The sequence below is a fragment of the Copadichromis virginalis genome, linkage group LG5 (assembly GCF_057382275.1).
Source record: "Copadichromis virginalis isolate Kocher_CV1m ecotype Utaka linkage group LG5, C_Virginalis_male_GT1.1, whole genome shotgun sequence".
NCBI classification, from domain to species: domain Eukaryota; kingdom Metazoa; phylum Chordata; class Actinopteri; order Cichliformes; family Cichlidae; genus Copadichromis; species Copadichromis virginalis.
This window is the reverse complement of record NC_140622.1, coordinates 39,786,326-40,073,727: the sequence shown is the minus strand read 5'-3', so window position 1 is coordinate 40,073,727 and position 287,402 is coordinate 39,786,326. Positions and strand designations below refer to the sequence as shown.

Sequence of the window (287,402 nt, the reverse complement as noted above, 5' to 3'; positions counted from 1 at the left end):
CTGGAAGACCTGCTACTTCCCGCTTTTGTTCTGGGTCGTTTCCGCGTGCGGGGAGGAGAAGACGTTCATCGTGGAGGTGAGTGAGGAGGTGTGCGTGCGTGTGTTAACGTGGGGTAAACACCCACGCCGTCATCACTCCCCGCGTTAACGCGCGCAGGCTGGAGCAGAGAGTCGTGCGGTCCTCGGGATGTTTTTCACGTCCGTGCCCCCCCCCCCCCCAAAAAAAAAAAAAAAAAAAATCATCTCCCTCCCCAGCCTCGAACCTCACTCTAAAGTGACAGCCCTCCACCCCCCGGGAGTCAGAGAGGGTCTTTTGTTCCCATCCTGGGGGGATGCCCGCTGCCTTTACTCGTGAACGCTCCTGGTAGTTTTTTGTCTCGTCACGCGTGGATCGCAGATATCTGGCTGTCCTCCTCCTCTGGCTGTGCGGAGGAGGTGGAGGAGGAGTAGGTCCTAAATGATGAAGCAAGTGTGAGAAACTCTCGGCTGGGACACGCGCGTTTTGGGGGAGCTGATGGACAGCTGTTAACCCCCCCCCCCCCCCCCCCATCATCCCCTAATTAGAACTGAGGGTGAATGTGCGCGTGCAGGAGAGCGCGCGTGGCACCAGTCAATAAATGATGAGCGCGTACAGTGAACAAAGCTCCAGCAGCACAGCGAGCCCCTTCCCTCGGCCTCCACACTCCAAATATAGCCTCCCTCCATAATTCATGGAGCTGGCTGGGAGTCGGAGGAGAGGTGCGCGCGGATGCTCAGACCTGTTCTGCTCGTGCACGAGGGCCGGGCTTTGTCTCGGGCCGCACAGAAAGTGTGGAGAGCGCACGTGCGGTCCTGCGATGTTTGCTGAGAGGCAGGATGATACCCGGCTGAGCGTTTGGGTCACGCGTGATGAGAGTGGGTGTTTTCGGCGCGTGGTCTTTGTGAAGTGACACTTTGGTAGAGACAAAGGGGCGCCCGTGGCTGTGCCGCGCGCGGCTGTGAAGTCACAGACCCGTCTGAGCTGCAGCGGTTCCAACTGAGACAAACAACCAATGAGCCGCCGCCCCCCCCCCCCCCCCCCCCCCCCCACACACACACACACACACACACAAACCCGCACCATCGTGACGTGTCGCAGAGCTGAAGGTGAAGTCTTTGTTTAAGGCTCCACAAACCCGAAATATTGTAATGACGCTGATGTGTGATGAACAGAAACACACGTCTCCTCTGACCCGCGGAGCTCTGCAGATATTTGTCTCTTTTTATTTTCCAACATTTTCTTATAAAGAAATAAAAATAACAAAAATGAATACGAGTTACTCAGGACGGTGTTTGTTTCAGCTGCGTTTACTCAACACATGCTGCAAAAACATTATCAATACTCTCAGAATAGTTGTTCAGTTTCATTTGAATGCCTTTCCACAAATGTTCCGCTCAGGGTGATGTCCCCTAACATCTCGCTGAAAACTTAAAAGCCCTCTAAATTTTAAATGTTAGTGACTTCATGGAATAAAATGGAATCTGGTCTTTTTCATTGTTTTTTCATGGAAAAAATAAACATCAACGACTTTTTATCAGTTTTTAAAAGTCACCGCTGTTTGCCTTGTTTAAGTTTCAGCTGCCTTTGGTCAACATTAAATGTTCGATGTGAAAGCAGTCTGTACCAAACACAGACTGTATGTAAAAGATGGAAGCAGCCACAGCATTTTTAAGCTGTGGCTTTCTGACTTCGCCATGTTAGTTTTCATGGAGCCACAAGTGGCCACATGTGTTTCGCAGTAGTGGATTACTAAATTATCAATACTAGCTATCTTAGTTAACAAGCTGCATCCATAGGCTGTCAATCAGAGAGGCCACGCCTCTAATAATGCAAAGTTTAAACCTTCATTCAATCTAAGCAGATGAAAAACAACAGATGTTATTTATAAAAACATTTTCAGGTCCTCTACAGTTGTTCTGAAAGTATTTATTTATTTATATATATCAGGCTGTAAACAAGTTTATTTGAGCCTATTTATTGCAGCCTCTGCTGGATGTTGGAGGAACTGCAGTTTTTGGCAGTTCATCACGTCATTTGTTTCTTACTGTTAAAATCGATGCATTGTTTATATTGTTTGCTAAGTTTTTGGGGTTTTTTTACATTTTGAGGCTTAACAAACAACATGTTTGTGCAGCAGCTTATTGCAACATGCCGTTAAGTTTCAGGTTTAAACGACTTCTAGCAGCGGTGTAAATAAGTGCACGTATGTGCCCTGAACTCTAAACTGGTACTTTCAGGATTACAGGGTTATTTTAGAAACAACTGTCAGATCTGAGTGTTTATTTGGAGGACGCGGTCGGGGCTGAGAAAACCACTGAAGCTCGAACTACTGAAACCCCTGCAGGGAAGACGTGGGGAGGCAGTGGACGTGGAACCGGGTGACTCCTAACAGCTTCGGTCTTGAAGCTCCAGCCGTCACATGGATTGTGGAAGTTGTTTGATTGCTGATGTTGTGTGCGTGTGTGTTTCTGCCTGAGCATGCTGAAGTCTTTGTGTGACAGCTGAGGCTGCAGAGGTCACATCTGTGCAGGCCTTCATGTTTTTCTGGGAAGCTTTCGATCACGTCACAGGTGCCGTTTATTCATGTGTCTGCTTCACATGCTGCTGCTCATCATGTGAAAGTTTGAAATTGTGAGTTCTCCTGCTGGGATGTAATGAGGTTTGCAGTCTCAGTACTTGGAGGTTTGGGAGGAAGGCTGTGCCGTGAGTCTGTATTAGCTCGTTTGATGAAAACGATGCGTTTCCTGATATTTCTAATCCCGCAAAGAAAAGCGAAGCTTATATTTGATTAGTGAACACACAATGTTAAAATTAAAGCTAATTCTAAAACAAAAGGGCTTTACTTTAATTTCATTCTCATTAAACGCCCTCTCAGGGTGAAAGAGAAGCAAACGAAGCAGAGGGTTATTCTGCACACTTCTGTCAGCAAACCCCCCGAACACTGGTGCAAAATGTAATAAAGAAATTGCAAGTTTACGCTGAATCACAATTTCCAAGTTCTCCATATTAAAAACATTTGGTCTCACCCTGAAATACACAGGCACATTTATTTTGTCTTTGCAACCTAAAGTGACTGCCTTCAAATAAATACTGATGCCTTTAAATAAATGAATGACATTTAGCTACTCCAGCCTTAAATATACTTCTATGCAGGAGAAATCCTGTGACATCACTGATGTGAAAACAAAACACTAGAAAGCTTCGTTTTGCTCATTTCTAACCATGAAATGTTGCATATTGATGACTTCAAAGAGAGCAATTAATAGATGAATTAAATAAATAAAGTTTTTAAATGGATTGTTTTGCATGGATGAACTTTTTCTTCATTATAGAGACATTAACCTCCTAAGATCTTCCACTGCATTCATTTTTAATTTCTCTTTGATATTTGGGCTGATTGGGGCCCGATGAATGTAAAAACAAAGAATTACCAGATTTTATTTTTTACCTTATTTTTGTTTTTAAGAAAAATAAGAGCCACATATGAGGATATTCGATTTTGATAGAACAGTAGCAGCATAATGTCCTCGTAGGTGGATATCAGGCCCTTCTAGAGCAAAATTGAGTATTTTGGTCTAAATAACCCAAAATGTGTGGACGCCAGGTCCTAGGAGGTTAAAGCTCTTAATGACGTTCTACCTTAAATGGTAAAAACACGGAATTGAGTTTTTATTTAACGGTTCTTCTTGAAAAAATCTTTTAAAAATGCAAATAAATGAATAAATGCAGATGTGAAAACCACCACAGAAGCACTCATTGAACTAGTATCAAAGTTATCGATCTCTCGACACTCAGCCGTCACTCCGAACCCTTCGGCGCCTCGTGGCCGAGCAGCGACCTTCAGGCTGCCGCGGTGACACAAACACGCAGCCCTGCAGCGGTGGGCACGCCGCCGCTCAGGAGTGAAAACACAGATGCTTCTCTGTGCAGACAGGCAGAGAAAGAGGGGGAGCGGAGGCAGAAGGAGGCTGACTCGCTCGTCCGCGCTCCTTTGTCTGTTCGCCTGTTTACACAATTGGTCAAATTTCTGCAGCCTGCAAACCTACAAATGTGTTTCAATCCAAGGATTTGCGACTAGAAGAAACAAACAACTGTTGTGTGGGCCGGCGCTGCTGCTGCTGTTGTGCTGCTGCTTCATAAACAGATGATTAACCCAGTGTTAACCAATGTCAGGTTAGCAGCCAATCAGCTGAGTCACTGTTAAACAAAAGATGTTTCTGGGTGCTGAAGACACTGAGCGGTGCAGCGTAACATTCATGCCCCTTTGATTCAAAGTATCTTTGCTGGGATTATAACGCTGTGGATGTGGATAATGACACCAGTGGTGGTGACGTGGCAGAAATAATGTGAAGATGACGATGAGGAGAACGTCCAGGCCTAGTTATCGTGATGGCAGCGGTTTGTTGTTATGACGGGGAAAGCACGTTTCCAAACCTCTCTAGGCTGGTTTTTGTTTTTCTCTTCCCTCCCTGGAGGAGAGGAGCGCTGGGGGGGAGCGCCGTCCCTGGAGGCTTATAAACACATTACACCTGAGAAATGGGCTAAACGAGCCTGCTGTGCTGTACTTACCCGAGCCCTGTGTGGGCGGGTGTGAATTCGCACCTGTTATCGATAAGCTTTGTCCCGATTTGCCATCGCTGGAGTGAAGTGCCGACGTTATTCTTCAGAGTTTCCCGATCCACAGTGTTGCCTCGGTCTTCCTCTCTCCCGTCCATCTCCCTCCTCAGCCATTGTCTTCCTCACCCACCCTTTGCCGCTCGCTCGGTGCGAGCTGCAGCTGTAAATAAGAGGAGTTGTCACTGTGCATTTGATGAAGGTATTGTTCTGTCGGGGTGCAGCGAGCCGAGGACAAACTACATTTGAGGAGCCGTTTAAAGGACTTGGAAGCAGAGATGCGGTGGATGGTTGGCTCAGCTGAACTCAATCAACCTGCCCTGTTTAATAATTTACGTGCTTTTCAAACCGCCATGATATAAATTCATAATATGCACGACTGCCTGATGTGCTGCTCCTTCTGTGCACAGTCTGATGTGTCACTGGCAGAGGAAGGACTGTCACCGGTCCTCGCTGTCGTGATTGACTGGCAGAGCTTCTTAATGTTCTCAGCAGGATCACAGCGTGTTCACACATAAATGCCTTTTGCCAAACCTTTCCAGGTATACATCAGCAGCAGTGTCTTGACACATTAGCCATGTTTACATGGACGCGCTTAACCGGATCAAAGGTCTGATGGGAATAAAAATGCTTTATGTAAACAAGCCAGTCAGAAGATTTTCAACATTTCCAGGTGGTTGCGTCAATCATTAATTGGATTTGTGCAAACACTTCTTCTCATGTTTGGAGAGAATTTATCCTTACGGTGCAGGTCAGGTAGTTTAGTGGTAGACGTGGTGGGAGTGACAGAAAACTGGTCTGTGTTAGTGTGAGAAATCCTGACAGTCGGAAATCACAACTTCTACTATTTCTGGGAAGATGGACAATTCTGCACGTATCAGAATTATTGAATCTGTTGAAACCTTTGATCCACAAAACGCTCGTCAGGATCGGATCACCTTGAAGCTCTAATCTCAGTTTTAATCAGATTGTGCACGCGTAAACATGGCTGCCATCCAGGGAAACGGCCCCCGGCGGGAGCTAACGTCTACAAAGACGCATCGGTCTCACGACGCGAGAGAGGCGGCACAACGACGTCTGAAAGTTCCAAATATTTTCAGATCTCGATTAATTGCTTGGATCATAAATGCGACTTCCAGGAAGTAAACTGTAGTTTGTAATGCGACGATTGTGGTTGCACCAATGCACAAAAACCGAGACGTGCTGTTGACATCTCAGCTTCTTCGTTGTGTTTCCGTAAATGTTCATGAAATGTGAAAATGTGAAGTTTGATCTGTTTTTACTCCATATTTTTATTTTAACTTGTCATTTTACACCATTCACGGTCCCCTAATCTGGAGCTCTGAGCTGTTCCCTTATTTAATGCTGCAGAATCATTTGTCCCGTGCTACGGTCACATGGGGGGAAAAGGTCAGTGATCACAGTCAGATCGAAGGAGACAGGTGGAGACAGTCTGTCTCCCATCAGTTAAGTCAGTTTGATAATATGATTATTAACTGTGACAATCAGTGAAAACCACAAATCAGCAGTTATATGGAACCTTAAGCAGAACCCAGCTGTGTGGAACCCGTTCAGTCGAGTGCAGAGATGAGTTGTGTTCATCAGCACAAACTCAGATTAACTGCAAACCGTTTCCAGCGTGTCTGCGAGTGATTGCAGTCGGTCTGAGTCGCACCATGATGTTGTGGCGACAGGTTGCCTCTGACCTGTGCAGCTGCTTTATGATTGAAAGTATTAACTCAGAGATTGAAGATGCTGCACATTCAGATCTTTTAATATTCTGTTTTTTTAGCATCTTATGAACTTTTTAATGAAGGTTTATAAAATCAAGTTGCACACAAAGGGGCCTAACAATATTACAGAGGTTTTTCAGACACGATTCCCAGCACAGAGGCCGATTAATTCTCAGTCAGGTGGCTAATTGATTAAATCGAGTAATTGTTTCAGCATCCAGTAAAGCTGGTGTCGTGATGTAATCACAAGCGTAAACAGCAAAACACCAGCAGGACTTTAATGGAAAGCCATTGTGTAAGACATACAGCAGTCAAGAGGCTGTTAGATGGCTGTTAATACCACAGCACTGTGTTTTCTTGCATCATTAGGCTGCAGCTTTAGATGAGAGTCCTGCAGCGCGCTGGAGATGCTGAGCAGGACAGAAATGTGAGTGCCGTTCTAATTATAAATGAATCCGTGCGTGCGGCGAGTAAGAGCATCTTGCCTCTCCGCGAGTTCCCCGGGTGCGCCGCCGAAGGATTACGCTTGATCAGTGTGGCAGCGCAGGAAGAGGAAACCATTTCACACCAGGATGTGAACTTAATTACGCTCTGCGCCTGCAGCTGGGCGCATCATCCTGCACTGAAAAAAATATGTTGTTGGATTTACTTAATTCAATGGTGGACATTTGTTGCACACAGATGTTTTGCTTCGGCAGCAACTTAAACAATTGAGTTAAATTAACACAATTTATTCATGTTCAATAAACCTGTGCAATTTGTGTTGATAAAATGTGACTTAAACATGTTTTGATGAAGTAATTTGAGCTCTTGGAATATTTTAATCCTTCACAATTTTCTCACGTTATCCCAACACGATTCAATAACTTTTACCCAATACTACTTGGTCACTTAAATACTACATGTTATCTTCAAATTACATTTTGCTATTATATTCTAGTATCAAATACACAATTTTCAAATGGAGGCCTTATAACAGATTGTATTGTTCTCTTCCAAGATGGTTGCTGGCATCCACCAGTAACCTTTCAAAACAAAATGTCTAATTTCACTGCATTGACAGTAGGTAAAGAATTAAACTGACATTACTCCTCCACTGAATCTATATAAATCAACAGTTAAATAATGTCAGTTCTTCCGTGTTCTCTGGAATCAATCACAGTAAAGAAATTAGACTCTTTCTTTTGAAAAATGTTGGGAAAGAACAATACAAAACATTCTATTTAAGGCCTCTGACATCAAGATTCAGTTAAACAACAATTATAACTAAACAATTTGAGGTAATGTTAGTTTCCATTAACATTAAATTAGGTTACTGAATTGGCAAACACCTTCCTATTAACATTACCCATTTTACCCCAATAACTAAAGAAATTAGCACTTGCAGGTCAAAACCTTTATTCAAGAGATGCAAAAATAACATTGATACAGTGACTGTCAAAAATTACAGCACTGATCATACTGTGACATCTTGGTTCAAAACAGCACACTTAGAAATATTCAACGTTCTTTACTTCAACTGAATGAAACTGAAAATACCATTTCACACGACCCATATGGGATATTTAGACTGTATAACTGTTCACGCTACATCTCTTCACTAGTAAAAGAAAGAAAAAATACAAAGACAAATTTAAAAATGCTGCCAAACAGACAAACAGAACTTGTACAGAGCAAAAGGAAAAACAAACAAGAACAAAAAACGGCTCGTCCTCATGGCAGTTGCAGAGTATATAAAAATGAACCCTGCGATCCGTTTCTGGAATTGAGCTTCAAAAATGCAGCAGAACAAGTGTGAGATTTAAATGTCCTCTCACCTAGAGCTGGTCACCTCACATGCATAACAGTGAGCTTTCATTGCAGGAGCAGTTTTGTCTTAGTTGTGAGCTTTCCTTGAGAGCTGAGTTGCATCCAACTCCATTACCACCCATTGAATCACCTCAAAAGTGTAGCAGAGTTGTGATGGGTAACTCATGTTGAAGGAATAAAAAAGGTCCAAACAGCATGGCTACTGCAAAGGTCACGTTATCCAGATCTTGAAGAACAACATCAGAAAAGTCATTGCCTGGTGCATCTCTGGAGACAGATGTTCATTGTGGTTTTCTCAATCTGTGCAGTGGCCTCAGTCAAGTCCTGGTTAAACACAAAACATTTCTTTAAGATTCCTTTTTAAACTCATCTCTTTTGAATCTACCAGTTCTAATGTTAGAGTAATTTAAACCAATGCAAGCAACATAGTAAATAGCTATAGCCAAAGAGTGGCCTGCCATGCTGCCATTCATGGTCTAACAGAGTTTCTAAGAGAGGGTGAAAAACATAATAATTTCAAATGCTTTACATTAGTTTTTGTTAGAAAGACACCGGCCCATCAGAAATCCAGGTTATGTCACTCAGAAGATGTTAGAATTTAGACTTTCAGCCCCACAATTTGGTTAGCTGTTGGTCAGTTGGTCATTTTTTTCAAACAAAAGCTAATGTAAATATTGGTGGGATTTTCCTTTGTTCACTAGAATGACAAATTTAAAGTTTTTTCACACTGATGTGACCCCTAATACAGGGGTGGGGCCTCAAGGGCCGGCGGCCGAGTTCACTACCAGGCCTCATGTGAACTTCAAATTATTAAAGAGGACTACTGGTCCTAACCAGTCCAATGAGGATCAAGTGGATAACTAAATGCATTTTTAAATGTTGCAAAGCCACAATCTACTCATAAAACACTCACCATGAACTCCTGCACCAAGATGTTGCAATTGTCTTTCACACAGATGCGGAGCACTTTGATGAGGGACTCCGAGCATTAATGTCATCCTTGACTATTATAACAAAGAAAACAGAGATTTGTGAACTTTTCAGTAGCACAGAAGAAAATGATCCCAGACAAAAACTCTTGACTTTTTAAACCAGTCAACATGCAACACCAGCATCTACAAAGCAATATCAAAAATTCCTGTTTGACATCAACTTTATGGATATATAGTTTCCAGAACATTTATTTTTAAAAAAAGATAATTTTTTCTCAGTGGGCCAGTAAATGCATGACGAAAATTATGGCATCCTTTTAGTGGAATCGGTACTCACAGGTAATAGTTGACTGTTTCAATGGATGTAGCATAAAAATCTTTTACTGACCTAATGCAATACATATACACTTTGTAGTTAAAGAATTTTAAAGTTCTTACTGTCATCATGGCAGCTACATCCTTTAGCTTTGTGCCCTGTTCCCCCGATCACTTTGCAAACACTTTCAGCAGACTGTCAGAGAAAAACTCAGCTCCGTCAGAAACCTTGACTGTATGCATGGTTGGGATGCACTGGAATGCTGCATTTTATCTGAAATAACATAAAATTATTTTGAAATAACAGCAGGCACTGTGCTTGGTTAATCAGTAATGTTTTGTTGAATAAAAACTGTGTTTCCAGATCTTATGGGATTAAAAAAAATCCAAAGATGTTTGTTTCTGATTTGCAACCCAAGAACCCACAAGTTACAACCTCATTTTAGTTCAAGTGTGCATTAATGCGAGTCCAGTAATCACCTTTCTGGCAATACATACAGGTATAAGATAAACCTATGGCAGATTTTGGATCTCTCAGTTGTATTAATAGGGTGAGTATGCATGCACCTAATAATTATAAAAAACCTATTATAATTAAGTTACAGAAACGAAAATAGAATATACTTTCTTACCATAACACCTTGAACCCACAATCCATCAGCTGACTCCTGGTGAAATGCAGAATAGAGGTCATCTCTCAATGTGCAGCAAAAAAAACAAAAACAAAAACAAAAGGACAGCAGGTGAGGGCAGGAGGGGTAGGGATGTAAGCTAGCATAATGCCGCTGATGATATTAGCTAAAGCTGTTCAATGTCCAAAATCTCACTAACACCACGGTGCAGTAAATACACAATGTAACTGAAGAGTCAGTTGACAAATCTATTCACACAGAAAACCAAATTATGTTATGAGTGCCTCATAATTAGGTTTAATGTGATATTACGGCTCTTGTGCCAAAGACAAATTCAAATGAAAAAGCGCCAATTCTTTGACAACAGATAAAACAGCAAATAAGCTAACGGCTCTTTTTTAGCATGTTACATGGCGACACTCTAGACGTTTAACTACATTTGGCTGAAATATGGTAAAAATTGATTCAAAAAATCAAGACATACCAAAAACGTAGAGTTGGCTGCTCGACTTGACTGAGATGGATGCCTTTTTTAAACCACGATCCAAAGCCCGCGAGATGAAATCACGCGTGGTTTCACGAGATTTAACGTTGCTATCTTATTAACTTACTTCACCTGAACATGATATGAACAATTTAATACACCCTTTCTGCATATCATGTAGTTTTTACACTATATAGTTACATTTAACTTTAAAACATGATGCAATTGTGTTAAATACATGCAAGATGCTTACATAAATCCAAGAGATGGCCAGTCCCTTTTTTTCAGTGTGGTGTACCTCTGCAATGTGCATCGCTATCGTAAACTAACTGATCTGTTTGTCAGGAATTTTTACTGTGAACTTTCAAAAATAAAGCGAAAACACAGGCGTGACGCGCAGGGCTGTAAGCCTGTTATCTGATTATGGTGCGTCTGAACAGAGCTCAGAAGACTAGCATTTGGAAGCTGACAGCAGTTTGAACAAAGCAGAAGTACTTCCCACATCCCGTTGTCCATCACTCAGACCTCCTCTTCCCTTCTGCTTCATCCATCCATAAAATCTCCATTGATCTGTTGATAAATCTGTTCATCCATCTGTCCATCAATCCTGAGACGGCACTGCTGACATCGAGCCTTCGCTGCATGCTGAAACGATGCTGAAGTGATGCGGTCACATCTTTGCTGTTAGACGTTTTGGATCTTGCGTTATAAACTGGATTAGCAACGTACGCTTTGATCCGATTGATCCAACCGAAGTGCAAAAATCAAATCGCATAAAAATACCAGAGAAGCCGACCGTTCATCCCCACAACCCAGCGATCCGCCCCTCACACCGACCTGATCTACAATCTGAAGACCGAGGAACACATTTTAAGAAGTGCCTTATTTGGGGAAAACATAAAAGACGGTAGCTGCAGAACGAGAACAGCTTTGCTCATCGAGGCAGGAGGAGAACAGCAGCTTGTATAGTTGAACATGTGACTCGGCGGAGTGCACGTTTAAAATGAGCGTGAGCTCCATGGACCCTGTTGAACAGCCGCCCTGAACCCTTTTACATTCTCAGCCATTCCCTGCAGGTTGTGCATTAACTTTTTATCGAGTGGACATGAGCAGCTTCAGTCTTTCATCGGTTTTTATTTTTTAAAGCGGGCGCTTGGATTAAATTTAAATTTTCATGCAAATGACCTCTGAGCTGCTTTGGACCTGTTTCACTTTAGTTCTACGAACCTTTAATTCTTTATAACATTTGGTGTAAAATAATTCACTCTCACATAAACACAGTAGCCACTTCATCTAATAATGCATGGCTGCAGATACTTTATTAAATCTGATCTCAGTTCAGCGCTGTGTCTTTCATCATGTAATAAACGATTACTTTTTATGATGGCCTGTTCCTCAAACATCAGCGGGATCACATGTTTTATTGTCATGTGAGCACCAGCATGCATCAGAAGCATAAAATGATGCCGTCAGAATATACATGATAACTACAACAATAAATAAATGGGTAATAATCCTCGTGAGAGCAGCTTTAGGCAGTGAATGGATGGATACACCTGAGGCCTGTCAGACACCAAAATCACATTTTTATGTTGGTATATTTTAAGTTGCTTTGAAGTTTGAGAGCCTTGTTTCTTATTCATGCAATCTGTAAACAACGCTTAATAAAAGCTCAGCTGCTTAAAAATACGCTTATAAAGTTTGAAGCTTCAGTCAAAAGAAAAATGAAGTTTCGTTCCCGTTCCTCTCGTCATATCTTTCTCATCTGTAAATCTTCTGATTAAAAGCACCTCAGAGGAGCTCGGCCTTTTCAAACAACAACAAACATTTTACCAGAAATGACGCCTCAAAACGATAAATCTGCCGATGGTTGCTGATGGCTCCCCCGTCCCGTCTTCCAGTTGGATGTGGCCGGGATGGCCTGACAGGAGCATCACCGGTATAGCTGCGCACCTGAAGGGCTTTTTAAATTATTGAGGATGTTGTGGAGGTAAAGCTTCTGCTCCCGTTGACTCACGAGTCTCCTCCGTTTCCACAGCTTTGATTCACACCCTGACTGATGCTGGATTTTCGCTCACGCTCGCAGCTCTAGGGAAGTCGATCCATCGAGGCGGATGCATCTGAACGGCTGCTGGCCGCATTTCCACGAAACGTTTCTCAGATGTACTCGTGTGTGTTTTGCTGTTGTTGCGCAGCTGCTGCAGAGGTCTTCACTGTGCAGCGGGGAGAGGTACCTCCAGGGTTACCCCTGTGTTTTTGGTGTTCGCCCACATTACAGGGCCACATCTGCACAGAGACTTATGCTGCACAGCTAAGACTCACTCCATGTACGTCCAAACATATGAATATACATTTGTAATTATGTGACCAAAGCACTTGACGCGAACATTCAAACAGTGCTTATTATCGTGTCTGTTGCTGCTTTTCTAATATTACACTTCTGATTATCTAAGTGGACCTGTGCATTTTAGTAATTGGTTATATTCTGTCTCTTAGTTAGATTAATAAGCACCGGGTGGATTTATTAAGTTGATAACCAGCTTCATGTGACCACTTAGCCTGATTGCTGATGTTAGGATCAGTCAGATATATCCCGTGTATCTGGAGCCTGCTGTGTATTTCCTGTGGTGTTTTTCTTTTGTTGGTTTTGCAATGAGGTGATGATCCAGACACCAAAGGGGGCAGAACAACAGTTACAAAATCAAATACTTTATTTTCTGAAGTCTTGCAGTAAACAGAAGGTGCTGTGGGTGCGAGGCGGGATGTCCAAAGGTGGTGCAAAGGATCCGAACTCTGCAAATAAATTGGAAACAAGACAAAGACTGAGGGAGCGCGCTCAGACTAAACTCTCAGAGAAACAGAGAAAGGCTCCGGTGAAGTCAAAGGAGAACAAAGGATGTAAAAAAAAGAGAAGCCACATGAGGAGCTACCCTTCAAAGGAAGCGGATCCAAGATCACACAGAGGAGCAGTAAGAGGCAGACAGGAAGCACAGGAAGAGGAGCAACACCAGCCCTGGACTGGAGAAGGTGGCGATGTAGGAAAGCTGTTGTTTAACATCTCCCAGCTCTGCGTCTCCCTCCTCTCTGTCTGACAAAGGCGAGCAGCTACGCTACATCCTGCACGCTCTGATCGTCCGGCACGTGTGTCGCCGTGTACGTGGACGGCGTGTGAGCGTTATATGAAACCACAGACATGAGGTCATAGCTGTGAGCCCATCAGTCCCACCTGGGCGTTCCTCAAAAGGGTTTCATATTACATAAACACGAGTGTTTTCTACGTTAGACGTCACGTTGAAGTGCAGCGTGTGAGTCCATGTGTGCTGCAATTGGTGTGATGGAGGAGTAATTATTTACTGTGAGATGTAAACAAACATTTCCTGAACATTCACAAACCTGTGAAAAGCTGCCGGCTCTGGAACATCTGACAATTTATGACCCTTGTTTTTGTGCTGGAGCGTCTGTAGCCTGCTCACTGTGGATGGTGCTGATCACAGTGTGTTTACATGTAAACGCAGAGGCACATAAAACCAGACCTGTTTTTCTGTGAGGGCAAAAAAGTGGCAATATTTACATGACTAAAAATAGGACAAATATGAGAAAACAACAAAATCAAGCAAAAAAAAAAATGTTGGTAACACTGACCTGTTTTCAGCACTAAATTTGTTTCCTCATTTTTAACGTGATGTCGCACATTTGTGTCTGGACTCATTTCAAAGTCACACTTTGAACATTTTGTCCGAAAATGACCATATTTGGACAGGAAGCCATGATAACTGCCAATCAGTGCTCAGGAACATCCAAATAAATCCACGCCTCACAGTTACCATGGGGCGTGGCCTTTTGTAGGACCCGCCCCACAGTAACTGTGAGAATCTGAGCTTCAGACTCACGGGGATTCTTGTGCATGCACTGATCTGATTATCTAAAACTTTGACCTTTCACATGAATGTTAGTTATGGAAGTCTTTATCAACAAATCGATCCAGCTGTGAGCTGAGCCGGGAGACGGCTGAGTGGAAAGAAAACCTCTCAGGTCCCACAGGGGGAACCTCCCAGAATGCATCGTGCCTGAAGAAGTGCTGTTATTTTCAGTTTGTGAAAGTTTGGCATTTGTGAGTCTGAGCACACTCGCCAGCAAACCCACTGCATACACCTGAAGCTCGGATTGGCCCCGTGGGAGTTTAACCTTTGACCTCTGCTGTGTTAGTCCTGCTTTCTATCAGTACAGCTCAGAGTCAGCATTTCTGAAGCTTGTGCTCACGCTCTCCTTCGAGTTGGCTTTCTCCTGAAGTTCTTCAGCTCACCGAGTCCGTCACTGAGTGATCGACAGATCCGACAACAGTTTGCATTGTTCTCTCTGAGCTGCCCTGCAGGGTGTTGGATTAAACCACTGACAGCGCTTTTGGCTCAGTCACGGATTTCTCTTCACGCGTTTAATGCATGAAGATGATCATCTTCAGTTTAATTTGATTTTTGGCCTCAAGGTCCGTTTATTCATGTCGTCTGATTTCTGTTCGTGGTGTGTGGGAAGAAGGGGAATTTAGTTTGCCCGTCCCTGTGAGCACAGACGCTGTTACTGAAACATGAAGCAGCAGCTTCTTCAGGCTGATCTGATGAACAAACGTCACAGAATGAAGCTTCACGGCTCAAAGTTAAGACATCAGGCCTCCACAGTCAGGGGTGAGAGGTGTTGTCCATAAAGGACATTAGCTCGGCTGACATCGTCCACTCACCAACCTCCTCTGTGGAGTCTAGGGGCCTGGCCAGGACAGAGCTGGCACTCATTACTAGTCTATTAATCAAACAACCACATAGAAGCCTGCAGAGGCCGTCGCTGTGTCGTAAAGTGTCCTCAGTCCCGACTCCCTAAAAGACGTCAGCGTGTCCTGCAGACAGAGCAGACCTGCAGATCTTTCATGCTGGTTTTCTGAAGCTTGAAGTGACAGTATTTGGAGGGTGGAGTACACAAGTACACACACACCTTTTAATCACCTCTAAGCAACAGATAATTAAAATCCTAGAATTTCGCCAAAACTGGAGGTCAGACTTTGTGGACGTGCTTTAAAATTTACTGCACAGCAGCCACATTATAGGTCAGATCATTTAATTACAAAGGCTCCAACAGCACAAACGGTCCAGTTCAGGGTCTCCAGTTAGCTAGCAGACCGCTAACAGCTACGGCCATCTTTGTCAGCACACCTGCCTCTCTCTGCGGTCATGCCGGCATCTTTCAGCCTCAATAAAGTTTAAATTGGGTGAATGAAATCCCGCTTTGCCACCTGAGATGTTGTATGAAGGGGAAATTAGCTACAAAGACCAAAACATGTTTATTTCTCCTGTAAATTTCAGGCATTTTAACATTGGGTCTGACTCACTGCTGCAGCCAGCCTCAAGTGGACATTAGAGGAACTGCAGTTTTGGGCGGCACAGCGTTGGCTCCATTTTTGAGCCCCAGAGGCTGCTTGGAACTGACCGAATGTTACTGCAATATGTTTTAGAGAGAGGCTTGGAAAGAGACGCGCGTCCTGCAGGGAAGTGTGTCCCTAATCAAAGTTGAGTGATAGATTTGTGTGTTTTCAACAAATCCGGGCATTTTATCAAGTGGAAAATGGAACCAGGATTTCTGTAATGAAGGTGCCAGTGTAGGTGTCAGGAGAGGAAAACAAGCACAGAATATAAAATATACCTTTAATTCTGCTAATTTGATTGTAATCTGGCTTTTGATGGTCCATCAGGGGGTGGGAGAGGTACAGGAGTACGGCGTGTGCTGGTTTTCTGAGGAAGCAGATAAACGAGCAAACCTGGTGATGAACATAAGTGAATACTGTCAACTTCAAACACTGAAACATAGAGAACAACAGGATGTGAGTAATCTGTAAGTCTCTGCACACAAGAGAAAGCTTCGTTCCATATTTATTTATTTTTCTATCAAGTCGCATCAAATCAAAGCTTCCATCGAGGCTGCACGGCACCAACGGTTGGAGCTGGTGCCAGGAAGCCAAAAATAAAGCCCCCGTTCAGGCTTTTACAATCTCTTCAGGTGCCCCCTTCAAGCCACAGCACTCATATTCAGCTGACGGATGAGAAGCCACAATCAGACCGACCCCCGAGCTTCCGAAATATTAGGAGAAGCTGTTTGGAATTTCTTTTTGATCATCTTCGGCCTCGTTGCCCTCATCTTTCTAAATTTCAGTTGTTTATTTGAATCCTTTATTGTTGCTGTTTTAAATCTGTTTTTGTTTTTTGTCGTTCTTGTTGTTATTGTGTTGTTGGTTGTAGTTTTAAGTGTCTTTGTTGTGTTTCTGTGTCTCTGCGTTGCCATTTTAAGTCTTTGTTCCTGTAATTTTGGATTTCTTTGTTGTAGTTTTCGGTGTTCAGAATTTCTTTGATGTCTGTTTTTATTTCAAGCGTTTGTTGCTGTTTGAGTCTTTGATGTTGTTGTTTTTCTTGTCTTTGTTCTTTCGTTGTTCTCTTGTCTGTTGTTGTTATTTTTGAGTCTTTGTTGCCGTATCTTTGAATCACGTTGCTGTCTCTTTGTTTCTGAGACTGTTGGATTTTGAGTGTGGTCATGTTTTGGGGGTTTCCTGTTTCATTTCAAGCTTGTTTCTTGTCACTTTGATTCCTTTAGTTGGCAGTTTGAGCGTCTCCGTTGTTGCTACAAACTGTAGTGGTTGACACATTTCCATGAAGAACTGGGACTGATGTAAAAATAATCTGCTAAATCAAACGTGGGCTGACTTCCTGTGGATAACAGAGTAGCTGAAAGCAGTTTTTTGTGGCTGGTTGAGGCTTTGTTGGCATTTTGAGCCTTTTTGTTACCGCGTGAGGTGCCTGTTGTGTTTTTGGGTTTCTGTGCTGACATGTTGAGTCTTTGTAGTTTTAAATCTGTTGTTTGGAGCCTCTCTATCATCATTTTGTGTCTCATTGTAGTTTGATTCTATCTGAAGACTTTTTTTATGTCACTAACGTGAATTATTTGAGTCAGTCTGGTTCCTGATGGTTGAACAGTTAGTGAGGGAGACGCATCGTCCTCATCCTGGGTGGAAATGATGTCCTCTTGTTTGTTTCTCGACTCAGTCGGTTTTTACAGTTTCCAGGGTGAAAGCCCTGACTTTGTACCACATGATGAATCTGATCGCATCAGGGATTTGTCTCTGGATCGTCTCCTGCTGCGTCTCGCTCGTCTAATCAGGCTGAAGAGGCAGAGTGCAGAAATGATGGGAATAAATTTCATTACCAAACATCTCAAATTCTTCCTCTTCACTCCGATCTTTGTTCTCCGAGGGAATCCTTTCTGACAAGACACAATGCCGACTTTTCATTTTCTGCACAAATATCAAATTGCAGCAGCAGACATTAGCTCTCTGGGACAGCGAGCGCTGATTTCATTCATTAATCACTCACCGCACGGCACCGCGCTCTGTTTTGACTCATAAATTGTGCTGTGGAATCATATTACTGAGCGTGGTGTTTGTAAAAACAGCAGAAGGTGAGTCCAAAAGGATTCACTTCCCTTTCCTGACATTTCTGATCAAACATCATCCCTGAATATTTTGGTGCTTTCATTTTCATGCTACAGTGAAAAGGGAAGCACTGGACCTCATGCTTTAGTGCAAACTGACGCTATCGTCTCTCTGCCATAGTTCAGACAGACTCACTTCCTTCCATTATGTGCATCACTGATACTGAACCAGTGCACGGTGCCAGCCGGTATGTGATGGCACCATGGGGAACCACTTTAAAACAGTTCTATGAGAAAGCTCCAAGTCTTAATAGGAATTATGGAAAATTTCCCATAGCATCAAAAAAATAATGATTTATTTTTTTAGGGGCATTTTAGAACTAAAATGCTAAAACATCTGCTTTTCAGATGTTTTAGGGTTAATATCAGGTCCTGTGGCTCCGTGAATGTGAACTCTGTAGAGTGGAATATGTGTGTGATCTCTCACAGTGGACTCTGAGGCCTGTGGAGACCACATGTGTGATATATTTTACTTACAGCTTCTCATACACAGAGAACACAACAGTCTTTAAAACAGTCCAGATTAAGTGAATAGCTTCAGAGAGATTAAAGCTGCAATATGAAAAACCTATATGAACGTCAGTGTGATATTCCTGACCACCGAGTACAAATGCAAACTAGAAAGAGCAGCTTTCTCCTAATATTACAGGCCTCTCGACTAACCTTTTGTCACGGCTGCACCAGCGTTAGGTGCACCCAAAATTTTCAGCCTTCATTTAATAGCTGTCCATAAGTTACCGTATTTTTCGGACCATAAGGCACATTAAGCGAAACAAAACAGTCAGATGAGATAGCATAGGTAAGCATGTCTCCGAACAGGAGCCATTTTGTGGTCCTTATACACACATAATATAATATTACGTTGAATCACAGTACGTATCACTCCGCGAGGCTCCGTAATGCTCCAACAATCCATCAAGCGGTGCGGCTTCGTAGCTTAGCAAAGTCGAGCTAAAATGTTTTGACAGATTTCTGAGCGCCGTGTAGCACATGACATCAGTTTGAGGTCAGTAAGCACAACCAGAATTCATACATAAGGCGCACTTTTGAGGAAATTAAAGGATTTTAAGTGAGCCTTATAGTGCGGAAAATACAGTACTGAACATGTTCTTGTGCTTCACTGAGCTGAAACTTAAACTTAAAATATTACGAGATGTATCAAATAAAAAGAAAGTCAAAATTAAAAGTGCCTCAAAGGCTTCGAACTGAACATCTTAATATCTGAACATCTTACCGTGGGCGTGGGCATCTGAGAGGCTCCGCCCTTGACTATCTCTGATTGGTTTACACCACGATATGGGCATAATGCATGTCTGCTGTTGACCACACAGAGACTTTCAGAGTTGCAGAGACTGTTTTTTCAGGATGTTTAGTGCAGGGAAAGATTTGACGGAAGAACTGAGATGAATCTGAGCTCTCTGCCAGACTATGCACAAAGTAAAATGTATGAAGAAAATGGCAGATTAATAATCGTCGGCTTCTCCTGGTGATCATCAGAACAAGTAAAACACGCTGGTCCTTTTCACAAACTAATATTAGAGAAAATATGCAGCATGCTAAACACCCGCTTATCAGGCCGTGCACGGTGTTCGGACGGGGGAAGCGCCTGGCGGGTTGCACCCATTGCACTCAAGCTGCGACGGTAAATAGTTTAGCCGGGGGAGACGAGGTCTATTTTTATCGCAGCAGACAGACGGAGGAGACACACTGGCAGGCTGACGCACAGGTTGAGGCTTCGGGGAGAGACGGCCAATCAGGCTCCGAGACGGACAGGGACGCAGCCAATCAGGTGGACGGGCAGACAGGTGGACACAGATGCAAACAGACAGGCTGTTACAAACCAGGAGGAAGAAATATCAGTGCCCACAGCACATTTTAAGTGGCTTTAGTGTTCCTGCAGGGCCGGCGTGGGCACATATCAGCTGTTAGTCAGTTAATCAACGAATCAATCAGAAGAAATGTTCATAAAGACAAAAATATCTGAAGACTTGCTTCCACCAAGATGTCTCATTTTGTAGTTTTTCTTTGTTGTGTGTGGCTGCAGAGTGAATCTGTCGAGGTTTCAGGCAAACACTTTAATGATTATGAGGCTGCGGTTTGAAGTGCCGTTGAGAAATTACGATCTGTCCCGGTTCTCGTTCCGGGCCGTAAAACAAACAGCACATTAAAGAGTGAAGCCTCCTCTAATATCTTATTCTAATCTTGCATTAACAGCGCATTAATGCAGCTGTGCCTTCGCTTTGGCTGCGTCTCATGCTTACATTAGCCGATCTTTTCATTACCTGTCTTTAGCGTTAAGGAGCTCACTGTGACTAAAGTGGTCTGCATGAGAACCCTGACCCAAACATGGGGCCCTAATGGAGTTTCATTAAAGGTCAAAGAAAGTATTTTCTTCCTCTTTCCAGGCAGATCGATCCGTGTTTGGAGTTAAAGATGGATCCAGACAGACCCTAGAAGACTGGCAGCTGTAATTGCAGCAAAAGCTGGTTCTACAAAGTATTGACTCAGGGGGCTGAATAATTGCGCACACCCCACTTTGCAGTTATTTATTTGTAAAAAATATTTGGAATCATGTATGATTTTCGATCCACTTCTCACGTGTGCACCACTTTCTTTCACGTGGAATTCCAATAAAATTGATTCATGTTTGTGGCTGTAATGTGACAAAATGTGGGAAAGTTCGAGGGGGTCGAATACTTTTGCAAGCCGCTGTACATCAGCGGGCCTGAACAGATTCATCTGTATTTGATTAGAGTTGGGCATAAACAGCTTGGTTGGCTCCTTTTCACCATGATACTGTCGTTCATTATTATTATCATTATTACAGCTAAAAGGAGAGCTTGATACAAACAGCTGATGAAGATGAGTTCATGGTCATTTTTGAAGCATAAACTGTAAGTAAAGAAAAACCTCCACCCTTAGAAATGAGATAATTTCTTGCTTTTTTGAGAAAGATGTCACACAAAGATGTTGCACAGTCCTCCACTGATAAACAAATAGACAGATTAATTTATATTTAAAAAAAGAGTTATATCCATGGTCATAACTGAGGAGCGGGGTTTGTCCGGCCCAACTGTTGTTTTATGAGTTCGTCGAGTTCCTCCCATAAACTGTATTTAAAAGCTGGATGTTTGTCATTGTTATTGGTATTTTTTTAAACCTCATGTTGGCTTTTTCATTTTTTTTATTTGTTTAATTAGACGTATGAATTTGGCAGCTACAATTTAGTGCAGCAGGTAAAGGATTACGAAAACGTCCAGACGGTCTGTTGTATCATCAGTAGGGATGGGTATCGTTTAGGTTTTATCCGATACCGGTGCCAAACCGGTACTTTTGAAACGGTGCCGGTGCTTAAACGGTGCTCAAACCGGTGCTTAAAGAATGGAGAACACAAAATGGGTCCAAAAACCTCTCATGTTCAGCTGTTTTTTTGTAAAAAGATAACAATGTTAGCCTTTTCTGCAGCTATGGGGCATATATGGCATCACTCTTGGCTGGAAGCTTAAACAATGGAAAAAACACAAACTTTGTCCTAAACCTCTCATGTTTAACTGTTTTCCACTTTTTCTTTGGTCATTTTAGCCTTTTTGGCCAGGGTGAAGGGAGTATCTGCCATCAAACAAGAGGACAGCCGCATGTAGCTATGACGGTGTTTGCTAGTTCACCTTACATGCATTAATGTAATAACGTGGTTAGCCTACTCAACGTAAATTACACACGAACAACATTAAGCTACTCACGCAGAGAAGAACGGCTGCTGCTGCATCATCATCCTCATCATTTCTGCTACACTGGCAGGGCTAGGGGCCAGGACTCTCCTCTTCGGGTTTTTGGGGGATGTTGCTCTGGGTCCAATAACAGGCACCACACGCACAGTAGATGTGCCCGGTGTGAGGTCTCGCAGCAAGCTATCAAATACGGCGCATTTCTCGGCTTTAAAAAAAACACTATGCGTCGCCAGGTGTTTCATCGGATTCGAGGTGTTACCTCCTTTGACAGTATCACAGTATCAGCTTAAAGCACTTGTTGCTGCTGAGTTTGCATCTTTTGCTGTGAAGTACAGCCAGACTTTTGACCGCTTCGCCTTGGACATTTTTAATCTGTAGCTCTGCTCTAAAAGAACGCACGTACCTGGACCCGCCTACTATCCTCGGAAAGGTAAAATGATTGGCTAGAATCTAAAGTGTATCACAGCTCAGGAAAAAAAAAAGCACCGAAATAAAGCACCGAAATGTGCGCTGCTTTTCGGTCTGGTTACTACAGTTTATGACAGAACCGGTACCCATCCCTAATCATCAGATATTTGCATTAAAATGTTTCAGAGCAGAAACGCTTTCCAGACGTTTCGTTTATTTCTGCTGTAAAGGTGGATGTTTTAACGTGGGACTGACTCGCTGCTGGAGCCTCCAGTGGACATTAGAGGAACTGCAGTTTTTGGCTTAATTTTCTTAGTCAATGTTGTGGAGACATGAAAATAAAAATGTGGCATTTTTGAGCCAACTGAAGACGAGTTTTGGCATCCTGATATCTGCCCTCGCATCCTCCTCTGAATATCTCAGAGAACAGTCACGATTTTCTGCTAAAAATGGTATGAAAACGTGATTTCTTCTGCTAAAATATCTGATCATGCTGTCTAATGTTCATCTAAACACCGTGTTTAATCAAAGCTCAGTGGAAGTGCTCATGTTGCGTCTCGTTGACAGGAGCCTGGATGTGAATCCCGGTGTCTCTGCTGTAGAGCTGTGTGCTTTGTATACATACATTTCAAAGCAGTAATCCTTTAGCCGGCAGCCTCCTTCTTCGTTTTTCATAATTTAATGTCAGAGTGAAAGATGAGTCACCTTCTGTAAGCCAGACACTTTACTGTAGGCTACACCTTCTCATCAGCGAGCCGAGCAGAGGGTGACTCAGCTCAAAGTGACTATTGACCCCTGAATAATGGCTGCAGAAATTAGAGTTCACGCTTCATTTTGTTTTGATTTGTATTTTGTTCTCTGTCATCTTCAGCGGCCTGCGGGGGGTTTCTGAAGCTCAGGTTCAGAATCAGCCGCCCCCCACAAGCAGCAGCAGCAGCAGCATTAAAACGGGCTGCTGCCTCAGTGAGGCCTGAATCATCAGCATGCAGCGCTCACTTGCAGCCTTCATGCAAGTACAATATGATTTAGCACCATTAAAATATTGAAATTAAAGCACTTCTCTTGTTGTTATTGTGTTACCCTCGTGGTTTTTATTTGCGCTCATATTTATGGCTTTGTTATTTTATGCTCCAGTAGCTTCATCTTACTTTCCTTCCTTCGTTCTCTCCTTTTTCCTATTTTTCTTCCTTCCCTTAAATGTCACCTGCATTTACTCAAAAACTGACAAAAGCATGAACAGTGAACAGCTTTTCAGTGGGTGGCAGGTCCGCTGTATCCCTGCAGAATGTGGTTATGGCTCAAAGAGACGTCGTCTGAATGCAGCATCTCCAGAACGCCCTGATCTCAGCATTAACGGAGGTTATCCGTGCCGGGTAGACTGCACTGTTGGAAATAGTTTATTTTGATGCTGTTTTTTTGCAAATTGTGCACAATAGCATTTATTTTCATTTTTCCCACAGTTTATAAAAATTAGTGTTAAACTATGAAGACAGATTTCCTGTGGTTGGAAACTATTTTGTGCAATTTTTGTGTTTACAGTTTTGAGGGATAAACCTCTGAAATTTCTGTAACTATGTGTAGAAACCAAATGATTTTCAGGTTTTTGTAGTTTATTGCACTTTTTTCCAGTTTATCTAGTTACTATGGACTTAATGCATACATGTTATTAAAACTTGTGATATAACGGTTGTATTGATACAGCAACTTGAAATGCTCCAATAACTGGCACTACAGCTGTTAAAAAGATAAAGATAATGTTGGCCTTTAAACGAGTTAATTGTCATAATGTCCCACAGAGGAAACTCAGACTATCCTCAGCGAATCATCTGCCTCCATCTCACCCTATCCCAGCATCCTCTGTGGTCATCCTGCCTGTCAGCTCCATTTGCCCAGTAAATCCACCGTCTCTTCTGTGCACACGTCCAAACCGATTAACTTCAAATTCAAAATGAACCGCTATTTCTCCAAAAGAAAGATTTCCCAGTTCTGGTGTCTGATATTAAAATGATTTGCACATATCAGCATTTAGCACAGGGTCACGTTTCTGTCTACATACTACAGCAAATACTACAGCGGTGGTTAAAAAGGCCCAGCAGCGTCTCCACTTTCTGAGAGTGCTCAGGAGGAACAACCTGGAGGAGAGGCTGCTGGTGACATTTTACAGAGCCACCATAGAGAGCATCCTAACGTACGGCATAACAACATGGTATGCAGGGTGCTCAGCTGCAGACAGGAAAGTACTGCAGAGGGTCATCAACACAGCCCAGAAGATCACTGGCTGCTCTCTGCCCAGCCTGGAGGTCACTGCAAACTCTCGGTACCTCAGCAGAGCTGGCAATATCATCAAGGACCACTCTCACCCCAGCAACCAACTGTTTGAACTATTACCGTCAGGCCGACGGTACAGGTCACATAAAACCAGGACAAACAGATTCAGGGATAGCTTCTTTCCCAGAGCTATCACCGTAGTAAATAAGCACAAAAACAATTGAACCTATTCCATACCGTCACTGTCATTATATTATGCTGCTATTCATACTGTCATTATATTAATGCTGCTATCCTGTATATATTGTACATACTATTGTTTGAGTACTTACGATTGTTTTTTTTGTACTTTTTATATTTTACATTTATATTTATTATTGAAACTTGCACCAAGGGAGTGGCACTCCAATTTCGTTGTACTCTGTACAATGACAATAAAGGCTATTCTATTCTATTCTATTCTATTCTATTCTATTCTGTCTCTGCTGCCTTCTGGCTCGGCCTCCCTCGATGAAAAGACTGTGACAGGTGTAACTTGTTGTCAGGTGTTTCCTTCTGCATGGATTGTCCACAGATATCAGGCCAGTGGGCATCTCCCATGGTTTAAACTGCCTCTCCACACCTGACAGTGAGGGCAGCCGACAGCAGACAGACATGTCTGAAACACGTCTCATTTATTCCCTTCAGTAGACGTAAAGTTACTGAGAGTTCTAGTATCTGATATTTCAGACCCTGATTGTTGAGCAGTAGGAACGTCTCTCTGTTACCAGAATCAACCCTTGAAGGCCATAAATCATAAATCTTTGCCTTTTTCTTTTAAGCATAAGCAGCGTTGAGGCTGGAAATGTGCCGCTGCCTGCCTCAGTCCTTCTCTCTGGATAACGGTCCGAGTATTTTGTTCATTTACTAAAAGGCGTGCCGCCGTGGCGTCGGAAACTCCCACAACGTCTAATGAATCACCGCTCGCCTGCTGCGAGAGAGCATTTGTCCCAGTCAGATAAGAATATGAATTAAACATGTTCACGTGTGGAGGGCTCAGTGCTGGAGGTGATTTATGCCGCTGCAGTCCCGCTGTGTGAGGCGCATACATGAAGCACAGAGGTGGTTTCGTTGTAGTTTCGCTTTCCCAACTTAGACTCTTCACAGCGGATCATCGTCCTCTCCCTTTTCCCGTTCACTCACATGTGCTTCATTTGTTTTAATCTCATTTAATATCCATGATATAATAACACACGTGTTCTTGGATAAGTGCAACCAGTGACAGAAGATCCATCCAGGTTCTTCCAGTTACCAAAGTGAAGTCTTAGTGGCAGTTGGCAAAGCAAGAATACTTCCCAGTGCCTCCTGAAGGATCCCGATTAGCTCCCAGGCCAGATCCCCAATGAGTGCTGGGTCCTAACTTCTCTGAATTGGACATGCCCAAAGAGTCTCCGAAGGAAGGCGTCCCGATCAGATACCCGAGCTACCTCGGAGGGTTCCTCTCCACTCTGCTCCGAGCTCCTGGAGAAAACTCATTTCGGCTGTTTGCATCTACTCGCTCTTCCGCTCATTCCCAGATCTCGTGACCAAAGTTGAGGACTGTAGAATGATACATGGGAAATAGGAGGCTCCGCCTACACTAATCCACCTGTCAGCCTCACCTTCCACTTTTCCTGCCACATGTGAAGAACAGACAGTGAGATTTGAACTCTTGAACTTTTCTTGTGAGTTTCAGAGACGCTAAAAGTGTTTTTGATCAGTCCGCAGTTCAAAGAAGTATGGAAGCAGCTTAAAGTGAATTATACACGTAACGGTCACTCGATTGTGGCTTCAGAACGCCTCCCGCTGAAGTTCTATTCACTTCCATTCAGAAAGCACCATCTTAGTAGAAATACTAAGCCTGTCATTTCTTCAGCAAGCAATTATGGCCTCCATTGATAAATTCAGGCTCTCTAATATGTGTGCCGCTCGTCCTGTGGGACATTATTGGCCCATTAATTAGATTTGAAGGCTTACAGGAGGCTTTGCTGTCCGCGGCGTGGTCGTTGGTTGACAGCTGTGTGACAGAAGTCGGCCCGGACGCTGTCCTGCCTCCAGCTGACGGAGCTTTTATTTAAGGGATTATTTCTTTCTACAAAGATGATTACTTTACCTGTTGTACTGTTGTTCTAGCATCACTCTGGTCTGAGGTAGAGAGGTTTGTCCTTTCAGACTGTGAAAGCTAACACCCTGCACCAGTTATCTGGTAGTTTCTGGATTCAACAGGAAATGATGGCTCTGAACAAAAGCTGCAACTCTGAGCTCTTCAGTGAAAACACCGGGTGGCACTCGGTCCATCTGTGGGCTGGATAAAAGCCCAGAGAGGGTATCATGTCAGAACGAGACCTCGTAAAGCAGAAGGACGCATGGGCTGTCAATTTGACTCGGTTTCAGTTCAGAGACAAAGAAAATCTTTAAGTCATGAATCATTGTTTTAAAATGGGGACGTGTTTAAAGTTATGGTCAGTTTAAGTGTTCAGAAAATAAATGTAAGTGAATGTAACGTCCTCTGAAGTGATGAAAACGTGTGTGTGTGTGTGTGTGTGTGTGTGTGTGTGTGTGTGTGCGCTCACCCAGCAGCTGCCAGCTCAGAGGAAGCAGTTTGAATTAAATAATTCACCAGCTGCTATAATACAACAATTACTACACTTCCATCAAAGCTCTGAACACACACAGACGTACACAACCACATGGATGCACATGTATGAGGACTCACAGACACGGTGACCGGTGCAGTACGGGGTCCTCAGAGGCCTCACAGAAGCAGAAAGTTCAGTATTTCAGTGCGTGTGGATTTAAAACGATCGTAGCGAGGCGCTCGGAGGACAACTTCAAAGAGGCGTTGAGATCTGAATCAGGTGTGTCTGAGGCCTGACTCACGCTCATTGATGTGGACGAGGACAGCTGCGCACAGCTGCACACCATCAGTTGCTGTTGTTGTTGGGGCGATCGTGGCTCAAGAGTTGGGAGTTCGCCTTGTAATTGGAAGGTTGCCGGTTCGAGCCCCAGCTCCGACAGTCTCGGTCGTTGTGTCCTTGGGCGAGACACTTCACCCGTTGCCTACTGGTGGTGGTCAGAGGGCCCGGTGGCGCCAGTGTCCGGCAGCCTCGCCTCTGTCAGTGCGCCCCAGGGTGGCTGTGGCTACAATGTAGCTGCCATCACCAGTGTGTGAATGGGTGGGTGACTGGTTGTGTAAAGCGCTTTGGGGTCCTTAGGGACGAGTAAAGCGCTATATAAATACAGACCATTTACTTTTTTCATCTCTGCCCGGATGGCTCATGCACGGTCGCATGCACTGCAGTTAAAACGTGTAGGCAGGCAGCTCTGCTCAGTGACAACACATTGCAGGGCACATGGACTTTTGCTTTTTGCCACTTGGACCCGAGCAGACTGTTATTTCCATTCGAAGCAAAGGATGGCCTTGTGTTACTGGCATGTTTTTAGAAAAGCACCAAGGGGAGAAAAGAATCAGAATCAGAATCAGAATCAGAATACTTTATTGATCCCTGGGGGAAATTATTTTTTGTTACAGTGCTCCATTTTAAACCAACATTAAGACAAGACAGACAATACGCTAACTAAGAAGAGGAGTACAGCTGACAGCTGGGCTCAAATAACAGTAACATATTTCAGGAAACACCTCTAAGGAATATAATTTCACTCATTTTCCTCCTTTATTTTGTTCTTCCTCTAGCGGCTGGTTAATTCTGGATGTACTGACCCTGTTTCCAGCTGCTCCTGCAATGGATGACATATTAGTGACTAACCGTGTGTCGTGGATAGGCTGATCTCATCCATCAGGTCATCCTGTGGCTTATCCAGGTCCAGCTCGTGGGTGCCGCAGTCTAACCCTCAGTTTGTGACCGTAAATGAGGGTAAGCTTTGCTTTCATGCTCAGCAAAAAGAATTACTTTATCCTCCGCTTCTAGTAGCTGCTGATGGTTTAGAGATTTTCTTTAATATCTTAACCAAAGGAAAACTTTGCTTCACATTTGTCTTTGAGCGATGCAAACACTGGAACAGAAAATAAACGCACCGGCTCTACTTGAGCTCTCAAAGGGCTTTTTTACAACATGACTCGTTCGCTTTTTTCTGCGCCTGAGTGCTTTCAGTCTAACATCAAACACTCTGATGGAACCATCAGAGAGAAACTTAGACCTCAGTATCTTTGGCACGCACAGCAACCAGGGATCGAACCACCAACCTTACCGTTAGTAGACGACCTGCTGCACCTCCTGACCTGCAGCTACCCACGACTGTGAAATAACGACGAGGGTGAACCGAGCGGGATTCAAGCTAAGCATTTCTCAACTTCCATACGAGCGACTGAAGCGGCTACAAATAAATGCATATGTTGATTGACATTTGACCTGGTAATAAATCAATTAGGTCACCTAGGCAACCAGAGCTTGGAGCTCCTACAGGTGACCAGCCTTCAAAGAGATGTACGACGAGTGAATCACAGCTTTAGGGCTCACGTTTGTTTCAGAGGCCTGGAAATATTTCCCGGTCCTCACAAACCGAACGGGCTCGTTGTTCTCGTTGTGTCTGTAATTGCAGAGTTTGGCGTGCACGCTGCTCCTTACTGACTCGTTTCCTTCTCACAGTGAAACGTAGGCCTGCCAGATGCTGTAAGAGAGTTTGTGTTTGTTGCCCGGAGCTCAGATATGTTTCTGTTTTTTATTGCCTGAGCAGATGGGACAGGATGAAATCACATGAATCAGATTTAGATGTTTTGTTGCAGTGGAAGTTGTCATCGCCACAGATTTATTGCAGGGGAGCTTTTAATTGGATTGTAAGCAGTCAGTTTCCTCTCAGCTCATGGACCATGTGGCACTTTGTGTCTACATTTACACTTTGGATTAAAAGCAGATCGGCACAGAGTCTAAATAAGTTAGCTAAACAGCGGAGTTACAGACCAGGGGCCCGTTCTTCGTACCTCGCTAAGTAGGTTAGCTGGATTAGATTGTTGACGATTTCGCGTGATCCTGGATCGTTCGGTTCCCCGAAGCTCATCCGGGACTTGCTGTCATAGCAACAGAGCCGTAAGCGTAAACCTGCTCGGGAGCAGGTTTACTTTATGTAAACAGGATTAGATCGCGGCCACGCAGGTATGTCCGCTTCATTTATACGAAAGCAACAGCGATATTTTTCCACTGTTTCACCATAAATAAATAACATCAATGTAACTAAAGATAATGCAGCACTTTATCCTTTTATTGATGTCACACAGATACATACAGGTCATTTCCTAAAAAAGGGAAATGAACTATTAACATTCTATTACATGTATGTGATTATTACAGATGTAATTCATATTTCAGAGTAGTAATTGTAAATTACTTCGTGTAATCAAGATGAGAGACCACGGCTATAAAAGCGAAGGTGGATTTGGGAAGCCTGTCGCAGCCATGTCCTGTCCGTTTACGCGAGCAACCCATTGCGGAAGGTGCAAGATTGATATGGAGAGTCCTCAGAATTCAGCGTATATTGCGGGACAGACAGGATCCTTTAGCTCAGCGCGACAGTGTGCTCATAGAGAGATATCGATATTCCCGTGAGGGTATTATTCACTTAACCAACTTGTTGACGAGGGGGTGCAGGACCACCACCTGTCTTTTTTTCCTCTGCCCTTTTCTTGGTTGCTGTTATGAACAAACTAACAGAGTATTACAGGCCAGTATTACCTTGCCAAGAGACGCAAAGCAATCTAAGAGATAAATATTACCATTCTGTAGAATACTCCTGTATTCCACTTTTACTTGTTCCCATGTTCTTGTGGGTCCTGTTGTGGCTCTAATGTGAAAGGGGATATAATATAACATATTATAATATAATATAATGCCATATGATATTGGACAATATAGTGTCATATGATAGATCTACCCTACCGCCTACTGGTGTTGGCCAGAGGGGCCGATGGCGCGATATGGCAGCCTGGCTACAACCGTAGCTGCCTCCACCAGTGTGTGAATGTGGGAGTGAATGAATAGTGGTATCGTACAGCGCTTTGGGTGCCTTGGAAAGCGCTATATAAACCCAATCCATTATTATTAGTATTATTAAATTACCTACGAGTTTGATTTGTCAGCAACTTTCTGCCAGCCCTCTCTCCTTGCTTTTGCAGCCTTTGCAGTGTTCTCTTGCGTTTTAATTAAACTCTGAAACTCCTGAAATCCCTCACTCAGGAGTTCTTGCTCTGCTGCCGAAAAATACCGAGCGCGCTCCTTCGACATTTTCGCCGACCAATCAGCGGGTTGCCGATCAATGTTTCTACTATCGATGCGTAGCCCCTTTTACGACACCCAGTGATGTCACATTCCTGCGTCCAGCTGTACTAATCGTCAACAGCAGGTGTGTTCGGGGAGCCGGATTAGCGAGCTCACGGTTAGCGCGATGATTTGATCTTGGATGTGTCATTTGATCTTGGATGTAGTAAGCGACGTACGAAGAACGGGCCCCAGCTCTCACATCAGAAACCCTGCATCTCAAATCTAAACACATGTGAGCATCAACAGCAATTAGCTGTCCAGTAAAATGATTGATTATAATACAAGAAAGACACGCTCATGCTGACTCGTGTTTCCTCTGTTCAGACTAGAAATATGGAAGAGCATCTGTGCTTTCAGGATATGTTAAACTAGCTGCACTATTTTAACTCTTTAAAATGTTATTTGATAAATAAAACCATTATTTAAAATTATGTTTACAAATTTAGATTTTTTTTTATCTCTACTTCTGTTTATTATGTTTATAGTGATTTAAATCTTTATCTTTGCCACATCAGTTTCACTTATTCTATCATATTTCTGACTCTTTCCTCGAAATCTTGTGGTTTTAATCTCTTCAGCGTCACCTAATAATTCATTGTGTTGACTTATTGGCTTAAACAATGACCTCACGTGCTTTGTTTAATTGCAAATATTGTAATTTAAGCATCATGTGGTATGTGTTATGATTTGATGCTATATAAATAAAATAATTGAACTGAAATCTCACGATTCTCCCTTTTATGGAAAAATGTTCCCTAATCTGTCTCATGAGTGGTTCAATAATCTTAAGTTAACGTTGGTCAAACGTCGTGTTTTTCACACTCAGGTTTTATCTTGACTGACTTTAATGTAACATCATCTTAGTCGTGTTTTCCTGCTCGACGCGTCTTCGCTGGGGGAAACGGGCTTCCATAAATGCCCTCGGTGTTGGAAAGCTGTGGTCGGGCCGGCGTTCGCTTTTCTGGGCCCGGACTTGCTGGGAGAGGCTGCCTCGCTCTGAATTATTAATGACCTACTGTAGAGAACAGCTCAGCCTCCCCCCTCATTACCTCACCCGCCTCTCGTGTCCTCTCCCTCTGAAACCTTCTGCCTCTTATCTCTCCGTGCTGCTGTTCGCTCTTTCAACAGCCTCCTTTTTATTTTTCCATCTTTTCTTCTTCTCTCCTCTTCATTTACCCGCCTTCCTCTCTGCCTTTCCTCGCTCTCCCTCCGGAGGCTTGTGAGATTGTGTTATGTCACATTAAAGAGACAGGCGGCTGCTAAATGAAAAATACGACGTAATAAGACTCATCCGAGGAAAACTGTGGATTCAGCATCGATTTTGGATCGGTGTGAATTCGATTTTCTGGGATTCGGAGGAACTGGCTCCCCAGTTTCTCTCCGACATGTTCAATGTCTTCTTTTCACTCACCCTGAATCTTTTTTGTCCGCCTACTCGTTACACCTTTTTTCTGCGTTTTGAACTATTGTTCCAATAAATTGTGGTGTTTTGAGGCCACAGGAACCTGAAACTTGATGTAAAAACTGAACCAGCTATTGGCAGCTGCATGTTGCTGCAAACCTGCTGATGTGCAGGAGTTATTGTTGAATTACTTGAACACTGAGGGAAACTTTAATGTGCGATTGTTCTCTGGGGCTGTAAGCACAGCCTGTTTTGTAATATTTGAAGGGTTATATTGTTATGATCAAAGGTTTCCTCAGCAGGTCAGAGGGAGACCTGTGAGACCCTGCAAGGAGCGTGGATTTGAATCCAAATGGCAGCTGTCAGCTTATTGGTGGGAAGGTGGGGAGGGGCGGTGCTGCGGGCGGTGCTGCGCTGACATCATGAAACTCAAAGAAATGTCACATTCAGCTGTCTGCAATTATTTTATAAACGTGTGTGTCTAAGGCAACCAACATGACAAAATAACTAGCACACCTTAGTCTTTAAGTTACACGACCTGGTTACATTTGGCCTGCGGTTCAGCACCATGGACACTACCACAGCTTTCTATTGTGCATATGGACTCTAGAGAAGTCTATGATGTATGTTTAATATGTTTCTATAATTGGGAATTAAGAAGGATCTACAGTAAGTCTGTTGTGGCTCTACTGTCTAGCAGGTTAGTCCTGTGTAACCGACCTCTTCTGTCCGTGTTTCTCTCAGACGTGGCTGAAGAACTACGGCTACCTGCTGCCTCACGACGTTCGGACATCAGACCTGCGGCAGGAGAAGGCCATGCAGTCTGCCGTGGCCGCCATGCAGCGCTTCTACGGCATCCCTGTGACGGGAGTGTTGGATGAGACGACTATCGAGTGAGTAATCGGGACGTTTCCGTAAAAGTGGGAAAGGCAGGGCACTCCTCGTGCAGGCGGGGACCGTTGCATCATGAAGGGCATACTTGTGTCAAGCCAGCCTCCAATTCGAGACTTGCAGTCAAGCCAGCCTCCAGTTTGTTTTACGTTCCCTGTGTATTCAAAGTATACACAGGGAGGGTGCACAGTATCCTGCGGGACCAACATCACCCTGCGCGCCACCTTTTCCATCTGCTGCCCTCAGGGAGAAGGTACAGGTCTATACAGGCCAGAACATCCAGACTGGCCAACAGCCTGTATCCACAGGCTGTGAGGCTCCTGAACTCTCTGCCCCCCTCTCACGGACAATAACCATATCCAACTTCTTAATAGCAATGAACTGGTCTGCATTGGTGCATCATATCTTTATTCTCTTCCCCCTCCTGCCCCCCCCCCCCCCCCCTCTTTCTTAAATAGATAACTATCATATCTGATATCATATCTCACAGTACAATAATATTGAATGGGTTGCATTGTTGTATTTTGTCATGTTTCTCAGGTCTTTGTCTGAATTTCTACGAACATTATTGCTAAGGATTGTCTTATTGCATTGGAGTCACACTGGGTTAAATATGTACACTTGGGTTTTAAGGGGTATTTATTATTTTCTTCTTTTTTTTTGGGTTGTATGGAAGCCCCAAATGCAATTTCATTGTTCTTGACAATGACAATAAATAAATAAATACTAAATAAAATACTAAATATTACGGGAATGGATGTGGAAACCGGATTTCAAAATAAAAGCCAACTTCGAGTGAATTAACAGATATGTTAAGAACATAATAACATATAATTTAGGCTTTTTTTTTTTTTACAAACTCTAATGTTAGATCTATATGACACAGCCTTGTACCCTAATTGTGCCCTGTCACTATCAAGGCCATCTTATTTTGGATTTCAAAGTAAAAGCCCTGTGAATCTTCATTTTTGAACTACTCTTTCAATGACTTAATAATGCTCTTAAAAGCAAAAGTCGTATTTCCAAATACTATTTGAACTTTATATCAACACTTTCCAACCACAGTCTTTTTACAGTGATACCATATCAATATCAAGTCAGTCTGATTTTGCCTTTCATAGTAATGGCCCTTTGAAATTGTCCATAATTGACTTAATCTTCTAACGATTCAAAATGCTCTAAAATGAAAAATTCTTGTTTCCACAGGGTAATTCCACCTTAGATCAACAGTATACAGCCCCACAGTGATACCATATCAATATCAAGTCATTCTGATTATGCCTTCCAAAATAAAAGCCTTTTTAAATTGTCCATAATTGACCTAACTTTCAGTGATTTCAAAATGTTTTAAAATGGAAATTTCCTGTTTCCACAGGGTAATTCCACTCCAGATCAACAGTATACAACCTCACGATGTTACCATATCAATATCAAGACATTCTGATATTGCTTTAAAAAATAAAAGCATTTTCAAACTGCCCATATCTGAGTTGCTCCTGGAACAATTTCAAAATGCTCTAAAATGGCACATTCCTGTTTACACAGGGTAATTCCACTTTAGATCAACAGTATACAGCCCCACAGTGATACCATATCAATATCAAGTCATTCTGATTTTGCTCTCAAAAATAAAAGCCTTTTCAAATTGTCCATAATTGACCTAACTTTCAGTGATTTCAAAATGCTCTAAAAAGGAAAATTCCTGTTTCCACAGGGTAATTCCACCTTAGATCAACAGTATACAGCCCCACAGTGATACCATATCAATATCAAGTCATTCTGATTATGCCTTCCAAAATAAAAGACTTTTCAAATTGTCCATAATTGACCTAACTTTCAGTGATTTCAAAATGCTCTAAAATGGAAATTTCCTGTTTCCACAGGGTAATTTCACTTTAGTTCAACAGTATACAACCTCACGATGTTACCATATCAATATCAAGTCATTCTGATTTTGCTTTCAAAAATAAAAGCATTTTCAAACTGCCCATATCTGACTTGATCCTGGAACAATTTCAAAATGCTCTAAAATGGAAAATTCCTGTTTCCACAGGGTAATTCCACCTTAGATCAACAGTATACAGCCCCACAGTGATACCATATCAATATCAAGTCATTCTGATTATGCCTTCCAAAATAAATGCCCTTTCAAATTGAGCATATATACGACCTACTTTTTTAACGATTTCAAAATGTTCTTAAAAAGAATTTTGCTGTTTCCACAGGATAATTTCACTTTAGGTCAACAGTATACAACCTCACGATGTTACCATATCAATATCAAGTCATTCTGATTATGCCTTCCAAAATAAAAGACTTTTCAAATTGCCAAGATACGACCTACTCTTTTAAAGATTTCAAAATGCTCTAAAAGTGAAAATTGCTGTTTCCACAGGATAATTTCACTTTAGGTCAACAGTATACAACCTCACGATGTTACCACATCAATATCAAGTCAGTCTGATTTTGCTTTCAAAAATAAAAGCATTTTCAAAATGCCCATATCTGACTTGATCCTGGAACAATTTCAAAATGCTCTAAAATGGAAAATTCCTGTTTCCACAGGGTAATTCCACCTTAGATCAACAGTATACAGCCCCACAGTGATACCATATCAATATCAAGTCATTCTGATTATGCCTTCCAAAATAAAAGACTTTTTAAATTGTCCATAATTGACCTAACTTTCAGTGATTTCAAAATGCTCTAAAATGGAAATTTCCTGTTTCCACAGGGTAATTCCACTTTAGATCAACAGTATACAGCCCCACAGTGATACCATATTAATATCAAGTCATTCTGATTTTGCCTTCCAAAGTAAAAGCCTTTTCAAATTGTCCACAATTGACCTAACTTTCAGTGATTTCAAAATGCTCTAAAATGGAAATTTCGTGTTTCCACAGGATAATTCTACTCCATATCAACAGTATGAAAAGGCTTTTATTTTTGAGAGCAAAATCAGAATGACTTGATATTGATATGGTATCACTGTGGGGCTGTATACTGTTGATCTGGAGTGGAATTACCCTGTGGAAACAGGAATGTGCCATTTTAGAGCATTTTGAAATTGTTCCAGGAGCAACTCAGATATGGGCAGTTTGAAAATGCTTTTATTTTTTAAAGCAATATCAGAATGTCTTGATATTGATATGGTAACATCGTGAGGTTGTATACTGTTGATCTGGAGTGGAATTACCCTGTGGAAACAGGAAATTTCCATTTTAAAACATTTTGAAATCACTGAAAGTTAGGTCAATTATGGACAATTTAAAAAGGCTTTTATTTTGGAAGGCATAATCAGAATGACTTGATATTGATATGGTATCACTGTGGGGCTGTATACTGTTGATCTAAGGTGGAATTACCCTGTGGAAACAAGAATTTTTCATTTTAGAGCATTTTGAATCGTTAGAAGATTAAGTCAATTATGGACAATTTCAAAGGGCCATTACTATGAAAGGCAAAATCAGACTGACTTGATATTGATATGGTATCACTGTAAAAAGACTGTGGTTGGAAAGTGTTGATATAAAGTTCAAATAGTATTTGGAAATACGACTTTTGCTTTTAAGAGCATTATTAAGTCATTGAAAGAGTAGTTCAAAAATGAAGATTCACAGGGCTTTTACTTTGAAATCCAAAATAAGATGGCCTTGATAGTGACAGGGCACAATTAGGGTACAAGGCTGTGTCATATAGATCTAACATTAGAGTTTGTAAAAAAAAAAAAAAAAGCCTAAATTATATGTTATTATGTTCTTAACATATCTGTTAATTCACTCGAAGTTGGCTTTTATTTTGAAATCCGGTTTCCACATCCATTTCCGTAATACTTTGAATACACAGGGAACGTAAAACAAACTGGAGGCTGGCTTGACTGCAAGTCTCGAATTGGAGGCTGGCTTGACACCAGTAAGGGCATGTGGTGTAACATCTTGGCCAAACCAAACATGCGTATCATAAAAAATGAGATTTCCATACCAGATCAGTCGGAGGTAGATTTAATAGCCTTCGGTGCTGTTGGAAAATCTGCTACTGTTGGTCAAACACGAAGGACGAGGAAAGGGGGGAAGGCGTGTTCACAGGCAGCGAGAGAGAAATCTGACAATCCCGTTAGTCAGTTTTCATCTCTTGGCACTATCATGATCATGTGTATTCAATAATCAGTAAATATTGTATTAATACTTTAAATAACTGTGTAAATGTTCCTTTTGTATGGCTAACACACAAACGACACACACTGTATTATACTACATGATATTATTTCTTTGCAACTTTGCTCATTTCTCAATAAGTGAATCTTTATTTTTATTCACAGTCCAAAAAAATACTTTGGTTAATCTGGGTTTTGGTGCTCCTCACTTCATCCTCTACCTGAAACAAAACAGTAGCTCCTGCGCCTTTAAGGCTCTGCTCCATGAAAGCCTGCTGTGTTCTGATTGGCCAGCTTCCAGAAGCCTACTGAGGGGCAGCACCCACTGCCTGTGAGCTATGCTTCTTGACTTTGGTGTGTCTGTAGCAGTGATCTCCAAACGATGGACCACACTTACATTTACCGTTGAATATTTCCACTTAAGAAGAAACAGAGAAGCTTCATTTTCTGATCGCTAACGTGACCACCCACCAGTGTAACCAGTTTAAAGTGTTACACTCTTCTGTTTTTGCTAACCTGAGCGTCTCTAGCTGCTCTGCATTTACTAGCTTGTCTCTGACGGCGTCCGCCTGCTGTTTGCTGCTGAGCGCGTCGTCTGAAGCTGTTCTTCAGATGTTTTTGAAGCATCTGAAACAACGCTGTGAAAACGATACGACTGAAGCAGAATGTAAAGCGTGAGCCAGAAATTCAAAACAATGATTTAAAGAATCCGAGGAGCTCTGCGAAGCTGAGCGTTGACCCCCTTTTGACATTTCACAGACACTTAATCCACCCAGAAGCAATCAGCCTCACTGCTTTCAATTTAAATGTGCTTCCTCTGCTTCAGCACACAAACTGCTCTCCACAAGTGAATCTGCTTCCTGTGGGTGCTGCTCATCCTCACATCATCTTCAACAGTCTGCTTTTTAAAATGTTTTAGCAGAAATCTAATGGCTGTCGTTATGTTCCAAGAGTTCTTTGGAAGATCGTGCATCTCCATTAAACTCAGAGATTATCAGTCTTATCACTCCCCGATATTCAGTGATCAGCTCTAAATGTTACAGAGTTAAAGCGCTGAGCAGCACGAGAGGCGGGTGCCTAAAAGTCACCAACACTCTCCCAGCTCGATAACTTCTTCCAAACGTCCTCTACACTTAACATCAGCATAAAAACTGTGTCCCGGGAGCTTCCGAGCACATCCTGTATGTCATTCTTATTTCTGATGGGAAAAAGCAAAGCTTGCTAAGGAGAAGTTGGTAACCAGAGCGTCAGCAAACATTCGAAAATATCTCAGCACACTTGGTTGCCCCCTGTTAATAACAGTTTTAGATCAATTCTGTAGTTTCATTACCAAAAGTACTTTTAAATGGCCTCACAGTTTACACGTAGTTTACATCAACATGTGAAAGCACCCAGGTTCAGGCGTCCAGTGAAATCGATTCTTGTGTCAAAGCAAATATGTGAAACTGCCGGCTGTGGTGCGCTGCTTTGGTGAATAATGAACAGCTAAGAGAAACTAAAAATGGCTCTGATGATTAGCAGACATGAGATCGTTTAGTTGGTCCTGTAACTGCAAATGCAAAACTAATTCATAACCATCTCCAGCTGTGTCTCCCCTAAAAACAAAGCTGCTTGGAATAAACACGGTTCACTGAAATTGTTGTTCAGCTGAAACCACCCAGTCTGTGCCAAAACACTAACATGTTGCTGTTGTGTTCAGGTGGATGAGGAGACCTCGCTGTGGCGTCCCAGATCATCCTCACACCAGCCGGCGGCAGAGGAACAAACGCTACGCGCTGACAGGACAGAAGTGGAGAGATAAAAGGATCTCGTACAGGTGTGCATACCTGACTTCATTTTCCATAATGAGCTCTAAGATGGCAGTAACTGAGCGCTCTGAGCTAACATGGCTATTAAAGAGGCCGACACATGTTAATGGGATGCTGAGTGAGTGTTTCTTTTTCTTAATTCTCTGTTTCCATCTTCATCCTCCCTCTTTCTCTCCCAGCCTGGGCTTAATGTAAATCAGCTGCGTCCCAGGGTACCCTGAACACATCACGTATCCATACATTACATCCACCCACCCACATCTCTCCGTCTTTATTTCTTTATGGACGTACGGTAAAACCCTCGGCTGTGTGATCCAACCAGCAGCTCGGCCGTGTAATGTGGGTCTAATGCAGATCAGAGCCATCCCACGGGACTCTGAACGCATCCCAGCTCCTGCCCACTTTTTCTCTCTCCCGTCTCTCTCTTTGTCTCCTACTTTAGTTCTCTCTGCTTCTTGTTCCCCGACTGCGTGTCTCTCAAATTCAAATCCAGCTTCAGTGCCACGAATCAAACTGAAACAGTACTTGTGTATTTCCACAGTTTCTTGGTAAAAATGACCAACAGTAAGTAAACACTGCTGCCCTGAACGCCTCAAATTCAAATTCAAATTCAAATTTTATTTGTCACGTACACAGTCATACACAGTACGATATGCAGTGAAATGCTTAGACAACTGCTCGTGACCTAAAGAAAACAAAAAAGGAAAGGCTATGAATAAGATAGGAAATAAATATGAAAAATTAAAAAGGGTAAATTTAACTAGGAAGGAATAAAATATAAATTAAGGTTAAAAATGAAATAACTGTACAACACAAATTAGAATGAAGGGTAAATTTAACTGGGAAGAATAAGATAAAATATATAAATTAAAGTTGAAAATAAAATAACTGTACAACAAAATACACAATATAGAACTAAATAAGAATGTATGAAGAAATCTAAATAAATAAATACACAATAACAGCAGCTGTACAAGTATTAACTGGAAATGAAGAATATAATGTCCAGTGTTGTGCGATCCACATTATGTCTTGTAATGCTGAAAACTAACTTAAAAAACAAAGACAAAGAAAAAGTGGTCGGAGCAGTCGTGACGGCAGCCGACCTCACCGGCGCCATCTTGTTCTTCCTCGTTTCCATTCTCTGTTTCTAGTTTCCGCTCTGGGGACCAAAAATCCTTTTTTAGGGAACTTTAACTGTTTGTGGCTGTTTTTAATAAACTGCCTCGTCGTAACTGTTAAAAGCAAAATGTTCCTTATTGAATGGGGCTGTGGTTAGTTTGTATTTGTGTATTTATCAGGGGCCACGAGAGGAGAAGCATAGCACCAGGTTTAGCTTGTCGTGGAGGTCAGCAACAGTTAGTGTCTCGTTCTCTCTCGTTGAGCTCATTTAGTGTTCAGCATTCACTGTTATCTGCTACGACTTTCCAAATACTCCAGAACTCTGTGGTTCTGCTCGATGAGCGGCACTTGTGAGTCCAGGATGAACCTTTTTTCCCTCTCTTGTTTCAGTAGAAAGGGTTTCTGCAGAGCTTTAATGCAGTCCTTCCTGTAAGTCTCAGTGACATCACAGCATCCTCCATTTTGATTTGAAGTGTGATGCGAGCAGCAGCCTCCTGATAGCTCCACCTTCATCCACCACGAGTTCCCTTTTGGTATCTCTTTGTAGAAATCCTTGTTTCTCTGTCATTTTCCAGCACCTCTGTGTGAACATTATTTATATCTCTGGTTGGTTTTGTCGTATCGTGTGTTCTCGTTTCCTTCTGGTTAAATTCATCGTCTCTGCTTTTCTTCCTCTCGCTGAAATTTTCCACGTCTTTGTTTAATTCTGTTCTTCTCCTGCTTCAACATCTGAGATCAAACAGTTTCTTATTTAGATGTTTGAATCCCCTTTCAGCCTCCTCTTGCTTTTCCTCCACCCCCGTCTCTCCACACCATCCCACTCAGAGTTTTATAGGTCTAATGTAAATTACGCAGCTCCCGCGAGACTCTGGGCCCATCCCAGTTCTGCTGCTTTACTGGGATCCACTCTACAACGTTACATAAAACCCACAGCGTGCGATCGGCGCTATCCGGTTACCCCTTACTGCATCTGAGTCTCCTCGGGCCTCCTCGTGTTTCACCTGTTATCTGCTGTCGCATTCTCGCAGTGTTGTCTTCAGCTCGGCTGCCGTCGCTCGAGCCGTTTGCTCCAATCATTTCTAACTCGATTGTTCTTCTTCCGAGGCACCGGCCCATCTCCAGAGCCAGACCAGCCTCCTCCTCTTCCACTCACACTCTGTGATATGGAGCCAGTGTTTAGGCTGGTTGTGCTCCATCATTTACGGTCCATGCAGTATTCATGTTCACCTGCCAAGCTGCGCTTCGGGCCACCTTACTGTCACATCCAGGATCCTTTGCATGAATTATGGGCGTACCTCTGGTTCACTGAAAGTGCAGGAGCTGAGCTTAAGCTTCCAATGCTTCATTAACTGGAAGCGGAGAAACTATGAATGATCTTTGCAGCTCTGCAGGTTGAATGTGAGCAGCCCTTTGCTAAAACCCGAGTATCACGAACTCGTTTTCATTCGGACTGCAGAACGTTTCCATCCCACACACAGAATTACAGGATAGTTTCTCTGAAGGAGACAAAACTGCTCTTAAAATCTGTGTTGAGAAGAACGATGAAGAAGCTAACGCTGGTTACAGGTCTGTCTGTTCCAGAGAGATTCTGGTTTGCAGCCCTTTGAATGTGAGAAATGAACTGAGCGGTTCCAGACTCATTTGTATTTATGCATTGATCTGAAGATGTCAGGCTGACTGAGCCACTGTAGCAGGAATTTTAGCTCAGATTAAACTGTAAGATGTTCCAAGCACTTAGTGAGATTTTACTCTTCATTGTAGCTAAAAAGCAAATGTTATTTATCCAGGGTCAAATCACAACAACAGTCACCTCAAGGTGCTTCATATTGTAAGGTCGACCCTACAATAACACATACAGAGAAAAACCCAACAATCATATGACCCCCTATGAGCAGCACTTTGGCGACAGTGGGAAGGAAAAACTCCCTTTTAACAGGAAGAAACCTCCGACAGAACCAGGCTCAGGGAGGGGCGGGGCCATCTGCTGTGATTGGTTGGGGTGAGAGAAGGAAGACAGGATAAAGACATGCTGTGGAAGAGAGACAGAGATTAATAATAAACGCTAAAGGTTTAGATTTAAGGCGGTGAATCATCCAGAGGAGCTGCTTTTGGAAACTCAGCATACGTGTACATCTACACAACAACTCCAGAGAGTAGCAGCAGCTCCCACACAGTGTGCTCCTAACCTTATTTTGCTCTGTGTGTATCCAACACATACCCGGCTCACATGCTGCATCAAAACAATACGATCTGAAGGTGGTTGCCGTTCAGTGCGCTTACCTGAGTGACAGCGATGAGCTCAGACAGGAGGATTTTTTCTGCCTCTGCTCTGCATTAAGAGGAATTTCAGGGCTGCATGTAATCACACCCGCTGTTCGATACTGTAGCTGCAGGATTATGCAACTGCGCATCTCCAAGTGAAAATTTCCAGTAAAGCCTCCGTGCAGAAGGCAGATATTAAGAAGAATCGAGAAGGCTGGAAAGAAGAAGAAAATACAAGTGAAGGCCAAAGCAAGTTGAGAGAGCACTCAGAAGAATGTTTCCCCTTTTATGCCGATGCCTCTGCAACTAAGCAAATTCATTAAAAGTCAATCAAAGGACAGAAACAAAAGAAGAGAATAACTGCATTTAGAGCTGCTCCGACTGAGCTCAGCGATGGATTGCGATCAGATAAAGATGTTAAAGCTCCTCTAAAGGACGAATCCCTTCAGCCGTGTAGAAATTTGTGTTCTTTGTGAAGCATTTCCATAAATTCTGATCCGTATATTAGTGAAGTATCCAGACAGCTGCTGAAACCTTTTCCATGAACTTTGATCCAGACGGTGAATTCCCAGATTCACGTGACTCTTCCCTGACATGCAACTTATTAAATAATTCAGAATTCAACATGTGGTCAGACGTTTGGTGTGATTTCGCATTATGGATTCTTTTCTCATTCTCTTGTGGTGCTTTGTTGGTTATTGTTATTATTATAACAAGAGATTAGTTCTTAGGTTTGTGTTTAGTGTAGGTTTAGTTCTGTGTCTAGTCTGCGTCTTTGTGTAATGGTTTCTTGTTTCCTGTTTTATTGTGAAAGTCCGTGTCTTATTTTGCCTCCCTTGGCTCGTGTCGTCAATCACTTCCAGCTGTGTTCCCCACCTGTGTGTAATCTCAGTGTTCTTCTGTGTGTATTTAGTCGTGTCTTCTTTTGTTGTAGTCGCTGGTCCGTCTGCTTATCTCCTGTGAATCAGCTGTGTGTGTCTGCTATCAACCGTCATGTGCTTCCGGTCACCCTTGTTCGTGTTCATGTTTAGTAGTTTAGTTTTTTCCAGTATAGTTTAGCTTTAGTTCTGTTTGCCATCTTCTACTTGTGTCTTATTTTTATAATAAAACTCCTTCGCACCTCAACGAGTGCCTGCTTGGACCCTCCTTTACGTTCATCCCTTTCACTGTGACATAAAATGTTTTCGCAGCACACATATTCATGCTCCATTCAGGATTTATCCTCCTCACTTTGCACCATCAGCAGGTAGATATTAAATTATTCCAAATGAAAATCATTTTTGTGCCTAATCTTCTCTTTGGTGTTTGCAAATTGTGCTAAAGCTAAGCTAACTAGCTAAAATTATTTTACCTGGTTCAGTAACTTGCATCGTCCTGCAGCTAATGCTAATGCTCGCCTACGTCTTAAAAATGTTGTGGATGATGGAGGAAAGTATTGGCTGTAGGAAAGAAATATGTTAAGGATATGTTTAAAATAGAGGCTGTAAACACAGATGATTTCAGAGTGGACATGCAGTACTATGCAGATGCCTCATTCCTTTATATCCTGCTGGTAAAACAGGAATGTCTTTAAGTATATTTGGGAATAGCTCTCCAGGCATTCTGAGGGACATCCAAAGCTCTCCTTTGGGTGTTTCAGCTTCTGCTTCAGGAGTGTTGAGGTCCGGGCTCTGTGGAGGCCAATCCATGGCTGACAGTGTTCCACTGTGTGTTTTATATATTGGTATGCTTTTATGGCACAGGCCGTGTGTTTGGGATCATTGTCATGTTGAAAAATGAAGCTGGTGCCAATCAGATGTTTCCAGATGTTTCCAGATGTTTCTGCATGGTGGATAAAAATCTGATGTTACGGTTCTGTGTTTATAATTCATTAGTTGTCCAGCGCCACTGGCTGACAGGGCGCCCAAACCATGAGCCGTGAGAGAGCCCCCACCCTGTGGGAAGAAATTGTTAATTGCAAACGATAGTGACCTGTCAGCATTGTCAATTTGGGTTTTTCCCTTTTAAGGATTCAGTTTCCGATTCTCCAAAGAACTCCTGGAGTCATCTCCTCTGATTTCCTCTTTTTCTCGCCCATTACCTGAAATCTGTGCAGCACATTTCATTATCTAAATGCATTAAATGTGTGAGACTACAGTGTCTGCATATCCAACCGAGTGCTAGACGTGTGTGTGTGTGTGTGTGTGTGTGTGTGTGTGTGTCAGACAGTATACCATCTGTGTGTTTTGGCCACAGGTCATTTGGCCAGTTTCACTGCTGTAACGTTACACACCATTTACTCAAATCAGACAACTGCTACCTGGCTGTCTGTCTGACACACACACACACACACACACACACACACACACTAATCACCAGGCTTTAGGGTGGGAGTTGGATTTATAAATAAACTTCGTAGAGGATTTGCAGGCACAGTAATGAAATGCAGTAAAATCTCCTCAGACGTGCTTCTGTCCACTTCAAACAGATCTTATATGATATTATCATGTTGTTGCACTAATAGAGCTGCAACTAATGATTATTTTTAATATTGATTAATCAACTGCACCTTTAAATGTTGGTCAAAAAACTCCAAGAACCAAGAGAAACGAGATGTTTGCTCGTCATGTTTGGAGATTTCCTTGAAGAATTATTATTGAGTCATTAAAATGATTTCTCGGATCAGCTGATCGTTGATTCTCTTTCATGTGTTCAAAGAGCAGCTCACGTCAGCTCCAGCACAACGATCCAGGTTGATCTTGTTTTGTTTTCTGATCTGGTTTCAGTGAAGATGAACTTTATGTAACTCGCAGTGAGCTGCTGTCACAGCCGTCACTGTCCACACGATTCATTTCCTGTTATCTGACCTCATTTTGAATTCCTTCTGAACACCAAACCAAAAAATGAAGAAGCACAAACTTTGCTATAATATAGGTTTATTAATGATGTTTCCAAATGACGTGATTCTGATGACATATTGCAGATGATCAGTCAGTAAAATTCCAGTTGTTTGAGTTTTCATACATTAACCTGATGGAGGAGGCCCCATCTGTGCAGGCTGCTGCGTACACGATAGCTGAAGCTTATCAGGTGTGGGCTGCAGGGGCAGGACGTACCTGTCCCCGGCCGCCGCCTCCTGTCACCACTCGCAGTTTGTTCTCAAGGTTTTTCAGGTTTGTTGGAGTTTAATTCTAATATATTCTCGTTGATGAGAAGGTTCTCTCAGTCTGGGTGTTATGTCTGTTTTGATTTCTATAGATTTCCTTAATCCTTTGAGTCTGTTTGTATTAGAGTTTGCTGGTCCTTGGTGTTCCCTCTGGATCTCGTTGCCCTCCTGTTTCCCTGATTAGTCCATAGTCCAGTCTTCCCTTCAGTTTGGATTGTGCATGTGTTTGTGTGTCCCTTGTGTTTCTACGATTTTATTAAATTCGATGACATGTTAAATAATCCAAGTCAAGTTTTCCAGGCTTCTAGTTTTGTGTCTTTGTGTTTTTTCCAGTCTTTAATCTTCGGTTTCCTCCTGTGTGACCTTTGGGTGTGTTTTAGATCTTTTTGTCTTCCCTTTGCTGGATTTGTTTGCTTCACTCACTGATTACTTGTGTGTGACCTCTGCCTGGATAAAGGATTTGGATTTTACTGTCTGCCTCCAGTGCGTTCTCTTTCTCGTGTTCCTCACTCATAACCTTTTCAGCGTGGGTGGCCTGCTGGTTGGACACGCCCAAAACATACCAACAAGGAGGTGTTTGGGTGCAGCCACAGCAGATACTGAAGCACTGAGGTGGATCCTGTCCATGTGAAATATGAAGCACAGCTTAAAGCTCCTCCTGAATCTCTAACGAGGCGCCCACACACCTGTGACAGGAAGCTCATTTCTGCTCCATCTTATTCTTTCAGTCGCTACCCACAGATCGTGCTCACGGGTGGGCGTGGCGACGTAGCTAGCTGACAGCTTCGTGCTCACGTCTCTCTGTACTACAGCCTCGCTGTCACAGCAAACCAGTCTGCACTGCCCGACACACGGACGAAGACCCAGAGATACCTGAACTCCTCCACTTGGGGTAGCAACTAATTGTGAATCCAAAGAATTGCCGCCCCATGAAGCTCCACCCTAACGTGGTGTGTGGTTCTGACCCAAGCAGCTACGTTGCTGAGGGCATCTTTCCCCTGGTTGGATCTCCCAAGGTATTTAGGCTTTGGAGAGGGAACAGGGATTCGTGATGACTCCCCATCGTGGAGTCAGGATTCAGGTGGAGGCCCATCAGCTGTAGGAGAAGCTCTCTGGATCCTGTTTATGGAGTAGATGGGGGTCAAAGGGCATTAGTCCAGTTTTGAGGGGCTTGTTTGGTTTGAGGGACGTGCCAGCGAAGCACCATAGCATGACTCATGACCAGCTGCATTCAGCGGTGAAATAAACTCGTTTTTGGCGTCTCATCGAGTCTCGATCGGCATCTGTCTTCTAGATCGTTGGAGACGTTTTTTTATTCACTCCATCACAGCTCACAACAACTTTTAATCCATTTCCAGGGACTACCTGTAAAGTGCTATAAACATTTCTATTTCTTTGCCAGCTGGACTTATTTTTCTCACATCAGGAAGCTGCTGTGCTCATGAATGAATGTTGAGTTACAGCAACTGTGTAAATGTGCTGATATTTATTTCCATAATGCATGTTTCTGGTCGGGAACAAAGCCTTTGCTCCCCCGTCGAGAGACAGATTGTGTGAAATGAACTCAGCCGCCTGCTTTGCTGTTTTATCCCGCCGTGTTTTTTCCTTGCTCTCCCTCTCCTGTCCTGGCTTTTCTTTTCCATCCTCCACCCTCTCTGCCTCTGCCAATTACTCCCATCTGTCCTCTAACGCTCCCTCGCTCCTCGACTCGCTCTCCCGTCTCCTCCGACAGTGTTGGAAGGTGACAGCAAAGGTTTAAAACGCTGCTTTTAAAGACGCTACATGAAAGTGTTTCCAGTGACAGTGAAGTGAGTGATAAAACATGTAATGATATACCTCCCATCCTCTCTCTCGCAGCAGCAGAGTAGCTATGGGTGGCACATCGTCTCCTGCAATTACTCTATAATGACCTTTCTGCCTCGTTCGTCTCTTCCAGCCGAACACGCATCAGCCGTCGTGCCAACCGCGCTGCTCGTTGACTCACACTGAATCCTAATCCGCTGATTTCACTAAAGCGTGTACAGGTCTGGATCTTTGCATCAACAAAGACACTTTTTATTGTCGTTGTTGTTTTAGCCGATGCTTCCTTGCACATGTTGTGTTCTCACAGGTTTTACAGGCAACGCAATCATCACAGCCGCACTCACTGACCTCTGCTCACCTCACAGTGAATGTGGGAACACGCTGTTTATTTGAACTGTGGCGTCTTTTTCTTTCTCGCAGCATATCCAACTTCACCCCCAAAGTTGGAGAGAAGGACACCCAGAGAGCGATTCGACAAGCCTTCAATGTGTGGCAGGCCGTCACGCCGCTCTCCTTCCAGGTGAGACGTCCAGATACACGCCTGAGTCATACAGGTCGAAAGCTGGAACATATGTAGCGCCCGATCACAACAGTCGCCTCGAGGCACTTAATGCTGTAAGAGAACGAGAAATTTGCTTTGGACAGAGAGGTTACATCGCACACACACACTGCACTCCTCCATGTAACCTTTAAAAAAAAGCTAAATATTACAACGATTAATGGGGAGTTTTTTATTATTCTAAACCAGTTCTTCTCATGCTCTGTGTTCATTAATCATCTCGATACTATACAGTACAATAACAGAGAAAACCCAACATCAGACGACCCCTTGTGCACAAGCACTTGGCAACAGTGGGAAAGAAAAACTCCTTTAACAGGAAGAAACCTCCAGAAGAACCAGGCGTCCGTCTGCTGTCGGTGGTGACGGGAGGAAGACGGGACAAAACATACACTGTGGAAGAGACACAATGACTAATAATAACTAATGATTAAATGCAGAGAGTTGTACATGGTGAGTGAAGAAGAAACACTCAGTGCATCATGGGAATCCAGCCCTAACTATATGCTTTAGCAAAAAGGAAAGTTTGAAGCCTAATCTTGAAAGTAGAGATAGTGTCTGTCTCCCAAACAACGGAAAATATGTCAGTAAATTCTAAACACCACAGCAGACACAATAACATACAGGTGAAACAAGAGCTGCTATTATGACTCTTTCCATCAATCGATAGTTTGGTTTCTGGATCAGGTTCACCTTTCTCCAGTGCACAAGGAGCAGAAGATCCTTCGACGCTGTAATAAACAGAAGAGCTTCGTAGTGCTTTGGTTTGCGACCTTCAGCAGTGTCGTCGTGGCCTCGAGGTGAAACCCACTGATCGAGCACTCGAGCTGTTCTAGCAATCAGTGAATAACCTGTGATATTATCGTCTGGTTTATAATCTGTGTTGCTCACTGTGGCGTCATGGCTGGGTATAAAAACACGTACCCGTAGGTAGCTTTAGTCCAGCTGCTGAAAACAGCTGTTCAGCTGAAACAGATGTGCAGAAATCCTGTTGTTTATCAGCCCAGAAGACGTTTCAGTGAAGGAAGATGTCTTTGAGCACGGACGGCTGATTCCCCCATTTTTGGACACACCACAGCGAAACGTATGTTGTTAAAAGAGTAAACCTCTGATTACAGTCACTGTCATTTTTATATGAAATAAGTATCTGTTGGTGTGCAGTAGAAGTCAGGCCGTCGTTTCTGAGGAGGAAGCCTGAACGAGCGCGTGAAACTCACAGTATTTTTAATCTTCTGAAATATTGATTCCTTGTTTGTTCCTCTGATCCCGCTCAGGAGGTGCCGTACTCGGAGATCAAGAACGAGGGCAAAGAGGCTGACATCATGATCTTCTTCGCCTCTGGTTTCCACGGTGACAGCTCCCCGTTCGACGGAGAGGGGGGCTTCCTGGCCCACGCTTACTTCCCCGGCGCCGGCATCGGAGGAGACACGCACTTTGACTCCGATGAGCCCTGGACGCTTGGCAACGCCAACCACGACGGTTAGCCGAGTCTTTGCCTCTTTGACCTTGGCGCTCGCGCCGATTCCGCTGAAACATGCTGAGCGACGGTTATGAAACACCAGCTAATGGATTAAATTATCATTTATTTTCTTCACTAACTTTTGCAAATTAAATTCCTCGAATGCGAAGATGTCCTCAGTCGTCGGCGCCGTATCTCTGAGCGCTGCTCTGTTTAGTCACTGGATGAAAAGTGGAGGCCAAAACACACTTCACTTTGTAGTTTTCTTCTTCTTCTACTATCTCACTTTGACAAATGACTTGTGCCAGATTCCCTCTGCTTGAATAACTAACGTGTTGACAGAGAGAGAGCGAGACGCGGGGAGGGCGCACTGATAGAGCGGGAGAAGGAATCTGGTTTGAAAGATTAGCACAAACGAGAATTAGCTCTGACAGAGAAGCTCTGCGTTCCCACATTACAGCCCGAGTTTCTTTTTTTCTCTTTCAGGCTGAAATAAGCATCCAAGGACACGTCCACGCTTTCATTTTAATGAAGACTTTTATTCAGACGCACGTATAAACGTAGCAAACCACTGATTCTCCTCCTGCAGGCGCTGTTTCTGCAGACAGCAGGGGTCTGAACATCAAATGATTAAACATAAAGAATAGATGGGAGGCGGCTGTGGCTCAGGTGGAAGAGCGGATCAATTGCGAGGTTTGTGGTTTGATCCTCAGCTCGACCTGTTTATAAGATGGTGATGCAGAACAGCTGCCCCTGATGCACGAAACAGCTAAACAAACCAAGTCTATTTAAATGTTTTAGACGCTGTCCAGCATTCAAAGAAAATGGCTTTTTACTTTATCTTAGATTACAGTGTGCTTATAGCATGTGGCTCGCGTTACCCACTGACTGCATATGAAAGATGGGTTATTGTGGGGGTGTTGGCATTATCTGCTCAGGTTCTCTAACTTGATTAGTTTCACAGTGAAATTAGCTGTAAAGATCAAAGCTGCATTCTGTGTCAGGCTGAAAACATATTTCTGAGGTAACTTTGGACATTTTTACACGGAGGTCTGTGGAAACTGACACTCAGGACCCGCCAGCCTCAACTGGACATTAGAGAAACTGCTCGGATTCAGTTATGAGCCTGCACTGAAATCGTATCATATGTCTTTAAATTCAGAAAAACATCAAAGAAACTCAAAAGTGCACCAAAGGAAATAAACTCAGACACAGAAAAAAGTGCAAAGAAACAAAATGAGTTCGAAGAGATACAAAATGATCCAATCGAGATATAAAACAAACGCTGAGAGACAGAAAAGATTTTTGTGCCTCTTTAACATCATAACTATAAAGATGTAATTAAAGAACAACCATAAAGAGATTAGAAAGAGATCAGAGATGTTAATGTGACTGCGTCCTTGAGCAACACATTGATCCCCAAATGTGCCCAGATGGTAAGACCAGCTCCTTGTGTGGTCGCTCTTTGCTGTCACTGTGCTGATGGCTAATTAAGAGCCAAGGATGGGAAGTGCCTTGAATAAAAGCTTTGAGACGCCGGCTTCACTTTTAATCCCCGGAGTTTGATTTCTACCCAAACTGTGTTATTTCCCGAACCTCAACCAAGGAGGTGCTTAAACTTGAACCAACAGCGAGTGAAGAAGAAAAGCGTCTTACAACTAAGACGTCAGCATTTTAAAGAGATAAGGTTGGACATTTGATTGTTTTTGTTGTTTTTAAATGAGTGAATGCAGTAGTTAGGCAAAATTAATATGAAACTGGTAGCTTCTACCCCCAGAAACTTAACCAGATTCACACAAACACTGACTGTTTAACTGTGGCAACTAAACTATTGTAACAACGTTGGCTTTTACGTGTAACAGTGCTTCAATGATCAGTTTCAAACCTGTGATGGAGGCAGAGAGCAGTCGAGCCGGCCGTGAAAATGCACCAGGTTTTTACATAAAATGGTAAAATTATTGATTAATCGCTGAATCTTCTCTCAGCATGTGTCTGTGTGGTCACAGGTCCTCTCTGCACGTCCTCAAAAAGCCTCTTTATCTCTAAAATCCCTCCACACACACACACACACACACACACGCAGTAATTGAAAGATTAGAGACGAGATAGTGAGACGGGGAAATTCTCAGACTCTGTGAAAACTAATTCACGGTATCAGCTTCTGAAGGACGTTGGGAGGACGAACGGACCTCATTTTCACCTGGGCTTAAAACCTGACGAGGGACGGTCTCCATTATTAACCTGCTGACTCCTGCAGGACAGAGCTGAGGGCACGAGTTCCCACGAAAAGGCGGGAGGAAAACTTTATGAATGAAGTGTTACGTGTAACTACATGTATTTATAAAGTGTAAAGGATTCAGACGCACACTTTTATTCCCTGATCTTTCTTGGCTCTTTTCTGTTGTTGTAAATCCCACAGACTGTCTGTGAATCTGCTTTTCAGCCAGCAGCAGCGGCCTGAAGGAGCATTAGCCGACCTGTGAGGCAAACGGGTGTTTACACCTGCAATAACTTCAATATATTTAATGAGGCCCTGAGAAATCTTTGCCTCAGTTACAGGCGCACCATCGTGAGTGGGTGTGAGACGTGTCCACAGGACATTTTTACAGCTGAAAAAATGTTTTATGCTCTGTTAAAAAAAACTGCAACCAGATCAGTTTTACAGTCATGTCGGATTTTTTTTAAATTCTTAACTTCATCACACCCTGTGCATGTGCGGCTGCTCTGAGCGGGCTTTTCCCATCACAGCCAGGAGCGTTGCTGGATGAGGATTTGGGGCAAAACCACTTATTTACAGTTTTTTCATCAGAAAATTACATTTTCGAGAGATATTTGCAGACAGTTGAGATGAGCATTGGAAGTATAGAAAAGTCCGGTTCTTCTTGATTGTGTGCACGGCTGATTGTGTGCACGGCTGGTGTTCTTGGCTCTTTGGCTGGTTTCTCCCGTTCTGTATCCCATATTAGAAAATGATTGTGACACAGAAGGAATCTCAACTAGAAGATGATGCTGTCGCCAAAGGGAGGCAAACATAAGGTCCTTCAGACATAAGACCTTCTGTCACAGCTGCGCTGGCAGACCGTGGGGGTGGACGACCCAAACGCAGGACTCTTGTGCGTTTTATTTACAGTGGAGTAAATAACAAGAACACAATTAATCCCGGTGAGCTCCCTCTTACTCCCGTGTCTCTCTGCACTCCCCGTGCGTGCTGCCCTTTTTGGCTCCACGCTCCTCCTGCAGGAAACAGAGGCAGCCGTCAAACACTTACTCCTGCGGGCATACACAACCAGCACGACGCTACACTTAGACACGCACTCACTTGGACTTTAACTCAACGATCCAGCGTCGAGGAGCTCTCAGCTACTCCTATGTAGCTCCCCTGACAATCCTGATCAGCTGCAGGTGTGTGAGGTCCTTATGTGTGGACACACCCACCAGGCCTGAAGGTGCCCGTCACAGCCACACCCACACACACACGCGCGCACACACCTGCCTATACATACACAAGCATGGAAACAGGACAGCAGCACAGTGCTGAAAAGACACAATATAATACGAGTCCACAACTGCTCATGGACCCTGGTTCGCTCAGACCCAGGGTCCCTGACACTTACATACGCTGTCAGTTGATTAAACAGCCACCGATCCCACGTGGTGATATGAGCATTCAGCATTTACCCAGAATGCACTTTCCCCCCAGAGTTTTTAGCTGTGAATGATCAGAAACAGATCAAACGTTCAGCGTACCAATGCCTGCTTCTGTTCCTCTACATCAGGGGTGTCCAACTCCAGGCCTCGAGGGCCGGTGTCCTGCAGTTTTTAGATGATCTATCACAGCTGGTTCAAATGGCTAAATGACCTCCTCAACATGTCTTCAGTTCTCCAGAGGCCTGGTGATGAACTAATCATGTGATTCAGGTGTGTTGACCCAGGGTGAGATCTAAAACCTGCAGGACACCGGCCCTCGAGGCCTGGAGTTGGACACCCCTGCTCTACATCATAGACGTTAAACTGGTACAGGTTATTGAAACTGGGATATATCCTATGATACTGGTGCTCAAAGCTGGTCAAAGAAAAGCAGACTTTTTCTTTAGACTCTTGGTGCATTAAAAATTAGCTTAACGTTATTCAGCCCTGAAAATCTCATGTGGACATCTCCGCTTTTTTATGATGGCTCAGAACAGACGTAAAAAATGAGGTGAAATGAACTTTGAGGTTCTGTAACTGTAACAGTTTCTCCTGCATGAAGCTAAAACGTTACATTGTTTCATTAAATATATAAAGGTAAATAAAAAGTCTGATTCTGAGAGGGTACGGCGGCTCTCTCTGCTTTCAAAGCTTAACCAACGCAACAGTTAATGTTTCTGTCTCGAGTCGAGGGGAGGACATGTTCTTCCATTTTTACGATTTACAGACTTGATTGTATAGGCGATGACTCGAGGGTTAAATAAATCTGTCCTCTCCTAATTGTAAGACTATTTCAAAAAGGACTTTATTTCTAGACAGAAGTTGGTAACGTTGATAAATTGTGGTTTTATGAAAAATGTGCAGTGTGTTAATGATTTTTGCCAGACAGGAAAAAATATTCTTGGCGGGTAATTTTGATCGCTGGTATAAGATGAACTCATTTCGACGGGTTCCAGTTTAACAAAGCAGGCTCTGTGGACACGTCAGACTGGGACTACTTGAGAAACAGGTTTCATCACAGACATATCAAACATCGTCTTTATCACAGGCGAACAGACGAGTGCAGGGGCAAGCGTGATAGAAGAAGTCGTTATCCTCACCGCGGGAAGGCAGACCGACCACGAGGGGACGGGCAGAGAAATGGAGAGCGACCGCAGGGGGATTTCCTCAAGCCGTTGTACATGAAGTGTACGTCTTGTGCTCTGAAATCATCTTAATCTTTCCTGCAAAGTGGAAGAAAGAGAGGGGAGATAAAAGCTGCTGGAGGGATGCGGGGGGAGGAGGAGGATGAAAAGGAAAGCAGTGGTGAGAGAGGGGGAGATAAAAAAGAGGGATGAAAGAAACTGCAGCACACAAGGACAGAAGAGCCAGAATCTGTGAAGATGTGAGAAAGTGAATAAAAGAACACAGTACAGAGTAACGGCAGCAGGAGGCATGAAGATTAAGCCAATATTGTAACAACCTTACTCTGTAGCCACACGTACTTCTTAAACCTGGGTGCAAAAATTAAAGCATTCATGCAGTGTTCACATTTCTCACTGGAACATAAAATAGTCAAATCTGTATCTCACTGTTTTGTATGTTTCTATGCAGATGATGTAGTTCTGTATTTCACTGCCCATTCTGCTCAGCGGCCACAGCAAACATGCAATGTTCCTTTAATCCAGTGGTTCTCAAACTTTTTACATCATTCCCCACATGGCAGGAAGAAATATTTTCATTTTCTAAACGAAACAATGACAGAAAAGCCGAACTGCAACTTTATTTCAATAATAAACTACGGTGGCCCTTTGAGGCCAAACGGACTGCAACTTAAGAGACACCAGCAATAAGAAAAACACTGCAAACACACAAAAACACAACGGAAATAGGAAAAAACAGATTTACCAAAACACAAGGGAAGTGTTTCTGGGGAGACAATAACCCGACGGACCAGTTGTAGGAACCAAAATATGCTAAGAATTGCGCTGAGAGACACTTAAAAGAAGTGGAGGATCTATCGGTTTTTTGAGGAAAGAAAACATGAGAGGTGTGTTAGCCTAACTATTAGCCTATCACACTTACTTAGCATGTTTTGGTTCCTGCAACTGGTCCGTCGGGTTATTGTCTCCCCAGAAACACTTCCCCTGTGCTTTTGGAAATCTGTTTTGGGGCGCACCTCCGCCTGTCAGAACTCCACACACTTTGAGAACCACTGCTTTAATCGCAGGTCTAACACTTGTATAAAGATGGACTCAGTTTTGGAGAAAGCCGGGAACTGTCCTTCTGGAATTATCCTCTCAGCCCCACGAGTGACTCTGACTATGGCTACAATGATTTTTCAGTATTAAGATCACTTTCATTCGTCATGATTATTATTCACTGATTTTCATGATAAAAGTGTTTTCATTTCACTTCCATGTTGCGCGACTTTCCTGCACTAATCTGATGCACCGTACAGCTTTAAGGACGTCTGAGTTGATGCAACCATCGCATTGTTTTTCTTGCCCTACATGCGGCGTGTTTCCTGGGCATTGAAGAAGTTAGCTCTCTGACTTCTTGCACTAAATCGAAATTCAAACCAGGGATGATGTGCAGGCACATCGTCATCATTAGCGAGCCACTCTGTGTCATGTATTGATATGGCTATGTCTTAAGGTGATGACCTTTGAACCGGATGTGGTTGTCCGAAGGAAGCCCCGTTAAGTGGCTAGTTGTAAGATGGACAGTGTTCAATAAAGCAACATAAAGACCGTGCTTTATGTCCTGATTCAATTCGGAGTGCTCTGCCCAATTTAGTAATAAGGTGGGCACACAACAATGGCGACGAGGACGACACGGACCTGGATTTGTTTTTGTGAGAAGTAGACCCAGCGGCGGCACGGTGTTAGCGAAAAACTTGTGGGCTAACATGGAAAAGTCGGGTATTCAACCGTTCACCTGCTACACTGATCCAGCTATACTCGGACCAAGATGGACGCGCTGGTTAACATCCTTCGAGTTGTTTGCTGATGGGAAAGGTCTTATTTTGACGGATGATGCTACAGACGCGATCAGACAGCGGAGACGCGTTCTTCTACTGCACATGGCCGGACAGGATGTGCAGGACGTCTTCTCCACTCTACCACAGACGGGAGAGGCAAAGGATTACAGCGCTGCGGTGACTGCGCTCAACACTTACTTTGTTCCTCAAGTGAATGCAGCATACGCATGCCAAACTTTCCACAAATTGTCCCAAACACCAGGTGAGACTGTGCAACAATTTTGTACACGTTTGAGGCGAGCTGCAAAAGACTGTGACTTTCAAGCTGACAATGATAACCAGATACGGGACGCTATCCTGAGTAAATGCACTTCTGAATATGTACGGAGAAAGCTGCTTGAGGAGGGTCCAGGCTTAACCCTAACTCGCACGTTAGAGGTGGCTTCCCACTGTGAACGCGTGGAGGAGCAGATGGCGGCGATGAGCGTCGCCGGGGAAAAGAAAGGAGAGGACACGGTCAGCTGGATTTTTACAGCAAAGAAAGAGAAGAACAACAGACCAAAAGGAAAAATGAAAGATGATAATAAAACAGACAGACAGACAGTGTTACAGGTGTGGTTATACTGACCACATGGGCAAAGATCCCAAATGCCCAGCACGAGGACAAACATGTCACAAGTGTAATGGTGAGGACCACTTTTCAAAAATGTGTCGTACAAAAAGACAAAAGAAACAAAATGTGAATGCTGTTGAACAAGATGATTATGCATTTACTGTAAATGATGATAATGTACCTGAGAAACTTACCTTTTCTGTTGGGGGAATAGAGTTGAAAATGTTAGTTGACTCTGGAGCTACAAGTAATGTGATGGGAGAAAACATATGGGAAAAGCTAAAAGCTGAAAAGATAAAATGTCGCTCATATGTACCCATAGAGCAGAGGAATTTAAATACATATTCCTCAGCACAGGCACTCACGGTTAAAGGTGCATTCAGATGTGAAATCAAGATTGGTGACAGGACTGAAGAGGCTGAATTTATTGTGATTAGAGGTAATGGTGAACCACTCCTGGGGAAAAAGACTGCCATAAAGTTAGGAGTGTTGAAAATAGGTGAAAATGTGGCGGCTGTCACAGATTTAAAGCACACTCTTAAAGAAAAGTATCCAAAAGTGTTCAAAGGAGTAGGAAAGCTAAACACCAAACAGATCAGCCTGTACATTGATCCAAATGTGAAACCAGTAGCACAGCCACTGAGGCGCATACCTTATCATTTGAGGGATGCAGTGGAGAAAAAGATCAATGAACTAATCGACATGGACATTATAGAACGTGTAGAAGGACCTACACCTTGGGTAAATCCTGTAGTGGTACTCCCAAAGAAATGTGACAAAGATATCAGAATGTGCTTAGACATGAGAAAAGCAAATGAGGCAATAATCAGGGAAAGATACCCCATACCCACTGTGGATGAAATCTTGCAAGGACTAAACGGCTCTGCAATCTTCACCAAACTCGATCTCAAGTGGGGATACCATCAGCTAGAGCTTACCCCGGAGTCAAGAGAGATAACTACATTTTCAGTGCACAACGGAGTATACCGGTACAAAAGGCTAATATTTGGAGTCTCATCAGCTAGTGAGCAATATCAGCATGAGATTGCCAATGCACTAGCTGGCATTGAAGGAGATGAGAACATTTCAGATGACGTAATCATACACGCGCCAGACCAGGAAACCCATGATAAACGCCTGCATGCTGTGATGAAGAGACTCTCTGACTGTGGCCTGACGCTAAACTCAGAGAAGTGTCAGTTCAACATGGACAGACTTGTGTTCATGGGAATACTGCTGACACAGAAAGGCATTGGCCCGACTGAAGAAAGAGTGAGAGCTGTGGTGGAAGCCCGAGAACCGAAGAATGCTACAGAGGTGAGAAGCTTTCTTGGACTGGTAGGCTTCAGTAGCAGGTTCATACCACAGTTTGCTACACTCTCTGAACCACTAAGACGTTTAACTCGAAAAGAAACTATGTTTACATTCGGGCCAGAACAAAAGCAAGCATTTGAAAGACTAAAGACTGAGTTAGCCAGAGCAGGTACCCTAGCCTATTTTGACAAAGAAGCCCCAACCAGAGTCATAGCAGATGCAAGCCCTGTAGGCTTGGGCGCAGTGCTAATTCAAAAACAGAACGGAGAAGAGGTACCAGTGTGCTACGTAAGTCGGAGTTTAACAGACTGTGAGCGAAGATATTCTCAAACAGAAAGAGAAGCCCTAGCACTGGTATGGGCATGTGAGAGACTACATCCATATGTGTATGGCAGGAAGTTTGACCTCATCACAGACCACAAGCCATTGGAGGTCATATACAGCCAGAAATCTAAACCTTGGGCACGCATAGAAAGATGGGTTCTCAGACTGCAACCATATGACTTTAAAGTAGTGCACATCGCGGGAAAGCAAAACATTGCGGATTCACTGTCAAGACTGCTGGCTGACACCACGTCCAAAGAGACACATAAGCATGAATCTGACAAATATGTGAGATTTGTTGCAGTTAATGCTACTCCAAAAGCACTCACAACAAGAGAGGTTGAAGAAGCCTCTGCTACAGACTCAGAATTAACAGAAGTGCGAAGAGCTATTGAAAATGGACACTTTGAAAAATGCAAAACATGTGCACCCATTGCAAATGAACTGTGTGTCATCGGCTACATAGTTTTGCGGGGAACTCGCATTGTAGCTCAAGCACTGTCACTAGCTCATGAAGGACATTTAGGAATTGTTGGAACCAAACAGCATCTCAGAACAAACGTTTGGTGGCCAGGGATGGACAAAGCTGCAGAAAAATTTTGTAAAGCTTGTCACGGATGTCAAGTAGTAGCCAGACCAGATCCACTTGAACCACTGAGAAACACACTTTTACCAGATGGACCATGGCGAGATGTGGCGGTAGACTTACTGGGACCGCTACCTTCGAACCACTCAATACTTGTACTGATAGATTACTACAGTCGGTACTATGAGTATGATGTAAGGTCATCTACAACCGCTGAAAAAGTCATTGACTCTATTGACTGTATATTTAGCAGACATGGGCTACTAGTTACCATCAAATCTGATAACGGCCCACAGTTCAAATCTGAGCTGTTCAGAGAATATTGTGAAACTAATGGAATCAAACATATAAGAACTACACCAAAATGGGCTCAAGCAAATGGAGAAGTGGAACGGCAAAATGCATCATTGATGAAAAGAATCAGGATCGCACAAGCCGAAGGACTTGACTGGAAGCGAGAGCTACGAAAATATGTAACAGTGTATCGCAGCATTGAACATCCAACCACAGGGAAAAGTCCCGCAGAACTCCTGTTCAACCACAAAATGAGAGGAAAGTTACCGAACATCAGTGAGGCAAAAACAACGGAGTTGGACGTGCGTGACAGAGACGCTGAACAGAAAGGAAAATCAAAGATTTATGCTGATGAACGAAGGGGAGCCGAGTATTCAAAAGTTGACTCGGGAGACACAGTGCTGGTTCAACAAGACAAAGTGGACAAGTTTACAACACCATTCGACGCAACACCACACAAAGTTGTAAGCAGAACTGGAAACCAAGTCATTATTGAATCACCAACAGGAGCTCGCTATCACCGGAATACCACACATGTGAAGAAATACGAGACAAATGAGACCAGAGAAGGACACTATGACACAATACCTGAAAGGGAGGAAGGTGAAACACCCACAAAGACTGACACCTTCACTCCAACACCACAAGAGGGCTCCCAGGGGCCCGAGAGACCAAGTAGATCACAGAGGGCTAAAAAGATACCCGAGAGGTTTCGTGATTTTGTGGTGAAATGAACTATAATATGTTAAGGTGAAGAGGTAACTTAAAGTTGACAAGTTTCAAGTTCATATGTGTATTTTGACATGTATATATTGAAAAAAGAAAGGTACATGTGTGGTGAGACAGTTAGATTATATACTTGTTAGAAAGTAAGACGAGAAGAATGTTCAGTGTTGGAAAAAAAAAGACATCAAAGTTATTACAACTAAAGTTTGAGTCTAAGGAAAAGGGGGATGTCATGTATTGATATGGCTATGCCTTAAGGTGATGACCTTTGAACCGGAGGTGGTTGTCCGGAGGAAGCCCCGTTAAGTGGCTAGTTGTAAGATGGACAGTGTTCAATAAAGCAACATAAAGACCGTGCTTTATGTCCTGATTCAATTCGGAGTGCTCTGCCTAATTTAGTAATAAGGTGGGCACACAACACTCTGTAGCTTTGCTTTCTGTTGCTTTGGCGTTTTTAACTTCACTCGATTATGTTCATTTCATATCTCACTGTCTAAAGTCTTGCATGCCAGTTCAGGAAAGTTTCCCTGCTTTCGAGTCGTGATCGTGTTTCTGTCAGAGAAATGTGTCCTCACATAAATTAATTTTTCTCATTCTTGATCGTGACTTTTCTGTCGGTCTGTCAGAAATAGCACGTACTAATATTGGTCCTTCCAGCTAAAATCTGTGAATACGTCGCTGAGTGTGTCCTCAGCCACGTCTGGGTTTTCTTTAGAAAATGCTGCACGTTTTCTAATTGAGATTCAGGGTTTGTTTTCCTCTTCAGTCAAACAGGAAACGCTGTAATGGCTGCCAGAGGTGGACGGGGTGATTGGCTGTTTCTCCATAATGCTGTGCTGCTGCAAGTTTGTATAAAACCACTGGATTCAGTTAAACACAGCAACTTGCCAGGAAATAAAAATATATAACTGGACCCCGTTAAACTTCAACAGGAAACACAGAAATTTCACACTGACATCACTTCAGTCTTTTCTAAAAAATAAAACAAGTTGTAGAGGAAGCCCTTTACCCGTTACTGACTCTAAAATGACTGGTTTTAAACTTTAGGAGACATGCTGATGAGTGTATAGGTCAGTAAAAATCATTTCTCCTGAATAGAACAAACGAGACAGGAAACAATGAGTCGAATTGGAAGAGACCTCGGGAAGAGGAACTGAAAATGAATAAAAGGATTGACACAAACGGTCGTCAGCGTCTGCTCATTTCCATCTCCATTAGTCTGTAAGTCAGGCGCAGGCCACCGAGGCTATAATCTTCAAACAGAGTGGCCTCGGTAAAGGAAAAAGATAATTATGTTGTGTAATTTGGTTCAAACAGAGTCAAACCAATTACAAAGCTGAGGGAAAGTATTAATTTGAGCTCCGCATTCAGACAGTAAGAAGTCATTAAACACATGACAGCAGCTCTGGATCTCTGCTCAGAGTCTGGCTGTAATAAAGACCCCACATGAATACACGACGTCTGGGAAAACAAGACCTTCTGTTCTCCTTCGTAATTTTACTTTTGATAAGTTGTGATAAGAGCACACGTAACAGCGTGAACTGTAGAACTGGAGCTGTTATTCTGGCTGCTATCAGGTGCTTTAATTGGAAAATTGAAACCTGAATTTAATTGAAAACTATTGAAAAGTCTGTTTTTTCCAGAACCTCAGCTTGTGCTTCGATCACATCCTTCAGTTTTTTCCAAAGACTTCCTGGACCTCAGGTACTTAATCTGAATAAAATCCTGTTTATTTACGTCTGCATATGTGAGCTCTGATGAATTGTTGAGACTTTGTGAGGATGCATCACACCTGGTTCTGCTGTGGTGCATAAACTGTTCTACGTGAAACGACCATAAAACTGCACAAAATGGCCAAAAGTAACACAACTAATGATAACTAAGAAGTCCAAAACAACTACCCAGGTGTGAAACGGCCACGTAATGACTAATTAGCACCTGACTCATGAAAAGCAGTTACATAGAAAATGTGTAACACCCACAAGGAGAGTTTTAGAAATGACAGGAGGACAACACGACTGTAAAAGATGCAAAGTGAATAAAAAAAGGGAATAAAAAAGGCCAGAAACAGACTGAAATGACCAACAGTGACACAAACTGACAACTAATTATGGCTAAAAGATACTAAATAAATATACACAATGGGACAAATTAAAAAAGCAGAGTTTTGATCCACTCACATAAGGTTTCTAACATGTCGCGGAGCATTAATTGTGCGCATGAACATGGATTGTTTTCACATTTTCATCTCACTGTAACTAGTTTATATGCAGATGATCCAGTGCTGTATATTACTGCCCATTGTGCCACAGCAAACATGCAGCGTTCCCGTCATCACAGGAGCATTAATGAAACAGCCTGACTGCGGAGCATCTCCACTCTGATGGCTTCCTGCTCCAAATTCAACATGTTTGCTTGTTCTCCAGCGTATTTTAGTCTCGAAAACAGCCGTACATTATTTATACATTTGCAGATTATGAATTTAAAGTCGCTTTCTGTGAGACTGTGAACTCTGTGAATTTTGCAGGCAAACAGTACGGCGCGCTCTGAAGTAATCCCCGTCAAGCAGCAGCCTTTGAAGAATTGGACTTTAGAAACAGGAGCTTTGGATTCACCAGCCTGACAGTCGCTTCCATTCGCCGCCAATTCTGCTTTTGATGTGAGATTCATATTACACAGCTGATGAGTCAACACATCACAGGCTAACTTTAGCTCACTTTGCCGGCGCCTTTGACGCCGTCTTTGGTCTTTGCTGTTTACACTGGGGAGGCTTTGTTCTGATTCAGACAGGAGGGAGATGTTGAGGCTTTCTCAGTAAACTGATTCTCTTTTAATGAACCGGCAGCGACGGCCTGCAGGCAGCACAGAGATGCTCCTGTTTTCTGTTTTATCACCTGATTTCTGAAACAAGCTTTTAAGGCGCTGTGAGTGATGTTGAAAGCGATGCTGCTTCTCTGCTTTGCGTTCTCTAATCTCATCATTTTTTCCTCCTCCTCTTTGTCGCCTCTCCCCTCTAATCATCTTCCTCTCTTTCCAGGTAACGATTTGTTCCTGGTAGCGGTGCACGAGTTGGGGCACGCGTTGGGTTTGGAGCACTCCAACGATCCCAGTGCCATCATGGCTCCTTTCTACCAGTACATGGACACGCACAACTTCAAGCTGCCGCTGGACGACCTGCAGGGCATTCAGAAGATCTACGGTGAGCTCTCGGGTTTAGTTCTGTGTAGGCTGTAGCTCGGGAGGTGGAGCAGATCGTCTACTAATCGGAAGGTTGGTGGTTCGATTCCTGGCTCTCCTTGAGCGAGATACTGACCGCCAAGTTTGTGTCAATGTCAGCGAGAAGGTCCTTAAGAAACGGTGCTTGAGTGAATGGGTTTAAGTCAGTCATTTGTTTAAAGAAACATCGTTAGTTTGGGTTTTTGTCCTTTTAGTTGAAGAACAAAAGATTTTCAGTCACTTCTTTATTTCAGCTTTTCAGACGATTCAACAAACATTGACGTCACTTTTGTCTCCAAGTGTGAGAAACAAGTAAAATCCCCCAAATATCCATCCAGGTTTGATTTTAGCCAATTCCCTTTTTTAATAGCACATAGACAGGAAGTAGAACTCAACAAATGTCAAAATAAAAGCCAAGAAAATCGAATTTGAATTAAAGACACTTATTCCAAATTATTGAAAAAAATGAAGAGACTTTCCTCTCATAGATGTCTGTTTTGTATCCAGCTGAGGACATCATTCTGTTTACGGTGTACTGACGCCGACAATTTTGGGTCAGGATGACGCAAAATACACAAATATTGTGTGAAGATAAAAGCAGAAGGACCGCGCAGTGAATCGAAATGTAAACTCGAGCGCTCTCGTTTCGTTCTTTTCTTTGCGGCGCTCCAGTTTATCCTCCTACACACTTCAGCCTGCAGCAGTTTGGAATCAGTTTAATGTCAAAGAGTCGGTGAGGAGCAATAAATACGAGTTTCATGGAATATTTGATGGACAGTGTTTGAAAAGTAAAGTTAAAAATATCACCGTTGAACAAAATAATCATGGTTACAATCTTTGTTGAGCATGAAGCTGTGGCTAATTGTGTGTTTGATCTCTGACCCTGCCGACGTGTCCTTGAGCAAGAACGCACAGGACAGAGCATGAGCAACCTGAACGTCAGCATCTCCTCTAAACAGCCAGCGGCTTCTCACAGGGTTTTGGATCGTCGCAGGAAATAACCTCTGCGGTGAATAAAAGGTTTACGACACGTTTCAGGAGGATGAGCTTCATAAACTTTTTATAATTAAACTTTTTATGATTTCATTTTATGAAAAGCCTGCATGCCTTAAGCAGAAGGAAGATGCTGACGTTATAGATGCATGGTCAATCCTGAGTCTGTGCTGTGCAAACGCCTTCTCCGGGACAGAGTGTGTATTTTATAGCAAAGAGGAAAATATATGAAGCTCATATTAGAGCTCTTCACTTTGAAACGAGGGATCTTTTAAGTCACTGCACATTTTCATTTGAAGAAATTTGCCTGCGTTAAATGAAAAACGTGATGTTTTGACTCTTTTCTGCCTCTGACTGGTTGAACAGGTGACTTTACGCTAAAACAAAAACCAGTAAAATTTGAATATGAAATATTAATTGAAAAAGCCCCGAGTGCAGCTGCAGGAGTGTTCAGCGTCCGTCGGCCGGCATCGGAGCTCGAACGTGAAGAAGAGCCCGGCTGATAAGCAGACCTGAGCCGTCTTTGCCTGGAAAGAAAACGCGAGTCTTTCCCTTTGTGTTTACACCAGAGACGCTGTGTTGCATTTCAGAAAAGGCGCAAAGCCTCGCGTTTCACTGAACGTTTCTAAGTAAACAAAGAAAAGCGAAGGCCTGTCAGCGGCAGGCGCCGTTTCCTGACAGGCTTTCTGTCTGCGCTGAAGTAATCACGACAGCTTCTGTTGTAATGTAGTGTAACATTTATTTGTGATGCAGAGACACAAAGAAAAGGCAGGGAAAAGAAACACGTCTGCTCTGTTAAAGATAAGAACATTTCTATCTGCACCATCTCTCACAAAACACCCAGGTAGCTGAAATCTACTGTATCTGCAGCTTTTTTCATCACGCTTCTCTTTTTCTTTGCTTTGGTTTCCTTTAATAATCAAAGCAAGAAGGTTATCTCGGCCCTCAGAACAACTGAGCCTCACATTAAAGGTCGTGATACACAGGTGACATTTGAAGTCAGCGTTGAAGGGAAATACCGGCCAGAACTGTGCAGTCGGCGGTTTTTCTCCGCTGCACTTCATTGTTCAGTGTGGATAACAAAGCCTGTTATTTTATCTGCTCAAAGTTCATCCTGCTGGATGTGCTGCTCTCAACACCAGCTGCCACAACAGCACCGCACTGTTCATTTTACAACGAGACTGTTTCTGTGCAATTTACCGACTCGTGTTGGTACGCTTAGAAAAAAGAGAATAGATTTTCTTTTCCTGTTGGAACATTGAGCGTCTTTGTCATGGACGGATCTGCAACAGAAAGAGTTTCTGTTTGTTTTTTAATAAAAGGCAGAGGAAGTGGAAAAGAATGAAAATAAGACGGACACCAAACAATGCAGACTAAAGAAATGAAAAGGAGAGCAAAGCAACCACAGCAGAGGCCTAAAATGATCTATTTTTGGCTGCTTGGCACAAAACAACAATAAGAAGATGCAAAAAAATCACCAGAAGTGTCACAAAGCAGCACAAAGAGACTCGCAACTAGAAAAACCCAAACACAGAGAGACACAAAGGAAACATAAAACCACACAAAACAACCACAAATAGACACAAAAACACGCACGATGGACAAACGAGATGGGGTGGAATGAGCCGCACTGCTGTTTCAGGCGTCTCGCTCCCGTGTCGATGCGAGGCAGCGATTTAAGCAAACAGATTTATAATCCGAGGTTTTCCTTCTGCCCATAAAAACAAATGAGTCATTGAACCAAATGTACTAGTTGTGTTTCTGCGGTCTGCATAATGCTGTCTCACAGGCTCTTACATAAGAAGTCGTGTTCGCACAGCTGATGACCAGTGACTCATGCTGCTGTGGGTCTTTGAGTCTCAGTGCTCTTAATGATCCTCTGGAACCAATCACGGTGCCCGACTGATTCATGCTGTGATTGACGTGATTCTCCAGGCATCCCCACAGCCATGCTGGAACCCACCCGGCCCTTGCCCACCTTACCCTCTCGACGGACGCATTCGACCTCCGAGCGCAAGCACGACCGGCATTCCCGTCCGCCGCACCCGCCCGGTAACCGGCCCGCACTGCCTGGAAACGGCAAACCCAACATCTGCGATGGCAACTTCAACACTGTGGCCTTCTTCAGACGGGAGATGTTCGTGTTCAAGGTGAGCGGAGACGTAGCGGCGCAGACGCCTGCTGCTGGTCTCTTTGACAGTGTTCAGTAACAGTCGCTCATTTTTGAATTCTTTGATTACTTTTTCACGTTGTTGACAAAGCCAGAAACTTGTAACAGCTGACGAAGGTGACAAATCAAGACAGTTAATGTTATTTTGGAGTGAATCAGTTTTCACATTAGTTTTCTTCCCTTTGATTAATTGGTGAATCTCCAGTAAAATAAAATGATAGATCATTTCAGCTGGCAGGCTGACGTCGTCTCCACAGATGAAGTTCAAGTTTTCAATGAGGTGTTATTGTTGTGAAATCAAAATGACAGGATGGTATTGTAAGATACTGTGCATGCATAATAATTATTAAAAATGTCGTTTTTGCAAGTTGGTATGTGGTTGCTAAGCAATGCGATGACATCATAATATCTGGTAGAGATAAGAGCCTTCAGGATGCTCGATGTACCCGTCTGCCAAGTTTGGTTGCTCAGCTCCCGATCAGGCAGCAGCTCGCAGACAAACAGGCAGAAGATCGATGATTCATCACATTTCTGTTCTTTACGCCCAAGAAAACCTGTCACTGTAGCTTTCCAGGAACTCTAACTCCTGGATTTTTCTTTTCTGTGGTGATTTATTGGGATACATTAAAGACCTGGTATAAAATATCAAACTCAATCTTAATTCTGATTCATCAAAGGTTGTATTTTCCACCACAAATGGAACACAAAAGTTACATTACAACACTTTTAATTGTTTTTAAATAATTTCACATAATTTTTTAACTACATTTCCCAATTTAGGAAAATATATAATCGCATTAGTCCTATTATTTTTATTATTATTTTACAGGTGATTACAATGATGAAGCAAGTAGCACAACACGTATCAAACATGTTGATAAATAATCATCGTCATCGTCATCATAATAATTAAAATAATACTAATTTTATATTTAAAAAAAATGTAGGACACAAATTAAAAATATTTTTGAAAATATTCAACAACAGCATTGAAAACACCAAAACAATGTAAATTATGAGGGACTCCATTAAAATAAAGCAACAACAAATCTCATATCACATTAAGATATCTCTACGATAACATAAAATAACTATTTTTTAAGTATTAAAAAACAATTAGACCACTGGGTAAAAGCACAGCAAAATATTTTAATTTATTATTTATTTTCCAGATTTGTAAATGAAAATATGAAAAAAGGCCAGAACAAACATTTAGTGCCAACTGCTTTCCATCAAATAACAGAAACATTAAAACGTCTAAATAAGAAATATTTAAATGCATCAAACCAATAAAAGTCTTTGATATCTCATCCTGTTAAAGAACCTGAGTGCTCGTTCCAACACGAGCTTATTGAACAGGATGCTGTTGTGTCTGTAATTAATGGCTGTTATCTCCTACAGACGGTGAGTCACACAGCCGTGGGTTGCTATAAAAAACAGGGTGTCACTGGGGGATTTAGATAAAGCTTAATTGAACATTACGGGAGGAGGATGCAGAGTAGCAATGATGTTGGAAGTATGGTTGAAGTTTATGTCTCATAATCATTATCCATAAACGCAGGTTTGGACGGCGTGGTCCAGATTAGTGTTTAGGAAGGTAACGATGGCTTTAACACTGCCAACATTATGGGTTTGGACGCCACCGCGGGGCCGCTGGTGCTAAAAACGACCACTCTCATGGTGCCGTCAGATGAAAGAAGCAGCCCAGTGGCATATGGCGCTATCCAGCCTATGATCATTAGCATCAGCCATATGCTTCCAGTACAGTTAGTAACCAACCGATGCAGCTCTGTAGGCGCTTGCATGCCAGCACACAGCAGGCGTGCACATTTACAGCGTGTTGCATGTAGTAGTATAAACTGTATGGCTTTATTTAATTTTATATTTTAAATGTTTAGATATTCAAAGCACCCAACAGGCCAAAGACTGTAGAGAGATGAGCTAATACCAGCAAGCTTGCCAAGTAACACACACAGATACCTGCACATCAGTGTGACGCAGCATATAAATAAAATATTAGGATGTGGAAGGTCTGTTTGTGCAGTTAAGTACAAAGTAAGATGAATTTTTAGTCACTTAACTGCATTTGAAATGAGTTTAAATCATGAGACTAATTTTAATTCTTAATATAGTTTTTAAATGTGAGTTATAAACAGTTTACCACCTGTAGCGTTTGTATAAACAGGATGCTAGCCCATAGAGACTCGTATCATTTTAATATGGGCGTCAATGAGGACTGACTCGTTTTTGGAGACAGCCTCGAGTGGACATTAGTGGAAGTGCAGGTTTGGGTGCTAAAGCTAATTTTACAGCAAGACGTGATTGATGTGATGCTCCAGTAACTTAAAAAATAACAATTTGATATGACACAAGCAACAAATCCAGTTTTTTTATTTCTCAGAAAACTCATCACCACTAGCACTGCTAAAGGCTAGCTAGCCTAGCTTGGCTTAACCGTTGCCCCTGCAGCCTCGAACTCTTTTGCCTCATACTGGACAGTGCCGAGTTTTTAAAAGTCCAACATGGTGCAGAGTAATGTCACACCAACCAATCGTTAACTTTTGTCTTGTAAAACTTGTAATGCTTCTTTAGCTTAAACATAAATCCTTCTCTGGATCTCACCTACTGTTCTTACAGCCTGCAGTTAGCTAGCTAGCCCTACCTCTGTTTTGAGACAGAATCTCATCCTGAGCAGAAGAAAAATTCATTTTGGATGTCTTTGATATTTAAACTGAATGTTCGAAAAGGTCACAGACTCGTCTGGCTCTCTGTCCTTCCTGCCTGTCAGTGAGTCTCTCTGTTTTCTGTCAGTCTCAGCTGGACCTGTCTGTCTGCTCTGCTGGATTCATTCCCATTGTGACAAAAACAGGAGAAAATCTTCAATCATCACTTAAAACAGGATCCTGTGGCTGCTAGATCAGCGGCCAGCATGGATTCTTGAGTCAAACTAAGTCAGAAATGTAAAGTAGTACTAATGTATGCTGTCGTATTCTGATCGGCTTCCTTTTAAAAACACAAGGCGGGTAGGCGGAGCTCCTGCACCTGAGATGCCTATGCTGGATATGTCCTCTCTGTAATATCATACAGGCTCAAGAGTTTTAAAAGCAGGTTAAACTGAGTGTTTAAAACAGCGCACTGGGATTGCATCTATTATTAGAAACCTCTTTAATATGAACGCCCACCACTAAACAGGAGAAATATGACAGGAAACAAAGAAACACAAAATTGGGCCACTTTAAAAACTCACAAACCCACAAAGCTCATTTTGGTTTTCCTTTGACAAATAAAGTTGATGCCACCTACAAAACAGATGGTGGCACTAACATGTAATAAACAAAACAAAGCTTTTCTCGTGTGCCCCTGAATGACACAGACAAGCATCCAATAAATATCAATAATAGTTAAAAATGAAGCCGCCATTTCCACGGAAGAACTGGGTCCCTGAATGCACCATCATCAGTCAGGAAAACAAGCATCTTTTGTCTCCTTTAAACTGGAGGACGGGGGCACGCGAGGACATAAAGAGCAGCGAGAGCTGGTGGGCGTCTAAAAGGAGACGCTCATTATGGGATGTTTCCTCTGTGAGAAGCACTCATGGCTTCTTTGCTGAATGCAAAGCATTGATTTTTCTTCTCTGTTTGGGTTCAGACAGAAAAGCATTAGCGTCCACTCGATGATGTTAGGCCAGGCGAGAAGCAGTGCGCGTGCGTGTGCACCCGACTTATACTGACAGTTATAGAAAGCGAGGACATTTTTAGGCTGTTCCTCTGTGGAAAAGCACTGAGAGTCCCCACAAAAATAGAAGCACAAGCGTGTGTGTGTGTGTGTGTGTGTGTGTGTGTGTGTGTGTGTGTGTGTGTGTGGTTGCGCGCGCACATCATTCAGCGGGGGGACTTAGCTTGGCTGTGTCCTAGATTCACGAAAGCCAAATGATAATGAGCTCAGATTGATGCTCGCCTTCTTCTCCTCCTCTTCAGCGCCCCTCTCTCCTCTATGCTCGCCTCCTCTTTCCTGCTGCCTCCCCTCCCTGTAGTCCTCCTCTTAACTTGCATAATCATTTCTTTCACATCTCAGTCTCTGTCTCGTCTTTGCTCGTCTTTTGTTCCAGTTATTTCTTCTCCTCTTACCTTCACAGTGGTTTCTGTTGTCGTTCTGAGCTTCTCTCTTTTGTTGAAAACATTTAAACACATTCTCCACAAAAGCTCCAGATAAAAAAATGAAGCCAACTTTGTTAACGATGAGAATATTTGATAATAACTGTTGTGCTTCAGCTGTTACACATTAAGCACTTCCGGTTCTGCTGGAGGACTTGACTGTTGTACCGTCACTAAGGACACATCTTCTTTATCTCTGCCAGTTTTCGCTCTCCTCTCACCGTCCTTTATGACCAGCTGCATGACTCAGATTCTCCTCAGGTCACCTGTAACTCCTTCTCACGCTTGTCTAATTATGGAGTTCGGGACGTTGCCGCCGTTTTAGCACAGCGCTCTGCAGTGATGAATTGTGGGGCTTTTTTAGGACCGGTGGTTTTGGCGTCTCAGGAACAACAAGGTGCAGGAGGGCTACCCCATGCAGATCGATCAGTTCTGGAAAGGCCTGCCACCTCGCATCGACGCCGCCTACGAGAGGACTGACGGCAAATTTGTCTTCTTCAAAGGTATGTGGAATAAAATTTGAGGTATACAAATAGTTTCCTTTTTCCTACACTGACTAACAGTTAATATCGGTGCGTCACAGTCCTGCTGGAACTAGGATTTTATTTCTGAGGGTCCAAACACATGTATAGATAACTGTCGTATTTGTTAATGGCATCAACAGATGGAGGAGCATTCTAAGAGTAGGCACGGGCAGCGATTCACTCCTTTTGCCTTTGAATTTTATTTGACCCTCAATGAAACTGTAAACTCACTGAGGGACATTTGGTTCATGTTGTATTGATGTTACGTGATCTCATTACTGACCAAACTTATTTATTTTGCATAATTTAGCAGCCGTACTAACAGGCATCACACGCTCGGCCTGTTTTCTGAGAGCAGGTGTATAAAAATCAAAAGCCTTACATTTAAATTCAGCCTGCTGTCGTGTTGACGGTCGGCTTTTCGTGCACCACTTCAAATATTTTGAGATCTCTCAGCAAAGTCACGTTATGCTAAATCGTTCTTGTGCCTCTGTGATGGAAACTCGCTGTCCTCCACTGTGTCAAAGCAGCGATCCTTAAGTGTCGTTTACCTTTTTGAGAAGTCGACAAAGTTGCAGGGAGGTAACTCTGTGATGTCGACCAAGTGGTGAGCAAAGTGTGTGCTGCTGCTGGTCCTCTTGTCCTTTCAATGTTGGATCAGTGCATTTACACCCAGAATAACAGTGTTGGGAAGGTTACTTTTAAAATGTATCCCACTACAGATTACAGATTACATGCCCCAAAATGTATTTAGTAACGTATTCTGAATACCACCTTTTTAAACGGTAACTGTAACAGAATACAGTTACTCATATTTTGTATTTTAAATACGTAACAGTGGTACATGTTACTCCCCAACACTGCTGAATCATTTCCACATGAAATTCAGGTCAGTTTCTGTTAGCGTGACAGTGACAGACATCCTGAGGTGCACAAAAGATGATGTTGATAAGAACATCAGCCAAATCTAAATCAGATTTTTTTAACAGTTGTGTGATGTTTACATGAGAAGGTATGCAGAATTAAACAGAGGAATATAAATTCAGGTCTGACTCCTTCCTCCACCTTCAGTCTGAGCTTAAAGATTTCTGTCTCTCATTTTCACTGAGGCTGAATTTACCTGCTCTAAAAAAATCTCTTGATTTTACCTGATAAGCTGAAAAATTCTCCAGAATCTGCCACCTGCTTCAGCGCTATGAGGCTCTGTCCTGCTCTGTGCATGCCCGCCTTCTCCTGATATTTAATAAAGTGTGAAATAGAGAATGGTGTGGCGGCGGGAAGCACCCAGCCCAAAGGCCCCTCGTCCCCTTCCTGCTGACTGTGTCTCTCGTTTTCTTTCACTCTTTCTTACGTTCCCGTCAGCACTGACACACTCTGTCTTTGCATCACTCCTGAGGACATCACGTTCACTTGTGTTCAAATCTTAATCTTAGATTTGCGTCACACTGATGAGAAAAGAGCCAAAGAAACACGTGATTAATGATTAACAACAAAAAGCGCTGCAGGCCGATGGCAGCAGGAACGTCTCAAACGGACAAGGAGGTTCATCCCAGAAAAACGAGGAGTGCGAGGAGCTGACAGTCAAACGGACTCTCAGGAAAGAACAGTGAGAAAAAAGTCACGTCTAACCTTCAAAATAAAACAGGAAGTGCACTGATAGAGGATCAGACCCACTCTGGCTGAGGGTTTTTCTCATTTCTCCAATTTGCCCCTCCTCGTCTCCTCCTGCTTGTGAACCGGAAATCAATCTCAGCACGCCATGTTGGAGGACGCGTGGGCGTGTCCTTTTAAGTGTTTTTTACCTTCAGTATGTAAAAGCAGAATCGATGGACTGTTTAACCAGCTCATCCTCTGTTCACGTCGCTGATGGGAGGGGCTGAGCTGGGTAGGATAGCAACACAGATCCAAGAAGCAGTCCTCCTCCTGACAGGATCTGGATGTGTGGGCGCCTCATGCCACAGGTGAAAAGGACACACCTGTGCGACCTCCTCTCTGCTCCAGGTGCTTTTTAGGACGTGCCTCAAAATCAACTGTCCAGATTGATTTACGTGTCACAGGCAGGACGAGAGGAGAGAAAAACCTGCGGTAACCCGACCTCACCCCACTGAACATTTACAAGGACTGAGTGACGGGAAGCTCTGAGGAACGCCGTCACATCATATTTTCATTTGCAATAAAACGTTTGGTGACAAATTCTCAAGTAAATGAAATAAAGTGAAGGATTTTCAGCCGTGCTCTCAGACTTTTGGACCCCTCGTTCATCGACGTCTTCTGCCAGCCAGGAGCAGAAATTAATAGCTTTGCTCTGTCTGAGCTCTCAGCTGCTGACTCTCTCTCACACACACACACACACACACACACACACACACACACACACACACACACACACACGTTGGGTATTCATATCTTGTGGGGGCATCTAATTGACACAAGCCCCTCCCCTAACCCAACCTAACCATAACCTAATTGTAACCCTGACACTTAAATCACATTTTAAGTCTCAAAAATGGCTTCAAACTCGTAGCAAACCTACAAGTCTTGGTCCCCACAAAGATGTGAACACACACTCACACGCACTGCAAAGCTTTATTCTCATGTTTGTGAGGACGAACACATATTTGTACCAAAATGTTTAAATAAGTCTGAATCAAACTTTCCAGTTTAGAAGCCTTCAAGTTAAAGGATGTAAAAGACATTAAAAAAACATCAGAAACTGTAATTTCCTGCTTAAATCTACCCATTAATTCATAATGTACATTACAAACTGCTTTAAATGCCTGCTGAGTAGCTATTAGTGTCTGTAAAGGACATAATTGGGATTCAGTGGCTTTGTATTAATCTTTGTTTTTACTGTGTGTGTTTTTCCAGATGATCAGTACAGGCTTCCTAAAGGAGCGTCTGTCACAGCAGGATATTTAATCAGCCTTTAAAAGGGGCTTCGTGGAGTACTTTTATTTATTTAATGTCTCTTTGCCTTTTCGCCCATATCCTTCTTCCGAACAGTGAGAGCTGAATATTTAACAAAGCTACAGAGCAGCTGTTTTAATCTTTGTTTTCTCGCTGTAGTGGAAATCGACGCTCTTTAACCACGGCTGTTAAATTTCACAGTCTTTTGTCCTGTGCAACCCCACCGCCAAAAACAAGAGTATCTATAAAGATTCTTATTTATGATACGACGCCGGGGAGGTCGTGTTTTCGCCTCTGTTAGTGTTCCTGGCAGCTAGCGGCTTTATTTTGAAACCTACAAAGAGAAAAGCTGGCAGACGGATCGGCTGTCTGCCAGAGAACAATCGATTGTTCATGATCTATATCTGGAATTTCAAATATTAAATAATCATTTGAGAAACTGAGGGAGAAACACGTTTTCTCAGACTGTTTGGAGGATAAATAATTTAGTTCAAGTCAATAAAGTTTGAGAGCAGCTATTTGTGCTCAGAACCACAGACTGTATAAAGAAGATGGAGGCAGCCAGGTCGTTATGGTTGAATCTAAGCGTAAAGACTAAACCTGCTGGGTCTGTGGGGCCTGACTCACTGGAGCCCCCAGTGGACATCAAATGAACTGCATTTATGGCAGTTCTGTTGCTGCTTCTGTAAGATCACAACACAAACTGAAAATATTAAAATGCTCACTTACTTCTTCACGCTGGTTCCAGGTGATAAATACTGGGTGTTCAGGGAGGTGACGGCTGAGCCAGGGTACCCTCACAGCCTGGTGGAGCTGGGCAGCTCCCTCCCCAAGAGTGGCATCGACACGGCGCTGCGGTGGGAGCCAGTCGGGAAAACGTACTTCTTCAAAGGGGACCAGTACTGGCGTTACAACGAGGAGAAGCACACCACCGACGCAGGATACCCCAAACCCATCACTGTGTGGAAGGGAATACCGGACGCTCCGCAGGGGGCCTTCATCAGCAGGGAGGGATGTGAGTGGCAGCTAATTATTCTTTTGGTTTCAGGCGTGAGACGAAATCCGGTCAAATTGGAGGTATCCTTCATCGATCTCAGCGTCGCCTCGTGCCCGACGGCAACACTGGAGCTGAGAGATTTCAAAACACGAGAAAAAACAATGGTTTCAGTATAATTTAGTTTTGATTCTGTGTTAATGTTCAAACTTTTCTGACACTGATTTTCGCGCAAGCTGAAGAAGAATTTCTACTACAGATCAAACAAAAGGTTTTGGACATTTGATATTAACGCATCAGCGTGTCAACGAGCTAAACGAGCTAACCGTGCTAAGCCATTGACGCCGTGCAGCCCCACACACGGGGCGATCCGCGGTACCTCGCTAACAGAGATTTGCCGCATTAATGCATTTATGGCGTTGTCATTTTAGCGAGATTAACGCAGACAGCAATAATTTCTTCCAACATATTTACCGTTTGTCTCCTACATTTGTTTTCTTATAAACTTCCTTGAATTAAATTCTATTTTTATGAGAGTTTGACTCCAGTCAGTTACATAATATACAGACATCAGGTAAAAGCAATTTTAATGCAACAACGTTACTTTTAACATAGCGCTGACAGAAAAATACATCCATTTCCATTTTCCATAGAACTCAGCTGACTGTAAACTGAAGAAGAATTGCAATGCAGAGTCACAATCAGCAGCTTATATTTACACTGAGGCCACGTCCACACGTGCAGTTTTGAAAAATATCTCTGTCCACATGTAAACAGCAAAAACGCAGTCAAACGTTGTCAAGAACAGGCCAAATCCTAGCCGTGTAGAAATGTTGGCCAATCAGAAGTCTAGAAGTCAGGGCGGGAAATAGTAAACAGGCTTTACTTCTGTGCTACTTTTCAAGTCATCATTTCAAATGTCAATAACCAAAAACAGCATTTTGGCTGGTGTAGACTCACAACTTAGGAATGAACCAAATGCATACAGCATGCACAAATTTTAATTTAAAACAATTTCATTTATTCAAAAGCGACGACGTCAGGACTGTGAGAGCGTCTGTGTTGAATGTTCACTCTGACGCCTGTCTGTGTAAATGGAGGGACAGTAACTGTGTGTGTATGTAAGCGTGGACAAACTGCAGATAGATTGACAGCAGCAGTGTTTTGTCTCTATCTGCTAAATCTCCGTTTTCCTCGTCCACACGTAAACGCAAAAACTGAGTTTTTGAAAATCTCAGTTTTCAGTGATCAAAAACGCCGTTTACGTGTGGACGAAAGGTCCAAACGCATATAAAAATCTGCGTTTTCAAAAATACTCGTGTACGTTCGGACACCTGAGTAAAAACCCTGTTAGTCAGCTGTTTATGCTGCAGGGTCATAAAATGCAGCGACAGAGGTGTGAGACACAGAAAACTGTCCATCGTCACTTCCTTTCCTTGAGCGGTGACCTTGTGACCTTGCGGCTTCCTCTGTGGAGTTGAGGCCGATCTATGCGCGACGTGGTGACAGGACGACACGGCCAGCCGGGTGTGGTGTCAAAGATGAGAAACCGTCTTGCAGGGACTTTAGAGGCAACAGACAAATGTGTGCGACTGTGCGTTGGTTTCCTCGGGGCTGTTCGGAGGTGATGGAGCAGACGAAAAGGCAGACGGCACAAGAAGCCCTGTGGGTGTTTTCTGTTGTTGCTACTTCGGCATGTGATCCCCTCACAGTGGAGTCTGTGGAGGAGTAAACATACAGAGCTGGGTTCAAACCGTGTTTTAGTCGCTGCGTCAGAAATTCTTGCTTTGCCAGACGCTGCACATCATCTTGCACAACTTGATATTGAGAATTTGTTCCAGAGCAACAACCAGAGTGATGTTTGACACCTCGTGTCCTCAGAAAAACCTTCAAAGTCAGTCTTTACCGTCGCGTGTGTGCAGACGAGCAGCGTGTCAACATGTTAGAGCAAACGTTAGCTTTTATTACAAACTGGATCTGGTTTGTTTACCACCAGTTAAATGATGATGGGCTCTAGTGACATCATAGCTGGCACATCCAGTAACAACAAACAGGATTTAAGTGACCGTGGAGACGAACTGATCCATCGGGAGGATCCATTGAGCCCCGAAGTTGTTTCATTTTTTAAAGAACGTCCAACCACCTGCTTCTGTTTTTACAGTAAAATCTGAATGCATGACTTTATAAGATGGTCTCTTTGCTGAACTGAAGGGCTGCCTCCACACGCCTGAAGAGGAAACAGCTGATATTTATAAAACAGTAATATTAGTTAACAAATGCACTCTTCTCTTTACGTGTCGCTGAGTGTTTCCTGTTACAGCATCCGTCTCGCAGGCATTGCATAACATCGTCCTTCAGTGAGAACATCCACTGCTGGGACCAGAATATGGTCGCTGCCTACAGCCGCCACATCACAGCAGAAACGATACTGCCTCTAATAAGATCCACCACCACAGGGACACACCAGAGCTGCAGACGGATGAGTTACAGTTTCAGAGTGGAGGACGGCGTTTTTCTGTGCCGTGCATGGACGTGTTCGTTCCCTCGGAGACAGTTTTTGAGGAGTTTCCTGTTAATCGCTGTTTGGTGTTAGTAAGTGCAGCGCCACTTCACCCGAGAAACCTCGAGTGTTTCTGACACTGAACCAGTAGCTGCTCATGCAATATGTGTGTAATATGGTTGAGAAGTGTTTGTTTTGTGGTCCTGTGGTACCACAGTAGATGTTTAAGATGGTTCACAGCTGGAGCTCTGAAGCTTGCAGGGCGATGATCCAGCGGCTATGTTGAAGCTCACGATTCTTCTTAATTAAAAAAGCTAAAAGGTTGGGCACATGACTCTGACATCGTAACGTCCAGCAGGTCAAAATCAAATAGCTTTAGGGGTTAGTGCTGATTTCTATTTAGCTACATGCTAAACAAACAGCGTTTTGGAAATTACAAGATGCTATATTTAAAGTGCGTCAAATATGTGGAAATTCCATATGAACAGGTATGAAGTTAACTGCACAGAAGTCGAGGTGGTGGAGCCTCTGTGTCCTGCCTCAATGACAAACACAACAATAACTAGTATTACTGGAGCGTGTTTGTTTGTGATAACACATTAGAACCATTTATATGTATGTACATCTAAACTATGGCTCATGTATTGTGTGATAAGCTTTAGTTTCATAATCATCGCCTCTTCGTCTCTGATGTCAGCATCATCAACCCGGGGATGCGACCATTGGCTGGAGATCCTGAATTTGAGTCGCAACTTTTTTTCTCTTGTCATTCATTCTTTCAAGAAGCCTTTATTTATGTTTGCTTTATTCTAATATATAAAAAGATAACAGATAAAGAGATGCAAGAATTGTTGGAGGGCAACAAATGTTGAACACGTGTTTTCTCGAAAGCAGCAGAGTGTCTTGAATGTCACAGTTTTCCTTTTGGAACAAGTTTTAAGGAGACTTGACCAAAGTCCAGCCAATGAATAGTTTGCAGTCAGTCTACAGCTTTGCCTCAAACGCTGTTATTTTGCCACTGGTTTTGAATGCAATCAGATTAGCTTGGTTTAAAGTAAAGAAAGCGAGGAACAGCTCCCAAAACTCTACACAAACCTACAAATGCACTGCCAGTCCTTCCACAAACTAAATTGGACTAATCTGAAAAAAACGTTCAATGCGCCCATACCCAAAGATACCTTGTGTGTCTCTACCAAGCCACGTTTATCAGGCACAGCAACATATCCTCAAGTCTTTTGGGTCCCTGTAGTGTCGGAGGCCATTGGGTAGTTGCTTAATTTGCTGTACTTTCAGTGTCTTCTGTTTATTTTTGCTTCAGTAAAAAAAAAGTTCACCTGACTGATTCCTCTGCTCTGGTCTTTCATTGATATCACTCTCCCATCCTCCTGCCCCTGCATCTTCCCATCCTCAGACTACACCTACTTCTACAAGGGGAAGGAGTACTGGAAATTCGATAACCAGAAGCTGACTGTGGAGCCTGGATATCCAAAGTCCATCCTGCGTGACTGGATGGGCTGCGACCAGTCCGACATGGAGCGCTCCGGCAACAACGGTAACCCTGGGGAACGCCAGCTGCCCCCGGATGATGTCGGCATCATTGTGACCATCAACGACGTCCCCCCGACAGTCAATGCCATCGCCGTGGTGATCCCTTGCATTCTGTCGCTGTGCATCCTGGTGCTCGTGTACACGATCTTTCAGTTTAAAAACAAAGGAGTGCAGCAAAACACCATGACACAGCACTACTATAAATACCCTGTTCAGGAGTGGGTATGACAGCCAACTTGATTCAGAATAGGTCAAAGGTCGTGGATTGAAGGACGGTCGAGCTGTAGTCATGCGTTAGCTAGCTAATGTAGGCTAATGGCCAAAAATGCTAGCAAAGGACAAAACGCTAACGATTGCTTAAAGATGTAGGCTCACTCAAAATGTCTTTTTGGGAGTGGATTCAGATTTCTGGCTCAGAGTGGGAGAGATTTGTTTCTTATAGCACATCCAGAACGATCTAAAAGACTTCAAAATGCATCTTTCTGGTTGTGCTTTCACTTAAAATGGGATCGTATGAACTTTGAAACCTTCTTCTGCGACGTACAACACACCGCTCTCCTGCTCAGTGAAAATTTAAAAAGAGTGGAGAAAGAAAGATGCTCCTCTAAGCCAGATATCACCTCCAAGCTTGTTTTAACAACTTGTATATGTGAACTGCTACAAGTCAGATGAAATTTAAAGAAAAAAAGAGAAACAGTTTCAAATATCAAACTTGAAAATAGAATATAGGTAGAAAGGCCATAACAAAAAAACCAAGGATCTCTCCGTGGATCACTGATGTTTGTTTGATTTGCGTTCAGCTGTTCTGAGATGTTAAACTGTCAAAGAGGATCTTTTTCTCTCTTTTTTCATCATTCACAAAAAACATCACTATTGTCTTGGTCCATCTAAAATCAAAAAGCAAATGCACTGGTTTACACTGCCTGTTTACACTGGTTGGTTTCTGCAGGCGTAGAATAGCAAGTCATCGGCGTATAGACGTGGAAAAGCTCTACAGCTTAGCAAAATGCTAACACTAAACTTCTTAAACATCCTCTCAGATTTAAGGAGCTCTATAAATCCATGAAACGCCTCATGAGACATTTTTTAATGATTGTAGAAAATATCATTCATGAAGCACCATGAACCAGGAAAAAGGATTCATGCCCTCGCTGTGCTTGTTTCCTTTCATGGCATGTAGCAGTGGTGCTAACCACAACAGAAAGTTCAGAGTTCCTTTAAAACCATTTCTTTGACTTAACTTTTTTACCAGCAGGAGATTTTCTTTCTGTCCCTTTTTATATGTTATAAAATATATCGGACTGTTGTTACTGGACACGCAGAGAAAAGCTACTCGTGTTTATGCAGCTACAAACATATCACTGGGTAAATTGTAAGGGTTTATTTTTGAGGAATGAACTTTAAAGTAACCTCATGTCTGATTGGCTCTTCCTCCTCTGAACATACATGTGATTAATAATGATTTCAGAGCTTCTCTTAAATGTTACATAATAGTCAGTATTTATTCTCACCTTTGACTTTGTGTTTTACTACAGCACGCACATCAAACTTATTTTAGTTGTGACCCAATCAGAGTGAAAATAAGACGGCAGCCTCTTTGTAACTAGAAAAAATTTGTGAATGTTTACCGGTGTGGTGACCGATTACTTACGACTGCACGGGTCACCTGGTGAGGGATACTTAGGCTACGTTCACACTGCAGGTCTTAATGCTCAATTCAGATTTTTTGATCAAATCCGATTTTTTTGTCTGCTCGTTCACACTACAAATAAAATGATGTCACACACAACGCGCTCTGTTCAGACCCAGAGCAAACAATATTGTTTGACTGATGGCCTTAATATAAAGACTTCGGACTTTACGTTTCCCAATTTTTGCTTTAAGTTATTTTGTTATTCACATAATAATGTAAATAACCTAATAATGATCCTTGTTGCTGTTTTAGAGGAGCGGTGCTTCAAAGGATAGCTGCAGATTTCTGTCAGAATCTGCAGATTATACAGTACAAATAAAATGTTCACGTTTCTCCAACGTTGTCTTGTCACTAACATCTACGCTGGATGTCCAGGAAGCGTTCGCGATGTCTTCTCCGGCGCTGATAATTGGCGTCTGTCTTGTGTCGGTGACGTAAAAGACGGATTTAATGCGACGTGACCATCAAACAGCAGTCGCTTTCTGAAACATCGGATAGGTATCGGATTCAGGACCACATACGAAAGTGACCCAGATCGGATTTGAAAATATCGGATTTGTGCCGTTCACACTGTCACACCAGGATCGGATATGGGTCGCAGAGGGTCAAAAAAGCCGGATTTGATGCGCTTTCGCCTGCAGTGTGAACGTAGCCTTAGTATCCTCGTCAGTTCAACATAAGGAGAGACTGAGCATGAGCATTTCTGCAGGATGCGGTTAAACCAGATGCAACCTTCAGTCTATTAACACGATGGAAAGATGATTTGGTGGAAACTTTACCAAATTCGCAGAGATGTTTCTTCCAAAGCATATTTTCAGTTTTCTATAAATGTCATTAATGAAAGACTAATTACAGTGAAGAAAGGGAGGAAACACAAAGTTAAAGGAGAGGTTTGACTGCAGGGAGCTGGAGAGCGTGGGTCTGCATTAGTATGCCGGCTGCGGCGCCGCGACATTGACCAAGCTTAATGAAGTACTTCTGTTCACAAAGCTCTAATAGGGGCTACATGCCCTTCGCATCCCTCGCTTTAATCCGACTGTCTTTTCTCGCTGTCCTGCTGTAATTCTCCTCATCCGTCCGGCCTCTCGTCTCTTTGTCCTTCTAATCGTTTCCCCCTCGACCTCCTGAATCCATCAGGGCTCCTCTCCTGTCTTTTTTTTTTAGGATTTAAATCCATCTGTACGAAGGCCTCTGTCACGTCCAGTGAGCACCACTAACTCGATAAATTTGATTTGACAAGCGATTTCACCGTGGAGGCTACAGTGTGGTGTGAAAAAGTGCCAATATTCCTCTTCGTCTTTAGCTCTGACTTGGCAGGTTTTATGGTTTTAAACATCTTTACGTGTTAGCTTTGTGCAAATATGCTCAGTCAACTCACAATATGAAGTTATATGGATGCATTTAAAGTGGGAAGTTATACGATATGTGTTTGGGTACATTAAGGTTTGTTAGGACAGACTGAAATCTACATCCAATCTGTTTCCATTTTAATCCTTTGAAATGAAAAATTTTAGGGCGTAAGTTTGGACGTTTCTAACAGCTGCCGAGCAGGACGCCAACATAAAGATGTCTGTGCTGTTTGATGAAAAGTTTTATCCATCTGGCCTCGCAAAGGCAGCGATGTACCCTCAAAGAAGCAGATTTGAGTGCTGTTATGTAACACTCCAGCAGCGCTGCGGTGCTAACTATAAAGGCTGCTTTATTTAAACACACAAGCTGCTCATTTAAATGCCATTAACCCTCCTAACATGACTCATAATGGGTCGCGCGGAGGCCATTCTGCTCCCCAAAGGGGCTTTGGAGTCCCCCGTCCGTGACCTCGCACCTCCAGCTAAAAAACACCGCTGGGACATCCCGACTGAGTCACTGTTTATCCAGACGCAGCTGAACATTTATACAGGCCTGCTTTAAGCCCAGGCAAACACAATGTCCCTGTTTTATCTTGTTCCTAAAACACTTAATGATGTGATTCCTGCACAAGTAGGTGCAACAAACCTACTCAAGACCCCAAACATTTAAAAAGCTTTCCCTCTCTCTACCCTGCCTTCGTCAGCTCATCCACAAAGCTCTCTGTCCTGCAGTAATTGAATGTGTTCGCGGCGTATATCCTTGCAATTACTCGCTGCTGTCGAGAGCAATTCAGCACACGCAGCATTCAGCACAAATCGATGGCGTTCAATACCCCGCAGCACTATTTCGACTAGGTTGGAAAAGTGCATATCTGTTCCTTGAAGGTGTCCAATAAATGCAGAACAAGACATTCTGCTGCTTTTTTACCTTTAAGCCTGTTTACAGCATGCAGAAAAAGTCTGCTGGGAGGGTCGTGTAGCTAACGGAAACACGAACGTCTATCCAAAGAAAATTGCCTCCAGGACCAAACGCGTCTTTTCTCTTTGTGCTTTCTCAGCTCGATGGTTTGAACAGAGCTCCTCGGCGGGTGAAATTTAAAAAGAGGAAAATTGAAAAGCTGCGCTCTGAAAAGTAATGAGAACGACGGGGTCACGTGTGCTGTCATCAGTAGGTTGGGTGTTATCGGAGATTTCCATGTACAAATGCTGCAAAAGCAAACACGGCGGCTCCACTAAGAGTTAGAAACGATCACCGTTCTCACAGGCGTACAAGAAACTTTAAGGTTCAGAACGTGAACCAACTTCAGCGGCTGTGCGCCGACAGTTTGACTGCTTTTCTGTTGGGATATCACGAAGTACCGCAGTCGTGCAGAGGACAAACAGCTGGCTGTACAATGAACAGAAGGTTAACTTCGATACTTATTGATATTTGGTCAGATGACTTTATTTGTCAGTTCTTGATGACCAAAAAGGTGACTTACTGTTTTTCATGGTGCACTTCTGTGTAAAAAGAAAGCAAAGTTTCTGATGGCTGCCCGGGTTTGACTCGTGCAGACGTTTATGCTCCTCGCTGTGACCTCAGTAAACACTTTGTTGTTGACTCTGTGGTCACTCGTCTCACGTCTGAGTGATTAAAACACGTTATGGTCATTATATGGGTCACGTTGTTAGTCAATAACATGCAGTCAGATCCTCCTCTTGTTGGTCAAAACGTCTTGATAGCAACGAGGAAAATGCTCAGCTTGAGGCTTTTTCAGCAGGTCAGTGTTTAATACTGTTGTCACACTGAAATCTTAATTTTAAAAACGGAGCTTAAAGACATGCTGCACATGAACAGAGCTGATGAACTGTAAACTGCTTCGACGGGTATATTAGCTGGTTGCCTTCCTGACTTTTCTGGAGGAAACGTGGGGCAGATGTCGTGTGATCCTCGAGCTTGTTAAGCTGGTAGTTGGCTGTTTGTTGTGGTTTGTAAATAGCGTAGCTCCAGGCTCGGCGCTGTCATAGCTGCTCTGAGAGACGAGGAGGAGATAGAGAGTTGTAGTGTTCTTGCAGTGTCTTCACCTTGAGGGAGTAAACATTTCATGCCGCTAACACTAACGAGGGGTTCCCACCCCGCTTCAGCGCACACGCGTGTAATAATAACGGTCTCCTACGTCATTCTTCTCGCTCTCGGTGCTGATCCGCAGTCTCAGAGTGCTGTTATTTAGCTCGCACACAGCATTATTACTAATGTCGGTGTTGTTGTCATGTACTTACTGTATGTATGACGGTAGCAGGCAGATTAAAAATCTCTTTACATCTTCTTACATGTCGCAGGCCGCCGAGTCGCTGCACCGATGCAGTTGGGGATTAAGTGCCTTGCTCCAGGGCACTTCAGCAGTATTTGTTCATGTTGAGAGAAACACTTTTCATGCAGTTCTTGGTGCTGGTTTTTCAGCACTTTTCGGGTTAAAGCTGCCAGCTTTACGGTGGGTCGCTTGACTCGTATTTCTTTTTCAGGCTCCTGTGAAGGTTGACATGAGTGACTGAGGGCTGGTTTCACAAAGACAGACTTGTAGTCTGCTTACCTTTAACGTCAGGCTCAATTAGACCTCTGAATGCTGCCTCTCAGTCGGACTAATCAGATGTGAAAGGCTGAAAACTTTTAAATAAATAATAAATATTCTAATGTAATATTATGAGGTCAGTGAACGTGTCCATTTGAAATAAAGTCATACTGACACTAGCTAGTTTAATTTGCTAAAATTTGTAATTTAAAAATTCCTAAAATTAGATTTGTATTTAACTATTAGAGTTAATGTTCTGATCCTAAGAACAATGTTTTAGATTTTAAAGTCTAAGTGAAATATTTGGTTTAGTTAAATCTGCTTATTGTAATTATCTGGTGTCATTCCAGTTTAATTTTACACTCATGTTTATGGCTGTACTGTATTTACAGCTTTGTCTCAAAAGGTAAACTATGCATTAATGCAACGATACTTTTTATCTAAAAGTTATCTATGACTGTGATTTTACTTTTTCAACCACAATAAGATGAAATTTGCATCAGGCTTATATATACTTCTACAGTATAATCTCAGATTTAGCTTTCAGATTACTACAGAGTGATAGTCTCAGTAACTCAGATATTGTACTTTTTTAAATTTTCTGACAGGTATAAGGAGGTTAATTTGGATTTAATTAAAACTGGATCAACAGCTAACCTTAACTAGCTGAACAGTGAAATTTAAACGTTTGTAGATCTCATAGATTATTTTTTATTTTTATTTAAAAATACAGATTTTACGCTTTAACCATAAAAAAAGAAAATCTAACTAAAATCTCTTTGTAAAACCAGACCTTGTGTTCATTCATCCTCATCAGGTTGGAATAGTTGTACAAAACAAATTTTTATGGAGGTTTTTTCTCAGTTAAGCAGCAAGTTCAGCTTTTCGAGTGGCCTGCAGTACTTCAAGAGAGGATTCAGTTTTCACACAGGAGGGGTGGTGAGCTGGTAAATTTTCCATCGTATTTTACATGATTTAAAAATAAAGATATTTTTAAATCATGCACTCTTTACTAAAGTTTCACCACCACCTCTACTTTAATCCTCTGGGAGAAAAGTCTTTGTATATATTTACTGAGATTTACAGAAGAATAGCTGTTTACAGTGTTCTCAGCAGATGTCTGTTTGTGCAACGTGAAGAAGGATACAGGAAGAAAACATGCTGTTGTGATCAGATTATTCATATTAGTTATGGGACATGCATAGAGACAAGATATATGTACATGAGATTTTTAAAGTATGTGAAGGACACTGTCTGTCCACAGCTCTTTCAGTTTGAAACGTATTTATTCAGCTCAGTTCTGTGTTTGTCACAGAGGGCGAAAGGTCCTCTTTTATGGATATGCAGACCTGGGATAAACTGTCTTTGAATTGTGTCTCATTTCTGCTGCCGTTGTTGGATTTGTCAACTTTGGCACCTGGTTTCTCTTCTTTCCACATTCCTACTCTCATGACTGTCTGTGTGTCAGCTTCAGTTTAACAAAAGGAGAAACTTGGTCGCCAGGAATGAAAAAAGATCAAAGAAGTGAACAGAAGTCTGTGTCATGTTGTCCCAGGTCTGCGGACGATGTTCTGGTGGCTTCGGACAACAGTGAGTTGCCTTTAAAGGTAGACTTAGTTATCTGACACCGCCACTCCTGATCTGGGTGACACTCAGAGATGGTCGTTCAGAAGAAACGGCAGCAACGAGACGCTGCAAAGCAACATCTTTGATTTTTTAAAACGTTTCTGAGAAATGCAGCTATCGTGGATGTAGTAACACTTTATTTTACAGGTCCAACGGTTTCCTAACATTCCCTGAAATTAAATATAATCTGAAGATTTCAGTGCTGTACATATCAAAACACTGATACACTGTCTAACAACAAATCTATAATAATCTTCATATACAATACATAATAAGTATATCATTGCCTACTTATACCTCAAATAAAATCCAGGTCCGTATGCAGTATGTGTTGAGCATCAGTGTAAAAGTGGTCAAAGATTTAGACCAGGAAAAGCAACTGGTTAGAAAATCTGCCCACTTAATGGCTTAAAAGTAAATAATGAAACCTTAAAATTAATTTTAAAATAAACAGGGAAGTAATAAACTGATGCTGATGTAACAACATATTGAGACCTCCCTGTAGGCCGGTACACCACAGCCAGTGTTCGATGGTGGCGTCTGTGTCGAGTGTCAGCACACTGGCTGAAGTCATGCGCAGGTTTTTATTGCATGTTTGTTGAGTTTAGATCCTAAAAAATCTAAAAGCAACTGCAAAGAGTTTGGGTTCCTTTTGTGGAACAGATGATCTTACATTAAACACTGCCTCGATCCAGCTGTAGTTGTGATTTGGTGCTATATAGATGAAACTGAAAATTATTATGAGCTCTCCAAAAGTGGATCCCAGTGGGAGTGGGTGTAAAGAAAATCGAACCAGGCCAAGAATAGATCCTTGAGGGACACCACAGGTGACGGAGAACTCACCAAGGCTCACGGCTTCTTCAAATCAACGTCACAATATATTACAAAAATAATATTAATATATAACTTGAGCTAGAAGATGCTAAAGTCAGCAGGGGCCTTGCATATACTGATTGCACGAGGCTTTCACCTGCTCATTGACCTGTTTAAGTAACAAATCCACAGAGGAGGCAAAAACATAAGAAACACAGTAAATCGGTGTGTTTTTGCACCGAGCACACAAAGCTGTGCAAATATGCGACAGTTCAGGGACTCCAGACACACGGGGAGCAAAAGGCTCCTGAATTCACCAAACGCTCAGCAGATTTCAAACCCAAGTGCTGCAGCACCTCACACAAATCCCATTATAGGCCCAATTATTATAATGACCTCTACATGTTATCCATGCAGCAGTGCTTTAACTTAAATTCTACATTTGAGAAATTGAATAACAGGGAAGGCGGTTGGAAATTACGCAAACAATGCTATGCACAATATTTTCAATACATTATAAAAATATGGTTCCAAAGAATATCCATTTATTATCCGTACAGTGTGCAGCAGCTAAGGTGAGAGAACTGGCAAAGATGGCGATAGATAAAAGATTTTTTTTAAAAGATTTTTGGGGCAAAAATCATGAAACTTTTTGATTATTTTAGTTGACTTTGTCCCAACGACCATTAAAGTGATGTCAGATGTGTTTCAGCATGACTGGCTCCCAGAATAGCTTTGGTTTGGTCCACATGCCGAATCCTACAGAGTCCACGGCAGCAAAACAAATATGAGGAGCTGTAATAATATAGAAATGTACTCGGGTTTAAATCGATCTTTGTGTTTCCGATCAATAACACGTTAGCTGCTCTTTCTCCTGGAAATCAATCACAAGCTTAACAGCTAATGAGCTCCACTGTAATCCTCTCTGTGCTCCATCCTGACCAGCAGGAGAAGCCGAGGCTCCGATGAAGCTCTGAGTGAAGATGATGGATGGACGCAGTAACCACAGACAGCCTCCAGTTCCTGATTACAGGTTTACATCTACAAAGTCCTGTTTCATGACACGAGCAGAGGTTTAAAAACGTCATGGTTTATAACCTCAACCTGAAACTTTTTGATTATAAAATCTCATTTGTCAAGTTAATAAATAATAATGAGTTTAGATATCTGAAAAAGGATCGTCTTTATCCAAATATATATATTTATCTCACAATCTTTAATTACTTTGAGCAAACAGGTTTACATTGTAGCTTATTTTACATTGTTTATAATGTCAAAAATCAGCAGTTCTGTAAGACACTAAATGCTGCTTAGAAAGCAGCTGCAGTGAAAATACCTCAGAAAGGACCTCAAATATTTTTTATTTCTTTTATTCAATCAGATAATCCCATCGAGGCTCAGCGCACATTTACAAGAGCAGTTTCAGACAGTATAACAAAAAAGTTTGTATAATTAAATTCATATTAAAGGAAAATAATTAGCTGAAAATTACTCTTATTGATGGTGTCAAATGCGAAAATTAATTATAGATAAATATAAATCATATTTTTTAGTGCTGCTAACTTACAGGAAGTAGGAAATATTTATTTTGCTGGATTTCATATACATATGTTTATTCAAGTCAAATGTTTTTCATTCAGTGCGGCGCCTACAGCGTCGGATACGCCGCAGCTGATTAAGTCAAACCACTGAAATAGTTCAAAACAACCAGATAAATAAAAATAGGATGAAGTCACAATAACACGACGATGAAATGATGTTTGTTAGTTATGCTCACCTGATCTGTTCAAAAGAAAATGTTACAGAAACTATGAAATCTTTATTTTATGTGAAATATCTATTTAAATCGTTTCCATTGCAGATTCTTTTATATTTCTACTTTGAATGTTTCAGTGTTTGATTGACTCAGAATGAGCTGAACACACTTTATGTTGTGATTGAGACACAAATCTGAGTCGTATGAAGCTGTGGAGCCTGTAAAATCCAAAACAACACGTTTTACTGCATCCAGAACCGTTTTTATCACGACGAATGCAAAAACCTGCTTTCTTAAATTCCACCGACACAAACGCGTCGCTGAGGTCTGGGAGTGGCGTCACGTGGCTGAGTCTTCCTTTAACTTGCCTGTTGTTGCCTTTAGTTTCTAACGTTGTCTAAAAAATGTAGGAGAATAAAAACATATCAAAGGTAGTCTGGCAGACTTTTTGAAGATATACTGATGTTCTCTGGATAGTTTCACTACTACTATTACTTCTAGGGAGATTTTATCAGAAATAGCTTTAAGAGAGATTCGCTTCAGTTTGTTTTTCTTATAGAGAAAAAGACGTTTTCTGTAAATACAGTTTGGTTTTTCTTTGGATTTTTGGGTTTTTATGACTAAATGGGTTGATTATAAAATTAAAATGAAAAAAATCGGACCTTGGCTTCACTTCTTTACAAGCGAACTAAAGCACAGTTTGGTTTCTCTCGTGTTCCAGTCGGACATCCTGTAAATAGAACCTTTTCTATCTTTATTTCTCTCTTATTTAAGATGAACCTCATCATCCTTTGCACACGACGTTGTACCATTTTTATGACGATGCTTATGTCTGATAGGCATGTTTACGTTAATGACTCGAGAAAATTATAATTGCGGTTTTCTTATTTAAACACTTGACTGGAACAGAGATGTTTGTTGTTGTTTTTTCTATGTTTGCTTTGGTTTTATTGTCCACGCTGGTCATATACCAATAACACTTGTTCTGTTAACAATGAACTGTCAATAAAAGTGAAAACTTCATCGTCTAAGACGCGTCTTTTACTTTTTTGCAGATCAATAACTCGTCATGAGTCATGGATTACATCTCTGATGGGCCCAGAGTTACATTTGAAACCCATGAACCCTGCTTCTGCTTGAGGTCACTTCCTGTTAAAAGGGAGTTCTTCCTCCCAGCTGTCACCATTGGGGGATTGTGTGATTGTTGGGCTTGTCTCTCTGTTGTGAGCTTTTTGCTCTATAAAGCACATTATGAAGATAATGTTTGTCTGAGTTGAACTGAAATGAGCTGATTGGTGGACGCCCGAGTTTCCCGTGAACATGGTAACACTTCTGACTGTGTGTGAATGTGTGTGTGAATGGGTGGATGACTGGATATGTAAAGCGCTTTGGGGGTCCTTAGGGACTAGTAAAGTGCTATATAAATACAGGCCATTTACCATTTACCATAACTGTGTCGCTGCCCCGCAGGCTGTTTGAGGGCATCATTTAATTTTTTCCTGCTGTGCTCCTTTTCCTTCTGTATATCAGGAACGTCGTTAATCTAACTTTTGATCTTTCTGTGTTCGCTTTAATGCCGTTTCCCTGCTTCATCACGACTGTGTCAGACAGCTGCTGCATAACAGACATATTTTTATTGATCTAAAAAGGAAAACAAGCCTTTTCCCTGTGTTTTCTGTACATGCATTAATCTGCACATTTCATTTTTTTTTAATAGTCCTGATCGGGGATGAATTTTTCGCAGGTTCGTTAACTGCTCCGGAGCATCTGCAACACGAGCAGGAAAAATCTAACAGATGTGCATCATAAATCTGCCTTGTGGTATTTTGCAGAAATGCCCCTTTAGGGACACGTATGCTGCTCTTCTGATGAAATGCAATATGTTCAGCCACCTGCCCAGTAATGTGACGGAGCAGACGAGCTCAGACACTGATGCCTTCCAACTCCGTTTTAATTTCATGGAGATTTAATGTGTCATTTGGAGAAAATTTGACTTCTTTTATTACGTCCAAATGGATCATTGGGTCGTTCATATGCTTTTGACTTCATACGCTTTATGGCTGAAACTGTAATTGCTCGAAATGGGTCAGTGCATCACCATTTAGCAAGTTAAGGGTTCCCCTCGGAGGTTTTTGAGGAGTCGACCTGCTAACGTCTCACAAGGACACGCGTCCACACTCTGCTATGGAAAGACTTACGCTCTGTCCTCCTGCCTCACTGAACAGCTGCTATTTTTCTCATCTTGAAGGTCAAATGAAAAGATGTTTCTTTAATTGTAAAATTAACTGAACCCACCAGGAGAACGTGAAGAAGCAACATCCATGATGTTCTGTCTAAAACAGATCCCCAAAGTTAAAACAGCACCAGGATTCTCTGGTGTAATGCCATTTTGGACCACAAGAGGAAGTAGTGAGTAAGTCTGCCCAACATGAGCGTTATCAAAGTTATTGTTAGCTTATATTTGTGCAAAATTCACATTTCTGTTATTTGTACCAGAACCGTGACACGTGAAAAGGGCGTCTTCCTGTCGTAATGTCTGTGATGTAGACACACAGAAGCACGCGTTGCTACGTTATTGATCTGATTTCTCATAGTTCAGCAGAGGAAACCAAAAAAGTGCATTCTGGGTAAACTTTAAAAGTTCTACCACCATGTGAGACACTGTAGGCGGCTGCTCAGGACGAGTTAAAGCGCATGAAAGGACATTTTAATACCAGGCTTATCTTCTAGTCCTGATTCCTGCTTTCTGACACAGACTGGACCCATCAGCTGGGTGGGTTATAAAGCCTGTAAACCCCGTACAGGGTTAGGAAGGAGGAATCGATCCATAGCACAGAGTTTACAGGCACTGAGTCACTGCTGGAGCCTCAAGTGGTCACAGGAGGAACTACAGTTTAAGTTTGTTCATTCGTTTCCTTTTCTTCCTCCCTTCCATCTTCTCTAATGTCTTTCCTTCATCCTTTCTTTCCTCCTTTCCTTCCATACTTCTTTATTTCCATCACTGATTCTTAATTCCTTGCTTCCTTTCATTTGTTCCTTTCCATTTGTTGTTCCCTTTTCAACTTCTTCATCCTCATACCCTTTCCTTTTCATATTTCCTTCCTTTCTACTTCTGTCATTCTTCCTTCTGCTTCCTTTTCCCCTCTTTTCTTCCTTATTGTTTCCTTCTTTATTTCCTTTACTATTTCAGTCGAGCTGTAATATCTGATATAATAACCAAACTGAGGCTCATGTTGTCTCCGGCTGGGACGTCATCCGTCTTGTTTCCTGTAAAATTCCCCGTCTGTTCACACCAGTCGGGGCTTTTGTGACGTTCTCCGAACGACTTTGTTGAAAAAAAGGAAAAAGGAGCCACTTGTGTTAGAACCCGAGCTCATATTCATTAAACTTAAATCATTCGGCGCCCCGTCCTCTCAAGCACAGATGATTTATAACCACCTGAAGACTTTCTCATAATTATGAGACAGTAAGTGTCAGATATGCAGCATTAATCTTATCACAGACTTGAATAATGATGTTCCTGATGAATCCATCACGTCTTCAACTGAAACGTCTTTAGGTCTGCTGATTAATGTCGTTCCTGCTGAACTCTGAACACGCTGCAGTGTGTTTGCATTTTTACAGCTCTGAGTGAAACAAATTAGACCCAAAGGTCTCCTTTTCTTTGTTCCCTTCTTTTCTTCCTTCTTTACTTCCTTTCATATTTGCTCCCTTCTTTGATTTTCCCTTTCCTCCTTCACTCCTTAATTCATTTGCCCTTTCTGGTCTCATTCCTTACTTCTCCTTTGCTATCCTTATTTCATCCTTCTTTCCTTCCTTTGTTCCTACCTGCTTCTTTGTTCCCTTTCCTTCTTAGTCTTCTTCTTCCCGTTTCATTCCTTCCTTAGGTACTCTCATTTCCTTTCCTTTCTTCCTTCCTTTCCTCTCTTTCTGTCATCCGTTTTCCCTTCCTTCCTGCCTCTTCCCTAACCCCCTTTCTTCTTTCGTTTTCTTCCTTCCTTTCCTTCCGTTGTCAGCTTTCTTCCTTTTTTTGCCTCCTTCTCCTTTCCTTACTTCCTTCCCTTTCCCAATCTCCTTCTTTCCTTCCTTTCCCTCTTCCATCCTCCTTTCCTTTCCTTTCTAGTCTAATTCTTTTTGAACATCAACAGCTGAAGTGAGCAACCTTAGTTCAGCTCTCGCGTCTCTCTGACCCACAGAGCATGACGAGCAACACTTCTTTACTTTTGTTCAGTCTTTATTGGCATGACCAGAAATCCAAGCATCTCCCACACAGTCCACGACTCTTGTGACCCATCGTTTGAAATCCTTTTCCATCCCTTCCTCTTATCATTAGTCTTGTTTTCGAGTTGAAGGAAAGTGAAGTCCGGTGCATTTGTTGTTGTAGCAGCACAGACGCAGACAGATCCTCCAGTGTGCGTCTGTTTCATCACGAGCCCAACACACGGGGACCAGTTCAGTACCAGTTAGTGCACGAGATCATGAAACACATGCTGTCCACCCTCCTGTTTCCCATCCTGCACTGGGGCAGCTCTCCTGGCACCTCTGTGGAAGAGAAACACGTTTCAAAAATGTTGAAATTTGCATGAATTTCAGTGCGCGGTGACATTTTACTCCTGTAAAATGAAAATCTGAGTACGACCTCTTCTGAAAGGAAACAATCTTTTTTATAATTACAGGTCAGCAGTTACTAAAAATACACCAGATTCTTGGCGTGAACGCAGGAGAACAAACACATCGCTGTGCTTCCATCGTGGAGTCGAGCGTTTACCTTCAGGAGTCGCGTCCTCAGTTGTGTCACACTGCTCGTGTTTTTCAGTTTCTTTCTCGGCCTCCTCAGCCTTCCTCTCGTGGCTCTGATCACTTCCCATCTTTGGTCATGAAAAAGAGTCCCGCCTGAGGAAAAGCACACAGGTGGAAGCTGAGGTTAAAGGACTTACAGAAGGAAAACACTAAAAAGATCTTTTGGTTTCAGTCAGAGCCGAATGAGAAGATGGAGCAGTGACTACCTGAGAAGTTTTATCATTTAATTGGGGTTAATAAATAGCAAATATGGCAGGTTGAAAGAAACCGCAGAGTGAAGAGGGTGAAAAGTCAAAGGCTTGTTACCCACAAACTCTTCTTCTATCTAAACTGAAGAGGCGGTGCAATGTATGCAGTGGAGGGTGAAATGAGACGGGGAGAGGACAGAGATAGAAAGGCCTTGATAGCGAGGAAGAGAGATACAGACGGAGAGGAAGAGGACAGCAGACATCACCGCCACTCCTGGTTATCAGCTCGGACATCCCTAATCCCGTCCAGGACACCAATCCAATCAGACAAACACAATCAGCTCGCCGGACGCAGCTCAAGGGATCATCTTACTCTGCTCAACACGATCGCCGCGAGCTGCCCAGGCTTTCCCGGCCATGTGTAATGCATGCTGGGAAATTACACATAACCAGAAGGGCTTTTCAGCATCGTGTTACCCTGACGATAAAGCACACGAGTGTGTCGGTGCTTCACGAGCTGGAACAGTAAGAAAACACCGCCATCATCAGCTAAGTTCATTAACTGTCTGAACAGAAGCTGTTTGGAGAGTCTGAATAAATCATGCAGTCTCATCCACTCAGATCTGAGAGTTCCTCTGCAGTCCTCCCCTGAAGGCCGAACCAGAGCCAGTTCTGTCTGGTAACAGGAAGCAGCATCTACACCTGCTGCTGACGTCCTGTGGAGCCACAGCAGCGCTGGGATGTTTGTGCCCTGGTTGGTGACCGTTGCTGGAAGCTGCTGGAGGATGGTGCTGTACCAATAACCTCCACCCGCTTGCTTTGGTTGGTGTCACCCAAATAAACTATGGGCAACCGCTGCAACGGCCGGCGGCTGCCAGATGTTTGCAGACCGGTCTGTGTGACCGAGTCCTACCGTTAAGAAGTGCTGATGTTAAATATGATTCATCCTTAGAGAAAAACAACTGAACTAATCGTTCAGCTTCTGATTGGTCGGCCTGCGGCTCCAGACGCTCCAGACTCAGACGCATGAGCACCAGCTCGGGGACAGCTGGGATGTTTCTGGAACAAACGAGAACAAAATGCTGCTGAATATTTTCACACTTTTCATTCAAGGCACAGAGACAAACGGAGTCTCTAACACCGCCGGCGAGCCAGTGGAAGAAACGGCGGCAGTAAAACAAGAAGATATTAACTGCCTCACAAATGTGTAATGACTGTGGCCTTCTGGCCGGACCCCGAGGCAGTAACTTGTGATAATTTTCACATAAATGTGATTATGAGCCTCTCCTTTGGCCCAGATCTAAATCTAACACCAGAGGAGGCTCATCTGCTGGATGAGCGTTAAAGTGGAGCACAAAGAAAGAAAGAGAACAGCTGGATTGTTTTAACAGTAAAAATGCTGATGGCTTCGTTTCAAACACCTTTCATCTGAACCAAGTAGATAAAAAAGAGCTTTACTGGAGATTTGTGTACTTTGGTTTGTTTTGCATATATTAAGAGTTGCTTGCTGCCATCAGGCGCCTCATAAAAGTTCAAAATGTGACTTCAGAAACCAACAGGTGACATCATGGCGGCGACCTCCATCAAAACAGCCATCGACTCCAGTTGGGCCAAGACATTCAGGCCCATTTCTTAAGTGATGGCAGCTCCAAGAAACAGATGTTTTGGGGACATGTTGTTGGTCAGTGAGGAAGCGGCTTCGAAACACAAAGTGGAAAATGCCCAACCTGAGTCTTCATATTAGGACGCCACAAACCAACAGGTGATGGTGCGGCGGCCACGTTCCATTTTTATAGAACTATACCACAAAAAAAGGATCATGATACTTGTTCCTGGATAAATAAAGATATTCATAAATCTGCTGTTTACTGGCTTTATTCACAGAGCTGACCTGACGATTCAAATAATCTGGCAACCCCCAAAGTTCTTCTCATTAATGGGTTAGAAATGAGTCATGTCAGAAAGCAGTCCCGTTAAAATGGAACAAACGAGCACCGAACAAACTCATCACAGCGACGTGTGTTTCATAGCTGAACTTCAGAGTGTCTCGATCAGTATTCAGAGCGGTCGCCTCGCTTCCCTCCTCGACTCTGTGCAGCACGGATCACAGCGGGAGAGAAAGCAGAGCTAAAAATAGCTCCCTCCTCTCAGATATTGTTTTGTTTTGACTTGTGCGCCTCCTTATCTCTGCCGCTGCCCTCTTCAGCTCACGACAAACCGATTCAGCTTTTCCACAGCCCGAGGGCTCCCATCTGAACACAAAACTACATGTGACCCACAGAAAGCAGCTGCTGGCTGCAACAGCATAACGCTGTGGCAGGTACCTCCGATCTGACAACTCCACAGAGACCAACAGTGAATGCAAAATGATTTTAAATGAGCACAAAGAGGCAAGCTGACTGAAAACAGACACAAAACATGCACAAAAATGATCACAATGAGGCACAAAATGACTAAAAACGGACAGAAACCAACATCAAAGATGACAAAGTGACATCTAGGAGACATAAAATGACAAAATGCAGAAAAACCACAAAGATTTTCTGTAAAACAACTTAAAAAAGAAAAAATGACACAAAACAGGTGCAAAAAGACCACAAAGAGACTGAAAATGACTGTGACAAAATGCAAAAAGACTCAATATTTCTGCAAAACAACAAAAAATGAACAAAGTGACAACAAAGAGACCAAAGTTACACAGAAGGCCGTCTCTCTGAATGCTGCTATACTCGAACAAACCACGCTGACTTCAGTTCTCGCTTTTTTTCTGTCAGTAATGAAAGACTTTTGGCACGAATGGGGTCCACCCACTAGGAAATAATTAAGATAAATAATCTCTCAGCAGCAGATTAATTACAGCCTATCTGCATTACTGATTCGATTAAAGCCAGAGTGAGTTTGCCTCAGTTTTATTCTCTCTCTGCTCTGATGAACGGCTGTCACCGATTCAGGACTGTGTGGCGTTAGCTGACAGACGTTAGACGCTGCTTCATGCGTAATAGATCCACGACTTTAATATTTTTACTGTAAATGTGCTGAATGTTTCCAGCTTCTTTATTCGCTGATATACGATACGCAGGTTAAAATCCCACATCAGCCTTTTCTGTAAAAAACAAGACCAGAAATCTCTGATGTCTACTGGAAATACTGCAGCAAAGGTTTATGATTATAAAAGTGCTTAATGTTGTACATGATCAGATTAAATCACACATGCTGGCTTTGGCTCAGACTCGAACTGTCAGCCTGCCAGTTAGTAAGAAAGCAGTTTGTGGGAGGCAGAAACAAATGACTAAGAAAAAACAAAAATGATGACTCAAGAACTGAAAATGAGATGAAAAAGACTTTAAATCAGTATAAAGAGATACAAAAACAACTTAAACTGCATACAAAACAGCCAGAAAGAGCCTCAAAATGACTAAAAATTGGTAGAAATGACGTCAGGGACACAGAACAATTAAAAACTGGTGCAAAATCTGCACAAACAGACACAAACCGAGAACAAAGACACTCAAATGTCTAAAAATAGGCTTGAATGACCACAAATAGACTTAAAATACACGCAAAACAACAAAAACAGACCGATGACTGAAAAGACGCATGAAAACTAAAGGCGCGCGAACTCAAAGACCACGCCCAAGCTGCTGCAGGTTCATGTTTCCCTTCTGCAGGAACACCTGTGCAGATGTGGGCGGAGTCTAAGAGGACAACCCCGGAACCAGAAGTGTGTTTGTTTGTGTCTGTGTAGCTGTGCCTCATCAGACCTCCACGGCCTGCTCCTCATTACAAACACCAAACATGTCCTGACTGTTTAAGCATCGTGTGTCACCCATTATGAGGGGATCACGCGTGTTTCAGGCTTTCTAACTCCGTGTTGGTGACACGTGTGGGTCCGCTCCAGCCTGCAAACATGTTTACATCTGATCGCTTCGCCTGCAGAGAGCACAGGAGCTCCGACAGCCGCTCGGGGAGCACAGATTAATTTTAGCCCACCTAATCGACCCCCACGAAGCCCGCGAGACCCTCCGTCTGTGTCGGCCGCCGGTTCCGATTAGTTTGCGATGTTTCCAGGCAGAGAATCCCGATCGACGTGTCGGCGGAGTGAAGGCTGTGGAGATCCTGATGGAGGAAGAAGGATCACTCCGCGGAAATCTCCAAGCCAACGCGGAAGTGCCGCAATCTGCAATTCCTCTTACGTCCAGCAGAGGCAGCAGCGTGGCAGCCCCATAGACTTCCACAGTAAAAGACAGAAAACGTATTGTTGTGATCAAAGATACAAACAAAGAGAAAAAAAAACAGACCAAGCTGAACACACAAAACACAAACAACAAAGTAAAGAACAAAAGGTTTCTGCAAAATGATCACAAAGAGACCAGAGTGATTGAAAATAGACAAAAATAGAATTTATGACAAGGACACGCCAACAACAACTGACATCAGACACTGAGTGATCACAGCAGTAAAACTCCAGACGAAAAATGACCACAAATAGCAAACCAGAGACGTGCAAAATGATACAAACAATGAGATGAAAACGGTGAAAAAATAGATGCAAAATAAGTGAAAATAGAAACTTAAAATATCCATAAACAGAGAAAAAGCTCTTTAAGCTCCTCTAACGTCTGCCTGGGCGTGTTTATTCAACCCTTCAGAGGTCCAAAGAGAGACTCTTCTCCAGAGATGGGCAGTAACGATGTAAGGGATTACCATTGCACAAAAGGTAATTAGATTACTGTTACTTTCCCGTAAGCACGCTGCGTTACTAAAACCGTGATTTTTTTTGCAAGAGTTTCTGATGACAGTGACGTAAGCAAGTGCGACGTTGTGACAACAGCTGTGTGCAGATCAACAATGGATCACATATCGAGTGCAGAGAGAGTATGAGCGTGCAGCGTTTAAAGCGTGGAAGTACTGACCTTACTTTGAGTTTGATTCCATAAAAAGTGACAAAAACATTAGTGTCTGCTGTGCGTGGGAAGAAAACTTCTTTTTACAGCGAAAAAAACCCCTAAACTTCCAAGCAAGCACGAGTAGCTACGACGTAATGGGAAACTCACAGAGAAACTCGCGGATTCTTCCACTGACCGCGGCACACCTGCACCAGGGTAAACCTCCGCCTGCCCCACTCCTGCTTTACAGGTGAAAATAGAGCAACAGGACCGCTGAGTCTTTGACTTTATTTATTTTCTGCTGTGTTTTACTTGCATCTATTTGAAAGACTGAGTGTAAACACACAAAATATTTTATTTTATGAGCTGGAATGTGCAGAAAATAGGTTTAAATGTTAAACTAATTTCTTCCAGTCAGAGAATGTTGCATATAATTAAATGTTTGCTTGATGCATAAAGTTAAAAGATTAAAACTAATAAAACAAGTTTTAAAAAGAGACTTTTCCATTTGATTACATTTTGTATGATGATTATGCAGAAAATTGGGCTGAAAAATCTATCACTTTATCACCTCTTCAGGTTGTAAATCGTGTTTTTAAAAAGTAACTAAGTAATTAATTACTTTTGAAAATAAGTAATCAGTAAAGTAACGTGATTACTTTTTGGGGGAAGTAATCAGTAATTAGTTACTGATTACTTTTTTCAAGTAACTTGACCAACACTGCTCTTGTCCAAAGATGAGGTGGATCGTTGGCTGTGACAGGTCCTCGGATGTTTTTATATTTCTGTGAGGAAACTTTTGGAAACACTTCACATGAAGATGGAAGTCTAAATGCACTCTGTGCCCGCATCAGGCACACTGGGCGCACCTGCGCAGGTATAAACAGACTTTAACGCTGGGGCGGAGTGATACCTCTTACTTCTCTCTGCCGCTCTTTGTTCCCTCCGCCCTGGTAACCCACCCCACACCCATCTCTACCAACCTGCTGCTGTGACGTCACGCAGGTGGTGAGCTAATGGAAGTGTCACCAAAACAAGACGTCACGCGGAGAGGCCGACGTGATAGGCTGAGAGAGCAAACCACGGCGCAGCACGAGGACGGAGGAGGAGGAGGATGGCGGTTGCTATGCAGGTTGTTGAGGAAGAAAAAACAGTTTAAAGATTTTTTTTCATGTTGCCTCCTCCTGTGCTCGTGCACGCGCTCGCAGGCACAGAGACATGGTGTAAAAACCTGCTGGAAAAATAACTAAATAACTTAGAAGGCAGAACACCTTCATTTCAGATCATCCAGAACAGCACAGATTATTAATATGAAATTAAAAAAACAAACCTGAATGTGTAATAATTTAGTGTCAGAAATGAATTCATAATTGACATGATTTTGTTTCTGTATAAAAACAGCTGCTCATCATGGGATGGGAAGAAGGGTCCACACTAAACACTGACTCTGCATACATTTCATTTAAATGACAATAAAGTTCTTTTTAAAAAAGACAATCATGATTATTCTTTTGATATCTCAGAGATGTAGCAGAAACAATCTAGATTTAAAAGTGAAGCAGCAAAGTGTCTGAAACATAGAATTTGTGCCACCGACAAAACTTTAGCCCAAGACTGTTTAACCACAGAGCCTCGCTCTGCGTGAGGCACAGTGACAGTATGAGACAGTAACAGAGGTAATAATTATCATTTTAATACCACACTTATTATTTTGAATGTATCTTTCGGTGTAGTTTTGCATTTAATTTTGCAGTTTTCTGCATTTATTCCAGTTTTACATCATTAGTGTATTGTAGCTTTACACGACTAAAACTTCTCAGGACTTTATTTAATGTATTTAACGAATGATGGCATGTATGTGTATGTATATATATGTATGCGTGTATGCGGAAATATGTGTGTGTATGTATGTACGCATGCATACATGTATATATACATATGTATGTATGTGCGTGTATGTTTGCAGGTGTATGTATAACTTGTCCATATCTTTCTTGTGTAAATGTAAATTTGTCTGTGATTGTGTAAATACTTACGCTATTGTGTACTTCCCACACATAGAGAAATGCCAAACAGCCTTTCATTGTTCTTGTAACAGTGACAATGAAAGCTATTCTATTCTGTTCTATTCTAAAAGTAATGGGTAAAAGTCAAACTAGGGTCAAAGGTCAGAAACTAGCAATATTTATAAAGCAACAGATAATTTCATGCTTTGCATTGGGACCATAATAAAATGAATCGTCACTTTCAAAAACAATGAATAAAATAAATAAATAATTTATTGTGTTTATTATTAACAAACAGCAGTTTGTGGACGTTCGGGAACGAAAAGAGACACGTCAGTGTTTTTGGACGGACTTTATGAATGAGACATAAAATAAAAAAATTAAAACGAAACAATAAAAAAATATTTGAATCCAGCTTGACAGTAAATAAAAACAAAGATATATTAAGATTTTTAAAGAGGGAACCGCTGTTTGTTTTAAAAGTGAAAAAAAAAAACATGTGTTACGTCTTACGTCACCACGTTAACCCCGAAGCGGAAGTGAACACGTGGGGTTGAGGCACGGCACCACATCGCATGTTTGGAGGCCACGAGTCTGTTTCAGGTGATTTCTCCTCTTTTCACGTAAATTTTACCAAGTTATTGAAGAACTGACGTCACGGCGTGTGACGTTTAGGGTGTCCAGTGATTTTAAAAACGTTTTAATGAGACCGTTTCCGGTCTGAAAGCTAACCTGAGGGAAAGTAGCCGGTTAGTTAGCCAGTTAGCTGGTTGTCAGCGCTCGTAAATATCCAGGTAAACAGACAGACAGGTGTGACTTCGGGCTATAAACCGTCACTGCTGGTTTTCAGGTGTTTCACAGGTAAATCATCCACCTCTTCCTCCGTCTTCATCATGGCTGTGAGAGCCGCCTTTGAGAAAAACAACGAGATCGGCTGCTTCGCCAAACTGACCAACACGTACTGCCTGGTGGCCATCGGCGGCTCCGAGAACTTCTACAGGTGAGTTCACCTTTGAACAAGCGCCACACTTTGATAACTTTGAGGTGAAGTTGAGACCCAAAGTTACAGCCAGATGTCATCAAGGTGCGTCACATTCCTCAGCCTTTATATAACGAGCTGTGTTTCCTGCTACCGGAGTCAGTCCAGGTGATCCGGTCTCAGTCAGCTGTGTTATAATAATAAACTTAATAATCTCCATCCATCACCACTTTGGTAAACACCTAGGCGTTCCCTGGCTCCGCCCCCAGGCCCTCCTCCCTGTAGAACGCCTCACCTGGCTCCTTTCAATGAGGAGGAACAGCGGCTCTACTCCGAGTCCCTGACCGTGTGACAGTGTGATTCTTTCAGTCACTACCCAGAACCTGTAGGTGAGGGTGGAGGTGTAGATCTGCCACCAATTCAACAGCTTCACTTTCACACTCAGGTCTCTGTTCACCAGAACAGACCGGTACAGCATCCACGTCACTGCTAACGCTGCGTCAGTCCATCTGTCATCTCCCACTCCTCCCTCCTCTCACTTGTGAAGACCCTGAAATATTTAAGCTCCTCCAGTTGGGGCAGTAACTCCTTCCCGGAATGGGCACTCCGCCCTTTTCTTGCTGAGGACTGTGGCTTCAGACTTGGAGGTGCTGATTCTCATTTCTGTTGCTTCAGACTCTGCAGCTAACGCTCCAGTGTGAGCTGGAGGCCACCAACAGAGCCACAGCATCTGCAAAAAGCAGAGATGAAAGTCCAACAAAGTGGAAGCCTCGTGGCTACTGATGGTGATCACTGATATCAGTGTTTCACTTGGTTCTTGTTGACGTATATTTTCCTCGTCTGTTGGAAGTAATCTGATGTTGTGTGTTCAGTGTGTTTGAAGGGGAGCTGTCAGAAACCATCCCAGTGGTTCACGCTTCCATAGCAGGCTGTCGCATCATCGGGAGGATGTGTGTGGGTGAGTAAAGCTGGATAAATGTGTGCAGTGTATGCATCCCTCACAACACACCACTGCCTGCCTTCATCTTTAAACATGGCCGTCGCACTCCTCTGTGCTCGGACCGCTGCAGTCAGACTCACTCGACTCGTTCCCGTTTGTTCAGGAAATCGTCACGGCCTCCTGGTTCCCAACAACACGACAGACCAGGAGCTGCAGCACATCAGAAACTGCCTCCCAGACACCGTGAGGATCCAGAGAGTCGAGGAGAGGCTGTCCGCGCTTGGTAACGTCATCGCCTGCAATGACTACGTCGCGCTGGTCCATCCCGACCTTGACAGGGTGAGACAATCAAACGCGCCCCATCCCTCGGCTGTTCTGAGGGTTACATCGTTTTGTTTGGCTGGAATAATTCACGTTTTACTTAAATTAGTGAAGTAAAATATGAAACTCTTCTGTACTCGCCTGTGAAGCTTCTAACAACCTCATTCAGTTCACTCAGATATTTTTTTCAAGCTGTTTCGGTTTAATGTTTCAGGCTGTGCATTTACTCTACAGACACTGTATTCAAAATATTCTTCAGCTCATCCTCTTCCTTAAAGGTCACCACCTGCCACACTGCAGCAGGTTTAGTTCACTAAATGATTTTTCCAATTAGAATTAAAGCTTAAATAAATTCATTTAACTCTTTTTAAAATTTCACTAATTTTTCCAACTTGGAGGACAATCGTCATTTCAGTCCTGACCAAAATAGTCGAGCAGATGTTCATTTGAGAAAAAAAAACACTTTATTGAAATTTAGCTGAGTCAGAGGTTCTTAGTTAACAGCCAGGCAGCTGGAAGTCCCGCCTCCCACAGCCCAGTCTGTGCACAAGCATCTTCCTCTGTTTCATATCGAGGATCCTCGTTTGGCTCTGAGCAGATTTCACAAGAAAGAGTCCAAAGTTTCCAAACCGGAAGGTTTCAGCTGAGGAGGGAGGCCAGGAGGAGAGGGAGGCCAGGAGGAGAGGGAGGCCAGGAGGAGAGGGAGGCCAGGAGGAGGGGGAGGCCAGGAGGAGGGGGAGGCCAGGAGGAGAGGGAGGCCAGGAGGAGGGGGAGGCCAGGAGGAGGGGGAGGCCAGGAGGAGGGGGAGGCCAGGAGGAGGGAGACCAGGAGGACACCCGCCGTTTTTTATCTTTCCTCTGGGTTTGCATCATCGATTGAAGATGACAGTGTGCCGTTATCACTGTGTGCTGTTTGGTCTTTGTGTCCTGCCACACTGAGTGAAATTGAGTGGAGACTGACTCAGAGTCTGAACTCTGTCAGAGCTTCAGACACCGTCCGAAACCGTCACATTTACTGAGGTCTGCAGCAGCGGTCCCCGGGCCCCGCCCCCTCTGTGAGTCGTTTGGTGCCGACCCGCGAGAGTTGAGAGGTGTGAGATTTATGGGTTTCAGGGTTTTTATCGTTAACTCGGTTTCCCTGGGTCTTTTCCCGTGTTGTCTTATTTTGAAAGAAATATTCACATGTTACCATAGCGACCAGAGAGCATTAAGGGGCAGAGAGGAGGATGTTACCCTCAGTGTTGTTGGTGCGTTTCAGGAGGGCGCTGCTAATAAAGTTACACAGTGTTTATTATTATATTTACAGAATACCACAGCTCTTGTCTCGGTCGTATCATTTTGTTTTGTTGTAATTATCCGCGACACCTTCAAGGCCGGTCCGTGAAAATATTGTCTGACATTAAACTGTCTGTGGCTCAAAGGTTGGGGACCGCTGCTGTACATCCTGTAGTTTGGTTTCTGGAGGGCGGACGTCTGCGCTGTAAATAAAGCGTGAGAGTGAGACATCTGAGGCATGTGACCTGAAACTCTGGCTCGTGCTTTCTCAGCCGGCTCAGTGCAGGAGCTGTGTCACGGTCCTCGCTGACGTCTCGCCGTATTTGTCCCCGTGCAACTTCATCCACTTCCCAAAAATGAAAATCAGTTGAGGAATCAACACTTGGACACTGGAGGTGATCCACTTCCTGTTGCAGAGGCGCAAGTACAAGGGTACATAACAGGACCTAAAAAATGTCTCGAGAGAGGCCTGATTTATCAGATAGTGTGAAACAGGTTTGCCTTGTTTTTAGCCGCCTGATGGGGTGTAATGTGCTACAGCTGCCAGAAGGTGGAGGTAATGCACCTGAAAGCTGCTTGTATGCTGCTCACACTGTGTGTTTGTACAGAGAGAGATTCAATAATGGCGCACTGAGGTCATTGAAAAAACCAAAGAAGACTACAGCCAGCGTTTTATGTCAAACATTAAATTAAAGCTTGAGAGCGAACAGCGCCGTGTTTGTATGTGGTGGAAGTGAATACAACAATCTGTGGCTGTGAGAGCAGTATGGTTTTCCCCGGGTTCATGCTGACACTCACTCTGTTCCCAGGAGACAGAGGAGATCCTGGCGGACACGCTGAAGGTGGAGGTTTTCCGTCAGACGATAGCGGAGCAGGTCCTCGTCGGCTCGTACTGCGCGTTCAGCAACCAGGGAGGCCTCGTCCACCCGAAGACGTCGATAGAAGATCAGGACGAGCTGTCGTCGCTGCTGCAGGTGCCCCTGGTGGTGAGTGCAGCCCGCACGCCGTCACGTGAACTCGACGGTACGAGACGCATTGTAATTTTTGTGACCGGCTTCCTGTTCAGGCGGGCACGGTGAACCGGGGCAGCGAGGTCATCGCGGCGGGGATGGTGGTCAACGACTGGAGCGCGTTCTGCGGCCTGGACACAACCAGCACGGAGCTGTCGGTCATCGAGAGCGTGTTCAGACTCGGTGACACGGCGCAGCCCTCCGCCATCGCCACCAGCATGAGGGACTCGCTGATCGACAGGTAACGCACAAACACACCTGTACTCACACGACAGCGAGGGCTGGTCCTGCGCGCTTGAAGCAGGATCACTGCCTGCAGCTGTTCCTGCCTCTGAGGGACAGTAACTCTGATTCTGGAGCTCGCAGGTGGAAATGAGGTGACGTGTAAACCTTGTAGTCTGACCTTCCTCCTCTCTGCTCTGTTTCCCATCAGCATGGCGTAGACCCGCCTCCCGTTTGCCATCGAGGAGCTCTGCTGCCTGAAGCTCTGCCGCCGGACTTCATTTCTGCACCTCAAACTTCTCCTTCCACACAACACGACTCCCTTTAACTCCAACAGCCTCCTTCTGTTTCTCCTTTCGTACTTCCAACACCTTTTCCCGGGTAGAGTAAAACATCCTGGCAGCTGAAACGGTTTCACAGGACCGGGGACGGGCAGAGAGGGAAATAATGCAGAAATAATAACCCTGTGGTTACACAGTGACGATGTGCACCTGTGCTGGATGTGATTATTGACCCTGATGCTTCAGGTACAGAACGGCTCGATTAGTCTCTTAAAGTCAGTCAGAACACATTTGTATGACGTGTTTCTGTGCACTTACTCTGAAATGATTTCTGGCGGTAACGATGAGAGCGCAGTGTAATTAGCAAACACAGGAAACGCTCCTGCAGAGATGGATGTTCTTCCTCAGACTGTGTGACGAGACAAACTAGACACGGAGGAAGTTTCTTAATGTCTTGTGTGTCTTGTATAAAAAATAAAGCCCATCATCTTTTTATCTGTTTGCTGCTTTTTCTGTTTCTCCTTTCAAAAACTCACAGTGAGGATTAATAATAATAATAATAATAATAATAATAATTGACCTCACAGCTGCAAAACCTCCATAAGAGGTTTGTAGGAAGCCGGAGATGATGTGCAGCTCCTGGAGTGCATGAAAGTGAAGATTGTTTTAGAGGGCAAAGGTCCAAGAAGTCGAAGCTTTTCCCTCTAAAACGAATCTGGTGACCCTCAGGAGGGACTCCACCCTCAGTTTGGACAAAATTGTCTAACAGGAAATGAGGGCGAGATTTTATTTCTGCACAATGATTGCTTCTGTTTTTTTAATACTTGGACTCACTACAACACACGAAGGTTTCTCAACAATGTTTGCAGATTTTTTTCTTTCCTTCTCTAAAGTTTTCAGGAGTTTCGGTGAATTCTGACCTGAGGTGTTTACACCTGCAGCAGCAGACTGTCCAGCCTGAACCCTCAGAGCAGCTCGTTGTTCTATGATACGTTTCTGTTTTGTAGAGGTTCACACATTCACCTGATTCAATCCCAGGAGGAGCATCTGGTGTAAAAATCTGCTGCATCAAACATGGAGCCCCCTGCTGTGGTGACCCTTTCTAATGAAGCCATGCACAGCATTCCCTTTATAATATGAAAACTGTGAGTGGGAGGACCTCGAAGTGCAGACAGGTTAGTTTTTCCCAGCTTTTTTGAGCCTCTGGGAATGTTCACAGTATGAGGCCAAATTCTGACTCGGGTGGGAACTTCCCTCTGTACAGACCCCCCCCTGCAGGCTTAATGGTGACATCTTGAGCAGTTTATTATCATTATCAGTAGTTTGCTGTTACTTAGAGATGATGTGTTTTTCCCACTCGTCTCTTTAGTTGTTGTGCAGATGGTTTCATGAGGTTTGTACCTGCAGCTCATCTGTGAGAGGATGAATATTACAAACACTTTTTCAGCCAAACAAAATGTTTCGGACGATTCTGTTGCATCACTCCTAAAGGTGTCAGGTTTCTTGAAGTTCATCTGACGATGTCAGTGTTTCACCGAAGCTGCTCTGAAGTCAAACGTAAGTGGTCCTAATGAGCACCATGACATCACAGCTGTGTCGATGGAAGATGTAAATAGGGCTGGGCTATATCATACCGTTCACGGTAATACCGGTGTAATTTTGGGCAACGATAGGAAAATGAAATATCGCGATAGAATATGGGTAAAAAGCGCATGCGCAGTGCCTTTGTTTACATACGCACATTGCGGCGACGCAGAATGAGAAGAGCGAAAGCGGATCATAAAATGAAACGTTTTTTATTTTATTTTTTTATTAGTAATATAAACATACAAACAAAATGCACCATATATTACAGATTCAGAGAACAGATATTTCTTACATATTAGCAACTTTCATACATAGTGAAAATAAAATATAAAGATGGGGTCACATAATTTAACAGGTTATTAACTCACTAAATCAAAATCTCCCATAAAGGAAACAAAAAAAGCAGCCTTTTTCTTTTTAACTAAAGTCAAAGATTTAACCAACAAGTTTAAGTCGTTTTTCCAGTAAGCTTCGTAAAATGAAACGGATGAACCAAAACTGGTTTGTAAAAATGCTGCAGCTTCAGTGGTGTGGAACTGGTTTAGCTTTCGTCCGTCAGATACACAACAAATCACTATTTTTGGTAGCGCATGCTAGCGGGCCGGTATTACCGTATTGTTTGGAAAATACGGCGCACTTAAAATCAATCCTTTGATTTTTCTGAAAGTCGACAGAGCCCCTTATAATCCCGTGTGCCTTATGTATGAACTCTGGTTGTGTTTACTGACCTGGAAACGATTTTATGTACACGGCGCTCGAAAATCTGTCAAATGTTTCAGTACGACTTTGCTAAGCTACGAAGCCGCACCGCTTGATGGATTGTCGGAGCATTACGGCTATCGTAGGCGGAGTGATACGTACTGCGCTTAAACATAATGTTACCGTATTGTGTGTGTATAACCTCTTTTTAAGTTTTGTGCATATTATACATGGTTATGCTGAGGATGTGTCGGCCAGTTTCCACTGAAATGCCTTTTGGTTAAACTGTCAGCGAGAAATTTGCACTGTTACATTTTTATATAACTTTAATGGACATAAAAAACAGCTGCTTGTTTAATTAAGTGAAAATACATTGATGGGTTTTTTTTGCACTAATAAAGTTGTGGAGTTGTAAAGTATTTTGTCTGGTGTCAATTATATTGTCAGTTATATCGTTATCGCAAATTTTTAAATGTATATCGTGATAAATATTTTTGGTCATATCGCCCTGCTCTAGATGTAAACATCGCTTTAAAGGAGGCTCTGAAGTGAGGAGGGCACCACAGCGACTCATCTGCCTCCACCTCCTCCTGTCTCAGCTCATTCATCGCACTGACCCTCTGCATGTCCTCCTTCACTACATCCACGAACCTCCTCTGAACAGCTCCACCCTCTCCAAACCATCACAGCAGGTCTCAACACCATCTTCTAAACCTTCCTTTTCACTCTTGTTCCTCTCCTTCTGTCACAAATAACCCCTGATACTTTTGTGGACTTTTCTTTGGCTTTTAGAAATCTGGTACAAAGCAAAGACAGCACATCTCTCCTGTCTGAGCTCAGCTGCTTTGACTGACTGTAAAATAGACAATATGTGTTTTAAAGCCTCAGTTCCATTATATACCACAGGGTCGCTCTGCTGTTGTCCCCAGACTCTGGAATGGTCCAACAATTAAGTCAAAGCAGGTGGAAACAGGTGTTGAGGAACTTAAAATGACAGAAGTGAAACATGGTTTTTGTCCTTTGTGGATGTTTTCTTGAGGATGGGTGGGAGTCAGACGTGTCAGGATTACTTGACTATTAAGGGTAACTTTCCACAGCTGTGACAGGTTTAATTATAAACGGTGCTTCTGTGTAAATAGTCAGTGGCTGCTGAGCCAGGAGACAAGAACAGAGCTTCACGAGATGAAGTGAACTGTAAAAATCAGACAAAGGATGTAAAAAGTAGAGTTCAGTGTCTGACGAAGGAGTGGAGGATGAGTAGTCCTGCTGATTCCAAACCAGAGTCAGAGTAAACACAGTCAGACGACAGAGTACTGATGTTTCTGCCAGAAAGCAAAGAAAACTTCTCAGGCTACTTCAGGTGAAACACAGACTTCACAGCACGAAAGCAGCGAGATGGTTTCAACACCCGCACAAGACGAGCCTCCAAACTTCTGCACCAAAGTGACGAGACCAGAACTGAACTTTGAGATGAGTCAGCACAGGCTGGAACAAAGCAGGGAGGTGCAGCATGTTATCAGACACTGCTGCTGGACGAGCCGCAGTCCTCGGCCTGTGACACTGATCCAAAGCACGCAGCCGAGTCGACCCTTCAGTCGCTGGATCTAGTACGATGGAGACAACCCAGGACCTGCAGGCGAGTTCTCCCACCTGAGAAACTGATGCACAACTATCGCACAAACCTTTGAAGGGGGGTCGTCTCATCATTTATTGCTACAGTCAGGTCCACAGTTTGGTGTCCAAAAACAGTTTCTATAGTCTTGCCTCTGAACACCATCGCAGTCAGCAGACGTCTGAAAGTGACTTCACACAACAAAGCAGAAAAAAGCCGAGTCATCATTTTAAAGGCAACTTTTTATTTATTTATTGGCAAATAATTTGAATTAGGTTGTAGCAACGCATCTATGTACACCCTCAGTACAGTGACAACGTCAGAAAGCCTAAAGAAACACACACTCTGTAATACAGCTCGATTATACGATCCTTTAAACGAACACGGGTCTTTTTTTTTTTTCAGTTTCAAACATATTTTCACTTACTTTCAGTTTTTGGTTTGGGAGACATCAAAAAGGACTAAATGGAAACAATACAATCACATCCAGAGCTTAAAATCAACAAACATTTATAAAAAAAAAAGGAAAGTAAAACATGCAGGTTCGTAGTGCAGAACTTTTTTTGTCAGTGAATTCCTGTTAAAGACGGAAACGAGGAGCAGATACAAAAAGAGAGTTGTTATACAGCAATTACTAAAAAAACCTACACCAAGTCTTTTTTTATATATTTGTATTAATCGATGTGCAAAAGAAGCTCATTCAGATCCTACATTAAATACATTTATTATGTGAATGCTACCGTGGTGTTCTTACAGGGAGGAGGCGCCGCCGCAGCGCCTCAGCGTGTCAAAATAAAAGCATAACAGCCTCCCGCCGTGTCGTCCCTCCCGTCAAACACACCCTACTCCGAGTGTCTTCGGGACCTCGCGCCGTTGTGCTTACGGGGTCGTGAATGAAGACAGACGATATGAACGGCGAGTGTTTTTCAGCGTTAGTGTCAGGAGAAATATTGCACATGGAAAATTACTGTGAATGCTAACAGCTCGATGAGGATCACAGTAATCTTGAGCCCGATTGTCAGCCGATGGTTGGCCAGCGGCGGCGCGCTGAGCTTCGGCTGACAGGAAACAAACTGGGAGCTACAAACACAAACGAAACTACGTTTCAAACAACAAAAAAACAGATTCAAAATGAGTTTAAAAAGGAAAAAATGAAACTTCTCAGACTCTAATCTTCTAGCTTACACATCTGCTGATGCACTGATCAGCTTTGACTCCTTCAGGCTACACCCTGACCTCCGCCTGCCTGGTTTCAAGTTTGATACGTGTGTAGCGTAACGGAGGAAAAACCGATCGGTTAATCAATCACGCATCATCGAGACATCGTTTAAAAACTTCTTTATCACTAGTCGGTTTGTGTCACCCTTTCAAAATAAGAGAACTCAGCCTGTGGGGGGCCAACAGAAGAAGGGAGGAAAATCCGATCGGATTTTTTTTTGAAGGAGACACAGGATATTCTCTGGGTTTCGGAGCTACTGGCTGACCAAAGTGAAGAAGGTGCTCGACTACGACAGAGAGAAAGAGAGGGGGGTGGGGGAGAAAAGGCGCTGCTGGAGGCGGAGTTTCTGGTCGTCCGCCCTTTCTTCTCTCACAGCACCCGAGGACGTCCCCGCTCTCCCTCCCTAGCAGCGGCCGAAGGTCTCCTGCGAGGCGTAGACCATGTAGAGGAAGCCGTCCTCGTCTCTCTCCTGCTCGTAGATCTCAGAGATGGACGTAGACACCGACACCATGCTGTGCTGGTTGACCAGCAGGAAGAAGGCCTGCGTGGGGTTCAGCTGCAGTCGGCGCCTGGAGGAGGGAGAAGTGGAAAATTTATCCACCCATCACTTCACTTTTTAAGGTCAAGCTGGAGATAAGATCAGTTATCTGAACTCCTGCAACTGACATATCCTTCAGCCCTGCAGTGGGTCACAGAGGTGTAACCAGTGGGTGTGGCTTCACCTCTGCAGCAGGAATAGAAGTGAAACTGGGAGATGAAATGATCTCTGCGGGTTTTCCAACACTCGACTGTTTTTTCCAGCTGTGGCAGCGCCTCCTCCTGCTGCTGTTTCATAGAGACTGAGGGTTCAGAGGGTCGTACTACGGAGCGCGGTTAATGGCTCGCTGAGCGGTGCTGAGGTCAGAGATTTGTTTCATGAAAGCGGCTCTCCTTTCACCTGGCTAAATCACCATGGTAACTGATGCTGAGCACACCACCTGGTCAGCAGCAGGTTGTGTTCATAGTTTGGGTTCCTGACATGATGTACGAGGCACCGCCGTATAAAACGTCTACATTCTTGCCTCTGAATGACACGACCACAGCCGCCGGGCATAAAGCGCACACTTTAATCCCCGCCTTCCTCTCCCATCCGCTCGGCTCAAAATAAAGAGCGCCTAAAATCACTTAGAATTGATTGAGAAGTCGATCACGTGAGTCCTGAGAAGGTCCAGGATGAGCGAGCGCATTTTTCTAAAGGTCTTACATCGGCCGCCCGGCTCTCTGCGTATTGATTTTAATATCCTTTTATGTTCGTTTAGAGCTTTTAATCAACAAGCAGCAGCCGATTCACCGAAGGCTGAACCACAGATCACTTTCACCATCGATTCATCCGCTGATTATTTTTAAGATTTATTTTGTCCATAAAAGTCTCCAGTTAGTGAATTATTACTCAAACTTGCTGGTTATCATTTCCAAGACTCTTTAATCAAAAAACCTGCACATACTGAGTCTGCATCAGGAGCAGCTTCACACATCTGAGCTGCAGGTAATCAGCTGTTATCTCTTATCTGTGGCTTCTGGCTCTTTGATGAACCCATCTGACACTTCTGACTTTGTTCTGCTCGGTCCTTCGCACAGCTTCGCATCACACATGAAGTGTTTCACCAGCAGAGCTTTTAGGCTGCAGACTCTTATTTTGAAAATTAACAGGCTATATGCTGTTCCTGTGTTGGACCTGTCGTCATCTGCGGGGCTTCGGGCAGCACAACATTACAGTGAAATGAAGAGCCGTTGTTTCCTGAGCAGAGTCTCAGAAGAGATCGTCGAGGACCTCCCCGCTGCACCAAACCCCTACAGCGCCCCCCTTGGGTGGTGGGCCCACTGGGGTGCACCAAGCCTTCTTCAGGCTAAGCCCAGCTGTGGCTCCAGGGTGAGATCCTGGTGACCTTGTCCTGGGTGGAGTACACTGCACGCTTGATATTTTAGTCATCACAGGATCTCACACCGCGGCTGAGACACAAACGTGTGCTGAGCACTGAACTGAACCCTGCTTCATTACAGAAACTCTGACGGAGCTTTTTCTAAACACTGAGGATGTTGAATCGAGGAACACTTCTGCATTATCATTTTTCACCTCCCTCCTCTTTCATTTTCCACCCTCAGCCTTCACTTTAGAGGCCAACACTTTCATCTTGTACAAACTCCAGCACGCTGACCATCTGTAAATCCACTGATGCACGACGGACCTACAGCTAATTCACTCTTATGGCTGATTGACATTAAAAAGATCTTATTTCTGCCTCCTCAGCATTTGGATGATAATTATTACCAGTGGCCTCACAAACCACAGATATATTATGGTTTATTATATGTCTTTACTGCTGGACTGTAAATTTTTTAATTTATTGGCCCATTATTCTGTGAACAGAATGAGCCTCTCCTCCTCATTAGGCAAACTGAACTGTGCCAGATCCACCGACCTGAAACTGCAGTAAATGTATTTTAAACACTACAGACTACAATGCACGCTCACTGACAGCTGCACACATGGCAGCTAATAACCTGCAGTGCTGATGCTGGTGCAGCTCTGCTTACCTGATGATTTTGACCAGCTCGCTCATGTTGACGTGGTCCGGTACCAGGAACTTGGTCTTGTCCAAAACGGGTAACTGTTTCTCTCCCTTATACCGTTCAATGATCACCTGCAGGCACAAAGCACACAGACGAGTGTCACTAAGACAAAACCTGCCCTACAAACATAGACTGTATACAAAAGATGCACACGGCCACCATGAAGTCTCTGATTGGTTTAAGTTCTGCTCTGTAGGCTTGATTTTAGCATTTTAGCTGCTGCCATGTTCTTTAAAACTACACATGACCGTATTTGAACTGAACCTCAGACTTCTTCTAGTCTAAGCATGTCGGACATTTTAACGTGTTCTTTCTAATGGCCAGCAGAGGGCGACTCCCCTGTTTGTCGCGCTTGCTAGCCTCAAGTCTGTCTAAAGAAAACACAATGTTCATTTTGTAAACAACAGTTGCACTTTGCTTGCAGACAGTAAAGACGGAAAACACTCTGCTTTAAAGTTTCAGAAATAGGACTCAACAACAGGTCACATGACGTTAATCATGTCCATCTTTTATGTACAGTCTGTGGTTGAAACCTGATTTTCTGGCTTTTTTCCTGCTGTATGGAAATATAACGGCACACAAATGTGTAACTACAGAGGGAGTCTGTGAGCTGTAAGACTTTGAGGTAATTATTTAAAGTCACATCTGAAATTTTAGCTCACAAAGACAAAATTTACAAAACTTGATTTCAGATTAAAACCTGTTCTGGGAAATATGATCTAAATCTTTAAATATAATCTCTGACTGGAAGACATTTTTAGTACAAGGTCAACTGTGGACCGAAGCATCACATCGATCGCTCTGAAGTGAAGACTGGTTTGATTCGCTGCTTTCAGACACTGCACCCTCTGCTTCCTGCACTCCGGTAACCTCCGGTTCATCCCAGTGGAATCATCTTTATTTCCACTAACAAAGCTCAGTGAAGTGTGGTGTGATTCAGTGTGAAGCAGCTTACGGGGATCTTGTTGGGGTGCTGCTCGCGGATCTGCTGGACCTCTTTGCACCGGTCAGCTGTGGAGAAAAGACACAAATGGTCACAAAAACAAAGTTCATTTCTTGTTCAGTCGAACCAGGAACCATCCTCGCTCTTATTTTGAAAGTCCAGCCAATAACAACCAGCTAACTCTGACTTCATGTCTGCTTCCCTACAGTGAGGCTGGACATGTGGGTGTTGCCTCGAGTCCTGTAATCAGACAGACTCCAGCTCTACCAGCTGGTGATGGCAGCCATCCGTCACCTCTGTAGGGTCAGTTTAACCAGAACCTGCTTCATGTGCCGCTGCGCTGAGCTCACCAAGGATACTGTGGCCATGATGGTGAGTTCATCAGCGGGGCAGCTGGTTCCTGCTCTGTTGTGCTCCAGGATTCTCCTGGCCCTGTATGAGCTTTTATGAATGCACTGCACACATAAGCACGAATTCATTTATTATCTAATAGAATGTGACTTTGTGGAAAACACTGGATATTTTCATTATCTGTATTATTTAAAGTTCTCTCCTCTCCAGATGGAGACTGAGTTTGTGTTTTGTCAGAAAATCCACAAGACGTGACAAATGTTGCGTTCCAGATGAGGGAAAAATGGAACCGCAGCTCTACAAGGCTACAAGTTTGTGTCCTTGCTGCATCCCTGTTGTGTACTCTAACCTCCTGCTTCCTCGCCATATTGTAACGTTTCATTTCTAGTGTGATGTGTGAATGCATTCAGAGATCACAGAGCTGTTTAGTGCAGTGCAGAGAGCCATTCCCCCACACAGCTGCAACAATTAGTCAGTGAACAACACAGTTGTCAACTGGGAGACAACGAACCAGCGACTGAAAGATCATTTTAGTCGGTTTTCAGGTAAAGACCACTTAAAGCTTCTTAAAAGTGATGAAAAAAAAATGACATGAGAGTAAACTAGGTGTAGTCAGAGAGGATCTGTTTAACCACGTGGTTAATTAGCATCAGTCTCTTTGGCTTCTTCTTTCACATTAAGTCTCTTTTATTTTCAAGGCAGAGCTCTGGTGTTTGCATCTCTTCACAGCTTTGCATATTATTATGTTAAACGTCTCCTTTAATGCCCACAGGCTTTCCTTTCAGTACCCATTTCAAGCTTTGCAATGTTTTTTTTCTTTTTTTACTGCCTCACTATCTAATTTTACAGCATGCTGCCCTCTCTGAACCTCCTACTGGCCTATTTCAGAAAAACTGCTTTTCCTTTTTCAAATACCGGCCGGGTTCAAAGCTCAGGTGGCTCAGAGCAGCAGCTGAGTGTGAATGGCTCCTTTGTTTCAGTGTGGAGGTGTTTATTGGAAGCCAGCTACAGTCCTGCTCCAGGTTCTGCAAGATCACCTGTCTTTAGTTTGAATGTAAATATTCGTCCTCACTTGGCTCCTGGAGAGAGTCACACCTCCCACCTCTAAGATCAGGCTTCGCATTTTCCTTTCTGATCAGTTTTATGAAGTTAGGGCTGGATCAGGTGACCCCGAACGATCAGCCTCGACTATACTTTTCACGTCCACGAGGACACAAGTGCAAAACATTTTGGTATCAGACGGTGATAGTTGATTTTTTGTGATCGTGAAGACTCGTCCACAGAGAATTTGCATTACAATGCACCAACTACCATGCACCCCAGGCAGCGGCACAACAGGAATAATTACTCAGCCGTTGTGCTTCCAGCTGTGTCGGCAACTGAATACAAACCAAGGCTGAAGTCTGTCTTTATTAATCACATCTTCTTCTTTCTTCGTCTACCATCAAATTTCAGGAAGAGGATGCTGAAATAATGATACATCCTTTTCTTAATGGCTAGCAGAGGGCGACTCATCTGGTCGCAGATTTGCAGAGGTTCATGAGAAAACGGCCTGCTCCCTTGCTGTGACCTCAGTAAACTCTTTCCTGTTGATAGGCTCAATCCAAACAAGATGGCGACGGGGCAAATGCTCAGCTCAGGGCTTCATAACAGGAATATATGATGCTGCAGTCGCGACGCCCGTCTTCAGTAATGTTTACACTGAAATCTTAGTCGTCCGAGAGCGACTCTTTAATGACGCGTTTAAATATTTGCTGAGTGACTTTTTTGAAAACATTATTGTATCTGCTGCAATGAACAGACGACTGGCTGTTCTCTCTTCTGTGGTTTGCTTTGCCTTCCATCAAAAGGTGGAGGCAGATGGCTGCTTCTCCCTGAGAATGGTATCTTCCCGTTAAATGGGTGTTCATTCTCCCCACTGTCGCCATGTGCAGTTCACAGGAGATCCTCTGATTGTTGGGGTTCTGGGGGTGTTTACCCTAACATGAACTGGTGCTATATGAATAAAAGTGAACTGGAAAACGTATTATAGTAACTCCAAGTGTGGTAAACATGTCCCCTGTTGTGTAACACTTCTGTAATGTGTGTCAGTGTGACACAATTCAAACAGCTGCTAAACAAACAGCACGCACAGGTCTACGAGAGCGGCTGAAAGCAGGTTATAAGCACAGAGCAGAAGGCGGTGAATGCAGCGTTTCTTGCATCTCTGCTTCTCTGTAAATGGAAAGATTATGCAACGAGCCGGACTCCGGGCTCCTCCCTGCCCGGCTCTGGGGGGCTGTCTCTCGACCTCATATTTCAACATAAATCGCTGAACACGTGTGTTGGGATAATGTGTCAGCACATGTTGTTTTTCCTTTCAGCAAACACAGACCAGTGAGGTGATCCGGCCGTGTAAACGGAGGCCTAGCTGGCTGCGAGCTAGCCGGACAGTGACCCAGATGGCCCTTTAACACCTCTCGGCCCGGAGGCTGCTGCCTCACACAGTAAAAACGGGATTTTCACCTTTGATTCGCGAGTAAAGAAATACTCTGTTAGCCTACCCACCCTAGCTCCCGGACACTTGTAGCAGCTACAGTAACACAGCACCGACACCCTTTCACTGCACTTTAAATACAAAGAGCTGAGCTAGGCGGCTAACGGGCTAGCAGCTCAGCGGCTGTTTGCAGGCACTTAAGCCAGCTAAATAACACCTTTCCCGGGGCTTTCTTACCAAATGTCCTCCTTTGTTTGAAGGGTCTGTCGGACGGCATCTCGGTCCGGGTTATTAAACAGTTATACACAAATGAATAACGCAGTAGTTACAGCCAACAGCGCAGGTCCGTCTCTTCGGTTCGAGTCTCTGGTTCGTCTGAAGCCAAAACAGCTCCGGACAAACAAAGACAGTAAACCGAGCCTCTGACGTCACCCGCTGCATTTAAAGGGGACGTGCATCGATCCCTGAACCCAGAGAGCAGCTTTGCATTCACGTTAACAGAAGTGCAAAGTTTAACTAGTTATACAAACCAGCCCGTGATTCACACGGTGGTTTAGAGTTTAACACGACACAGCAGTGTTTTCATTTTGTACTGAGAGGAAATGACGAAAGGTTCGTGAATCAGCTGTAATGTCAGGCTGTGTTTTGCTTCAGCAGGGGCGTTCCTAGGTTTGTTTTAGAGGAGGTGGGGGGATGGGGTGTCTCAGTGATCTCTGATGGTTTTGTTTGTGTTCATTGACATTTTCATATACTTTTCATCAGCTGTGTTGATTTTATCGATTTTTCTCCATCTATGATGATCCTCATCTCGTTGTGATTATGACTATTTTGTGTTCACTCGCTGTTATTTTTGGATGTTTTTTACTTTGTTTATACTTTGTTCCTTTGATGACTGTTTATAAAGAGAATTAACGAGATATGTGCTGTAGTGGAACGTAACTCGAGTACTTTACTAAAGTTTTAAAAGTTAGAATATAAAACCCCAATTAAACAATAAAATAAAATTGAATAAAACGTAAATTTGAAATAAAGAATGCAATCATTTGCAGATCTCATAAACTCGTACTTTATTCGTCCATGGGAGATGAGCAATGAAAGGCTGGGAAAGTGAGCGGTACTAAAAACACAGCTGGAGGAACATTTAGCATGTCTGTGAGTCACTGGCAATAGATCAGTAATATGTTTGGGTATAAAACAGCATTTAGGGAGGCAGAGGTTTACCTGCAACAGAAACTGCATCATAAAAACGTGGAACATTTTCAGAATGTTGCTCCTGATGTAACATTTGAAAACACTGAATATCTCCTCATCTAGAATACATGATATCACTGAAAGATTCTGAGAATCTGGAGAAATCTTTGTGTGTGAGGAACAAGGCCCGGAACATTTTTTCAGTTAAACCATATGACATGTTTTCTATCTTCTATTGTACAGAAAAAATGGGTTTATTAGATCTGCAAATCATTGGATTTTACAGTTTCCCAGATTTTCTGGAACTGAGGTCATGGTTGAAGTCAAAATATTTCTATTATGTTGCTTTTGACTTTTCTTCCGTTATATTTTAGACGCAAATATTTTACTTTGTACTGTGTACAAAGCAGTGTGTAAGAAACGAATCTTGTAGCTGAGGATGATTTTAAAGCGATGCACAAAAAAATGAAAGGACTGTGAAATGTGAAAATGATTGCTTTTAGCAAACGCATCAGCTGAAACCTACCAGCTGACTCTGCAGTTCTTCTCTGCAGTGATCTGTCAGACATGAAGACTGAAACACGGCCTCAGAGTCCTGAAATCAAATCTTTGGCAGAACAACAGCAGCAGACTTTTAACTTCCAGAGGTTGAAAAAAGCTTTTTTTAAACTCTTGTTTTGAGGCACATCGAAGCATTTTTAAACCAGATGTAATTGCTGACTCTACACATGCACTCATGTCCTGTTATTTTCAATAATGATTCAAAATTAGTGTCCCGCCTACATTGTAACCCTAACACCAAGCATCATTCAGCTGCTGTTTTTCTGCTGGGTTGTTTTTGGATGTTTTTCCTTGAGGTGACACGTCGACCTCTTTTTGTCTCCTGAATGTGTAACCAAGCAACTGGATGATATTTCAAGTAGTTTTATCTGCTTCCTCCTTTTTACCAAAACACTCAAATGAAGCACTCTTAGCTGATGATAGATGCACGAGTCTCTTATTGAACAAGAAAAAAAAACAACCCAAAAACCAGTAACGAGACAAAGACACAGGACAGTTTTCAATTGTTATATTTCTTAATTGTTACAAATGAACAAACTTGACGCAAGAGCAGGGACGTGTTTGTAGTGTCGCTCTCTGCTCACAGGTGAAATACTGCTCCTTAACATTTTAACCATCAAAACAATAAATAACAATCTGCAGTTTTCCTTTAAGGTGAGCTAAATAAAACAAAGCACGTCCTTCGTTCTGCCTCGTATACTGGACCTGCAGACCAGCGTGCTCTGCTCCAGTCATGTGTCTGTGACTTCACTGGTTACTCATGTATTGGCGTGCACGTCTGGCTGCTTGCTACACATGAAATAAACGGTGACATGAGACGCGCGTGCACGTAAACACACACACACACACACACACACACACACACACACACACACACACACACACACACACACACACACACACACACACACACACACACACACGAGCTGGAATGCTAAAACATGGAAAAAAAACACACAACCCAAAAATCCTCTGCAGGCCGACTGACCGTCCTCGGGATCACACATCCTGACCTTACAACCTTACTTCCCATGAAAAAGCTTCTGCTAAACACAAATTTTGATTTAATGAAAAAAAAAAAGAAAAACTGGGCCGTTTAGATGAGAGTGATAAAGCGAGCGAACAGCCAGACGTCAGCTCCTTCATCTTCAATCTGATGGATTCTGGATGACGATGAGGAAAAAGTCTTTATCTGTTAAGAAAAAGGCAAAAAAATTAAACGACTTCAGGAACAAAAGCATCTTAAATGTTCACATCCAGCCTTTTTAGCCAGGAAATAATCTGAATAATGGGCATTTTAATATTTTAAAATGTAGAGTTTTAATAAAAACAGCTGATCTCGAGTTTTACTAAACTGCTGCTGCAGCTGTAAAATAATCTTCACGGCCAGATGCCGACCTCTCTGGACTTGAGAAGTTTAGAAAAAAATCCTGCCCATTTCTGGTTCACATGGCAGGTGGCAAAACACAATTCTTATGGAAAGTTATGTAAACAGATAAAAGGCATCATTTGAATGCCCGACTTTCCCCCAGAGGAGGAAACTTGTTTCCCAAAAGCAGCGACTGCAGGGCTGAAAGATGAAACCGACACTGAAGAGCCACAAACTGCAGCTCACGTCCACCAGAGGCTCCAGCATTGAGTCATCCCGATACGAAAACCACTTCTATGGATAACTGTGGATTATAACAGCTGAACGGGGGCTGAATTTTTCTTATAACACTTCCATTTGGACACCAGTAAGACTCAAAATTAGGGCTGTGGCCTCTTTGACAGACAGGTAGATGGTGGCTGTCTGCTAGGCTTCAGCTCAGCTAATGGGAGCGTGTTTGAGCCTTTTGAAGCATTTATAAGTCAGGTTAACTGGAATAACAGCGTTTCATTTTTGGTGAATGGAATTCATTTAGCAGTAATTCCCAGCAGATGCTCTCACCTGGAGCGATCATGATCTCGTTCTTCTTGGAGCGCACGCGCATGAAGGTGAGGTCGTTCTGGGGGTCGATGTCTCGGATGGTGCTCCTGGCCTTCATCACCAGCTGGTGGATCAGCCCGGCGTACTGCACCGTGCTCGAGTTGTCCAGAGTCGACTTGATGGGGATTCCTGAAGGGAAAACATTTATGAGATGGACATTCACACGTGGACCCAGTAACCACATCACACCTTACTTTACTGGTTCTCTGCTGCTGAAACTGAAGCGTGACAGTAAAATAGATCTCAATTACTCAAAAAAAAAAAATTTTTTATTAAAAATGGGACGAAGAAGGAAAATACTTTTGTCTTCGGTAACATTTTGTCCTGTCAAGTTACAGGTAAAGTATTTAAATTCATAATTTGATGGGATTCCAGCTTGATTATGTACCAAGGAAAATGTAAGTGTGGTAAATTAAAGGAACAGGGGTGAATAAAAACCAGCAGACAAAAACAAACACATCATCAATAATAACGTCATTTCACAGAGTGAAAAACGTGCATGTGAAAGTTCATGTATGAAACAAGCATTCCTGGTTTTTATGGGATTGTCACAGCTCGAAGGATTGTTTTCCACGAATGACAATTATGTTTTCCTTATAAACTAAATGTTGTTTAACTTGTTATTGATCAGGTAGTGAAACAATAATCAATATGTGGAAGGTTTATTTTTAGTATTCGTGAAGATGAGTGAATGCTGCTGCAGCACTAAGGATGCTTCTCGGGTTTATTTTGCACTCTATGTGATGATTACTGTAGTGTCTGCAGACGTTGTGATATTATTATCAACATACTTTAGGTTGTGCTGCTTTTAACATATGAAGGCAGTTTATTCAGGACAGAGCAGTGCACCATGTTTCAAGGTGCTGAGAACATTATTTAAATGTTTGAATTGAGTCTTTTACTCATCAGTGTGATAAAATCAGTCCCAGAAAGGTCTCTGCCAGTGGCCTCTGTCTCCATGCTGGGGGTCTCGGTCTGTGAGGGAGTTTCCTCCTCCTCACTTTGTTTCTTTCACTGTTCACTTCTGTTTTCTTGGGTTTGTATAAACTGATCATGAATCGGCTTCCCACACACGGCAGTGAGATTGCTCCTTTTTATCTCTACAGCCTACATGTGTTTGCTCAGCACAAACGGGTCATGTGACGGCACAACAACAAAACACAATGAGACAGAGAGGAGGAGGAAGAGGAGGAGCAGGAGGACCCTGTTTGTAAAGGGATGTCTACTTTCTGAGGAAGCACTCTGAAACTAAGTATCACGATCTGATACTGACACTGGTACCGATATATCAATATTTGGATCGATCCAGGGTCAGTCGGCTGTTTCAGGTGTAACGGGAGGGGAGGAGCCAGAGATAACACGTGCAGGGAGCAGGTTAGGACAGGGTCACACGGTCTGTTACCATGGTAACCGATTAGGGAAGGGTCACAGTGTCTTATCATGGTAACCGACTATAAATTTAAGTTAGGTTTTATTTTTCCCGATAGAGACCTAAAGTTTGCCTCAGTTTTAACAAACCCGGAGTTTATTAAACCTGAGTTCTGGATCAGACCCCGGAGGACTTATAGTTGCTAAACACACGGTGGCAGTCACAATAAGAAACACGCAAAGAGCGGAAAGGTCTTTAAAAGAGGGGATGAAATGACATCATTGTCGTCTCACCCTCTGAATTGGCGACGATGATTCCTTGAACCCCTTTCTGGCCCTGAATCCTCTTCAGGGTTTCTTCTACTTCAGCCTGAGGGACGGAGACAACAGTGATCAGTCATTTCATGTGAGCTGATAAACGGATTTAAATCGTTTAACACCGCAACAAACACAGAATTAAAATAATCTCCCAGCGAGCGCGTTTAAAGGTAACACAAAGGGAGAAACGGTTAAAAATAAACCGACAACGCCCGACTAGCAAAAGCAAACTAGCTTCAGTTAGCAATTTATTAAATTCCGTCCTGTAAAACTGATAAATTACAGTATGATGGCCAAATATGTGAACAGTTTCACCAGATACTTGTCAAACTGTCCTCTTATCCTACCATTTTCGTTTTTTTGTGGAGAAATTCGTGCCAAAAAACCCTCTCAAAGCTCTGCAAACTAGCAGGCAGCACTCCGGTTTTGTTGACGGCAAGCGAAGAAGAAGAACCTCCGGGGCAACTGCTACGTTTACTGTCCAAACCGAAGAGTCGGATTTCTCAACTATGTTTTTCACGGGCTCTTTTATTCCATTTCGCCTCGATAAATTCCATTTTTAAGCCCTTGTTTTTCTTTGTCATATAAAAATAACATTAAAAAAGTGGGACGGTCTGCATCGATACCATAAAAAAATCACACTGTTTAGTCACTTCGGTTAAAAACATAGCATGTGATTTCAAAGTACCGGGGCATCCCAGGTTAGATAAAACCGTAAAGTCACGCGGTTCTGATGACTCTGGTTAAGAAATACAGACAAGATAAAGCCTCTAATTCAAAATCATAATACAATAAAACAACAGAATAACTGTGATAATAAACTAACGAAACTAAACGCATTCGCAGTGCAGAAATGTCCCGTGTGAGAGACATGTTACTGATTTATTTCTAATAAATTAAATAATTGTTACCGTACTGTAGTTCAGTGCTAAAAAACAAAAAAACAAAAAAGGAGAAACATAGGTTATAGAATTGTACTGTACTCATATTTTTCTCACTTATTTTCATTAATTTAATCTCAGAGCGTCAGATTTAGTAAAGTTTAAACAGCAGATGATAATAAGCTGATAATAATAATAAGATAATAAACACATTAAATATTATATCATATATACTGCATATACAGTATTTTAGAGCGCTTTATAAACATGGGCTCAAAATGTATTAATTAATAAAGTAAAACTTGCACTTTAGTTTTTAATGTGGTAAAAACTACATATTCATATCCCTGTAAAATGTCGTGCAGTTCAACAAAAAAAGTATAATCTAGTAGGAAAACTCTGGAAAACTCTTTTATTCTATTTTATTTATTTATTTCTGAATGGTTTGCATATCATTGGTGGGCGCGGCCACCCTGTTTACAAAATGACAGCGTAAAGTGAGACCTGAGCAGCCAAGACTGGACCGGAAGCTCACAGAAGTAAAACCAACAGGAACGCGATGGACGAGAGTTTTAGTAGAAAATGAGAAAAGGAACTTTAAAAAGGCTTTTTGAGACCTTTGGAGCAAAGTCATCAAACACTTTAAGCATTTTCAACAGATTTGACTGGTGTTGTTATTCATGCCTTTATATAAAACAGCAGATCACTATTATTAAAAAACTAACTAGATAAATAAAGATAGATGTGGAAAACATTTTTATAACCAAAAACGATTTTGTGACGTATGCTCTCCATACAATAAAACCCACAAAGTTTAAAAGTGACACTGGAGCCAATAAAACGGAACTAAAACTAAACAGTTCAGACAATAAAAACTAAACTGAAACAATGAAATTTAACTGAAACTAAACCGACTTTAAAGAAAAGTCAAAACAGAATAAAAAACACTGAAATTATGAAAAGAAACACCTCTAATAAATCCGGCTGTAGTTCACACACTGAGCGCACACCTCACAGGAAACGTGACACACTGTATCCCACACAGAAGCTTTTCTCTTTGAAAACTGTAACCGGAAGTTGTGGTATATTGTTACCGTGACCGCGCGCGACTTGTTGTTAGGCGCTTCATTCACGTTTAACGACCGTGAGCAGCGGAGGAATGGACGAGAAAGAAGAAGATGTGGGTGAGCATGTTCAAAGGGAGCAGAGAGCTGCTTTTGTTCCAGCGCTCTGCTCCTCTTCAGCTGTTTGTGGTCTTTAAAGTTGTCAGGAGCGTCTGCAGGCTGAGAGCTCAAAACGCTCATGATTACCCGGACCTCTGCACACTACACACACTCACCAGTCTGCTCATTATCAGGGTTTGAAGATGTACTTGGACAACTCACGATAATCCAAATCTTACAGTATTATCGCGATAAAAGTAGGAAACAAATTACAAAACAAAACAATGCATCGTGTCTGATTCGTGTAAAAGTTTTACTGGGACAGGAAAAAAGTAAACAGGAGCACTGGGAGTGTTGGGGAGGAGAGAGGTGGAAAAGCCAGAGGCTTCCTTTCTGCTGCAGCGTTGGTGTCCGTCTGTAGAGAGGTGCGCCCCTACTGTACTCCAAAATCCCAACCACATGGTGCTCGACATGGATGACACTGTGTGCTGATTGGCTGATAAGTGGGCAGAACAGGGAAGTGAGAGACAGTGGAGTTAACCAGCAACGGGAGAAGAAAGATCTCAGATAAAAAGAACACACAGCAGGATGGCTGACAGCGGCTTTCGTTTGAACAACCAGCTTCACTCCAGCTGACTGATGGTCCATCAGCAGCTCAAGCAGCACATATTTCTGACACCACCTCCATCAATGACGGATGCGGACAGTCCAATGCTGCCCAAGGACAGCCCATAACCTCCCATAAATGACTCGTATCTATTGGCTCGATAGATGATTGAGCTTGAAAGGATGTGCAGCAGGTGAGGGTGATAACAGACTGAGCGTGTTGAAGAAAATCAGGAGGGAAGATAGTAAATTTGGAAGTGTTAGTAAAACTCTGAATTAATAAGGAGGAAGTGAGGGCAGCTATGAAGAAAAAGAAGAGTGGAAGGGTGGTTGGTCCATACAACATACCTGTAGAGGTATGGAGATGTAGGAGAGAGGGCAGAAACAGAAAGTTTCTGTTATTCTAATTTAAAGTATTTAAGTGCTTTAGATTAGAATATGTTGTGACACGGTAATAGACTGTTCTGTGGACGGTTCTAAAACTAGATGAACTTCAGCCTCCAGTTGGAGAAGACAACTCCCTTTACAGGTGCTGATAACGCCAAGGGCACAAAACAGCGTGGTATGATCAGTTTGTAACTTCCTCCCTCTTCCTTGGAATACATAAAGCAGTGGGAGCACCACTTCTGTTTCAGAACGCTCATCACTGTGAACCTGTGATGTTTTGGTGTCTGGGATTACATCAGGATCTGAGCCCCTTCTTGTTCGCAGTGATGATGGACAGGCTGACAGATGGAGTCAGGCAAATTAAAGAATTAAATAAATAAAAATAAACATGGTCATATTTTAATTTTTAATTACTTCAGGTTGTTGTGTCAGATTACCACATGGACCTTTAGATTAGGTTTTGGATTAGATGTTGATGTTGCTGTGTGTCGCAGCTATAAAATGTTACTGGCGCATGTTGTTGTGCCATCAAACTATTTGCACGAGTATGACACTGTTATCATATGTATAGGGCCCGTGGTCATAACCATACATCCATGATAACACTGTTAAAAAAGACACAAAGTATCAAAAGTGAAAGTTCTAAAATACAAAAATAAATGTAGTAAATGCAGGAAATTAGGAAACTAAACTGTTTTTCATCAAAGGGTTTAAAATTAAAAATCATGTAAGGATGGTCATAAAAACAAAGAAAGATCTGTCATTATTATAACCATCGAAAAAGTGTTGTTTTTCCTGCTCCTACGTGACTACCAACGACTGCAGCAAAGGTCACGGGGACCTGCCTTCTCTCTAATGGCCAGCAGGGGGCGACTCTTTGGTTTGGACATTCCTGTCTGCCATATTGGATGTGATGCCATGAGCTTTGACATTGTCCTCACACATTGTTTACATATGAATTATCACCGTTTTTCATGCTAATGAATCTTTTTTATTACTTTCCTACTGATCTGGATAGAAGTTTACGGTACGTTATGAAGAATGTTATCCCATTTATATAACCTGTACTTCGTCAGTTACTGTACTTAGTAACCAGTTGGCCCAACACAGCTGTAGGAGCCAAATGAGTTTTTCTTGTTTTTGGATTACAAGGGTTGGTTTAGATCAGGGGTCCACGAGGGCCGGTGTCCCGGCAGGTTTTAGATGTGTCCTTGTTCCACCACAGCTGATGGATTCAATGGATAAATTACCTTCTTAACATGTCTTGAAGTTCTCCAGAGGCCTGGTAATGAACTAATCACTCATGTGATTCAGGTGTGCTGACCCAGGGTGAGATCTAAAACCTGCAGGGGCACCGGCCCTCGTGGACTGGGATCGGGGACCCCTGGTTTAGATGCACACTCTGTATTGGTGCATGGTTTTGAGGCATGACTCATGGGTGTGTTTTAGATGATAAATATGGTTGCACACACCTGTTCACCACACCTGATGTTGCTGAGCAGAAAGGTAGGGTCAGCATGAGGGGAAACCTTCTGTTGACTGCAGCTTGATGTATAGCAGGGGTGGGCGTGATGAGGTGTAGACCCCAACTGGTCTCCTTGTTATAACTACTAGTCAAGCCATAGTAAAAGCCTGACGTGAGCCTTCAAAATAAAGGTTTTTCATCTGTGCTGTAGCCCAGCGGTCCTCAACCTTTTTTGCGCCACGGACCGGTTTATGCCCGATAATATTTCCACGGACCGGCCTTTAAGGTGTTGTGGATAAATACAACAAAATAAAACTAGTACCGGTACCGAAAAAAATAAGATTTATTCATAACACACGTGAAAAGACCCAGGAAAACCGAGTTAACGATAAAAACGATAACAAAATAACGCTGAAAACCGATAAAAACCCTGAAAACTATACATTTCACACCTGAGCCTCAACTCTCGCGGCCCGGTACCAAACGCCTCACGGACCTGTACCGGTCCGAGGCCCGGGGGTTGGGGACCGCTGCTGTAGCCAACATGCTTTGAAAGGCAAACTTTTATTTTGAAGGTGAACCCTCCCTTGCACTGACTGGTCTCTTAGTGGATGCGAGTGATTTTTTATCAGTGTACTTCACAGTGACCGACGTCAACCTCCAGCAACCACTTTCAGATGGGGAGTACGTGTTTTTTCTTGTTAGATGGTTGCAGATGGTCTCTATTGCTGCTTATTGACCTGCAGTTATCAAGACGTCCTACCTACCCAGGAGTCTGGCAACAAGGCATAGGTTGCACAGCCAGTATAGTAACTGAATGCTTTTGGCATTTAACTGGAGAAAACGTCCAAGTTTTTGAAGCTTGTTTTGCGTCTCTAGTTTGGCTAACATTCTGCTACTTCAATGTGACAACATGTAAAATATGACCAGGCAAAAGGTTTTGGTCACAGCCTTGGTCAGGCATCATTAAACGAGCTGTAATAATGGAGCCTTTCAATCTGTGTGTGGGAGGTGTCGGATGGTGTGAGGAGGCCACGCTGAGCGGCGCCGTGTCACGAGACGCGCAGTGATTGGGTCTCGGTGTTTATCTCACTCTGAGTGAGTTCATCTGTCTGCCAAAACCAGTTTCACTTTATCAGATTTACGAACCTAAACAAATTTTAATGAACCAAGCCGAACTGGTGAGCACGCGCAGTGTGGTATTCACATGGCTGAAGATAAACACGAGCTTCAGATCATTTAAATGATCATTAAAACACCAAATAAAGCATGTAGTAACTTTACTTTTGGTTCTGTGTGTGTTTCTGCACCAAAGACAGATTGACTGTTTGTTAAACGTCGCCCTGAGACCAGCTGTGTGTCTTTGACGGACGATGTCACACTGGGAGCGTTTGGAAGTGGAGCGTAAAGCATTTATCGCCTCTGAAGAGTTCATTACCAGAGCTCATTATTTAGGCCTGCAACATTGTAACAGTTTAAACCGTATACGACAGACAGTAGGGAAAATCAGAGGAGCTTAATGAATGATTTATTTAAATGCTGCTAATGAATTCTGTTTTAAGGGTCTAACTGAGGAACCATCGCAGCTCCAGTCAACAGTAAATTTGTCTATTAAATTAAATGATCTGGAGTTAAAGCAGACTTTTAGAAACTGAGCTTCAGAGAAAGAAAAGGAGACGAAGGGGCTTTGGATGCATTGTCCAGCTAAAGCCTCAGTAATAAGTTGGCTTTGTTTTCACATTCCTTCTCCCCCCTCTGACTCTATTTTTATTTTTCTCTCTCCTCCCTCCATCCTCCCTCCCTGAGAGCGTTCTCACACACTGAGACCATCTCAGCCCAGATCTTTTCGTGGCGGGAAACACCTTCTCGCTGATATTTTTATCCCTCAGCCAGAGGTATTGTGTACCGCTCGCCACGAGCTCGCTGCCACTGTATTTTTATCTGGAAGCAAACCCGGCTCGTGAAAAACACTCAGAGCTGTTGGGTTGCTGACAAAGTGTTTGTGTCGGGCGACATCGTGACGCACATGTTAAATGGCTGCACGGTGCCGTGGAAGTGGTTTAATCGCATCTATTGTGTAAAAATATGCTATTTGTGCTTCTCATGGGGGTTATTATTGGTTATTATACTACCAAATACCAGCGTGGACATAAAAACTAACTTTAGCTGTGAACAGTAAATCTGAAAAACAGATGTTTAATTGGCTCCGTGTTTATAGATTTGTCTGTGTTTATGTCTCTGCTGATTTATTGTTGTCCTATAAAAATGTAATTCTCTGTAGATCAACTTTAATTGATGAGATTTTTGAATTTTTGAATTAATTTTCCCCGTGGGAAAATTGCTCTCTCTGCATATGACCCATTCACTCAGTGAAGCAGTGGGCAGCCACTAAGGCGCAGCGGGGAGCAGTGTGTAGGGATTCAAACCCCCGACCTCCTGATCATGGGGTGATCGCTCTACCTGCTGAGCTATCCCTGCCCTCATCAATAGAAAACTGAGAATTCACATTCATAGTTTACTGATCTGCATTATTTAATGAACTTTGCATGTGTCATGAAGTTGTGTCATGTACAACATGAGTCCTTAATCAGTCGACTAAAAGGTTTGTTAGACTTTAAAACATTTAGACAGGAATAGGAAGAGCTCTGTGATCGTGTGGTTCACCTGTAAGAGTGAAACCATCACTTTGAGCTGAGATGTGCTGCTGTGACGCTTCCACATCTCTGTGCTCGTCTGTGGCTCCATATCTTGCACACAGCATGTGTGACTGTACAGTCAACAGCTGTGGCCATAATTAAGAATATAAAGTGGGCCAAATTTAGCCCGAGAGCCTTAATTTTGCGGCGTCATTTAGCTGAGCGTGCAGTTCACATATCCTAATGTGCATGAATCTGTTTAATAGTCACAGCTGTCAGGTCAGTAATAAGGGCACAAATGTATTTCTGATGAGAATAAATCAGAGTTTTCTGTGCTGAGTTCAAATGAGACGGTTTATTCAGAGAGACCTGTTTTTGAATCAGAGTTGATTCTACCTGAGGCTTTATGCACTGTTTAGGTTACTGATACTGAGGAACTGTGTAGAGTGAAGACAAACACTGAAGGGAATCACTAGATGTCCCGAGTCGGTGTGTTGACAGAAATTAAAGTGATCCGTTCAAAGCCAGGAAAAGATTAGCAAACCAGGCTGTGTTCAGATGGTGTTCATAGTGAAGCTGCTAGTTTGTCCTAACTTGCTTAAACTGTAGGAGGGAGACTTATTCCCATCAGCCCCTTTGTTTCTGTTAGATAATGCTGATGTGCACAGCTGTGTGTTGAAATGGCACAGCTGCGTCTCAGTCGTTTCAGTCGTTTCATGGGCCGAAGCAGCTAAACTCTGTTATTCAGATGTTTTTGGTACAATTCGATTTCTATAGTGAGAAAAACCACGACTACACATGAGACAGATGCAGGCAGCAGTCTGAACACAAGGTTCAGACAGGAAGAGAGCCAGAGAGTAATAATAACTAATGATTACATACAGAGTGAAAAAAGGAGTGAAGAAGAAACACCCAGTGCATCATGGGAATCCAGCCTACGTCTATTGCAGCATAACTACCCATATGGAAAAGAAATTGTAAAAACTTACATGATTTACTCATGAAAGTGGCCACTTTCTCATTACTTTCATACATTGTTTTAGTAAGTATCCAAAACATACAAGTTTCATTATATAATTTTTCAAGGGATCTTATATCTGTTTTCACTCTTGTATGCTTTTCATACAAGTTTCACACAAGACAGATACAAACTTTATAAGATTTATAAATATATCTTTTCCATATGGGTAAGGGAGGATTCAGGGTCACCTGGTCCAGCCCTAACTATATGCTTTAGCAAAAAGGAAACTTTGAAGCCTAATCTTAAAAGTAGAGATAGTGTCTGTCTCCTGAATCCAAACTGGAAGCTGGTTCCACAGAAGAGGGGCCTGAAAACTGAAGGCTCTGCCTCCCATTCTACTTTTAAATACTCTAGGAACAACAAGTAGGCCTGCAGAGCGAGAGCCAAGTGCTCTAATAGGGTGATATGGTACTACAAGGTCATTAAGATCAGATGGAGCCTGATTATTCAATTATTCAATTTCACACCTGTGTCCAGTTTCCCCATTATCCCAGTCTGTTAAACGTTTCCAGATTCACTGGATTTAAACTGAAGCCCTCCAACACAAAGCCTTTGCAGGCTCACTGACCTGCTCTGTGAAGCTGCAGCATCACTGCAGAGTCACAGATTTTGTAGCTGTTTCTACATTTTCTTCTGTTTTTGGTAGCACTTCATAATACAGAGCTCAGCTTGTAAGTTCTGTACGTTTCCTCAAGGAAAAGGACCACGAGGAGTTGCTGTGTTATCGACTATTCTAACTTCACAATATGTTTTGGGGAAGGAAGGAATATTCCCAATAATTAGTTTTCCACATTGTGCTTCCTCGTTGCCTTTGTCCTCCTTCCTGTCAGCTGAAATTTGAGTTTTAATGTATTAGCAGGACCGTTTCGTCACGTTCTCCCACCGATGGCTCTACGAACAGATGAACAGAATAAACTTTCTGGGATCATTTGTGGGTGTGAGCAATACAAAAATCTGAATTATGACATTTATTTTCTATTTCAATTAAAATCTATTTTAAAAGCAGCAGCAGACTGTAATAAATGATGTAAGTGACACTGCTTTAAACAGACAGCTCAGGAGGTGTGCGCCTCCATCCTCGTGTCTTTGAAACAGTTCAGACACTGATTGATCTTTAATCTGATTTGGTGGAGCCGGTCAGTCCAGCCTGTATCATTGAGATGTCTGCTGGAGTTCTGTGGAGGATTTTACCATCACATTTGTTGGGAGCTGGTCTAAGCTCCCACAATTATGAAACCCCATCCTATAAACTTCTGTGAAGGATTTTTAAGCCTTTCTTTATCCTGAACTTTCACAAAGAGAACTTTCTGAATAGTATTTCCTGTCTCACTGGTACCTGAAGCCAATCTCCCCCAACACTGCATCGCTCTAATGTTTTAATTGTTTGTGATAGACTGGCCTCTAACAGGAATGTGACTGCAAAGACAGAAGTGCACCAGTGTGCACACTCGTGCTGTAAAACCATAGAAGTGCATCCATCTGATGTACTGGCAGTGGAATAATGAGTTGGTGTGTAAATATTTATAGTGATATTTAATAATGCTCGTGTGAGCTGTTTCCTGAGGCTGGACCAGTTTCCTGACAGCCTCTGCTAAAGAATGCATCCTCCTTTCCTGCCACGCGGACAGAAACACTGGCCACTCCCTCGCAGCATGTTGCTTATTTTTACTCGAGCGCTCCACAGTCCAGAGCTTTAATCCAAAAACAGGCTTAGATCATTAACAGGTGATCAGTCAGTGAAGCAAACTCTAAAGGCTTAAATAGAAGTGTACCGAAACAATCCCTGACGATCTACGTACACTTGAGGAACTCACTGACTGCTTGGAAACAGGTGTGACTAGAACAACACAGGTGAGACTAATCAGGTTAGAGCACAATTATCAAGAACCTGAAGACACCAAAGCAGAGAAGTAAACTGGCACCAGAATTTATGTCTGGCATAAAACCTCCCAACTCAAACATCACCACCACGGGACTTTCAGGAGACAGGCAGTAACTCTGGGAGAGCTGGGCGGGGTTGTAGAAGGCCTTCAACCCATCAGCAGGATGAACACTGCAAGAGCTATAAAATGACCTGCAGCAGGCTGCTGGGGTGAATCAGTAACAGCCTTCATGAGGGCCTCATGTCCTCTAGCAGGCCCTGTGCTCGCTGCCCACCACTGTGGAGCCCAATGGCCTTTGCCATAGAATACCAGAATTAGCAGGTCTGCCACTGTGCTTCTCAGAGATGAGAGCAGCTTCACCCAGAGCACAGGTGACAGACGTGAAATGCTTTAGAGAAGCCGTGTTATGCTGCCTGTAACATCGCTCAGCACGAGCGGTTTGGTGGTTAGCATATCCATGGAGGGACGTCTACAGGCCAGGCCTCGTACAGGCCACTGTACAAGGCCACGCTGCTGCACTGGGTCCTGGCTTCCTGCTTGTGACCAACAATGCTGCAGGCATCGTCTCATTAAGAGCATGCTCTGACGTTGTGGGGCATGCGACATATCATGTGGTATCAAAATGGCAACAGAGGAGTCGCCCCCTGCTGGCCATTAGAAAAAATGCAGGGGCGGGGGCACCTAGACCCGGTTCATAGAGTACGCTTGGGGAGTGTGATCGTGTGTACAGCGTCTCTTTATGTCTGTCTCCACGTTGGTTGAGTGTGGAGTAAGTGCATATGAGAGCATGAGGGTGGGAATGGATGTTTGTATCTGTGTGTGCCTGTATGTCTGTGTCTATATGTCAGGTTGGGTGTCAGGCGCCACCTCTCTGGGGACATCTCAGGCCCTCCAAGGTTTGGAGGCCTATCTCCCCCTACCACCACTTCCCCTGCCAGTGGCGGACTCCCTCAGACATCGGTGCGTTGGTGGTTCTTTGTGTCCGGGGATGGGCGTCCAGGTACACACCGGCTCACTCCTTGGCGGCCGCTTATCGGGGCCTGGAGCCTGGGGCTCGCTCGGGCCCCTTCGGAGGTGGGGTGCCCCCGGCCTCTCGGCCTGGGGCTCGGTCACTCAGGCACAGCTGGCTGCCGGCGGAGCTCACGGGCGCGTCACTGCAACTCCCCCTGGCTTCTGCTCCGCGGCTGCTGAGTGAGCCCTCATCTGGGACTCTCCTCAGCTCTTTCTGGGACAGTGGCGCAGCTGCCCCTCTGTTGGTCTTCCTTGGTCTCTTGTGTTCTGGGGGCCTCTGGATGTCTGGAGTTTTGATCTCCTCCACACCTGCTTCACACCCTGGAGGACGGGGCTGTGGCCCCCCCACACCCTCTAGCAGATCATTACATGAAGGAACCTTTTAAAAAACAAAAAACAAGCGCGTCCATGCTCACAGGTGTACACACAGGTGATCACACCCACAAACTACACCCTTTTTGGCTCCTACCTCAAAGCACACTGTGTTCTGTTGATCTTATGTGCTGCACAATAATGTTTAACATTTAGTATTTACTGTCATATTCCCATATATCATTGTGATGTTGTTTATTCTATTACTCTTGTTCTCTTCTGCTTGTTTTCTTTTTTCTTTCTCAGCAGGTGATCCAGGTGATTGATATATGCATTTTTTTCCCTCTGCCCGTTCTGTTGGTTTTTGTCTTTTGCCCTTCTCCCCCGTCCCTCTTCTCAGCTGTTTCTCTTTCCCTCTTTCTTTCTCCCCTTCTTTCCCCCAGTCAAGTCTGTCCCGTATTCATTAAGTGAAAATAAAATAAACAATAAAAGGTGAATCAAATGGACCATTACGGCAAGGCTGGGATGGTCAGTTTGGTAAAGTAAATCCGTTGGGCATCTTTCTTTGCCTTTAGACAACAATTCTGATGCAAAAGAGCCAAACGGGACAGGCAAAAAAAATAAAAAAATGCAGGTTTATGACACTTTTCAGACCTGATTTTTCCATGATTTCTACTCAAACTGTGACTTTACCACAGAAACAATCTTTTCTTCCCATCTTTTCAGGTACATTCGATCCAAACATACCAGAGGAGGGACCATCAGCACCACCTCCTGGCTGGCTGGATGATATTCATGGATATCAGGGCCTCAAAGGAGGAGGTGAGCCTTCTGTTCTACTCTGAGGTTTCTGTACACCAACACCACCTTCATTGCCTTTGTTTTTGTGTTTCTGTTCATGCGTTTGTCCAGATGACGATAACCCGCTGTACCCACCGCCCCCTGCCTACAATCCCCAACCTGAACAAAACAGAAGCACATCAGTGCCCGACGTCAGGTAACTCCTGCAGGTCATCTTTTTATTAAAGGCTTTGCAGATGATTCTTTGCTTTATCTCAGCCAAAATAGTCGCTCGACAAACAAATGAAGGCCCGGTGGGATGAAAGATATTTTTCTCCAGGGTCCCTTCGGTGTCAGAGGATGTAGCCAGAGATGCTCTGCTCAAATTTGTGGAATCCAAATGGAATTACAGCTCCAAACCTGCCAGGAACCTCACCTTCAAAGATCTGCAGCCCATCACAGTGTACAGGGTAGGTCTCATACCTGTGGCTTTATGTTTCCCAAAACTAACTCACACCAACATGACATCTGCAAGAAAACTGCTAATGATTTTAACTTCACTCATTAAAACAGTTTAACAACAACGATGCCTTTAAGAATGAATCATTGACCATAGAGAAATGAAAATGGTACATCTGATAACAAGGGGGAATAACAAAGTCTGGCTTTGATTTGTGTTGGGATGTGGAGCTTTAGAAATAAGACTCAATTAAATTGAACAACAGAGCAAAAACAGAGTTCAGATGTGACTGATGGCGTGTGTTAACCTCCTGGAATTAGCAGTTTAAGTGCCTCCTCCCACACGTGTTTCAGTAATTAGATATCAGTATAAGGGTGGAGGAGTGTAGAAATCTAATAAGTGTAAATAATACAAGAGCGTCTGCCAGTAATGCAATAAAAATGATCATAAAATAACATAATAAACATTTAATATACTTAAGACATGGTGGTGAAGATGGCTCTCAACTTTTCTGTAAAAGAGCTACTTGACAATTTTAGACCTCAGGTGTAACATCCACCCACCCATCCATGCATCCATCCATGCATCCATCCATCCATCCATCCATCCATCCACCCACCCACCCACCCACCCACCCATCCATCCATCCATCCATGCATGCATCCATGGTTGCTGGGGGCGACTGGAGGTTATCTCAGCTGTCATAGTGGGAGAGTATCCTAATGCAGTGGTCCCCACGGACCGATTTAATGTCAGACATGGACCGGCCTTTAAGGTTTTGCAGATAAATACAACAAAATAAAATGATAGGACCGAGACAAAAACTGTGGCATTTTGTAAATATAACAATAAACATGAATTCACTGTGTAATTGTGTAACTTTATTAGCAGCGTCCTCCTGAAATGCACCAACAACACTGAGAGTAACGTCTGCCTCTCTGCCCCTTAATGCTCTCTGGTCGCTATGGTAACGTGTAAACATTTCTTTCAAAATAAGACACACAACTACAACACGGGGAAAGACCCAGGGAAACCGAGTTAACGTTATCTCTCACAGCTCGGTACCGGTCTGTGGCCCGGTGGTTGGGGATGGCTGTCCTAATGCATTTCTGTTTAATCTCCTGAGACCTGAACTCTTTCATGGCACTTTTAATTTCGCTTTGTTCTTTGGGCTGATTGGAACCTGATGAATGTAAAAGCAAAGAATTACGTGATTTATTTTTTTTACCTGATTTTTGTTTCTGAGAAAAATGGGATCCACATATGAGGACATTCGCTTTAAATTTCAATAGAACAGTGACAGTACAACATCCTCGTAAGTGCACATCAGGCCCTTGTAGAGCAAAACTGAGTATTTTGGTCTAAACAACCCAAAATGTGATGTCCACATATGTGGACGCCAGGTCCTAGGAAGTTAAAGAGGAGCTATTCTGCTCAGTTCCAGGTTCATGTTTTTATTATTTGCTCAGCTTAGAGCAGCTTTGCATGAACCCTGAGGTCCTCTTCTGTGTGAAACAAGCTGCTTTAGCTCCTCCCTGTTTAAGACAACTCCTCCTGATTGGCTGGCTGCCATAAACAGAAGGTTTAAACAGCAGGTGGTTGGAGCTGTACATCTAAGATAACATGACCATATTAGGATGACATCATACAGAGCCAGGGGTAGAAAAAACTCCTGGCTCTGAGCTTTTGGCTCACAGAGAGTGCCTGCACAGAAACCAGCCTCATTATCAGAAACTTTGATCATTGAACGTCCGCCTCTGAAACAGGAAATAAAGAACAACACCAAAGCTCCATGTTAAATGAGTCGGTGCTGTTCAACTTTAACGGAGTTTGATGTAAGGAAGCAAAGCTTGTCCAGGATCCACGGCAGCTTTAACAGCTCACAGCAAACATGATTTTAAAGCTTTTTAAGTTTCTCTTTAAAACCCAGTTTACTTGGTTTTGAATCCAAAGTGCTGCCAGTGTTTCCAGTCTGCCTCCTTTTCTTTCTGCAGTATCGACTGGAGACCTACACCGAGACCAGAGCCAGCGCCTGGCAGTTTGAGCCCTACAACGGTAAAAACAATTCCTCACATGATGTGTTTCCTGCATGAACAACAGGATTAGATCCACGTCTGTCACGATACAAAGGCAAGAGACCAGCGAAATGCAGAAACCCTGCGACTGCTGGCTGTATAACTAACTGCTGGAGTCCAGTAGGTGGTGGTAATGCAGCAGCTGACTACTCACCTAATCCAAGTTTCTTTATAGTTCCTGTTCTTCCTGTTTAAAGGCAGTTCCTCTTACATGCAGGGATTTTTTTAAGGTGGTGGAGTAATTTCCCGATCCTGATTCCTGTGCTGGAAGCAGACAGAGTTCCTCTAACGGTTCTTAGTTCCTGGGAAAAGTTCTCGAGGTGGGAAAGCAGCAGAAACCTGAAAACTTTCAGTTTGTTATCATTTCATCTTGTTGTTTCACCTCCTGTTGTATCTGTCAGAAGTATTGATTCGGGGGGAAAACACATCAGAAAAGCTCAAACTTGATGATTAAAATCTAAAGTGGAGAAATGTGGTGACACAGGATCAATCGGCTGAGGGTGAGGAGCGGTCGGTCACACGAGGCGGGATAACTCTTCATCAGTTATGTTGTCCTGGTGTGAAACAGGTCAGACGGTGGACGGTCCTCAGTACGGTATGAGCCCCGCGCCGTGGGACATCCCGGTGTCGCTGCCTCAGAGATACACCGACAAGGTGGAGAAGATCCGAGTGCCGCACTCGTCGTTCGTGAAGGTGCGGCTCTGCGCCTCTTAGTCTTTTTTCAGCTTCCTGAGCTGCTGTTTTATCACAGTAACACAAATTTGTGTTCCAGGTATGTCACAAGTGCAAAGGCTGCGGGAGAACTCGCTGCACCGCCTGCTTCGGCCGAGGCCAGGTCCGGCTTTTAAAGCGTTTCATATTTTATTAAATTAACAGGACAAGTAGAAATGGGAGAACGTTCACGATTCGCTTCCAGCTTTAACTGCGAATTATGACACATGAAAAATATCTGCTGGTTGTTGATTTTTATCTCACTTATTTTCTGTTTGTTCATCTCTGCTTAAGATAAAACAGAAACTCTGAATGTTCAGACACATCCATCATAGTTTAAAATGATCAAACATAGTTTGCAGTGAATATGAATCTTTTTAATCTGTTCTTCTCGTTCTGCAGAAGCGCTGCACGTTCTGCCACGGCCGCGGTCGTATCAGGAACAAGCACTGCACTTCCTGTCATGGCAGAGGTCGAAAGAGGTGAGAGCCCAGTCTGCTGCTTTTCTGCCTCTTTCTCACTAAAATGTGCAGATGATCAGGGACAGCTAACAAAAGCACTTTGTGCTGCGACACACGTCTCTGCTTATCGGAGGCACGATTTCGTGTCAACCTGTAAAAGTCTGAGCTGCTTTCCCTGGACTGAGGGGAGACGTGATGATGATGAAGAGCAGGCAGGAAGTGAGTGTTGATACAGAAAGATGTCCAGCAGGAACTGAGGACTCCAGTGGAGGGATAACTGTAACATACATGGGAGGTGTGGCAGTCAGGAGGCCGTTGGAGGCCACGCCTCCCCGAGGGTGTACTGTGCCTTTGACACAAACTGAGAGAGAGAGGGGAAGGGATGGTGAGGGTCATGTTTGTGGCTACGATGCAGCATCCGTGGATGAGCCTGCAGGATACAGGACCAAAGAAAGTCCACCATCTCGAGGCGTCTGAAGGAGAACCTCCTGGTGCTTGATCATGCAACAAGCCTGTTCACAGATTTTTGGCCAAACCCAAACAGTCTGACCTCCCTGTGATTTCATCGTCCTCCCTAAATGAAGTTGACATGATGAATGGGGAGCAGGGAGAGCACACAGATGGAGCTGCACGGAGCCTGCAGGCAGCCGTTGCAGCTCTGCTCTCTTTGTTTTTCACGCTGTCTCTGACTCTGCTGTCGGTCTCTCGCTCCTGAAGGTGTTTGAGCTGCCACAGCCACGGCTACAAGACCTGCTCCGTTTGTCTCGGCAGCCAAAACCTGCTGCATTTCATCCAGCTCACAGTGACGTGGTATCAAAATCACTCAAAATGTTCCCACGGCCCTCCGTATGACATCACTGCTTCAGCCGTTTGTGTTTATTTTTTAAATGTGTAGGAAGAACAACGTCAGTGAGTTCATTCCCGACCGCCAGCCCGACTTTCCTGACAGGAAGTTCGAGAAGGTGTCGGGAGACGCTTTCTTCGTCGATGAGAGTTTGCTGGTAACACATTTATTTTTCTTTCTTTCATTTGTGTGTTGGATCCACACCGGCTGCTTCCTCTGTCCTGCTGTGGGAGAGAGTGCAACCACACACCTGGATGTTTGGTCAGCGTGTGGATGAATATGAACTATATGAATGCATTTATAATAATACAGACTTCCTGCTGCTGCCAGGTGTATCCTATCCAGGGTTTCCCGGATCAGGAGATCTGTGAGGTTTCAACAAAACTGATTAACGAACACCTCGAGCGCTTCACCGCCACCAGCCGCATCCTGCAGCAGGTACAGATACGCGCACGCGGCCCTCTCGGCCGATCTCAGACACCTTCTTTGAGGTTTGTTGCTCTGTGTCGACTCTGAGCGTCCGATCTCCCTCCTCAGCGTCAGAGCATCGAGCTGGTGCCCCTCACTCATGCCTATTACACCTACAGCGGGAAAGACTACAGCTTCTTCGTCTACGGGCGGGAGAACAAAGTGTTTACCTCCAAATATCCCTCTGCATGTTCCATCCTGTAGGCAGCACGGTATCGATATTTAATCCCACGACCCATATAACCATTTTTGTTTTGTATGTTTACTTAAGAATCTCTGTTTATGATCAAAGCTCAGCTTATTTTTGACAGGATTCACCTCCAAATCACAGGGAGCCAAACTTTTAAGATAAGTGGCCCCAAAGCCGTCGCAGGTGTCGGTTCAGTTAAACATGTTGATGGATTTTCACTAGAAAAGTTTCCATATATCCGCAGATAAACTTTGTTATGCATGTTAGTTATTTTAACCATGAATCAGTATGAATTATACCTCTTTCTCTAATCTGCTATAATCCACCCACTGTGTGTGTGTGTGTGTGCCCTAACATCTACTTCCTGTTTACCAACCTGGTTATTTCCTGTTGCTGCTGGTGCTTTCTTTGTGGCATTCAGTGCTAAATGCTTTTGTTCAGTACATCATCAGGTCAGATCACAACCTGGAGTTTAGTTGTTTATATGTTCAGTCTTCAGACGTCCTGCAGTCACGCTCAGGGTTTATTCTCTTATTTTCTGCACGAACCTCATTTTACTGCTTTAAACACCTGAAGTTGCTGCTTTTGGTCTCAGATGCAGTCAGACTCGTTGCCACACTGTTACTCTCGTTACTGTTAGTATGAGTGCACTTACAGCGTCAGGTTCGACTCGAGATCTTTCTTGGTAATTCTCATTGAGTGATGTTTTTAAAGAAAAGTGATTAAGTGAGAAAATAACTGGCAGAATAATCAATACTGAAAGTCATTGTTAGAAGGAGCACCGCCCAGAACATCACAGAACACGAATGACCAAAGATTTTTAACCTTTCTGGACGTTTCATTTTGGTGTCTCGCTCTCAGTCTCTCTGTGATTGGTTTTGGTTTCTCTGATGGTTTTTTTGCATATTTTTGTCTCTTTGTGATTTCAGTCTGTTTTTTTGTGTGTGGTCATCTTTTTTTTATGTTTTTGTCATTATCAATACCCTTGTTGAAATATTTAGTCACGTTTATTCAGTTTCTCGTTATTTTCATATTTTTTTCTTTGGATTTTTCCATATTTGTCATCATTTTTTTTGTCTTTGTTGTAATTTTTAGCTTCTACTTTAAGTCTCTTTATTGGTGTTTTGAGTGTTTTCAGTCTTTTAGCTGAGCTCGGTTCAGGTTCAGGGTCTTCCTGCCTCCTTTCTTCAGCCTGTCCAATCATCCATCCAACGGTCCAGGTCTTGTTAGGCGAATAATTACAGGGATGGAATCGCTGTTATATAAATATGAATGATGGACTTCAATAGTAAAGTGTAAAGTTTTGCTTGATGGATAAACATCATTGAATTTAATCTGGTTGAGGATTTTTCTGGAGCTGTAAGGTGATTCGGTGCAGGTTCAGCGGGTCGAGCAGGCGACCCGTGTGTCGTACGGCTGTTGCCTTAAAGTTGTTGTTTTTTTTAAGTCTACATGTAAAAGAAGAGACGAATCTTCTTCGGGGCAGAAAATGAACTCCAGGCCAAATTCCTGGAAGATTAAGTGCAGCAGTTTACTGCCAGCGATGATAAAATGCAGCTTCCTGTCTGAAGCAGTTTGAACCTGCTTGTCAATTTCTAATGATGTCATTAGTAGGGACTGTTCGTACGTTTTCCCCTTACAGCTTCTGTAAAACCCGTCCAGTGTTTGGACATTTTTCCTGAAGTGACACAGAAAACATGTCTCATGCTGTATTTAACATTTGTACATCCCTACAGACTCTCATGTGTACAGCTAAAATAACATTTTGATATCTTTTATTGTTTTAAAAACTATAAATCACCTGCCGATGTTTGCAGTAAAGTTATCACACAAATAAAAATGTTTTTATCGTTACCCTGTGGTGTCTGTGCAGTCCCTGAACTAGAAAACCACCAGCTTGGATCCAAAAACATGTTTTATTGAAATTATTTATAAATGTTTTGGTATTTTATATTTTTAGAGTCAGATTCCTGCTCAAGAACTGAAGGTAAAATCACGTGGCTACAAACGGTTAAACATTGATGCATTTTATTGATCCGTTTTAGATTTGAAGCGTCAGGGCGGGAAACCGGCTGCACGAGAGGTATAAAGATCCGACATCTAAACATAAAACTGGAGAAAATGTCGTTTTTATTTCTGTGCTGATAAAATAACACCACAAGAGGGCGCTGCAGCGTGTCAGCCCAGGTGTGTTTACTGACACCGAGTGCTGTGGGAAAAACCACGATCCAAGGTTGACGGGTGAAAAAATGTGACATGCGTGCTGGAAAATATTTTAACTCTGGCAGAGATTTATTTATAATATATTTAAGTGTTTAAACTAGTGTTTATGGCTTTAAGTTTCATTTTTGTGTCATTTTAAGCCTTTAAGTCTGTTGTCCCTCTTTGTTGATGCCAAATCATTTTTAATTCAACCAAACCCTGAGTTTGTTTGTCTCTGTCCGTTTTTTGTTGGGTTTTTGAGTCTTTCTTAATGTTTTTGACTCATTTTGCATTTTTTCCTCTAACTGGCCTCCTTGGGCTCATTGTTCCTGTCTCATAAAGCCTCTTCAGACTGAGCTCGTGGACCGGGGGCCTTGGCCCTGTGTAATCTAGTGTGATAGCCAGAGGGGTGTGATTCATGGTGGCAGATATTAACTGAATTCTGGGAAAGAAATACTTTTTGCTGCATATTGCAAGTTATTAATTTGATTTTAAAGCTCGAACAGTATCTTTTCTAAAAACCGGATTTGCCATTATGTAGTTCTGCACTTTTATTGCTTTTCTTGTTGTTTAGAGTTTTGAAGCCGTTTGCTTTTCTTTCCGGTCAGTTTGCGTCTGTTTGTATTAATATTGCGTCGTATTTATTTTAGAATATTAAAGTGTTTTTGGTTGTTTTGAGAATTTATCTCTGTGTTTTTACTGGCTTGTGTCGTTGCGTTGTTTTCAGTGCATCAGTAATTAAACCCCTTCAGGCACTGCCCGTCAGTGTGGATGGCAGATAAAAACCACAGACTCCAATCACTGTGAAATGTGGACGTCGGACGTTCCGAGTTGCACGTGAAGGCAGCACGTTCAGGGCGGGTGGGTTGAGGGTGCAGGAGTGGCTCAGCCTCCAGCCCGCACGCGCTCAGTGTGTTTATAACGTGTGAAGCCTTCAGGTGACCCGTCCGGTACCCGCTGCATCACCACCGGGATCTGCGGCGGCTCTGCGGAAGCGGAATAAAGTGAGACGGAGACAGATCCACGCACACAGAGAGACTTCTGCTCGGTGAGTTTGTGAAAGTTTCATTCTACGTGTGGATGCGCTGCTGCTGTCTCAGGAGGAAAGCTTTTTTTAAGTGTGTGTTTTTAATTTTTACTGTTCTTATGATTTATTCCTGATGCATCGGTGACGTGTTTGGTCCACAGAGGACACGTGTGTTAAGAGGAGACTCATCCTCCCGTGTCTCCGCTCAGGAGGTTTGTGGGAAGTTTCCAGCAGATTTTAAGCTGATGAAAAGGTTTAATTTAATCTCATTCAGTCCCGGCAGGACTAACGACACCCGTTTAGAAGGTACAGTTCTGCTTATATAAATATCTTCTGGTGATGTGAGGAATCCTTGATGGGGAGGTTTCAGGCTGGGCACTGTGGAGGAGTTGTGCTGGTGCCTGAGGTGGCCTTAGTGCCCACAGAGGAAGAGTATTTTTGTCACTGGGGAAGTTTATAGGGTTTTGTTGGCATTTTGGTGGCAGCTGAGGAGGATCCAGGGAATTTTCATGGTCAGCGAGGACACCCCGTCTTGTGTCTTTGTTGGAGCTTTGGCCACTGAGGGTTGCAGAGTAGGAGCTACAGCCCATCATACAGGTTCGATGTGTCTTCTGGATGACTTTGCAAAGTGTAAAAATTGCAGACATAATTTATGGACTCTTCACTTTATTTTTACTAAGAAAGAGAGAATTTTAAGCCCGAGGCAGAGTTACTGCAGACTGAAAGTGGAAAAACTGAGACATGTTGTTGAAACTTCTTATTTCTGCTCAGCAGGCTGTTCTCCACCTGCTGGATGACTCATTACATATGAATGAGCTTCTCTTTACACTTAAAAACATCATTTAATGTCCATGAATTAACATGAGTGTGACAGCTCTGAGTTAGAAGCTTTTAGGGCTAAACTAAAGGAGCCCACAGGAGTTTTTCATGGACATTCGAGCTGTGAGTGGCCCTGTGAGCATGTTTGAGGCACCTGCAGCCGAGGCTGTTAGAGGCAGAACCACAGAAGGATCTGACGGTACAGTGGCTCCGTGTCTCTGCCGTGGGTAAACCTCCCCCCATTGTCCCGGCCTTTCCTGTTATGGACTTCACCCCCTCCTCTGCTGTACAGTGTGACCGTGGGGCTGCTGCTTCCTGTCCTCTGTGTGTGTTTGTTGTTTCCTGGCTGCTTTGTGTCATTGTGTCGCCTCTCAAACTGCAGCGCTGCTGCTGTGCAGATATCAGACACCTGTGTGCTCTGCGTGGGAGCTCGCTCTGTGACACATGACCTGCAGCGTGTCAGTGACAGACTGAAAACGCGACATTTCAGTTTTCTGGTTTTTATATTCTGTCCTGAAACGATGTGATTAGAGAAAATGATCTGTTCACTATTTTGTTTTTTTGTGCATTAAAATGCAAAAATTCTCTGATGTGTTGATTTGAGTGTTTTCTGCTTCGTTTGGTCGTCGGACTCTTTGCTGTGGGAACTCGGTGTTTGTCTGGCTTCCACAATAAGACGTCATCAGCTCATTCTACTGAGTCACCTATTCATTCCTTATTTATACCAATGGAGTCGGTCCTGAAACCAAATCAAACTGAAGGTGAATAATTCTCAGCAACAATAAATCCGAATAGACCCAACGATCATTGGACCTTAAGCAAACATGCAGACTGACCACCGACCAGAAGAGGAAACAGCTGCATGATAATCTGTTAATGAACTTAATTAAGAAGCTGAACATCACAAGGCTTTGCTCTGCAACAGGTAAGTCACCTGCAGAGACCTCAAAACCCCCAAAGTCCTCAGTGATGATGGGACGCAAGCGCTGACCTTTGTCCAAAGTTTTCAGGGGGACAGAGAGAATCAGGGGACAAAAAACTATTTGGACTTTTTTCTAGAAAAAGTTTAATAACTATCCCCCAAAAATCAAATCAAGTTCGGGTTTCTTTTGTGGGCCACGAGTCTGAGGTGACCAGAACAACACAAAAGCTGGTGGAGACGGATGCAGGGCTGAAGGAAGACGTGCACTGGCTTTGGTGTCCTTCTAGTTTCCAGTGTTTTAATGCATTTCCTTCACTCCTTCATATTTTTAAAAGAGGCTGACATTGAGATTAGTTGGGGGATTAAACTGTGAAGACTCTTGACTTCAGAAGGAAGAAATCTAAGTGGCCTAAAAATGAGCACAAATAACTTGTTTCTGCAAAATTAATTGGTTTAATTTAAAGGAAACTTGAGGAAGAGCCCTTTAAATCTGCAGGTTCGCTGAATCTGTGAAGCTCCTGAGTGGAGCCCGTTGAAGCTACTTGACTCCCTCTCGGTCAGGAGAGGGTTTTACTCTGTTTGTATCAAGCTGGCTGCTGAGTGAAAGGAGAGAAAACGAGGAAAAGCTCATGTCAGCGTGAGGCGTGGAGGAAAACTGACAGCAGGTTTTGGCCCAGAGATGGAGATCGGCGAGCACGCAGCGGGCTTTTTGCTCGTGTTCTTAAAAGCCGAGTCAAGCTCCATGAGTTGAATCAACAACGGCTCCTGATAAGTCTTATCTGATGGCTGCCGGCCAAAGAGCAGTGAAGTTCAAAGCTGGGCTGCAGCACTTAGGAAGAGCCTCACTTTCACTCGTGGTTGGAGTTTTTTGTTTTCGTCAGTCTGGAACATTTAAAATGAGCAGCAGAGAAACATCCAGAGACAAACAGGCAGACGCACTGATCCCAGCGGGCACTCGAATGACAAAGCAAGATGTCATCCGTGCACGTTACAGCACAGCGTGGAGAGCAGAGGAGAAAATCACAGTATTAGTGCAACCTGCAGCTGGTTAGTGAAAGTTACACATGTCAGGCTGCTGGGGGCTGAGTCAGCATCACCCAGAACTGAAACAGCACTTATTCCAGACTGTCCTGTCCTCAAATATCCTGAATTTATCTCTCTTACAGTTTGTTGAACTTTAAACATAATTAAAATGAAAAAAGTCCGAAAAGGCGAGGCCGAACTCTGACCTCAGGTAGCTGCCAACACGCGCGGAGACAAAGACGACCATTAATAATCCTTCCACAGGGTGACCTCCAGAAACCTGTTTAGAAATGAGAAAACCACATGAAGGGTTTCATCCTGCATGGATGCTTCTTTCTGTTGCCTCTAACTTTTCCACGTCTGGGAATCATGTGAGCAGATCTTCTTGCTTTCACGGCGTGACAGGATGCAGCGTCCTGCGCTCTTGCTGCTGGACTGAAGGTGTAATCTGTCAAAGCATCCGTGCTGCGCGGTGCTTTCCGTGGTTGAAGCGGGCGTTCCGATCCTTTCTGTGTTTGATGCTGAAAATCAGTTTCTGATCCATCAGGTGTGTGTGTGTGTGTGTGTGTGTGTGTGTGTGTGTGTGTGTGTGTGTGTGTGTGTGTGTGTGTGTGCGCTTTTATACATGCTGGTGTGTGTACTGTTGCACTGAGGCTGCCTCGCTGCAGTTTGGTATCAGCGTCTGTGCTCCTGAGCCTGCGGTGGGAACAAACTCATCAAAGCTGCACCAGGTGTCCTCCTCCCTGCATTATATCCCTCCTGCATCTCCTCATTACCTGCAAAGTGTTCTTTACTTTTGGTGCTGAAAGTTTCATGTGGATCTCCTGAACGTCTAAAGTTCAAAGGACTCAAAAACGCTGGAGCAAAATGACTCGAGTTAAAGAGTTAAAGAGTCAAAGAGCGCCAAAGCTCAACTTTGAGGGCCTGAAAGGCAAAAATATACAAAATATACATGGTAATATGTTTCACATGGCTTCGTTCAACAAAATAGTAAATTTATTGTATGCAAAATAAATCGGCTGCTCCCGAGGGAGGCAGGTGGGACGTTTCTCAGATGTGGGATAATCCACATGTGTATTTGCTGTACTTGTAGCTACATTATGTTTAATGTTTTGGCTGCTGTATCAGAGGAATTTGGGGGCTAAATAAAGTTTATCTTCTCCTAAATTGTCCGAGAACCTGAGGGACTAAGAGGGAGTTTCCATCCACATTTCTCAGCACTCCTGATGCTTCTGTCTTATTTTTCCCTGCGATAACGTCAACGTGTCCTCTGAGGATGGAAAAAGTTTACGAGCCACGTAGCGAAAAGGCAACGTCGCTCATCCAGACTCGACGCGCGATGTCAGCTCCTCCATTAAAAGTGATGGAAAGTCTCCTTTTGTCCGCGGCCCGGCTCGGCCTCAAAGAACCAGACTCACCGGCCCTCGAGTCCTAACTCACTGTAACGGCCCACGTTAGTCTTCATCCCGAGGGGGGAGGTGATGAGATGTTTATGCACGGAGCAGGTCGAAGGTCAAATGAAAGCTTTGTGTAGATTTGCATTTTGTTATCGTGCAGTTGTGTTTGCAAATTAGAAAGTCTGTCTGTGCCAGTCAAAGCGTGAGCGCACACACATAATTATTATAGTTATTTATTATTATTTAAAGTGATTTAATGAGTCATATTTACCTGGAGACTGACTTCAGCTTTAAGTAAACTCAATATTTCTGCAGTTTTGACTTCGATGTGTCAAAAGAAGCAAATTAAAGATTTAATCTTTGGCTCCAGGAACTCGAGAACCTGTCGCTGTTCATGTGGACGAGAACTGGGGCGGCGATTAATCATAAAGCAGACAGAGGGCAGCTCCTTGTGTAACGTACACGAGTCATGCAGGAATATTATTTCTTAATCAGACGGATGATAAAGCAACATGAAGTGTTACACCCTGATCCAGCTGCACTCGCTCTGCTAATGAATGAAATAAGTGACATGAATTTTTCTCTCTTATTGTACTTTATTAAAGAAGTCCAAGCTTCCCACCACGTGGCCTCCATGGACCCACGCGCACGAAGTCCTGTCCGCACTTTATGTCTGTATTTGTCGCTGAGCTGTAGTTTGATTATTCCCAAAGCAAGAGTCGGAATGATCCCATAAAGTTCCCTGATCAGGTTTTCATTCGTTTGTGCCAATCCCAGCAGCTCCTGATGTTTGTGTCACCGGCCGTCCTAACGAGGTGTTTCTGACGTCTGTCTCTGCAGCGGCCTCCACGTCTGTGCAGCGCTGGCTGGATTCTTTCTTTCTGTTGTAGTTCTGCTTAAAAGTAGTAGTTCTGACTTTCCATTTCTCCTCACCTTTATCACTTTTCTTTCTTTTATATTTTTCTGCCCCGCCCTGGTTAGTTTTGCCTGTGCTGTCTCACCTCTGACAACTCCAGGCCTCGAGGGCCGGTGTCCTGCAGGTTTTAGATCTCACCTTGGGTCAACACACCTGAATCACATGATTAGTTCGTTACCAGGCCTCTGGAGAACTGCAGGAGCTAATTTAGCCATTTAAATCAGCTGTGTTGGTTCAAGGACACATCTAAAGCCTGCAGGGACACCGGCCCTCGAAGCCTGGAGTTGCCCACCCCTGTCCTAAACCAAACCAGCCCCGTGGTGTTCAGCACCAGTGAGTGAAAATAAAATAAAATGTGCAACACAAAGCTCTCACCGCCACACTAACTTTGATCTCTGACTCACCGATCATCCTCATTTAGACTTTGTGCTTCTCTTGGAGCCGTTAGCGCTCGTTAGCAGCACTGACGAGGCTAACAACCAGAGAAACTGAACCCGCCACACAGGGCAGCACATGTGTGGCTTGAAGGCAATAAGACTTTTGGTTAATATTGAGATGATGATTATTTCAGAAAATTACCCAGACTTGTAAAAATTGTGCATTTATTAAGTTTAAAAAGAAGAAATGAGTTTTCCGAAGGAGGTGAAGTAAATAAACTAACCCTGCCTCCGCCTGGTGGGGAACAGAACTGGGCTTGATTTTGATTGTCTCATTTTAATAATCGTTGGAAGCCAAAATGATAAATTCAGTTAGGATTCAGCTGTGCTGTATGCTGGACCTCGGCTTGTGGGGAAAAGGCCTGAAAACGAGCTTAAATGTCGATAACCTGTTCATTCCCAGCCACTTGTCAGGGGAGCAGTTACTCCAGAAATTCCCCCTAGCTCCTCTTGCCGTGGGGCATTCCCAGCCACATGGCATAATTAATCTATCCAGCATGTTATGGATCCGCACCGGGGTCTGCTTTCAGCGGGACGTGCCTGAAATACCTTTTGTCCAGGAGGCATCTCCTGCTGCTTTCCTGTGGTGAGGCAGCGCCGCTGCTTTTCCCTCATTTAAACCCATTTTGGTCGGACGCAGTTAATAATAGGTCCACTTTGGGGCAGTTTTGGGTCTGTGGTTTTGGAAATTGCTGAGAGCTGGAGTGAGTTTGGTTGCATATTAAACACACAGGTCACAAAGGCTGTTTTATATAGCTTGCTTGGTATAGCGTGGCTCTGAGTTCTCACCGCAGGGGTCCTGGTTTGATCCCACTCTCCGCTGTGTCACCCCTCCACTCGCTCCCTTTTCTTCTCTGCTATTGTCTCTTTAACACAAAGGTTAGACGCACAGAAGAAGGAAAAACACCGTCCATGCGCTCGTGCATTTCTCTGCTGCTCGCTTAAAGCGCATTATCTGAAAGTGTTTATTTCTGTGCAACCTTTCATTCAGACTCAGACTTTTTAAATGCTTCCACTGATTTTGTTTTCTAAACTGCACGTTTTTGCATAGCTGAGAGCAAAAATCTGTCAGGCTAGAATAAACTGGTAATGTACCTTTTCACCCACTCTCTGCTGTGCACCACTTTAGCTCCACTGGGGAAATTTACAGTGTTTTGCTTTAGCAGTGTCTCAGTGAGGACTGTTCCCTCCTTTCCTCATTTTGGAAGCTTAAACTAAACCTGCACCATCACAGCAGGGGCCTGAATGGGTGGAGAAGTCTCCGCCCACTGCCGTGTGATTGTTGAATGAATGATGGCAGGTGAAGTTTTTTTAGAGTTGCTCAGAGTTTCATCATCCCGCTGATGCCAGTTTAGGCTGATCCAGGGTTAGCATCACAAAATAAAACATTCAGGGCCGCGATTAAAATGTCAAAAATCTTTGAAACCACTGCTAAACACACAAATATGCAGACGTTGATGAAGAGCCCAGAAAAATATCCCCGTCTTCATCCGTGAAGGGTTTTGTATCATTAAACAAACCCCTTGTTCTTCCTCTGTTTCCTGCAGGATCCAGCTCTCTGGACACAAACACGTTTTTTTTTTTATCTTTTTTTTTTTGTGAAGCTGAGAAATTTCCCACCTTTCAGTGCCACAGAGGACACAAACCACACAGCGAGAGAGTCCATTCATTAGTTCGTGTAAAATTTTATGTTGTTCTGTGAGCTCGACCCAGAACTCCCAGCCAGTCCCTCAGGTCAGGGCCGGGCTGCTGTGGTTAATGGACTCACTGACTCGGTGCTGGGAAAGTTCTCAGCCCTGCAGAACATGCAGAGCTGGTTCTTATACCCACTGTGCAGGCGGATTTACAGTACGCTGACCCAGAAACCACAGTCAGGTCAGCCTTTTATGTAATTTGGGCTGTTTACTGAGCTCCGGGGAGTCTGGCTGCCTTGAAGGGAATTTCAATTTCTCATTTCAGCTCCGTGTATTTATTCTTGGACTCTTCTAGAGTAACTTTGCATGATTCACAGTTTCAGATTTGCTCTTATTCATCTTTATTCTGCACTGGTGCAGGCATGAGCAGCATTAGCTCCTCCCCCTTTAAGTCACCTTTCTTCTTATTCGCTGCCATAAACAGAAAGTTAAAGCAGGGGTGGGTGGGGCTTCTGTGCTTGGACTGTCTGATTTCTATGACATCGAATGGATCCAAGAATTAAAAAGTGTCAAAGTTCGGTTTACCTTACGGGAAAATTAAAGCTCATGGCGAACTGTGATTCTTTGCAATGACCAGCAGGGGGCGACTCTTCTGTTTGAGAAATGAAGCCTTTGGCACCTTAAGCTTACCGTAACTCTGTTTCCTCGTTGAATGCAAGGACATTGTTGTTCTGTAACACCTGATTTTCTCCCTTTGACTTGATCCGCTTCCTTCCTGTTCATTGGAAAAGTGGCAGCAGAAGAAGACGTGGCGTAGAATCATGCGTAGGATGAAACTGATCACAGTTGTTTCAGGCTCCGTCAGTATGGCTGTAGTTGCTTTTCTGTGGAGGTGCACATGGTGCAAGTTATGCCGTCTGATGTATATATTCAAATATTTTAGTTGGGTTTTAGCTGTCACCACCAGAGATGGGCAGTAACATGTTACTTGTAACGCGTTACTGTAATCTGATTACTTTTTTCAAGTAACGAGTAAAGTAAGGGATTACTATTGCAAAAACGGTAATTGGATTACCGTTACTTTCCCGTAGGAACGCTGCGTTACTGTGTTACTAAAACTGATTTTTTTTTTTTTTTTTTTTTTGCAACAATGTCTCATGACAGTGACGTAAGCGAGTGCGACGTTCGTGACATCAGAATCAGAATCAGAAAGGGTTTTATTGCCAAATGTTGAGCGGGTTTACAACATTAGGAAATTGCTGCGGTGCTTCAGTGCAAACATACTGTTATAAATTAAGCTTAAATAGACATGAAAATAAAAATGAGAATAAGAGTTAAAAGTGCTAAATATATATATATATATATATATATATATATATATATATATATATATATATATATATATATATATATATATATATATATATATATATATATATATTGTTGAGGAGTACTTGTGGTGAGGGCTAGTTCTTTTAGGTTCAGCAGCTAACAAGATGGTGTATCGGTCAGGATACAGGAAGGAGGACAACAGGCTTCCACTTTGCTGGATTGTCCCCGCCAGCTGTTTTATTGCCACCTAGATGCTCAGTGTTGCCAGCAGTCTGTAGTAACAAACAAGTTGCCATGAGTATATAAATATATACAGCAACAGCTTCACTAAGATACATATAAAGGATTAAATGAAATAAACCAACACATCCATCTGAATATACACATAACAGGACATATATAATTTGAACTACGCCAATCTTACATCTCTTGCTCCAAACACAGAAAAGGACACAATTAAACACAGTGAGAATGTCATACATAGCCGAAGCATCCACTCTAACTGTAAACAAAGGTCTTTGGCGCCATCGTGTGGCCGAATAAAATTACTACATAATGGCGGCGGCCGGCGGCACATGCTTCGAGTCACGAGATGAAAAAATGCGGTGCTACAATGCGGTAGAATGTAACTAAAGCCGCGGCCAACATCAGAATCGGAAAATGAACATATTTAAGGAAACTTACTTCCAGTCATGAACTTAACACTCGGAGCATCACGTGAAGGATGGCAACCAGGAACACAGCTTACGAGGTAACAGAACCAACACAGAAAAAATCTCCTCTTCTCAAGTAGCATCGCGATACCCCCAACTTCTGCCTACGTCATTTCCTACGACTCCACCCCACACAATATTGCAGAACATAGACATAAAATCCCAGAGCCTTTTATACAGCCGCCCCCAAATGTGGTTACACATTTGCTCCCCGAAAAAAGGCTCCCTAATCAGTTGAGGGAGGCGACTTGCTATTCTGCTTAGTATCGCTGTCTTCCGATGGCACGGCAGGTAAAACTACCAACCGAGCAACTGGTCTGGTGTAAACACGTCCATTAACGTTCACATCAGCAGATCGGACAAGTCCATCATCACTACGATGAACCTTAATCACATGGCCTATTGGCCACAAGGCTCGAGGCAGCTGTGGATCTGCAACCATAATAACTGCCTTTTCCAGAAGTTCAGGAGGAGTTGACTGCCACTTCTGCCTTGCCTGTAAGCCAGGCAAGTATTCCCTGATGAATCTTGCCCAGAACTGATCAGCAAGAATCTGTGAGTGCCTCCAACGTCGCCGACTGAGGTTCTCTGTCTCAGAGTAGACCACCTGGGGTAGTGATCCATCAGGCCGCCCCATGAGGAGACTATTGGGTGTCACAGGGTCCACATCGGCTACGTCGGTGGAAACGTAGCCTAAGGGCTTTGCGTTAAGGATCAATTCAACCTCAAGCAGAACTGTACGGAGTACCTCCTCGTGAAGAGGTTGGGAACCCACACAGGTGCGCAGAGCTGTCTTCACTGAACGGATTTCCCTCTCCCATACACCTCCGAAATGTGGGGCTGCCGGGGGGTTGAACTGGAATCTGATCTTCTGACGGGCGAGCCTCCCTTGCAATGTCTCTGACATGTTGGCAAAGGCTTCTCTGAGTTCTCGTTCTCCCCCTTTGAAATTGGTCCCACAGTCAGACCATAACTCTGCCGGTGTCCCTCTTCTGGCTATGAATCGCCTCAGGGCCATGAGGAACGCATCCGCGTCTAAGCTACTTAGGAGATCAAGATGTACCGCCCTCGTCGTCATACACTTGAAAATGATTCCCCAGCGTTTCTCATGACGTCTTCCTACCTTCACAAACATAGGCCCGAAACAGTCAACACCGGTTGAGTAAAAGGCTGGTTTGTACAGTCTAAGCCGAGCAGCTGGAAGGTCAGCCATCTTGGGAACAGAGGGTTGTGCCCTCCAACGCTGACACTCAGGACAGGTTCGCTGGTGCTTGCGAATTGCCTCTCTTCCACGCAGTATCCAGTAAGACCTCCGCAGCTCCGCGAAGACCCGTTCGGGGCCTGGATGATGCAGATCAACATCATATTTCTTGATAAGCAGGCGTGTGAAAGGGTGTGAAGGATCCAAGACAATCGGATGCAATATAGGTCCGTCCAGACCTTCTAGGCGTCGCAACCGACCCCCTACTCTGATGAGGCCGGCTGAGGTATCCAGTTCAGGTGCCAGGGTAAGCAAGCGGCTTCTGGATGAGACAGGTTTTCTTTCTGAAAGCAATCTGCACTCCTCGGGAAATGACTCCTGTTGAGCCTGCCGGAGGATGGCCTGTTCAGCATTCTGATAGTCCTCGGCACTAGATGGCGCAGTCGAGAGTGCCTGACCACAAAGCTCTTTAACAGTAACATCCAAGAGCTCCTGCCAAGTCTTGCACGCCATTCCATCCTGACAGGTAGGTGTGGAGGTGATAGAGGTTCCACAGAAGACTGTTTTCCGGAGCTCAAGTTCGTCATTACTGGGCTCGGAGCTCGGATTCTCTGGCCATGTGTCAGGACTGTTGAGCAGAAAGGGGGGTCCATTCGACCACCGATTAGGCACTTTGAGCTCGGCCAGAGCCTTCCCTCTCGTCAGGTCATCCGCTGGGTTACTCTCTGAGTCTATGTAGCGCCAGGTACAGTGTTCTGTCAACTCCTGTATCTCAGCTACCCTGGCTCCTACAAAAACCTTGTAGCGGCAGGACTGTGAGCTCAACCAGGTAAGAACAGTGGTCGAATCAGACCACAGGACTGTTCTTTCAATCGCTGAGGTGAGTTCCTTATTCAGGGTACTGGCCAGCTGCGCTGCCAGCAAAGCTCCACAGAGCTCGAGGCGGGGAATAGAGAGAGCTCGTTTGGGGGCTACCCGGGAGCGAGCTAGGATGAAGGTGAGGTGAACTTGCCCATCCTGTTCTACAGTCCTCATATAGGACACCGCTCCATAAGCTTTCTCAGAAGCATCCCCAAAAATGTGCACCTCACGAATGGCCCCCTTTAAGTTAGCACTGGCAGGAACATAGGCACGTGGGAAGGTAAGGTGAGGTAAGAACTGAAGCTCCACCTCCCAGTCAGACCAAGCTTGCAGGAGGGTGGAGGGAAGATTCGAGTCGTCCCAACCATGCTTCTTATCCCATAACTGCCTGAGAAGGAGCTTGGCCCGAGTGGTGAAGGGTAACAGATAGCCCAAAGGGTCGTACTGTGAGGCTAGGACTCTATAGATGTTTCTGAGGGTTGGCACCTCATAGGACACGGGCCTGTGCTTATAACCCAAGGAGTCGGTATTCCAGTCCCAGCTGAGCCCGAGCGTGGTCTCTAGCGGGTTGGATTTGTCCTCGGCTAGCCACAGATCCAGACTCTGTGATCTAGCTTCTGGAGGCAAATGGCTCAGGACACTTGGATCATTACAAGCCCACTGACGTAGCTCGAAGCCAGCTGATTTCAGCAACTCTCGTAGCCGATCCACCAGATCTCTCGCTTCTTCCGGTGAGCCAACACTCTGCAGGCAGTTGTCTACGTAGAAACACCTCTCGATGGAGAATCTCAGGCTGTCGTCAGGCTGTGTGTGCTCCATCACGTGATGCTGCAGGGCGAAGGTGGCGCAGCAGGGGCTTGAAGTTGTTCCAAATGGCAGGACCTGCCACTCGAAGATTTTAGGGGGTTCATTCACCTTTAAGTCCCGCCAAAGGAACTTCAACAGGGGCCGGTCTTCAGGGAGGAGCAGTACCTGATGGAACATCCCCTTGATGTCTCCACTCACAGCTATGGGGTGTTCACGAAACCTGACCAGCACCCCCAGCAGGGAAGCTCCAAGAGTAGGGCCAGGCAACAGGAACTGGTTCAGGGACTGTCCAAGGTATTTATGGGAACAGTTAAACACCAGGCGATTCTTCCCGTTATGACTGACAAGATGATGCGGTATGTACCAGTTCTCCTTGGGCGAAGTCTCATGCGTAACTTCCTTCACGGCTCCTGATTGGATCAGCTTCTGCATTTCTGCCCTGTAGGCATCAGCCCGACTGGGATCCTTTAACAGGCGCCTTTCTGTGCTTCGAAGCATGGGCATGACTGATTCCTTTGGTGCATTCAGTGGCGGCATCTGTGGGTGACGGAGTAGAGGTGTAGCATACCTGAAGACTCCATCGACCATCCTGCGAGTTGTTCTTGCCTCGAGCAGGGCCACAGCCTGCTGATCCTGTTTCGACCGAGTGACCTCTTTCTCGGATCGGTAAGGCACCACGTCCACCTGCCAGAGCCGCTCCACATGTTTGAGCAACTCGTCTGATTGGGCGGATGTATACAGGGATAGGACAGGCTGGGTCTGCCGCCCCATGAAAAGACTTGGCCCTTGAAGGGTCCAGCCAAGCCGGGTGTGGACTGCTGCTGGGCCTCCAGGTGGGCCGAGGCGGACTGGTTCTATGGGGGTGATCAGGTGTGGCTGGTCTGAACCAATGAGAAGCAGAGGCTTGGCTTCCTTCAGGGCAGGGACCGGGATCCCATGCAGGTATTTGTACTTCCTTCTCAGCTGGTCGATAGGATAAGTATGGTGAGCTAAGTTGAGATGATCAGCTGTAAACGCTCCATCAATCTTGTAGTAGGATCCAGGGTTGGTAGCAGCAGAGATGCGGAAGGATACGGTATGTCCATGAAGCATCTGAATATCTTGCCGGACGGTTCGTAATGGCAGGTCCTCCGGGCTGCCTGCCAGACCAAGAGTCTTTGCAGCAGCAGGGAGCAGCATGGTCCTCTCTGAACCGTCATCAAGTATAGCATAGGTGTCTAGAGTCCGCTCTCCATGGCTCAAAAGCACAGGTACAATCTTCAGCATGACACGATTGCTGGCCCCATGGCGATCAAGGTAGAGTGAGCCCGAAGCCGAACTGGTTAGGCAGCTTTCCTCCTTTGCAGCCATGCCAGCGTTGTTTCCTTCTGTCCTGGCATTTACCTCGTGAAGAGCCAGCAGATGTTTACCCTGGCAGCGGCTGCAGGGTTTCTTTAGTGTGCACTGAGCAGCTAAATGAGTTCGGGCACAGCGCCAGCATCGTTTGTTGACCTGTATCCAGTCCTTTATTTCCTCTTTGGAGAGCTTGGCTACATCATCACATTGGCTGAAATAGTGTTCTGTGCTCTCACAGTAGGCACAGTAGGCTTTGTTCTTGACCTTCCCTCTAGCTCGACTCTCCTTCACTGGTGGAAAAGTGTGTTCTGATGGCCCCTTTAGGTTATGTAGGACTGTCACGGTTTGTCGGCCTGGACGGGCCTCAGCCTTTACACTGGTCCTTTCTCTACTGCTTCTTACACCTGCTTGGCCGTCAAATCCTTGACACCAGGACTCCTGATGAAGCCATGCAGATAGGTCGTACAGAGTGTAGGTGCTCCCGGGCTGTTTAAACTGGTGTCGACGAAAATCAGCTCTCTGTTCGGCAGGAAGCTTACTTATTAGTCGGGCAACGTGGGACCCACAGTTCAACTCCGCTTCTCCTTCCAGTCCTAATGTTTGTAACAGCCCAACTAGTGACTGCACCTGAAGGGAGAACCTTTGGAAGGCTACTGTGTCACCTCGCCTTATTTCAGGACCATCCAGGACACTTGCTATCTTTCTCAAGGCGAGCTGATGAGGTTGTCCAAATTTGTCGTGGAGGGCTGCCATGGTGTCAGTATAAGGCTTGGGTGAGTTCAGGTAAGCATCGGCAATAAGTCGAGCTTCATCTAGTTTGAGGTGGTCCACAAGTATCTGATACTTGAAGAGCTCCGTAGCATTAGGAGGGAGTAGGTTCTCTAAAGCCATGCGGAGCCTAGCAAACTCAGAGGGATCAGAATGAATGAACCTTGGAATGGTTGGTTTGGGCCCCCTGTACACTAGCTCAGCCGAAAGAGGAGCAGATGGGTTGCTGCCGTGCCCACTGGTTACTCCAGTGACAAGAGAGGGGGAACTGGCTGGAACAGGCTTGGTTGGGAGCAAACCTGTCTTACTTGGTGCCCAGCAGGGGGGTGGCACAGAGTGTTGTGGAGGGGCATGAAACGTGTTTCCATCCTTAACCACAGGGTCCTGATATAGGGTGCAGCGATGACTAGGCAGCGAAGGCTCACCAGCGAAATATGGTGTGCGGGGTAGAGGGTGGTACTGTACACCATCATCGGAGTATTGTTCATCAACCTTCATTTGGGAGAATCCCGTGTGCAACTCTTCCATCGGTTCAGGCCATGGCGGTGGATCAGGCCACACCTCCTCATCCTCCTCCTGTGGCATTGTCTCAGGGGTGGTGTATACCTCTCCTGAACCGCGCTTGGGGGGATGATTGGTGCTAGGCTGTGAGGCAGTCAGGTGAGCCATATCCTTCCTCAGCAGGTGAGCCACTTCAATCAGCTCTCTGAGGTCACTCTTTGCTTCCTTCAGTTCTCTGAGGCCCTCCTGTAAAACTTGCTGTGATTGGAGTAGCTGCTCTCTTTCGGCCTGCAAGGCTCTGAATTCTGTATGAAATGTGTGTATTGAAGACCCTAGCAAATTAGAAGTTGCAAATTCAGGTGAGAGGCTCCTATTAAGGTCCACATCTTGTTCACTTCTTCCCAGTGGAGGGGGTGTATTGTAATAGGCCCCATCCCTGTCACTGTAGAGGGGTGGCGTATGACTATACTGAGGCTGAACTCTGTCGCTTCTTGTGTGAGGCTGTGGGGTATCCCACTGCAGCATTTCCCTAAAGAGGTGGCCTGTATAGTTAACATCAAAGTCCTCAAACCGGCTTGGTCGACGTGTATGGCGTTTAGGCCTTGCATCAGGACATGTCGCTCCATCTGGCTCCATTTTGATAGCTGCTATCCGGCTCGAAGGACCAATGTTGAGGAGTACTTGTGGTGAGGGCTAGTTCTTTTAGGTTCAGCAGCTAACAAGATGGTGTATCGGTCAGGATACAGGAAGGAGGACAACAGGCTTCCACTTTGCTGGATTGTCCCCGCCAGCTGTTTTATTGCCACCTAGATGCTCAGTGTTGCCAGCAGTCTGTAGTAACAAACAAGTTGCCATGAGTATATAAATATATACAGCAACAGCTTCACTAAGATACATATAAAGGATTAAATGAAATAAACCAACACATCCATCTGAATATACACATAACAGGACATATATAATTTGAACTACGCCAATCTTACATCTCTTGCTCCAAACACAGAAAAGGACACAATTAAACACAGTGAGAATGTCATACATAGCCGAAGCATCCACTCTAACTGTAAACAAAGGTCTTTGGCGCCATCGTGTGGCCGAATAAAATTACTACATAATGGCGGCGGCCGGCGGCACATGCTTCGAGTCACGAGATGAAAAAATGCGGTGCTACAATGCGGTAGAATGTAACTAAAGCCGCGGCCAACATCAGAATCGGAAAATGAACATATTTAAGGAAACTTACTTCCAGTCATGAACTTAACACTCGGAGCATCACGTGAAGGATGGCAACCAGGAACACAGCTTACGAGGTAACAGAACCAACACAGAAAAAATCTCCTCTTCTCAAGTAGCATCGCGATACCCCCAACTTCTGCCTACGTCATTTCCTACGACTCCACCCCACACAATATTGCAGAACATAGACATAAAATCCCAGAGCCTTTTATACATATATATATATATATATATGTATGTGTGTGTATATATATATATATATATATATATATATATATATATATATATATATATATATATATATATATATATATGAGTGCAGGTGGTGATCAGTGCCAAACATGGAATGATGCAGTGAACTGTGTGCAGATCAACAATGGATCATATATCGATTGTGGGAGAGAGTGTGAGCGTGCAGCGTTTAAAGCGTGGAAGTACTGACCTTACTTTGAGTTTGATTCCATAAAAAGTGACAAAAACATTAGCGTCCGCTGTGCGTGGGAAGAAAACTTCTTTTTACAGCGAAAAAAAAAACCCCCTAAACAAGCACAGAGTGCGCAATGATGTAATGGGAAATTCACTCGCAGATTCTTCCACTGACCGCTGCGGCGCACCTGCACCAGAGTAAACCTCCGCCTACCTCACTCCTGCTTTACAGGTGAAAATAGAGCAACAGGACCGCTGAGTCTTTGACTTTATTTATTTTCTGCTGTGTTTTACTTGCATCTATTTGAAAGACTGAGTGTAAACACACAAAATATTTTATTTTATGTGCTGGAATGTGCAGAAAATAGGTTTAAATGTTAAACTAATTTCTTCCAGTCAGAGAATGTTGCATATAATTAAATGTTTGCTTGATGCATAAAGTTAAAAGATTAAAACTGATAAAACAAGTTTTAAAAAGAGACTTTTCCATCTGATTACATTTTGTATGATGGATTATGTAGAAAAAGTAGAATTGGGCTGAAAGATCTATCGCTTTATCACCTCTTCAGGTTGTACATCGTGTTTTTAAAAAGTAACTAAGTAATTAATTACTTTTGAAAATAAGTAATCAGTAAAGTAACGGGATTACTTTTTGGGGGAAGTAATTAGTTACTGATTACTTTTTTCAAGTAACTTGACCAACACTGGTCAACACTAACTGAAGTTTAGCCAGATGAGATCCTCCGTCTCTTCAGTTTAATAGAACCAGAGACGCTAACTTGTCTCGTGTGGTTTGTAAGATGACAAAAAACTGAAGTGTCTTTCTAGAAATGGTTAAACTGTCCGCTTTTATTCTAAACACCAACATGGGAAAAAATCCCAGCATCCGCCCATCAAATCAAACTTCTGTGAATAAATTCAAATTTTTTAAAAGGGACAAAAGTTAGATCACATTGTTCCAACATCACTTTCCCATATATATCGCTCCAGTCCTCCCCAGGTATCTCAGTATTATTGTGTGATTGTTCAGGAAGCGACTCCTTTTGCCTTTTGTTCGTGTGTGTGTGTGTGTGTGTGTGTGTGTGTGTGTGTGTGTGTGTGTGTGTGTGTGTGTGTGTGTGTCTTTCTTTTGTGGTGGTCTGTGCTGTCAACGTGGGACTCTGAACATCTCGTGAATGAGCTGCAGGCTTTGCACAATCGCTGCTTTGGGAGTGAGTGTGTTTTGCTGTGTGTGTGTCCATCCTGCAGGCGAGGTGCATTCACAGGCGGAGAATGGCTCTATTGTGGCTGCCGGTCGTTAGGATGCTCTGTGTGCATTTTGTTGTTTTTCCTTCCTCCTCTGTTGTTTCCTGAGTGTGTGTGAAGGAGACAAAAAGGGAGAAGACAGAAGATTTCTATTTAATCTGTAAAATATCGTCCCTGCCTCGGATTTTAGCTTCCATTCACTCACTGCTTCTTCATCCACTCTATTATTTTGTGATTAAACTGTCTAAGTTTCATTTTTTAAACTAATTTGGCACAAATGACATAAAGGACAAGAGAGGCTGATGCAAATCCTCACATTAGGCTGTGAAAATGAGATGCAGGCTTTCTTTCACCGCACACCTAATAAAACTTGGAGCTGCTCAGTTTTTGTAGTGATTAAACAAAAAACAAACAAACTGTGAATTAATGTCATGTGAAGATCACAGTTACCTTACCTCGGGGCGATCGTGGCTCAAGAGTTGGTAGTTCATCTTGTAGTTGGAAGGTTGCCGGTTCGAGCCCCGGCTTGGACAGTCTCGGTCGTTGTGTCCTTGGGCGAGACGCTTCACCCGTTGCCTACTGGTGGTGGTCAGAGGGCCCGGTGGCGCCAGTGTCCGGCAGCCTCGCCTCTGTCAGTGCGCCCCAGGGTGGCTGTGGCTACAATGTAGCTTGCCATCACCAGTGTGTGAATGACTGAACGTGTAAATCCTTAGGGATTAAGTTACACGCTATACAAATACAGACCATTTACCTTTGGACAATCCTAAATGGCTCTAAATGGATAAACACAGTGATGGACACCATCAGGTTCTTCACTGAGTCGCTTACGGGAAATTAGAAGTAGAGCTGTATAAATCATTGACTGTTCATAAAAGATGGATACAGCCTCTGTTACATCATCACTTGGTTTGTGAATCAATCCAAACTTTATTTATGAAGCAAAGATGGAACTCAAAGTGCTGAACAAATGAAAAGCAGAAAATAAACACAAGTTCCTATCGTCACCCTCCATTCCTACACCCCAACATACACATTAGACCCCCAATTTTTTTTTTTTTCACTCTTGCCATCTTGCTGTTATGAAGGCAGATGTTACCTGTCTGTCACACAGTAAGGCAGACTCATCCATCTGGACCATGACTTCCAAAATGTCCATCCTGCTCTATTCAACAGACTCAAATTAGCACCTGAGGCCATAAAATGATGAGGAAAGTGTTCACTGAGGTGACAGAGCGCAGCAGCTCGGGTTTATTCTTCTTCTCTACACACAGCTTTGTTCTCACCTGCTGCTGGTTGTTTAAAAGGAATAACTACATACAGCAGATATCTGAAGCTTCAGCTCGCAGCCTCTGAGACCGAGCAGGCCTTCCTCAGAAAAGCTCTGCTGTTCATTCACTTTGCAACTCTTAGTGTTATTAAACTTTGCTGAAGCGCGATGTTCTCTGCTGTGAGCATAAAAGGTGTCAGTAAATGTGTAAAACCACTTTGTTATTAAAACATGAAATATCTGAATCCCCAACCTGCAAACTGAACACTAAACCAACACACACAGGAGAGTTACAGCCCTGAAGGAGAAGCAGATGCTTCTGTGCGTCTTTTTTATTGAGTCCTGCTCCAGGGTAGGAAAATGCTCTGCATTGTTTTGCAATGTGCAGCCCTCAGAAAACCCAGCAGGCTTTGATAAAAGGAATCTGACTCCAGAGGCTCGGAAAACTTGGAGCTGATGCCCATCCATCATTCCTGATCTCGTTCTCTGCCTGAAAACAAATACACGTCTTTTCCAAAATGTCAAACTGTTCCTCTGACAGCGAAGGAGAGAAACTGCAGCATGGCCACATCTGCCCGTCTGAGAGGGATCATGTGTGTGTTCATTGTTCCCGTTTCTCTCCAGAATCTATACAAAATAGATTTTTGTGCATAACTGACGTCCGACTGCATCCCGCTGTGTGAGTATTTACTCATGAGGACTCCTGAGTTTATTTCAGTTTGAGGAACGTTGTCTAAAGGCTGCAGCAACTAAGGAAACTTTGTACTTCTGAGGCTTTTCTCCAGTTTTACCTCATCATCAGAAGAGGTGAGAACATCAGAAGGTATTGAAAGTCTGTTTGACTGATTTGCGGTCAGTGTGAGACGTGTTCAATAACTCCAGCTTTGCCTTTTAGTGCCTGTAGGAAAAACATTTAATTAAGTCCAGGATTGTTCTTGGAGGATTTCCTGCAGCAGTGTGGGCAGCAGCAAAGCTCAACCACAGACACTCTGAGTTTTCATTTTGGTATCATATTATCATATGTAACATTGGTCCAAGCCAACATTGTATTAGATGGCAAAATGTGGCTTTTGGGAGCAGAAAGTAGGGCAGATATTCTTATAGGAAGCAAGTAAAGCTCTATTTTCATAGCATTTTTTGCTCATAGGGAAAAGTTGTGTTAGAAAAGGATATTGAAAGTGTACACAGAGACTGAGTGACAGACGGACAGAGGACCACCCAGTCAGGCTTACATCAGTGTCTCAGCCTCAGAGGATGTCAGCTGAGCAGCACTGCGTTTATACATCAGCTGCCTCAAGAGGAGCCACGACAGCTGGGTCACGGCTGAGGATGTGCTGCCTCAGACCAAAGGTCAGGACCCGGTGTGGGTCACTGACCTGGTTCTAGTGGAGGCCCCTGCATGATAGCAGTGGAAGATTAGCTTTGAGAAGTCATGTTCACCATGAGAAAGAGCTGCAGCCCGGTCCCACGCAATTAATAACCCCGAAAAAGGAAAAGCAAGAGCCGGCCTGGTATTTATAGACGAGACCAACAGGCTCCTGCTGCTTACAGTTAGCATGGAAAGATGCTCGCAGTATCCGTGGTAATGTTTGGATGTTCAGGTTACCATGGATACTGTGAGCATTTTTCCACAGTTAATGAAAAAATCCACCCTCAGCAGCACAGTTCTGTGCTTTGTTGGAGGTTGATGAGGTCGCTCCCATTTCAGGGAGTCAATCACAGGATGACACAGCTCTCGCTCTCAGATATACCTGGGCTTGTCTCGTCGCTGTGTGTACTAAGGAATAGTGTTTCTGCAGTGATATAACGACGTGCACAGGTCTAGAAACAAGTCGCCAGGTTCGATTTGATGCTTAATTTTAGGAAATCTGCAGATAAGTGCGTAGTATGCAAGTGGTGCCTACTAATAGAAGTAAGCCCGCACACTTGGGTAAAAGTTTAGTGGCATCACAAAACAAAATATTCAAACATATTTTAATTCCTCCACATTACTATTATTACTTCCAGGCTGGACGACTGTAATTCATTATTATCAGGAAGTCCTAAAAACTCCCTGAAAAGCCTTCAGCTGATCCAAAATGCTGGAGCAAGAGTCCTGACAGGGACTAGAAAGAGAGAGCAGATTTCTCCTGTTTTGGCTTCCTGTTAAATCCAGAACTGAATTCAAAATCCTGCTCCTCACATACAAGGTCTTAAATAATCAGGCCCCATCTTATCTTAATGACCTTGTAGTACCATATCACCCTATTAGAGCACTTCGCTCTCGCTCTGCAGGCCTACTTGTTGTTCCTAGAGTATTTAAAAGTAGAATGGGAGGCAGAGCCTTCAGTTTTCAGGCCCCTCTTCTGTGGAACCAGCTTCCAGTTTGGATTCAGGAGACAGACACTATCTCTACTTTCAAGATCAGGCTTCAAACTTTCCTTTTTGCTAAAGCATATAGTTAGGGCTGGACCAGGTGACCCTGGATCCTCCCTTAGTTATGCTGCAACAGGTGTAGGCTGCTGGGGGATTCCCATGATGCTCTGGGTGTTTCTTCTTCACTCACCATGTATTAACAGACCTCTCTGCATTGAATCATATCTGTTATTAACCTCTGTCTCTCTTCCACAGCATGTCTTTATCCTGTCTTCCTTCTCTCACCCCAACCAATCACAGCAGATGGCCCCGCCCCTCCCTGAGCCTGGTTCTGCTGGAGGTTTCTTCCTGTTCAAAGGGAGTTTTTCCTTCCCACTGTCGCCAAAGTGTTTGGTGATAATAATTCTCCTTGTATTAGTGCCTCTGTCAGTGCGCCCCAGGGTGGCTGTGGCTACAATGTAGCTGCCATCACCAGTGTGTGGATGACTGAATGTGTAAAGCGTTATACAAATACAGACCATTTACCATTGTAGGATCTATCTTATAATACAAAGCGCCTTGAGCCGACTGTTGTTGTGATTTGGCGCTGTATAAATAAAATTAAATTGAGTTATAGTCACCCTAGTGGCACAAAAAAGTACTACAGCAGATATGCTTTTTTCATAGCTATTATTTGAATATGTATAATCTCTCTTTAATGGGTTTATCCAGTATAGCGGATGTTTGAACTTGTGGTGAAAGCCTGAGACACACAAAGTCAGCTGCATCTATCAAACTCTTTCTACACCGTGCTAAACTGTGTAGTTTCACATGCGACTGTAAACTTTGGTTTCCCATATTTTAGAACCTTATCAATCCCGACATCGATGTGTTTGAGTGTAGACGTGAGTTAACTGGCATTTATTACTGGACCCTCGGAGCCAGACGTGTCAGGAAATGTTTGTTTTAAATGTTCTTAAAACTCCTTTTTTGGGTCCCCGAATGTGAAGATGATCACAGGTGGGAAATATAAAAGTCAGTCTGATTTAGTTCGCTCACTGACTTTAACGTCATAATGAGGTAACAAAGCACCCGTCAAGCCGAGAAATATTATCAAATGAGTGAGATAAGGCACTTTTGTTCCAAGTGTGATAAGGACTCAGGATGTGTCCTCAGCTGCACTCTCTTTATTATGATGTGACCTATCAGTATTTAGAAAAGAGGCTCAGTGCTGCCAAATTAAACACGCTGATAACCATTTAGCGCTATTTATCATTTTCATGGCTTTATTTTTTTTTCTTCTTTTTGTTATCTCTTGCTTTGCTGTTTCTGTTGATGATTGATTCATTATTTATTCTGTAAAATTTCTTGGACATGCTCTTTTTGATAAGTCCTCAGAGGCTTTTTTTTAATACATAGGAGAGGCAACCTTTTCTTTGTAATAAACAGATATATTAGATGCAGTTTTATTCGACTTTCTTCTGTTTTTCACTGTAAACACTACAGCGCCAGGTTTCCAACTGGAAGCTACTTTGGAAAAGCTCCGTTTTCAGGAGGGAAAACTGCTGCTGAAGGCCTGAAGTGGAGCGCAAAGGCTGTTTTATGATTTCAAGTCACTGCTGACGTCGTTTAAAGTCATCTGGATGTGCTGCTTTTTCAAAACTTTGGCAGGAAAAATCGATTACGTGTGTCAAACGCATGCAATCACAATGATCGCTCCAATATCAGTGTTGATATGGGAGTCATTCAGAGCATCAAAAATTAAACTTGTAAAGATTCCTCTGCAGGCAATGATGCAGCTGTCCATTTATTTTTACTATCACTCTCTCTTCTGTCTTTATTAGCTTCTTGTATTGGACAGTGAACAAAAGATTGACGCACACAGACACACACACACATCTGCAGACCATCTGGTTGTGTGTCTAAGTTGGCGCACAGACAGCCTCCCCTTCCCTACAGCAGCACTATCGGACTCTATTGTATTAGTGTGTTTGTCCAGTCGGCTAATTAATAACCGCTTATCAGGATCGAGACAACAATAAAGTATTTCTGCCAATCCGAGCGCTTCCTTCCCATCTGGGCAATCCTGGGAGCCGGCGCCAAGTGACCACACACACACACACACACACACACACACACACACACACACACACACACACCATGTTTTCATATCTTTGTGGGGACATATAATTGACATAAAGCTTTCCCTAGCCCCTCCCCCTAACCCTGACCATGAAAAATGAATGCCTAACCCAACTGTAAGCCTGACACTAAAACCACATTTTGAGTCTCAAAAATGCCTTCAAACTCATGGGGACCAGGAGTTACACTGTACCTGCAGATGTATTTATATATTTTGTTTCTGTATATAACTTGTGCATATCCTTTGTTTGGATACTTATGTTATTGTGCATTACATACGTTGGCTGTGTACCTCTTAAACTTATTTTGTCTTTATTTATCTTATTCTCTTATCCAAATAATGTGAATGTGAAAACCTATAACCTGCCAATGGCGAGATGCCAAACTGTGTTTCATTGTTCTGGTAACAGTGACTCTGTCTGTCCATCTGTCCAGTCCCCATAACAACAACAACAATCTTTATTTATAGAGCACATTTAAAAGCCTTGGGCATACCAAAGTGCTTTACATAAAACAATAAAAAATAAAACAATTCACACATTAACATCATATACGTAAAGGTAACGAATTATGTTCACAGATAAAAGCCACCAATAAGAGTAAACTGCAGCACATAGGTTATAGCAAGGTAAGACTGTACCACCATGATAAAAGACACCAATAATGGAAAGATAGTAGAGAATTTAATACAATAGGTCAATAGGTCACTGCAAGCAAGCCAGCATTTAACTGGTAGAAAAGGCAAGTTTAAAAAGATATGTTTTTAGCTGTGATTTAAAAGAATGAATAGAATCAGACGCCCGGATAAGGGCTGTTGGTCCCCACGAGCATAGTAAATTCCAATTTTTGGTCCCCACAATGACATGTAAACACAAACACACACACTCTCAGAGGCCCAGACCGTAAGAAACCTGATGATATTACACTTTTTTGGATGGGTCAGACTTTTATTTGGGCATGTGACGTAAAATTATTAGAACATCTTATTTTTTATAATTTATTCTTTTGTACTTTGTAGCTGGAGACGTTGCATGTTTCCTCAGTGTTAAGCACTGATGAATAAAGCACCAGCATGGACGAGTCCTTGCAGACTTGCTGAGATGCAGATATATCAGCAGTTTGTAGTTATTAGTCATTTAGACATTAATATCCAACTTTAATCCACTGAGCTTTGATAAATATGAGCCTGAGCTCCGCCTCAAATGTGAAACACCCATGAAAATAGCAGTGTATTTGTTTGTGTACATAACTTTGTAAGTACATTGATTTACTCTGTAGACAGCATGTTTTTTTTATTATTATAATACAAAGTGTGAAAAAATGAAAAAGACTCATCCCATGATTTCTGGCGTGAGTGGTGTAATGAGTCACTTCACACCCACTGTTATCTTTTTCCCTTTGAAGGTGGAAAATATTAAAGTCATGTCGACAGCTCAGTTCACTCGAAACCAGACAGGGAGGGAAATAAGGGATCCTTCATTTCCAGAGACATGAGCGAACAGATTAGCGCCCGGCACCGTTTCACAAACTGGCACGAGACCGAGTTGGAAGCGCACATTGGAAGTCTTTGTGTAATTCTGCTAAAAAGACACGCATGATCGCAGACCTCCACCTCGGCTCCACCTCGGCTCCACCTCGGCTGGGAGAATAAGTCTTTCTCAAACAGAGATGAATACCAGGAAAGAACGGGGTGAAACCAAATTAGCTCTCCTGCCTCATTATCAGACTACGGCACCAAAAGTGTTGAGCACAGATTATTTTATTTGCCTTCGGATCATCCTTACTTACCTCATACTGTTTCTGACTGTGTCTTTCCTTCAGTGCAGCCACTTCAGGAAACTGTCTGCTCTTCATTTCCAGCTGTGGTACAGATGTGTCGAGTTTTGGCCCAATGCAATGCTTACAATCCTTCCACTGAAATGGAAAATGCTCCATAATGTTCATTTCTGGCCTTGTTGTGTATGGCGGGGTTGCCGTGCCTTTTTTAAAAGCAAAATTGTGATATGAAGAACACACGTACATGTTTAGACTCATCGTCTCATGTGCTGCTTACATTACAGCTTCCAAACAGAGACCAGTGTTGTGGTCATGTCCTCAATTGTCCTGCACATATTGTACAGTACAGCCAGCTGCCCACCAGGCTTTTCTTTGTGTGCATAAGTCCGTACATAGACACAGACACACAAAACAAACTCTTTGTTTTTCCATATCCTCAGGGGAAATGGTTATTTGACTTACAGCAGCACAATGTAGCTGACATAAAAGACTTTATTTTAGAGGCCATTGTTTCCTGCTGCTGACTGCTGGACAGAAAGCTAAAGGATGTGTGCGCGGTTACTAGAAATGGATGGTTTCTGGCTCACGGGCAACACAAATCGATTTCAGACCGCAGGAACTTTTTCATAACTGTTTGTTCACACTGTGAGAAGAAGTTCCTTAAAAGTTCTTAGAACAACATTTTGTGTGGTCTTAAAAAATACATGAAGTGAAGAGAAAAAAGCTGAAGTGCAAAATGAGTAAGAAGGTTTTGCAGTGTTGGTGGAAGCCGCCCACAGGGACAGTGACACTCCGACTGTCTGCATCATGTTGGACGTTTCGTAGTTTCACACTTGCATTGTGAAGCATTACAAACATGAAAGGCTAATGCAATACTTTTGTTAAATCCTCAAATTTAAAACTGAAAGTCTACACTTGAGTTTTTGTTTTTTTTTTCGGAGTCATTGTGGCGTTGAAGCGCACACGTCAGCTCCACAGTTTGCTTTCAGTGGCCATTTTTACACCACAGGGTTGAGTGTGAACGTGTCACCTAGGCTTAGCAGACTGTGTTGATAAAGTATAAAGTTGCAACTTGCAGACTTGCTACTTGGTGCTAAGTAACAGACTAATGAAATGCTAAAGTGTCACTCACTAACGCTGGAGCTCAGACTTTGACAGGCCATACCACACAGCAGGGCATATAATTTGTCAGATAATTGCTTTAAAATGCTCCACAAGTGCAGAGAGGTCCAGTTCAGGGACTCCAGTTAGCTGAGGTGAAGCCTTGCAAAGATCAGCTGGGAGTCAAACATTTTCAAGCATTTCACAAACTGAGCTACAGAGAAGTGAAGTCGCAAAAAGTTAATACTAATACTTATGGATACTTATGGATACAGTAGCTGTGTTAGTCTTCTTTTCTTCTCTGACACACATGTGAACATCGTCCCCTAATGAGACCGAGATGAAGGCAAATCCACGTCTCCCTCTAACAGGAGCTGGTATTTTACTGTGTTAGACTAAAATAACCTCTAATGTGATCTCTGCATTTTCTGGCTCTCTCACATACATACAACCGCACAGATCACCTCAGGGCGTGTTGCCACTAAGACATGTTATCTGGAAGTGCTTTAGTTAACGCAGGGGAAGAATCTCATAATGAAAGCTCCTCTGTTTCATTCTCTGCTCTGAAAACTGGAAAAAGTAAATAGCTTTAAGCCCAAATTACTGTTTGAAGGTTCTTTTTTTCTCTGTGAAGAAGAGGAGGTATTGCTTAGAGAAACAGAGCTGCTCATGTCAAGTTCAGTTCATGTTTATTTATATAGCGCCAAATCATCACAACAGCTAACTCGAGGCTCTTCAACCTGTAAGTAAAGAGCCTCCAGTAGTCAGGAGAAAACCAGCAATCAAACCAGTCAAACAACGCTTTATGAGAAGCACTCGGTGAAAGTGGGACAATCAGAATACTTTATATAATTTCCTTGAGGGTTAATAAAAACTTCCTTTTAACTGGAAGAAGCATCTGGCTGAACCAGGCACAGGGACGGATGATGTTTCATGGTCAGATCAGGATGGTTCCATGTTTACGATTGCGACCTGTCCTGTGCCGCCGTTCATCAGCTTCTTTCCTACTTTATTTGGATTGGCAGTTAAGGAATTAAATTGATCCTTTAATTCTCTCAAAAATCGACAGTGCGCCTTATAATCCGGTGTGCCTTATGCATGAACTCTGGTTGTGCTTACTGACCTCGAACCGATTTAATGTGCTACACGGCGCTCAAAAATCTGTCAAAAATGTTTTAGTACGACTTTGCTAAGCTACGAAGCCGCACCGCTTGATGGATTGTCGGAGCATTACGGCTACCATATCAGGAGCCTCGCGGAGTAATCTGGGTCCTAAACTCCGTCCCTTCAGGTCCCAAAGTCAAATGAACACTGCGACATCACTGAGAGTTACAAACTGTTAACTGGGTAGCTGTAGCTCAGGCGGTAGAGCAGGTCATCTACTGATCGGAAGGTTGGTGATTTGATTCCTGGCTTCCCCTAGTCTGCATGCCAAATATCCTTGGGCAAGATACTAACCATAAATTGCTCTCCGATGCATCCATCGGAGTATGAATATGGGTGTGAATGTTAGTTAGAAGGCACTAAGTAAATGTGCTTGAGTGAATGGGTGAATGCACAAGTTGTTTAAAGCGCTTTGAGTGCTCAGAAGAGTGGAAAAGCGCTACATAATAGAACCAGTCCATTTACCAAACTGTCTAATTTCTTTCATCTTTAATAAAATGATCATTGTTACACCTGGTAAAGCAGCAACAATCAAGTTTAACATCCAGGCATCCATGAAAACAGGATTTATTAAATTCAGCGGAGTTAGAAGTTAGCAGCAAGTTAGCTCGTTAGTTTCCACCTAAACATGATATAGCATGTTCTGACTGAGAGATTTCTGAAACATTAAAACGTACAGCTCTGCTATCACTTCCAACATAAATGAAGACAGAAAACTAAACAGCAGTGACGTTTGTAGGGTTACTGAAGTTGGGCTAGCTGGTATATAATGATGTGCTACGTGTGGCTAGCGACACAGCTATGTTAGCATAACATAAACAGTGAAGCTGGAGGATGAACGCTAACTTTTTTCCACTCGATAAAAGTTAACGTGAGGGTTCCCGATGGATAGGGACAAATGCAATCGCATGGCAGGATGCTGTAAACGGACCAAACTTCAGTCAGGAGAACAACTGAGATAATCCATCCACAATACGAGGTTAGTCGTTAATATACTGCAACAACATGGGAATAGAGCAGCTGCGGAGAATTCAACATTAATGAATCAATGGTACAGAAGTGGAGGAAGCAAGAAGAATGAGTTGAGTAAAGTTTGATCTGATTTTGTTTCGCCTAATGCGCCTTATAATCTGGTGCGCCTTATGGTCCAAAAAATACAGTAGATGGATTCAGCAAATCTGTTGCGATCGATCACACAGGCCTAGAGACCTGCTGGGAACTATTTGGCAACCTCCAGTTGCCAGGTAGAAATATGTGTTCTGGTTACTGTGAAATTGGTTGCTAACACCATTCAGGCTGACCAGGCTACTTCCAGAGACCAAACTCTGAGCTTTCCAATGGTTTATAAAGTTTCGCTGTAAGCCAAATATATTTGTTTTGGATGGTGGACATTTCATTAACATGAATTTTGTGGATAAAGTTCTTCATAGCAGGAATTATACAGGGTCAGCAGCAATGAAGGCAGAGCTATTGATCCAGGAGCTGATTAATATTATAGTTAGGTTAAGTTTAGTTTGTGACCCAAAAAGTGAGACTACACCGATCCAAGCAGCCAATGAGGCAGAATATTTTCCCAGCAGTCTGTAACGCCACATCTTTAACCTGCAGACATTATAAAATCGCTCAGATGACGATAAGAATCAAAGCATCTCAAACTTTTGCACAACAACAGCGTGTGAGGGAGTTTGATTAGAGACAGTGGGATTGAGTTCCTCGGTCATCAACGAGCTATTAGTTCATTCTTTTCTACCAGGAAGTCAGAAGGACTTGCAGTAATTGCAGTCCCCTCCACTTACTGGAGATGTTTGTGCACATTATATTCAGTGCTGTTGGGGTTTTATCAAGAGTTTGAAGGAATGCGGGTTATGCTGTGGAATGAATCTTAACTGAATTTAATTACTGCCGTGAGGAAATGGAGGAACTGTTCGCCATTAGTTTGATTTAACGTTATATTTCTAACATCACAGGGGCACAGAACCTCCTCTCGTTCCACATCAGCGTTAAACTGGACCATAAATGTTTCCATAAGTTACTGACAAATTGTGTTTGGTCCTTTGCATCACTTTAACGTGCGCTGAAATACCGCTGTGCCCATTTTTAGTCACAGCTCTTTGAATTGTAACACGCTGCTGAGTTTCTGCCTCTAATACAGAAAAGGTTAAACTACTTTCTTCAAACTACTGATTCAAATGGAGAAAATAAATGCTTTGTTATTTTATGTTAATTGCTAAATGGCTCTGTTGGACTTGTAGTTTATCCTGTGAAACTGAAGTGTACACAGTGCTGTGCCACATTAAACCAGAAGACTGTAAAGCTGATTCAGCTGTTCCAGATGATCCAAAAATGAAAGGGCTGTGACTTCTGGAGCCTGCTGACTATAAGGGATACAGTCATATAATAGATGTTTAAACCAGTAGCCACGGTGACATCATCCATTGTTTTGCAGACTTGTTTCCAAAGCTTCTAATTGAAGGTTTTAGCCGTCGCCATCCAAGCTTTTTTTAAATTATGGAACTGAGCGAGGGCAATCGTACCAGGCTTCGTTGTCCCTCTGCACGTTACTGGAACTGTAACGCATCAAATAAACATTATTTTGTGTTTAATAAGGCTTGAAACTAGAGAAAGTGTTTACTGAGGTCACAGATCAGTTCCCAGAGGCAATGTCCCCCCTTTTATAAGCAATCTGTGGTTTAAACCCGGGACCCTTTGTTACCAGAGAGACTTCATCAAAGGCAGCCGAATTAAAATAAGTCAGTTAAACCTGATCCAAACACAGTGATCCTGAACACGCCCAAACACAGAGAGGAAACCGTGCACCCACTTTAATACTTTTCTTGGGAAAACAAAGGATGGCGTAGCTGTTTGGGTTGAGCTCTTCCCTTCTGCCTCCTCCATAAAAATCAAAGTAACCACCTCAGAGTTGTCCTTTATATTTGTTGACAGTTTGTATGTGAGATGTTAAACAGCTGATGTTTGCACCTCATCCTTTTACTCTAAACACGCTGACTAAAGACTCATTTCAGTCTGTTTAGGTCTGTTAGGGATTTAAAAGCCTGACGCACAAACTTAAGACCCGCGGCAATAAAACGAGATCCGGCCTGATTAGCCCGAACACATCCCGTATAATTACAGAACACGCCCACCCATTTGTACACCGACACACATCTCGTGTCTCCAGATGCTCAATCAGCTCCTCACCTTTGATATGAGGGGCATGTCTGATGACTCGTCTTCTATCGAGGGAATAAAAATCGTCCTCAAGCTCGACTCTGACGCGCTGCAGCTCTGGAGTTTGTTTCAGGCCCAGTTCACAACCTTCACTGACATGTTAGAAACAACCGAGCTGAGCCAGCAAACATTTATTCTGAGGCCGCGATGGTTCTAAAGAAGCCAATAATCAGAGGAGACTGCTTTATTTGGCTCAGTCACTTTCATTTATAAATCCAGTTTCTTATAAACTTCACAGGCCAAACTCCTGAGGCTTTTATTGGTAGTTCTGCTTGTCTTTAATTTACTCATTCAAATCGATCTCACTTTCATATTCCTGAGTGTAATCCATCTCTCACTTGGTGTTGCATAAATAACGTTTTATTCGATGTAAAATAACCATAATCTCAGCTCACCTCACTCTGAAGCGAGTTCCCATCCTAAAAATAACTGTTAGGAGATTTTATTACACTGTGTGTGTGTGTGTGTGTGTGTGTTTACCTATCTTTGTGGGGACCAACAACCCTTATGGGGACAAAAACCTGGTCCCCATGTTTGAAGGCATTTTTGAGATTTAAAATGTGGTTTTAGTGTCAGGGTTACAGTTAGGGTATGGGTAGGTTTAGGGTAAGGGTTAGGCATTCATTTTTCATGGTTAGGGTTAGGGGCTAGGGAAAGCATTATGTCAATTATATGTCCCCACAAAGATATGAATACCCGACGTGTGTGTGTGTGTGTGTGTGTGTGTGTGTGTGTGTACATTTGGATGCTGTCTGTGTGTGTCTGTGTGTAGAAACATCTCCTGTTCTTTACAACTTGAACTTGTCCTTTAAAAAATACCTTTTCTGTTTCCCAGGGAAACTTTATTTGCTTCCTGCTCCTTGAATCAAAGGACACAATCAGACCGACTGGACAGGTTTAATGTCAGGCACTTAAAAGATACAAAGGGTGCCGAGTTTGTGACACTTTCCCACTTCAGGGCTGTAAAAAACAGTTTGGCTTTTTAAAACTTTATTACAGCTGTTAGAAGAACATTTCCATCAGTAACTGCTTTCTCTTTAACATCATCGCACTTCAGAGCTCCAGAGTCCGGCTAATTTCAGCTCCATTGTTTCCTCCCATTATTCAAATAATAAAGGCCTACTGTGTGTTTGAGTTCCTGTAGAGTGTGTGTGTGTGTGTGTGTGTGTGTGCGTACTCATTGTTAAAGACTGAGTGTCCCAGGAGGAGTTTGATTTGGATTGAGCTGCATTTACTGTTCCTGCACGCTGAGCTGCTGTTTGTGAGTTTGCAGTAAACGGCCTCCTTATTGTGAGGACGGCTCAGAAAATGTTTCCGCTAATAGGAAACAGAAAGCGTGGAGAAAACACAAATCTCTGATAAATAAACGATAAACAGGAAGGTTACAGGTTGTTTGTGCTGGAAATCTTTTTCAGATGATTTTTGATGTATTTTTAGCTGTTAGTGGACCGAGGGGCTCTAAATACACAAACATTAGAAATCAGTAAACTAGAACTCTGCTGATGCGTTACCCATAGTTACATAGTTATTAGTAAGTTGTCACATTAGCTCAGGGAGGCAAGCTTGGTTTCTAAAGTTCAGGGAAGGTTGGCGTTTAAAGTCAAAGATCATTAAAACAGTCAACAACCTTTGTTTTGTAGAAACTGACAATTTAAGATAAAAAATAATGTTAAACATATTCATAGCTCTTCCAGTGGTTATAAACAGGTCCAGCTGTTTCTTTTAACTCTGTCACGGTGGCTTCAGTACTTTTAGAAATCCTCTGCCTCCACCAAGGGCTCGTGTTGGCTCATGATGACACTGAAACACACACCACACAGTGAAAAGCTGTCATCCTTTTTGATAAATCCCTTTAGCCTAATCTTTGTAGGCAGGCAGACAAAGGGCTAAAGCTAAAGTGTGTGAAACATATGGCTCCGGGTCCAGAAGTGACCTGTCAGAGAGTCCAGTGCGGCCCAATGGTTGCCTTTTGGAACATGTGGAAATGAAAGTGTCAATTTTGGTCTGTTAACTGTAATTTTGTCACTTTTATAACCTTCTTACTTATAGAGACAAAACTATGGCATAGTTCATAAATGTATTCATAAGTGGCTATATTTATTTATTTATTTATTTATTTATTTATTTTGTGAATGTACGTCTTAAAACGTAAACCCAACGAGTCACATTGATGGCTTTCTTTGATTTACTTCGTTATAATGTATAAAAACAGCGCCGTATTGTTGAAGTTGCCTTTTTCTTCCATCATCTGAGCGATAAAATGTGTCTTTAAACTTCTTCTCACTGAAAGAGAAACAATTTGAAGGCGCTTTTGTTTAATAGGCTCTGTATTTAGTGAGCTGGCTCACTTAAAGTCAAATTAGGTCGAATCCGTCCCAAGAAGTAATAAAGCGCTTTTGTAGTCCTGGTCAAAATGTTCCTTTTAGCTCTTAACTCTTAAACCTTTGGTGGAAACACATGAGACAACATCCATGATGGAACCTCTGGGGCTGAAATATGAAGCAGTTGCCAAAACTGCAATTTCTCTAATGGCTGCTTGAGACTGGCTCCAAGAGTGAGTGAGTCCCCACAGACTGCCATGTTGGCGGATCAGCCTGCAGAGAAAATGTTTTTGCTCTTTCTAGCTAATTTGGTCCTTTTGTAGCAACTGTACACAGACTTGGACATTTTGTAACTCATGCATTTGCAGTCTTGGTGGCGTGGGCTCTTTGAGTGACAGGGGGTCCTGTGTTTGTGGAGCTTGTGCCTTCTGGAGCATTTATTCTTTGCACTGGTCTGTAGAGTAAAGTGTGTCCTTTTGGTAAATAAAATGATCTGTGGGAATGTTATCTATGGCTGATCCTCGGGTGTCTGTGTCTCTGTAGTCTGTGAACGTCTGGTAACCTGATATCTCTGCTTTTCATCGTTTCATCCTCAACACAAAGCGGCTCAGTGATGAACTCGAGGTTTCAGATTTAAACTTTATGTTTATAAAATCAATTTCATTTCATTTTTCCTGTTTATGTTCCCGGGAATATAAGCGGAGTGTCCTTTCCTTATTACTCCACGTTTCCTATCAGTGAAATGTGAGTATAAATATTTAATATAGATCTGGTGTTAATCGACCTTTGATGTGTGATGTAGGGTGTGTGTCACTGTTTGTCCAGCTGTGTGTGTGTGTAAGTAGTAAAAGCCAGAGCAACAGCAGATATGGAGGCAGTGGGAGGAGGTTATCTCTGCTCCTCTCATACTTTATCAACACAGCAGAGATTCAAACCACAGATACACACCGTGGACGCACACGGGTCACACACACTGCATGGCAGCCCGGCTGGGAATGTCTCTGCTCCGTCTCTGCTGCGTTTCTCGGCACGTCTCAGCCTCTTTGGCAGCCAAACAACCTGCATTTGAAGGTTTAATGCGATTCCAGAAACTGAGCTTAGACCGATGTACCGGCTGGTATTCGGCCTGTTGGAACGTCGTCCACCCACCAGTGGAAGGATTGAGATTCTTTACTGACCACAGTCATGTAAAAATGGCCTGTTTTCTTTTTCCAGACATGCTGGGTATTTATTAATTCTTCATTTGTAAAACGATCACAAACCTTTCTGTGTGATGTAATATTTTTCTGGTTAGCATGGCTTAAAAATGCTGAAACACTGAATAACTGAGCTCAGTCTGCTGCAGTGAACTCAGTTCAAATGAAGTGTGATTTAACAAAATGAAAATTAGTTACTAAGTAGACTTGGATATCTGTAATACAACCAGGTAATAAGTGAAGTCTGTGTATGGGGAAACACTGGAGTATGTAGCAGTGCTGTCACATTAAAGCTTCAGCGTTTCATACAGAGATCCAGAAGGCACGCTCCTGCTTCAGTTTCATCAGGAAGCATCAGGAATAACGGATATGCCCGACAGTCCGCTCGCTGTGAAGGAAACGTGGAGCTCCGATTTTGGCTTCAGGACAAATTTTCAGGAACATTTTTGCTCATGGCAAAAAGACTTGAGATCACAAACACAGGCAAGCTGCAATCCGTTTCCTTTATGGGAAATCTGTCCTCACGCTTAAAGCGGAGGAGACGAGAATGCCGAGTCGAACCTCTGCACCTACAAAAGGAGCCAGCAGAGGCGGTGTTATCAGGAGGCATCCTGGGCAGATTCCAGACTTTCCACCAGAGGATTTGTGGGCATATTTATGAGACCTCGGAGCAGATCCAGGGGAGATCCCGGGGAGATTACTTGTATCTGCACTTTGAGTTCTTCTGGATCTGGAAATCACTGGTGGGAAGCAGAGAGTTTGAATACCTTTCTTAACCTGCTGCCACTTCAGTCCTTCAGTGCATGCATGTTATTATGTTAAACTACTCAAATCACTGCCAGCTTTTTAAGTCCAACTTTTCTTATTTGTAGACACACTTTAAAGAAATATTGCAAATTTCAGATGTTTGCAGTGTTGCTGTGACTGCTTTCATTCAGACTATCTTTGATGCTGGATGAATTTCCTTCATCAGAATTAAAGAAGCCATTCGTTGCTCCTCACGGGGTGAATACCTCCGTTTTTAGCAAACCTCTCGTGTCTCACTGTGTGGACATGAGAGCAGCCTTTAAATTTATGTCTTTGTCACACCCTTAGCTGCGTAGCGGCTTTTAACGCTCCCCTCAGACTGATTGGAATCTTTCATGAACTTCAGCTCATCTGGTCAGACTGGAACTTTGCTGTCCTGGGGTTTGAAGCTTTTGGGGAGAAATATGGGCGAATATTTGAAGACTCATGAGGCGTTGTGGTACAGATGAAGAGTGATGATTCATGCAACTTTTTTTTCCCACAGAGGGCTATACACCCTTAGACGCAGTATGCAAAGAGCCAACTGAGACAACAAAGACATTATGGAGACATTTTTCAGCGTCCTGCTGATGAAGATGTAACTTGTTGGCCCGTCATGTGGTCACTGACTCAGTCTCAGAATGATGAATGTTGATGTGTAATGAATAGAGTTTTAATGGGCTGTTTGGGCTCTTTGTGGTAAGAAATACATATAATATAACATTAAAAATAAAAACATGTTGCATTTGACTGCAGATTTGGATTATTAGAAATGAAAGTGGTTCCAGTGTTCCCCACAGATTTAGATTCTGTTTGTGGCAACAGGAGGTTGCACCAGCTTTTTAAAAATGTGTTATGAAATTATTCCATCTACAAGTTTCTGCTCTGCAAAGGTCCGAAGTTCTTTGTGGCAAATAACAGAGCTGCTCTCCACCGAGGCCGTGCACATTACCTCCAAGTCCACCTTTTGGAAGCAGAAATTTAAACCTGCTGCAGTTTCTAAGGTTTGTAGTGGAAATCCGGTCCAAGATGGTAGAATTGGAGTTCTGGATCTCCCCATCCAGTGAGCCAACTGAACGGGAAAACCATGAGACAGGAAGGGCGCCAGACTTTAAAACTAGCCATAATATGCTCATATTAACAGCAAATGATGGATGATTGAAGCCCCTAAAATATTTGGATGTCTGATCTCTGGCAGCAGGTTTGGTGAATGATATTTATTTTATTAGTGGGGATAGGTTAATTGGATAACCCAAATTGTCACTAGGTGTGAATGGTTGTCTGTCCCTGTGTGTTGGCCCTGCGACAGACTGGCGACCTGTCCAGGGTGTACCCCGCCTCTCGCCCTATGACAGCTGGGATAGGCTCCAGCGCCCCCCGCGACCCTGAAAAAGGATAAGCGGAAGCGAATGGATGGATGGATATTTTATTTCCAGCTTCTCATGTATAAGTCACATGATATTCTTCAGCAGAGTCCAAACAGGTGAACGGTTTCACAGATACTGAAGCTTGAATATGAAAGAAACACATTTTCATCCGATGTCAGTGTGATATTTCCCAGGTATGAATCCATGTTCCAAACTCTTCTGGTGATGTTATATCCAGCATTTCCAGCAGTTGTCTCTCTCATTATCCCAGCTTAATAATGGATAGATTACATTGGGATTTAATGGAATTTTCATCCCTTGATGGCAGCTTGCTGTCACCTATCATCCAGTCTGCTTCTGGTTTCATCATGAAGCTAAAAACATCATTTTTATGTGCTGTTCCATAACATATTAATGCATACCCACTCATGGCGTTTCCCACAAAAGAAACCATTGTTTGAAGGAACAGATGCCTGTCCACACAGCAGCACGTACTGCATCTGAAATGTCATTGTTCTTCAGACCTGGTAGCTAATGTTTAAGTCACTGTAGCTGCAGCGCCGTCCTGCAGCAGCTCTGAAACAGATCCGTTCTTCTACCACCTGAAGCATTAAAGGCAGTAAACTCGATGCAGAAGTTCTTGACTGCAGCTTGCAAATATCTGCACTTCAAAGCTGGTTTCTGCCATGAAAACGTCTGTAAGTCCTCAGAAAGCAGCAGAAGTGAAACAGTATCCTGCCTCCGCTCCTTTAGCTTTACTGGTCGGCTGCCAGAGCCGCTGCTGCTCTGCACGCCGTTATCGGCTGTGCCGTGAGTGGCTGATGGGGGTTTGAGCTGCCCGTGGCCCGAGTGACAGCCGTCAGAGTAATGAAGGCCGCTTTTCTTTAAGAAGACAGAGGAGGGGGGATGAAGATGAAGAAGAGGTGAAAACATGAAAAAAGCGAGGAGGGGGGAAACAAGTTTTAGAAGTTTAAGCCTCACATGTATTCACGGCTTTGTCTCGGTGTGAGGAGATGTCGGCAGGGTCTGCTTGTGTGGGGTTGTCTCCCCGCTGGTTGGTTGTTTTTTTGCTTGGCTGCTCCCAGTGTTCCCACCGCATCCAGTGAATAGACGCTCCTTTCACTGCTCCCTAAGGCGCCTAATGAAGGGAGGATTACTTTATGTCTTACTCACTGTGTGTCAGTCTTTCAGATTGCTGTGCGCGGACAACACAGCTTACACTACAAGACAGTTTGAATCCACGTGAGACGACACTCAGACATTTCTGTCTCCAGTGAAGACTCGATCGATTTGCATGTGTTTGAATGTTGCAGTGACCCCTGCACCGAGGCCTCCTGATGCAGATCAGGGCCTCTGCAGAGAGCTGAACAGATGAAGATGTGCTCGTATACATCTCCATCACAGATTCGTCGTTTTGTGAGTATTTTTGGTGGAAATGGCTTGATTGTCATGTTAATGCTCTTTTTTTTGGGGGGCTGCACATTCTTCCCTCTTTTTTTATTTCATGGTGCTTTTAAACGATGCTGAACATCCATCCTTTTCTCAAAATAAACGTGCCATTCGTTGAAAGCAGAGGATTTTTCTATCATCCCTGTGAATGTGAGAGTGGCAGCCTGTCCAGGCTGGACCTGCCACTGAACTCAGACAGGCTCCAGCCTCCCACTGCAGCTCTATGCAGCTTAAACAAATGCAGTTCTTTTATTTGTCAGTACTTTGTGGAAATAACTGGGCGATAAGTAACCTGCTTGTACAGTGAGTCTCTCGTCCTGCAGACAGACTCTTTGTCTTGTATTTTATGTTGAACTCGTTCGACTGTCATGTTTATGCACTTTTTCAGCCATGCATTTGCACATTCTTCTGTTTTATGCAAGTATAGTCCTATCACAGAAAATACTTTCACATTCTGGTATTTTTATTGAGGAGGAAATTAGTTCTGGTCTCTCTGTAGGAAAATAAGGGCGTGGTCCTCGTCTTCCAGCAGAGACACCAGACCTGCCGCTAACTTTCTTTCTTTTACACCTTTGGCTGAATACCGAACTTTAAAGCTCCCTTCAGACTGATTGTAATTTCAGACCGTTATGAACCTGCAGTGAAGACTTACTGACTGCTCAGCAAACATATGGACTCGTGTGTTATTGCAATATGTCAGAAGTCAGGTCGTCTTTAAAGGAGCGTTCCCCAGACGGAAATATCTAGTCAGCTTAAATTTAAGGAATTCAGAAGTTGTTTTTACGGATTGATTCTGATCAAAATTCCTTTTATCAGGCTCAACAGCTAGTATTAATATAACCCGATGAAGCAAACGGAGTGGGGAGAATAATATGCAGGAGATTCACAGTCCACAGACTAACTGCATGTGTTTGGACTGTGGGAGGAAGCTGGAGCACCCAGAGAGAAGCCACGGAGGCAGAAATCTAAGAAACTACAAATACATAAAGAATACTAGATTTTTTTTAAAAGCCTATAAAAATGTACAAAAGATGCAGGAGATGTAATGATCACTGCTGAAATTATATTATCAATGCTTGTTTACAAAACATACCCTGACCCTCTTTACATAAAAGGTTTGTTATCTTTGATTTTGGATTTTTAGATGAGGTTTCTAATTAGTTTTTATTGTAAGCAACCAACTATCCAACAATGACGTGCATAGAAAATCAGTTCAGGGCAAAAGACGAAGAATTAAAGTGTATTTTTCAGACAAACAAATACTAAGATGTACTTTTCTCTATATTAACAGAACTGTTAAAAGTATTAAAGGGCCAGGTTTAAACTCTCTTCTGTCTCTTCTAACTTAACTCAGAACTGTGTAGACATGAAGACGTACGCTGGAGATCAGACTCATGGTAGGATGTGACAGATGTTTGGGTTCTTTTTTAATGGGCAGCAGCAGGTTGCCTGGAGGGTTCTTATTCAGTGAAAACACACAGACACACAAAACTCCTTCCTGGCGTTTGTTGAGACCATAACAGAGCTGGGTTTCCTGCTGGTCAGGTCTTTTTTTCCAGCTCCACCCTTCTCCAAAACCCCAGAAGCAGGAACATGAAAGCAGCCATCCATCGAACCAGACAAAGCCCAAACATCAGTGGACATGAGCGATTATACGCACAGGCAGAAGCACGTCTACCCACGCACCTTCACTCTGCACAAATCACACGGAGACATTTCAGACAAAAACATGAAAAAAATCACGACTACACACACACAGACACACACAGACACACACAGACACGGGGCGCCTCGCTCTCTTCACCCTCATTATATTGTTCGCTCACGCTAACAGAAGGCGGCCGTTTCCTTCTGGGCTTCTTCCAGGAACAGCTTCACTCCTGAAAGAATAAAAAGGCTTTAAAGAAAAGACTTGTTCACTCTGCACCTGCTGGATGACCTGAGCGGGGTCAGGCCAGCAGGTCTGATGGTTTCAGTAACAGTGTGGAGACAGACCAAACATGGAGAGGTTCAGGACACCGAGGTCGGCGCTGTGAACTACGTCTAAGCCCACAGCGAGTGATTTTTCTGTACTTGGTGCAGAAGAAGCAAAGTGAAAAAGAAACTTCAGCTTCACTTGGTTCACTACTCGGTCATTTAACGCATCTGTCTGTTTGTTGATGAGCAGAAAGTCTCTTTTTAAAGGTGTAATCACTGACAAAAGCTTCTGGTTCTCAATGGAAGCCTAAATATGGACAGAATAAGAGGGAAAAGGTGATGTTTACTCGTTCGTCTTTATTCCCGTCTCTGTGAACGACCTGACAGCCATCGATGGGATCCAGAGTATCTTCCTGAATCCACCTCTGTCCTGCTGTTTTGCCATCGCCGCTTCATCCTTTCTTGTTACCATGACGGCTAACTAAAGCACAATCAGCTGCTCCCTGGTGTAAAGAGAGTGAGCAGGGAGTTGCTGAGAAACGTCACTTGAGCGCAGTAATAGCAGGAAGAAACAGAACAGAGGCCTCCAGTCACGCGTGCCCTCAGATGGGACAGCGCCAAATACAGCCTGAAGCAACTACGGGGTCACGATCTTCAGGTTTCTTACCAAAGGAAAATGTTCTGGGATAAAATCCATGTTTGCATGTGTATGTATGTGATTCCTGCCTCAGCACTGATGGGTTTGGTGGTTGTGGCTCAGGTCTGGGGATTGATTAGTTCACTGGCATGTCCTGTACCTCTCCTCCATCACCTCACTTGACACATTCACGCAGTCCAGTGAACAATCCCGCCGCCTGTGTGCCTCTCTTATCTAGTTTCTACCGACTCAGTCGCCCTCGATACCATCGATGGGAATCCATCCAAAAGTGGCTGAGATATTCAACCAGTGTTCACAGGTCCAGCTAAAAAACACACCCAATCTTTAATATAGAGCAACTAATAACTATTAAGAACTATGTCCATCCATCCATCCATCCATCCATCCATCTTCATCCGCTTTATCCAAGGCCGGGTCGCGGGGGCAGCAGCCTAAGCAGAGAGGCCCAGACCTCCCTCTGCCCAGCCACCTCCTCCAGCTTATCCGGGGGAACACAAAGGCGTTCCCAGGCCAGCCAAGAGATATAATCTCTCCAGCGTGTCCTGGGTCTGCCCCGGGGCCTCCTCCCGGTGGGACATGCCCGGAACACCTCACCCAGGAGGCGCCCAGGGGGCATCCTTGTCAGATGCCCGAACCACCTCAGCTGGCTCCTTTCGATGTGGAGCAGCAGCGGCTCTACTCTGAGCCCCTCCCGGATGGCCGAACTTCTCGCCCTATCTCTAAGGGAGAGGCCAGCCACCCTTCGTACGAAGCTCATTTCTGCCGCTTGTATCCGCGATCTCTTAAGAACTATGTGTTTTATTTAAGAGGAAGGATGTAGCCTTGATTTTCTTAAACGTTGAGTTCAGTCTAACAGATTGAATAACAGGCTGCAGGTGTTCAAGTCTCGCCTCTAACAATGCAGTTGAAGAAAGCATAACAATATATGACAAACTTCAAAATTATGGGAGTTGTGTAAGAATCAGGGGGCCCTGTTTCCTTGTCCTCGCTGTCCTTGTGTGGAAGTGACATCAGCTCTTTTCCTCTTCCCAGAAACCCCCAGAGTGAGAGGATATTTCCTACAGGCCTTGAACAGATAGAGGGACACGCAGTGATCATAGAAAGAGAGAAGGGGGGGTAAAAAAGAAGAATTTCCTCTTCCCAGAATTCCTCATCGAGACCAGCTCCGTTCCCACAATGATGTTTGTTTGTCTTGACTCTGAGCTCAGTCATCTTTGTGGAAAAAACAAGCCGTGCACTTGTCTCGGGTGCGGCTCCTGTGGTTTCACCTCAGAAAGGCTCCACTCTGGTTTCACTTTATCTGTGCGAGGTGGTTAATGAACTGTGGAATAAATGGACTCCACGGTGTCTTTGTGGCGCACCGGACTGTGGCGTGCTGAAAGGAAATTAAAGCGATGGCGATCCCTCAATGTAATTCCAGGCAATCAGACATTATTCAAAATATAAATGTAGCGTGACCCCAAAAGACAAAAGCATGGTGGAAAATACACTCCAGAAACCATGAATGCAACACATAAACACACATTTAGACAGGAAATGCATGCAAAGGAAAGAATCTGGGGTGCCACAGTTCCTCGTTGAAACTAGGCCACATCAGTTACGCACAAGGTCTCCAATGGCTACAGTGCAGTGACACATCAGGTTATGACATCACTGAGGCGTGGCTGTCACCCCAAGCTTGAGCCGTGGGACAGAGGAGTTCACGGGCGACTGAGCGGCTGTCAGGTGCCCACGCTATCGTCGCTCCACCACCGTGCTGACAGGTCTGAGGCATTAGTGCTGGTTCCAGACTCCGGTCTGGTCTGGACATTGTACCAGAGCTCTTGTGGTTTGATCAGATGCAGCTTTGCAAAGCTAAGGCGTGCTAACATCCTCTTTCAGAGAGGCGTTCCTCTGGCTTCCAGCAAGCCATACTTGTTTCTCTTCTCCTAACTGTACTGTCATGAACATCCGTGGAACATCTGTGGACAGCTCGGGTGGAGTTTTTCACACGACACGCACAGTTATAAGCACTCATTGCTCCAGTTCCACATTAATTAGTTTGTAGTAACTACGTCTGCTTCTCACAGGAAAACAATCCTGAACTAAAAAGCAGACGGTCTCCTTGGAGTCCTTAATGCCGACTGAAAACATGTCTGGACTCCCTGCTATGAATCAAACTGTTCCTAATAAATACCTAAATCAAATATCTGGTTTCCTCTTGGACCTCGCTCTAATCACCAGACTTCTCCCCTCATAACAAAAGTAAGTCCTTCTCCTGCCTTGTTGTTCTGAGCTCAGTGCTGGTTATAAATGACTCGTCTTATTTAAAAGAAAATCTCTAATTTATCTAATTGGTATTAATGATGGCTAAAGTCACATTTAGCTTTTCCAGCATGATGTAGCAAACCAAAGTTGTGCCTTAGGGATTTTGAAATCTGTTCTCTATGCATCACACAGAGTTCACATGTTCTTGGTTCACATTCAACAAAACATAGCTCTGGAGAAACCCCCCCCCCCCTCCCAGGCTGTGGTGTGTGCAGAGCAGAGTGGCAGCGTGGATGATAAAGATTCAGGGGAACGTCAAGCATCTTCCAGGTGCAGCTAAACAAGTCAGAGCGAGTCTCCTTTTGTTCAGAGCCTTCCAGCGAAAACTTTCACCATCACTCATGTTCTTGACCTCGATTCAAGAATTTTGTTTTCTTTCCTGCTGAGAGTCTGACGTCCGCCAGTCCAGCTCTGAAATCGTGTCTCAGAGCCGTGAAACGGGCCGGAGGACCGACTCCTGTAAACAAAACTCTAAAATCAAATCTCAGAGTGTCTCCCGTGGGCATCTGAAACGGCTCAGTGTGGCCATTCTGAATGCCTCTCACAGCAGACGCACTGAGCCTAAGAGAAATTTGTAAGATGATGAGAATGTGACGAACCTGTGAATGCGCACCTGCAGCACACTCGTATCCAGGGCAGGTCCTGGCTTTCACTGCTGGTTATATTTCTATTACTGCTGCTATAAATTCCATCCAAATAAGCTTTAACGGCTTTGACTCTGAATCAAGAATGCAGCAATAATTTTCTCTTCGCAGAAAAAAACGAGTCTGTCCGATTTATCACGACTTAACAGGCCGTGATGGGGGATCTCTGTGAACCCCGAGTGTTTTAAAGGATGAAAGGATGTGGCTAAATGTGCGATGACTGACGCACGCTCACCCCCCTCTTTTTGTCACATCTGCACTTTTTAATAAATCCTGAACAGCTGCTTCTTCAGCTGGTTTACAGCCACGTGGCGGGAGAACAAACATCAGATATAAAGCAGAAGTTGGGATAAAGACAGCGTGTTCTCCGTGACTTTTTGATGGTGGTTAATCTGCTCAGTGTGGTGCAGACAACTGAAGCAATGAGCCATTTATGTACTGCACAGATATTTTAACATCCACCAAAGGATATCTGTTTTTTTAATCCATGCAGAATGATGCACCCACCTCGCTTTTATTGTGAAGGTTCTGTTTGCTGCTGTTCAGCCCTGGCTCTTCCTGTCTGGTGTTTTCCTATCAGCTGATCTGTTGGCCTGGTTGCTGTTGTGCCCATCTCGATATCGTTCATCTCCCGGAGAGTCTCAGAAACCAGAAGAACGAGCCACAGCGCTGAGAAGCTGGGAATCACGCCACTAACACTTCACCCACGATACGACGTTGTTGTGATTTTTAACATTTTTGCGACATGCAGAGTATTGTAACATGTGTTGGGATTTGTCACCTTTTTCAACTGCAAATTATCTCCTCAAATTTAAACTTTGTCCGTATCTGTTTCATGTGAATGTAGATACGGTCACCACTTCGCTGAGATCTCAAAATGATCCAGAGGAGCATGAATCAAAGTCCTCGGAGCTGTAAAAAGAGGAACAGCAAAGTTAGAGGAACACAGCAGACCTTACAAATGGAGAAGGAAAATACGGCACCATAAATATTAAACATACATTAGAGAATCTTTCACAATAACACGCCTTGTTCAGCATCTGCTTTTGCTTTGTAAATGCTTTTACCTCGGCACAACGTGCCAGTCATGTCTGGCAACGCGAAAGCTTCAATAAAGTAAGTCCAAAGAGTTATGTGCTGTAAAAAACCCAAAAGAATAGAAGAAGAAAAGTTTCCCTTCCTTTTGAAATACCGAGCAATACTCTGAGATTTACTGCCTCCTGATGCTTTTGCTCTTATTATTTCCATCCCTGATAATCGTAGAACACGTTATCGTAAAGTGCCCAGTTACAGTACTTTACTTCCTTTGAATATTGCTTATTACAAATATGCAATGAAAGCACATGGAGATATTTAATATTGTTGCAAATATACTTTTGTGTTTAAAGAGACTTTTGTATTTTTCTCATCTCTTCAAATATAGAAATAATGTAAACAACTTCCCATTTGTAGAAGCCGGCCTATCACAGCTGTAATAACAGGGCTTCTTTACTGTGCCTCTTATTTTTATTGCTAATTACAATTAGACACACAGATCTATAGATTCTATAGGAATAGAATTAAGAGGACGGATGGACGGACGGATGGACGGACGGATGGATGGACGGATGGATGGAGGGTTTCTGTCATGCTTGTGATGAACTCGATCTTGAAGGTGTTGTCGTTTAAAGGGTTTTCACACATTCCACACGTGCTCGTGTATTCGACTCTTGCATAAGCTGCTCATTCGTACTGTCAGCACCCTGCCCGTCTGTGTGACCTCAAACCCGCCGTCAGTAAACCAAGAATGTTGTTATGTTCTGCTCGCTAAGAGAGATAAATAGACGTTGGGCGTGTGTTTCAGCTGTACTGTCAGGTACCAGTGGGTGCCTGCTGGATCGGGGGCCCCGGGGCTGTGCACCTGCTCACTGAGGACTGATGTGAACTCCCCAACACCCACCGAAACACACGAGCTCATAAAACGCAGCTGAAGCTCTGTAGTGTATCTGTGACAACGTTTTCATTTTTGATTTAATCAGCAAATTATTTTGACCAAAACCCAGAAGTGAAGACGACGATAAATGTGTTTAGGTGTCCGACTTCAGGGGCGAGAAATGAAGCAAAGGTTGAAATGTCAACAAGCTGCACTCCTGTTATTCACAGTATCACTAATTAGCAGGCATCAATTTCTCTGAGATGCAACTATTCATTCGATGGGTGCAGCTCACTAACTGAGCTTATTTGCATCAGTTTATCCAAGCGAGTCACACGGACACAGACACCAATCAGAGATCGTCTGGATACCACCAGTCACTGGTTGGTAACCAGTGACATCACGGGCGTTGCCATCTTCTCTCTAGGCTTATGTGACTAAGGGCTAATTGAGCGCTCCACCCTTCTTGTTTAAATATGATCTTATATTTTTTATTTTGGGAGTTTAAAGTTGCAAATGAGGTGATTAGAACGAGGTGACAAAGGCTCCTTCTGTCATATTTTGCTTTATCTTTGTATAGTGGGAAGTTTAGTACACAGGAAACACTTTTCATTCTTTAAGTACATTTTGCTTTCCTGAGCCTGTTTTTGAACCAAAGACTTCTTCTTCTTCTTCTTCTACTGCAGAAGAAGAAGAAGAGTGTGGTCAGGTTGTGGAGCTGCATAAAACATGGGTGAAGGATAAAGATTATTAGATTAGGGATTTGTTGGAAATAAGTCAGCGTTACATGAAAGGGAGACAGACGTGGATTTAAGAAACAAAGATATTGCACTTCTCAGTGTTGAAGTATGAGTGGAGGGATTAGCGGGGAGGTTCAGATGGAAGAAGAGGAGTTATTAAATCATGATGAGGATTAGAGGGTTGGCAGAGAGATGTTGTAAAGCTGTCACCTTCGCTGGTTGACTTACAACAAGAAATATTAAAGTAAGGGAGAAGACTCGGAGGAGGACGGAGGGAGTAAGAGAAAAGCGATCAGGTGCTAACAGCAGAGAGAGGGAGTTTCAATAAAGAGGGTTAAAGGAGGGAAAAGTAGAGCAGTGAAGAGGAGGATGATGCAGAAAAACTCAAACGTGAAGGTATGAATTAAACGAAACCAGAAAGAGTAGAAGAAGAACAGCGGGAGTCCTCCACCTCTCTGCTGATAAATCATCCCAGCAGTTAAAATGAGATTTTTCAGCTTCCCTCAAGTGGCCAGCCACGTTTTCACCTCACCTCCTGTAAACATAATAAAACGACTTAATCCCCCGACCAGGAGCGAGACACGCTTGCTTCTACTCTGCGGGGAGATGAAGGTCACAGAAAGCATGTGAAGCATTCAGAGGCTCTGATTTTATAAGCAGGTCCAAAGTGTGGACGGTGCCATCGCACCAGGAGCGGCCGAGCCTCCCGTCTCCTCCTGCGGCGTTGCCTAATTCACTTGAAAAAAGAACCAAATACTTAACTTCTTTGAAAATCCAGAGTCTTGGAAGGGTTTTCTGTGAGGTGGCAGTGAAATCATCGCAGTGGTGCCTGCAGGATTTCTCTGCCTGGGCTGCAGGAAGGCCTGCAGACGAATGAACCGAATCAACAAGAACACAAAAATGTTTCTTTTCCTTTGAAGCGCGATGTGTTGGGAACCAACGGGAAGCCCGTTTTAGACATTTTTATCCTCTCATCATTCAAACAAACCTCTCCTTCAACTAACATAGGAAGCTGTGCACAAAGAGTGGATATCTGTGAGCAAAAACAGCCTATTTCAGGAGCTCCGGGTTTGAGGATGTGGGTTACAAGGTTACTGATACACAGTCTGACTCTTTGATATCACTCAGCTTTTCTTCTCTGCATCGTCCTGACCTCCATCAGCTCAACACAAGAAAGCATCGCAGGGTGCTTGTGCATTAAAACCTGCAGTGATTCCTGATGAGGCTGCAAACCGGGATGTGACACAGCTTGTTGTGTTTACTCATTGTTTGGCAGCAACCCCCACCATGCAGCAGGAACAGAAAATAAAGATGGATCCAGCTGATAACCATGGGAACGGTTCTCCACAACAATATCGCCCACTTCTACTCTATGGCTGCTTTATGGCTCCGATGCGTGATACTGGGACACAGTTCTTAGACCGTGTGTTTTTGTGTAATCGGTCCAAGAGAACAACCTCCGGGGATGGAAAAGAGCCCACGCTGGTGTGCCAAACGCTGCAGGTCCTCTAATGTTTACTTAAGGTTCCAATAGTGACTCATAGACTCCTGTGTTAATGTCCAATTTTAAAGCAGAGAAACAAACTTCTGTGTTCATAGGTTATGAATTCACTTTGCTAACCAAGCTAATTTATAATAGCTGATAAAGTTAAAATAAGTGTAGCCCAGCCATGCTGGCTATGTCCATATTTTATATATAGTCTTTGACTTGATCCCTGTTTCTTTTAGTGGGTTTTTCCATTCATACAACTGTACTGATTTATTAGTTGCATACTACTCTAAATGCTCTGGGTGGTCAGGTGATGCTAGTACAGCCACAGTGCTAAAGGTTTAACTCAAACTAACAGTTGTCTTTGACCTGCAGTTGAACTGAATCTGACCCCCACCCCTCAGAAAAATGCCATAAACATCTGTTTTATTTTTAGAGCCGCCTTCAAAACTTGGCCCTCTTATCTCGCTGGCTTTGCCACATTGTTTGGCTGTGAAAGAGACTGCGTAGTGTGTTTGTTTGTGCGTGTGTTCAGTCTGCGGGACTGAATCACACCGACAGACAGACAGTAGAAACAAATGCTGAGTTTCCTTCAGGGATTTATTTAGAGTCTCGACAACACCCAGGTCTCCTTGGGTACAAACACACGGACGGACGAGCGTCTTCACGTGAGATCTCTGCACTTGATGCTTCACGTTTCTTTGTCTCCGCTGCAGTACAGTTTCTCGAGGCGCTCAGTCACATGTTTGCATGTCAGACGAGCAGAGAGGAAGAGACGCTTTGTCCTCGTCTGTCTCCACGTTGACAGATCTGAAGAGGCCGCTTCCCCGAGTTTCACTCCATCGCATCTGTGTGTGCTTATATTTTACATGTATAATAACCGATGCAGAAAACCGCTCTCTCTGTCTGTTCCCTGGATTTTTAACCCTGGGGTGACAGCTTTACTGTTGTTTACTTGAAATTTCCCACACAGGCACATTTTTAAGTGAGCTCTCATCAGTAGGATGTTTGCACCGTTTTCTGCCTCACTGTGTGAGGATTCGGCTCTGAGAGGAGATTTCCTTCATCTAAAGAAACTTTTAAATGAGCTGTGTTTGTTCTCCGGTGTTTGACTGTCATTACTGTCAAAGTTTCAAACAATAAAAGGAGCCATTACAGCCAATAATCCGTCATCACCAGGAATTACACAGGAATGCTTTTCATTTGAAAAGGTTTTATTTGCAAGTCTACCATTAGGTGGATTAGAGTTGCAGGATATTAAAGGCTGTCATTAAGTCGAGAGTCATTCTCAGCTGCTTTGATGCGTGTAGTTGCATTAAACCTTCAAAACATCGTCTAATTAAGGCATCAGTTTCCCTCGATTGCATCTGTAAGGGAAGCCTTTTATTTTTCAGTGTGGCAGAACTGAGAAGCCAAGCAGAAATTCCTCAGGTTAGAAAAGCTTGTTAGTGCATCCCAGAGTGCATCCAGTATGGAAAAGCTCCTCCTCTGATGATACCAGTGAGCTCTTGAACGTTTTAGTTCTCACGTGCTCAGAGCGCTGCTGCCAAGTCGTGCTGAGGCCGAATTAAAACACGGCCGAGGGAAAAACCTTCAGCTGTCTTTCTTCTGTCAGCAGGCGTCTGTCCAACCTGTTGAGCTCTTTAAAACCAGCTGATGTTATCCAGCCATCCGCTCTGATAGATTATGACAAATTATGGTTTGATAACATGGGCGGGTCCTGTGCTTTACGGGCTGGAATAGTTTAGGTTAGGCTCTGGATAAAGTGGAAGGAATGAAATTAAGTTAGGACTGCTGTTGTTCTCGTTAATTTGTTACTAGACATGCTTCAATAAGCTCGATGAAATCGGGAGATTCTATTGGACTGGACAGCTGTTAACATCGAGTTTTATTGTTGCAGGTCCAAGCAGACACAAAGGAACTGTACAAAAAAGGAAATGTAACTGAAATGAGACGTGAAAAAAGGCCACAGAGAGAGAAAACGAAGATGACCACAAAGAAACAAAGGAAAAAACCACAGAGGAATGCAAAACAACAATGAAGGGCCTTTAAAGGACCACAGGATGCCTGAAAACATCTCCAGACACACTCAGACTACAGGCGGAGAGAACGACCACAAACAGGCTCACAGTGACTAGAAAGACTCAAAATAACGAAACCAACATATGTAAAACTACGGAAGACACAATTTATATATTATGGATTGATTTCACTCCTCTGTCCCGTCGTCTGTCCATCGCTGCATCTTATATTTTGCGGAGGACAATCAGATTGAGCAGAGTTACTAACAAGCTGCAGGTACCTGCCTTCCCTCTCTCAGCAGGTACGTCTCTGTTCATCCCTCAAACTAAAGTCTTGAAACCGGCCGTCACCATAATTTATGAACGGCACAAAGTGATAAATGGACCCGGTTCCCTCGTGAGCTACGTTCCCACATTAACCGAGCCGCCGCCTCACTGTACTTCCTGCGTGCTGGAGAGCTATCCAGGTGTTTGTGATTTGCTAAAGATGAATCCAAAGTGCAGAGGAAGTTTGGGAATATGGGAAATAAAAAAAGAAGACTGGGTTGTTTGTTTTGGAAACGCGATTCGATTTTCGATCTGGACAGTTTGGCTGTTTCTGCAAAAATGTATTTAATTTGAATTTAATTATCTGTGAATATCAGATGGAGCCGCTTTGATGTCTTTATTTCAGGTGACTGAGTCCCAAATAACCAAACTGAAGTAGGTAAACAAACTGTTTCTTTGCTTCTTGTTCGACACACGTGACGCGAACGACGACCTCACGCTCCGACTCGTAACAGTCACGACGTCGGCCGAACTTTTGAGTCTGTCTGCAAACACGCTGGAAGTGTTTACGTTGTCTTTCAGCATCCGTCTTCACTCAGCAGGCCAAGAAGAACCTGACACGTTATTTATGGTCTGCCTTTCTCTCTCTCTGTCTGTCTCTGTTTTTGGAGTGTATGAGCGCTGTTCACGTTTAGGAATGTTTTCTAAATGAGATATGCAGCTAGTGCCGTTTGCCAAGAGAACATCCAGTGTTTTCTTAGATTAAGATGCCAGTAAGCCCCTCTGGATGGATTCTGGGCTCCTCCGATATGAATGTAAACATATTCCAGTAATCGTTCATCTTTATCCTTCACTGTTGACTTAATTTAATGAGATCTGATTGCACAGCTTCTTCTCATAAACTGACACAACTCTTCTTTTCATGAACCGCTTTGTGACACTTCAGTGGCTTTAGAGCGAGTTTGCATCATCAGGTGAAATATTCAGAGGTTTTGGATGATTTGCTATAAAATGAGGCATGACTGATTTAGTACAGCCCGCTGTGAGTAATGTGACGTATTTTGATTTTAAATGGGAATGAACTGTTTAAACAGTGTTTTCCTGTTCATTCTGACCACTCAGAGCGCTTTACAAACCACGTTCCCACAGCGCTATCTTCCATCGTCTTTCAAGCCACCCAGAGAAAACCTGAGCAAGCACAGGAAGAACATGCAAACTGCTCAAAGAAAGACTCATTAATGCACAGATAAGTCCTGCTGCAGGATAACTGCATGCATTACTGCCCACCAGGCTGCTGAGTGTTGGTGCTCTCTGTGCAAAACACTGCCAACGCTGTGGGTACGCTTATTAAAGGACATTAATGCAGCGACCACATCGTGTGCTGCAGAGCCCTGACATCATCACAGAGAAAACTCTGGTGTTTGTTTAGCCCACATCATTAGCTGCAAGTAGCTCAGAAGTCCTCTAAAGAGGTCACACACCAGCTGGTGCAAAGTCTGAGCTGCGCATCGCCCCCCCCCCGTCCTCCTCAGTCATCCTGCAGAAGCTCCAAACTACCGTGAATCGAATAATTAAACTGAGCTCGACTGGAATAACTCAACAGTGAAGCTGCTTTCATCTGGTGTTTAAATAGACTGGCTTCTAGTGCTGCACATAACGTGCTCTCCTCTGCATACGTTTTAATTACCGAGTACTTCATAATGATTAGCAGCCTCTCCAGTTTGCAGACAAACTCCACAGTCCTGCACGGTGACGGTGGTCCTCGTTCTGCTCCTGATACCACCAGCCTGTAGGTTAAACACCGATGCTGTGCGTGCAGCGTGATCTCACGACAAAGCCGAACACAGCAGGTTACATGTAAATGTTTCTGTGAAGGTGGAGCCAGACTGGATTCGTCTGAGGTGCTCTTGGATTATGAGCATTTTAAGCTTCTTGAGCTTCAAAAGCATATCTAACATGACGTGTCATCTCTGTCCTGTTTCTCATTTGTCCTCCTATCAGCTGCCGTCCTGAGTGTGATGTAACCGGTCAGACGGTCCTTCTTCACGATGATGCTGATTTTTGCTGCAGCCCTGCAGGCAGCAGGTGCAGTCAGGACCCGAGAAGCGGCGTCTGTGCACGCGATTTTCATGATGGTGTTTCTCGTCCCTCTGCTGTGGCAGCCTGCAGCATCGAGCGCCGCCCCCGAAGCCAAAACCTGGAGCCAAACAGGACCGCGGCTGCAGCTCTCCCACTCAGGTAAGAATCACGTCGAAACGTGCTGAGAACAAGTGCTGAGAACAAGTGCTGCACTTTTGAAACCTCCAGTGTTTGAGTGTTTGAGGACTTTTCACTGAACAAGTAGACGTAATTATTTTAAAAGTGTCACAAATAGGTAAAAAGATTGGCTCTTAGGTTCTCGGGCCCCTCAGCAGTTTCCCACTTTGCCCAGTTGGTAATCCATCCTTTGGGTACCAGTAAAAAGAAATAGAGTGACAGACCAGTCAGTGAGGATTAGACCAGTCTGAAAGCTGTGGGTGTTTCGTGGGTAAAACCCGACTTTCCAGCTGTTTAATAAACAGAATGAGTGAAACCAAAGAAAATCAAGTGCTAGCTGTGATGTTTGGATATTAGAACCTCACATCTGCACCACAAACACACCAATGACAGACATTTACATTTTCATGTCCACAGTTTATGTGACTCCTTTGGTCTCTAACTCATACAAACACTTTAGGCCTAATTTGCCAGTTTTGCGGACGATTTAAGCAGCACCATTAATCACGACTGTCACTGGTTGTAGCTTTCCACAGAGCTTTTCAGTAAACACATGAAGACTGAGAGTCAGAAGGCTTTTTAGGATCACAGTTGGCCATCGAATAGATTGTTTCAGGCTTTCTTTGGTGGCCAGTAGCAGAGCTAAGAAACAATATCTTCATAATTGAGTTTAACCTCAGAGGAGGAACTTTTCCATCTGTCATCTTCCTTTTTGTCTTTTACTATTTTCACATGAGAAAACTGTGACTGTTTCGTATCGTTGTTGGGTCGCTGCCTATCAGTTAACGTCCCCACTTGTACAGTCGAGACTTGATTAAGGTGCTGGTGAAAGTGGATGTTGGATTATTTCCTGGCTTTTGTGATATGTGATGGTAGAACGGTCTGTCTGTATCTGGCTAACGCTTTTCAGCAGTAAAGTCATAATCTCTGGGGGCTTATTGCAGTCTGGAGAGAACTTTATAACTCTGTCAGTGAAGTAATGTCTATAATACACAAAGTGATCCGGGGACTTGTGTCGCTGTAAAAATGTCCCCCACGTACAGCAAAGTCACATTTTCCTTTACTTTCCCAGAGTTTTAAAGGACACTGATCTGCGACGCCCTGATTAATGTCGATAACAAATGCTTTTTGTCTTCAGTAAAATATTTTATGAGTGCAGTGAGCAGAATTAAAGTGGGAGACTCTGTTATGAGCTAACGGTGGCCGTAAAACACTCCTGATTGGAGTCAGCACCTGCAGGTCGCTGTCATCACCCACATTCAGACTTCGTACTGCAGCGTTTAGAAGATGCAGATTTTGACTTTTTTTCTTAAAGCTGGAGGTTAATCCTCAGCTTCACTGTTGTAGACATTAAACTGTGATAATCCTCCATCGGACACAGGTCGTTTTATCTCCTCTCCCGTTAGCCTGTCTTTAAACCGGGCCCTGGATTATTGTTGGATTATAGGCTGGTTTAAAGATTTCGTTTCCCAGATAGCGAGCTTTTACTTTTCCTCGGCAGAATTATGAAACACCAAACAAATACTCCATTGGTTTTGAATATTTTGCGGATCTGTGATGATCTTTTTCTTTGTTTTCATCATATGTGACACCAAATGGACGCTTCCAGTTTTTGGATGTCAGATGAACCAACAACCTGTTGGGCGTGATTGACAGCTCAGAATAATCCTTCTGTATCATACACTTTGTTTCATTACCTGAAATGAGCAGCTTTAGCTCCTCCCACCTTTTCCTGATTGGCTGCCCCTCACCACAGAACATTTTGCTATGCCAGCCCTGCACTGATGATGCTCTCTGACTCACTTTAGCGTCACGTCTGATATTTTCTGTGTTGTTTTCTATTCAGATTGTTTACAGATACTTTGTTTTATTTCATGTTCTTTTATTGTATTTTACGTTATTCCGATTGTTTCTCCGTGGGCCCCTCAGGTAGTGAGGTTACAGCTCGGTGTGCGCTGTAGCAGGTGGGCTGCAGGGATACATTTTCCATTTTAACGCTGAGCGTCGCTGTGACGGTGAACGGAGCTCCAAAAGGTGATGAATGTGCAGTTTGTGGTTTGTTTTGAGTTGTTTGGCTGTCTGACCAACGTGAGCTTTTGTTAGCACGAGTTTGTGATTCCTTTGAGATTACGGTCAGTTTTCACAACCAAGAAAGACCCAAAAAATGTAAACAAAGTACAGATCCTAAAACAAAGTGCGGTTGTTTTTAAGTCTGGTTGGGGCCGTCATCAGATGACTCGTGGTGTCTCGGCATGCTTTGCCAGGCCTGGACTGCAGCTTCACTTCCTAAAAAAAAGTCCATGTCCACTTTCCTCACTGTGCTATTTCAAATCCAGTCTGCTATCCGGTCGTTAAGTGATGACGTGACGAATCCTACTTCCGGGCCTAAAGTAGTCTGCGTTTAATATGGCTTTTGTGTTGTTAACATGTTTAATGTTTTGTATTTTCTTCTATTTAATCTCAAAAAGCTCCTAAAACAGTCAGTGATCACTGTTGACCTCCCTCGGCTTTTATTACCGCTAATCATTTATTTAAGCTCAGTTTTTAAACCTTAGGATGTAACTACAGCCCAGCCCATGCAGCAGTATATGAGTGACTAACCTCGTATTGTGGATGGATTACTGAATTTCCCAGAGGAACCCACCCGAGGGATTAATAAAATTTTATCTTATCTTATCTTATCTTATCTTATCTTATCTTATCTTATCTCAGTTGTTCTCCTGGCTGAAGTTTGGTCCTTTTACAGCATCCTGCCATGCGATTACATTTGTTCCTGACCACCGAGAACACTCACGTTAACTTTTATCGAGTGGAAAAAAGAGTTAGCTTGTTTATATTATGCTAACATAGCTGTGTCGCTAGCGGTCACGTAGCACATCATTATATACCAGCTAGCCAAACTTCAGTAACCCTACAAACGTCACTGCTGTTTAGCTTTGTCTTCATTTATGTTGGAAGTGATAACAGAGCTGTACGTTTTAATTTGTTTCCAAAACCCCGCAGCCAGGACATGCTATATTGTATTTAGATAGAAGCTAGCGAGCTAACTCCCTGCTAACTTCTAACTCCGTTAAATGTCATAAATTCCGTTTTCATGGATGCCTGGATGTTAAACTCAATTGTTACACCTGGTAGAGCAGAACGCTGATTGTTTTATTAAAGATGAAAGACTTTAGACAGTTTTTCAACTCTCAGTAATGCCATAGTGATCGTTTATATATATATATGGACCTGGAGTTCAGGCCCAGACACGGCTAGTGACGTCAGACTTAACGACCGGATACAAAATATTACAAAGCCTTTTTGACTGTGCACATTTTTGTTCTGATGTTCTGAGTGCAGGAAAAACAGCGGTTTATGTGACAAAGATTCATCTTAAAGAGATAATTTGACACGTAAATTGAAAATAAAAATGCGCTCCACTGCAGGAGCACAACACTTAAATCACCAGTGAAGTCATCTATCCAGCTCCAATCACACTAACACACTTTTCTCCCCCTGAATGCTTGCTTCCTCCTTGGCAACCAGCAACACCAGTAAAGCCAACAACTGCTTCCTATCCAGCGGTAATTAGTTCAGGGCGGCTGGTCTCATTGTGCTGCAGTTAGCGAGTGTTTGTCTGCTGAATGAATGAGTGAAGACATGGAAGACTGGAATTAGTGAAGCAGTGACTGTGCTGTTTGTAACAATCGAGTGATTGTGCTGAAGTGAGAGGGGAGGGTTTCGGAATAATCACCGAGGACCTGACGGGACTATCGAAGTCAGAGACATTTGAATACACTCAGTGAATGTCAGCGAGACAAAGGGAGGGAAAAGGAAAGACCTGAAAGTTATTTTGATGGATTAAAGATAAAAACAGAAGCACATAATACCTCAGTGGAAACTGCAGCTCTTACATGGAGACACTTATTCTGTATTATTGTCGGGTCTTACTGTACAGCACTGTTGTTGTGATTTGGTGCTATATGAATACAATTTAACCTATTGAACTGAAGTTATTTTGGCTGAAATTTTCTGGTAATAAATGATAAATAAAGAACTAATTTCCTGTTAAGGCATGTTTATTAATAATTAATAATAGTTAATTAATCAAAATTATTTATGTCATCAATTTATGATTTCTATACAAACAGTGACCTCTGGGCCTAAAACATGAAGCTAGCACTAAAGTGTTGAAGCTGCAGTTCCTCTAGTGTCCACTTGAGGCTCCACCAGTGAGCCAGTCCCCATAGACCAGCGGTCCCCAGCCTTTTTTGCACCACGGACTGGTTTATGTCCGACAAGATTTTCATGGACCTGCCTTTAAGGGGTTGTGGATAAATATAAGAAAATAAAACCAGTACTGGTACTAAAAGAAGATGTATTCATAATACACAGGAAAAGACTCAAGGAAACAGAGTTAACGATAAAAACGATTTAAAAAAATAGCGATAACAACCCTGAAAACCATCAATTTCACACCCCAGCCTCAAATCTGGTACCGAACGTCTCGGGGTTGAAGACTGTAGAGCAGAAATGAACATGTTTATAGTCTGTTTTAAGTATAACTTAGAATTGTTAGGGTGTGGTCTCTGACTGACAGGTGGGTGGAGACACAGGTGGCTGTCAGCTTTCAGCGGGGAGGTGTGGCTTCACCTCAGCTTACTGGAGCTCTTTATATCAGCGGTCCCCAACCTTTTTTGCGCCACGGACCGGTTTATGCCCGACAATATTTTCACGGACCGGCCTTTAACGTGTCGCGGATAAATACAACAAAATAAAACTAGTACCGGTAGCAAAAAAAGAAGATTTATTCATAACACACGTGAAAAGACCCAGGAAAACCGAGTAAACGATAAAAACGATAACAAAATAACGCTGAAAACCGATAAAAACCCTGAAAACCATACATTTCACACCTGAGCCTCAACTCTCGCGGCCTGGTACCAAACGACTCACGGACCGGTACCGGTCCGAGCCCCGGGGGTTGGGGACCGCTGCTTTATACCATTTGCACTTATATCTCTCAGACAATACAGCTTGCTATGTGGTTAATAGAACATCCAAGAAACTTCAGCAAAACCACTGGTGCATCAAATCTATCTGTTATTGGTCCTGTGACTCAGGTGATGGAGAGACGTTTAGCTCACCTATGACTATGTGACACGTATCATGTACAGCAGGGGTGGGGGAGCTCCAGGCCTCATCATGTACAGCAGGGGTGGGGGAGCTCCAGGCCTCATCATGTACAGCAGGGGTGGGGGAGCTCCAGGCCTCGGGGGCCGGTGTCCTGGAGGTTTTAGATGTCCTTGATCCAACACAGCTGATTCAAATAAACCAACTGAGCTGCTTTCTGCATTATGCAGCTAACGCGTCAAATGGAACATTCCAGACATGTTACACACACACACACACACACACACACACACACACACACACACACACACACACACACACACACACACACACACACTTTCACCACACATGTGGCATCACCTGCGAGTACAGATGTGGCTTTCTGTGATGCTTCTGTTGCCGTCTAAGAAGCTTCTGTCCCGTCAGCTGACGTCCATTTCAACGTTTTTACCCAAACAGTCCGATCTCGGAGGACGTCTCGCAGTATCACGCTGCTGCTGTGTAATGGGATTACATGTGTCTGTGTGTGGCGTTGGAAACAGTAGCAGCTCAGTGGTTTCACAGCAGTAAAAGGAGGCAGTGAACTCCATTTAATGAAGCACGCCGAGGTCCTCGTGCTGTGTTTGTAGCTGCAGGATGAACAGCAGACACGCTGTTAATATTTTATAAGGTAGATACTCAGACAGGACACACACACACACACACACACACACACACACACACACACACACACACACACACACACACACTGAGCTCTAAACTTTATAGTTGCTCTTTTTATTCACTGTTTTTGTTCACGTCAGTCAGTATTTATTGTGTGAACTCTTCAGCTTTCCTTTCTTCATTTCATTTTCCCACACACTTTGATCCTGGAGTAACACAGACAAACTCAAGTACTTGAGGTCAACCTTGGCAGCCAGCATGTGTCTGTCCTTAAGTGTGAAAAGTGAAGCAGAGCCTTAAACCTGTGTTCTTCCTGACAGGAGCTTTCAAAAGAATTTGATCAGTGACCTCAATGAACATTTCCCCGGTGAGTCTATAATCCACGTCTCTAGCTTCAGTGGGTGTCTTCCACTTGCCAGCCATCTTTAAATCAACCTTGGCTGTTATCTACCTCACTTTAATTTAAGTGTTTCCCAGGATACAAAAACTTAATCATAAGTCAAATTTGGACAAATAAACGGGTTAAATATTTCATGACTTTGTACCAAACTAAGATAAAAAACATTTCTTTATTATTATCGACTCTGCTGTTACAGAAATCTCCACAGATTTCATGTGTATACAAGTTGCTCTCGAATGATGTTTGATGCTCAGTGAGTATGACACTTTAACCACCAAAATGTGAAAAGTTATGTTAAATCATTTGAACTTTGAACAAACAGTTGGGTAAATAAACACTTTGATGTTGTCGTGTTGGGCACAACCCAATTATCACAAGTGAAATATAGAGGATCGTTGCTGCCATACTCAGTGTTTCCAAATAAGATAAGATAACCTTTATTAGTCCCACGCGTGGGAAATTTGTTGTCCACTACATGAGCAGCTACATGGTGGTGAGGTTGGGTGCATCTATGAATCACGAGGTTGGTGGTTCGATCTCTGCTCCAGTGTGCGTACCAGAGTGGGCTGAAGTGTTCCTCTGATGTGTTCACAGACAAGTAGTTTATTCCATCACTTATACAGTCCAACACACACACACACACAACACACACTGGTCTTCGCTGCAGGATGAGGGCTGCTCTCTGTGGATTCCTGCTCAGGTCAGACGCTGGGTCAGCTGTGACGCATGCACTTTACCCCCGTGAGTGTGTGTGTCTGCAGGATGTGTGCATGCCTGATTGGCTTAAAAGTAAACCGACAAACGTTGCGGGGCCACGGCGTGCGTGAAAGCTTCTACCTCTAACCTGGATCCTGTTGTTTCCCGTCTGTGCTCTAATCTGGGATCGTCTTGGGGCCTCTGGAAAACACACGCAGCCAAACATTCGTCAGCTGCACCTCTGGTCTCACACACATGAACGCTCACGCACACGCATGCATCGACACATGCAGGCAGGGTTTGCTCTCACGTGTACAGGACGGACTCGGACTCTTCTCAGCCTGTCGACACATCACGCGGCGATCGTAAACGTGGACGTGATCACACGATTACACACAGGCGTGTGTTTACACAACATGTGAGGATTCCTGTCTGTAGAGACTTTATATATTTTTATGGTTTCCATCTAAAAGAGAGATTCTTTGCTGTCATTTGTGTAAAATGAAATAACCTTGCATTAGTTAAAAATGATAAACCAAATCTCAGAATAATGAGGAGTTTATTTTTCCCACAGTTACCAGCTTTATACTCAAGACGGAGCGTAACAGTGATCTGGGTTTAATGCCGGACTTGTTGAGTTATGAAAGTTTGGACCTGCTCAGCTGTGAAGAACACTGTGGTGTAAATATGTCTGACGCCCGGCTCACAGGGTGTTTATACTGCGGACATTTCGCTCATGACTGTGAGACATACATTAAGATTAGTCTATGTTAAGCTGTCTGAATTTTAAAACACAGCTTTGAGTGTTTTTAAATGCATCGACGTTAACGTTTTACCTTTCACTGGTGATGAGGGAACTTGTGCAGGACTTGGCAACCAAAACTATGTGATGACATTATGTGATCACGCGACAGTTGCTCTGCGATCCACTCGTAATGGCATTAAGTGTAACACTTGCTCACTTGTAGAGGTGATCTTAACAAAACCTATGAAATCATGAACCTCTCTGTTCTCGAAGAGTGCTTTTCAAAAGGCTGTTGGAGGGAGACGGAGAGACAGAGCCTGTGAAAGAGAGGAGGTTTCAGAAGTTCAGACAAACGGTTGGTGTTGTGGAGTGTGAATACATGCCAGAGGTGGATGAAGGTGCCCGGGTGCAGAGCGAGACAGCTGTGCCGAGTGTGAGCACAGCCTGGAGCTAAACAGCAAATCACAAACAAACTTAAAACCCAGAACATAAACTCAAGTCTAACTCCACCACGGCATCTTCTTGTGATGATGACATTGGAGTTGGAGAGAAATGCACAGTTGTGGCCGCTTTTTAGCTGTAGTCATGGAAACAGTCTTTAGGTGGGGTTGGTGCAGTCTGAGAACGTTTCAGCAAGTTGTTAAATGTGCAAAACAAAAAACGAATCATTCAGGACAAAATTCAACATCCTCTCTGTTTTGAGTTCATTTACGAAAAGAACTAAATGTTTAATTCAATATGACTTGAAACTATTGAGCTCATGAAGCCATCACCAAACAGAACGCAGCCAGAGGAGTCGCCCCCTGCTGGTTATCAGTAGCAATGCAGGTTTAAAGTAATTCTGCACCGGCTTCACTCTTCAGCTAAAAGCTGCAAACTTATTTCCACTCACTGAGATAAAAACACAATGCAACAGTCACAGCAGTTGTTACAATCAGAATAACTGTCAGTGTGTGCAGTGATCTCATTCCTTCTGAAATGCTCGCCTTCAGGACGGTGCCAGATTGTGACCGCTCGTCATCAGTTCCTATCTTCACTTTGGAGTCTCAGGACTCAGTCAGTCTGAGTCGGGCTGGGACTGTTTGCAGACAGGTTGCCTTCCACCAGGTGATCAGAGGCTGAGGATGTTTAACCATCAGACTCTTGGTAACCAGCTGTTCGCTGCAGCTACTTGGAATCCAACAGTAAACAAATTCAACCACCAGCTTCTGTTAATCTAACAGAGAAGAGCAGGAGTAACTGATCAGTTCTTCTTCACACAGCAAGTGAAAGTGTGTTAGACTGTAAGGAGACTCAAAGCTCGTGCATTTAAAAAATGAGGTTGTTACCAGTGAAACTGACATGTTACATCTCGAGGCAGCAAACCGAGTCTGTCAAACACGGAGCTGTGAGACCTGAAGGCTCAAACGGTCAGAGCCTTGATGTAAATGTGAAACTACATGTTAGCTGTCGGAGCAGTGTAGGGTTGTGCAGAGTATAAATAAACAGCTTTCAAACACTTTGTGAAATTTTGTGTTCTGTGTCAGAACTCTTCACCCATTCGGTGCTCAAGGCGAAGGAAAAACCAACGCCAAACGCTCACATTCAGACAGCAAAGTGAGAGAAACTCCAGTCCTCTGGAGTTACATTTCCAAAGTCATATGTATATAAATATGTATATGTATAAGTGTGTTTGGGTTTATTGTTTCAGGGATGGACGCCTGTGTTGGTTTAGAGCAGATTTAACATCTTCCTGCTGTTTCGCATTTTGACGAGGAGTTTTGACACTCGTGTGGAAAAAATCCAACTTAAACACGCTGACCTCATGTGGGACTGTGGGATGGGAATTTTTCAGATGCAACACAACACACACACACACACACACACACACACACACACACACACACACACACACACACACACGCACACGTAAAAGCACCTACTGATAGCTGCGACAGTCCAGAGCCAACGGGTGTTATCTCTGCACACATTATTGTGATAGCTGGCCCCTCTGACACATATAAAAACACCAACTGGCATATTTGAGTATGTACAAACATCCTACACATCTGCAGCCCACGTGCACTTTAATCCGAGGTGTGTGATCAGATTTGTCGATAGAAATATTTGTTGCTGCGGGGAGTCTGTCAGCGCTGATTCACTTTGGCCACGATGGCAAAACATCCACAAAAAACCTGAACTGTTACTGAAATATCAGGTCAAGAATGCGGCCTGTGTGTGGGGGGGGGGGACTGGAGGCGTTGGCCATACTGTAAACTTTGACCTTAGACCCTGCTGTGATTATAGCCGGTAGATTTAGGAGAAAAGGAAGGAAAAGAGCAGCAAAAAATGAAGAGAGAAGAAACACAAAGAGGTAAAAAGTCATGATAAATGATGAGACATTTTTGGAGGGTAAGGTGTCAGCGAAAGAAGGGAGGTAGAGAAAAGAGGACCTTGAAAGGAGGCAAGGAAGGAAGGAGGGGAGGAGGAGAGGGAGAGATGACACGTTGGTAGGTCGGTTTCCTGAGGTTAATGAAGCTGTCAACCACCTGAGACGAAGCAGAGCAGCGAAGGAACAGAGAGAGGAGGGCAGAGAGGGGTGACGGCGGTTAATTAAAACTGTGCTGGCTGAAGGTGTGTGTGTGTGTGTGTGTGTGTGGTTGTCGGGGTCTTGATGTGTTTATACAATCGCCTTATAGAGACACGCCTCTGTTTGTGGACAAAGACAAAGTCTCCATAATATACAGTGACCTGAATTTTAGGGGAAGTCTTGGTTTCCGTTCGGTCACAGTTAGCTTAGCTCAGACTGAACACTCAGAGTCATATTTAATAAACTCAAAAACTTGAAATGTAGATGAAAAGTGTCACCACAGCTGGAGGATCCCCTCTTAAATTTGGCAAAGTGAGTGAAAGGGACCTGAAAAAGAAAATCTTCATGACCAGGCAACGAAGCAACTGCTCATTTATTCTGTGAACCTCTGTAGCCGGGCGCTTCTGTATATATCCACAGGATGAAGGTAAACACCTGTGTAGCTCCTAACTAAGAAATGATGTTTTGAGCTGGTCGGGTGACTGAGACGCTGTAAAGTTTGGGTTGGTGTTAAGTTCAGATGAGGTTTGAGTTTGGTTAGATGTGTGGATTAATGTGTGAGTGGGAAAAATAAACATAAGGGTGATGAAACTGTGGTAATTGTTACTAGTTTAAGCAGATATGTGGCACACGTTTTAACATGCACAGCAAAAACACAGGTTGAGTTTGTAATGTTCCTGTTCAGAGGACACGACGGACAGATGAACTAGTCCTCACAGGACGCCTGAAGTGTTACCAGAGGCTCATATTTGGCTTTTTGTTGCAGATTTAATCTCATCGTTCGGGTTGTTCTGGTTCTCTGTGCAGCTTTTAATACAAGTTCAGGATCTTCCTGTGCGGTTTTATAAAGCCGTCATTTCCTTGTTTTCACTGCTGGCATTGCATGATGGAAGGCGGAGGAGGGGGATTTTACACACACACACACACACACACACACACACACACACACACACACACACACACACACACACACACACCTCATAGACGCTGGTTAACGTTGCACGGTGGGGAGCTGACAGTTGCCTTCGATCTTTAACTCGTTACCAGATAAGAGGCTGTGGTTAAAGATAACAGCGTCACAGTTTGTAGCTTTATGAGCTACATGTACTGATGGCATGGCTTTAATCTCACACACGTACACGCACGCACGCACGCACACACACACACACACACACAGACGTTTGTGGGTTTTTTTGCCTTTCTATAAGTGACTGAAGAGGGAGGGAGGAATGGGCAGCTGTTTGTTTCAGCAAACACTCAGAGTGATTAAACAGACACACACACACAGACACACAGACACAGACACACACACACACACACACACACAGACACACACACACACACACACACAGACACACACACACACACACACACAGACACACACACACACACACACACACACACACTCTGTTATACTCGACTTGCTCTGACAGCTCACTCTGTTTCACCAGCAGTGTTTACCAAACACACTCTAACACTACAGCCTCCTTAAAAGTACGTAACACATGAGTGAGTGTGTGTGTGTGGTTATGTTACACAAGCACAGCAATATTCTCCCAGAGGAAACACAGCAAACCTCTGTATTCGTTGTGTAGGAGTTTCTCTCTTTCTGTCCAGAATATTGGCACATAATCCATTTAGCCAAAAACAAACACCACGATGGACCGATCTCTCTGAGCTGGAGATAATTGGATTTTATCATTAATAAACTACCAGAGTCCAAATCTTGTGTTTGTGTGTGCAGCTGCAGCAGATTGGCAGTTTGGAGAACTTTAAAAAAAGAAAACACCAGCAGAAACATGCAGACGCAGTCCCTGCGCTGCTTTTAGGCTCTGGCCTGACTTTTCCTTGGATCACTGACTGTTTCTATAATTTCTATAATTGATTCCCTGCTGATCAGCTATTACATTAACTCAGCAGAACTATGAAACATTAAAGAAATATTCCGACATGGAAGTTGGTGAGAACATTTCTTGTCTACATGCTGAGACACAAACCCAGGTTTTATTTAGCTCAGCTTCGCGCTGAAGACGCATCCATGTAAGATTAGACCTGAAACCTGTGCCTGTTTGCACTTTTTTGCTTTCTGGACTCTCCGAGGCAGCTTTGCATGAAATTTAAAATAATTCTTCTTTGTCTGATACTGGGCCTTGGTGTCTGGAATGAGCAGTTTTAGCCCCTCCCCCTTTATGTCATCTTTAACAGTAATATTGATTGACGGCCCCTCACAAGCTGAACTGCAGGGCTGTGTGCCTGAGATGACCCTGTGGGGGGCCGTTTTAGGGATATCCTCTTTCTGAGTCCTGCAGAGTCAAGAGTGGGAGAAACTGAAGCTGAGCATTTAGAGCTGCTGCAACTCGCAGGAATTACTCGTTGATCTCATTATTTGAAGCTTTAGCCATATTTTTATGACCATCTAGCTTTGTAAACGTTTCTAAATCAGGTTAAGCATTCAGCTCCTCTTTAAGGAATGAGCCTGCTGTAAGAGAACGAGAGAAGCAGGAAGCTGTCTGTGAAGGTTTCACATGATATTCTTTCAGAATAAGAGAAGCGATGGATGAGGCAGAAGAGCTACTTTTGTACGGTTGCGTCAAGCCTTATAATATGAACTTCTACAGACGTACACATCATTGTAAAAAGGTTTAATTCACCAGGTGTGATGCAGGTTAACATGTAAAATGATGATTCCCTCTCTGGTGTGTTTCTCAGGCTCGTTGTTGCCTGTGAGTTCAGTTAGTTTTACCTGTTATGGCTGAAGTCTAGGGATGGGTATCGTTTAGGTTTTATCCGATACCGGTGCCAAATCGGTACTTTTGAAACGGTGCCGGTGCTCAAACGGTGCTCAAACCGGTGTTTAAAGAATGGAGAACACACACTTTGTCCAAAAACCTCTCATGTTCATCTGGTTTTTTGTAAAAAGATAACAATGTTAGCCTTTTCTGCAGCTATGGGGCATATATGGTATCACTCTTGGCTGGAAGCAGTGCTTAAACAATGGAAAAAACACAAACTTTGTCCAAAAACCTCTCTGTTTTCCACTTTTTCTTTGGTCATTTTAGCCTTTTTTGCCAGGGTGAAGGGAGCATCTGCCATCAAACAAGAGGACAGCCGCATGTAGCTATGATGATGTTTGCTAGTTCACCTTACATGCATTAATGTAATAACGTGGTTAGCCTACTCAACGTAAATTACACACGAACAACATTAAGCTACTCACGCAGAGAAGAACGGCTGCTGCTGCATCATCATCCTCATCATTTCTGCTACACTGGCAGGGCTAGGGGCCAGGACTCTCCTCTTCGGGGTTTTTGGGGGATATTGCTAACTCCGGGTCAGATAACAGGCAACCCACGCACAGTAGATGCGCTCGGTGTGAGGTCTCGCAGCAAGCTATCATACGGCGCATTTCTGGGCTTTTAAAAAAAAACGCTATGCGTCGCCAGGTGTTTCATCGGATTTCAGGTGTTACCTCCTTTGACAGTATCACAGTATCAGCTTAAAGCACTTGTTGCTGCTGAGTTTGCATCTTTTACTGTGAAGTACAGCCAGACTTTTGACCGCTTCGCCTTGGACATTTTAATCTGTAGCTCTGCTCTAAAAGAACGCACGTACCTGGCCCCGCCTACTATCCTCGGAAACGTAAAATTATTGGCTAGAAGTGTATCGCAGCTCAGGAAAAAAAAAGCACCGAAATAAAGCACCAAAATGTGCGCTGCTTTTCGGTCTGGTTACTACCGTTTATGTCAGAACCGGTGCCATCATGGCACCGGACACCGGTACCCATCCCTACTGAAGTCACCAGATTTCATCAGCACGCTTGTTGCTCTCGTCCTTCTCATGAGTTTGTGCCGTTTTTGGACTTGGCACTCTCCGATGTTTGGAGATAACATCATAAACAAAGCTTTATTTAAGTCTGGTATAAATTCTTCAGCTGAGCACTGAGACAGGACCGTCCCTTATCTGCTTCCAGTTCACCATGTGGCCAAACCTCAGTGCTGATCACATGCAGATGAAGGTAATATATACAATGTTCTCAGCAGAGTTTAGTAATTGGAAAACAAAACATTGCCTAACAAATGTGAGGATGTAATTCTAACCCAGTGATCAAGAGCTAATGGGTCAGAGTTAGAAATCAGGCCGCATTCCTTCAGTGATGTCAGATACAGAGCACATTTAATTTGAAGGGAATGTAAGAAGGTCATCGGCTTCCCTGTCGCTTCTTCCCATAAACGGCAGGACACGGGAGAGAAAAAACAGCAGGAATATTCCGGTTCAGCCCTCGGAGAGAGAGAAAGCCCCCGAGGAGTCCTTAAAAAAGTGTCCTCATTACTTCTTTAAAGTCACAGGCCAGCTCGGCCTCCACGGTGAGACTTTCCACTCATAAGACGCCTGCTCTGGTTTTAATCCTGCGTGGAAGCAGAATAATTCCTCAGAGCAGGGGAGTACACTGACCACACGAGTCAGATAAGTTAAACCACCAAGCTGTGAAGCTCGCCTGTGCACGGCGTGATGATCTTTCAGGTCATCAAATCCAAACCAGTGTTACTTTTGCTCTGTTCTCTCTTTTTGCTGCACGTGCATGAGTAAAGCTGCCCTTTATTCTGTGCTTTTTACCATCAAATAACAGAGATGTTAGCAGGAAGGATGAAAAGAGTGGCAGCGCCTCTCTGCGACAGGAAGCACCGGAGTTTATGAGGAATGTGCTCTTGATTTGGGGCGCCACAAAATCTTCAGACAACATGTTGTTAAAGGAAACTCCAGAACAACTTCCTGTCCTCTGCTTTTATCTCTTCGTGGATTCAGAAGCTGGATGACATTTACAGTAAGATGCTGTTTATTCACGGAGACGACCTTCTGTCAGGCGGGCTTGATGTTTCTTCTGTGTCTCTGATGTTCTCCCAGGTTTTTTTTAACTTTTTGATGCGGGTTTCTGTCCAGGGGAGAATGACGTGTGGCCACACCCACGCAAACAGTGATAAAGGCAGAAAAACTGAGTCATGGCAGCTGCAAGTCCTCATCCAGATGATAAATGTGACCAAAGAGATCACGAGGCATCGTTTAATGTGATTTGTAAGCTGCGGCTGTGTCACCACTGTGTGATGTGTTGGGTCAGATTTTGCAGAAGACACTAACGACTGATAGGTGATCATTTTTCTTCTGACTCGCTATGCTAATGATTTCTACCTCTGTGGTAATGTTGGCTCGGCTTTGTTACATATCACTCAATTTGTCCTCATTGTTTCGTCCTCTGACACGGAGACAGCTCTGGGTTACATTCATATTTCATTCTCTCTCCGAACACAAAGGACTCGACTGACTTCAGAGCAAATATGAGCTCAGACAAAGCTGCAGTCCCACATTTCCTCTTACTGTAAGTGTCACACCCTCGCATCATTTCCAATGTCTTTATCATTGTTTTGAATTTGGAGAAAAAGCGAGCAGAGGAAAAAAAGGGAGTAAAACAACAGCTCAGGGTGTGTATCGTCTTCTAGATGACTTACGATCTTGTTATGAAGCCGTTTGTGGTTTTAGTTTGGGGGCGAGGCTGTGAGTCCAGCCCGCCGCTTGTTGTGGTGAAGCAGCGAAGCCAAAGTTCACGTTTGTTTGTGCGTGCCGATGCAGATGAGCTCAGTCCTGAGAGGAGTTATCGATTACAGGTGTGAGCGGCTCGATGCCCGACACACGTGTTTCGAATCGGTGAGAAATGTGATCTTTCAAAAAGAGTTTAAAGAAAAATGGGACGTTTGTGTGAGAAGGATGCTTTTTGAAACGAGAGAGACCAGAATGACGCCTTTTTCCACGACTGTCCTCCAGACAGCTTGTTTTTCTTTGGTGGCTGTTCCCAACTAAACCCTTTATAGATAAGGAGACACTGTTTAAGCTGAATTAAGTTGATTGCTTAACATCTTAAATAGACGTTAAGCAACAAACATTAGCAAGTTTTCAGGAATCACAAAAGTGAGTTTTAGTATAAATCTAAGAACTTTCTGATTAATTAACTGTACTAAGAAAAAACATGCGAACAAGAGAAAAACAAGAGCCATATGAAATGTTGGATTAACAAAGGATTTTTACTACAGTTTACTTGGACTCTTGTAACTAAATAAAACAGTATAATTTAAATCAGACTCTTGAGACTGGGTAAAGACTCAGAATGTGAAACGTCCTGCAGGATGTGATTTCTTGCCGTTTGTTGTCTCATTTAATTGTTAAAACCTCACAAACTGGTCACCAAGCAGGTAAGTGTTACTGGTGTTAGTCAGAAATCCACAGAGATGAATAAAAACAACTCCTAAAGCAGTTACAAACACACAGTACTTATAATAAATCAATGTAAACATACAGTTTTATCCATGTTGTGTTTCCTCCTTTCTAAAACATCTGGAGATTTCACAGCAGTGCAGGTTCCAGTAGAAACACAGCATAATGTGACTTTTTGTATAAAATGCCTGAAAGTCTAAAAGTCACAAAAGATAAATGAGTTTCACACGTGATGATTTAAAGTGCAACGTGTATTTCCTCTCTCTCAGCCTCTCTGTCCCGAGGCCAGGACCAGTGTTTGAATGAATATGACTGTTTTTCACGACTTCCAGTGTAAAGCGTTAACAGCGTGAACATGAGGCGCCCGCAGCTTCACCTGCGTGCAGAAATGTCTCAGCACTCACACCGACGTGACTTCTTCAGTCTCCGCTGCCTGCAGGCTTCTTCAGACGTATAAAGCAGTACATTTGCATAATAGCAATGCTAGTACCACTGACTAACAACCAACTGTGAGCCCAGTTTCATGATTATTAATATTCAAAACTGTCATGATCATTGATCCATGAGCCTGAGTGCCATTTACAGAGAGCCGGGGGTGTCGGCAGTCCCTGGATCACGGTGGAGGTCGTCCTCACCGTCAGGAGCTTTTAATAAAAGCAGCATAATAGCAGGAAGATGTTGGCAGTCATCTGTTCAACTGTGTACACATAAACTTGAACAAACTAGTTAAAAAAATGAAGCTAAGTTAAATGTGGTAAATATGATGATTTGGTGAATGAAGTGAACTGTGATTGGTGCTTTTCCACTTCCTGTTTGGGAGGAATCCTCCTGCTGGAAACCTCAAAGTGCTTCTTTAAGTTTTAAAAGTGTACAGTGTCTCACACGGATGGATTCACATGGACGCAAAGTTTGCTTCCCGAAAACTAACAGAATAATTTTCGATTTTTTGTAGACATAAAATCATGTTCACCTATTTTTCTGTAAGATTTTAACAGTGATAGTTTTTGTAATTTTGCGTCTGTGCTCTGTACACTGTGCAGTCAGTATTAAATCATAGATGCGACTGCACACAGCCGGACTGAAGCGCAGACTTCCTGCTTTAATTTAAGGGGTTCATCAAAAGTATTGCATTCAATTTGAATAAATCTGACATTTTTATACGTAATCCTTCATTTTGATGTAGTTAAGTTTTGCAGGGAGTCAGGATAGATTGGTGTAGATGGTGGGAGATAAAGAACATTAATACTGATAATAAAAATTTTATTTCCCTTTCCAATTAACTGGATACACAGTGTAAAATAATTTGTGTGAAGGGTCATAATGCAAACACTGATCAGGTGCTGATTAGACTAAAAATGTCATAGGAGACGTTTTTCAGTCGTGTATTTAGTAAAACAACGAGAAGCGCTGGCAGAAGGAAGCCGGCGATGAAACCTCATCATCAGAGCTGAAAGTAAACGTCTGTCAGTTTGATTTCTGTAAACTGCTCCTGACAGCAGTCGGCTTGGCAGGCCAAATTAAGGAAAAATAAATGTGGCCCGACCGGTGAAATAATAGCTGCTGGAGTTATCTTAGCTATGCATCTGAGGTGGTTTTCATCATTTTAAAGTCCTGAAACTTGATCTATTAAATGCCTGCAGTTATCTGTGTCAAGGTTCAAAAGGAAACTCTTTAGCTGTGATTTAGAGCTTCGAGGGGCCGTGACGTGGAGGGCTTAAAGGAAGAAGATATGGGAGAAGGATCAAAGATGCTTAGAGAGAAATGATCCCGACGTTAAAGAATTTACTGTCAAAATCTGCCTTTTTCCTCTGATCTGTTCAGCTTCATGAGTTTAGACGAGTCTCGCGCCAAGATTCAGCACAGACAGTTAAACGATTAGGAGAAGAGGGTGTGTGAGTCGTCTCCTCATCCATCGTCTCCCGAATAAAAAAAGTTAATTGATTCATGTTGGATAACCCTGTGAATACATACACGAAACATCTGCTCATCTGCTCCAACCTGAGCTTATGCTGTAGGCCAACGTTTGTCTTTTCTTTCAATAAGCAAACATTTTGCAAAATCCAGTAACTCTAGCAGGATTTTAGACTTAATATCTTTATCAACACTGGATTAAATTACAGTTTGTGTTTACTAAGAGACGACCTTTAGAGGGAACATCAAAGTGCACCATGCTGAGATTTATATTGAGATTTAAAATCCAGTCATGGTTGTTTTATGTATGATTTGATCATATTTGTTTGTGTGTTTGAGTCAAAAACAGCTTTTCATGTCTAAAATCAGCACAAACATCATGTCTCGCCCTCTGGTGTATAAAAGGATGAGATTTCATTAAATGTTCTGAAACGAGCGCCTTTGTCTCCGTCCACGTGCTCCTTCAGGTAGACGATAGTGACAAACTGTGGAAGACTTTGAGTCTTCCTCCCCTCATCCCAACCAATCACAGCAGATGGCCCCGCCCCTCCCTGAGCCTGGTTCTGCTGGAGGTTTCTTCCTGTTAAAAGGGAGTTTTTCCTTCCCACTGTCACCAAAGTGCTGCTCATAGGGGGTCATATGATTGTTGGGTTTGTCTCTGTATGTATTATTGTAGGGTCTACTGTACAATATAAAGCACCTTGAGCCGACTGTTGTGGTGATTTGGTGCTGTATAAATAGGAGAAAGTAAAGGAAGCTAAAAAACAAAGCTGGAGCCTGTTGTTTGATCAGCTGTAAGAGGTGGTTAGAAGGAAGAGAAAGAGGTACGTGGGCTTCTTTGTGTCTTAAGTTTCTTACATTAGGTCGGAGATAAAAGGCTGAGAGGAGGAGAAAGGAGAGCGCTGAGTGCAGAGGAGGAAGCGAGGTAATCAAGAACAACGTGCTTCTGGGAGGAATTCTGAGAAATGACTCTAAAAGAGGGTGGAAGCCGGCGGGCTTAAGGCTGTGAGAGGTTTGAAGGACTCCACAAAGAGGCGGTGAGTGTTTGAGTGTGATTATCTTCAGTGAGTGAGGTCCTTCATTCACACAGCTGCTGCCAGCCATCATTCAGCCTTTATTCATCATCAGTACAAAAGACTTGAGCCTTCCTCTGAACCGGATCAAAGTCCTGGTAACACACCTGCTGCAAAGTGTGTGCAGGAACATGCAGAAGTTTAACACAACAGGTGGAAGCTGCACTGTGAAACACCTTAGTGGTACATGTACTGTTACAAAACCACCGAATTTACATTTCTTTCCAAACAGAATTTTGGGGGATACGGTGTTGAGGTTTCTTTTGCTGTGAGTTCAACTTTTAACCCTCGACGTCCCTTTTTGTGGCTGTTAATCTGATTCAGAGCACAAATCCTGATCAGGCGCAGAGATGAGGTCTGCCTGAGGACACATAAAACCTCAAACAACAATTCTGTTGTATCTAAATCATGGAAAACATCACACCGAAGCTGAGAAACTATAATTACTGTGGTGACAAACTGGTGTCAGACTTGTGAGCGCAGCTGCTTCTTTGATTTTACCATCACTGTTTCTGTTGTCCTTAAAGAGAAAAGCAGAGCGACAGCAGTACATGTGATAGCGCGACTTTTCCTCTTCTTGCATTTCCTGCACTACAAACAAAGACCTTGAATGTGCTCCTGGTTTACAGGTTACACAGTTTATTGTGGAGAATTAGAAAAATCTCATTAGTATTGAGGCCACGGGTGGGGATGAGAACTGAGGCGTGAAAATAGCGTGCTAGTTTGTTTTATTTGTCTTTTCAAAGACGCGTTTTTTTGGATGAGCAACACAGACTAATGGGAGGTTATTTCATGCGATCCAGACAGAGAACACGTTGGCGGACAGATGGCCATCAGCTGCAGTCTCCGTAATGCATTCAAGACCGAGTTTCAAAACATGTGAAGTCATGCTTCGAGGTCACGAACTTTCCTGTGAACTTTGTGTAGACAAAGCAGAGACAGAAAGAGAAGGACGGAGCTTTGAATGCGGCGTGCCGGTTTGTTAAACAGGACAGAAAATGCATCACCTGCTGCGATGCTCAAGGAGTTTAAAGGGTGAATATGTAAAGCTGCATCTTTTGGGTCAAGTTTTTAATAAAACTTCCTTAATGAAGTCACCAGAGGCTTTTTATCGTCCTGTGTGATTTGGAAATCTGAGTGAAAGAGACGCTGCAGACCTTAAGGTGATGATTCGATGGTGAAAGTCACATTTTCATGATTTCATAAGCAGCTTTGATGCAGAGGACAGGTCGAAAGGTTAAAGAGGAAAATGGGGTCGAAGTGATGGAGGGAAGACGAGGTGGTCAGAGTCGTGTCTAGATAAGAAAACACAGGCACCAATTAAGTTTCTGATACTGTGACGTTCACTCTGGCTGACCCACCTCACGTCCTTCACTCGAGCGCGGTGTTGGCCGACTGCCCGCCACCGGATCCGCTATGAAAAACAAACATCATCCACCGTCACCAGTTCTGACTGGGATTGAAATGTGAGCTGTGGCCAAACTTCAGTCAGTCAAACTGTATTTACATAACCTGTTTCCATGGAGACAGAAATACGAGCGCGTCTCAACTGTGGCTAGCTGCTAACAGCTAGTAGTTTCTTTACAGCTTAGCAGCTTAAAAAAAGAACATGAACAGAAAACACTGACGTAAAATGAAGTAAAGACCAAAGAGGGAGCTTTACACGAGACCTCTTTAATGTCAGAGCACGCTGGCCCGGCGGAGGCAGGTAAACGTGGCTTCTGGGGCGTTTTTTTCCACATGTGTCCCGTCACCGATGTCAAATAAACGGAGGAGAAGAGAGACGCCGCTACCTGACTTCACTAAAATAACAAACAGACGAGTCCAGTTTCAGAGCCCACCAGGAGTTATGTGTTACCCGACACCCCGATCTCATTACCAGGAAACACGTCGCAGCCTCTGTGGGTAAAGTTTGGTTCAGGGCCTGAACTTTAACTTGGTGCCCCAAACAAGTTTTTCAATGATTTTTCTCGCACTCGTGCAAACCTGCATTTTTGTTACTTAACATTTTATTGGAAAATAAAGTGTCTGCCTTGGAAAGCCTGCTGTACAGTTCCCATGTATGTACGAGGAGTATCCTGATGATTAAGTACCAAAAGTTTTTTATTAAGGAGTCATATAACTAATGCTCACAACCACAAACCACAAATAATTACAAAGAAGGCTCCGAGCTAAAAGCTAAACGATGAACAGCCTGTGACCTTTTTCAGAAGGCTGCTCGTTTCCAGAACTAGTTGGAGGATAAAATGAGGAGCACTCTCACCCTTAGAGCCTTTTCTCGTTTAAAACTGAAGCACTAAAATGCTCTGTTAAAACTAAGATGATAATATATGCATAATGTAACTAATATATAAAGATTTTAATCACATACATGGACTCTAATAAAGTAATTTTGCATGATCCACGCTTCAAAATAATCCCTGTATATGTTCTGCGGGCCTTTTGTGGAGTTCATCCCAGTCTGAAATAAACCATTTTAGCTCGTCTGCCTTTAAGCTAGCTCTCTTCTGATTGGCTTTCCCTTATAAATGGAGGGTTCAAACATCAGGTGTGTGTGGGGCTTGCAGGTGAAAGTGCCATATAAGGATATCCTCTCTCTCTGACGTCAGACTGATCCAAGAGCAGAAAAAAACGTGTCAAACTGAGCATTTGGAGCAAACTTCAGATTCATCATCCACATGCTGACCTTATTATTAGGAACTCGTGTTTAATGTTAGCGTCACGATTCAAACAGGACATACAAAGGAAATTAAAGGCAATCGTTACTGGTCCAACATAAATTTGCTACAAAGTCATCCTCAAAATCCAGTTGTAGTCTTTAATGACTGAGCACAGGAGAGAAAACACACACACACACACACACACACACACACACACTCACAGAAACTGTATCATCAAAGGTAAAGATGACATACAGCCATTAATATTACATTTTGTAGTTTTCTCATTCCTATATTTGGCCTTTTCTCATTTTACAGTTTAATTGTTTGTTGTCAGTATTTTTTAATCTCTGAGCTATTGAATGGCTTTAAATATTAAATATGGTTTCCCTCGTTAGTTTTATAGACGCGAGTAGTTTGAAACACATGCCAGCATATTTCTCTGAACTATAAAATCTTCTTGTTATTTCAGTAAATTGCAGAATGTTTTTCTTTGATGCCTCCTGGGAGATGGATAATGTGAGATTTCTGCTCTTTAGTTCGCTGCAAATGTGTGTGTGTGTCCAAAAAACCCTGAAAAATGTGTTCACGTTCCGCTGGGAGGTACGAAAAGAGCGGCAGTTTCCTGTGCAAATGGAGAACAAGGCGGCCCTCACCGGCTCCGTGGCCAAGGTGTCGGGCTGGCTGTGGTTTGGTTTTTGTCATCTACAGACCTCCTTTCATTTGAGTCCAAACTCTGAACACGTGAGCGGTGCGATGGCCCGCTCCCCGGGGTCGCCTCTAAGTGTTAGCATGTGCTAAGTGAGGCGATGTGTTGCAGCTTGTGTGCGTGTACGGTGACGCTGCGCGCTGAAACAGAGGGATCACTGTGCTCTAGTCAAGAAACTGTCAGCACATCATTGTGTGCGTCTCCTCGGGGGAAATCATGCATTTGGACTCTCAAACACATTTGTGTTGTTTTGAAAAAGAACCTTTATGTGACCTTTCAAATTGATAATTTGTAGTTTGTGTTTATTTTCACAGCATTTGAATCTTTAACTGTCACAGCCCCTTTTCTTATTTGTGCTTATTTTTTATTGGAATCCTGTCATTTTTCATGTTTCCTCTGCCCTGCTTTCAGTTCACTTCCTGTTTTATTTTGAAGGTTATTTCCCCTCCTTCTCTCACCTGCCCTCATCAGAGTCTAATTGAATTCACCTGTTCGTAACCCTTCTCTCCCTGGTCTGTGCTGAGTCTCTGTGCAGGTGTGCAGTGCTGTCCTCTCTGTTGTGTTTGATTGTGAGTCCTCAGCCTGGCTGTGCTTTGTTTTGCTTTTTGTGGGGTGAAATTTCATGTTTCTGTGATTTCACTGAACTTTTCAATTCAATTCAGTTTTATTTATACAGCTCCAAATCACAACAACAGTCGCCTCAAGGTGCTTTATATTGTAAGGTAGGCCCTACAATTAAACATACAGAGAAAAAACCTGACAATCATATGACCCCCTATGAGCAGCACTTTGGCGACAGTGGGAAGGAAAAACTCCCTTTTAACAGGAAGAAACCTCCGGCAGAACCAGGCTCAGGGAGGGGCGGGGCCATCTGCTTCGACCGGTTGGGGTGAGAGAAGGAAGACAGGATAAAGACATGCTGTGGAAGAGAGACAGAGGTTAATAACAGATATGATTCAGCAGAGGTCTGTTAACACATAGTGAGTGAATAAGAAACACCCAGTGCATCATGGGAATCCCCCAGCAGCCTACACCTATAATAACTTATGTAATAACTAAGGGATCCAGCCCTAACTATATGATAATCAATACAATGCGTGTGACTCCACCAGATGTGTGGCAGCTGTTTGTCTTTACTTCGACCTCACGGTCGTTCATCAGCCCGTTAAACAAAAACGAGTCGAGGACTCTGCAAAGAGCACAGTTTTCTTTGTTTGCCTTTACGTTTTCTTCTGGGCAGACCATGCAACATGCAGCATGATGCAGTTCAGCTCCACCCACCTGCGACCAGCTTCTGTTGATGTGGTCGGATCTCAACCAAACTGAGACTTGAGCTGACACCACTCTGAGTGTGTCGGTGCAGTTTTTGAGTTTTGTGTTACTGCAGCAGCTGATTCACAGATATAAAGTTCAGTGCGGAGAGGCGAGAATGTCGAGAAGACGGTGATTTCTCAGGAGCTGAATTTAAAGCTCAATGTCTCAAACTTTGAGTAAAATCAAGAAGAAATGAACTGGACAGAGAACAGGAAGGAACCTCTGCAGATGGCTAACGTTAAAGAGATAAGATGCAGAAATTCTGACTAATCAAGGCGTTGTTTCAGAACACGCCAGCGTCCTTCAGGAAAATAAGAACATAGTTGTGGTAAATATTGAATTTTTGGGCCACTGCTGCAACTATTTATATCAATAATCCTTGAAATATGCTGCACATATGTGCCAGAGAGTTTCATAACCACAATATTACTGCTCTGAGTTATTGACTGGAATAACAACCTTCTGTCTTCATTTTAAATAAGTTACATTCAGCAAAGGTTTTCTCAGAGATGTTTAGATTGTGAGTTTTACCTTTTTACCTCCACACGTTAACCTTCCAGATGAACTGTGATATGGATGCTGTGGCTGTCAGGCCGGTCGGTGATGCTGCCAGACTTCCTGTCAGAGTTCAGCAGAGAACCAGATGTTTTCAGCGTGATGTGAGAAACACCCCTCAGCTGACACACACCAGGTTGTGCTCCATGAAAGCACACGTGCACGTGTAATCGCTGTCCACAGTGTCCTCAAGTGTGCGTTTGTCTGATCTTTGCCGCCGTGTTGTATGTGAGGCGTTTTTGGTTCTGTGATAGTGGGGAAGACACGATGCAGAGCAGGCAGGCCGCTCGGGCAGACGAGGAATCCTGCGAGTTCTTATCTAACCGCCACGTTTTTATCTGCGAGCGTTAACAAAACTCGGCCTCTCCCCCGTCTCGGCATCGGCGGGGTCACCGCCTCTGTGGGAAATTAATTCAGTGTTTTCAAGGAGCTCAAAGAGCTTGAGGGGTGAAAATGATTTAATCATAATAAAAATGTGTGACTAATGATTCTCTTTGGGCTCTCTCCTCATCCACTCTCCTTTCTGAGTGTTATTTGTGTCCTTTCCTAGTGGACACTTCAGCAGGAATGCAGCTTCAGCCGGAGTTTGAACGGACGGAGGTGCAGGAAGTGTGAGATTCATTCATCCTGATTTGCCTTTTGAGAATCGAGTTTCTCTGAGATACGTGAGCTTCAACAGCCGCGGGGGAATTTTAATGTTAATGCAACCCATGCAGTTTATATTAAAGTGAAAACTGCTCCAAGATAACTGAAGGAAACAGTCCATGAAACACTTTAACTGGTTTTTCGTTTTAATCTCCAGCTAAAGAGCAAAGCTGCCTCTGCTTTACACGAACACTTTTCACCCTTTTGTCCTGTTTTTAACTGTAACCGTTGCTTATGTCAGTTTGGAGCCTTGGATACACAAACAGAAACCCTGAAGAAGGAAACAGCCCGCTCATGAGTTTATATAAATGCAAAGATGGTAATTTAATAACAAATGATTGGTTGGTGGTTAAAAGCCTGCCAGGAGACGCTCACAGAGCAGACTGCTGCAGGTCAGAGGAGTCTCCTGTATAAAGATGTTTGAACACTGTTGCTAAATTTAACCAAACACTTACTGTTGATGGATTTCAAGGTGTTTTCATGCAAAGAGTATATTTTGAACTTTGTCGTGTTTCCCTTTAAGTTACGAACGCTCTCTGACTTCAGTGCTGATGATGTACCAGTCAGCAACCTGTCATTGCTCTTTGTGTGATACAAGTTTGTTTTTTAAATTCCTACACGCAGGAAAAGAAAATGTCACGTGTCAAATTCACAAAGAAGACAATTTAAACTTCCTCCTACTTTTCTATAGAAATAATGAATTTAGTAACTTCTTCTATCTTGGTTGTTAATGCACAAATGACTTTATTAGGAAACCTGTGGCTCCACGCTGTAGAGCAAACTGATGCCTTTAATGTGAAAAAGGCATTTCCAGAATAAGTTGGTCTAGAAAATGAATAAAAATTTGCAAGAAAATAAGGAAACACGACCCCACAGGACCCCAGAAGTGCTCACCCCCCTCCACCGCCCAGTGCTTAAATTAAAAAAACACATTATTGACTGAATTATGGTGACAGTAAATCAAACTTGGGGACTCTGCAGCATTTCCTGGAGATAAGGAGCATATTTTTATAATTTGTAGTCAGATTTATGGACGTTTATTCACACTCAACATTTTAAGATGATATTTTTTGGAATTATAAGATGCAGTAAATCTAAAGTGTGTTTTGTTTTGTCACTGTGTCCACAGATGACTGATTTATGACTCTAAGGTTCTTTTCCCGCTTAATTTAACCCTTTTGTGAAAGTTCCCAAACTTCCCAAATTATGGGAATGTTCATCCTCTTTTTTCTTATATGATATTAAAACAAATATTTTTGCATTTTGACCTGTTTTTCAGAAAGGAAGTGGGACAATGGACAGATAATTCAGTAAAGATGGTGATGAATGGGATATTTGGAGCACTAAAAAGCATGTGATACAGTATTTGAGCAAGCTGAGCGTGTGACTGCTCTCAGAGACCTTTGTGAATCTTCCCTGGATTCATTATAACTCGAGGAAAAGCTTTGAGCTATCGGTGCTGAAATTAAAAACAGGATTTTCTTGCATGGGCCAATAAATTAGCAATAAATCTAATGGGGGGGATTTACAGCCTGAGGGCTGTTGGCCGCTGCTCTTTGGTTGCAGCTCCGTTGGACTCGGATCAAAGGTGGTTCCCCTGACGTCTGCTACACTGAACAGATGTAGTAGCTGTAAACAGACCTGACTTTGCTCTCCTACTAGGTGGTGTGTGCGTCTGTCTGAACAGATCACACACGAGCATGGATGAATGTGTGAAAAATGTTTCTGTGTTTGTATTTCTGAGTGATGGCGAGATGCAGCACTGAACAGTTCAACCTCAGAGTTACACTCAGGATGCAAACTGATGGAGGAGACGTGAAATCACCAAATATGGAGGCGAACTCTGAGATAGTTTTTTTCCATTTGACTTTTTAATGAAGCGTGAAAGCTCAGACTAACAGAGCGTCCTGCTGCGCTGCAGGCGGGGAGCAGAGCTGCACATGGCGTGATTTGATCCAACCTGCCCCACGGCTCCCTCGGGCCATTCTCTTATCGAGTGATCGAGGGCTTCCAACTCTGAGCGAGTTATTTACTGCACTAATGTGCCAAGACTGTATCCAAAACAAACTTGTATTACCTCTATTTTTAGTTTGTTTGATGAGGAAAAATTAATCACGGAGGGAGGTACGGCCCGAAACATAATACTAAAAAAATACTTCTCTAAGAAACGACTTTGATTTCAGCTCTTCTTACATTTAAAATATATGACAAAAACTGAACAATGAAAGTCTCACAGATGATTCATTCTTACTTCAACCCAAAGATTAAGTTAATAACATCTTTAAAATTACTCGGTTACAGTTTTAACTGAGCTTGTTTTTTAGGGGTGCGTGAAAACGGAGCTCATGGAGAAACTTAAGGAACGAACCCCACTCGAGAGCCCTGCGTGGATTCCTGTTACCTGTGAGCCACTGTGCCTGTAATTAGAATGATCGATTCATTACCATTAATGCAGAAAGGTAAAATATATATTTGAGCCAAATTAGAATATTAACTTTAGTTAGTAACTTTAATGCAGTGACTCACTTGAGGAGCAGTCGCATGGAGATAAAATGCTTATTTTTTCAAAAAGGGAGCAAAATGTTTTATTAAAATTCTTCCTGAAGAAAGAAGTGAGGCAGGCGATGAAGTCGAGCTCAGATCTCTGATCTCATTGCCACCTCACATCAGCTGATGGGTTAGGGTCCAGTCAGAAAATTTCCACTCTGTCTACAGCTGATGCACATCTGCAAGCCACTTTACAACCCACCTCCGTGCAGCTCCTCCCGTTCATGCTGTATGTGATTAATCAACATCATGTCTGTGTCACTACGGGGGCCCTCTATAGCTTTCTCTGCTGATGGAAACAACGATCTTAGACGCTATCTTGGGCCTCGTGGTCACTGAGTTCCTGGCGCTGAGAGGAGGCGGCAGCACCAGGACAGGGATCAGATGCTTTGTTTTGTTAAGCAGGTAGCGCCCTGGGTCGCTCTCACTTCCTATAGCTGTCACCTCGTGTACATGAAGACAGATGGAAAGGTCAGAAAAAGTCACTCTGGGTTTTCCCTGTATTTATTCAGACCGCTGTCATCCTCACTGAGAGCTGCCTGCATCTAAAAACTCACTACTTCTAACTCACTTGTGGACATTGTTCTGCAGGAGAAGCATGTTGCACTTTGGATTTCAGCAACTTGCTAAATGTATAAATGAGTTCAGCAGGCTAACAGAGGAAGCATGATCCTGAGCTCTGCTTTCAAACACAGGCCTGTTTTCTTTTCACTGCAGCTGAATGTAAAAATGCTCTCTGGGAGGCAGGCTCGTCGCTCCTGTGCTAACATGTCGTGTTTGGCTGAAGCAAGCATGTGTGCAAATCACGTTGCACCGCTCGCCAAGGTCTGAGCACACACGCACACTTTTAATGAAGCAAATCCAGTTTTAATCACCTCCCTGATTGCAGGCAATCAGCGTTCATCACAGGGAACGATCAATCACACGCACACACAGCTAAGCCGCACACACAGATGTCACACAGGCTCGTATTCACTCTGACGCGCTTTCACACTTACGCACCTCACAGTGAAAATAAAATGCTCCAGACTTTAGACTCTTCTGAACTTTTCACATACAACACAAAGTATAGCAGCACTTTAAGTCTTCTCGGATGCTTTTATCTTTTTATGTAATTCATTGTGATGTTGATCAAATCCGACTGCTCAGTTTATTCTTTGGCGTCTTGACGTTTTCTTAGTCACTTGAATCTTGAATCAACTTTTTTAAAGTAAAGCCAAAACTAAGAAAATATGACATTTTTATACGTTTTACTGCGAGGAACAAATTTAACACTCCCACAGTGAGTAATCGTGCCTGTGCTCACTGTCCTGACGATAAAAGTCACTGCTGGTTAAATTGGGTAAAGAGAAAAAGATTGAATACATGTGAACCAGCTGTGCTGTTTCATGCTGGGACATACAGTCACAGTCAACTTCCACTGAATTGCAGCTTGAGAAGATTGCATAGCTGCAAAGATGGATTTGTGTTTTTTGGGTTGATGGAGGCAGATGATCCACTGAGTTGACCCCTAAAGGGAGCAGCTGTAAGAAGGAGGAGATAACTGTGCGTGTCTGAACAGGATTTTGGTGCATTGGTACAAAACACAGCTGTAAAGAACTGTGGCACAGCTGTGATGCAACAAAGGTGCGGTCCTGCATCATCAGTTTTTAAAGGAGCTCTTTATTCGTTGTTCTTTTAGTCAGTTCTGTTACATTCAGTCATTCTTTAGGTTAGTTTTCATTTTAACACGACTTGTACCTCCGTAGACGCATCATTGCACTGAACAGCGTGCAATGGTTTCACTTGTTGATGTGTGACTTACATTCGTCTTCTCGAGTCTTAATCTAACCTGAAACCAAGTGTGTAGGCAGATTTGCGTCCCCGCAACATGTGCGTGCGCTCAAGGTAGCTCACACACTGATGTGCAGCACAAAGTTCAGCAATCAGCAAATGTTTGCCATTAATTCTCTGCTGTTGATTGGATGATAAAGTTAAACAGAGCGATATAATTATCTGATTATAGGTTTGGATACAGCTGGTACTTTTATATTAGCGATGAGGACGAAAGTGCTTTGAAGCATCTTAAATGGTTACAGTTGCACAAGTCTGTACATCTGATCTACAAGTAGAATCAATGGACATAATTTGGTGTAAAAACTCATGTGTGGCCAGTGCAGAAAGGACAAATTGACACTCTGACCTGGACTCACTAATCCCGACCTCGCTGACACACACACGCCAGTACACACTCACACGTGAATGGATTACCGAACCGGCCCTTTAAGCACAGGCCCGGGGGGCCGAGAGGTCAGAGGACCCCTGCAAAGAGCCTCTGTGTGAAGTAAGTGTTTGTAAAGTCACAGAGTTCAGTGAAAAGGCACAGAGGAGCACAACATAACCATAAAGAGACACAAAGTGACCTTAAAGAGGTGAGGACGACTACAACACGATGGAAAACAAAAAAAAGGCCGCGTGCCATCATCGTGCAGTCGTTTTATGTTCAGCGCCTGTTGTGAAACATTTCTGGATGTTATGCGTCGCTTTGTGTTCTCATCTCTCTGTAGCTTCAGTAGGTTTTAGTAGTTTGGTGTCTTTGTGGTTATTTTGTATCTTTTTGTGGTCCCTTTTTCTTTGTTGTTGTATTTTCTAGCTTCATTGTCTCTGTGATCATTTTGTTTGTCAGTTCTTGCCTCTTCTTCGTCATTTCTCAGCATTTCCTTATTTTTATTCTCTTTATTGTTATTTTATACTGGAGTCCATTTTTTAATAATCCATGCAAACTCACCCACAAACATACACATGGACTCACAATGAGTGGAATACAAAGCTTTGCTTTATAAACCTCGAAGCTGTACTTGAATCAAGACGTGTCGAGGCTGTGACCTCTCGCCATCCAGCAGTCATGACGAATCCACATCACCTCTGGCCAATCAGAAGCACTCAGCATTACCTCCGGACTGTGATTGAAAGGAAAAGCAACATTTAGGCATTTAACTGAATTACATCCAGACTCAGTGAAACTTTGACCGGTCCAATGCACTTATGGCCACTAATGAAGACAGACAGACAGACTGAACCCATTCTTGCTTTTCTTCCAACCATTGGAAGTGATTTTAGTGCGGACGCTTCCTTGTTTTGGTGACTGCTGACTTTAAAACGGTGCAGGTCTGTTCAAGTTATCAGGAAAACAAAAGGAAAAGTTAAAGGGGAAGAACCTGGACGTGCAGCAGTCCTGTGTGACATAAAGCTTTTGGTTTCCTCTCTTCGTTGGTATTTCATGTCATATTTTTCATCGTGCCCCCCTCGGGGGGAGTAACTTTTCTTTCATCGTGTGGTCTACTTCCCATCCCCACTTCACTTGATCGATGGGATCTCTCAGACTCGGAGCCAAATGCCGCAGCTCTGTAAAATAAGAATCTACTTGCCCTTTTCCAGCTCAGCGGCTCAGCCCCTGCTGGTATCTGTGGTGCTCTTACTGTAAAATCATTCACGGTGGTTATCGCTAGCAAAAAGTTTGAAATAATTTAATTAGAAAAAACAGCTTTATACTAATCTGAAAATTCCCCAAATTTTAAGAGAGGAAAAAATCTACAGAGGCCTGTTTGCTCAGAATATGAGCTGACTTAGCGCACGGCTAACAGTCTGGGTTAGTTTGATGGTGACCTGCTCTCGGCCCCTCGAGCTTTAAATGAGTTGATGACACATTTTTGTCTGTTTCTATGACACGTTTCATGTTCTGTTCCTTTAACCTCTATAAATCTGCCCACTTCAGTTACATGTGTGACGCCCTGAGGAGTCTCACAGCTGTGTGAGAGTGGATTATCTGAATGAGAAACGAGCTGTGAAGATCTCATTTAGGAGCCTGAACAGATGTGGCTGTTACGTCTGATTGCACACACAACTTTGCTGTGTGTGTGTGTGTGTGTGTGTGTGTGTGTGTGTGTGTGTGTGTGTGTGTGTGTGTGTGTGTGTGTGTGTGTGTGTGTGTTCAGTCTTTACTTGTATAAAAGTCCAGTTTCCTCTTTGGATGTAAAAATATCAGGATCCTGCTCAGATGGATAAAATCTGTGTTTATAGTTTTGCACTTTTCTCATAAATGAACACCTTTCGTCTCAGTTTCTGTATTTTTACCTGCAGTGTGTCTAATCCACCATTGTGCATATTATCCTGAAGTATGCCAGTCTGTGATTGGTCCTATTACGAGTCACATCGAGGGTGATTTCCTGTGCAGAAGGAGAATTTTTCCGTTTTTACCTCACAGCTGTTCCTCGAGTCTCGCTCTGAGTTTTGTCAATTTCTTCATCAGACAAAGATGCAAAATAAACTGGAGGAACAATTAATCACAGAGGAAGACCTAAAGCAAAGTCTGCGCCTTTTCTGCCTTTTTGTACTTGTAGGACTGAGGAATCACTTTCATTCATCACTCCTTTTATTATTTTTTCAATGGGGGGCTCAGTGAAACTGCTGAAGACTACGCGTGATTAAAGGCTGTGCAAATAAACTTGACTGCACGGCTCTAGAGTTGAGCCTTCCTCCATTCTTCAGCCCTTTCTCCTCTGTTTCCACGCTTGATTAGCGAGCAGAAACTCTTGTGCGTCCCGTTAACGCGATGAAAGCGGCGTGATTGTCAGAGCGGTGATTTATTTCTTTTTAAATGTCCTCTGGTGCGGCTCAAGTGCAACAAATGTGCCGTGCTGCATTCAAAGCCGCTTTTGAGCCATCGGGACGCACAATCAGCGTGTCCGCGCACACGCCGGACTGTGCTGTGCATCCGCAGTGTGGGGTGCGCTCTGACTCGCAGGCCGGGCCTGAATGCTGTGACGGTCTTGTTGAGTTTCACGGTTAGTTTCCTTCGTTCGTTCAAGCGATTGTTTGCAGCGCAGGCAGGTCAGTGCGGCGGGAAGACGAGGAGGATTTCAAGGTTAATTAGCTGCTTTTACTCCAGTTAATATTTGCAGCGTGAGGTCACAGACTTACCCACCGTGACCCTGATTCAAATGAGACGCAGGTGTTTGAATGAATAGAGGATCAGTTATGGAGCCGCCCGCCTGAAGCACTTTCTGTCCACGTTTAAACCTGAACGTTCAAAGACGTGTTCAACATGTTGATGTTGCACTTTTTGCATTTCTATTTAAATTGTCTAACACATTATTGTTTTTATGATTTATACTTAGTGTTTTTACTTGTAACTGAATCATTTTTAATGCATTTAAATGTGTGTAAGCACGAAGCATATAAGCTTGTATTTATTATTATAACTGCAGAGTCCTACTCTTGATGAGCCTGTAGTTTAACAACAGTGGACTATAGTTGGAACTAAAAGTTGTTTTCATTGTTTTATCCTCGGATTATCTTTTGTTCACAGGGATGATGTTCGTGGATGTTTTGCCCCAGCAGCACAGAGAGTTGTTTGTTTTTGCTGTCAAATGACAGGAAACGGCACAAATGCATCATCATGAAATCAGTTATTAGGCGGGCAAACGGCTAAATTAAAGTCCACTGAGGAGCTTAAATGTGATTTAAGTCATGAAATGTTGGGAAAACACTTTTCATTACAAAACTTGCACTATTAATTTTCAGACTGCATTAGGATTATTGAATTATTTGTCATTTCTCTGTAGACGTGTTGCATGCTGGTGTGAACCTGAGTCCTCTTCGATCCAGTTTCACTCGCAGCTGTGGAAGTTTCAGGCTGACACACTTTGCAGAGCCGAGAGGGTTTCAGGGTTGATTTGACCTGCTTGCTCAGGTCGTTTTCTGCCTGCTTTAGCAGCGACTCCCCAGAGACGAGCGCAGCGGCAGCCTGCAGCCTGACTGATGACCTGATGCTGCCGTGTGTCAGTGATGGCGAACGATTAGGAGAGATGTATTCAATAAAACATATTTTATTGAAGTAGCAATACAAACTATATAACACTAATAAAATAAATCCATTCACAGTTTAATGGAGTTAAAATGCAGTTTTTCTGAGCATTATGGAAATCTCCAAACAGTTCACGCAGCTCTGGGTGAGACGATGAACTTCAAAGTGAAAGGTTTTCACTGTTTTCACTCGATTACTGACGAAGTTAAAGACGCATCAAATGTTTTCGGTTAATGTGGCTTATTGTTACTCACTCACACGTTTCATATTAACTCAGCCTTCTTGATGATATCTTGCAGGATCTGCATTATTTTTGTCTTGCAAAATTTTAATAGGAGACGTTTGAAGCTCATTTTGCAGACGTCTGTGTTGTTGTTGTCATTTCAGTTGAAGGATGTGTGAATTATGGTGCATTATAATTAAAGGCAGTGAAATTAAAAAAACACTTATGGCTGGTGAGAGCTGATGCTGGGTACAGGCGCGTTTGATTGAACAGCCTCTCTCCTCCGTCTGTGTCAGATGTGAGGAACGGTTCAGCTGTCTTCTGGGAGGAGGGGGTCAGCGGTGGGTACCAGGCCCTGCTGTTAGACGAGGATAAAGGCTGGCTGCTGGTCGGAGGGAAAGACCACATCTACCTGCTGAAGTCTGACAGCTTGGATCAGCCCTCGCAGAAGGTAAAGACACAAAGATTCATTGTTGCTGTATCTTAGTTGCACATGTTCACCAACAGCCTGCACATGCTGATCTGGAGAGATTTCACTGTAATCGCTTCCTCTGGCACAGAAAGCAGCCACAGCTCTGGAGCCCAAATGATTATTTGATCTGGCAGGAAATCAGTCGGTAACATTCGTAGTCGTTCGAGCTGCTTTGTTGCCAGCGTTGCTGATTGATGCTCGTTTCTTTCAGATCTACTGGCCGGCTGCCAGAGAGCATGTGGAGCACTGCAGGCTGGCTGGCAAAAGCCTGGAGGTAACACACTGAGCATATTTTAGTATGTGCACAGTTTGTGTGCATTTAGTTTTATTACACAAACAAACTCTAATCACAGTTTATCTGTACAGTAATAAATATCAGTTACTCTGGAGTTTTTGTTATCAGTGTTACAACGACTGGAATAAGTGAAGAATTACATTAGACATGATCCTGTTTTTGTCTTTTTGCAGACTGAATGTGCCAACTTTGTGCGGCTGCTGCAGCCTTTCAATAAGACCCACGTTTATGCTTGTGGTACTGGCGCTTTCCATCCACAGTGCACTTACCTGCACCTCGGACACAACACAGAGGTACCAGTTCATTCAGTCGTTCATTTAGTTCAAATAAATATGAAGTCACAAAGCTAAAGTGGAGCAGAGGGTTGGCTGTAATGGCATTCAAGACTTTAAAAATTGGATATTTCTGTTGTTTTATATGTGAAAGAGTAAATCTGCTCTGTCGCTTAACAAAGTTTTTATTTAAGCCGCTGATTATTTCCAAACGTAGAAACTGTGAAGTCAAATTCAGACGTTTTCAGTTCCACAGTTAGATGTTCGGCTCTGCCAGATCCAGGAAAGCCAGAGGACCCAGTTCTTTGCTTGAAAAACAAAGCCAGCACTGCCATGTTGTCTAATGTGCTGACTGGAAACATACTGGTGTCACTGCTATGATACACCTGGTGGAGCAACAGCCAGTCAGGGTCTCGCTCCTACCTCGTCACTAAGGACACTTTGGGGTCACATTTAAACTCTGTGGATCATTTTTTAGCTTGCATGTTGTAAATGAGCTTATTTAACCCCAAACCACGAGCTAAACATAACCAGTGTTTTTGTGGTGTCTGAACTAAAGTGACAGAAAGAAGGAGGAGAAAACCAAAACATGAACCTCAGTGTTTTGGCTCATGCTACAGCCCTCTGAGGCTGGAACTGTACCAGGAACAAGTGGTTCCTATTAAACTGAAGAAATAGTTAGTGCATTGTACTGTAGTGACTTGTTGACAGTCTGCATAGTCACAGAAAATTGGCAGACATGTGCCTCATGTACTCCAGTCCCCCCCAAGTGGACCCTTGTATACTTGTGGTCTGCTATCTTCAGCCAACATTATCTGACACAATGTGATGGCAGTGTGAGGAAATGAAGGACAAAATAGTTATAAAACAATCATGAATGGAAACAGAAGAACTGCAAAGTGATAAAAACAACAAAGAAGAGACGAGAGAAATCCCAAAGGGAACACACAAGATAATCCACAGTGGGTTTTCACAGAGAAAACCACGTGGGGCCACAGAAATGTTGCACTTTTGGGCCCTCTGTTACACCACTGGGCTCCTATGGAGGTTTTCACCGGGCAGTCCACAGTGGCCACGCCCATAGAAAAGTCATACAGGTGTCCCAAAGGGTAAAAGTGCTGCACACCCATTTGGGATAAATGTGGGTTTCCCTTCCCCCATAAACCCACAGTTCACCCACACGCACCCACAGTGGGCCCAGATGTGCATGTTTGCTGGCCCGTTATTTGTAATAAGGAAGGTTACTGCTGCGGAGAGGATGAAACCACAGAGCATGTTTTAAACCTCAGTAACATGGAAGGGGGGTTGAGTGGGCCCCCAGTAGTTCGGCCCACACCTGCTGTAGAGCGTGGTCCAATGGTCCCAACTGTAGGACCCTCCCTGCATGAGTGGGCTGCCCCACATGGGACCCCATTGGACTTTAGGGGGCCCATAGCTTTATGTTCAGTGGCCACCTCAACCTCAAAAAACAGGTTAAAAGATAAGTTTGGTCTAAAATGTGGATTTTTTCCTACACAGTCTGTGTTTGAAGCAAAAGGCCTGAACCAGAGCAGTACTGTTGACTGATAGGTTTCTGTTTGGAAATATGCTGCCCTGCTGAAGGGCTGTTTGCTCGCCTGTGTTGAAGGACTCATTGTTTCCTAATCCATCCACCATATTCAGACTTCTAAAACACTAATATTAATCATCATCATTGTTGGCAGTCCTCTAAAATCAGTCAGCCTCTCTAAAGAGCTTCTGTTCTGTAATGAAGTGAAGTGAAGGCAGCTTCATCTTTGCCCTTCTGTTTATCCATCATTCTGTGTTTGTGTGGTCTCCTCTGTCCTCTCTCCTGCAGGAGCCGTTGTTCACGCTGTCTCACACGGTCGAGTCAGGCAGAGGAAAATGTCCCTTCAGTCCCAAAGAGCCCTTCGCTGCTAGACTGACCGGTAGGTCCCGTCCACCCACGCGCACTCGAAGGTCTGGCCTGAAAGAGTGGCCATATTGAATCATCATCTGTCATTCTCTAAAAGCCGTGTTCACATTCTGGTGACAGCGGCGCTGTGCGGCGTACAATCCCACCACTGTGTGACTCCTCGCTGCAGAGTGTCCGCTCAGCCGCGGCGTGTGTGGTCCGCATGAGTTATTCCACGCGCTGACGTCAGCCGCTGCCCCCCATGACATAAAGGACATAAAACACATCGGCCATATTTGGATCACTTAGACAAAGAGAGAGCTCCATAGAAGAAGCCATAAGTTTTTATAACTGACGGTTGGGTCTGTGCTGACAGCTGAGGAATGAGGGTTTACCAGCGACGGAAGCACGATGTCTTTCCAGCACAACTAATGTTTAGGGGAGGCTGTGACTCAGGAGTCAGAGTCGGTTGGCTACTAATCTGACCCCTACTGGTTTTGTGCCCCCAGAAAAGTGTTTGCATGATAGCAAGAAAGCAGAAAAGGTTCAGTAAAGCGTTGCAAACCTGGTTTGTAAATATATTGTCACTATATTGCCAATTAAACCAGCCAGGTGCTCCCAGTTGCACCGATTAACTCCGCCTACCAGGAACCTGCAAGACAGCGCACAGGGACAGAAACCCATCAGGCCCTGGCCGAGGCGCCTCTGCGTGGGGAGTTGTTAGTGTTTGTTTGGAATTCAGTAATTTTAATGTTAAAATAACTGAGCAATAAACACAACGTGATGCTTATTAAACAGCTTAGTCATGTTGTGAGGTGAAAGACCTTCATGTGAGCGCCCTCAGTCATTGGACAAGCCTAAGAAATCAAGATAAGGACATCAGACACGCTCTAAATCTGTTTGTTTAGTTGATAGAGTTGAAAAATGTGTTGATTTGGTGACTGATGAAAATCACTAAACTCTAGTAAGACTAGTAGAGCCTTTGCAGTGACAACATCCTGATCTTAAATGTGTCCTTCCTACATGAGCTGGAGGATCTGTGCACGCCGTCACATGTTTTTCGGATGTTTACGGTCTGAGCTGTTTATTAGAAAAAGCTGCTTAATGAGTAAAAGCTGTGTACGCTGAGCGGACTGCATGTGCTGTACCTGGACGTGTCTGAGTGCCGCGGGAGGTTAAATTACATGTAAACATGTAGTTAAAACAAGGAGTCAACACTGAAGTTATGGAGGTGCAATTAAGAGGACCAGACTGTTTTCATTTTTCACATGAAGGTACCCAGGGAGAGACGGCCAGTGTTTCAGTTAATATTCAGCTCCTTAAAACCACAAAACAAACACTGAGGACCAATTAAGTGATTTTTTAAAACCTTATTAAGACATTTTTTTCAGGAAATGATGTCAGAAATATTTTGCTTCATTGTTTTCTTACAGATGAATGTTTTCATGAATCAGTTTTCAGATATTTGCTGTTCTGCTCTGGGCCTGCAGAGAATGCAGAGCCTTCAGTCGAAGGCGGAGCTATAAAACAGACGCTCTGTGTACTGGTCAACTCCTGAATGTAGGAAAATATGTTTCACGCAAATTTATTGTTCTTGTTCAGGCAGTCGTTCCTTTTCTTTCTCCCTAGACGGGGATCTGTACGCGGGTACCTCGGTCGATTTCATGGGAGCCAACGCTGCGATCTTCAGGACATCCATCCAGGGCAGTAGCCAGCATTACATCCGCACTGAAGCCTACGATCACAACTGGCTCAACGGTAAGAAGCTCCGTTTCTTTTGTTCTCCGTTCGACACACCAGATAAACTTCTGCAACACATGGAAACACTTACCGGTTAATGGTCCCCTGGACAAACGTTTGCTACCGTATATGAACCATGTGCACAATAAGTCCTGCAGAAGTAAAAAGTTATGTGCAAAAATTCAACGTTGAATACAACTGTGTGGCAATAGATTTAAACCCTAGTATGAAACCAGAGGTAGACACACGGTTCCACCAAATCTTTTTAAAGAATGGATGCAGAGTGCACACCGCTCACATTTTCTTAGACAAACCCAACCACTGATATCAGTAAGGATGAAAGAAAGCAGCTTTTAGGGCCTCTGAAGGGTGCAGACATCCACTTTGCCTGGTCGGAAATACAGCTTTGCATCCATCATCCTGGGGAGCTGCTCTCACTAAAGGTACTTTTAACTAATCAGGAGACCATTACTTAGTCTGTGGTTGTCATACATGAGCATTAATGTCCCTGCTCTGAGAGCCGAGACGATGAATTATTCTAAAGGTTTTAGGACTCCTGAGCTTTGAGCCTGTTTGGTTCTTTTTTTTGTTTCATTCCTTTTCTCATTTTGTATACTTGCTTATTGTGTGTGTGTGTGTGTGTGTGTGTGTGGTTTTAGTGTCAGGTTTACAGTTAGGTTATTGTTAGGGTTATTTTTGATGGTCAGGGTTATGGGCTACGGAATGCATCATGTCAATGGGATGTCCTCACTAAGATATCAAAATGAGAATGTGTGTGTGTGTATGTGAGACACACACCTAGCCTGGACTTATTAGTTGTGTAGTTTAATACTAACACCAAGCTGCTCTCCGATGCATCCATCGGAGTGAGTGGTAGATAGAAAGCACAAGACAAGAAAACTGTGAAAATTGTTAATAATTAATTTTTGAAATTGATAATAATAAGCTTGGATAAGGTACATAAGACATAAAACAAAATGCAGTAGCAGAAAGAAAAACAAATTAAAAGAAACGAAAGACACACGTTTTCTGACAGTTTAAGCTGATGATAGCTCCTCCTCCATGAGTCTTCTATTACTCCTTCACTTGTTATACCTGTAATTTACAAATAATCTATAGAAACAGAGAGAAGCTCACAGAGTCAAATGTGTACCGTCTCCCTCTCAGAGCCAGATTTTGTGGGCTCCTTCTCCATCCCTGACACGCGCAGCCCGGACGATGATAAAGTCTACTTCTTCTTCAAGGAGAGGGCGGTGGAGGCCGGGCAGTGGGACAAGAGGGTGTACAGCCGCGTGGCCCGAGTCTGCAAGGTAACGACGAGCAGCTTCGACGTGATTAAGGAATCCGTGACGGGGATCAGGGTTCTCTGTTCTGCTGTCCCGCATCACTGTTATAACTGTTAACAGGCTTTCTGACGCCTGTTTTGCTTCATGTGTGATTTATCTTTAGTTTTCTCAGTTAAATATAAATAGTTAAAAAGCTAAGCCCGTCTGAGACACAGATATTCAGTTTATTACCATAAGAACTAAAGAAAATCAGTTTTCATATTTAAAACACATCTGGGTAATAAATTTATTAAGTAAAAAGCACCAAAACAAGTAAATACATCTAAAGCTTTTTTAGTTTCAGAGCTTTAAATGAAGGAGTTAAGGTTTGTGTTCTTGAACTGAACAGAAATGCAGATCTGTGGAGACGGACGAAGGTTGTAGACGATGTCTCCTTTTTATGTTTCCTTCCCTTCCTCCCTCACTGTACTGCTCCTTTAAATCTAACCGTCATCCTTCCCTCTCTCATCTCTTCCTCAATCCAGAACGATCTCGGCGGGAGGAGGAGTCTCATCAACCGCTGGACCACCTTCCTCAAAGCCCGGCTGGTCTGTTCTGTCCCCGGCCCGTCTGGAGTCGACACGCAGTTTGATGAGCTTGGTAAAAAACTCCTCCTCCTCCTCCTTTTCCTTCCTCTCTGGATGTTTTCTTACGTGACCTCTCCTGAATAATCTTAGTACAGTACGCCTCGCCTGTGCTCTCGCCTTATCGTCCCAACTTTAAAACGCTGACGCTGTTATATTTGTCTCCTCCTTTCCTTCCACACACTGTCCTGTCTTGTCTTTAGGAGGCCTGAGGTTACAAAGGTTCATCCAAACTGTCACATCAGCCACTGATTAAAACTTTATTGGTACAAATTTGTGCAACTGTGAATGATTTACAGGTGAAGTGACGCTAACGAGGCAAATCTAAACTTCTTCCAGTCTTCCTCCCTCAGTATGAATAACACGGTTTTACTGCTGCACATTGTTCATGATTCTGTGTTTCCTTAGAGGACGTCTTTGTCCTGGAGACCAAGGACCCTCAGAACCCGACCATCTATGGAGTCTTCAGCACGTCCAGGTGAGGGCGCGTTCAGCCGTGCAGTCACTTACATGTATCTGGTTTATTTCAGAGACCACTTTAACACGAGCTGCTTAAACTTTTACGTTTCTCAAGAAATCCTTTTAAAATGCACGATTTTAAAGATCTTTAAAAGTCACGTGATTATTATGTGGTGCCAGGCCGTGTCACTCTGTCCTCAGTGGTGCTCATGAGCTCGCCGCTGCACATGTTCATCACCGAACTTCTGATTCAAGGAGAACTTTATTGACATTTAGGCTTTGAAAACTGAAGGAAACAGTTTTCAAGGGAAGAGGGAGGGCGTCCTCTTCCTGTATGTGCACGCCCACTGCCAGGCTGGCACGTGCACACTCAGGGGTGCAAAGGAGCAGAGGTCAGATGTGGGAGGTGTCCCGGGTCAAAGGTGAAGAGGCCCAGCTGGTTGTGTTTTTGTAACCAATGTATGAAAGCACTCCACCTTTTTTCCCCTCGTGTCCTTCCTTTCCTGCTTCCTTCTTTCTCCTTCCTCTTTTATTCTTCCTTCCTTCCTGGCCTGTTTTGGGGTTCTTCTTTCCTCCGCTTCCCCTAACCTCCCAAACTCCATCTTTCTGTCACATCCGTCACCAACACCTCCTTTTTCTTCCACAGCTCCATATTTCGTGGTTCAGCAGTGTGTGTGTTCTCCATGGCGTCCATTCGAACTGCTTTCAACGGACCATTTGCCCATAAAGAAGGTCCCGACTATCGCTGGGTCGAGTACAAGGGTCACATCCCCTACCCAAGACCTGGCACCGTGAGTACTCCCGCACCAAAAGCCCCCAAAACAAACCACTGTAGCATGAAACATTTTAATATACTACAACACGATCCTTTGTTATATAAGCAGTGTAAAAATAAAGAAAAATCCCCAAACCTCCCTGCACTGTCGTCTAGTTTTGTGTCAGCCACATAACAGCTTCCTGAAATAAAGCTGAAGTATGCTAACAGATGGGATTAAAGATACGAAACAGAGGACAGCTTCACTGCTGGGAGGTTTGCACAGCACCTGTAAATCATATCTTTGCATACATGTACGCAGTTCATGTGTTTGCATTATTATCCATCATAAACTCCCGTCATGGAGGAATGTGATCCCCCCTTAAAGTCATCCCCAAATGCACAGACAGTCTTAAATCTTCAGCCAGAAGAAGAAGAAGGGCTGCACCTCACAGCTCCTCAGCAGGCTGCTCCCAGCATTGGACAGCCTCTGTCCACAGTGCAGAGCAGCACACAGCTAAGAGTCACATCTTTGCACAGTTCTCTTATTACAAAAATGTAGAGTGTATGAATGTGCAGTAAATATACAGGTATCCCCACATGAATCCTCCAACTTATACAGAATAAAGTTTTATTATAAAGTCCTGGTTCTTTAGAGCAAACATCTGTCTGCAGTCTGGATGGTTTTTACGTCACATTTTTATTCTTTTAGGCACTGATTTGAGGCCAGTTTAAAGTAAAATTAATGGCTTGAGATGGTGAAATAAATAAATTACTGTCCTCACATTACTGTGTCTGAAAACACTGCAGTATAACCTTCAGCATCTCTCGAGTATTTGTGGTGAAACGGCCCTTTAAGCACAGGGTAAGGTTTTGGTCAGGCTGTCACTTTAATGTTCAAAAGCTGCTCCTTTTAAAGCCTCGTCGCCCATAAATCTCTGCTAATATAGTGGCGACAGGACGGTATTTATGTTTGTGTGAATAACTAAGACTCTCCTGTGAGATCAGACTCCAAACACACACAACACCGCTAATGAAAACAAGCTGATGGCGCTGCGAGAGGAAAACCTCTGGTGATTTAACACCTGAGCTGTGAAGTCCTCTGGGAAACTTCAACCTGTCAGGAGGTGCTGGGGTTTTAGTGTGTGTCAGGTGCTATTTCATTCTCCCTGCTGGGGGACTCGGAGCTCTGCAGAGTGGTGCTGAATCATGTGGCTGATTGCAGAAGAGGTGAGTCGCATCAGAGCTGCAGGGGAGAAGTTTGAAGTAGCAGGATGATTAATATGATTAATAGCAATATGAAAACGTCAGCGCGATGCTGTGATTCTAATCCCCCGATCACTGACTCACTGTCTTGTTGACTTCAGCTTTTTCACTGTGCTCGACTCGTGTTTTCTCCTTTTTACAATCCTGTCTTCAGCATTTCGATCCCTTCTGTAATTCCTTTTCTTTCCTCGCCTCCTCACTTTTTCTTCAAACCACCAGAGTTGGCTCTAGACTGCTGGAGGTAGCCATCATGAAATCACCTACTAGTTTGTGAAATGTTTTAAAGCCTGGTCTGTACCATTTTTGTAGCACGTTTATTAGCTGGAACCAGCATCTGTAAACTGTGTAGGCTCAAATATCTGTTAGGCACCGACCAGAACTGGAGCACAAACAAAAATACACCAGCTGCACAAATACAAACCGATATATAACCGATATAAATGACCATCATTATGGATGGATGCTCCCTCTGACTAGGTAAAGTTATACTTACTCCACACTGAATGGTAAAGTCCGGTTAAAGTCCAAGCTGATGCACAAGCTCAGCTTCCAGAATTGTGACTCTGTTTGGTAAAAAATGCTCAACCAAATCTTTGACTTTGTTATTCTAGAAATAAAAACTCTTTAAATCCATGTAAACAATGATAAAAAGCACGACCTGTGTAGTAACGTTGAATAGAAAATCTTCTCACTACATGTTTCTTTCTGTCTGCTGCATTTACCAGACAAACATGAACCTTATGTTGTCCACTGCTCCCTCACTCAGTCGTTCGTCTTCCCCGCTGATGGTTTGTTCCTGTATTCCTCCCTCTGGTCCTCCAGTGTCCCAGCGAGACCTACGATGCTCTCCACAAATCCACCAAGGACTTCCCAGATGAGGTGGTGAGCTTCATGCGGCAGCATCAGCTGATGTGGGAGCCCGTCCTGCCTCTGGGCGGCCGGCCCATCTTAACCCGCGTCAACTCGGCCTACACGTTAAAGAAGGTTGTCGTGGACAGGGTGGACGCCGAGGACGGACCGTACGACGTCTTACACCTGGGCACAGGTGAGGAGGACGAGGGGAAGGAGAAGAGGGGAGGGAAGAAAATGAAAAGTATCGAGACTGTGGAGGAAAACGGACTCGGTGTGCAGCTGGGACTGAAATCTCATCAGTTTGTTACCAGACAGATCAGTTGAGCTGATTCAGAGTGCGATGGAAAGTGTGTAAATGAAGCAAAGAGAGTTTAGAAGTTTACAGAGTTACAAGGAGGCAAACTGGTGACGTTTTCTCTGGAACGCAAAAAGGTGTTTTGTGGGTTTTACACTGAGAACAGAGCAAAACTTAATGTTGAGATAAAAGGTGAAAAGACCGTTTTGACTTTGAAACAGTAAAACGATAAAAGAAGAGGCAGGATTGACAAATATCGAGCTGTGAGTTGTCTTTTTTGGCTGAATCTTCACCAAAGGAGGTTGTGGTGTTCTTATGGATGCACTAAATTCCAGTTTAATAGTGACATGTGAATTTTAGGAATAGCTGAAGGGATTTCTAACACATCCCGTTTCTAACGTGTTCTTTTAACCTTCTTTAACACATTTCCCTGATTTAAAATTTTTAATATTTTGTAACTTTTACACCCATGAATCATGAATAATTCTTCCTCTGTGTTTGAGCCAGAACATCTGCAGACTCTGGAAACATCAGCTTAGTTGGGACACGACTGACAGACCAGCAGAACGTTCAGATTCGGTTCCCGGTGAAACTTTGGACGCTCGGCTGTGAGATTTAAACCCGTCGGTAAAATAAGGTCAGCTGAGGCGGGGCCGAGCGAGCGGGCGTTTGAACTCGAGCGTGTGATTGGACCGTCTTTTAGAGCGGCGTACTGTGGCTCGCCTGTTGTGTGTAAACACGTTTTCATTCATTACCTGTAAGGCGGTGAAAAATGGCGAGCTTTTATTGTGACGGGGTGAATGATTTCCTGAGTGTGTTGGGCCTTTGTTCATTAATGTGCACACAAGTGCGTTTGCTTGTGTGTGTGTGTGTGTGTGTGTGTGTGTGTGTGTGTGTGTGTGTGTGTGCACGCATGATTAATGGCAGCGGTTATTTAAGTGCTGGCGACAGATCGGGGGGCCAGAGGTGCTGCGACTGCTCCATACATCTCTGCTGAGTGGATTCCTCTCCACCACCTCATCCCCCCGTTAGCTCCACATTCACCTGCCTGATAAATGCTCCTTCTAATCTTTCACCTAATACCACCAGGAGGAATATTTCTACATGCTTTCTGAGTGACAGATGACTTTTTTTATTGGTTTGTTATATCCCATTTTAAAAATATCCTACTCTTTAATCACACGCCTGCATCACACCGTTTCGTTTAGGATTGAAATACAGCTTTGAGAAGTCTACAGGTCACTGCGGCCGAGTACTCGTTTGGATTGTGGCTTCTAGTTTATCTGTTCAAATGTATTAAAGTGAACGCAGCTCTGTGCGCTGAAAGCCTACAGAAGCTTCTTTTATATCCAGTCCAGTTAAGTTCAGATTTAGCTCATCAGTCTGCTAATGTGCAGTAAATGGTGCAGATGTGTTTCATTTCTGCTGTCAAGAAAACATGACGTGGTCTGTCATTCAGCACTTTCTGCTCTGCTTCAGGTCACAAAACAATTTTTTCATCCTGAGTTGCAAATCTTAACAAACAGCTCACAGATACACCGATAGATGCTTAAGTTCGTTTAAATCAAACACTGTAACTTTAAGCTGCTCTGTCCTGTAGCTTTTCACAGACCCTGCTGTGATTGGATGAATAGTGCATGGGTTTAGAAAAGGTTTAAACTGTACTGTGATAGGACCCCACTGTTACAACGAGACAGTGTGCAGATATTCCACAATCAGCTGGAGGTGGTGTTATTGGAGAATGGAAGCATTTAAGAAGCGTCGTAACTCGTCCACGATGGCAGAGCGAGGTCACCAAGGTCACATAGTGCTTAAAAGTCACCACTCCAGACATCCTCTGAATTAACATCAGCACAAAAGCTGTGCACCGGGAGCTTCGTGGCATGGCTTTATTATGTTCATACCATCTATCACTCGGACGGACTATCAGCGCTCTTATCCGTCTGCTCCTGTATTCTGATAAACACCGAGGCTGACACGATGACGCCGCGGACACCTGCACATTCTCCCTATCGCCTTATCTGTGCATGTTTGTTTCAAACGGTGAATGATAACAAATGAAAGGTGGAGATGTCTGTGCCTGGGTTTGGTATGCAGGGGATCAGATTCATGTATGTGGGTCTCCCGGAGCGATGAACCCTGACCTCACCTGACTTAATGGAGGTCTTAAATATAAACCCCAAAGGTCAAAAGTGACCTGCTGGTTTCAGTTCAAAGCGAACACCTTTGTGCTGCTCTGTGAGGCTTCAAAGCAACTGTGGAAGTTTAAAGTTTGTTAGTGCTATTTCATCACTGATTAACAGAAACGTGCCTCTGAGAACGAGTCCATCTGTTTTAGTAAAGGTTAAGAAATCCATGATTCTCTCTGAAACTGAGATTTGACTTTTTGCTGTCCTGGATGTTTGTGACAATAAATGAGTAAAAAAACAAAAACTAGCGGCTGTCCTCGCTCTGCCTGTCGTGCTTCGTTTATGTTTGACTCTGGTTCAGTTTGAAGCAAATAAAGGACCCAGTGGGAAACACATACATTATTTTATAGAAGCTTGTTGGATTTGTTTCATCTCCAGGTTGTGCTGATTTGTGGTCTCGGTGTTTAGAGTCTAAGAAAACAAAAATGCAGGGATCAGTATAATCACAAAGCTACCAGATTACATTTTTTACTGTGAAATTAAACGTGGTGACCACAGGCATCGAAGCGCATCATTACTCAGTGATGAGGGCACACTTGTTTGACAGACATGTCTGCAGACACACACACAGCATGCAGTAGCCTCACAAACAGCTGCAAACACACACGGTTTCCCACAGCGGAGCTTTATGAGCATGCTGGCGTGATGCGAGCGAGCGTGTTTGAATGCCTGAACATGCAAACGTACAAATGCGCGCCCGTCTGCGTCTTCAGCAGTTGATTTGTGTGCGTTTGTGTTCCATATGGTTTTGCTGTGTTACATCCTAAGTGCAGTGTGTGGTTTCACCGTCACAGCTGGCACGTGTAACAACAAACTGCCATAGATTGTGCGCGAGGTGCCTGTTTAGCGTTGTTACCAGGGTTACCGCTGTGTCCCGTGCTAACGTGGGAACGAGCTTTGGTCGTGTAGCTTTGTTTTTCAGACGCGTCATCTCCCGAAGGGGCTTTCCTGGGAGGCTGTTGTGAAACAGAACTCCTGGCTCTGCTTCGGGAAAGATATAACGGGTCAAACTTTCGCTGTTCCTGCTGCAGTTTCTCTAAAGAGGGGCTGATGCATTCTTTCTGTTTCATCACGCCGGCATAAATCTAAGACCGTCTTTGCAGATGTTTTATTGGGGCAGAGTTTGGTTTCAAAGCTGAAATGAAAACGTGTGTTTTGCTGCAGGATTCCCACACGTCGGTCAAAAATCCTCTTTTATGTTGCAGATGATGGGAAGGTGGTGAAGGCGGTGTCTGTCATTAAAGACAACTGGGTCACAGAGGAGGTCATACTGGAGGAGCTGACAGTCTTCCAGGTGAGATGTTATTACAGGTTTGTGAGCGATGGAGAGCACTGAGGTGGTGATAATGCTTTCCAACCTGTTATATCCACATAGCTCTGTGTGATTAACGCTTTCCTGATGACAAAGCAGGTTTACTTTGTGACTAACAGCCCTCAGTTTCTCCATCAGAGAAAAACAGTCAAAATAAAAGGATGGATGTAGTTGCTGGGTCTGAACAGCTGATGTGCCTCCTGTGGTTGCAGAAACGCTTCCTTCCCGTAGGCGTCTGTTGCCGGGGCCTCTGTAAACACTTCCCTGATGAGTTTGTGGGCTCGGTTGTTTCTTTCAGGTCAAAGTGAATAAATCATGAAGTTCACTTTGTAAATTTTGGTCATTCAGAGTTTCAGACGGGGCCGATTCTTCACTCAGGACTTCACAAAATCAGTTTCACAGTCAGGTCTGTGTCTCGCTCAAACACCAGATGCTAATCTGAAGATTTCAGGACTGGATTTCACAAACCAACAGGTGACATCATGGTGTTTATGCCCATGTTTTATATTGCCAGGCCAAACCCAAGTCTCCTTTAACAGCACCTTTTGATAAACTGGTCCAGTCGCTCAAGCGTGCGAGCACCCAGAAACTGAGCCGTCTGTCTTTGAAGCTCTCTCTGCACGCCTCACTGCCGGCACCACCTGATTTCAAACGAGTCTCCCACAGAACCTTTAAGCCTCGAGCTCAGAGGCGAACTACACGGGACTTTTATGGCTAAAACCACAGGGCTTGTTTCCGTGACTCCCACTGTCCATCTGCCAGGCCCGGACCGTGTGATCGAACATCGTTTTCTGGAAAAACTCCACTAAACACAAAAACAGATAGCAGGGCACATATTTCCCAAGGTCATCTGGGTAAATAAGCTAATGGGGACGGCAAAGAGAGAGAAGTGAGGGACGTGAGGAGGGATGGATGCATCAGGGTGAAAGGAAAAAATACAGCTGGACTAAATGTGGAAAAAAACACAGAGGACAGAAATAGAGTGAAGGATGCAGGAGAGGAGGAGGGGGATAAAAAGACGGGAGAGAGGGAAGGAAGCAGAAAGTTAAACGGAGAAATGAAACCCAGCCGGTGCTGGAGCTGAGGGCAGGTGAAGGAAGAGAAGCCACAAACAAACAGGATGCCACACACACTCGGCCTGTTTACTTCCAGCTGAAATTAAGACAGGAACAAACCCATTTCCAGCAGACTCACAAAACAGCCGGACAGCTGTGGGCAGCGTATGAAACGAGAGCTTTTATTTCTATGGGCTGAAGTCTGCGGGGGGCTGCGGGGGGTCGGGCTGCACCCTGACCGAGTTTCACACGAGCTCGTTCAGTTTCTGGCTGTGACAGAACGCAGGATAGTCGTATCACTGTAAAACACTTTCTCTCTCCTTCACTTTGACTCCTCGGCTCAGCGCGGTCAGGGGTCGTCGACTCCCTTTGTGAAACGCTTTACCCAGTCAGTGAGCCAGAAAAATGGAGCTGGGGGGTAATTTTACCCCCCGAAGAAGAAAGAGACTTATTAGATTTCTAATCTCAGTAGTTGCCCTGACCTCAGCCGCGAGTCGCTGCGAGGCATTCCTCAACCTCAAACAGCTGAATTATTGCTGCTTTTAAGGAGCAGCGTCTGTGGTTTGGAGTCAGCCGTGCGAGTCGACCTTTCCTCCTCCGTTCCTGCGGGTTCGTCTGCAAATAAGAACGTGTGTTTGTTCTTTTTTATATAAACTGGGTCGTTTTTGACAGGGAGTAACTAAGTTCATTTGTTCAAGTCCGTCACTTAAGTAGGTTTGGTTTGAGCATCGGGGAGTCTGGGCTTAATTTCCAGATGCTAACAAATTTAGCTGGACCTGCAGTCGCTGCTCGGGTACAAATAATATTAAATAAGCTGTGAAACACATATAAAGGTTACAAGATACAAGTACTGCCATTAAACGTGCGTATAGAGTCAAAGAATCCTCAAAACTATGCTCACATGAGTATCTGTCCACTATAACATCGATATATAAACGCTGTTAAAATATGTACGTAATAAAAATTAATAAGTGAACCGTGTTGTTTATATATCATGTTGGCCAGTTTTATTCGTCCACTGATTTACTGACTAATAATCTCACTGAAGCACCGCAGTAATTTCCTAATGTTGTAAACCTGCTCAACATTTGGCAATAAAACCCTTTCTGATTCTGATTCTGATTCTGATTTAAAAGTTTATCTGCTGCCAGCTGCTCCAGCTGTTAAACGCTGCTCGTCTTTGCTTTCTCCCACATTTATTCACCAATAAGAATTTTTCTGAGTTGTGCAACAGGAAACTCGAGCCCGATGAAGCCGGCACTGCAGTTACTCCTAAATCCTAAATTATTCCTCGTCTCGTTAATAATTCTCACCTATCACGCTGCATCGATGAACGCCGCCGTCTGTCATCGCGCGTTATCTGTAACTTCTTATATTTATACTTCTCCTCTTCATCCCACAGAGTCCCACTCCCATCCTCAGCATGGAGCTTTCCACCAAGCGAGTAAGTCTCTCTGTTTCTCTCTGAAGCGTCGGACTTGGATTACTTATGTATTTCTGGAGCTTTCTTAAATTAAATAAGTCATTATTTGGTTCATGTCACAGTGATGGTCCTGGTCAAAGAGGAAATGTGTGTTTTTCCATCTGTCCAGGCGATTCAGACTAAGATATCTAAAGTATTTAAATTTGATCTAAATATTAGATGTTGACTTTTCTGCAGCAAAATCAGCTTTGAATAAATCATTCTTCTCTGTAGCATCTTTACATCTTTATAGATTTCGGTGACACGAGTCCCCGAAATCTTTCATTTAAAATACAAAACTGAGAGAAGCGTGAACATATATGAAGATTATGGGTGAAACAGGATGTTGAGCAACTTTTTTAGAGTTGTGCAACAGATATGAGCCATGAGGATGCACGGCCAGCTTACAGAAAAGCTCTCCTCTTCCTCCCCCCTCTGCTCCACAGCAACAGCTGTACGTGTCCAGCGAGCTCGGCGTGGCCCAGCTGGGGCTCCAGAGGTGCGAGTTATACGGGACCGGCTGTGCCGAGTGCTGCCTGGCCCGAGACCCCTACTGTTCCTGGGATGGACAGACCTGCTCCAGATACTTCGCCATGAGCCGGAGGTAACGAGGACGGAGAGGGAGGACGTTTATCAGCCCGAGTCACCCGAGTGTGAACACGCTGTAGGATTTACTCTTACTGCGTTCAGCCCTGCTTATGTTGGCTGTTGCTCAAAAATAATAGATGAAGTTCATCCATGTGGCACATTTCAACAACAACATGATTTTTTTTCATTTAAAACAGATAATTGTGCAAACATTGTAAACTTTTCAACACTACTGTAGCTTCATAAGAATCAGAGCAGACAAAGACGTCAGGCACCCAGCTAACTCTGATGGTGTAAAGTCTTTACGGCTCTTTGTGTGACAGAAAGCAGACCACAGGGACATTTCAGCGTACACACTCGCACCTCGAGAGCCAGATATCTCTGTGAAAAACAAGCTGACATGACTCGCATGCACCCCTGCAGACCACCGGGCCACAGAGCCAGTGCAGGTGGGCCGTTGGTAACCAGTTCAAAATATAAAATAAAAGTTTAATGCACACACATCTTCCTGGGATACATCGCCATGGTAACTGAAGCCGCATTCACTGATGGATGCATGAGGGACAGCTGGGGCTTTAGAGTCTTGTCCAAAGATAACATGCAACGTGCAAACTGGAAGAACCAGGGATTGAACCACCGACCTTCCAATTAGTAGATGACTCTGTGTGCACAGCCGCCCCCTAGTTTGACAAACCCCGTGCTGACTTATCGAGCTGACGACCACCTTCGTGTGACCTCTCATATGTGATTGGTCATGCCGGGGGAGCAGGAAGATCGACCTGTGCACGGTGCTGATGCCGGTAAACTGGAGTTTTAGCCGTTAAAATTTTGCAGTGTGAGAACCGAACTTCTTCTGGAGCTTTGACAGCCTCTGCCGTACAGTAAAAACATGCTCTGCTGTCCCTCTGATGGCCTTCAGGATAAAAAACAATGACACAATCTCGTGGATTTAAATCAAGAACACGTTCACGAGCCTTTTTTCACAGATATAAATGAAGTGGAAAATGAAAACTCCTGCATTCGCACTGCTCCAGGAGTAAGTTGGCACCTCCAGTGAACCGCGCTATGATTGAAAGTGATTTTTGAACCTCGGTTCTGCAGATCGTTGCTAAAATAAACATTAACTCATTTCTTTTTTTAATGACCATGAAGCAGTTCTGTCATGAATTTCTGCCATAAGAAGGGCGATAAAAAAGGTCAAATGGGCGGCGCAGCAGTGACATAAAGCTGAAATGACATCTGTATCAGCTGATTGTGCGCCTGCACAGCCAGTGAGGTTCTAAGACTTGAGTACACGCTGCGCTCAAGTTTCCTCAAACACTTACAGAGAGAAGGATGCAGGAATTGTGATTTTTGGAGTCGTGCAGATGAGTTAAAGCTAAAAAAGGGGAGGATGGGTGCGAGGGCTGGGGGGGTAACGGGGAGGCCGAAGCAGAACGAGACCTGACAAAAGTCTGAACAAACACTCTGTATTTTCACAGCCTGTTCTCACTCCATGTTTCCTCATTCATAATCTCAGTAGCTCCTTTTTCTGGCACCAGGGGAGCGCAGCAACAACAGCGAGGGGGAGGATTTAATGCACTTATACGAGTTTATCTAAAGGCACGCCGTTATCTGCTGCTGCCGCTGTCAGCTGTGCTTTAACCGATGAGTCTGACGTCTGCTCGCACACACAAAGCTGCTTTTAACATTTTCAGCATGAATTAAATCATCAGAGGACTGTGCAGCTTTTACAAAAACAAATAAATGCTGATATAAAGCATGAGAGAGGCTCAGTGCATCCATCCATCGTCCATGTTTGAACCAAACTCTGGCTAAAAGTCTTTATGTTCAATCGATTGCATGTTACTCACAGTATCCATGTGCTGGTATCGTCGCTGTTATCTGAATAAATCAAATAACAAATACAGTAAAGAGCTTTGAACCTTCTCGCTGTGAGTCAGGAGTGCAAACGACCAAAGAACGAAGCTCACGGATTCAAGTCTGCTCCTTTAAATTCAACCTAAATGAAGTGTTTAATAAATACAGATTCTAACTGTGTGTGTGTGTGTGTGTGTGTGTGTGTGCGTGTGTGTGTGTGTGTGTGTGTGCGTGTGCGTGTCAGGCGGGCGCGCAGACAGGATGTGAAGTATGGAGACCCCTGGAGTCAGTGTCCAGACACAGAGGACGGTGAGCATTTCCTCTGCTGATGTGAATAAACTGTTTAAAATATTATTCTCCTGGCAGCTGTTACACAGCAGACATGTCCACACTTACATGTGTACATGTGCTGCACTGTGACCAGTGGCAGAGTGTTAGTGTCACTGTGGGGCAGGAACGTAAACCTGCTGTGTGGGCCCATAATCGATCACATGACCTGATGCTCAGATACTCTGTGTGATCAGGGAGTCTAATATGACACCAGTCATGTGGGCGTTATTGTATTCTTTCATTTCTGCTTCATTATTGATGTTTGTTATTGATCGTTCCATATATTAAATGTGAGCCCCTGATAAATCAAAGCTGATTTATTTCGTACAGTAACTTTGTCATACTTAACGTGCAGAATTTTGTGATTCATGTCATTTCTTTCCAAACATGTATCAGACAGATGCCTACGTGAACTTTTCAGGAAAGACATTAAAGTTCTGTTAAAAACTGCAAATCAGAATCAGAATCAGAATACTTTATTGATCCCTGGGGGAAATTATTTTTTGTTACAGTGCTCCATTTTAAACCAACATTAAGACAAGACAGACAATACGCTAACTAAGAATAGTACAATATATACATATACATACATACATACATACATAAGTCACTTATAAATAAATAGTTGGAAAAGAAACATGTGTAGCTGTAGCAGCAAACAGTGTGTTAAGTGGATGCGTTGTACAGGGAGATGGCCACAGGCAGGAATGATTTCCTGTGTCGTTCAGTGGTGCTTTTCGGTAATCTCAGTCTCTCACTGAACGAGCTCCTGTGACTGACCAACATGTCATGGAGTGGGTGGGAGGTGTTATCCAACATTGTCTTTATCTTGGACAGCATCCGCCTCTCCGACACCACCTTGAGGGAGTCCAGCTCCATCCCCACAACATTGCTGGCCTTACGGATCAGTTTATTAAGTCTGTTGGCATCTGCGACCCTCAGCCTGCTCCCCCAGCATGCAACAGCATAGAGGATCGCACTGGCCACAACAGACTCATAGAAAATCCTCAGCATTTTCTGGCAGATGTTGAAGGACCTCAGTCGCCTCAAAAAATAGAGACGACTCTGGCCCTTCCTGTAAAGTGCTGTGGTGTTTTTAGCCCAGTCCAGTTTATTGTCAATGTGTACTCCAAGGTATTTATAGTCCTCCACAATGTCAACACTGACCCCCTGGATTGAAACAGGGGTCAAGTGTTTCCTGGTCTTCCTGAAGTCCACGATCAGTTCCTTGGTCTTTGCCACGTTGAGCTGCAGATGATTCTGCTCACACCACGTGACAAAGGAGTCGACCACAGCCCGGTACTCTGTCTCATCATCCCTGCTGATGCATCCAACCACCGCAGAGTCATCAGAAAACTTCTGAAGATGGCAGGTCTCTGTGCAGTGGCTGAAGTCTGTGGTGTAGAGGGTGAAGAGGAAGGGGGAGAGGACAGTCCCCTGTGGTGCCCCTGTGTTGCTAATCACCTTGTCAGACACACACTGTGGGAGACGTACATATTGTGGTCTTCCTGTCAGGTAATCAACAATCCAGGACACCAGAGAAGCATCCACCTGCATCGCTGCTAACTTATCACCCAGGAGGGTCGGCCTGATGGTGTTGAAAGCGATTTTACACTCCAAACGTTTTTCCTGACAGATTTAGTCGCGTCTATCAGGACTGACCCATCGATTCACTCTGTGTGACACTCTGGAAGTTTCTTAAAGTTAGCCGATAAAAGTAGATAAAGTCAATTCTTACACTTGTGTGTGTCTGATATTTATCCTTTAGAGTCCGAAACCATCAGACTGAGATGAATTCTGTACATGATCCTAAATAACTGTTTAGCTTGTGTTAGAGAAAAACAGAAGTGGCAGTTTGTCTTTTCCTGAAACCTTTGCTTTTTCTTTTTTGTGAACAGAAAATCCACTGAATCACTGAATCACTCGTCTCACCTGAGAAGGAACATTTAATTACTGGTATTAACTATCAGGAGCTGACAGCACTTTTTAAAAATGGTCGCCTTGTATTTTTACAAAATAAGTGAAATTAAGGTAAAATGCCTGTTGTTACCATGGTGTTCTGAACACGGGCATATGGCGCCGTCTAGTGGATGTATCGCATAACTGCGGCTTTCTCTGTTTTGTGGTCAAAAATAACAGAAAACTCTTTTTTTTTTTTACAGTTAAGGAAATCTTTCATTTTACAGTTCTATGCAAAAAAAAAGTGCTTTTTCCTGTATAATCTTTTATCACCTGTGCCGTCTCACATTCAAACGAACATAACTACAAAAGGAAAAGAATCATTTCCATCATTTCCCTGGGAGCATCACACCGTGTGCAGAGCTGTGAAAGCAAAAAAGCAATGCCCTAAGGGTTTTCCTGTGTCTTTGTCAGATTCAGACTCTGTGGAGGTGAAGGTGGTGTACGGTGTTGAGGGAAACTCCACCTTCCTGGAGTGTGTTCCTCGCTCGTCCCAGGCGGAGCTCAGGTGGACGCTGCAGGTCTCAGACGGCCAGCAGCAGACTGTCGGTCAGACACATGAAAGCAGAGAGGTGAGTTTACTGCTCTCTTTTCAGTTTTCAAATTAAAAGCATTCAGGTTTTTACAGATGTTGACAGTAGAGTCTTCTTCTTCTCTCTGCTGTGGCTCATTCACAAAAAACACTATCATGACTTTAGTCTCTGGATTTTCCCTCTAAACGTTCTCCTTCCTCTGGTTTTATTTGTATATATTTTTAGTCCCGAACCTCCAAAGGACAAGACATTAACAGACATTATTTTCTGGCTAAATCTGAGCAAACAGAAACAGTGTATCTCAGAAAGACTTTGTTTCTGCCTGACCAAGATTGGACGTCTAAAAGATGTTTAGAAAGCGAGGCCGTGTTGCATATAAACCCACCAGTGGGCTGTAGAAACAGCTAAAATCCGAACTGTCCCACTGTCATTAACTACCATTGTTCCAAAATGCACTGCTGCACACGAGTGCACACAATATTCTGCTGCACCTCCTTGAATACAAAGAACAGCTCAGACTGAACTTTTGCCGTTCTTTCCTCAGCTGCCTCAGAGCGACGACGACCGCTCCTTCCACATGAAGCGAGGCTTGCTCATTCAGCACCTGGAACAGGCCGACTCGGGCCTTTACACCTGCACCAGCCACGAGCACTCCTACGCCCAGGTCCTGGCTCGATACCGCGTTCGCATTATCCCCAAGCACAGCCTCAACCCAGCTCGCTACATGCAGAGCCACAACCCCAACCTCCCGGGCCCAGTGATTCTGGGGAAAACTGGCCCGGCCGGAGGAGGAGGGATTGCTGGGTTTCTGAGCCAGCCGGGCTCCCCTCACGCACCGCCTTCTCTGCCAGGACATGGGAACTCGTGGCTGCCTCAGCAGCTCCCTCTGAGGAGCTACAAAGACCTGCACAAGGTGGGAAGCAACAGTCTGACCGTGGACGAGTACTGCGAGCAACTTTGGTACCGCGAGAAGCGCCGGCAGCAGAAGCTGCGGGCGCTGAAGATGAAACAGGAGAGCAGGAAGGCTCGCGTGAGGAGGAACAACCCTCCCGAGGTTCCTCTCTAGTCGCCTGGAGGATCAGAGACTGCCGAGGACAACAGATCCTGTACATGCAGAGGACACGCTGGGGTCAAGTCAAGAAAGTTTGCTTCCTGAGCAAATAAAGCCGGCCAACAAAGTGACACTAATGATAATTTACCATTAAAAACTAATATTCCAGAAAAAGAGATTCGTTTGTCTTCGTCCTGAACTCTTTAGTATTTAGAAAGACTTGGAAATGGAAATATAAGGATGTATGTAGAAAGATAGAAACCTGTATCTGTCTCTGAAGTCTTGTTTTTGTAGCTCATTTCATGCTTTTATGAGCTGTCGCTGATAGTTTACAGGCAGATAAATCATTTGGTAGAAAAGTAGTCCAAGTAAGTGTAAGTTAGTTTGCAGCATTCTGTGACAGATGTGCTGATAGATATGAGCTGCAATTAAAGTTCCAGTTATTCACCTATAAACAAAAAAAGCAAGGTCCGATTTAAATTTGGATGATCTCCCCTTCAGGGTCATCTTTGTGTGCAGCTCTGGACTGATGGCATTGCTGCTGTTCTCAGGTCAGCCCCTGGAAGTCTGTTTGAGCCTCTGTGCTGCACACTGGAGCTTGGCCTTAGTCATCGTTCACTTTACTCACCAGGGCTTTTTCTCTCTGTGACTTTGCCCAGTTTTCTGAAAATGACATTTAAGTGAAACGGTCGCTTCGATTTGTTGCACAGGACTTTGACCGATTGATTGAAAAATAGCAGCAGTTCTGTAATCAGTCTGGAGCTGCATGAGAAGGCGAGCTTAGAGGGGAACTCGGATTTATTTCAGACATGCTTTTTCATTTTTATGTGGTTTTTGCCCTGATGACAGCATTTAGTGGGCTTTCAGTGCAAAAAATGAAACAAGTAAATTAAAAGGTCCCTAAAACTGTTTCTTAATGTGTTTCCTTTTGCAAGTGAGGATCTATAAAAGCCAAAATTTCTGCCATGCATGTTTTACACACCTCAGATTGACCCTTTTTATTATTTTCATATCTCTTCTACGTGTTTAAATATTCAGACCTTTAACACAGCTCAGTGGCTGGCGTGCAGTTTGCATCCAAACTCAGGTTTGACTGACAGTTGGAGGGGGATCTCAGACACACTGCAGACAGACGCAGCGTATTTATATGATCTAACTTGCTGACAGCAGACTCCAGTGTTTGCCCAGTTTACTGCTTCACATGTAACCCTGTTTATTAGAAACTATCGAGAGTTTTCAGCAGGCATCTATGTTTGTTCTGAGACGTAAGCTTCACACATACCTGACGGATTAAAGGCCTCGATGGAAACGCACACATGAAATGGACCTTGCTTGAAACATTATGTATAGCTCTTTACGTCCATGTATATTAAAGAACTCTATTTTTCTAGTTTCCTTTCTGTATCCTGTAGAATTTACTGCATTTTGTAAGTTTATATAAACCTGTGTTTTCCTCATAAGCAAATATCAAACTTTTTTACTTCACAGCTCTAATAAGCTTCCAGACCGTGTAATGTCATCGTCTTTACTGTATGTGAATAAGCCACAAATGATAACTCAGTGAAAATAAAACAAAGAAAAACATTTGTGCATTTTCTTTTTTGTTCTGGAGTTTTTGGCTGAATTCTGGTTGAGCTGCACGGTCCTGGGCTCTAAGCACAGGTCTCCACACATCGCGCCCTCGTGTCCTCTTCTTGGAGTCTCATTCTGATAGTTGGAGCAGAAAGATGCACATGCGTGCCCTGCTGGAGGTTGTTTTGTAGCCCTACTGGCACCGTTTAGCTCTCCTGCAGTGGACCCTGTCCTGGAATGTCAATTGAGACTGTGCTGAGACATAAATAAAGTGAAAAAGTGAAAACACGTAAATAAAAACGTTTTGTAGAATTTAAGTAAAAAAAAGTCAGACATAGAAAAACAATTTTTTTTCAGAGTACATAAACAATATTCGAGGATTGTTTTTTGTTTGTTTGTTTTTTTATTAAAAGAAGAATAAAATAGATTGTTGTTGGCCGGATTTACCTCAGACGTGCGCAGAAGGGATGGAAACGTTCGGCCTCTGAGGGAGAAATTGACATTGCAGTGCATCAATAATTCCAGCAGGTGGCAGTAATGTACGATAATACGATCATCAACCATCTGGAGTGAAGTAAAACACCAACGAAGAAGAGGAGAACCAGTGTAGTCGTATTTGAACTGCACTGATGGGAACGCGGTTTCTGGGGAATTGGCTGTAGTTTTGAAAAATAATCGCGAGAAAAGGTGAGACGGTGCTGATTTGAAAGCGGAGAATGTGTTGTGTGATTGTGACGTGTGTTGTATTTAATTAAAGGCCGATTTAACGACCATTACTCTTAGTTTAAGCTACTATTAGCTGTCTGTGCTAGCTCTATTAGCAGCCTTTGCTAGCCCGCTCGTGCTAACTTGAGTGCTGCTTTTGATGGATTGTCCTCCTGCTGAGGATTCCTTCAATGGCAGACACTGCAGTCTCTTTAACAGCACGGTTAGCATCCACTTCTGTTAGTGATAAGCCAACAAAAGTTTCCCCGTTAAACGTGTTAAAACTGTTAAAGTTAGACTTTTGATTAAAGTTTGTGTTATTGCCACTGCAGCAGGATCCAGGTGGACTGTACAGTTGTAGAAAGAAACATCGGAGTCCTTAATGGCTAATCCAACGTTACAGCAGCCCAGTTTCCTGCTGGTGAGTCTCTGAGTCCTGCATCTCTGACCTGACTTAGTTATGAAGTCATTTAAAGGTAATAACTCCTCTCTGGTCATGAATATGTTGTGACATGTGATGTTGTTTCAGGCCAACCTGAAAGCCGATGCTACCACCAAACCTCTCCTGCAGCGATGCCAGGATCTGGTGAAGATCATAGATGAGTATCCTGCAAAGGTATTTATCCCTGGATTCATTTTATTTGCTGTGAAAACAGTCGGTAGAATATCTGCTGGAAGGTTTGCATGAACTCCCACATGAGAAATAGCTGCAAAGATATTTTCAGACCGGGAGATACAGTAAGGGAATTCAGGCAGAGATCAGTTTAAGGTTTCACATTCACTAATTGCGTAGTTTCATTTTGAGTGTCATGGATTCCTCCCAGAAGAAATTTGAACTTTGAACTGAACTCTGAAAGATGTGCACATAAATCCAAGATAACTGAATTGTTGGAATGCAGCCTGCTTTCAGATGCCACAGTGTGACTGCAAGGCCCCGTCTGTCATGAATCTAATAAGTTTTGGTAGGACACGACATTGGATGCATGTAGCCTGCACAGTGAACCGGGACAGACGGCTGTTTGTTTGCATGCTACTTCCTCTCTGGTGTTGTGATATCAGGCAGAGCATTCATCATACAACTAAACGTCCCGTTGACTCTTTGTTTTGTTTTTTTGTTTTCTTCTTTCTTGGAGGCACAAACATTTTGTTGTACATCTGTTCTTTTGTGTCATTCTGGGCAGTCCAACATTTTGTGCTGCATTTTGGCTGGTAGTAAAAGAAGATCACATTATGATCTGGTTACCCTGAATGCAAGTTTGAGGCACTTGTGCTTTGGCCTCACTTTTCAGGCCACAAATCTATTTCTGTCATCAGTCACAGCCCAGGGTTGTTCGGTGTTTGCGAGCTTCAGACATTTGTGCCCCAGATCAGTGGAGACCATTGTTTCCTGAGGCATGTGGGGGTCTCTGTGGATAGCTGGGGTTCTGTTTGCAAGCAGCTGTGGGTGTTTGCTGAGGGACACAAAGGATGAGTGCAGTTTTGTTGCTCTCTGTTGGCTCCACTGTAGTCAGGACTTGCAGTGTCACAGTGAGATGGAGGCCTGAATATGTTTATTTGTCAGGCAGACAAACGTTAAAGTGTGTTTCTTATTAGTGTGTGTGTGTGTGTGTGTTTCCTGCCTGTAGGAGCTGCACCTGATCTTTCCTTGGCTGGTAGAGTGTGTGTTTGGCAGCCTGGATGGTGTCATCGCTGGCTGGAACCTTCGATTGCTTCATTCACGGAGCAACGAGTACAACATTGTTATGGACTTCCTAAATCCCAGGTAGCTTCATATCAGCTGAGTGGAATATCATGGAAACCTGCTGAGGTTTTTAATCTGTTAATAAGATTCAAAATATTTAGTAAATTTGGCAGAAGGAGAAACTCGAAGAGCACTGAAGAGCACGTCTAGTATATTTTTAATGTCATATAGCGCTTCCATTTGTAATCTTTTTGTTTTCTAGAATGTCATGCACTCGTATTTTTAAAATATTAAAATATTTTTTTATTTCTCTCTTTTTTTCAGTGGTCCAATGATGAAACTTGTGTATAAACTTCAGGCGGAAGAGTACAAATATGAAATACCAATCAATTATCTCCCAGTAAGAATATTTGCCTCGTCACCTCTGGCTGTTGTAGTCAGACGTTTGAAGTTAAATATTATCATTTTATGTTGGAGTGACTGTTCAGACACACAGAGCTGCTGTAACCACATCACTGGTCCTGTATGGATACTGCAAAATGTCTTTTGGGAGAGTTTGAGACTGTTTTAATTTTTCTAGGGTCCTGTGAAAGCCTGCATCCAGGAGGGCGTTCTCCCAGACTGCCCGCTGTTCCACAACAAGCTGCAGTTCCCTCTCTCTGGTCTCCTGACGCTGAACATCGCTTTCAGTATCCTTTGCAATGCAAACAGCAAAGTCTGAGTTTTCTTTATGGAGCTCTTGAAGGATTGATGAAACAATCACTTGTAGAGCTGCTGGTTTTAGGACCAGGTCGCCCACATGTATCTGGTCTCTGTAGTCTAACGGAAAAAAATCTTTGTTTCCAAACGTCTGAACCATAAATGTTTTCATTTCTGATTTCTTATGATTTCTTAATTAAAGAAGGAATGAATTATGCTCTTATGAGATCAGTCGGGTTGTTCCTTAACCTTCTTCAGACCCATTTGAATTCTTCATGTTCAATTTTGCCTACTGTCTCATCTCACCAAAGGTGAGGTTGCCACTAACACATTATTCACTTTTATATTTTTTTTATTGAACCACCTGATCAAAAACTAATAAGCCCTTTTTTATGATTTCAGAACTACCCTCCAGGCCAGTACGGGAGCTCCACAGACAGCGCCTACTTTGTGCTGGTGGACACTTACCTGAAGTACTTCCTCCCCACTGAAGGAAGCGTTCCTCCTTCCCCTTTCTCCGACTCCAGAGGCTCTGTTTCTGCTCCTTCACCGAGGTACTAGTGACAAGACGAATCTTTAATGGCAGAAACATTTGAATGTTTAATACTGTGTAACACAAAAATCCTGCATTTCCTGAAAAGCTTTGATTTCAGACTCTTCCTGTGCCTTCAACAGATCGTCCAGTGTTTCTTTTGCCAGTTACGGCATCCATAGCCCCAGTCTCCTGAAGCATCACATATTCCATCAGCCCTCAGTGAACGCTGATCCCGCAGCCCAGGAAATCTGGAGGTCTGAAACCCTGTTACAGGTAGGATGCAGATACAGCTCTGGGTCTGCCTTTGTTTGGACTGTGGACGTGGATATGACTGCTGTAACTGGTATTTTTAGGTGTGATTAATCAGCTTATTTCTTGTGGAAGTTGCAGGAACCGTCCGAAGAAAATCTAAATCATACTTGATTTCAATTTCTTCAATCTCCCCTTCAGGATCATCTTCAGCACCGCAGCTGTCTTTAGATCTCTCACTGCCACTTCTGTTCTGTCCCACTGGCTCTGTGACGGGCTGTGGATCCTTCACTGTGTCAGAACAGTCCGACTTTAAATCTGCAGAAGTTGTGGGCAGATAAATCTCAGGGGTGTAGTAAATTTAATCCCAGTTTTCTGAGTGTTCTCCTTCAGACTCCTCAGATTGTTACAGTGGACAGTCTCACCTTGGAGGACCAGTTCACGTGATGTCACGTGTCGGTTGTGGCCAACGGCGTCACTCTGCCTGCTTAAGTTTGAGTCGTGGTGAAATCAGAGACGGTGGTGTGAGTGGTCAGAACAGGACCACTGCCTCACTGAGGTGCAAGAAGATGATCTTCAGTGGAATTTGGCTAGATTTGGCTTTAATTATGACTCGTACTACACTTACTGTTACAAACAAAACATTTGAACGGCAGTGAAGAGACTTCACAGAAATGACTAATGATTAATCCTCAAAATATGTGTTTTGATCTTCCTCAGATGTTTGTGGAGATCTGGCTCCATCACTACTCCTTGGAAATGTATCAGAAGCTGCAGTCTCCTCAGGTAAAGGTAAGATATGTACATTTCCTCCCACACACACACACCTGTCCACTTCGCACGGCTGATTGGCTGACCACAGCCCCTCCTTCACACCCATGAGGTCCCGTGATTTGTAAAATACATAAATCACGTTGTTGTTGTTTTTATTATTATTAGTTAAGCATCTTCAGCCTCGTCTCTGCGTATTCACTCCTCAAGCAGCTGCTCTGCTTGAGGCATCAGTTTGTAGTTGAATACTTGCTGTAAACAGCCTCTTCGGTCTGAGCTTAGAGCTCCTGCATAAAGCGATTGGGGCATGTTCCTGGTAGTAGTGCTTTTGCTTCCTACCACATCCTTTGCATGCTGCATGTCCGTGTCAGCAAGCGTGTTGCTGGTATGTTCTCCATGTGTATGTGCAACACAGCATAAAGTCACGGTGGAGTGGATCAATGTGTGCATAAATGTGTGTCTCAGTGCGACAGACGCTTATGTTGGTGTTTATTTCACCTGCACTGTATACAGTGTGCATGACACTGTAGATATACAGCATGTGCTTAGACCCCCTCATCTGTATTATTATTTATTACACGGTCAGCATGTTACCTACTTGAATATCCACCCAACTGCAGTTTCTTTGCAGCTGTGCTTTTGTCTGCAGTTACCTGAAAGTCAAAAGTGATGCACGTTAGCTAAGATAAGAGCTGTGGTTACAATGTAGCTGCCATCACCAGTGTGTGAATGTGGATGACTGGTTGTGTAAAGCGCTTTGGGGTCCTTAAGGACGAGTAAAGCGATATACAAATACAGACCGTTTACCGTGAGACTGCAGAGGAAACGGTGGACTCCCTGTGTGTGACATTCTGACCGTCCCGAAGAGTAAACGCGATTTTAATTGTTGTCTCCTGAACTTGTTAAATGCTGTGTGAGGTCACTGTGTCTGTTATATATAAGAGTGGAGTTAACCTGCAAGATTTTGGAGGCGTGCTGTGCTCATTTCCAGCACCACTTTTTCAGCTTTGCATAATTCACAGTTCAGTCCGATCCAGTCCAGTTTGATGCTAATAATTACTTTAATCTTACACACAAACCCCAAAATCTTACAGTGTTGAGTTCCCTCTGTTTGTGTTGAACAGTAGGAATGGGAATGATTTCCGTTTGGATCTACAGTGACGGGTTAAAAACACAAACTGGGATTTTTCCCGCTCGTTTTTTCACTCTTTCCTGGTTGATTTGGGGGTTTCAGATACATTTTCAGTATTAATGAACAAAGCCTAATATTTTGGAGTGAAATGATTCCCGTCCCTACAGTCACGTAACTCACGTCTGGTGTAGGAACGGCGTCTGCGTCGCCCCCAGCCGTTCATTTTGTTCCCAAAGTCACTTTGTTGTCTTTGTGTCTCCTCTCCTGTCTCCTGCTCTTTTTCTCCTGAATATTTCCGGCCAATTGTTTGTCTGGTTGCGCTCTCGCTCCTGTTTTTGCTGCCTCCTTTGCTCCTGTTCTCACGTGTAACTTCCTCCTGCCACCTTTTTCGTTCTCTGCCTCCTCTTCCTCACTTTTTCCCCCTCTCCCCCTCTCTTCACTGTTGCTCCTCCACCTTTCGTCGTTGTCTTTCCTCTTCCTCATCTTCCTCTACCCCCCCTTCCTGGTGGTTACGGGTGAACAGCTGGCGCTGCTGCAGTACCGCCTCAGTATGTCCAGCATGCCGTGCCAACCCCACGCCCCACCAGGCTCTGGGACCCTCCACACCTACCAAGTACTTTTACCTTTTCATTCACCCCCGCCCCTCTGGGGCCTCCTGGAGGTAAAGCTCAGCCACTCAAGCTCACAGTCAAGGTTACTTCTCTGGTAACAACAACCAGACGATGTCATTCCAGTCACCGGCCTGTAGATGGCAGATGATAGCAGCGGCTGTTTAGCTTCATTCTGCAAGCTTGTTTAATAAAAAGCGCAGCTCTCTGTTAATTTAAGATATTTTAATCATAGTTTCAGGGATTATTTCTACTTTAGAACTTAGCCATGCTTATTGACTTTCAGCTGATTATTAAAAGACAGAGATTGCCCACATTATACGGTAACAGCGTTTAACTCTTTGGCTGCTGTCGGTAAACCAGAGGATGATTGGCCTGTCTCCTTTGAGTCTGACTGTAAATTATGAATTTTACAGAGAAGTATCCTTGAAAGAGAAAGTAATCCAGGAATGAAGCTTTGAAAATGAATCTGGTTTGGGTGTGGTTCTTGCTTTTTCTTTTTTTTTACAGGCATGCTTTTTACACTGTCTGCTGTGCTTTGTTGTTTTTGTAGTGTTTCTCTCTATTGGCAGCATTAATCTTTTGAAAGCAAAGATACTACTACAATCAAATCAGAACTTCTTATTTTAAGAAATGATTTCTTATCAAATGTGACATTGATCATTTTTTCCATGCCAATCAGAAACATGTAAATATCATTACTTTCCTCGCTTTGCTTGTTTGTGTTTCCTGATGATGTCCAGACGAGGAAACGTGCAGCTGGTTGATGAAGCAGCTTCGAGCACTGAGGTCCCACCTCTTAGTTTCTCACAGTTTTAATATATAAATAATTTTTTAATAAAACAGGAACGTTAGGGTCACTGAAGGGAAACGGTAAATAAATTAAGTGTTCAGGCGAAACATTTACAAGGAAAATATGCAAATTGCAAAGTGTGTTTAAGTTCAGTGTCAGCGGAAGCTTTTCATCCGGAGTTTGTGATGTTAGCGATCACACTCAGATTAAATTCAGTACGGTATAAATTCCTTCATGGTGCTCCAGAGTCAGTCCACACCGTGTGAAAGCCCTCCGGCTCCTGAGTGTGGGACCTCTGTTCTCTCTGGTAATTGTTTGGCTGCTTGTGGATTGGGACGCATTGCGATGGCTGCTTTTTCCATCAATCCTGGCTGCGATTGGGCATATTTGGCGTCATGTCCGAGCACTGTGTGTGACCGCTTCCCTCTGCAGGAGCCCTTTAGCCCGACGGAGGAGCACGTGCTGGTGGTGCGTCTCCTGGTGAAACACGTACACGCCTTCTCCAACAGCCTGAAGCCTGAGCAGCTGTCGTCCTCGCCCTCCGCCCACTCGCACACCCACACCAGCCCGCTGGAAGAGTTTAAGAGGTCAGTCACACACGCTGCTGTCAGACTTTGTGGAAGTAGAACATTTATTACTAAAATAAAATATTAAGTAAGTAAAGCAGATTTGATTGATTTGGTTGATGCTTTTAGATATGCATCATGTGTCAGCATGCAGTAGTAGCTTCTCTACAGCCCTGACTTTAAATAAAAGAACAAAAGCAGGAAGTGGATCATTAAATGAAGGTTTTAGTTAACTTTGTGTTTCCCCCACAGGGTGGTGGTGCAGCGCTTTGTGCACCAGAAGCTGTACCTGTTCCTGCAGCACTGCTTCGGTCACTGGCCTCTGGACGCGTCTTTCAGAGCGGTAGGTCTCTCACATCCTGACGTGATCGCTTGTTTTGCTCCATGAACACGCAGTTTGCTGCTACGAGCGTATTTTATCCGTGTTCAGGTGTTGGAGACGTGGCTGAGCTACATCCAGCCCTGGAGATACACCGGGGAGAAGCCAAACCCTCAGCCCGACCAAAACAGAACCGTGCCTGAAAAATGGTGAGCAGAGTGGACTCTGAAGTGCTCGTCCATAAAATCTTCATCTTGTTTTTCCTCCCTTTGTGTCGTTGAGCCAGCATTTTGTGTTTGTTATTATTTTATGTTCTGGAGTTTGTGTTGTCAGTGTATACTTCCTGTTTTACTTTGAAGGTCTGTGTCGTGTCTAATTAGGAGACATATTTAATAGATTTTTAATGAAACCTGATATTTTGGGCTTGTCGTTCTTTTTGCTGACTGAGTCATAGCTCTGACTCGGACCCTCAGAAAGGTGAAAGTCTGGGGATTGTTGCTGTTTTGGGGTTCAGACTGACAGATGAGGTTCTGATGATAACTTTCTCTCCTGCAGGGAGTCCTTTGTTCATGAGAACCTGCTCATGTACACGAAGCTCTTCCAGGTGTTTTTGAACCGAGCGGTCAGGACCGATCTGGTGAATGCCAAAAATGCGCTGATGGTCTTCAGGGTGGCCAAAGTCTTCGCTCAGCCTAACCTGGCAGAAATGACCCAGAAAGGTGACGAGGGACAATGCTGGGCTCATTAGTATTGTTCACAAATCTGCATATGAGCATCTGAACTTTCCATTAGCTCATTAAGTGAAGTGTTAGTGTTTTGTTCTCACACTGGTTAAAAATAAAACCTTGATGACGTGGATCTGTTTGGATATCTTTTAGAAAATATGATTGGCATTTTTCATATTTCTTGACACTAATGTAGAAATGAATCATTACTTGGTGAAAAGTTACCACCAATGATGACCACGTGACTTAAGGCTGCACAGTGGCTTTGTCACTTTGTTGTCCCACAAACACCTGGAATGGTCTCCCTGCAGGTGAGCAGCTGTTCCTGGAGCCCGAGCACGTCCTCCACCACCGGCAGCCCCGCGGCTACCTGACGCCAGGACAAGGAGGCAGCTACCTGTCGTCACGGCAGCGGGTGGTGACGGACATGGTGTTCAAGGTGAAGAGCCACGTCTACGGTTTGGAAGGACAGGACTGTCAGTACAAGCAGATGTTTGGCACGGAGCTCAGAGGAGCGGTAAGTTTACCTGTGTAAACCACAGAGGTACAGAAAACACCTGTGTTGCTCCAAGTTTTCACCTCCTGTCCATCCCGCAGGTCATGAAGCTAATCCAGATCATTGTACAAGCCAGACAGACGGCCAAGAGGATATCAGATCATTCGAGTGAGGTGGCGGCTAATAAATCTTTCCTGTCCTGGTTTGGACTCGGTGCATCTGATCTGAACCACAGCTTCCCCGGAGCCGAGCCAGAGGAGACCGGAGAATATCTGAAAAAGACCCACGAGTTCCTGGACAGAGCTTTGGAAAACCTGTGCCAGATATTTAAGGTCAGATTAGTCTGGATGTTTTTATTCACTCCCAGCTTGGAGAATGCAGCACGTTCATGTAAGCCTGTCCTTTGTTTGAAGCTGGGCTCTGTAACAGGAGGGTTTTTGTTGTTTTGCAGCTAAACCAGGGGCAGCTGAATCAGCTCATATCAAACCTGGGCTCCTTGGAGGATGATGGCAACAGCAAACAGCTGCCAGACTGCGTGCAGAGTGAGAACGGGCTGATCCTGACTGACCTGGGCCGGAGGCAGGTCAGTATGTGATCCTAAAAGAGGAAGACGTTAGGGTTATGGACGGAGGAGAACTGCCTAAAGAGATCGTGTGTGTTTTTCTGCAGATCATAAATGGACTGCGCAGGTTTGACATTCACTATCAGGGAGACCCGGAGCTGCAGCCCATTAGGAGCTATGAGAACGCCCTGCTGGTCAGGCTCTTCTACAGGATCTCTTCTCTGATTAATGAGAGGGTGAGTGCTGTCTGTAGGCAAGCCTGCAAGGGCGTCGTAAATACGACTCAAGAAGGGCTGAGAGTAGAACACAGTAGAAACAGTCGGGGCACGTGAGGATGGAGAGCAGCACAGCGACACGTAACAAAGGACAAATGTAACCTTTGTTTTTCAGCTGTCTTCAAACTGTTGCCGCCCTCACCCTTTCATATTTTTAACAGTTTCAGTTCTTCAAAACACAAAGTACAGCTTTTAAGCTCAGTAAGCAGCTGCTTCACTGTTTGTGCTCACGTGTGTAAATTTCATATTTGACTGTGAATGAAACACGTGCTCGCGTGTCTGTTGTTGCCCCCTCACAGTTTGGACGACACATGAATGCACTGTGCTCGCGTCCGGACTTCCTGGGCCGTCTGGGTCGTCACTACCTGACGAATCTCGATTCCAGCACCAAACTGAAGCACAGCCCGATGTCGCGGCACGTGCTGGAGAGGAGCCAGCGGCCGAAGCTGAGCCTTCGCCCGCTGGCCAGCTACAGGACCATACTGCTGCTGCTTCTCTTCTACGTGTTTGGAGCCCTCCTGTCGCTCGGCCCTATCTCCAGCACCGTGCTGCTCCTCGCCGGCGGCTTCCTGTACGGACTTCTCATGACGCTGTTTGCAGACAAACTGAAGACGCACTAAAGCTTTTGACATGTCTGGGGAAATAAATCGTTTTAATCTCTTGAAAGAAATCAGACTGTAGTCTGTTCACAGATGAGTAGAGCGAGCACGGAGGTGGATCGGCAGCTCTTCAGTTGTTGTTTTTCGTATGATTTGTGTCGTCCAGCCTTGTAAATAATTGGAGAACATCTCAGCTTTCCTTCTGTTTCTGTTCCTCCCCAACATCTGAGAACAGGTGGAGGCCGAAATAGTCAAAGTGCTGATGGAATAAAGAAGTTGAGTTTTCGTCTAAATGACTCATTAAACTGTTTGCACTCTTTTGTAGTTCTCGTTTCTTAACTGTCTGTGTGCATCACATCCACTCCTCCAATAACACCAGGTTACAAAAATAGAACCAGCTCCCCAATATTATATTTTACTGGGTCAAAGGTCTTTTATTTTATTTTATTTTTTTAAAATGTGCCGCAACAAACTAGCAGGCAGACAAAACCTTCAGACGATGATGAGTGAAATATAAAAAGTGATGACAAACTGATGAAACATGAGTCTTAAGACACAAAGGCAACAAATGAAAAGTTACAGTAAAAATACAGACTTGAAGCTTCTTGGCGTATCCTTGCTGTGTTGTTTTTGTTACTATTCTATCCACGTACCGTCGACTGGACTGATGCTGCGACGCCAGCTAAAGCGATTTTTCATTGCAGGAGTCCTGTGATCCCAGGTGTGTGAAGGATTCACTGGGTCAAATGTCACTAAAATTAATGTTTGATTTTTTAAAAATATGTATATTTATGTGAAAGTGTACTGTTCTTTACGGCGTAGTTTCAGTTCACTGGACTTTCATGGACTCTGGACCACTGCAGCACCTTGATTCTCTCCTTTTTCAGCCATTCTGTTGGAGATTTGCTGCTGTGGTCGGGATCATTGGCCTGTTGTATGATCCAAATTGGGTCTGTCAGACAGCTGGCCTCACATTTGACTCAGGAACGCTTTGTGGTCGACTAAGGTGTTATGGTCCTGGGGCTGCAGAACAAGCCCAAATCAGCCCTTCTGGACTATGCTGACAGTTAGTGTGGGGGTGCTGTGATCATGGACCAGCATCTCCATGTTGGTCTCATCTGTCCAAAGGACATTGTTCCAGAAGACTTGTGGTCTGTCCAGGTGGAGCTTTGCAAAGCTAAGACATGCTATCATTTAAAAAAAAAAAAAAAAAAACCCTTCCACACCAGCCATACCTGATAATATTTATTTAAAGCTAATTACTGTATTAACACAATTGATCTAAAATCAGAAAAATAGAAAAAAAATTTTTTTAACTGCAACAACCACAAACATGTTTAACAAATCATTTTCATAACTTGAAATGCAAATATAAATTGTAAACTTTAAAAACATATGTTGTCCATTGTTTACTGGTCATTTTCTGTGTGCTAAGGGCCGATTACTACAGGGCCATTACACCTGATGCTTCACAAGTAACGCAGGCCAGTTATTGCAATGGAAGTCGCCAGTAACACTGAACTGTTTTGCTGTGAGCCATCGGCCGCCATCATGGCAGCCTTGACCTCTAAGTTATTGAGTGCTGTGTCAGCTGCCATGGCGGTTGCCAGCCAAACCCATCTGTTCTCTGATTGGATTGTTAAATTTGTGATTGACATGACATTGGCCAATCAGATGAAAGGAAGAAAAATAGGGTCGAAATTCGTACTTGTAACTTGAAACTTGAGTGCAGAGTTTCACACGTATTTTTTTAGCAAAGTCCGCACACAAATCTTTTTTACACACACAAATCCTGATTTACAAGTACAAAATATTTATGACCACAATTTGATCCCATACAGCTGATACTAGAAAGTAATATTAACTCTGTTATTCCTAACCATTAAACAACAAATAATTGGCAGCCTGCTGCCCAACTAAACCAAAAACACAGAACCTGGCCAAGGACAGAGGCCCACAGTTCATCCGTAATATGAAAGGTAAGGTCCTGTTCCCATTTAGATTTGATAGCAGCTGGAGGAAACATTGGAAATTAAATTGTACAAGGCTGATATTATGCCCCTTGAGGTTGGGTTGACCATTAAAAAATCGTTTACTGGATTGTGTGGAGGTATTTGGGGGAATTCTGCTGTCACAGTCTGCACGTAGTGTCTGGCCTGTAAGAAACAGAAAAACTGAGCTGCAGCTACGCCAAATTTGGTGGATATTTGAGAGAAACTTGCAAATTGTCCATCTTCATATAAGTGCAAAGGATTTTAGGCCCTTTCTAAGCCAGATATGAAAAGCATTATCTGCCATCGAGGGAACAAATGGGTGGTTTGCTGCAACTGGGCTTTGAAGTGAGAAAGCCTGGAGACACAGACTCTTCCTAAACTGAGACCAGATTCCAAGAGACTGCTGGACAACTCCATTGTTACTGGGTAGAGGCAATGCCAAAGGGAGTGATGAACCTAGTCACAGGTAGGGAACTTTCCCACTTGAATATGACTCCATGGCAACCCAACCTGGTGGTGACGGTTTGAGATTGTAGTGTCTCCAATACAACAAACACCTGATATTGGCGGCCCAATAATAGTACTGGAAATTAGGGAGGCCTAAACCTCCAACCGGCTTGGGCCTTTGAAGATGTATATGAAATTTTCAAATAAAATTTGTTAGCCCCATTTGCAGAGTAATCAAAAAAAGCCAAACAATAATTTCCATAACAGTCAAATAGATAAAAGAAACAACTAAACTCTTGCCAGAAATGATTAGTACATAAGCAGGACCAGAAACATCCTCTCTTTCTGACATGAACAGTTAACATCAATGTGTTTTTTAAACATCGTACAAGAAAAGTTATGGTGGGGTAAAAACGACGAATGACTTTCAAATATATTTCCTTTACTTTGTTGGTAATGTCCAACTTTTCTTCCACTCCAGGTCTCGGTATAAATTATTCCAGTAAGCAACGTCACGGTTGTCTCTCGTGTTTTTGGCGGGGACACCGATCTGTTCAACAGAGGAAACCGCAGGATCCAGCGGCAGAGGGGTCAGAACACCCGCAGGGATGGCGTGAAACATTGTGGCATAGTCCTTTTGGTGGAACAGGAATTTTGAACTACAAGTCCCAGGGAGAGCGTCGCCTGTGTTTCGTCATCTAACGTCGACTTGTTCTGTTGACGTCGCGTGCGGCCGCCGGGAGAAGTTTGAAAATAAACGTGAAAGTTTTTTTTCTCGTGAAACGTTGAGTGTCGGCGCGGTTCGAGCTGCTGCTGTGAGGCTGAGCTGTGAGAGTTTGTACCGAGGAGGGAGCGGAGCGCAGAGGAAGCTGCTCCTCAGGTGAGTGACGTGCGAAACTCAGAGAAGCTAGCTGTGTCCGACATGCGGCTGCCGCACAGCGCCGCTTCCAGTGCGCTCAGAGGGGCTTGGCGCCTTATCTCACCGCGGTGGGACCCGGAGGGAGGGACAGGGTGACGGGGGGAGGGCAGTCGGACAAAAATAAAATAAACAAAAAGATGCGAGTCGAGTTAGAGCGAGTTAGCCGAGTTTGCTAACTGCTAGCCGGGCTGAGCTTACCCTCTAACCCCTGAGCCCGGTATCCGTGCAGAGGCCACCTGTTGGTGCACAGGTGTTTCCAGCTGTCACAGCTGTGTTTGTGTGTGAAGAAGCCTCCCGTCATGCCTCAGCGCAGAGCGTCTCTGAGACGGCGGCCGGTGAGTTACAAAGCCTGCCGTTGTTGGTCGAACAGCAGCAGGTTGGACTGTGCTTACAGCGCTCAAAGTGCGGTTTGACCAACAACACGCATCGTAGCAAATATAACATCTCCGCTCACCTCTGGATTTTTCCGCAGAAAGAGGCTTTTTAAATGACCCGAGTGCCTCCTGCGATATCAGTTTACATACACGTTTTGCTTGAAAAATAACATTTAAAAAACATTTGAAATGAAATTAAAAGCAGCAACTTCCTAACGGCTCTTTCAACACCTGTCTTTGAAGGTGTTGTACCTCAGTATTTGAACAAGCGCCGAGTGGATGTGATGACAGAAGAAGTTAGGAAGTTTGAAAAAGTCCTAAAAAAGTTAATTTTTACTTGTCTTTGTTATAGTTTATATCAGACCTCTTCATAATTAAAAAGAAATGTCATAAAGATGCATGCTGGCTCATGGTCAGCACAATTAGGACTTAAAAAACAACTCAGGATTTTGCATACTCGTTAATCAGAAAAGGCATTAGCAGGTTTTTAAGTAAGTAAGGCTTATTTATATGCTGCTTCTCAAGTACAAAACTCACAAGTGCTTCACAATGCAGAACACATACAGCAGTTAATATGGTACAAAAACTAAATAAAGGCAAGCCTGCACAGGTGGGTATCAGCAGTGTCCACAGAGCTTATGTCCAATGGAAGCAAGTTCCACAACCACAAAACTGCGCTCTCCTTTTGTCTTTAGCTGGACCTTGGTGCAGCCTCCGAGCGTTAATCGTCTGACTTCAGACATTTAAACCACATGGATGGTTTTAGTAACTCACTGATATATGGAGGCTTCTGACCACGGAGGACACATCACCAGGATTTTAAACCAAACATTAAACTTTATGGGGAGCTGGTGTAAGGAAGACAGAATTAGTGACTTTTATTTCATGTGAACCAAACCAGGCCATAAACAGATATTATTCTAGTCTTTTCAATTAAATTAAATAGAATTTTGTATTTTTATCCACTCACACTTTCATCCATCCAGTAAAATCAGCAGGATTTTAATCAGTTTCTGTTGTTTGGGTTTAATTTAGTTTAAAGTCACATGCTTGTGGTTTTAATTAAATGTGATCCAGTTTTGCTCACTTGTTGAAGTCACACTCCACAGTTCCACTTTGAATCAATGCTATTAAGGCGTCTCACAGCATCGACAAACTGCTGGAGACACTCCTCAGAGATGTTGGTCCATGTTGACACGACGGCGTCACACGGCTGCTGCAGAGTTTTGTGACATGGTGCATTATCCTGCTGGAATCAGCCATCAGGAGATGGCACACTGTGGTCATAAGGGGATGCACATGATCAGCAACATTACTCAGATGGTGTTAAGAGAAGAAATGACCTCCATACCATTACAGCACCAGCCTGAAGTGTCCATGATGAATAAAACTGCACAAAAGTATTTTTCTCTTTAACTTTAGCTCCACATCTAATACAGCACTGAATGATCTGCCTCTTCCTTGCCTCCTCCTCTTCCTCTCTTCCAGGCAGCAATGTCTTCTGCGGACGAAGAGCCATCGGCCGCCATCGTGGCCGCCTTGACGTCTGCGTTATCGAGTGCCGTGTCAGCTGCCATGGCGGTTGCCATGGCTGTTGATTCAAAGGCGGATCTCTCCGCGTTGCTCGACGAATGGGAAGAAGCACAGAGAGGCCCCACAGAGCAGCTGGTGTCCGTCTTAAACAGGTTTTTTTTTTTTTAAGCTTTTAGCGACGCAGATGACGTGTGACGTCAGAGCCTCTCAGTCTGCCTGAGTCTGTGGGTCCATCTTGAGTAGAAACCCTGTCTCATCAGTGTGTTTTCTGCAGAATATCGGAGCTGATTGAGAAAGAGATGGGAGAGTATCACAAAGCAGACCCGGATCCGTTTGATGACCGTCATCCAGGTGAGTCCTGGACCCTCTGGCCTCTATGTTGCATGTTTTCCACACTCGGTTCCGTAAAATGATTTCAACAACCAATCATTCAAATTGTTCAGACTTTTGTGACTCGTGTGTAACGTTGCAGGACGGGCGGACCCTGACTGCATGCTGGGACAACTCCTGAAGATGCTCTTTATGAACGATGACTTCACTAATGCAGTAAGGGCTGCTGCTTGTTTTTGTCCTCTTGTAAACCAAATGATGGAGTGTGGTTCCAAGGGTGGGCCGTCAGCTATGGCAGCCTTATCAGGCTTCATGCTTTGAGTACAGAAGCTCCACCCAGCAGCCATTAAAGCCTTTAGCTGGTGCCAGGACCATATGGTATTGAATCTTTATTTTGAACATGTTGAAATAGTATAACAACAATAACAACAGAGGGAAAATGAGACAAACAAACAAAGCAAAAGCACTTTGTCTTCCTGTTTATGCCCTGCTCATCAGAAATTCTTCATTACAGTTTGTTACATGTATTATTTATTTATTATTATTTTTTATAACTCTAGTAACACATCAAAACATATACACATTTACATATATATTGTCATGCGCTGGCTGTGTGGAGGTAGATGAGGACCCAAACACAAGCTCACGGAGGCAGGAATGAACTCAAAACAGCTTTATTGCTGGAGAGAAAAACCATACAAACTAAACTGGAAACTATAACATATTATACGGAGAACCACACGGCCATGGATGAGGGAGAACGCGACACAGAACTGAGGGAGACGCGGACATAAATACACAGAGGGTTAACGAGGGAAGTGGGAGCACACGGGGGAACACAGGTGACACAGATAATCGTAACGAGACAGGGCAGGAGTGAACGCAACACTGACGGGAGACTGTCAAAGTAAAACAGGAAGTACACAGAGGTTCAGACAGGAGGAGAGAGAGCACGGGTAGAGCAGGGACATGACGGGCTGGGGAAACATGGAATGAAACAGAAGGAGGGGAGACGAGGGCTCACAGATACACAGAGGGGCACACAGGGGGAAATCAAGGAACAACTTAACAGAACAACCTAGAAACCAGGGCATAAATAAAGAACAAAACACACGAAAACTAAGAATACTGGGCCAACATGGCCCAGGATCATGACACACACACACATATACACATCATTATTGTGAAAGTAGTGGTGAGAACGCCTGATCAGAGCCCCGCCTCCTCCCTGTACTTTGCAAAAACTGTATTTTTGAACCGCTGTTTAAACTGAGGCATGCTGGGACATTGCTTCAGTTCTTCACTTTGTTCCACAGCTTCACGCCACACACACACGTGCAGAAAGTTTTCAGTGTTGTTTGATACGGGGGGGATTTTTAAATTTAGTTCCCTCTTCAAACTGCATCTCCGTTTTGTGTGTTGCTTTATACATAATTTGCGCTGTGAGAAAATGAACCATTCATTTTAAACTGGGCATCAAGCAAATCTGCTTTAATAGACAAAGTCTTTGTTTATACAGCCCCATCACGTGTCCACAGTTTAGAAATGAGGCCAGTGAACGTTGTCTCGAGCAGGTAGCTGCACAGTTTGTGCTACACTGTAAATTTGTTTTTGTGTGTTTCGCAGCTGCTGGACACGTACATAATGACCAGCAGGGAACACAGCCTCAACACAGCAGCCTGCCGCCTGCTTCAGAACATTTGCCCGGGCCTGGAGACGGCCGTCGTCTTCCAAGAGAAGGTAAACACTATTTAGACATAAATCACTGTTAGATTATCGAGCTGGTGTGTGCGTTCAAAAAACAAATTATGGACACGTCTATAAAGTGTCCAAAAAATATTTTACTATGAGGGATCACATGTTTGGGGGTGGTCCATGTGGAGTTAGAGGATTTGGGTTTTGTTAGTTTATACAGTTCTAATAAATGACAGTATATGGATGTGCATATCAAAACTGAAATCCACCTTAATAATGTGCATTTCTTTTCATGATGGTACATTTAAAAAAGTTTTTGCTGTGTAGATTAAAGAGGAAGTGATGGTTGTTCTGTAGGAAATATGGGAATAACTAATTTGAGTAATTATCACAGAGACTTTTATTAAAAGGTTTCCGACTCCTGTGAGCAGAATAAGCACTGGTTTCTGATAGGCTGTTCCTGTGCTTCGCTCACCTGTGCTCTCTGTGCAGGAGGGTCTGGCTGAAAGGTTGTTTGGCTGGGCTCGTGAAGCAGAGCGCCCGCTGTGTGTCTACGCCACGGGTCTGCTGGCCCGAGCCATGAGCAACCAGGAAGTGGCGGCCAACTACAGAGAAGAGAACGCTCAGCTGGTGGGTGGCAGTAATTAAAGACTGTATGTAAAAGATGGACGTGGCTGTCGTGACATGATCCACAGGGTTCTAGATTCCACATTTGGATCCCTTTTAGCATTTTGTAGTTTGGAAGTGACCATGTTTGGATGAGAGGATGGCGTGCTACGTTATCAGCTAATGTTGGTTAGTTTTGTTAATGTGCTGTGTGCATAGACCAGCAGCAAACATGTTATTAGTGCATCGAGTGTGCAGCGTCCTACGGTTAAAAGTCTGTTTCACCACAGACTTCATGCTTTACAGCTGTAATCTTTTATATACAGTCTTTGCGCTTGATTTTTAGAGTTTTTGCGTCAGCGTCATAAAATCTGAGTTTCCTCATCCTCCAGGTGGCCGTTATGATCAAGCGGTTGCACGAGCTGCAGTCTCAAGAGGCCACGAGTCACTTTAGTGCCACCCACACCTCAGAGAATCTACCTCAGGACTCTCAGGCTGAAACTGCACAAACCTCAGGCGTCACAACGGCCCAGCAAGACCCGATGGAGATGGAGGCGAGAAATGAAAGAGCCGGGGAGAGCAGCAGGACCACGTCCAACACCAAACCCACGTCTCTGCTCGGCTCAGCTCAGAAGAACGGCGGCCGCAGCAGCAGCTCTGCCCGACTGCTGCCAGGCTTCGTTTACCAAGTCGCTCCGGACTCTGCGTCCAGGGAGACGGAAGACATGCAGGGAGGAAGAGGTGGAGGAGGAGGGAAGAAATGGGCTATAAAGGAGAACGAGAGGAAGGCAAAGCAGAAACTGAACATTACCAACTCTTCGGACAGGAGTGGAGAGGACGCAGAGAGGACCGAGGCCAGCGAACAGCCGGCCAGCACCTCCTCATGGTCTGAGATGAGCTCCGTGATGATCGGCACCGACTTCCGCCTTTCACCGCTGAGCCCGGCCATGGAGCAGCGGCTCATCCTGCAGTATCTGACCCCGCTCGGAGATTACCAGGAGGTAGGCGTGCAAATCTGAAACTGTTTGGTGAATGCAAATAATTTTAATAAATTCACAACTGATGACCCTCCTTGTGTGCAGCTGCTGGCTGTCTTCATGCAGCTGGACACGCGGTCGCTGCTGATGAACTACATCGACCTCAGACAGACCAACAACGTCCAGCTCACCTTTGACGCCCTGCTGGTAAGGATGACGGCGTCCCTTTGAAAAAATTGATGTGGAGGGAATTTTATGAAATGCTGTGGATGATTTAGTGCTTTGATGCACTCTGAGTGAAGCGTTCGTACATGCGTGTATATCAGTGGTGCAACGGATCACGGTTGATCCGTAATCCGAACCGATCACACTCCACGGTTCGGTACACACGTGATCCGAAGATTTGAAAAAGAAGGAAAAAAAGTATGCGTATGGTGCGCGTGGTCAGTCTGTCAAGAGATAGCTATGGTCGGTGCTAGCGGTCCAAGTGCAGGAGCAGAGGAGTTTGCGGTATTTAAGCAGCCCTTTGCCTCCCAGTCCGACCGGGCTAAAGCTGTTACAGAAGCTACTGCGGTGTTTAGCTGCAGACGGGAGGCCGTATTCTGTTGTGCAAAACAAGGGTTTAAACTGTGATGAACGTGCTTGAGCCACACTATGATATCTCGTTGCACGTCCACTTCAGTGACAAGATCGTTCCAGGCATGTATGAGTTATGGCTGAACTGTCCCAGGCATCTTCTGTTGCCCAACTACAAACGGTTGGAGCTCCAGGTCAACGGAAAGCTACGTGACCGTGACAGCTCGTTGTATCACAGCGGAGTGGTAGATACAAGCCCTGTACTGCACCTCAATTTGTTTTTATATAATTGCGTGGAATGAGTCTTGAGTTGAATGTTTTTAATAGGCAAAAAAATACTTAAAAAGTTCATAAGTAAATGTTAAAATTTTTTCTTTTTTTCTTTTTTTCTGATCCAAAAATTGATCCGATCCGTGACTTAAAACCGTGAGATCTTTGATCCGTTGCACCACTATTATATATTCTACTCATATATCATGCTCAGAGAGAGCAAGTCCTTCCAGTGTGTCAGCATCTGTTTGGTCACTTGCTGTCAGATGATTGTAATTCAGTTAGTTTGTTCCACGTTCAGCATTGATACGTTTGTTACTACGTGTTTGAACAGCTGCCTTAAAGCAACATGTATGTTTGTGTGTTCTGATTGTGTTACAAGTTATTGTGACAGAACGTGGTGTATGTTTATTTTACTAATGTAACTTACTGAGGGGTTTTTAGTGATCTTACAAAAGCAGTAAATCTTTATATCGAGATGCTTTAATGAGCCTCAGCAGCTCAGATCACGTTTCGCCTTGTTTGTCAGTGCAGCCCCTCCCCGCTGAGTCCGAGCGTCTGTGTGTGAAAGATAATCCAGACCTCTGTGGGTGGCTCTCAGCCCCATCACCACAGTTTGTTTCATTTTTAATGTGATGAAACTGAGTAGAGATATTTTTTCTTTTTTTTTAACAGTGTCGTACATGGTCACATGTAGGGAGACGTGTTCCATCTCTCAGTTGTTTGTAGATCGTGGACACTGTTCAGTGCTTCCCGTGTAGATGTTTTGGAGGAACTAACAGGCTCTTCTGATAATGGACGGGTGTCAGATTAACTGAAAAGTTGATGAATTGATTCTCCTGTTTCAGCTCAATCGATCCGTCGTGTGAGTAGAGAAGCAGTAAAAGTGGGATTCATACGTCCGTGAGCTGATAAGTAATCATAGGTAATTGCTGCCTCTGGCGTTCAGTAATTCTTCACCAGAGAAAAAGGAAATTACAATTACATTAAAAGTAAATGTCTTATATTTAAATTTTAGCTGATGCAGAATCTCACGTAGGTGAAGCTGCGAGCCGTGAACGTTGCAGGGCTGATGTTGGAAGACTGCTGCATGTTTATTTACTCTTGTTTCAGTCGTAGTCGTGTGTGGTGGTGATGATTAATATTATTAATATTTTTGTCCATTTCTATGCCAGTTTAGGGATTGTTGATTAAAGCAAAGCAAACTGAAAAGGAGAACTTATTTTTATTTTTAGATACATTTTTATATGATTTCGTTTTGTTTTGAATGAGTAAATCTTATTTTTAAGATGAAATGAAATCATTTTCCCCTTGTCAATAAAAGTTTATCAGTAAACCCACTCACTGTGGTTCTTTTCACATCTACGTGAAACCTTTAAATCCTCCTCGTTATATTTGCAGCACCGTGTCATCTGATAAACTGATGTTCGCTGTTTGCAGCCTCACTGTGTCGTTGCTCTCTCGTCAGTATCTCGCCTCGCTGCTCCTCCATAAGAAGTTTGCTGCAGAGTTTATCGCTCACGGAGGAGTGCAGAAACTCCTGGAGATCCCGAGGCCTTCAATGGCAGCGACCGGAGTTTCTCTCTGCCTCTACTACCTGGCGTATAACCAAGACGCCATGGAGAGGGTAAAGCTACAACACTCTTCTTATTGTGTGCAGGATTATTACAGCAACCGTAGCTCAGTCATGGTGAACACTGTCCCGCGTTTGCAGGTGTGCACGCTGCCCGACGGCGTGCTGTCCGACACGGTGTCCTACGCGCTGTGGCTGCTGGAGTCGTCGCACGCGTCGGGCGTCTGCCACGCCACCATGTTTTTCTCCATCTCCTTTTCATTCCGAGCGGTGCTGCAGCTGTTCGACCAGCAGGACGGCCTCCGGAGGCTCGTCAACCTGGTCAGCCGTGAATCTTTACTCTTAAACTATTTAAACTAATTTCAGAAGTAACTATTTCTTTCGATCGGACACTTTTAGCATCGTCTCCTCTGCCTGTAGATCAGCACTCTGGAGATCCTGAACGTGGGGAGCGAGCTGTCCCGGCTGAGTGATGACCAGGTGTTCTCCAGCAGGCAGACAGCCAAACACACCTGCATGGCCCTGCGCAGGTGAAGCGATGGGTGGAGACACAAACACAAAAATTCTTATCTGACACAGCAGCCATGTTTTATTTAGATATTTGTACATATATAATGTATTTCTTTATTGTGTTGTCGGGTAGAAGTAAAGAAATACTCTTCACAGTCTGAACATGCAGGCAGTTCCTCTCTGCTTGTGTGAAAGTTTGGAAACACACTCATTGATTATCGATTACTTTGTGAAGGTACTTTGAGGCTCACCTCGCCGTGAAGACCGAGCAGGTGAAGCAGTCCCTGCACGCGTCGGACGGCGGTATCGTCATTCCCCAGCAGCCGTTTTACAAGGTACTCGATGGAGTTTGTGAGTCGTTGCTGTGCTTTTTTATTTAAACCACAACAACAGATTTCCCTTCTTGTCAGTGAAGATGAAATGCTGACGAGCCTCCTGCTTTTGTTGGTGAATCTCTGTTTGCTCAGATTTCATTTTGATCTGAAACGTTGTGTTTTATAGTTCTGTGATCATCATGTGACTCGCTGCCTTTCTTAGCCTGGTTGTGTGTTTGTAAGAGAAGGACTGCCTTATAACGCAACTCTTAATCACATTTGTGATCTGGATTTAGATATGTGGATTTTAACATTATAATGTGGCTGTGAGCAGATGAGCTGTTTCATGCTCACCTGTAAGTAGTAGTGATGCTTCAAAATACGTAAAATGATAACCTCAGAGAAGCTGTTTGTTTGCTCTAAATGACAATTTAAATGTACAATGTTTATGATATAAATGCAAGGTGTTCAAACACTGAGCACAGACTGAATATAAAAGATGGACGTAGCAGCCGTGACATTTAATACGAGTCTTGGCTTCATATACAACTCATGAAAGTCTGCGGCTTCCTGCTTTCAGGCCTATTCGTACACCAGAGAGCAGATTATTGAGATGATGGAGTTTCTCATCGAGTGCGGGCCTCCTCAGCTGCACTGGGAGCCGGTCGAGGTCTTCTACAAGTTGGCCTGTGTCCCCTTAATGCTGCAGCTCATATCTACAGCCTGCGACTGGAGGACTTACTTTGGCAGGTAACCCTGCTCACACACATACCTGCACGCTGTGAGCACTCGGTGGGAGTTTTTATGACACAGAAAGGAGTCGGTGTAAAAGTAGCTTTGCTTGCTTTCTGTTTCTGTGTTGCTCGTCTTTGTACGCAGCACTGATGTGTAACTGGAGTCTTTTTCATGTTTTTTTCACCAGGAGCGACACTGTGCGGTACGCTTTGGACATCCTCTCCATCCTGACGGTGGTTCCTAAAGTCCAGCTGGTCCTGGCAGAAACCGTAGAAGTTCAGGATGAAGCCAGGTCCCCCGTTTCCACTGTGGGTCAGTAAATCTGATCGTTTTCTCCTCTAGTGCTGCTAAAACTGTTCTGATTGTTTCCAGCTCCATGTAACATTGAATGATTCAGGATTTGAAATAATCCTTATGAATCTTACACACAATCCAACTGTCTTCTGATTGGTTGCCACTCTCAAACAGAAAGCTTGGACAGAGGGTGGGTGGGGCCTCTGTGCTCACAGCTGATCGTTTTAAGGATGTCCTCCTGCTCACGGGCAACATGCAGATCCAAGAGTAGATAAAACTGGGCGCTCGGAGCAGCCTGGCTTACTCGATCTCTCAACCTTAAAATTATTAACATTCATAAACATTCATGTGACAGTAAATGAGGAAAAGCACAAAGGGTCCACTGTAACTGAGAGATGTTGTTAACCTTTGGGTGTTCTGCGCGTGACCGTCTCTCACCTCTGCTTCAGGTATGAGCATCATTCTGGGTGTGGCAGAGGGCGAGGTGTTTGTCAACGATGCTGAGATCCAGAAGTCTGCACTGCAAGTAAGGAGAAGCTCTAAATATCTTAATGAGACATTCTCCCGACTTTGATGACCTCCAGAAAAAGGGTTTGCCCAGAAATGTGCAGAGTCTGTGCAATCAGAATGAGAAGATTGCAGGTTAACAGCACATGAGCGCACATTCATGAAGGATCAGCACGTTATGACTTATTCAGAGCAGGCTGTGAGGTCTCAGACGTCCCTCCTTAGAAACAAACTTTAAAGGCGCATTTGCAGAGATCGGCTCACGAATCTGAATGTTTAAACTATTTTATCAGATAAAACTGTTTTAGATGCAGCATTTGTGCAGCAAATGATGAAAATTTGTCCGTCGTTTCCTCTCTAAAATCATCGCAGGTGATAATAAACTGCGTGTGCGCCCCTGACCAGAGCCTGAACTCTATGGGGGCTTTTGCGGTTACCCCTCTCAAGCCATTACTCCATCCCCAGCAGCCCCCCACCCCTCACAACAGGGTGTTGGCCCACATGTGGCAGGTGGTGCAGAACAACAATGGGATAAAGGTAAGAGCAGCAGACGAGCAGTGGGAATTTTCCCGGTTTGATCCTTTTGGGGTATCTGGGGTAAAAATCTGCCCCGCTGTGGTGACCCCTGTTGTAAATAAGAGATCGCCTGAAAGCGAAATGCTTTTCGTGTTCCTCGTGTCGTCTCCAGGTGCTGCTGTCCCTGCTGTCAGTGAAGATGCCCATCACGGACGCCGACCTGATCCGCGCTCTCGCCTGCAAAGCTCTGGTCGGACTCTCTCGCAGCTCCGCCATCAGACAGATCATCAGCAAGCTGCCGCTCTTCACCAGGAGCCACATTCAGCAGGTGCGCACAGGTGTATCTGAGTGAAAGACATTTTAATGCTTTTGTGGCAAAAAACAGACTGAAGTTTAGGGTGTCCGGACAGTGGTGACGAAGCCGCTGTATAAACTTGGATCTTTCCTCGCCTCGCTGTGCCCAGAAATCAGTTTGCATCCATCTGCAAACGGTCATCTTCTGAAAGGCTTCCCTGCCACCTTTTCATACGCACTTAAAGTTGCACACTGTGGCTAACTGCAGCTTATAATATAAAATATTAAAGCTATTGTTAGAAATCTTCATTTCATGGCTCGGACTCACAGTAAGTTATTTTATTGAACAGATGTCAACAACAGCAGAGCTTTACTAACTGTAGCTCACAAGTTAATAAACGATTACTTTACTATTACTAAAGGCTTTTCTGCAGGAAGTGAGGGTGTTAGCAGCGTTCAGTCCTTCCACAGCTGCTCTCTGGCCTGCAACACGCTGCCCTCTTTATAGAAACGTGGGCGGTAATTGGTGTCAGCAGCAGCATTATAACAAAGCAGACAGGCATGCAAAGCATAATGAGGCCCAAGTACAATTTAAATATTGGTGTATTTATGTTTTTTAAACTCTGTGGCCAGAAAATTTGAATCTTTTGAAACTGGAGAGAGAAAAAAATCGATTTGCATGTATGAGTCATTTCTGCTTCATCCGGCAATTTCATGTCGCTTATTCAGGTTTTTCAGGAAACTGATGACGTAGACGCCTCAAAAACTACACGATACATGAAGGTTTAACAGAATAGTGTGGTGCAGTTATAGTAATGCTGCAGTTGGAGGCAGGGTGGAGGATTTCCTCCGGCTCTCGTCGTGTTCATGCTCTGTTTTCTGTCTCCAGCTGATGAAGGAGCCCGTGCTGCAGGACAAACGAAGCGAGCACGTCCGCTTCTGCCGCTTCGCCGCCGAGCTGACCGAGCGGGTGTCTGGCAAACCTCTTCTCATGGGCACGGACGTGTCGTTGGCTCGCCTGCAGAGGGCCAACGTGGTCGCCCAATCGCGCATCACATTTTCCGAGAGGGAGCTCCTCGTCCTGATCAGGAACCACCTCGTGGCCAAAGGACTTCAGGACACGGCAAACACGCTGGTCAAGGAGGCCAATTTACCCGCAGCGACCCTCTGTCCAAACCCCTCCCCTTCCTGCGTCACCCCCCCGCCCTCCGCCTCAGTGGTACCCAGGACTTGCAGGTTAGCGGGTGGGATCGCAGCGCGTATCGCCAGCCATGTTGGAGCCTCTCCCGTGTCCTCGGGTGCTTCTGTTTCTCCTTGCCCCTCTTCTTCTCGACCCCTGGCACCTCCTCACCCTTCGTGCTCCTCTGCATCTACCTCTGCCCACCCCACTCCTCCTCCCCCTCCTCTTCCTCATCCTTCACCTCAGGGACAGGGCCCATATCCACTTGGCCGGATTTTGTTTTCACGGGAGCGTCCGGTGGCCCCGTGCAGCTCAGGGAAAAAGCTCCGTGCACTGAAACAGAAGTCGGATCACGGTGCTTTCATACAGGTCAGGGTTCGATCGGTCACCAGTATCATCGCCGTGCTCGCACACAGACACGGCCTAAGCTCAGCTACTCTTTCTTTCCCTCTCTGTCAGACTCCAGCAATGAAGAAGCAGTTGGAACGCCACCTTCCTTCCCCTCCAACGCTCGACAGCATCATCACCGAGTACCTGAGGGAACAACACGCCCGCTGCCCCAACCCGGTCACCACATGCCCCCCTTTCTCTCTTTTCACGCCCCACCGCTGCCCGGAGCCCAAGCAGAGACGACAAGCCTCTCCCAACTTCACCGCCCGCCTGGGTGCCAGGGTGCTGTACCCCAAATACGGAGGTGTGGACCGAGCGTGTCTGGATAGACACCTGATCTTTAGCAGGTAAAGAACAGACTCACCTGTGCAGCAAAAACGGTTATTTAGCTTATTTTTGGCTGTTTAAAACGGACCTCTGCTTCTCCACCGCTCTGCCTGTTTTCCCTTCGTCGAGGTTTCGTCCAATGTCGGTGTTCCACGAGGGCGACGGAGACGAGAGCGGCTTCACCTGCTGTGCCTTCTCAGCCTGCGAGCGTTTCCTGATGCTGGGAACCTGCTCCGGCCACCTCAAGTTCTACAACGTCCTCTCGGGAGAGGAGGCGGCCAACTACACCTGCCACACGTCCGCCATCACACACCTCGAGCCCTCCAGGGTATCTGCACAAGCATTTAAACACACCTGTTGTTATCCTGCACAACGTTTCCCAAACATTTGCATATTTCATGCGTTTTTTTTATCTGAGGCTACGTCCTCGACCGGGTCAGGGACAAATCTGCACTGAGTATATTTGAGTTTCTGATGTAAGAAGACGTCTGGTGGTGTGGATTTGTTTTCTTCTATAAGCTCAGCTGATCTGCAGGCACTGAGGCGACTGCCTGAGCTGACGTTATGCTCAGCTTTGATATGAATAGCGGCTGCAGCCTCAGCTCTTTTTGTGCCGTTGTTAGAAAGTAACCGTTTGTGCTTCTTAGGATGGGAAACTGCTGCTCACCTCTGCTTCCTGGAGCGTCCCTCTGTCGGCTCTGTGGAGCATGGATGGAGTCTTCATCAAAAAGTAAAACCGCCACACCCTCACGCTTCACTTTTAATTTTACACACCTGTGTATGCACTGCATAGACACCCTGAGGTGTGGACTGTGGTCTTCGTGGTGTCGATGTGTCTTTTTCCCCTTCAGAAACTCCTTTGCAGACGATCACTACGTGGAGTTCAGTAAACTCTCTCAGGACCGAGTCATCGGCACCAAAGACCAAGTCGCAAACGTAGGTCGCCCAAAATGTTCTGCTCTGCCTCCTCTCATCATAACAGCAGGAAGCAGAGTTGATGTTGATAAAACTGGAATCCCTTAAATTAAAAATCTTCATTTGCATTTAAACTACTGACAGCAGGAAACCGTAGATTTGGAGTTCATTTGATTCTCATCGTTTGTCTTCGTGTCCTGAAGATCTACGACATCCAGACGGGTCAGAAGACGCTGACCCTGAATGACCCCGGCCTGGCCAACAACTACAAGAGGAACTGTGCCACCTTCAGCCCCACTGACGACCTGGTGCTAAACGACGGCGTGCTGTGGGACGTGCGGGCGTCGCGGGCCATCCACAAGTTCGACAAGTTCAACATGAACATCAGCGGGGTCTTCCACCCCAACGGCCTGGAAGTCATCATCAACACGGAGATCGTATCCTCTGATGCTGCCAGGGGCCGTCTTTTCTGTCCTTTTCTTTCCTTTACTGCAAAAAATATAGTTAAAATGAAATGGGTCATTAAAAAACGTTCTGGGCCCAGTTAATGGCATGTGTATGCAAAGGAGCTGTTCAGTGCTGAGCCCTGCATGTTTCTGGTCTTCATTAATGCTGCTGGTTTAATGAAGCAGGAGAATCTGCTGCCCTCATTATTGAAGTGAACTTGCTGCGTTTCACCTGAGCAGGTGCATTTTTACAAATTCGGCCTCGTCCAATTTACCCTGCTTAAAAAAGACATGGCCTTTAATATTTTTAATGCATATTACCTGATGAACCATAATGTCAGTTTGGGTCTTACAGTCTCCAAAACTATAGTCAAAGTTTAAGATCAGATTATTGATCTCAGCTGTAATAACGACGCAACAAAGCGAGCTGCACGTGTTTCTGCGTCGCCCCCCGTTGTGTCGTAGTCGTGGGCCTTGACAGCAGGTGTCAGTGGGACCTGAGGACCTTCCACCTGCTGCACACCGTCCCAGCCCTGGACCAGTGCAGGGTGGTCTTCAACAGCAACGCCACCATCATGTACGGAGGTACGAGCTCATGTGTCCGAGTCATTACGAGCACAGCGAGGGGCCGAATCACCGCTCTGACGTACGATGTTTTTCCCTCCTCCTGCTCTCGCACACAGCTATGCTCCAGGCCGACGATGAGGATGACGCGATGGATCAGCAGATGAAGGGTCCCTTCGGCTCGTCCTTTAGAACCTTCGATGCTACGGACTACAAGCCCATCAGTAAGGCTTCACTTCCTCTCACTGTTGGTCAAACACAGTTTATATACTGGGGCTGGGGATCGTCACTGATTTCTAGAATTGATTTGATTCCGATTCACAAGGTCCCGAATCGATTCGATTTGATTTGAATCGGGGAAATTTTGTTATGATTCAGATCATGCATCAGGACATTTCCATATTTTTATATCTATAAAAAGGAAGCTGACACTTGTGAGACTTTATCAAAGGTGTGAGCATCACAGCAGAGGCCTTTGTGTCAAAGTAGCTGAGGATGAAACAGAAAAACATGAAGGTGATTTTCCTGGTCTGGATTTTATAAAAATATTCTGCAGTCGATCAAAAACGAAAGAAAACCATTAATCAGCATCTGAACATTACCTGATGCTGCTGACGTGAAGCAGAGCAAAGTTACAGCGGTTTGATTAGAGACGCAGCGCTTTGCAGTTTTGCATAAATTTAAAAAGTTTAAAATTGTCCAGAAGCCTGTTGAACAGCAGAAATGAAGTTTTCTCTTTGGAAGTAAGTAAAAGGAATAAAACAGCGATCGACTGCGCTGTAAACAATGGTAGACTTGTGATAGTAAGCAAATAATGCAGAAAACAGATTTTTAGACAGGAAACTGTTGTTGAAGTACAGAGAGAGAGAGAGCTGTGCATGAAGTGTGATCAGCAAAAGTCAGAGTGAGTTCATGACGATGTTCATGTGAAGCGTAGTTTGGATCTTCTTTTGCTGCTGGTTCAGTCAATATTGTTTGGAGTGAGATCAAACCTGCAGCTTCAGAATCAGCACAAAGACGTAAACACAAAGCTCGACCCGCCGAAACATCAGGATCAGCGAGCTGTCGGCTTTCAGCCCCGACAGTGTCCGTGCCGTCGGGTGAGAAAGGCAACATCTCACTGATTCTGATGCGTCGGCGTGTCCGCGCTTTGTGTTCACGTCTTTGTGCAGAATCCGTGTTCCTGCTCTCATTTACTGTTTTAGCTGTTTGGTGGTTGTTGAAACTTTGTGAGGTTTAACCTGAGATTCTGGCGTTTCGGGCAAAATAAATTTATAATAAAAAATCGAATCAGGATTTTAATAATTCGATATCACGCTATCCAAGCCAGAATTGGTTTTAATCGATAAATCGATCATCAAAACCCGCCCCTAATATATACATATGTGTTTGATTTTATTTTAAAGGTCAGGTTTGTGCTGATCTGCCAGGCTTAGCTGCTCCTCCTGCTTTTACGAGCCGAGGTTCGAAGAGCTCGAGCTTCATGATGTTTTTGTTTTTCAGCCACTGTGGACGTGAAGAGGAACATCTTCGACCTGTGTACAGACACCAAGGACTGCTACCTGGCTGTCATTGAGGTACTTGAGCATCCGTGCTATCAGAGGGTTTATTGTTGTTTCCATTACAGCCCATGTGACCCTGTAAGGCCGCAGACACGCTAACGTGATGCGTTTACTCTGCAGAACCAGGACGCGGTGGGCTTGGACACGGTGTGTCGTCTGTACGAGGTGGGACGACAGAAACTCGCCGAGGAGGGAGACGACGACGATCAGGTGAGCGTTTGCTGAGCAGCTTTGTTTTCTTTTGTCTGCGATGACCCGACCTTCACGTGGAGGCTCATCTCTGATGACAGCTGGGTCTCTAGAGCAGCTGCTTTCAGGGAAAGAGTCCACGGTGTCCCCGTCACTGTGACCACAGTCTTTTATTTTTAATTGAAGTCTTGTGCGACTGCTCAGGGAGCGGACCTGAAGTGGAGATGAGCTTAAGCCGAGCAGTTTTATCCAAAAGCTTCTTCTTCTCTTACTTTTGATGCTTCTTTGTCTGCCGTTTCTTCTTCTTCTGCTTTTTCTGCTCTTTAATTTAATTATTATTATCTGTGAAACTTGTTTTACTGAGAAAACTTCCTTTCATTGCTGTCGTCGTCGTGATTGAGTTCATTTTTTTAAAATTTATTTTGTGCTCTTCCAGGATGACGATCAGGACGATGACGATTCCTCTGACTCTGATGACGATGATGATGATGATGACGACGACGACGACAACGACGACTTGGACACAGACCCGCTCATAGAGGAGCTGGCCAATAACAACGAGGCAGAGAATGAGGAACAAGCCGACTCGCCCAGAGACGAAGAGGTACCCGACCCCCTAAATCCATCGTCCAATCAGCTTCTTTTATTTTTCACTTTTCTGTGAAAGGATTGATGAAGACAACACTTTGAAATGATAGTTTACTGAATATATAAATGTCTTGTTTTGTTTAACTTTATTTTCTTATAGTAAATATGATTTATAGAAGAACTTGTTGTTCATATTAGTAAAATTTACTTGTTACTCAGGTTCTTTGTTTATGGATGATTTATTCTGAGCTCACTCGGCGTTGTCACCATGACGACTAATATCTAAAATAATAGCAGTTACATTAAAACAATAATGCTTCTTTAGCTTCTTTCACATATTCATGGAAACTCAAATTAACAGAGACATTGAACGCACCTCACGCTAGGGCTGCTCAATTAATCGAATTTTAATCACGATTACGATCTGGGCTTTCAACGATCATTAAAAATGACTGAGCCGATTATTAGCCCCTCCCTCATTTATCCGCGACCCCTTAAAGGCCGGTCCGTGAAAATATTGTCGGGCATAAACCGGTCTGTGGCGCAAAAAAGGTTGGAGACCGCTGATTAAGAGGACCCGAGGGAAGCTCGGAAAGCTAAGCAGAAGTTATTTGGAGAGGAGAGTGACTGCCGTTGGTTGAAAAGAGAGGTAAAAAAACTTCAGTGGTGTTGCACACTATGTTATATTATTTTTTAAAGTCATTGTTAACCCTTTAAAGCCGGTCAGAGCAGCACGCTCCGTTTTGTGTAACTATTTTTGTAGAACCTGAACCGTGTAAGCTAGCGCAATAACTTTTTTTGCATATGAAACCGGAGGAGTTGTACTTACATCTGATGACATCAGCTTGTCCTCGGTCACGGTTTCCTTCCACATAAAGCTTTGCAAAAATTGCATAAAAAGCGCTTGCAGGAACAAAAACATAATATTCCAGAAACACGCTTTGCCGATCCTATCAGCTGTTCGTAACACTTCCCACATTGAAAAAGACGTCAGCGCGAACTGTCGCATGTCCGCCATTTCCTGGCCGAAACCGGAAGTGACGTCATATTCGCGGAAAATGTAGTTTTTTACTTGTAGGCCTTAAAAGCCTATACTGGTGTTTTTATAAGTCATGTTTGACTTTTCTGAATAGTTTCTGTGATGCTTAGAACTCGAATTGCACTGCTGGAAATAGTTTATTTTGATGCACCTGCTGTTTTCTTTGCAAATTTGCATCATAGGATTGTTTTTTGTTTTTCCTGCAGTATATAAAAATTGGTGTATCTCCAAAATAAAACTATGAAGACACTCAAAATAAATTTCCTGTTGTTGTAAATTATTTTTTGCAACTTTTTTGTATTTAAAGTTTTGAGGGATAAACCTCTTAAATTTCTCCAAGTAGAAATATATGTAAACAAACTAAACAAAAACGAATGTCAATTTTTTTGTAGTTTATTGCACCTTTTTGCAATTAATGTAGTTACTATGGACTTAATGCATACATATTATTAAAATATGGGCTATAACAGTTATTTAGCAAATTGAAATGCTCCCACAAATGGCACTACAACATGTAAAAAAATAATATAAGCTCTGGCGGACTTGGTTCTATAGTAGGTCTTAAAGGGTTAAATAAATATCGTCAAATAATCGAGATCTCAATTTCAGTGAAAATAATCGTGATTATCATTTTTGCCATAATCGAGCAGCCCTACCTCACGCCTGTTGTAGTCAGATGGGAGAGAGCGTTCTTCGAGGCTGCGCTTCATCTCTCACAGTGGATTTAACGCAACCACAACACTGCGACGTGTGTTCTTTATAAACTTGAGTCCAGCTTGAAGGCGGTGCCACTAAAAACAGTCCGTGCTGGACGTTACTTCCAAACTGAAGTGATGTGACTGCTTCCCTCGCGTTAGAGGAGAAAAATCAGTTTGAGTGTTTAAAAAAAGTTCTTTGTTTTTCAGTTTTAGGTTTCACGTCTTCTCTGGTCCTCACAGTTCAGACTGCACTGGGGAGACTGATCTTTTTTTCCTTTCACGCTCAGATTGCTGATCTTCTGGCTGGCGACAGCGATGATGACAATGACAGCAACGACAACAACGACTCGGAAGACTGGGAGAGCGTCAATGATGGCTCTGAGCCGTTCGACGCTGACGGATCAGAATGTGAGTGATAATCCAGGTTTGTTTGCTTAAGTCTGTTTTACCTTCGAGGTTTTTACAAACTCACATCCGGGCGCCGAGGACGCCGAATCTGCAAAAACTGCCTGCATAAGTACAGTTCAGAATATAATATTGTTAAAAATGAGAGAGAACGGCACTGCACGTTCTGGGTTTAACACGGACAGAATGTTAATGTCTGGAGAGCATCACACCGAAACTGGATGAAAAAACCCGAGCTTTATTCCTTCATTTTTGTTCTTTGTAATGAGGCCGTTGATTTGAAGTGAACCGTGTGTGTGTGTGCGTGTGTTTGTGTGTGTGTGTGTGTGTGCGTGTGTGTGTTGCAGTTCTCTCTGGAGCGTCCGATGACGACTTGATCCAGTCCATCCGTGACCTCCATGACCGATGGTTCTCCTGACCTCAGCGTTCTCATTCGTACCTGTTTAAATGCTCGTTTCTCTTTTAAGCAGGCAGGTTGACTGTGAACACGCTCGTATGCAAATCAAATTTCTGCAATATTCTGTTTCTCTAATATATATTTTTACATTTGATGACGTCATTGAGAGATGACGAATAAATATTTCCCAGAGTTTGTGGGGCCTCAGATATGCAGACTTGGTTTTCTTCCTCTTGGTTAAATATTGAGTTTGAAATTTTGGATTCTTTTTGGTATTTTTACCTGCTGTGAAACATCTTTTTCTCCTCATTATTGATCAGCACCAGCTTTGTCTGAACTACAAAACGAGACAGAAACACAAGCTGTAGTTTTTCAAGTCCTTTCAACTCTGAAGCAGTGAGCAGTCTTTACATTTTATTTGAGCTTAATATTCATATAAAAGCAGTTATTGACGTAAAAGAAAAAGAAAGAAAAAATTATTTTATATACACAGTGTTGAGGTTGTTTTC

General features: G+C 43.7%; 8 protein-coding genes and 2 long non-coding RNA genes across 26 annotated transcripts in view; 6 read left to right on the top strand and 4 right to left on the bottom strand.

Moving 5' to 3' along the window:
- Positions 1–80,015, top strand: part of mmp24 (matrix metallopeptidase 24) — an 80,277-nt gene extending 262 nt beyond the window's left edge. The window contains exons 1-10 of one of the 2 annotated variants that reach the window (XM_085457806.1): positions 1–76; positions 32,900–33,048; positions 38,899–39,015; positions 47,760–47,859; positions 49,173–49,377; positions 62,901–63,062; positions 66,008–66,222; positions 70,761–70,899; positions 74,576–74,842; positions 78,733–80,015. The exon at positions 1–76 is cut by the window's left edge and continues 262 nt beyond it. In XM_085457806.1, coding sequence (XP_085313932.1) covers positions 1–76; positions 32,900–33,048; positions 38,899–39,015; positions 47,760–47,859; positions 49,173–49,377; positions 62,901–63,062; positions 66,008–66,222; positions 70,761–70,899; positions 74,576–74,842; positions 78,733–79,097 — 1,795 coding nt within the window. In that variant the 3' untranslated portion in view covers positions 79,098–80,015. Of the gene's footprint in view, positions 77–32,899; positions 33,049–38,898; positions 39,016–43,259; positions 43,638–47,759; positions 47,860–49,172; positions 49,378–62,900; positions 63,063–66,007; positions 66,223–70,760; positions 70,900–74,575; positions 74,843–78,732 lie in introns of those variants that run through there. The other variant, XM_085457805.1, reaches the window with a different exon arrangement.
- LOC146710389 (uncharacterized) lies at positions 7,566–10,532 on the bottom strand. 2 transcript variants are annotated; one of them, XR_014920603.1, is made up of 4 exons: positions 10,055–10,532; positions 9,546–9,696; positions 9,089–9,179; positions 7,566–8,499 (listed from the first exon to the last, which is right to left on the bottom strand). It is a non-coding gene; the product is annotated as an uncharacterized LOC146710389 (long non-coding RNA). The 2 variants fall into 2 exon arrangements; XR_014920604.1 differs by having other exon boundaries at positions 9,089–9,174.
- A 12,688-nt stretch (positions 80,016–92,703) lies between the features above and the next one.
- Positions 92,704–97,793, bottom strand: LOC146710387 (uncharacterized). Its single transcript, XR_014920602.1, has 3 exons — positions 97,634–97,793; positions 93,424–93,548; positions 92,704–93,197 (listed from the first exon to the last, which is right to left on the bottom strand). It is a non-coding gene; the product is annotated as an uncharacterized LOC146710387 (long non-coding RNA).
- A 3,262-nt stretch (positions 97,794–101,055) lies between these two features.
- On the top strand, positions 101,056–106,057 carry eif6 (eukaryotic translation initiation factor 6). Of its 2 annotated transcripts, none has more exons than XM_085457803.1 (7): positions 101,056–101,138; positions 101,386–101,535; positions 102,387–102,472; positions 102,618–102,793; positions 104,859–105,035; positions 105,116–105,300; positions 105,493–106,057. In XM_085457803.1, the coding sequence occupies exons 2-7, from the start codon at positions 101,429–101,431 to the stop codon at positions 105,500–105,502; spliced, it is 741 nt and encodes a 246-aa protein (XP_085313929.1). In that variant the 5' UTR covers positions 101,056–101,138; positions 101,386–101,428; the 3' UTR covers positions 105,503–106,057. The 2 variants fall into 2 exon arrangements, with proteins under 2 accessions (XP_085313929.1, XP_085313928.1); XM_085457802.1 differs by having other exon boundaries at positions 101,057–101,138; positions 101,397–101,535.
- Positions 106,058–109,684: 3,627 nt separating this feature from the next.
- On the bottom strand, positions 109,685–117,479 carry map1lc3a (microtubule-associated protein 1 light chain 3 alpha). The gene is made up of 4 exons (XM_085457804.1): positions 117,297–117,479; positions 114,245–114,300; positions 113,254–113,360; positions 109,685–111,248 (listed from the first exon to the last, which is right to left on the bottom strand). The coding sequence occupies exons 1-4, from the start codon at positions 117,334–117,336 to the stop codon at positions 111,083–111,085; spliced, it is 369 nt and encodes a 122-aa protein (XP_085313930.1). The 5' UTR covers positions 117,337–117,479; the 3' UTR covers positions 109,685–111,082.
- Positions 117,480–119,304: 1,825 nt separating this feature from the next.
- Positions 119,305–123,162, bottom strand: dynlrb1 (dynein, light chain, roadblock-type 1). Its single transcript, XM_085458003.1, has 5 exons — positions 123,120–123,162; positions 122,814–122,968; positions 122,443–122,518; positions 120,742–120,909; positions 119,305–120,003 (listed from the first exon to the last, which is right to left on the bottom strand). Exons 1-5 carry the CDS (start codon positions 123,160–123,162, stop codon positions 119,960–119,962), a joined length of 486 nt encoding a protein of 161 aa, XP_085314129.1. The 3' UTR covers positions 119,305–119,959.
- Positions 123,163–124,339: 1,177 nt separating this feature from the next.
- Positions 124,340–141,674, top strand: LOC146710383 (protein SSUH2 homolog). 2 transcript variants are annotated; one of them, XM_085457799.1, is made up of 12 exons: positions 124,340–124,531; positions 134,558–134,653; positions 134,744–134,828; positions 134,952–135,081; positions 137,066–137,126; positions 137,715–137,839; positions 137,919–137,981; positions 138,260–138,339; positions 139,036–139,128; positions 139,214–139,319; positions 139,493–139,600; positions 139,700–141,674. In XM_085457799.1, exons 1-12 carry the CDS (start codon positions 124,507–124,509, stop codon positions 139,832–139,834), a joined length of 1,107 nt encoding a protein of 368 aa, XP_085313925.1. In that variant the 5' UTR covers positions 124,340–124,506; the 3' UTR covers positions 139,835–141,674. The 2 variants fall into 2 exon arrangements, with proteins under 2 accessions (XP_085313925.1, XP_085313926.1); XM_085457800.1 differs by lacking the exon at positions 139,036–139,128.
- A 1,234-nt stretch (positions 141,675–142,908) lies between these two features.
- LOC146710382 (semaphorin-3D) lies at positions 142,909–253,026 on the top strand. 3 transcript variants are annotated; one of them, XM_085457798.1, is made up of 19 exons: positions 142,909–143,070; positions 194,710–194,946; positions 229,192–229,346; positions 229,579–229,641; positions 229,836–229,955; positions 231,772–231,862; positions 233,458–233,586; positions 234,736–234,878; positions 235,379–235,493; positions 235,886–235,955; positions 236,583–236,727; positions 238,779–239,001; positions 242,498–242,586; positions 245,062–245,103; positions 245,568–245,725; positions 247,814–247,878; positions 250,273–250,430; positions 250,936–251,110; positions 251,180–253,026. In XM_085457798.1, the coding sequence occupies exons 2-19, from the start codon at positions 194,757–194,759 to the stop codon at positions 251,455–251,457; spliced, it is 2,409 nt and encodes an 802-aa protein (XP_085313924.1). In that variant the 5' UTR covers positions 142,909–143,070; positions 194,710–194,756; the 3' UTR covers positions 251,458–253,026. The 3 variants fall into 3 exon arrangements, with proteins under 3 accessions (XP_085313924.1, XP_085313923.1, XP_085313922.1); XM_085457797.1 differs by having other exon boundaries at positions 250,279–250,430; positions 250,936–253,026; XM_085457796.1 differs by having other exon boundaries at positions 250,936–253,026.
- A 577-nt stretch (positions 253,027–253,603) lies between these two features.
- smpd4 (sphingomyelin phosphodiesterase 4) lies at positions 253,604–264,053 on the top strand. Of its 10 annotated transcripts, none has more exons than XM_085457786.1 (20): positions 253,604–253,701; positions 254,055–254,140; positions 254,249–254,335; positions 255,345–255,484; positions 255,725–255,800; positions 255,981–256,089; positions 256,358–256,410; positions 256,502–256,653; positions 256,775–256,907; positions 257,604–257,675; positions 259,310–259,447; positions 260,620–260,774; positions 261,006–261,096; positions 261,184–261,281; positions 261,628–261,791; positions 262,109–262,314; positions 262,395–262,625; positions 262,745–262,876; positions 262,963–263,091; positions 263,430–264,053. In XM_085457786.1, exons 2-20 carry the CDS (start codon positions 254,102–254,104, stop codon positions 263,748–263,750), a joined length of 2,526 nt encoding a protein of 841 aa, XP_085313912.1. In that variant the 5' UTR covers positions 253,604–253,701; positions 254,055–254,101; the 3' UTR covers positions 263,751–264,053. The 10 variants fall into 10 exon arrangements, with proteins under 10 accessions (XP_085313912.1, XP_085313918.1, XP_085313916.1 ...); XM_085457792.1 differs by having other exon boundaries at positions 254,052–254,140; positions 255,345–255,481; positions 257,604–257,669; positions 259,310–259,399; XM_085457790.1 differs by having other exon boundaries at positions 254,052–254,140; positions 255,345–255,481; positions 259,310–259,399.
- A 2,808-nt stretch (positions 264,054–266,861) lies between these two features.
- LOC146710380 (DDB1- and CUL4-associated factor 1-like) lies at positions 266,862–287,102 on the top strand. Of its 2 annotated transcripts, none has more exons than XM_085457784.1 (30): positions 266,862–267,050; positions 268,952–269,148; positions 269,271–269,347; positions 269,469–269,542; positions 270,953–271,066; positions 271,514–271,651; positions 272,020–272,628; positions 272,710–272,811; positions 274,919–275,077; positions 275,165–275,344; positions 275,444–275,553; positions 275,769–275,868; positions 276,428–276,597; positions 276,770–276,894; positions 277,326–277,402; positions 277,756–277,920; positions 278,072–278,227; positions 279,083–279,742; positions 279,833–280,110; positions 280,220–280,418; positions 280,738–280,820; positions 280,942–281,026; positions 281,209–281,442; positions 281,943–282,036; positions 282,135–282,239; positions 283,519–283,592; positions 283,698–283,787; positions 284,203–284,370; positions 286,379–286,515; positions 286,844–286,906. In XM_085457784.1, exons 2-29 carry the CDS (start codon positions 268,958–268,960, stop codon positions 286,505–286,507), a joined length of 4,746 nt encoding a protein of 1,581 aa, XP_085313910.1. In that variant the 5' UTR covers positions 266,862–267,050; positions 268,952–268,957; the 3' UTR covers positions 286,508–286,515; positions 286,844–286,906. The 2 variants fall into 2 exon arrangements, with proteins under 2 accessions (XP_085313910.1, XP_085313909.1); XM_085457783.1 differs by having other exon boundaries at positions 266,863–267,050; positions 286,379–286,499; positions 286,844–287,102.
- The last annotated feature ends 300 nt before the right edge of the window (positions 287,103–287,402 follow it).

Bases quoted from the DNA above. Each gene is read 5' to 3' on its own strand.
- eif6 (XM_085457802.1), top strand. From the start codon at position 101,111: ATGTTTGGAGGCCACGAGTCTGTTTCAG. The intron at 101,139-101,396 runs GTGATTTCTCCT...GGTGTTTCACAG, and splicing joins AGGCCACGAGTCTGTTTCAG to GTAAATCATCCACCTCTTCC. The intron at 101,536-102,386 runs GTGAGTTCACCT...TTGTGTGTTCAG, and splicing joins GGCTCCGAGAACTTCTACAG to TGTGTTTGAAGGGGAGCTGT.
- dynlrb1 (XM_085458003.1), bottom strand. From the start codon at position 123,162: ATGCCCCGGTACTTTGAAATCACATGCTATGTTTTTAACCGAA. The intron at 120,910-122,442 runs GTGAGACGACAA...TTTTCCCTTCAG, and splicing joins CATCGTCGCCAATTCAGAGG to GAATCCCCATCAAGTCGACT. The intron at 120,004-120,741 runs GTGAGAGCATCT...TTTTCTTAACAG, and splicing joins CGAGATCATGATCGCTCCAG to ATAAAGACTTTTTCCTCATC.
- LOC146710380 (XM_085457783.1), top strand. From the start codon at position 268,958: ATGTCTTCTGCGGACGAAGAGCCATCGGCCGCCATCGTGGCCGCCTTG. The intron at 278,228-279,082 runs GTGCGCACAGGT...TTCTGTCTCCAG, and splicing joins CCAGGAGCCACATTCAGCAG to CTGATGAAGGAGCCCGTGCT. The intron at 284,371-286,378 runs GTACCCGACCCC...TTTCACGCTCAG, and splicing joins ACTCGCCCAGAGACGAAGAG to ATTGCTGATCTTCTGGCTGG.
- smpd4 (XM_085457786.1), top strand. From the start codon at position 254,102: ATGGCTAATCCAACGTTACAGCAGCCCAGTTTCCTGCTG. The intron at 256,411-256,501 runs GTGAGGTTGCCA...TTATGATTTCAG, and splicing joins ACTGTCTCATCTCACCAAAG to AACTACCCTCCAGGCCAGTA. The intron at 261,282-261,627 runs GTGAGCAGAGTG...TCTCTCCTGCAG, and splicing joins AGAACCGTGCCTGAAAAATG to GGAGTCCTTTGTTCATGAGA.
- map1lc3a (XM_085457804.1), bottom strand. From the start codon at position 117,336: ATGCCGTCCGACAGACCCTTCAAACAAAGGAGGACATTTG. The intron at 113,361-114,244 runs GTAAGCTGCTTC...TTGTGCCTGCAG, and splicing joins AGCACCCCAACAAGATCCCC to GTGATCATTGAACGGTATAA. The intron at 111,249-113,253 runs GTAAGCAGAGCT...TCCCTCCTCCAG, and splicing joins GAGCTGGTCAAAATCATCAG to GCGCCGACTGCAGCTGAACC.
- LOC146710382 (XM_085457796.1), top strand. From the start codon at position 194,757: ATGATGCTGATTTTTGCTGCAGCCCTGCAGGCAGCAGGTGCAGTCAGG. The intron at 194,947-229,191 runs GTAAGAATCACG...CGTCTGTGTCAG, and splicing joins GCTGCAGCTCTCCCACTCAG to ATGTGAGGAACGGTTCAGCT. The intron at 245,104-245,567 runs GTAAGTCTCTCT...TCTGCTCCACAG, and splicing joins TGGAGCTTTCCACCAAGCGA to CAACAGCTGTACGTGTCCAG.
- LOC146710383 (XM_085457799.1), top strand. From the start codon at position 124,507: ATGGACGAGAAAGAAGAAGATGTGG. The intron at 134,829-134,951 runs GTAACTCCTGCA...ATTTTTCTCCAG, and splicing joins ACATCAGTGCCCGACGTCAG to GGTCCCTTCGGTGTCAGAGG. The intron at 135,082-137,065 runs GTAGGTCTCATA...TTCTTTCTGCAG, and splicing joins AGCCCATCACAGTGTACAGG to TATCGACTGGAGACCTACAC.